General features: G+C 31.3%; 36 protein-coding genes and 3 non-coding genes across 68 annotated transcripts; 27 read left to right on the top strand and 12 right to left on the bottom strand.

Annotated features, from left to right (window-relative positions):
- The first annotated feature begins 2,663 nt into the window (after positions 1-2,663).
- On the top strand, positions 2,664-5,782 carry LOC113852795 (probable flavin-containing monooxygenase 1). Its single transcript, XM_027483166.1, has 5 exons — positions 2,664-3,138; positions 3,410-3,647; positions 4,089-4,264; positions 4,928-5,283; positions 5,377-5,782. The coding sequence occupies exons 1-5, from the start codon at positions 2,686-2,688 to the stop codon at positions 5,744-5,746; spliced, it is 1,593 nt and encodes a 530-aa protein (XP_027338967.1). The 5' UTR covers positions 2,664-2,685; the 3' UTR covers positions 5,747-5,782.
- Positions 5,783-14,397: 8,615 nt separating this feature from the next.
- LOC113852364 (probable flavin-containing monooxygenase 1) lies at positions 14,398-16,695 on the top strand. The gene is made up of 5 exons (XM_027482591.1): positions 14,398-14,835; positions 15,009-15,246; positions 15,344-15,519; positions 15,773-16,131; positions 16,413-16,695. Exons 1-5 carry the CDS (start codon positions 14,398-14,400, stop codon positions 16,693-16,695), a joined length of 1,494 nt encoding a protein of 497 aa, XP_027338392.1.
- A 1,471-nt stretch (positions 16,696-18,166) lies between these two features.
- LOC113847482 (uncharacterized methyltransferase At2g41040, chloroplastic) lies at positions 18,167-22,103 on the top strand. 3 transcript variants are annotated; one of them, XM_027476627.1, is made up of 8 exons: positions 18,167-18,404; positions 18,878-18,978; positions 19,078-19,218; positions 19,552-19,633; positions 19,768-19,961; positions 20,090-20,201; positions 21,328-21,432; positions 21,647-22,103. In XM_027476627.1, the coding sequence occupies exons 1-8, from the start codon at positions 18,252-18,254 to the stop codon at positions 21,773-21,775; spliced, it is 1,017 nt and encodes a 338-aa protein (XP_027332428.1). In that variant the 5' UTR covers positions 18,167-18,251; the 3' UTR covers positions 21,776-22,103. The 3 variants fall into 3 exon arrangements, with proteins under 3 accessions (XP_027332428.1, XP_027332436.1, XP_027332445.1); XM_027476635.1 differs by having other exon boundaries at positions 18,183-18,404; positions 18,893-18,978; positions 21,647-22,001; XM_027476644.1 differs by having other exon boundaries at positions 18,183-18,404; positions 21,631-22,001.
- A 4,455-nt stretch (positions 22,104-26,558) lies between these two features.
- Positions 26,559-28,548, top strand: LOC113852363. Its single transcript, XM_027482590.1, has 4 exons — positions 26,559-26,624; positions 27,001-27,246; positions 27,928-28,068; positions 28,225-28,548. Exons 1-4 carry the CDS (start codon positions 26,559-26,561, stop codon positions 28,546-28,548), a joined length of 777 nt encoding a protein of 258 aa, XP_027338391.1.
- Positions 28,549-39,913: 11,365 nt separating this feature from the next.
- LOC113870805 lies at positions 39,914-44,396 on the top strand. Its single transcript, XM_027507282.1, has 9 exons — positions 39,914-40,230; positions 40,341-40,534; positions 40,751-40,932; positions 41,029-41,313; positions 41,395-41,453; positions 41,575-41,611; positions 41,730-41,801; positions 42,808-43,132; positions 43,835-44,396. The coding sequence occupies exons 1-9, from the start codon at positions 40,113-40,115 to the stop codon at positions 44,177-44,179; spliced, it is 1,617 nt and encodes a 538-aa protein (XP_027363083.1). The 5' UTR covers positions 39,914-40,112; the 3' UTR covers positions 44,180-44,396.
- Positions 44,397-50,581: 6,185 nt separating this feature from the next.
- Positions 50,582-52,933, top strand: LOC113852803. The gene has a single exon (XM_027483174.1). It carries the CDS (start codon positions 50,664-50,666, stop codon positions 51,249-51,251), a length of 588 nt encoding a protein of 195 aa, XP_027338975.1. The 5' UTR covers positions 50,582-50,663; the 3' UTR covers positions 51,252-52,933.
- Positions 52,934-55,841: 2,908 nt separating this feature from the next.
- LOC113847924 (protein NUCLEAR FUSION DEFECTIVE 4-like) lies at positions 55,842-58,612 on the top strand. The gene is made up of 3 exons (XM_027477260.1): positions 55,842-56,409; positions 56,489-57,393; positions 57,779-58,612. The coding sequence occupies exons 1-3, from the start codon at positions 56,086-56,088 to the stop codon at positions 58,248-58,250; spliced, it is 1,701 nt and encodes a 566-aa protein (XP_027333061.1). The 5' UTR covers positions 55,842-56,085; the 3' UTR covers positions 58,251-58,612.
- A 650-nt stretch (positions 58,613-59,262) lies between these two features.
- Positions 59,263-60,066, bottom strand: LOC113853165. The gene has a single exon (XM_027483652.1). The coding sequence runs from the start codon at positions 60,064-60,066 to the stop codon at positions 59,263-59,265; it is 804 nt and encodes a 267-aa protein (XP_027339453.1).
- A 4,922-nt stretch (positions 60,067-64,988) lies between these two features.
- Positions 64,989-70,336, top strand: LOC113864035 (NEDD8 ultimate buster 1-like). Its single transcript, XM_027497801.1, has 11 exons — positions 64,989-65,429; positions 65,503-65,625; positions 65,695-65,791; positions 66,218-66,253; positions 66,943-67,130; positions 67,269-67,371; positions 67,793-67,974; positions 68,050-68,127; positions 68,387-68,489; positions 68,560-68,653; positions 68,772-70,336. Exons 1-11 carry the CDS (start codon positions 65,128-65,130, stop codon positions 69,161-69,163), a joined length of 1,698 nt encoding a protein of 565 aa, XP_027353602.1. The 5' UTR covers positions 64,989-65,127; the 3' UTR covers positions 69,164-70,336.
- On the bottom strand, positions 68,024-73,386 carry LOC113864051 (protein OS-9 homolog). Its single transcript, XM_027497802.1, has 8 exons — positions 73,147-73,386; positions 72,962-73,053; positions 72,035-72,238; positions 71,847-71,918; positions 71,137-71,252; positions 70,955-71,021; positions 70,777-70,883; positions 68,024-70,690 (listed from the first exon to the last, which is right to left on the bottom strand). The coding sequence occupies exons 1-8, from the start codon at positions 73,223-73,225 to the stop codon at positions 70,537-70,539; spliced, it is 891 nt and encodes a 296-aa protein (XP_027353603.1). The 5' UTR covers positions 73,226-73,386; the 3' UTR covers positions 68,024-70,536.
- Positions 73,387-75,607: 2,221 nt separating this feature from the next.
- Positions 75,608-80,939, top strand: LOC113869596 (protein PHOX1-like). 2 transcript variants are annotated; one of them, XM_027506016.1, is made up of 4 exons: positions 75,650-77,242; positions 77,348-78,608; positions 78,686-78,924; positions 80,543-80,859. In XM_027506016.1, exons 1-3 carry the CDS (start codon positions 76,553-76,555, stop codon positions 78,832-78,834), a joined length of 2,100 nt encoding a protein of 699 aa, XP_027361817.1. In that variant the 5' UTR covers positions 75,650-76,552; the 3' UTR covers positions 78,835-78,924; positions 80,543-80,859. The 2 variants fall into 2 exon arrangements, with proteins under 2 accessions (XP_027361808.1, XP_027361817.1); XM_027506007.1 differs by having other exon boundaries at positions 75,608-78,608; positions 80,543-80,939.
- Positions 80,940-86,030: 5,091 nt separating this feature from the next.
- On the top strand, positions 86,031-87,098 carry LOC113852362 (agamous-like MADS-box protein AGL80). The gene has a single exon (XM_027482589.1). The coding sequence runs from the start codon at positions 86,031-86,033 to the stop codon at positions 87,096-87,098; it is 1,068 nt and encodes a 355-aa protein (XP_027338390.1).
- Positions 87,099-90,507: 3,409 nt separating this feature from the next.
- On the top strand, positions 90,508-94,363 carry LOC113874397 (heparanase-like protein 3). The gene is made up of 9 exons (XM_027512621.1): positions 90,508-90,988; positions 91,580-91,616; positions 91,763-91,946; positions 92,070-92,215; positions 92,594-92,824; positions 92,917-93,106; positions 93,189-93,314; positions 93,618-93,717; positions 93,798-94,363. The coding sequence occupies exons 1-9, from the start codon at positions 90,743-90,745 to the stop codon at positions 94,155-94,157; spliced, it is 1,620 nt and encodes a 539-aa protein (XP_027368422.1). The 5' UTR covers positions 90,508-90,742; the 3' UTR covers positions 94,158-94,363.
- Positions 94,364-96,211: 1,848 nt separating this feature from the next.
- LOC113870407 (putative ALA-interacting subunit 2) lies at positions 96,212-105,327 on the top strand. 5 transcript variants are annotated; one of them, XM_027507001.1, is made up of 9 exons: positions 96,212-96,580; positions 97,547-97,705; positions 98,619-98,680; positions 98,764-98,838; positions 98,945-99,061; positions 101,229-101,299; positions 102,306-102,603; positions 104,284-104,573; positions 105,206-105,327. In XM_027507001.1, exons 2-9 carry the CDS (start codon positions 97,627-97,629, stop codon positions 105,258-105,260), a joined length of 1,047 nt encoding a protein of 348 aa, XP_027362802.1. In that variant the 5' UTR covers positions 96,212-96,580; positions 97,547-97,626; the 3' UTR covers positions 105,261-105,327. The 5 variants fall into 5 exon arrangements, with proteins under 5 accessions (XP_027362802.1, XP_027362807.1, XP_027362822.1 ...); XM_027507006.1 differs by having other exon boundaries at positions 96,299-96,576; positions 97,544-97,705; XM_027507021.1 differs by lacking the exon at positions 96,212-96,580 and adding an exon at positions 96,835-96,874.
- Positions 105,328-116,895: 11,568 nt separating this feature from the next.
- LOC113853128 (CBL-interacting serine/threonine-protein kinase 23-like) lies at positions 116,896-128,265 on the top strand. Of its 5 annotated transcripts, XM_027483592.1 has the most exons (16): positions 117,046-117,646; positions 120,545-120,607; positions 120,750-120,821; positions 120,938-121,045; positions 121,263-121,343; positions 121,421-121,474; positions 121,561-121,686; positions 122,245-122,334; positions 122,478-122,597; positions 122,695-122,820; positions 123,280-123,396; positions 123,550-123,606; positions 123,724-123,798; positions 124,031-124,103; positions 125,019-125,067; positions 125,145-125,991. In XM_027483592.1, exons 1-15 carry the CDS (start codon positions 117,449-117,451, stop codon positions 125,051-125,053), a joined length of 1,395 nt encoding a protein of 464 aa, XP_027339393.1. In that variant the 5' UTR covers positions 117,046-117,448; the 3' UTR covers positions 125,054-125,067; positions 125,145-125,991. The 5 variants fall into 5 exon arrangements, with proteins under 5 accessions (XP_027339394.1, XP_027339397.1, XP_027339395.1 ...); XM_027483593.1 differs by lacking the exons at positions 125,019-125,067; positions 125,145-125,991 and adding an exon at positions 127,851-128,265 and having other exon boundaries at positions 116,896-117,646; XM_027483596.1 differs by having other exon boundaries at positions 116,976-117,646; positions 120,545-120,596; positions 124,905-126,220.
- Positions 128,266-129,198: 933 nt separating this feature from the next.
- LOC113852448 (transcription termination factor MTEF1, chloroplastic) lies at positions 129,199-130,336 on the top strand. The gene has a single exon (XM_027482724.1). It carries the CDS (start codon positions 129,229-129,231, stop codon positions 130,132-130,134), a length of 906 nt encoding a protein of 301 aa, XP_027338525.1. The 5' UTR covers positions 129,199-129,228; the 3' UTR covers positions 130,135-130,336.
- Positions 130,337-130,891: 555 nt separating this feature from the next.
- LOC113852626 lies at positions 130,892-134,336 on the bottom strand. Its single transcript, XM_027482943.1, has 6 exons — positions 133,801-134,336; positions 132,460-132,989; positions 132,241-132,299; positions 131,647-131,745; positions 131,344-131,520; positions 130,892-131,237 (listed from the first exon to the last, which is right to left on the bottom strand). Exons 1-6 carry the CDS (start codon positions 134,283-134,285, stop codon positions 131,196-131,198), a joined length of 1,392 nt encoding a protein of 463 aa, XP_027338744.1. The 5' UTR covers positions 134,286-134,336; the 3' UTR covers positions 130,892-131,195.
- Positions 134,337-142,002: 7,666 nt separating this feature from the next.
- LOC113852361 (putative pentatricopeptide repeat-containing protein At1g19290) lies at positions 142,003-144,756 on the bottom strand. Its single transcript, XM_027482588.1, has 2 exons — positions 144,715-144,756; positions 142,003-144,621 (listed from the first exon to the last, which is right to left on the bottom strand). Exons 1-2 carry the CDS (start codon positions 144,754-144,756, stop codon positions 142,003-142,005), a joined length of 2,661 nt encoding a protein of 886 aa, XP_027338389.1.
- A 3,570-nt stretch (positions 144,757-148,326) lies between these two features.
- On the top strand, positions 148,327-150,810 carry LOC113852360. The gene is made up of 6 exons (XM_027482587.1): positions 148,327-148,396; positions 148,480-148,638; positions 149,221-149,574; positions 149,743-149,895; positions 149,996-150,528; positions 150,604-150,810. The coding sequence occupies exons 1-6, from the start codon at positions 148,327-148,329 to the stop codon at positions 150,808-150,810; spliced, it is 1,476 nt and encodes a 491-aa protein (XP_027338388.1).
- Positions 150,811-152,289: 1,479 nt separating this feature from the next.
- Positions 152,290-154,914, top strand: LOC113852942 (PLASMODESMATA CALLOSE-BINDING PROTEIN 3-like). Its single transcript, XM_027483344.1, has 4 exons — positions 152,290-152,518; positions 152,974-153,540; positions 154,283-154,322; positions 154,424-154,914. Exons 1-4 carry the CDS (start codon positions 152,461-152,463, stop codon positions 154,713-154,715), a joined length of 957 nt encoding a protein of 318 aa, XP_027339145.1. The 5' UTR covers positions 152,290-152,460; the 3' UTR covers positions 154,716-154,914.
- Positions 154,915-163,606: 8,692 nt separating this feature from the next.
- Positions 163,607-170,728, top strand: LOC113864457 (protein MEI2-like 3). Of its 4 annotated transcripts, none has more exons than XM_027498202.1 (13): positions 163,607-163,961; positions 165,707-165,749; positions 165,843-165,986; positions 166,074-166,543; positions 166,758-166,916; positions 167,016-167,132; positions 167,231-167,382; positions 167,818-167,909; positions 168,041-168,992; positions 169,078-169,162; positions 169,271-169,339; positions 169,567-169,746; positions 170,120-170,728. In XM_027498202.1, the coding sequence occupies exons 2-13, from the start codon at positions 165,719-165,721 to the stop codon at positions 170,252-170,254; spliced, it is 2,586 nt and encodes an 861-aa protein (XP_027354003.1). In that variant the 5' UTR covers positions 163,607-163,961; positions 165,707-165,718; the 3' UTR covers positions 170,255-170,728. The 4 variants fall into 4 exon arrangements, with proteins under 4 accessions (XP_027354003.1, XP_027353996.1, XP_027354011.1 ...); XM_027498195.1 differs by having other exon boundaries at positions 163,624-164,266; XM_027498210.1 differs by lacking the exon at positions 163,607-163,961 and adding an exon at positions 164,699-165,208.
- Positions 170,729-174,685: 3,957 nt separating this feature from the next.
- Positions 174,686-181,631, bottom strand: LOC113869203 (phytochrome E). 6 transcript variants are annotated; one of them, XM_027505436.1, is made up of 5 exons: positions 181,495-181,600; positions 178,913-180,952; positions 177,449-178,256; positions 176,982-177,275; positions 174,717-175,305 (listed from the first exon to the last, which is right to left on the bottom strand). In XM_027505436.1, exons 2-5 carry the CDS (start codon positions 180,942-180,944, stop codon positions 175,062-175,064), a joined length of 3,378 nt encoding a protein of 1,125 aa, XP_027361237.1. In that variant the 5' UTR covers positions 180,945-180,952; positions 181,495-181,600; the 3' UTR covers positions 174,717-175,061. The 6 variants fall into 6 exon arrangements, with proteins under 6 accessions (XP_027361230.1, XP_027361237.1, XP_027361221.1 ...); XM_027505459.1 differs by lacking the exon at positions 174,717-175,305 and adding an exon at positions 175,703-176,610 and having other exon boundaries at positions 181,495-181,631; XM_027505429.1 differs by lacking the exon at positions 181,495-181,600 and having other exon boundaries at positions 174,686-175,305; positions 178,913-181,265.
- Positions 181,632-190,723: 9,092 nt separating this feature from the next.
- On the top strand, positions 190,724-199,412 carry LOC113874670 (CTD small phosphatase-like protein 2). 3 transcript variants are annotated; one of them, XM_027512892.1, is made up of 7 exons: positions 190,724-190,798; positions 192,064-192,322; positions 193,710-193,810; positions 194,682-194,781; positions 195,675-196,196; positions 197,709-198,046; positions 198,789-199,412. In XM_027512892.1, the coding sequence occupies exons 2-7, from the start codon at positions 192,154-192,156 to the stop codon at positions 198,945-198,947; spliced, it is 1,389 nt and encodes a 462-aa protein (XP_027368693.1). In that variant the 5' UTR covers positions 190,724-190,798; positions 192,064-192,153; the 3' UTR covers positions 198,948-199,412. The 3 variants fall into 3 exon arrangements, with proteins under 3 accessions (XP_027368693.1, XP_027368701.1, XP_027368687.1); XM_027512900.1 differs by having other exon boundaries at positions 192,064-192,180; positions 193,710-193,837; positions 198,789-199,411; XM_027512886.1 differs by having other exon boundaries at positions 193,710-193,837; positions 198,789-199,410.
- Positions 199,413-204,994: 5,582 nt separating this feature from the next.
- Positions 204,995-206,161, bottom strand: LOC113852359 (agamous-like MADS-box protein AGL75). Its single transcript, XM_027482586.1, has one exon. It carries the CDS (start codon positions 206,159-206,161, stop codon positions 204,995-204,997), a length of 1,167 nt encoding a protein of 388 aa, XP_027338387.1.
- Positions 206,162-208,926: 2,765 nt separating this feature from the next.
- On the bottom strand, positions 208,927-212,043 carry LOC113853173 (polygalacturonase-like). Its single transcript, XM_027483671.1, has 4 exons — positions 211,600-212,043; positions 209,964-210,253; positions 209,481-209,706; positions 208,927-209,145 (listed from the first exon to the last, which is right to left on the bottom strand). Exons 1-4 carry the CDS (start codon positions 212,041-212,043, stop codon positions 208,927-208,929), a joined length of 1,179 nt encoding a protein of 392 aa, XP_027339472.1.
- A 3,239-nt stretch (positions 212,044-215,282) lies between these two features.
- LOC113849569 (60S ribosomal protein L32-1-like) lies at positions 215,283-216,981 on the top strand. The gene is made up of 3 exons (XM_027479571.1): positions 215,283-215,401; positions 216,409-216,590; positions 216,709-216,981. Exons 1-3 carry the CDS (start codon positions 215,312-215,314, stop codon positions 216,836-216,838), a joined length of 402 nt encoding a protein of 133 aa, XP_027335372.1. The 5' UTR covers positions 215,283-215,311; the 3' UTR covers positions 216,839-216,981.
- Positions 215,494-215,575, top strand: LOC113853407. The gene has a single exon (XR_003502579.1). It is a non-coding gene; the product is annotated as a small nucleolar RNA U31b (small nucleolar RNA).
- On the top strand, positions 215,742-215,820 carry LOC113853395. Its single transcript, XR_003502567.1, has one exon. It is a non-coding gene; the product is annotated as a small nucleolar RNA Z195/SNORD33/SNORD32 family (small nucleolar RNA).
- On the top strand, positions 215,955-216,038 carry LOC113853396. The gene has a single exon (XR_003502568.1). It is a non-coding gene; the product is annotated as a small nucleolar RNA Z196/R39/R59 family (small nucleolar RNA).
- A 1,483-nt stretch (positions 216,982-218,464) lies between the features above and the next one.
- Positions 218,465-222,244, top strand: LOC113852358 (putative disease resistance RPP13-like protein 1). The gene is made up of 3 exons (XM_027482585.1): positions 218,465-219,712; positions 220,072-220,080; positions 221,720-222,244. The coding sequence occupies exons 1-3, from the start codon at positions 218,465-218,467 to the stop codon at positions 222,242-222,244; spliced, it is 1,782 nt and encodes a 593-aa protein (XP_027338386.1).
- Positions 222,245-225,849: 3,605 nt separating this feature from the next.
- LOC113852859 (membrane protein PM19L-like) lies at positions 225,850-227,413 on the top strand. The gene is made up of 4 exons (XM_027483246.1): positions 225,850-226,110; positions 226,358-226,577; positions 227,071-227,116; positions 227,236-227,413. Exons 1-4 carry the CDS (start codon positions 225,984-225,986, stop codon positions 227,323-227,325), a joined length of 483 nt encoding a protein of 160 aa, XP_027339047.1. The 5' UTR covers positions 225,850-225,983; the 3' UTR covers positions 227,326-227,413.
- A 1,490-nt stretch (positions 227,414-228,903) lies between these two features.
- Positions 228,904-241,204, bottom strand: LOC113846565. 5 transcript variants are annotated; one of them, XR_003501700.1, is made up of 6 exons: positions 241,178-241,204; positions 232,746-232,904; positions 231,668-232,467; positions 231,432-231,527; positions 230,506-230,632; positions 228,904-229,187 (listed from the first exon to the last, which is right to left on the bottom strand). XR_003501700.1 is itself a non-coding variant. In XM_027475001.1 (5 exons), the coding sequence occupies exons 2-4, from the start codon at positions 232,837-232,839 to the stop codon at positions 231,438-231,440; spliced, it is 984 nt and encodes a 327-aa protein (XP_027330802.1). In that variant the 5' UTR covers positions 232,840-232,904; positions 241,178-241,204; the 3' UTR covers positions 228,905-229,187; positions 231,432-231,437. The 5 variants fall into 5 exon arrangements, 4 of the variants coding, with proteins under 4 accessions (XP_027330802.1, XP_027330793.1, XP_027330823.1 ...); XM_027475001.1 differs by lacking the exon at positions 230,506-230,632 and having other exon boundaries at positions 228,905-229,187; XM_027475022.1 differs by lacking the exons at positions 228,904-229,187; positions 230,506-230,632 and adding an exon at positions 229,751-230,059.
- Positions 234,605-237,005, top strand: LOC113846552 (pentatricopeptide repeat-containing protein At1g11290, chloroplastic-like). The gene has a single exon (XM_027474966.1). It carries the CDS (start codon positions 234,657-234,659, stop codon positions 236,856-236,858), a length of 2,202 nt encoding a protein of 733 aa, XP_027330767.1. The 5' UTR covers positions 234,605-234,656; the 3' UTR covers positions 236,859-237,005.
- Positions 238,488-241,237, bottom strand: LOC113846558 (p21-activated protein kinase-interacting protein 1-like). The gene is made up of 3 exons (XM_027474979.1): positions 240,539-241,237; positions 239,725-240,022; positions 238,488-238,965 (listed from the first exon to the last, which is right to left on the bottom strand). Exons 1-3 carry the CDS (start codon positions 241,172-241,174, stop codon positions 238,901-238,903), a joined length of 999 nt encoding a protein of 332 aa, XP_027330780.1. The 5' UTR covers positions 241,175-241,237; the 3' UTR covers positions 238,488-238,900.
- Positions 241,238-241,711: 474 nt separating this feature from the next.
- Positions 241,712-244,372, top strand: LOC113852729. Of its 2 annotated transcripts, none has more exons than XM_027483083.1 (4): positions 241,712-241,861; positions 241,945-242,044; positions 242,921-243,310; positions 243,578-244,372. In XM_027483083.1, exons 1-4 carry the CDS (start codon positions 241,755-241,757, stop codon positions 243,704-243,706), a joined length of 726 nt encoding a protein of 241 aa, XP_027338884.1. In that variant the 5' UTR covers positions 241,712-241,754; the 3' UTR covers positions 243,707-244,372. The 2 variants fall into 2 exon arrangements, with proteins under 2 accessions (XP_027338884.1, XP_027338885.1); XM_027483084.1 differs by having other exon boundaries at positions 241,720-241,861; positions 242,921-243,232; positions 243,578-243,813.
- A 1,213-nt stretch (positions 244,373-245,585) lies between these two features.
- On the bottom strand, positions 245,586-247,481 carry LOC113852357 (pentatricopeptide repeat-containing protein At1g03540). The gene has a single exon (XM_027482584.1). It carries the CDS (start codon positions 247,446-247,448, stop codon positions 245,586-245,588), a length of 1,863 nt encoding a protein of 620 aa, XP_027338385.1. The 5' UTR covers positions 247,449-247,481.
- Positions 247,482-248,551: 1,070 nt separating this feature from the next.
- LOC113849866 (endoplasmic reticulum oxidoreductin-1-like) lies at positions 248,552-254,078 on the bottom strand. 3 transcript variants are annotated; one of them, XM_027480084.1, is made up of 10 exons: positions 253,543-254,049; positions 253,084-253,215; positions 252,110-252,362; positions 251,518-251,628; positions 251,065-251,183; positions 250,614-250,718; positions 250,282-250,484; positions 249,637-249,760; positions 248,942-249,124; positions 248,552-248,851 (listed from the first exon to the last, which is right to left on the bottom strand). In XM_027480084.1, exons 1-9 carry the CDS (start codon positions 253,699-253,701, stop codon positions 248,942-248,944), a joined length of 1,389 nt encoding a protein of 462 aa, XP_027335885.1. In that variant the 5' UTR covers positions 253,702-254,049; the 3' UTR covers positions 248,552-248,851. The 3 variants fall into 3 exon arrangements, with proteins under 3 accessions (XP_027335885.1, XP_027335893.1, XP_027335902.1); XM_027480092.1 differs by having other exon boundaries at positions 248,603-248,851; positions 248,942-249,118; positions 253,543-254,078; XM_027480101.1 differs by lacking the exons at positions 248,552-248,851; positions 248,942-249,124 and adding an exon at positions 249,452-249,549 and having other exon boundaries at positions 253,543-254,026.
- Positions 254,079-259,028: 4,950 nt separating this feature from the next.
- LOC113852356 (glutaredoxin-C9-like) lies at positions 259,029-259,421 on the bottom strand. Its single transcript, XM_027482583.1, has one exon. It carries the CDS (start codon positions 259,419-259,421, stop codon positions 259,029-259,031), a length of 393 nt encoding a protein of 130 aa, XP_027338384.1.
- Positions 259,422-274,074: 14,653 nt separating this feature from the next.
- LOC113847845 (probable inositol transporter 2) lies at positions 274,075-279,370 on the top strand. 2 transcript variants are annotated; one of them, XM_027477144.1, is made up of 6 exons: positions 274,075-274,524; positions 274,839-274,909; positions 276,635-276,970; positions 277,429-277,536; positions 277,644-278,240; positions 278,615-279,370. In XM_027477144.1, exons 1-6 carry the CDS (start codon positions 274,392-274,394, stop codon positions 279,107-279,109), a joined length of 1,740 nt encoding a protein of 579 aa, XP_027332945.1. In that variant the 5' UTR covers positions 274,075-274,391; the 3' UTR covers positions 279,110-279,370. The 2 variants fall into 2 exon arrangements, with proteins under 2 accessions (XP_027332945.1, XP_027332953.1); XM_027477152.1 differs by having other exon boundaries at positions 274,168-274,524; positions 277,644-278,099; positions 278,690-279,328.
- The last annotated feature ends 3,980 nt before the right edge of the window (positions 279,371-283,350 follow it).

Genomic DNA, 283,350 nt, shown 5'->3' with positions numbered 1-283,350 from the left:
TAATTTTAACATGACTCGCTAAATTTGTGATGAGTTCTGTTGTAAGTATCAACTTGTAAATTAATTTTTTAAATTTTGTAGTTTTTAAAATTGTTTAGTGATCATAATATTTTTTATGATATAGTTTTAAAAATATTTTTTGAATATTTTTATTTTTTTAATATTTCTGTAGACTTTTATAAAATACATTTTTATTTTGTAGAATATTATGGAATAGAGGAAAATTAGAGATATTTGTAAAATCATGCAGAGGCTAGCAAATTAGAGTTATATATCAAATAACTATTATATTTTTTACATTCACTTTTTTAAAATATGTTTAAAATTTTGATTAAGCAGTTCAGAAATAATGTTGATTATTCCATCACAAATATTTTTGACTGTTAATTCACGATATTCCAATGCATTGCTAGATTTGACAATTGGAGAAAAGAGTTACTCTCAAATGTAATGTGCCAAAATTAACAGTGACCTATGATTTTGTGTGCCCCAAATAGTGACAAATATTATAAGTGTATTAATATCTTTTAAATTTCTAAGAGTTAAGGTTAATAAAATTTATATTTTTTCAATTTTAAAAATTTACCGGAAGCTTTATTTGGTGACAAATATTTCTAATAGTTTTCATTTTACAATTTATAAAATACTTATATCATTATTTTACCATTTTATGTTTAAAAATTAATTTATATTTATAGTTTTAAAAATCCCCTTGCATCTCACGGGTTTGATAAACAAACTATAAATCGGATCTGAGAAGAGCTTTACGACTGAATGGCACGTATCTCCATGGATATATCATTTCTAAGTTAGAAAAACGAAAACAAATCGGATTCTGAATTCTCTGATAAATTATTTATTTATTTATTTAGAATAATTTATGTAAACTTAAACAATAATAATAATAATTTAATAAAAAAATGTAATGTGTTGTCAATTTAAAAATTTCTATGTTATCAACCAATTAAAATTAACAACTTTTCTATGTACTCTACGAGTATTAATAAAATAAAAAACAATTAACTAATTAAAAATATTGTATGATTATTATAAAATTAAATAAATTCTAAATTTTTTTAAAAGATTGAATCTTGTAATTTTTAAAAATAAATATTTTATTTTATAAATAAATTTAAATAAAGAGAAATATTTTAAATTAAAAAATTCAAAATTTAAATAAACTTTAATGTAAATATATTGCTTTTTTATGATGAGAAAGAGAACTAACTCTTAACAATATTATGTAACTTTTAAATTAATTATTATAAATTCAATATATTATTTTTATATATAAATTCATAATTAAATAATAATGTACAACATATTTAAATTATTATTATGTTTTAATTGAATTCTATCTACTCAACAATATTATAGAGATCATAAAATTAATTTAATTCATAATGACCAAACTTAAATAATATACTTCAGTCACGTTTAACAAAAAGTAAACATGATTCAGGATACTTCAAGTTTAATTTAAAATAATTCGAAGGCAAACTATTATAAAAAGTAATTATAAAATAAATGTGCAGTTTGGTTTAGATTGGTTTTAAAATACAATAAAAATTGAATCAATCGAGGTTGATATTTTATGGTTAAATTGAATTAGTTATTTTAATTTTTATCATACAGGATCATATTTTAATTAATTGTTAGTAAATAATAAAATTTTACTAACTAGAGTATACGTAGAGGTTTAAATTAATAAATAAATTTTTAGTGACTAATTTTTTATTTAAAAGATAATATTTATTTGATAAAATTTAAATATTAAAAGTAGTAAATTTCATTATAAATAACAACTTAATCTAAATTACCAAATACAAGTTAAAATAGTTCCATATTTTGATATAAAAAAAATACGGATATATTAAAAACAGCGCATTTACCTCTTTTTATTTACGTAAAAAATTAATTATCATTTATCTGTTTAAAAAATTTAAAATAATATTAATTGACATTTTTGTTTATTAAAAATGTTAACTTTAGTTTTTAAGTTTAAATTTAAGTACTTAAGAATATTACGTGTTATTAATAAAAGAGATGCTTGTTATATTTTATTACTTTAACGTGATAAATGATTTCTTTTAAATATATTTTTTAATTATTTAAATACAACTTTAAGAGTTAAAATCAATCAAATTCAACATTTATATTCAATTTGAGTAATTTTAAGTTGAAAGAACTCATTAACAAATTATAAATTAATAAATTTCACAATTAATTCTTACAAAAGAATATATTTTTTTTATATCTCTTCTCTTCAAACAGATAAATAAAGATAACAATAGTCTATTATATTTGCAATTCGATTTTGAAAATATTGAAACCAAATGGAAGCAGACAACATAAGAAATTATATATTTTTCATTAAATGATTAATTCAATTTTTGCTTCTTTATTTTTAATCAATGAAGCTGTTTAGAATTGTCCGTATATATTAAACTATCACTATTTTATATATTCATTATTCATTATTCCTTATCTCTTTCTTTTATTTATTTTTCTATGACATCATTTATTATATTTTTTATTTTCTTTCTCTTCTTTTCTCTCTCTCTTTCTCCTCCTCCACCGATTTAACACCCAACCTTTGAACGTTAAGTGCGAACCAATCATTTTTCTTAAACTATTACTCAGTATATTATTTGACAATCTGAGCTAAGAGTACTGCAACTTTTCATGTCCATAGCTGAAATGGAAAGAAGGGTTGCAATTGTTGGAGCAGGAATCAGTGGCCTTCTGGCCTGCAGATACGTTCTAGAAATGGGTTTTAATCCAATTGTCTTTGACATTGAGGATGGCATAGGAGGACTATGGCGACACACTACAAAATCTACCAAACTCCAAAACCACAAACTAGCCTTCCAGTTTTCAGATTTTCCATGGCCTTCCTCAGTGAAAGAAGACATCCCAAATAGCCAGCAAGTGCTAGATTATCTTAACTCCTATGCTCAACATTTTTCTCTCACACATTACATCAGATTCAACTCCAAAGTCACTGATATAGATTATGTGGGTGAATCTAACGAAGAAATTAACTCATGGGAATTATGGGGTGGTAATGGCAGACCCTTTGGCTCTAAGGGAACTTGGCATGTTACTGTGCAAGACACCAAGACTTTCTCCACAGGGGTACGTACATATATTGTTTCTTAAAAAATGATAAGCTAATTAAACACCCAATTTTACGGTGCGGAATGGGTAGAATAAGAGAGAGATAAAAAAAACTTTAAAAAGTTTAATAAATGATGTGTTTAAAAAAATGAACCTAGAAATATAAGTCTTGCAGTTTCTTTAATTACCTTCAATTTGGCCAGATTTTACTTCATAATATGAGCAAGTTTACCTTTTGTTTATGCTCTAAAGTAGTACATACTGTATAGTGACAAATTTATATGAGCAGGTGCACAAGGTTGAGTTTGTTGTTCTTTGCATTGGGAAATATAGTGGCTTTCCAAACATTCCTGAGTTTCCAGCCGGACAAGGCCCAGAAGCTTTTAAAGGGAAGGTTATGCACTCCATGGATTACTCTATGTTGGACAACGAAAGTGCAGCTGAATTGATCAAAGGAAAGAGAGTTACTGTAGTGGGATCACAGAAATCTGGTCTTGACATAGCGGCCGAGTGTGCAGATGTAAATGGTGAGAACTCTCACAGTTAAAGTGGATGCTTAATTTCAGAAATATACTTTTTGTTTTTAATCATAAACTTGTTATCTTATTTTATTTTAATCTTTAATATTCACATGAAAAATAGTGAAAGTAGAAATAATAATAATTTTATTATTTCTTGTATAGATATTTTAAAATAGAAAATGAATAACAGATTAATACTAAAGATATACAATAAAAACTGATAATATTTTGTGAACTTCTAATTTATTCAAATTTTTTTATCACAGTATCATTTAGAAGAGTTTATGAAATTTATTTTTATTAATTCTTTTAAACATATTTCAAAAAATTTACAGTTAAATATTTGATATAAACTCTCGTATAATATAAATGATTAATTAAACTGTATTTTTGAAAGTATTATAAATTTGAAGCCTTTCCCTTTCAAATCATCAAACACTTTTGCAGGAATGACACATCCCTGCACTATCCTCCAAAGGACTGCGCACTGGTATTTTCCAGATTTGAACAAATGGGGCATTTTTGTTGGATTCTTCTACCTTAATCGTTTCTCGGAGCTTCTGGTTCACAAGCCAGGAGAATCCCTCCTCCTTAGCCTTGTGGCCACTTTCCTTTCACCCATGGTAACATCATTCAAATTTTGTAGTGTCCACCTGTTTTTTTTTGTTTTTTTTTTGTCTCGTTTTCTTTCTTCACTAAAGTAACGGTATCTGGTAAAATTATTAATTATATTAATATTATTATCATGAAAAAATAAATTTTACTGACAAAAGCATCTTTGTGAAAAGAATTTTATAATATTTTAAATGAAAATTATTTAAAAGTTTAGATAATATATCAGTAAATGAGGGTATATTGGATAACATAAATTGAAAGGGATTTAGCATATATTTTCTGTTCATTTAAAAGCGAAGAAAAGTATAAACTATATTGCATGAATACTGTGGATACCGTTAGTATGGAGACGATATGATGATACATAGACACGAGTATGCAAATTTATATTAAGTAAAATATATTTTTAATTCTATGAATCACTTATAATTTATTAACTTATTAATTTATTTTCTAATATTTTAACATAGTTACATTTATATTGATTAATCGTCTTTTATTATATTATCACTGTTCTCTAACCTCTTAAAAGTTTATTAATTAAAAAGGAATAATTACAGTCAATTTATTTTTATCATCCAAATATACATATTAAATTTTTAAAAGAGAAATGCAATCAAACTTTCACATAAGTCATTTATATATAGTATGCCTTAATTTTGAACTATCAGAGATGGGGAATATCTAAACTTGCTGAAACCGCCCTAAAATGGACGCTGCCATTGAAGAAGTATGGATTGGTACCCAAACAGAGCTTTCTTCAAGACGTCTCCTCATGTCAGATTGGGGTGTTTCCTGATGACTTTTTTGATAAGCTGAAAGAAGGATCCATCCTTATAAAGAAATCACAAAGCTTTAGCTTCTGCAAAAAAGGTGTAATCATTGATGAAGCAGCTAAGCGCCTTGAAACAGATGTTGTAATCCTTGCCACAGGATACAAAGGTGACCAAAAGCTCAAAACCATATTCAAATCCCCAATTTTCCAAAATCACATCCTTGGGTTAAGGTCAACAGTTCCCCTCTATAGGTCAGTCTAGCGTTTTGGTCCATATTTTAAATTTCTTGCATAGCATGCTATTTATTATCATAACAATAACTAGAATGTGTTGCATCACTTCAGACAGATCATTCCCCCTCGGATCCCGCAACTAGCAATCATAGGATACGACGAGGGCCTATCAAATATTTTTAGCTCGGAAATGAAATGCCAATGGCTGGCAGTGTTTTTGGATGGGAACATTGAGCTGCCAAGTATAAGAGAGATGGAAAAGGATGTGAAATTGTGGGAAGACAGTATGAAACAATATGCTGGAAGATATTATTTCAAATCGTGCATTGCTAATTGTAGCATCTGGTATCACGATCACTTGTGCAAAGACATGAAACGTAACCCTAGAAGGAAAAAAGCCCTTTTCGCGGAGCTTTTTGAACCATATGGGCCAACTGATTACGCGGGTCTTACACGTAAACGAGTATTTGAAGGGATATAATTCATTAAAATCTATGATTTGATGTTGATTCTTTGTTTCATTGGGCTCGGGTAAATTGGAGGCCCCTGAGGTTATGTGTTTTTTAAAATTGCAAATTACATAAATTCTTGTTGCTGGGTATATAGGTGTCCATGGGCCGGTTTATTTTGGGTTTGGAAGAAAAAAATCACCCAAACCAATCAAAAGAATTTGTGAAAAAAATTTAAAAATCCAAACTAATCCAAATCAGATATCAACGAATTGGCTCTATCCAATTAAATAACTTAAAATAAAAAAAATTTAAAAAATAATTTTTTTTTCATTCGAATAATTCTTAATAAATAATTTTAACATAATTACACAACATTCCAATACAAATTCAAAATAAGTCTCAATTTAAAACAAAAAAATTAAGTTCAAAATAAGTGTAAGAAACCTCTAAAATTAAAATAATTCAAACACTATAATAATATAAATATTTATTCTTTATTTTTTTATCTTCATTTCTTTATCTACTCTTGACTCTTCACCACTCTACAATAATATAAACACTTAGTTAGCATATAGTAACTAATTAAAGAAATATTAGAATTCATCAAGTAATTATATATCTAAATATAACTTTGAACTTGAACGTTTGTAGATGCTTCAGGCTTAAGTATTTTTAAAGCCAAAATAATTTAAACACAAACATAAAAAGAGAAAAAAATTAGTTCAAAATGAAATAAATATAGAACGTTGAAGATATAGATTAAAAAATTAACAAGTTTAGTACTTTCTCCAAGCATCAAAAGTTGATCCATTTCAATCCGTAAATCAACTTTCTTGCTAGCTTTTATCCAATTTTGGGTACAAATCAAAGCTTCAACAATTGTGAGATTTAAATAACTATGAAATAGGTTAAGAGTTTGACCTCCTGTGTTAAATGTTGACTCAGAGGATACAATAGACACTGGAATAGCCAATATATCTCTAGCCATATGAGAAAGAACATAATATTTTATTGAGGACTTCGATTTCCACCATTGCAAAATATCAAATCTGGGAGCATTGTTTTCAACATCATCCTCCAAGTACCTCTCTATCTCATTCATTTTCACTTGACCTTGCTTCTTTTTTTTGTTTCACATTCATTCTAAATTCATCCTCCCATGCATCATCATCATCATTATCATCATTGCCAATATTAAGATTAAACTGAGAGGCAACACTACTAGATTCATCAATAGGATACTACGCCATATAAAGTTCAACCAATTTATTGATGAGGTCCGTCAAGTTTTTTTTATCAATTCATTACATTTTGCACAATACATCCGCTTAAAACAAAACTTAAGGTACTCAAGCTTATAGCGAAGAACAAGAAAAACAACCACAAATAAGAGATAATTTATAATGTCACTCTCCCAATATTTGCTAAACTTGACTTGTACATTTTGTCATCCTTTGTAATACAATATCATTACTTTGCCTTCACTTATTCAATGTTTTTTGAATATCTTTCAACTTATGGAAGAAAGCATTAGATGTAACATGCAATAATCCAGAAAAGGAAAGAATTACATCAAAGAAAATTTTTAGAAACTTCACAAACATGCATGCACGAGTCCAATCATCACTATTAGGACACCTCCCTTCACTCTCAATATTTATTAAATAGGCAGGATCATCATACTCTAGTTGACTAAATGCTTTCTCATATTTTTCAGCAACTTCTAAGCGAAATAGCCAACCAACAATTAATAATGCTTGACTAGGTATATTTGCCTCTTGAGCACACCTTTTAAAGTAGCCAATCTAAGCGAAGATCCCTTAATAAACTTACATGCAACTCTAATTCTAGCAATTGAAATATCAATTTCTTTCAAACCATTACCAATAATTAAGTTCAAAATATGGGCACTACATCTCATATGCATGTACTCTCCATTTAATAAAGTTCTATCATTCTAATCACTCATGCCCCTATATAAATATGAAATAGCCAAGTTGGTAGCACTTGTATTATCAACAGTTACACAACAAATCTTTGAAATCCTCCAATCTTTCAAGTATTTCTCTAGGTGTTTACCTATGGTGTCACCTTTATGGTCAGTAATCAACCCAAAGCTCAATATCTTTTTGTTCAATTCCCATCCAGTATCAATATAATGAGCAGTCATACAAATATAATTCATGTTTTGAATTGAAGTCCAACAACCAGTCATAAGTGAAACCATTTGGTCATTCTTAGCCAATAAAGCTTTCAACTTCTTCTTTTCTGATTCAAACATTAGCATGCAATCTCTAGCAATAGTTTGACAAGAAGGAATTTTGAATCCCGATTGAGCCTCAAGCATAAATTCTCTAAATCCGTGACTCTTAACAAACTTACAAGGTTGCTCATCCATAATTATCATCCTAGCAAGTGCTACCCAAGTTCGATCTTTATTAAAATCAACAAGTTTAAAAGTAATAGTAGAGGCATCTTCACTCTCCTTTTCAAGTGCAAGTATTTTTTGTCTCTTATCAACTATCCTATTTGGATTTTTCGGACAAAACAAAACATGCTTATTCAAGTTCCATGGGTAGAACTAGTAGATGCATATAACTTTTGGCAATAATTACAAATGGCCTTATCATTTTGTCTAGTGAAATGTGCCCAAGCATTGGATGGCGGTCTACTAGGTTTTCTTTTCAATACCTCAGGTCCTTGTGTTTGCATGGAAGCCTCATGTTGTGTAGGAGTCCCTTGTCCTTGTGATGAAGCTTCTTGCAACAATGGAGTCTTTAGACCACCTTGCTGTAGTTCCATGCCACTAGAATTAGTTGGGGCACTCTTAACAACTTCATTGTTATTTGCCATTTGTGGGCTGCAAAACCATAAGCATAAACAGAGAAAAATTGAAAATAAAAAAAGCAGAGAAAAAATTGCACATACACTTACCTCGATTTAGATATAAGATGCAGAAGTGAGAGAAATGCAAGTTGAATTGTAAAGGAACAACACAACTAATTAACGGCCGGTCGTCCTCCAGGGTTAGTTTTGATCAATGATGGTGGCAGTCTAAAAGCCATGATGTGGATCTGGTGGAGAAAGAAGGGATAAACCACATTATTGCAGAGTAGCAAATGTCGTGTAGGTTAGTAAGATACAAAGAGAATACGAAATTTAGAGATTTTATGAATTGGAAAGGGAAAAAGGGATGAATGAGTTTGTGAGAGAACTGAAAAAATGGTTTAATGGAGGAATCAATGGTAGAGATTGGAGAAGCCCAAGTTGTCTACAGGTTTGGAAGGGACAATGGAGGATTACCGTAACATGTACTTAATATTATATTAATTTTACTGTGGCATAATCCATGGATCCAATGTTTGCAAGTTTTTCCAAAAGAAAACAAACAAATATAATGTAAAAATATAGGAGTAGGACACAGATGAAGGGGCAAAGATATTTTGAGAGATTTGAATTTGATAATGAGTAAAAAGATGATGGGTGCTTGTTTCATTGCCTCACACTTCACTGCTTCAAACTAGACCTGCGTGTCTTGTCAAGTATCGGCCTCAAGCATCGACTATGTGGGTCACGTGATTTACTACTAAGTAGTATTCATCAGTTAATTGAGTATATGTTTGAATGATCAAGTTGACACAGTGTCACCCGTTATCCGAATCAAACCACTTTGAGTTTGATCAGTTTGAATCGAATCAGACCCGTTAAATATTGGTTTGGATCGTTCTTCGATTTGTATTATCAGGTTCGTTGGTTTACCCGATTCGATGGACACCTCTAGCTGGGAGTAATCTCGTCATTTTCAATAAATAGAACATATGTATGTTTGATGAAATTGAACCAAAATTAGAAAGCCTATTATTTGTATTAGATTAAAGTGTTAATATAGCAACTATTAATTCTTCAAATATGGAATGGACTTGACAAGAAATTCTATTGTTTTAGACTTTAAGGCTTAAAGTTTAGAAGAAGAAGAAAAGAGGTTTGAAAGGTAAAAAAAGAAGGTTAATCTAAAATTTGTAAATTATAAAAAACTTAAAAACATGTTATTAGAAGGATTTTTAGGATCTCAACATAGTTAAATATAAACAAAACTTTTCTCCTTTCCTTCTCCCACATAAGCCATGTATAAAGAGTATTTTTTTTCACACAAAAATTAGAGCCAAAAGGACCACCTTAAGTAAAAAGAAATGAATATGTGACAAAAATGAAAAGTGATAATAACATGAATTGTTGGGTAATTCTAATATCCTCTCTTTTTTTGTAAAAAGGATATATATCTTTTTAAAAAGCGTTAAAACATTGTGAATCATTGATAAAAATTCAATGGTCCAAAATGGAAGAGAGGTAACCAATCATATAAGTTACATTATAAAAGGAGAAATTGGTAATTTAATGTAAACATTCGTATTTGTGCTATGTTGAATTCTAACTTTTGTTATTTTGTACCCATTTGTTCAGTGTGTATTGTAGACTCCACCGGCCACTACGCAATTAAGCACCATAAAGCATTTAAAATGTGCAAAATTGTTGTCTTTAAAAATATTACAATAAGTTATAATTTTGGTATACAATTTTTTATGAATGGGTGTGGAGAGTTTATGGGTTGCATTATCTGAAATTAAAAAGGTCCTTTATGCAAGTCTATTTCATATTAGGGATGAATAAAATAAAGTTAAAGAGAAAAATAACATGGAGTTCTGAAGATTCAATGTAGAATGTAGGGATATTTTTATGGGTCGTATACTATGTACATCGGTTAGATTAAACATTTGATGTAGATTGTAATATTTTGAAAGAAATAATTTTGAACATCAATTAAGCAAAAATGCAGTACAAATAGTGGCGAAGTATTTAGGAAAGCCTTTATAGGTCATATACTATGTATATCAGTTAGAATAAAAATTTGATGTAGACTGTAATGTTTTGGAAGAAATAAGTTGCAATATCGGTCCTGTAGAAAGTCAATGAGTATAGTGGCAAAGTATTTTAAAAATAGTCAATTGTATATTGTACATCTGGTGGAGGTGAAGACTGATGTGAAAAAAAAGTAATGTTTCAACTGCAACAATCAAGGCAGATGTCCATCAAACCGATTTTGATAATGAAGGACATCAATGTAATTTCATACAAAGTTGCTATAGTGGATTTAGATTTATTTGTTTTATGTTTAATATGAGCATGATGTTTCAGCTAACAGACAGTTCAAAGAAATTGCCCACAATCGTCCACCTTCCTTGACAGTTATTGCACGTTGTGTAGAAAAAGCACAAGGAAGAATATTGAATGTGGTTATTTGCAGTTGAAGAATAACAATATAATATTTTGTGTTGTTTATTAGATTGTCGTAAATTAGGATGTAGTTCGAAGGACATTACTGAAAAATGCATGTGTGAGAATATTTCAAAGACATTGGCATTTACATAGGAATTTGTACTCTTCATCGTTCAAGTACAATATTCATTTTGTGTATGCATTAGTTTTAATATGCATGGATTGATTATTATCGATGGTAGAGACACGTATAGTTATATTGTTAATATCAACATTTGTAAATTGAATGAACAACTCAAATTATTGAATGTTGGGTTGTAGTTAACAAACCTAATAAAACAAAACAATAAAATGTAAATCCTTATGGAAGTTAAAATCTTGTGAACTCGAATGAAAGGTTATGGTCATATATAATATAAAAAATTTTCATTCCACGTGCCATGTAGTGTATATTAAAAATATATATTTGGATAGCATATGTAAAATGGTTGTATACTGTGCAATAGTACAAAATGTAATGAGTTGTGTTTTTAGTCTCCATCAATAACGGGGTGGTTGTATGACTACAATGAAATTAGTTGTGTAGGTCACAAACGTGAAAATAATAAAAATTGGATAGTTTTTATAACGATTCGATAGTTAAAAGATGTTAAATCGTGGACAGAGTATAACAAATGTGTTACAGACATTTACATCAGTTTTTTGCTCAACTGAGACCAACAATCAGGGACCTTTAATAATTAAGTCATAAGCATATTTGCATTGGTTGTTTGGTGAATTAATAATTAAGTTATAAGCATATTTGCATTGGTTGTGTGATGAAATGATGTCATAAGATGCACACCCTTTACAATTTACTGTTGCATTAGATTTGTATCGGTTGTGTGCTGAACTGATATCATAAAACAACAACTTTTTACATATTGAGCATACAGTGTATTTGCATTAGTTGTGTGCTAAAGTGATGTTATAAAATGGTCACCTTTTATAATTAGCTCATAAACATATCTATATCAAATATTAATGCCCTTTCAGAATAAAATTTTAGTTTTACGTTATTATCTCCTTTCATCTGCCTCACTCATAATTTCTCTCTGTATTTGTTAACCTTTTTAAACTTTAATCTTAACTATCTATTTTTCAACTACTATGATCAACTGCTCAGTTTCAATTTTAAATTGTTTATGTAAAAATAATGCTTTCAAACTAACACATTTTTTATAAAAGAAGGAAAGATATTAGAATTACCTTAAATTGTTAACGATTTTATTCATAACCATAAAAAGAGGGATTCAAAAAATGAATATAAAGAGAAATGTAGAAAGAAGACAAACATTTTTTGCAGTTTTAACAATGAACTGCTGAGAGTAGTAAGGGAAGCTTTTTCTTTACAGTTCAAAAGTATACACAACGACAAACAAAAGCCTAACTCTTTCTCTGGTTTCTTCTCACCACTGACGATTGTCCCAGCTCACTTTTCTTTGTGGTTCCTCTAATCAACAGCAAAATTTTTGTTGCTTTCCTTTACTTACAGCCTTGTGGCATGTCACTCTCACTCTCAATTTTCAGTAGCCTCGCTGCATGCACATGTACATATGCAGTACCACTGTCACTATACCACACCACGCTTGGTTTGACACTCATTCTCGTTACCCTCTCAAGGATTTGGGTCTCCATATCTCTTGTTCTCTCGTTCCTTACTCCAACGTAAGTGCTTCATATTTTGGGTGTTCTTCGTCTTCCTCATTCACGTTGCTTACTCTAGTTAGGTAAGATGGAATACGGTTTCTCACTTTTTAGTTTTGCAATTTGGTTCTTCGTCTCTCAAATGCATTTTGGTTTTGTGATTGTCTGGGTCCAGCAGTTGTATGTCTACAAACGCAAATGTCCAGCAGTTGTATTTTTTGTCTGTATCACAATTGTTTGTGGTTTAAACTAGGAAAAAGTATTGTGTGGAACCTCAAAGAAAGATAACTTTTGGTGTAGTCAACCAACCAAGAAAATCATGGATCAAGAAACAAACAAGTAGCATATAGTAAAAGAGATTATTTAAGACTTAAGACTTTAACTATTAAAACTAACAAAGAGTTCATGAGATTATAAATTATAATAAAAAAATATAAAATAAGACGAAAGAGAAGTAAAAGATCAATGAAACAAACAAACACACAAAAAAATAAATTATGAATGGGCTAGTGGCTTTAGTGTCACTTATGAACTTTTTATATTTTTCTCGTTTATCTTTTCATGAATTAATTTTTACTTATATGACTAATCACTCGTTCAAATTATACTATTATTCCATAATTATGTAACAATAGTATATATATTTTTCATTTAATAATATTTCTTACGATCATGCAAAATAATTAATAAAAAAAACGTGAAAATATCACAAGTTGTTTTTCACTTAATAACAAATTAAAAATATAAAATTTTGATTGATCTTCTAAATTTTGAAATTTTATTTATTTCATAGATATGTTAACTAAATAATGATGATAAAATCGTCTTTTATCTAATTAACTATATTGAAGAATGAAAAATAATCCTTACAAACACTCAACCTAAATTTTTTACTAGCATAGTTATAAGTTAACCCAATTAAGGATAGATTTCTTGAAATCTAATTTTCACCGTACGTTACTCTTCTCGCTACTCTCAAAGTGTGCGAGGATAGAAGAATAACTTGCTTGTGCTTCTTTAAAGAATGTGTAATATCATTATATATCTTGATAATACCCAATTAAGATCTTGTTTTCTTAATATTGAACAGGTTAAATAGAATATAAGTCTTTTACCTTGATCTTTTCAACGATAAAAGTATAGGAAACTTTAGTCACCATTGGAGGTATTAGGCTAATATCATGAGCCGTGGAAAAGCAGTATATCAACACTTGATGAAGAACAAGACTTTTGGATTCTGTTTATTTATATTTTGACCAGAGAACAGCCGCAAAACAGGCTTGTAATATTACTATTTAAATCTTAGAATGAAAAACATATTTTTATATTTAAAACGTAACTTCTAAATTGTTCCGTTCATTGAACGACTTGAATAAACTGATCAAAACTATGTAAAAAACTAATAATGATATTTGTACATTTCAAATTATCTTTGCCTTTCTGTACTTGTGTATCTCTTACTGTCACGCCACTTCTTACCTTTTTCACTTTTCCTTTTTCAATTAAGTGGTATAATCGTCGTTGTCCATAACAAAATGACACACGTCTCTGCAGAGAACATATCTAAAATTTTGAATTTTCAGAAACGATATCAGTCTACAAGACAAATCTTATTTTATTATTAATTTGGTTCTAATGCATTTGTTTGAAAATACAACGGCCCTCAATCTTTCACCATTGGATCAAAGAATTGCTAGCAATTGTTGTCTCCAAAGCTGAAATGGAAAGAAGGGTTGCAATTATCGGGGCAGGAACCAGTGGCCTAATTGCCTGCAAATACGTTCTAGAGATGGGTTTCAATCCAATTGTTTTTGAAGTTGAGGAAGGAGTAGGAGGACAATGGAGACATACTATGGAGTCCACCAAGCTCCAAAACAACAAACAAACGTACCACTTTTCAGATTTTCCATGGCCTTCTTCAGTAAAAGAAGACAATCCAAGTAGCAAGCAAGTGCTAGAATATCTCAACTCTTATGCTGAACATTTTTCCATCATTCCATACATTAGATTCAACTCCAAAGTCATTGATATAGACTATGTTGGTGAGTCTAACGAAGAAATGAAGTCATGGGAATTATGGGGTGGTACAGGTAGGCCATTTTGCTCTAAGGGAACTTGGCATATTGCTGTGCAAGATACCAAGAATTTCTCCATGCAAGTATGTATTTATAGTTTCTTTTTTTACTTTGGTCAGCTTTCATTTAATAATACCAAGAACTTGGCATGTATTTATGTGTGTGTGAGTGCACGGACCAATGTTTGCATAAATTTTAAACTTTATAGTGGCAATATGTATACTATATACACCAAATTGAACATTTATATGAGCAGGTGCACAAGGCTGAGTTTGTTATTCTTTGCATTGGGAAATATAGTGGCTTTCCTAACATTCCTGAGTTCCCACCGGGACAAGGCCCAGCAGTTTTCAAAGGGAAAGTAATGCATTCCATGGACTACTCTGCTTTGGAGAATGAGGCTGCTGCTGAATTGATCAAAAGAAAGAGAGTTACAATCATAGGCTCACAGAAATCTGCTCTTGATGTAGCAGCTGAATGTGCAAATGCAAACGGTGAGAATTTTTTCGTTCAAAGTTTCCTTCACAAAATTATGAGTTTCCTTCCCTTGTGCCATTCCTTTATTTTTCAACTCATTGATAACTCTTGTAGGAGTCAAATATCCTTGCACAATCATCCAAAGGACCGCGCATTGGTTTCTTCCAGATATGAACTTTTGGGGTGTTATTGTTGGATTCTTATACCTTAATCGTTTTGCGGAGCTTTTGATTCACAAGCCTGGAGAACCCTTCTTACTTGGCCTTGTGGCAACTTTGCTTTCCCCATTGGTAACAAACACTAACAAATTGTCTCACATATATCTACAATATTGATACTGATAATAATAGTAAGTGTGAAGAAAACACCCTCACCAATATTATCAACTATTTGTCAAAATTTATTATAGTTCAATTAATAATAAGACTAGGATTTTTTTTTTTTATTAAATTTTATTAAATAATAAAGAATGTGTTGCAAATATTTTTTTATTTAAAAGTAAGGAAAATATTGTTCATATTTACTTTCACTCTAAACTTACAGAGATGGGGAATTTCTAAACTTGTTGAAACTGCTCTAAAATGGAAGCTACCACTGAAAAAGTATGGATTGGTACCTAATCACAGTTTTCTTCAAGATGTTTCGTCATGTCTGATTGCCGTGCTTCCTGATAATTTTTTTGACAAACTCGAAGAAGGATCCATTGTTATAAAGAAATCACAAAGCTTTAGCTTCTGCAGAGAAGGTGTAATGATTGATGGAGAAGCTAAACCCGTGGAAACAGATGTTGTGATTCTTGCCACAGGATACAAAGGTGATCAAAAACTCAAAAGCATATTCAAATCTCCAATCTTTCAAAATCACATCATTGGGTCAGCAAGCTCAACAGTTCCTCTCTACAGGTCAGTCATGGTTTGGTTTTGTCTATTTTACTTTCATAACATGTAATTTATCATCTGAAAAACTTAGTATATTGTTTTTCAATTAAAATTAAAGTTAATAACTATGATTTTATTAAGAGTGAAAATAATTTTGTGAAATAGAAAACAAACTCGATTACAGGATATAATCAAGTCAAGGACAAAAAAATACTGTCTCTTGCAGCACCGTGATTCAAGTTTTTATTAAACATATGATTTGATTATATGAAGATTCTAAAGTTATCTATGTTTTGCCAATTCAGACAAATAATTCACCCTCGGATCCCACAGTTGGCAATGATAGGATATGCTGAGAGCCTATCAAATATTTGTGGGTCGGAAATGAAATGCCAGTGGTTAGTGCATTTCTTGGATGGAAACATTGAGCTGCCAAGTATAAGAGATATGGAAAAGAATGTGAAATTGTGGGAAGACAATATGAAACAATATGGTGGAAGATATTACTGGAAATCATGCATTGCTAGTTGTGGAATTTGGTATCAGGATCAGTTGTGTAAAGACATGAAGCAGAACCCAAGAGTTTGAACCATATGGACCCTTTGATTACGTGGGTCTTAGGTAAATGAGAATTTTAAAGGATAATGCATAGAACTTCTTCAATTATATCTCTGTCTTTTACTCCCCACCATGTAGTGTTACTTGCACAGCTTGTTAATTTCTGTATTAGAGTCTGTTAAATTTATTTTAAAATATAAGTATGCGTTGATCTTACATCTGAATAGTTGTATTTATTCTTTTAATAATATGTTAATTAGTTTTATTAATTAAACATATAATAAATTGTTTTAAGAGAAATAACCTTTTTTTTAATTCTTCATCTAAATCTGCATTTTTTATAAGGAGTTATTCCTATAGTCATTATTGAGCTATGACAAAGCATTTATTAGGGTTCTTGAATGTTCATGGGTCATGGATCAAAATTTGTGGGCTCACCCTAATTCAAGAATTTATTAATTTTTAGTATTTAAAAATATATACCCTAAGGAAAATGTTTAACAGGATCGTTCTAGAATAGGAAACTCTACTTTATTAGAACACTTGCACTATTCCAAATTTTAATAAAAACAAAATCAGTATTTTTCAGAACAAAATCACAAAATAAACCAATTAATAAAGCAGAATAAGCAAAGAAAAGGAACACTAATATTTATACTGGTTAAAGAAAAAGAACGTTATTTTTTAGTATTTTTTCTCTATACAAGTAATAGATACATGCATATTATTTTTGATAATATAAACAATTACGAAAGAATTAAGTGTTTTTCGCGAACATAAGAACAAGACATTTAATATGTTTTTATATGTAAGATTGAATTAAAAAATAATTAAATAGAAGAAGTAAAAGAGTTAGGTTATGAAGGCACATGAAGTTACATTAAAAAAAGGAGTTGCACAGTGTATTAAATTAAAACAAAACATCAAAATATTTTGCAAAAGGTAAATTGTGTAAGTTTAAAGTAAGAAGTTATTAAAGAAAGATCACATTGTATAATAAATTTTGAGAGCTTATCAAATGATAAAAGTACATTAAGATTATTAAAAATTACTTAAAAAATTATGAGCAATAAATGCACTTCGCTATTTCTTTTAAATTATCTAGTAGATATAATCAAACAAATTATTCAAAAAAATTTATTCTAATTCAAATTTTAATCTCAAATTTAAATTCTAATAAATATTTATTTAAAAATTAATTTAATAAAATATGTATATTTATTATATAAATATATTACTTTATGAATATTTCACGACTATTTCTTATCTTTCTTTTTATTATCTCTCTCCATTTTTTTAAGCATTATTTATAATTATTGTTGTATTATTGATTGATTGTTAAGAAATTAATATTTACTTTAAAAAAATTATTTATGAAACAACTGGTATAAACTAATTCAAAAGGTGTGTTAAGAAAAGTAATTTTCCCTCTCCAAAAAAGGAAAAACCACAATCTCACACATTTTTAATTTTGATTTCTCTGATTTACTATTTTATTGTTATTTTTCTGGCTCACAAGTCAACAAGTTTCTGGAGGGAGTAGAAAGGAGAAAGCAGTGCTTGCCCTGTTTCTCTCCTCCATAACAATGGCCATGTCTACCGCTACCTCTCCCTTCCTTCGTCCTCTGCATCAAGTACAATTACTCAAATGCCCTCTCCTTTCTTCTAAATCCCAGTTTCGCCCTCGCTCCCAAACCCAAAGAACCATTCGTGCTAGCTCCGCAGTTGCTTTGGAACCGGTATAGTACACACCCTTTCCCCGTCCCTTCTATTCATTTTCTTTTTTCTTATTTAGCATAACAATGACACTTACCTTTTTAAATTGTCGCTGAGACTCGCAGGATCATTGTATAATAATAATAATAATAATAATTTTCATGCTCGCTTCATGCCATTAAGCTTACGAATATAATTGATTTTTTTTTCTATTATGATTATAATGAATTGTAGGGTTGGATGTTACACAGCCTTAAGACATTGTCACGCTTATAATGGATCATAGTAAAGTTTCTTCTTTTAAAATATATTTTGGCCGAATTTGTATGAACAGTGTGAGGAGCATTTTTTATATGTTGTCTGTTATTTCAATTGTAAAAGCTAAAGTTTGGTAATACCCTAAATTCAGCACAATTATATCTGCTTTTGCTAATATTAATTTGCATTAAGGCTATAGACAAACTTATGGGAGGATTTTTATTAATTTTTCCTTCAGGATTTATGTACACAGCAGGATCAAGCAAGAGAAGTGGATATCTTCGCTTGCCCAGTGTGTTATGAACCATTGATAAGAAAAGGTCCTTCTGGCCTTAACTTGTAAGTCAGCTAGATATGCATTACGGTGGGTTTCTTTAATTTTGTATGCGTCTAAAATAAAGTGTCATAGTAATTAACTAAATGGTTTCCAAACTACAGATCAGCAATCTACAGGTCTGGTTTCAAGTGTCAGAGATGTAAGAAGTCATACACTAGCAAAGACACGTATCTGGATCTGACTGTAACTGCTGGATTGAGAGATTACACTGAAATCCAACCAGCTCGGACTGAGCTTTTCAGGTATAAATAGTTTGGAGATAAAACTCCAATTTCATGGGATTAGATTGTTATGTGTTATAACCCCTTGATACCACATAATATATTCATGTCAGATATATGTACTTGATGAGCAATTGTTATCATATGTAGCACATACCAGTTTATCTACAATATCTTCTTATATATCCATCATTCCATTATTTGTTTATTAGAGAAGACTTTTTTACCTTTTCCACTTTTATATGAGTTATTGTTTCAACATGCGACACGAGTTGTAGTCAAATTCAGTTTTCTGCCTGCCCCATCATTTGGTAAAATTCTGAATGTTTTCCTTTGTGTCTAAACCTTTATTAGGAGTCCTCTTGTTTCATTCTTATATGAAAGAGGTTGGCGTCAGAATTTCAGGCAAAGTGGCTTTCCTGGTCCTGATGAAGAGGTATGCATCCACTGCCTGTACAGAAATTGATATATGAATACTTGAAAAATATTTTTCATGTTTCATGGTACTTGTCCAGAAAGTGGTGGTGGTGCAATGCGTATTAAGATCATTATGTTTTCTTTGTAATGCAGTTCAAAATGGCTCAAGAATTCTTTGAGCCTGCTAAAGGTGGACTTCTTGTTGATGTTAGCTGTGGTAGTGGTTTATTTTCCCGAAAATTCGCCAAATCTGGAGCCTATTCTGGAGTTGTTGCACTAGATTTTTCTGAAAATATGCTTCGCCAGTGTTTTGATTTCATTCAGAAAGATGGCACACTTTCAACCACGTATTCTTTTTCTTGTCCTATACTTGATTCTGAATTTACTGCAGCTATAGAATAAAAGATTCAGTGTTTTTCTGTTTGTACGAGGAGACATGGATGCCCTGAATTCGATTTCATTTCATTGTTTGCAGTAATATTGCTCTTGTAAGGGCAGATGTTTCTAGGCTTCCCTTCTCATCAGGTTCGGTTGATGCTGTTCATGCTGCTGCAGCTTTGCATTGCTGGCCATCTCCCTCTAATGCTGTAAGTGCTGTCTTTGTACTAGGAACAGCAGAATGTTTGGGTTGAGGAAACCGCTTTAAATGACTGGGGGCATTGTGTGTGGCCATGTCTATTAAATGCTTGAACCAGTCTTGGTACAAAACAAGTAGGCTATGTGCCTTCATTAACAATTCATGTCTCTGTAAGCTTAAGTACCATGTATAGTTTAGGTTGGTTATTGTAGCACTTTACTTCCTACATCCTGTTATACTGCATTTCTATTTCTTAATGTGTACAAATTTTTGTACAGTTACCGTGTGAGCTTCGAACTAATATATTTTATTCATATTCTTATGTTACAAATAAGTTTTAGCTTAAATATGCTTTTGATCTGTACAGTTTCATGAAATTTTAATTTTAGTCCCTCTAAATTTATTTGGTTTTAGTCACCAATTTTTCTAAATTTAACACTTTTCTCTAGTGATGATGTGACTAAGTAAGAGGTGGTTGTCACGTTTCAATTTTTTGTACCACTTGTCAATTTTTGTTGGGTCACTTTTGTTTGAGGGACCAAATGTATTGAGTTTAGGGAAATCAGGGACTAAAACTAAAAAAGAATATTTTGGACTAAAATTAAAATCTAGTGAAAATATAAAGATAAAAAACATGTTTAAGCCATAAGTTTTAATTGGTTCGTCTGAAGTAATAAAAAGATGTTTGTATTGATGCAGATGCACTGAAAAAAAAAAAGTTTTATTGGTCAATTAGTGCGTCTATTAGAAAGAATTGTTGTAGTCAAAGAAATCTGTTGTTACTGGTACTATATCTTCTGAATGAGAATTTAATTCTTGTGAGGATATGCAATGTATATTGCTTCATGACAAATAGTTTCTCGGCAATCTAAAGGTGATTGTGCTGAAGTTGTGTCAGTGCCCTACCTCAAATCTCTTATACTGTCCCCATAACCTCATTCTATTTATATTTGCCCTGAAATTATCAAATAATTCTTGGGATGTCATTTCCTTATATTATGGATTTCACATCTTTTATTATCAATGTGGTTGACTTTTACCTAATCCATATAATTTGCATGTTCTTCCACATATCTATCTCACACTATTTGAAATTTGTAATTTTCATAATGACACTCCCACTATAAACACTATAGGTTGCTGAAATCACCCGGATACTAAGAAGTGGTGGAATATTTGTTGGAAGCACTTTTCTGCGTTACAGTTCATTAACTCCCTGGTTTATGCGGCCTTTCAGAGAGGTAAACTCTGATCACAATTATCCTTAATCTTTTGTCGTTCTAATCTGAAGTGTCAACATTTTTCATGCTGAATGTTCATTGAGCATGCTACGACTTATCTATTGGAGTGACTACATGATAATCTCCTGGATTCATAATGTGATACCTGCTCTAAAATTTAATTAGTTTCCATTGAATCCCACCCAAATTGATTTAAAGATCAATTGATTTGTAGAGGACTCCACAAGGCTATGGCTATTTAACAGAGGAAGAGATCAAAGATCTTTGCACGTCATGTGGTCTTACCAATTACTCAAGCAAAATTCAGCAGGCTTTTATTATGATTACAGCTCAGAAGCCATAAAACTAGGTTTGATCCATTTATAGCATTGTTTCTGCTACTGAAATTTTATTAATTTCTTCCATATTTATTGTATTATTTGTTTCATCTGTAAAGAAATGTAAATAAACCAGAAATGAAAAGGTCAAAACCTGAGTTTCTTGTGAAGGTTCACAGGTTGTGAAATGCATCATATATCTCCAAATATATGTTTAGTAACAAGTTAAAAAACATGTAAATGTAGATTCATGGTAGAATTTTCAACTAGTAGCACCAAGATAAACGTGGACCTATGATTATTTAAACATGAGTCCAAACATGCCATAACAATATATACAAATTTTGACAAATTTTATAAGAAACATTATACTGTGTAAGTGCCAAAAGAGAAATTCGGATAGTAAGGGTCATGTTAAGGATGTGGAGGCAGAGTTGAGACAAATATGGCAATTACTTGTGACTTCTAAGCCTTCAGTGCTATCTTGAAATGTGATCATGTAACTCAACCGAACTATTTTTAACTGTTTCTCTTTAGTGGTGTTGTGACACATGATATGCTTTTATCAATTATTCTTGCGTGTTAGGTCTAAGCCCTCTGTTGTTGCGTTGACTCTTTGGTAAGGCAAGGAATATCATCACATCTGCACACATTTGTACTCGTTTATTTCTGACTTCAAGTCCTTCTTCTTAAACTTGGTCTAATTAACTTCAATGAAGCTTTGTTTTATACTTTACCACCGTTTTAATAATATTTAAATAAGTGAGCATACTAGTTCTTAAATATAAATTTAGTTTTGACGCACTATAAATATAAATATAAATAAAATTTTACAATTTCCATTTTATGAAAATCACTTTTCACATAAATATTTCCAATTTTTGTCTATATAAAAAAATTTCAATTCACTTTAAAAGAAGCTCCTAATTTAAAACAATTTTCATGAAAAAGGTCATATTTTTTTAAAAGAATTAAATTAATCCAAAATTAAATTTACTAATCTGGAATGGGTTAAAATGAGTAAATTATATTTATCTTCCTTTTTTCTCATATCTTTCTTTTTCTTTTCTATCACATCATATGTTATATCCTTTACTTCCCCCCACATTTTAGTGGTGTCAACATATAATTATACTTGAAACTTAAGGTTATTGAATATCGGATCCTTTTGCACATAAGGTCCTTAATCAATATAATACCATCCAACTTTTGTAGCAATGACAACAAGCAGAGTTATATAATACAATACATGTTTACATGTATTTTTAAAAAATATATACTCAAACACAAACAAATATATACTCATTCACATGCCTTTATGAATACTTGTACCTGAAAATAAACAGTGTTGTTTAACATTATAATTAATTAAAATATATAACAAATAAATATTTAACAAAATTTAAATATAATATAATAAGGTAATTAACTATAAAATATAACGTACATCCATTAAACTATATTCAAATCCAATACAACAAACTCAAAATAATTAATCTGACTTTCCAAATAAACTCTGTTCTATGCATGGACTAATAACAGGAGTCTTCAACTCGTGTTTTACGCATGCAAGTTTGCTTCTTTGATTTGGTCCTTTTTAACTTCAGATAGGCAAAGCAAAATTTTTACAGTTTCGCAGATTAGTCAAAGAAAAAGGACTTAGAGAACGGGTGGATGATCCTTTGGATGTCTGTTGTATGGTCATCGTGAGAGCATCGGAATGGAATACTATTACTTTTAGACAATAACAACAATATGCTGATTTAATTTGAGTCCATTGCTTATAAAATTTTTAGTAACATTATATTTTATAAATACAAAAGATTGGATCATAAATCAGTTATATCTTAGTATTTTTTTAATCGTTTAATATTACAATTTAAGTCCATTTCTTTTAAAAATTTGAGTAAAATAAAAGTAAAATAGGAGTAAAATATAATCAAAATTTACAAATATGGAATCAAATTAATTGTACATGGTACACTATAAAAATTATTAACTCCTTTAAAAACCAAATGTGAGCTAAGTTGATACATTATAGGAATAAATTATATAAAATAGATTTTTTAAGAATAAAAAATAAACAAAGTATTATTTTAAGACCCAATTTGTATATGGATTCAAACAAAAATCAACAACCCTACTCTTTCAAACCCCAAGAAAAGGTGTTGATTAGAGCCTAAATCAAGGCCATAAAATAATTAATCAGACATTATTTTTCCTGTTAGTGCTAAATGTGTTGTCAGATGTTGGTTACAAATCCACATAATTATAAAAGCACACACCGCTCAGTGATTGGTTTATCAGAGAGTGGGCGATTGGTTGAATGTTGTGTTTGATTCTCCCCAAAACATGGCCATTTCGCGTACTTGTCTTGTTTCAGATTTTTGCTGCGATGTTTAGGTGATGCTGCAATCCCAGTAGTGCCATATGCAAAACACATAGCACTAAGGACAGGTTTTCTCTATTAAGTGGTTAAATAATTTGGTTTTAATCAGCTTGTTCATGTAAGATCATAAAGTTTGGCCAATTATACGCTTCGTTTTGTCTTATTAAACCATAGAAAACTTGTCTTTAATTTGATTTGTCTATCTGTTTCATTTTCCAATGTCACTTTGGGAAGAAGAAATTTCAAATTATATTTTGGTCAATAAAAGGTTTTCCTGTCACATTTCAATTGTTGTTACTGTCCGTAACATTCTAACGTGAGTAACTATTTTCACAAATCATTCCTTCATTAGTTGCAACTATATTGGATCTTCGTCGAAATTATTGTCAAGCTAAACTGCTTAGTTTAAACATCGTTTTCTGCTTCATTTTTTATTTTACCTTTACTTTTAATCACAAAACAAACACTTTATTTTCATTCAGTTTCGTATTTTCATTCAATATTCTACCCTCCAATTCTAACAGAAGCTAATGGCTGTTTATGCGTCTTTGTATTTACGTTAGTGCGTATGAAATTTGAACTAAGATGGATTAAACCACACCCCATTCTTAAATGGGTGCATTCATGCACCTAATTTTTTTCATTTGACCAGCTTACCAATCATAAATGACCTTTCAGATTAATCCATTAATTCATATTTAGTAACTGATTGTTCATGAAGGTAGAATAAGACAAGCCATGAATACAAAATAAAAAAAAGAAAAAGTTGGAAAATTAAGAAAAATATTTTGAATGAAAGTATTTCATTATATAAATTTAAAAACTCTTAGAGTTGATATAAATATTTCATTTAACTTATATCTAATGATAAGTAAATTAATAAATTATAATATGTTAGGTATAAATTAAATGAAAAACTCAAATAAATATAAAAATTTTAAGATTTATATTAGTGTGAGAAGATTTTTTTTCATATATATATATATAAACACTTTAGACTTTAAATTCCAAACAGTAGTGTCTTGGATACATGTTTGAAATATATCACTAATTGTTAGCTATAATATCAACAAATCGTAAAATGTAAACGATAGGTTATGTTTCACACTCTGGTTTGCTATGGTTTAGATCCTTAATCTCATAGTTTAGCTCTTAACTTATATTTGCAACCCAAAAAAAGTTTTAGGTATTTTAACTATGCAAACTGAGACGATTAGCAAGGAAAGAATTTAGGTAACTATTATATCTTCATGTCACTTTAATTTTATTTTTTTTCTTTCCTAACACATTGAATTCTTATATTTTTACACTCATTCAACATTCATTTAAGGAGTGTTAATGAATTATTACTTTTGACTTTGGTATTTTTATAAGAAACAACTACTATAATTTATTTTACCATTATTATAAATAAAAATAAAAATTATTTTAAAATGTATTAATTATTAAATCTTTTTTATAATTTATATTAATGAAACATAACTACTATTCATATAAGTAAATATATTTATTTATTCAATAAATCATTAAATTTATTATTTATTTAAATATTTTTAAATAAAATATAAATTTATAATATATATAATTTTTTATTAATTTTAATAATTTTTATTTACTTATTATATAAATATAAAAAATTATATTAAATAATATTATTTTAATACTCAATTTAGGATTTATACCACATATCCTATACAAAATAAAAATTAGTAAAATTATAGTTATATAGAGCATATATATAGTATAAATATCCAAACTAAGTATTAAAATATCATTTATCTATTAAATTCCTATTAACACTTATTTTTGTCGGTGTGAAATTATCTTTTCCTTGGACATATTGTCTGATGAAAAAGTGGCTCCAAATTCTATTACCCTTTTCAACTAAATCGCCTAACCTTTTTCTCCCCTTTTCAATCGGTTTCGAAATTCTGCCTCTAGGATAACAATAAGAAAAAACATGGCACCATGTTCTCCATTTACATCATTTTATGTCTAAAACTTTACTCTTTCTTTTACTATATGTAACATGAATTTGCACCTTATGTGTTGCAATATAAGGTGCTCTCATATATCTTTTAAAATCATAAAAAGATAACTAAACATTACAATCTCATAAATATTTGATAGTAGCCATTTACATTAAAGCATTTGAAAATCATCAAATATTCACTCAATATGAAAAGTTTACCCGTAGCCGTAATACTGGAATGTGTTTGAAAAAGTACTACAGCTTTCATTACCACAAGAAACAAAATGGAATTTATTGTCCATTTCAAAGTCCTATATATGAACTGGTTCTTACCATACCAAGAAATGAATAATGAAAGGGGTGTTGATTTAACAAGTAAAAAAATAATTGCAATATGCAGCAATTTCAAAGAGTGGTGAGGTTGTTTAGCAAAAGAGCTCTTAAGCCAATGAGATGTGCAGGGAATACTTTAGAGAAGCCAAAGAAAAATGGGAGACACGGAAACAACGCGCACGTTCCTCTCATATCTCACTTGTTTCTTTATGACTTTCGGTTTTCTCTCTCTCTTATAATATGAACTTTCCCTTATGGACAAAATGGTGTCTACCAATTCAAGGAATAATAAATATGTGTCCTTTTTTCTTGTGATTCTCCATAAATACTCTTATTCCCATGCTCTTCTCCCTCTCTCTCTCACCCCTCTCTTGTTGGCCACTGCCTTGTGATCACATCACAGGGACATTAATTATTCAGAGGGGCTTGCTAGTGTTTTCACATATATGATCATGGTTTGGATCAATTCCCCTGTTTTCTCTGTTTAGCAACTTCTTATTGATGACCCTTTTGGTTCAAATGTTTTACTATGTTTCCCTTTGTTGTGTTTCATATAGGGATACCAAAAACCTGCATGGTTGGAAGCTCTTTACACGCAAAAGTTCTTTGTGGGCTGCTCTCACCATGAGAATGCAAAAAAGAATGAAAAGAACATATGTTGCTTAGATTGTTGCACCAGCATTTGTCCCCATTGCTTGCCTTCCCATCGCTTCCATAGGCTTCTTCAGGTTCGCCGTTACGTTTATCATGATGTTGTCAGATTGGAAGATCTTCACAAACTCATTGACTGCTCCAACGTGCAGGTATATATACTGATGTTTAAGCGTGTGTTGAAAATATGTTAAAAGAGTACATTTTCTAACATAAAAATTATAACCAGAAGTTACATTAAAGTAAAGGTAAATCATTAGATATTTTAACACAAATCTTAATAAGCACTGTGGTGCCACTAGTTGAGAGGTTGATTAATTAGTAATTTAGTTCTTCATACAAGTAAAACTTAATTAGTGCATGTTTAGCTTAGTTTATTTTGAAAAATAGTAGTTTATTGTTGATAAATTTGAAATAAAAGTTTGTTTTTGTCAATTTACTTGGAGGTTTTTGGGAATGAAGGTTTTGGAGGGAAGAAGAGGGGAAGGCAAAATTTGTATTTAAAATTAATATTTTTTTAAAATATAAAATATAAAATATAAATTGATATATTTATATAAATTTTATATATTAACCATGTATTTATTATTGTAAATAATATATAATATTTTAATTTAAAATTAAAAAATATGTCATTTCTTTTTTTACTCTCCAAAATCTCTCTCCCAAATAAACAAGAGAACTTTTAAAAAGTAAATAATTATTTCTCAAAATTTAAGTGTTTTTAAACATGTATTCAATTTTATTTAAATTCAATGTTTGTTATCAAACGTGTGACTCTACAATAATATTGTATGTGGTTTGCTAATTTAAAAATGTTTGAATTCCATTAGTCTTATACCATCAATAGTGCCAAGGTGGTGTTCATAAAGAAGAGACCTCAAAATCGGCAATTCAAGGGATCAGGAAACTACTGCACTTCCTGTGACAGAAGTCTCCAAGAACCCTTTATCCATTGTTCTCTAGGATGCAAGGTACACACATACCCCATCTATGCTTAATTCTGTGGACAACAATTGAGTTGTCAATGAGTGATCTTTTCTTTCTCTCCTAAATGTGAGAATTTAGTTATTACAAAAGTAGTGTGATTCTTTATAACTTAGGTGAGTATGTGATATGCATATGTATAGGTGGATTTTGTGCTGAAACACTACAAGAAACTCTCTCCCTATTTGAGAAGATGCAACACCTTGCATCTAAGTCCTGATTTCCTAATCCCACAAGAGATGGGTGATGATGAGATGACTCGTTCAACAATTGTGGACTGTGATGAGCCAATGAGCTCATCCTCAGGATCAGAGAACATGAGCATGGCTTGCACAGAGATTGTTAGGAAGAAGCGTAGTGGGTGGAATGTGTGTGGAAGATCAATGGCCAACAAGGTTTCTAATGAAGACATGGCTACTAGCATGAGTAGAAGGAAAGGCATCCCTCATAGATCTCCTTTGTGTTAGCACTTTGCAATATCAATAGGTGCAACCCTAAACAACAAAAAGATCATTAGTTTACTACAAAACATGTTACATTTTTTTAATTATTAATAATATGATATTTTGACTGAAGTGGAATTATTCAAATCTTCTCTCTCACTCTCGAAATTGAAGTCTTTTAGTTTTAATTAATCACTTTGTCGGAGCTTTTGTTTAGTGGTATCACGTGGTTGCCCATTCCAAGCAATGGTATCTCTATATTGATTCATTTTTAACTCTATATTATTTTAAGTAATTTTCATTCAAAGTTCTGTATAACGACTGAAAAAGTTATTATGTATTTTTAATTAATTTAAAAATAAAAATCAAGTAATAAATATTTGAAACCGTAATTTATCACAAAATGTCAATTAAATTTAAAGTTAGATGCTTAGTTTAGAAGAAATATTATGAGTTTAATTGATGCTTATTTAATTTGAATATAAGGATTGCGATTATAATTATTTTTGGAACTTATGATAGATCTACTTAAGAATTGAACTAGTGAGTTAGTCAAACTTTTATTATTGTTCCTTTTATTATACAATTTTGTTTTGCTATACATTCCAAATTATAATTTTTCTTTCTAATTTTGAATTCAACTAATTTACCAAAGTTTTAAGAGATGATTACTTAGGTTATTTGCCTTGTATTCCATTTATTCATTTTTATTTTGACCCAATTACTACAATGGTTCAATGAGAAGGTGAAATAAGCATCGAATAGTAGAGTTCGGGTGATCAAAAGGCCTCTTTAAAAAATTTGTGTGACAAGCAATTCAAATTCATTCTCTCGTAAGAGGAAAGCTTCACCATAGAGAAGGAATGATGATAATGTTATCAATTATATCAAATTGATACGTGTTAGATACATGTCAATGTATCACTATAAATTAAATAATGTTAAAGATTTAGCTTTAAAATGCAGAGTTAAGTGCATTAAAGATTATCAAATCATATAAAATTTTGCGTCATTATTTAATTAGACATTATTTAACTTTCTATTAAATATCCAAAAACGGCATCAAATTATGGAGCACATCAGACATAAAAAAAAAGTTAGGGGACAATATTAGAAACAAAAAGAACGATAATGCATATGTAAAATTAACGCAGTAATATTGTCAAAAGATTGGCTTTAAAAGTAAAGAATGTTACGTTTTATAAAACATAATAAATTTAGATTGACATTGTGCTGATTTCTAAAAGAAAAGATAGAACTGTAAAATGAAGAAATATAATATTATTATAGTATTAATTTTTATAATAAAAAATGACTGAAATAATAGTGATTATATATTGAAAAAATGATCTTAAAATATTAATATAATTTTTAAAAACAATATAAAATATAAAATAAATTTTGTTAAATAATTCATTTTAATTAGAAAGGAAAATGCTGTAACAAATATGTTCAAGTTAAAATAGGTGAGAGTGCAATAATAAATTTGATAAACTAGGAACACGTGATTCTTTTTCTTCTTCTTTTTTTGGTCCATATATTAATAATAAGAATATAACATAAAGCCCAAAACTAAGGCCCAAATAAATACAACAATGATGCTTCTCGTTTGGACTATTTTTCTTGTGCTTTTTGGTCATTAAGCTGTACTGCTACATGTGACACACAAAAAAAAAAAAAAATTCAAGTGATAAAGCTTATTTTGTTAATAAAAGAACATTTTTTTTATCGACCAAAATAATAAAATAACTTATTTTTTCGTAAGAAAGAAAGATCATCATTCTATCGTGTTTTCAACCCAATACCAAAAATATTGTTATTCTATTTCGATTTTGAGTGCATTTGGATATATTTACAGAGTTTATAAAAATAATTTATGATATCTATTAGTTTTAAAAATGTATTTCAATAAACGTTTTTATACAATATAATAAGAATCAACAAAAATTTAATTTTTTAAAATGCCCTTTAAAAAAAAAATTATATGTTCGTGAATAATTGCTAAAATCAAAGTATTTTTAAAAAAAAAGAGCAAAAAACAAAAGATGCTGGTAGCAGCAACAAACGTTAAAATAAAAAGATATCAAATATTAAACTATTAAATCATTTACAAATTTGGAATCAAAATCACTTTTACCTGTGGGGAAAAAACCCCACAAATTCAGTAAAAACAGGTCACAGATTCAAATATTGTATGTATATATACAAATATTGCAAAAAACGTGCGATTAAATTGACGTTTTGTTACAACCAAAGGCCACCCAACACAAAAGGATCGATGTTGCAAGCAATGACGCATACACATGTTATTGGTAGAAGCATGAATCGTTGTGATTGATAGCCAAATGAAACTTACAAATTTCAAATTTTGCAAACTCATTTTGCCATTGTCATAATCACCCATTTGAAAACACCAATAATGCTCTCTACATTCTTCTCTATTACTATTTATTAAACATGATTTACCGACACGAATTATTTCCCACTATCTCAACTTATGATTATCGTATCAAGAGCTTTACAGTGAACTTGATTCTAAGTGTCTTTTCTTCTTCTTTTGTCCGTTCACATGACTCTCTAATTTTATTTTTGATCCAACTAATTAATAATAACCGTACCGTAAAAGCAATTAAACAAAGCAAAATGATGATTGGACATTACACTGAATTCATTGAGAATTTTCCTTTGATAGTAATGAGTAAGAATATAAAAGGAAAAAGGTTCAGCTTATGGCACTGCATTGAATTAAAGCATTTGTCCATCAAAGCAAATGCAAGGTGGGTATTTGACAAAAACTTAAAAAGCATCGTCACCTTAAAAAAAATGCACCTCTTTAGGTTGTCTCTAACGCCAGATTGTGATGGACGCTTAGTAGAGTCACGTCATCCACATAAAGCTCCAATTTTGATGACCATTTCACCTTTCTTCTCACAAAAAACACTTCACCTTCTGTCTTTCCCGTTGGTTGAGGATAAATTATTATATGCCATGCATGTGACTACCACATGTTTATAATTCTGCTTAATTTTTTATTATATAACATGTGGCTTTGTTTTAAGTTAATTATAGTTGTTGAATCACTTAAACATGCTATGAGAATTTACTTTAATTTTTAACTTTCGATTGAAAAATACCCTTAGCATGCACTAAAAAACTAAATGGAAAAACTTAGCTAACAACATGCCATGTAAAAGTTGATTAGGACTGTATATAAACATGTAGTAGTCCGAAATCATGCAATGATTTCTTGTTGGTTGAGCTTTGATTTGATTTTATACAATTTGTATAATTTATTTATTTTTATTCCTATTGGAGGCATTTTGATGTTCCTCTCTTTTTGATCCACTAATTTCTTATAACCACATTTATTATATACTGGTTTATCCACCCTATAACATAATCTAGTGTGGTATTCCCTAATATGGTATTCTTAAAAGGATACCCACTAATGAACACTTTTTAAGTGCGATGGACAAGTTAAAATATAGTAATTAAGCTAATAAAACAAACAAATTTGTCTTTATTAAGTACCTTTCAGCCGTTGCCCAACACCCAGGAAGTATTTCCATGTCCGGCTATCCTAATGTCCTACTTTGGCAAAGTGATATTTATATATCATTGTAAGTGGAATTGTATATTTAACACATTTAAAACAAAAGATTTTATATTTTTTTTATGTTTTTAATTTTTCAAAATAACATCATACTAAGATATTATTACGAACTAACATTGGAGACATAGCATGATAATTATTTTATTATTTTATAACTTCTTTGAAAAGTATTTATTGATAACGTTAACATGTTTATATTGATAAACTATAATAAAATAATACAAAGTTGCCAACTTTAGTGTAAAAGTTGCTGTTTGATATAAATAGCAACTTCGTGAGACATTTCTCGATTGTTTGTAGCCATATCAGAAAAGTTTCGTGACTCACTAATAAGTATTTTATAGTTCTCAGTGGGATTTACATCCAGGTGCATGCATGAAAATTAAATATTAATGATATCCATTGCCGAAAATAATCAGTGTACTTGGTTTATATGAACAATAATTGAACCGTAATAGATCCCAAAGACCTCTCAAGTTTATAGTTAATGTACATGTCCATTTACTTCATTTGTTATATTGAATGTGTAATCTTATTGGGGTATTCAATGTTACTCCTATAATTGTTTTTAAATTAGCAATTTACTCAATAAATTTCCACAGTGTTTACGTTAGCCCAATATTTAATATTTAAAAATTAAATATTTTTATTATTAATAATAAACATTTCATTTACTAAATATGACTAAATTAGTTGTGTAGAGAGAGAGAATAAAAACAACGGATCTAACAATTTTAAGAGTAAATCGAAACAATAATTCAGATTATTGACAAACTTTATGTTGTTAATAAAATTAATATTTTTAAATCATTTAAAAAATAATTGTTTATATTTAGGCCCACTCTAAAGCAATATATTATGATGTTTTTCAAAACCCAATCTCCATTATGACACACGCGGGGTTGTCTAACTTCTCTAAGTTGGAGGCTTAAAGCAAAGCTACAAATAAGGGATCGAAAACCAAGTTATGAAATTCACCAAATGATCATTCATTCACATTCATCATCCATCATTTCTTAATTAGACACCTTACTCTGTTTATTAGTTGTAGTCAAAAGTTGCTTCATTAATTTTATAGCGTAAAGTCGTTGATAGGTTCTGTATATTAAATACTTGTTGAAATGGATGATTGGGTGGTCCTCCAAAATTGAAAACCATGTAGGCTCCACCTCTGCAGGTTGCCTTATTCTTAGTAGAGCATCATTAATTTTTCATGTGACAATAATGCTATATAATACCGAAAGATTACTAATTTTGAATAAATAAAAATTGATTAACAGGAGTAGCTAGAAGTGGAGCATGACCATTTAAGAGAGAAAGAAAAACAAGAGATAATTGCACATAATATTTGTTTCCTTGCTTTTGTTTTTTTCTTTAAAATGGGAACTAAATTTAACTGTTTGATCCATGTGACACTCGATGATATTGAAACTACTAGCTATTTATCACGCAATGTATATAAGTAATTAATATTTTTAATGTTAATTAATATTAAAGTGAGATTCCAAACTAGCAAAGAGAGACAAAGAAAAAAGAAATTTAATAAAATGTGTTTAAAAAATATAACATTCTCCAAAATTAAATAACATTTACATAATTATGTTTGATTTAAAATATGTAAATAAATTACACATTAAGAAATAATTATATGCCTTCTTCATTGCTAATTCAGCAACTTCATTCACCGCCATGCTTTCTGAAATGGAAAAACAAAGAAACATGTTGGATTTGGGGGAAGAAAACATTAGAAGTAAAAGGATGTTTTAATTCCATGATGTTCAAAATGGTCTTACACTAGATGCACCCCAGCAGTTCATCTAAACAAGAGTAGTGGAAAGAAAGATAAGAGTCCAATTCAAGTGAACCATGTGTCTCGTACATTAGCATGAAATGAGCACATCCAAGCCTCATTTTGAACACACATGCTCATCCAAATTAACATGTATCTCATATATATCTTGCTTTGTATATATCACGTAGCTTTATGACAAGTAGAATGTCGAGTTTATTTCTTATTAATTCATAACATTGGCACTAATTATTTTTTATCAATTGCAACTTTCTCATCCCACCAAAGGAATGGAAATTGTTAATTGTAAGGAAGATAACTATCATGTGAAAAATTAAATAATTTCTACACAAAATCCACTCAATGTCAAAGTCAAAGTATGGTGAACATGGATGAACTCATCAATAAAACAACTATAAGTACCATTTCATTCTTAAAAACAAAGTTGCATGTACCTTATGCTAAAAAAATAGTTTACGTATGAGTTTTGTTCTACAAGGCCATGGACATACCTTCAACTCCCATCGAAACTAAAATTTAGTCAAAATCATGGAAGGTAGTGTAGACAAGATACCTTCTTCTTGTCCAAAGTAACAAAGATGAAAAGTATCACACCATCCTTTATAGGCATGTTATTAGTCCAATGTTTACATTTACAATTAGCATATATACCTTGGAAGAAAAATAAGCACAATCATTGTCTAATTAACCTAATAATTATTAAGTCATAGGCATTTTTTCTACTAAGTAAAGTCACTTGCCAGGTGACCTACGTCAAATTCATAAGTTAACACTTTTGTTACTATCAAAATAAATAGTAAAAGTTATGAGTGGTTAGCTGATATATAAAGAGTGGCCTATTTTAGATATGTCTAGATAATAGGATCCGAAGATTGTCATTTAACATAACAAAAGCTAAATTGAGAGGGAAGTTGTTGATTGCTCTGAAAAGGAAGTGGTTTGGGAAGGAATTAGATAGTTGAGACTGTTCGACGCACTAGTGAAAGAGATTCATGACAAAATTAACCTACTTTTCTCCAACAGATAAGAAGAAAGGGTTAGAAAATTTTGGGACATGAGGCATAAAAAATTGATATCTTAAGGGAAATAAATTACAGTTTGGTTGTCATGGCCATGGAAGATTTGCAAGCGGGTGTGAATGTTAGTGAAATCTTCGTCATAGCTATCTTTAGCATGTTAAGCTAAAAAGATTAGAATGTAATTTAAGCTTGCAAGAATAATGCAAAAAAATAAGATAATTTTTTTTTTATAAACTTAACCTTCATCAAATTTAATTGAATTAGTTTACTCTGATTCTCTTTGTATTATTTTTTTTTTAAGGTCTTCTTCGTTTCCGTTCTTGGAATGAATCAAAAAAGAAAATAAATAAATCAAAGTAAGAAGAATTCTAAAAAATAAATGAGAATATTGATGACAAACTAAAACATTACACAATATTATATTTTGTGAGAGTGTTACATATTTTTTTTCCTAAACTATATATATCTTTCATATATTTATTTAAACTCGAACTTAGTGACAACATACTCTTTAAATTGTAAAGCTTAAAACCTTATATTGAGTTGAAACAGCCTATGATACACATGTTTGGTGATTGAGAATGTTATTTTATGATAAGTAGAGAATTTTAATTTTTTTTATATTATTTTTTGCTGTAATAGAAACAGAGATCATGAAATGAGATACTGTCGATCACCGGAAGAAGACGGTATAAATGTTGAAAATATTTAAAAATGAAAAACATAGCCAAGTTATCTAGAAAATCGAAATAATCAAAGAAAAAAATTATATTTTATTTATCTTTTTTTATCATATTATTATTATTATTTCACACGGCTTCAAAATAAAGCGTAAAAAACAACCATTTTTCCAAAAAAAAAAAAATGCAAAACGGTCCCACCAGAAAATATCATTATTGCGCAATTATCCCCTCTTATATGGCCACGCAATTAATAATCTACTAATTATTGATATTTATAATACAAAATAAAAAATTAGCTTATGTAATTAAGTATAGTGTAGATCAATCAAAATCATAGAGTAATTAAACAATCATAACTCGTTTAATTAATTAATTAACTATCATTTTTAATTTAAAAAATCCTTCAAAATTATCATAACTTTGACATATTCTATTCTAAGTATTAAAAGGCTTATTATACCTCTAATATGATAAATGCATAATACATCTAACATAAATATACATAAAAGGTTTGAGTGTAATGCAATAAACTATAGAAAACTTTCATATTAGAGCCAGGCTAGGTATCAATTAAAAAGTACTCATGCCTTCACGTTCAAGGATCAAGATGAATGCTTACTGTTAAATCTGTGCTAGGCATTAGAAACTCCTACCTTCAAGGATCAAGATGGATGTTAACTATTAAATCTCTGTGCATTTTAAAGTCATTTGATTATAAATTAAAACAAATAAATTCATTTCTATTTAATAAATTTAAATGAGTTTTTGTGTTCATTTTGTGACCTATATCTTTTAAACTTTCATATTAACTTAAATTAATATTTTATAATTTTTAATCAATTATTCAATGAAAGAAAACATTTCTTAATTTCTTCACTTAATCTTCCAATCTCCTATTAATACTAAGAATAAAATGCAATGCCTGCAAATTACCATCAAACTAACTTTACAGTAAATAAAAAAAACTAAAATAGTTAAAATAAAAAAATTAAATTACTTTTATATTCAAATTTATATTTTTATCATTAATGAGGTGTTCTTTTGTTAATTAATTTACTCTTTGTCTCTAAACTCTAACTGTTCACATTTTTCTATATTTTACTTGTATGAAATAGTAGCCAATAGTTAATGTGATATGAAATGATCAAGTCTTTCAATTTATTTTTGTAACAAAACACGTAATTTTTCAAATTTATCATAAATGAATTTTAATTGTCATATAAACAATTAAAACCGTATCATTCATGTAATTAATAAAATTTAATAATCATTTGTGTATTTTGTATAAATTCAAAAGTTATAATTTAAATAATAAAAATAACTTTATAAACTCTATTTATTTTTTATAATTAATTCATAAAAATATTTTCGTATTTTCTTTCATTTATAAATGGTATTTATTTTAAAAGTTTAAAATTATAATTCAAAATAAAAGTGTGAACAGGGAGAAAAATATAAAAAAAAATGAAAAAACATAGTAAATGGTAACGAGGAAAAAAGTTAATGATCAAATGAATTATTGCTAAGATACATAAACGATGAGAATTAGCATTCAAAGATGACATGTGATTTCAAAATTCTAAATGAAAAACACTTAAAATGATAAAATATTATAAATAGATAATAAACAGACAAAAGCCCAAACGATGCATAAAGAAAGAAGTTAGAAAATTGCAACTAACATTGAAAATATTAATTAACTTAAAAAAATGAAGTGAATGAAAGGAATTTGGAACAATCTTAATACTAACAAGAATGTTAATTGGAGTCTTACAAAAAAGAGTTAAGGAACAGCTTAATGCAAGAGCAGAAGGCTAATTATGGATTTGTTTTATCTTTTGACTTTTTGTATCGAATATGGCTAAGGCACATATGATCACAAAACCACGCGGCAAAGAAACATATACGTCACTGTCTCTAACAGGTAACAGCTAGCATAGCATCTAACTATCTTATACAAGTATTCAAAAAGATAATCAATCACAAGCAAAACACCCAAATCACATAATCACAGCTACTACAAATATGTGATTAAGAGGACACCAATAAGCAACAAAGCACCATTATTTTAAGCTTTCTTTCATGACAAAACAAAACCAAGACACTACACGTAGCAGCTTGTAAACTCATTAACCTAGGAAACAAGTTCACAAGTAGGATCTGGGTTGTTGTACCTGCGAATAGTTTAATACTGTGGAACATTTTACATTTTAAATTGAAAATAATGATGTGTTAGGACAGGTAAGGCCACCACGTTTTGCAAATAATTAATTTTTTTATTTGGATTTTCTTGCACTGTGCAAGAATCACATTACGGCAAGTGAGGTTGTTTTTTGGTTTTTCTGCAACTCACGTTCTTTTATCAATATTTTGTGTACGAAATTGCCCTTCTGTTACCTATTTTTTATGATTTGCTAATTTATTTATTTACTGAAATGTATGAAGTTTGCATTTTTTTATCTTTGTCGTAAAGTCTTGAGCGAATTAAATTGGACGAAGATAACAATGACAACGACAATGCTTAAAAGAATTTTGGATTGATAATGGGTAATGTGAATTTCTTGGATCTATTTGTTTCGTGGGTGTAAAAAGTGAATACATTTTTTTTATTTTTTATAAGTTATTTCATTTAATTTTCTCAAATTTAAAAAGATAAATATTAATGTTTCAATTGATTGTCTGTCATAAGTATTTTTGAAGGTATGAACACTTTGTATTTCTAAGCCATAAAATTTATTTAATTCTTAAACTTTACAATGCTACTAAGCATTTTTTAACCGCTTTAGTATGAATTCAATGTCGTGTCACTAGACATTGCGATTATGTTTTTGTTTTTCTCACACCAAATTCTTTGTATGATTTTGAATGAAAAAGAGGAATTATGTATACTTGTTACTTCAATTAAAACCATTTAAAGATGAAAAAACAGGAGAGAGAGAGAGAGAGAGAGAGAGAGAGAGTTTGACAGTTAGTCATTTTAATGTTAAAGTTAATCCAATGTAGTGTAGATTAGACTTGGGTCACTTTCCTTGGTTATCTATATGTTTAGGTGTAAGTACACATGCAACCAAATCGTTGGGAGGAACAGAAAATATTAGGAAAAAAAGAAAAAGGTGATAAAGCAAGTTAAGCAACCGTTAGACATTATATTAATAATATAAAAAAATATCTATTATTTTTTTATATTTTACTTAAATAAATCTAAATTTTTTTATATTACGCCATTCAAATTATACTTAATTTACATGATATCTACATTTAGAACTCATTATCAATATTAGACCTCATTGTCACTATTGTCATATATGCATTTTATGTTTTTATATCAATGTTTGCTTAATGTTTTTTACGTTGTTCTTTATTTGTTTTATTTGTTCTATTTTTTTTTACCATTTAACAAATTTATTCTTTTTATTAGCAAACAATTTAAAAAGTCAACAGATAAAGGTGAACTTATTATTGAATGGTATAAAATAAGAGGAAAAAGTTTTTTTTTTTTTAAAATCAAGCATGTTAATGATTGAAAATAAAATATTTTTCTTTATTAATGAAACTAATAATTTAGAAAGCCATATACAAATAAAAATAAATATATTAATGAGAGTAAACACTCTCCAAACACGAGGGAATAATTCGTATATTTAGAAAGCCAAACGTAAAAACCACTAAAGCATATATACAAATTGTTTTCCTTAAAACGCCTAAATATCGCTCAGCTTTTATTCTATTATAATATTTTTATTATTTTGTATAATTGATTCTAATACTTAAAGGTTAAAAATCGTAATACTTTTACTAAAAAGAGAATTTTTAAATTTCAAAATGTATCTTCATAATTTAAATATAGTTAATTTTTTTTTCAACCATGACTATGTTGTCCACGTAAAATATGTATTTAAAAATAGTTTTTATAAGTCACTCGTAATCACATATATAACTAAATTAAATAAATAAGAATTTAAATAGAAGTATGATGTAAATTTAGTCTTATAAAAAAAAATTAAATGCATTTTTAGAAGTACTTTCGTATTTATAATTACCTTATCATACACAAGAAGTTGGAATATATGTTGACAACATTTGTTCGTTATAAAGCCTTTGATAACACTTTTAGTGAATAAAAATTATATAATAATTTGAAGAGTAATTTTTTCATAAAAATTAACGAGGTAAAAGGAAAGGGCATTTTGGTCATATGCTAAAAATACAGACAAAAGCTATGGGGAAGGGCCTACAAATACAAACATGGAGTGTCTCTTTCGGAACTGTAAAGATGAGAAATGCCGAAGATCTCATCCCAAAATAAGGAACCAAACTTCTCCCCCACACAAACACTCTTTCTCTTTCTCCTTCACCTTCTCCCACCCACTCTCTTCCTCTGCGTTTCTCTGCTCAACCAGAAGCTCTGGGGAAACCGCAGAAAAAAACATAAACCATACACCCTTCGTTCCTAAACCAACATTATGCCATGCTTCACCCCACACCCCTCTCTTTTACTCTCCCTCCTTCTCTTCTCTCTGTCTTTTTTCTCTCTCTCTACACCTGCACAACCCTCTCCTTTCCATTCCTTACGCATTCCAGGTTGCTTTTTTCTCTTGCTTTTGTTTCTTCTTTTCCTTCACCAAAGTTTTGATTTTTCTGAAATGGGTGTGTTCTATTTTTGTTTTTATCTTCTGGGTTTTGTTTTTTAGATGATTTTGAGGTTGTTGGTGAGAGAGGTTATGACAAGGTGCTACCTTGGAAGACGAGGAGATCCATGGCTGAGGATGCCACGCCCAACACGTCTCTGATATTGGCTCAGAAGAGAACCACTAGGAAGGACCCTCTTGACAATTTTAACCGTTACACTGGGGGTTGGAATATCAGCAATCGCCATTACATTGCTGTCAGTTCCCATCTAACTTCTATAAACCCTGATAACTTTTTCTTTTTTCAAAAGTTATGTTTTTAACGTGTAATTAGTCTTTTGGTTGTAAACTTTTTTATTGGGTAGTTCCCTTTTTCTTTAGTTTTCATTTATGTTGTTGATGTTGTGATGCTGTTTGGACTGGTTGGGAATATTAATGTTTGGCTGACTTGGTGGTGTTGTCTTTTGGTGCAGTCGGTTGTTTTTACTGCGGTTCCCTTCTTTGTTGTTGCTGCAGTGTGGTTCGTGCTTTTTGGGCTTAGTTTATCCTTAATCTGCTTGTGTTACTGTTGTTGCCCTAGAGAGCCATATGGTTATTCTCGTTTGGCCTATGCTTTGTCCTTGATCCTCCTCGTTCTCTTCACCCTTGCAGCAATGTATCTCTATCTATCTCTTTCTCTCAGAAACTAATAATCCATTGTGCCATGCTTGTTTCATGAAGTTCTCTAACTATGTGTGCTTGATTGTGCTAGAGTTGGATGTATTCTCCTTTACACTGCTCAGGGGAAGTTTCATGGGAGCACCACAAACACACTGGAATATGTGGTGAGTCAGGCTGACTTCACTGCTGAAAACCTCAGGAACGTGTCAGATTATCTTGATGCAGCTAAGAAGATTGGAGTCGATGCCGTTTTTCTGCCGTCTGATGTTCAGTCGAACATTGACGAGGTTCAGACTAAGATAAATTCTTCTGCTGTGGAACTTTCCAGCAAGACGAAAGATAATTCAGAGAAAATAAAAGAAGGCCTAGATGGAATGTGAGTACAATTTAAAATATTGGTTTGAGTAGAGCTTTTGAATTGTCTTTTTCGCTAACAATTATCTGTTGTGCACTGTAGGAGATTGGCTCTGGTTATTCTTGCTGCTGTTATGCTCTTTCTTGCATTTCTTGGATTCTGTATGTTCGTTTTCTTTTTCTTTTAATAATACCTGTTTTGATTTTCTTGCTCTATGGTAAAGTTGACTGTAATTGTTAATTGTCTGATTTGCCTGTGCTTTGTGGCTAAAACATTCTGCAGTATTTTCGATATTTGGGCTGCAAGGTCTTGTATACTTGTAAGTTAAATTAATTAAGCCATATTTTATATCTTTATTACTTCTGAACTTCTTAACTCTTTAAGATTTGTCCTGGTAAATGTTAATTCATTAAATCATGTGTTTTCAATTGCTGCAGCTTGGTACTCGTTGGGTGGTTTCTTGTTGCTGGCACATTTATACTTTGTGGTGTATTTCTTTTTCTGCACAAGTAAGTACATGTCTTCTCGTAGAATTAATATTAGAATTTTTATTTTTCTCCTTAATGCCATTGTTGTTGCTTTGTTATCTCGTCTATTATGAGTTACTTTGTTTTTCACCTTTTCATAGACAAATCTTAGGCCTCTTGTTTTGATGTTTAGCAGTCTGGGGGTTTGGTTCTGACTGCTGATTGGGAGCCTTGATGGTGCCTTTGTGAAGAATGATTAAACAAAAATGTGCAACTATGAGTTGTAACTTACTTTTAAGCCTTTTGTACTATGAAATCATCACTGGTCTTTCCTCTTTGTTTTGTTTGTTAAGTAGGGAACGCATTCATTGTGAAATATATGGAAATTGAAAAGCTTTGCAATGCTAAGAACCATCAGTGCGCATCCAAAGAAAAGGGAACCATTGATGAACACTATTGTTGTAACACGACCTTTTGGTTTAGATTATTTTGTCTTCTCATCTGATTTATGCTTAACAGAATGCTTAGTTGGATTGCTTTATGTACTTTGAAAAGCAGATTTTATTTTTGAGGAATATAAGAAGTTGAAGCTGTAAGAAAGAATTAATTGAAACTCTAGATCCTGAAGTTAATTATTCATTTCTTTTAAATCAATATAGAAATTAAATAGAATGAAATTAATCGTTTATCATGACTGCATGCTTTGGTTGTGATATCTGGAATTGTATGGTTCTTGTTAAAATTTTCAAAATATCTGAAACAAAAGGTGGGATATTATTGAGTACATTGTCATATATGTTTTTTAATCTGTCTACTGGCCTTGTCATCGTTATATGGGACATGTGGATATTGTTGTGTTTTGGCCCCATTAAAATTACTCTTCGAATGCTTTGCTATTGTTTTGTTTAGTACTCTGAAGATTTTCAATTTGTTAAATACTCGAGTACTCATTTTAATCACCCATCTCAACATCATTTGAAGTCCATTGCTTCTATAATCACTTATGTGCATGTATATATAACAAAAATTTATTGCATATTTGTACCAGCGTTGTTGCAGATACATGTGTTGCCATGGATCAGTGGGTGCAGAACCCTACTGCGCATACTGCCTTGGATGAAATTCTTCCATGTGTGGATAATGCAACTGCTCAGGAAACCTTGTTACGAACCAAGGATGTGACATACCAACTTGTCAATTTGGTTGACAAGATCATTTCCAATGTCACAAATAGAAATTTCCCAGCTGCCGCAGGACCACTGTATTACAATCAATCAGGCCCTTTAATGCCTCTTCTGTGTAATCCATTTCACCCTGGTTTCACAAGTCGGTCTTGTGCTCCTGGGGAAGTTCCATTGGATAATGCTACAGAGGTAAGGAACTATTTAAGATTTTGAAAAGTAAATCTATACCCAGGAAAGAAAAGCCTAGCCTGACATCTTCTTGCCAGGTCCCTCCTTTTCTTTTTCACTTTTTTTTTTCTAGCTAAAATTATACTGTTTCATTTCTATCCAAACCAAGGTTGTGAAAAGTCAAGATTCTATCTTAGGACCTAAAGAGAAAAAAGGGTTGGGGTAGAGAGAGGGAAGGGATTCAGCTCCTTGAGGAGTAACTTCAAAGGGAAAAGTACGGAACTCCTTAATCTTGATGAGAAGGTTAATGGTTGATGTTACATCCATATGCATAACAAATCATGGATTTGTTATAACCTCACTTAGTTTTCTCATTAACAGTTGAGATGTTTCACTTTTCTTGTGTAGGTGAACTACTAGCTTAAGAGCCAAAATGTTACATTTATATATATAGGACGGGAATCAAGTTACTTCAGAAGTAACTCTAATAAGAATTACTTCACTTAATAACTCTGTAGAAACATTCAATATCATCAATCCAAATGTTAAATAAGGTGGTATACTTATGTTGATTATGCATATAAAGTTGTAGATAAATCAGACATTCATAAATATGTAATTTCCAGCATTGAACGATCACTCATCAGGCTCAAAAGCTTTAAAATTTTGAATCGGTTTGCTGTTCCATGTTTTTTGCCCATAATTTGGCATCACATTTGGCAGGTATGGAAGAAGTATACATGTGAAGTTTCTTCATCAGGCATTTGTAAGACGCCGGGTCGAATGACACCAACCATTTATGGCCAAATGGAAGCTGCAGTGAACATAAGTTATGGCTTGTATCATTATGGGCCATTCTTGGTTGATTTACAAGACTGCACTTTTGTGAGGAAAACATTCACAGACATCAGCAACAATTATTGTCCTGGTCTGCAGAGGAATAGTCAGTTGATTTATGTTGGATTAGTTTTGGTATCTGCTGGTGTTATGCTGTCTTTGATCTTTTGGGTCATCTATGCAAGAGAGCGGCGGCACCGTGTTTATACTAAACAGTTCATTGCCGGTTAAGTGTGTTGTTATGACTTAAAACTACATTAGGTACGATATGGTTCTCATGTACATTTGAGTTAGATTTTATTCCATATTGGGTGGGTCTCTTATTCTATGTGATGTAAAGTTATTTATCATATTAATTACCTATACTTGAGGTAGATGTATTAAAGTAATTTGTGTTCGTGGAAGATAGTATTGTTGGTGTGTTTTTATATCATTTTTTATCTGCTCTACGACACTGACATTGTTTGATTCGAGTTCGTTCTGATGAGTTTTGTTGAATGTAGCCAAAACATTATTTATGGAGAATTTGAGTATGAAAATCATCAAAATAAGTTAAAATTTATTAAATAAATATTCATGTCTAAATAAGTTCTATAAAATCCTTCCTTTATCGATCGTCAGATTGATGATTTATCTCTCGCATTGACTTGAAGTTGAAAGTGTGGAAATTCCAATTCTGGTTTTTAAATGCCCATAACTATTTATATCTATTTAACATTTTAATTTATTTATTTATTTATTTTTATCATATCAAATCATATTACATATCGCATTTATTATTTTTTACTTCTATCTTTTTCTCTGTTTAGGTGGGTCTACAAAACATATAGATCTACAATTTTCTTTTATAAAATAAATATAGGAAGAGTACTGATAAGATGAGTAATGAGGGAAAGAGATATTTATTGTTATAAAATTTATTGTGAGAATAGAATTAGAGTTTTGTTAATCAGTCTTTAGAGTTGAGTTTAAGCTTTTATAAATAAATTTTTTTTATGAAAAATATAAAATTATAAAAATCTAATAAATATTTTTTAATAAAATTTTACTATTATTAGTTATTTATCTATAATAAAAATAATGTATCTAAGTGTGAGTTTATCTGTTATTTGATGCGTACCTTTAAACAACAAATCGTATTCTTACTGCGTAGATCTCTTACATTAGACAAAGCCTATTACAATTTGCTTTTTCATACAGTTGGGGAGGTGCACGGCAAAGTTTTCAAAATTAAATGGTTGAAGCTTATGTTTTCCTATAAAGATTATATAATTTATTGTATATATACATATGTTTAATTATAATCTCAATTATGTTATTTTAATTTATCATTATAATTATGCTTTATTCTCTTAAAGAATTATAATATAGAGGAGTCAGATCATAAGTTTTCAATTGATGGACTCAATACAGTAGAAATACTGGTAGCTGGCCAACTCCGTGGACCACTCAGGCTAAGGTTGCTATTTGATTCATTCATCAATTCAAGAACCGTGAATATTTTCTGTTTTGGTGTACGTTTGTGCTTTCATTCTTTGATTCTATGATAGTGAAATATTTTCTTTTTCGTTTTTTTGAGTACATTGGAATTCGGTAAAGCATTCATGCTCTTTATTCTTATCATATTTAAATCTTACAGGTGCTAATGTTCCATTGACTGAAAGGTACCCAACAAGGCAACAATAATAAATATAGAAGGATAAAGATGACCCCATGAAAGCTTAATGTGAATCAATTGGACCCATTCTTCTGGGGAAAAAAAAATCAGAAATCCACTTTTGACCCAAAAGCTTACTTCATTCGACCATGGATGCATACTAGATTAACTTGCTTTATGATTAGACCATCCACCTTCACTTCCACGTCTTAATCTAAAAGACTTGATTATTTATAAGCAAAATAATCACTTGCCCTTCCACAAAGTTGTTCTCCCAAAGGACATATTGGTAAACACACTCAAGGCCAAATAATCTCCTCTAAATTACTTAAGCAACCCACTAGCTTACTAGCAATTCCCACTAAAACACAAGGTCATCTATGTACTTACGACGAAATATAAAAATTTCAAAGGCTTCAACTTTAAGTTCCCATTAGTTAAGCCTAAAAACATTCCAAAGAGAGAATCACACGTTTCAAACACCATTGTCTCTTGGGGCTTGAACTATAGTTCTATGGCCTCAAGAAGTGTTCCTTCAATTTCAAAGTTCAATTCCCACACAAACCCACCATCACCACGTGTATGCTTGTGCTCTCCCACCACACATCCTGGGTCCTTCAGGTGCAGCCTACACAAGAAGCCACACCGAGCTGTGCCTAGGAACCCCTCCAAAAACTACCATCATCTGGAGTCTTCTATGGCTGCCAAAGACAATTCTTTGAAGGCATTTCTCCTACAAGTTATTAAGCCCTCTAGCCATGATCTTCATAGGAGGAATAATTTCCAACCAAAGCCTACTTGATTTTGTTTGATGAATAGTAACAATGATGCAGTTGCAGTCTCTTGATCACAAATAGTTCTTTGGTCTTCTTCTGTTTGCTGTTGTATGTGTAAAAAAGAGAATCTCTTGTTTCTTTTTCTTTTCTTTTGCCGCCCCCTTTCACTGAGGGGTAAGAAAGAGTGTTTGTGAGGATATCTGTACATAAAAGATTTTGAAAATGCAGTGTTATAGTCCAAATCACAGTTTTGATTCTTAGTTTCTAATGGAGGAAAAAGTAGATTTTGTAGAGGATATGTTGTTTCTGGTGACATGTTTATTTGAATTTCACTTGTTTTGCAATGCACAATAGTTCCATGTAATTTCTGAAGCAGGTTCATTATTTGAATTAAAAAATTGAGGTCATATGTAATATTTTGAATACAATTTTCTCATTCTTTCACTTACGTTTCTATATATATATATATATGAATAAATATCTTAAAAATACAAAAATAACTTTTTGTTGTCCAACTTTTGTGAAAAGAAACAATTTTTCTTTCTCAGGAAATGAAAATCTTCTGCTGCTATTATGAGTGTCATTAATTACAATTTGTTTTTGTTAGAAGAGAGATTGAGGAGCAAATTTATGCCTACGATCCTAGTAGCTCACTGAAAATATCTACCATAATTTCAATTGCAAGTATATTACTTGGGATAAAATGGACTGCTGCAAACTTTTTATCTTCATCCATGATCATGACTTATATCTCTCGCAAAAGAAACCATTTAGCGATGATTAATTTAATTAACTACTTCTTATATTATATGATAAGCTTGATACTAAAATTTATTTGAATAAATTTAAAAAATTATTCAATAAAATTTTACATAAATAATAAAATACATTACATAATTTATAAGACGATGATAAATTACTTTCAGAAAGAAAGAAAATATTTGATAGAAAAAATACAATGGGAGAAAGAGAAGAGAAAATAAATTAAGAAAGAAAAAAGGGGTTGGCAATGTGTCATTCATCATAATACTGCTGAGCACGTTGATTAATTCGTCGCTCTGTCTCTTTTTCTTGACACATTACAAAATTATTACAACAACCTAAGAAAGAAATCTCTAACCACCTAAGACCTAGCCATGCCATGTGAGCTTCTTTCATTTTGTCTCTCCGACATAAAAGCCTTCCAGTTCTGTTGGCGAATTGTTTAAATAATTGTCTCTGATGTTTGCTTCAAATGAAATTTTTTACATTAACACGTTACCTACTGAATCAATTAACAAAAGAATGATTCTATCAAGAGAAAAAGAGTAAAAACAAAGCGAAACAAAACGGTGATCGTAACTGGCAGATTTAAGAGATATTTATATAAAAATGGCTCATATTGGTAATGTCGTGCATGGTTGATAAGATCTCAACTATGAATTAGTATTTAAATGGACAAGTCAACTAACAATATTGGTTAAAAATTTATTTGCCTAATTTACTTTCCTTTAGACAAAGTGATTTTCAATTCTAAACAGTGACACATTTCTATTATTTATATGAACGTAGAAGCGCCTTCATGATTATTCTTTTCACGCACAAGAAAATATAAAAAAATGTATAAATATTCACCTAAGATAAAATGAGAACCACATCACTTACAAAATTTAGATGAGATCCAAGATAATGTTATGCTTGTTATGGTTTTCATTTTGGATCCTGATATGCCAACTTGCATTATGAGTATTTTTAAAGAGTGTTTACTCCGAGTTTTAGATTGTATTTGATAATATAATTCCTAGTTTATCAGGAACTTACTTTTTTGGTCAACAAGCTAGGAAAGTTGTTTGATAAAAAAAATTATAATTTTTGAAAGTTAATTTTTAAAAAACCTAATCCAAACGGCTTTTACCTTATTAGAAGTTACTTACTAATATATTTTTATATTTTTTACTCTTAATCTTTAAAACAATTTTTATTCGTAGAAAATAACTCCTACCTCGTTTCTTTGAAACTCATGACATTTGACGGTTCTTCTGGGTCATAGTGGGTATATGGTGCTTTAAAATTATGCTTTTAATTTTATCTACGTGGGAGAGAGATAAATGGTGCTTTTCATTTATAGTCTTGTGGTTTTTCAATTGACATGAAATAATTTGCCAATTTAATTTGTTAATATTTGATAAAGGTGGTCGTGGAAATCTAACAAAATATTTATATTTGATATGTGTCAATATTTAAATTGGGTGGACATTCTGTTACTTTGTATCTAGATAGCTCAACAATTAATAATGAGGCGTGAACTAAAGCTTCGATTATTGATCAACTATATAAACAATCAAAATGATCAATAATGGAGCAGTAGTGCTGCCGAACATTTATTCAGTGTAGAGGGGAATTATATATATATATAAAGGGTGTGTGTCCTTTAGTTTTTTATTATTCCGCGATAATGTAAAATAAATGATCATTCCGCGACAAGATTGGAGCAATTTTCTTTGCAGAAAAGAAGTCATCTGCAGATCATAGCACGCAATATCAGCTCATGGTGTTGAGAATCATGTACATGTGTATGGTATATATGGTCGTGGATTTGGTTTTCATTTGGTTCTAAAGCACAAACAATGATTGGTCATTTTAGTTTGGTATTGAAAGTGGACGACGCATCACTCATGGGGTGTAATACAGAGAACCTAAACACAATAATTGATCAGTCACTACCCAATTACGCAAGCAAACTTGGCTCAACAAGCATCTCCTTTCAATCTGCTTAAATATCTAGACTTCAGTTGAACGATTTTATAGAATGCCATTTTTTTTTTCTTTAATTGTTAGCTTGGTGTGAATGACAGGTTTTAAAATAATTTGGAGGGAACTTTAATTAGTTTTCTTTGATTTTCACTCAATCAAAACTTCTCCATGGAAGCTTATGCAGTTTGTGAAGCGTAGGACTGACTGAAATGCTTGATTTGAAGTCTTACTGTCTCCCAAATCACATTATTTATATATTTTTATAAGAACTTTTCTAAATAGTTAAACTACTGAAGCACTTATTGTTTCTAAATGTATATATATTTTATAGTTTATAATTGAAAAAATTATAATGTTAATCTCTATTTTTTGGATGAGCCATCAAAATAGTCTTTTAAATTAAAAAAAAAAAAAGTTGTATTAATGTGGTATTTTAAGTGTTAATTAAATAGACCTTTTTACATGTCATTATTGATAGATAATTAGTTTAAATTATTTTTCATTTATAATTTCATCATCTTCTTAACTGATCTTTGTTCTGACTAACCTTCTTCTCCCACTTCTACCATTCTCTTCATCACTTGTTTACAATATGAATTACAATGGAAATGAGTAAACCACAACATTAAGTTTGATTCCTCTGTGAATGTGTTCCAATTTAATTTTATCTCAAAACATATTTTCTTAGTTTTGCCGAGTGTTACTGCTACAGTTGTTGTAGTTTATTTATTTATTTAAATAAATTTTAATCGATAATTTAGAATGCGTGAAAAAGAGTATACTCATTATATATGATTTAATTTACAAGATGAAGGTAACGTAGCAAGATTCAACTTGGCAGCCCGGGCAGCAATATTAATAATTTTTTATCGAACAACAGTGGAAGATATCTATCTACGTATATTAATTTCAATAGCTCAAAGATCCATCCATAACACGTTTTTAAGTTAGAAGACTACAATTTCAAAGCAACACAGTCACACTTGCATGGGCACTACGTGTCGTTCTTGTTTTCTAGTTAAGTTTTTCCAATGGAGAATCTTCCAAAGCGAAAGAATGGTATATGACTCGAACGACACTTTAAGTCTCAAAAGCAGATGGCTAACATAGCCTGACATGAGTCTTTTTCTTGTGTGACCCCATCATCATCATCGCACTAATTAATAAGCATTTCAACAATGCTTTTGTTCATCGGTGGGCAAGCCCACAGTTTTGTTATCGTAGAATTGATGCCCCTTGGATCACAGTATTACCCAATGCATATAAATATTTAACACTGCATTTATTAAGACTTAAATTTAAAATAAAATAAATTATAACAATTAATTAACGTGTTAAGTGTAATAATAACCAGAAAGTTGGGTGAGGAGCGAATATTATATACATATATAAAGTTAAACCCAAATCACAAAATGACGAACGAAATTGCTATATATACATTGTTGGAGGGAAGAAAGGTTTGCTAAGCCAAAGGGTCGATCCCTTCGCTTTGGAGAAAATCCAAGACGCAACACTTTCCCTCGTTTTTCACTCTCTCTCTCTCTCTAAAATGGCCGCAGCTTCTAGAAAATCAAGTGGACCTGTTCTCCGGTCACTCTCGCCGGCCGGCAGATTTTACAATTCCCGATCGTATTCTTCCACCGGCTTCGCATCTTCAACTTCAACCTTCACTCACTCAACCACCTTATTCCACCGTTCCACTTCTCCCACACGTGTCAATCTCCGCGGTTCTTCCGGTTCGGTTCCTTCCGTCCGGTGCGGTTCCGTTTCTCCGAACCATTCCATATCCGTCTCCGGCGCCGTCAATAGCCGTGCGATCAAACGGCAGAGCCACCACCAGAAACGGACCTGCATGTGCTCGCCGACGACGCATCCCGGCTCGTTCCGGTGCAGCCTCCACAAAAACTTCGGCTCTCGCACGGCGATGGGGCCGCAGTACTCGCCGAACCGGCTGAACGCACGGCGGTCGGCGATGACGAACTCGCTCGTGAGAATCGGTGGCGTGGAAGGCGACATCGTGAAGAGAGCCTTGGCGACGCTGATCCGGCCTTCGTCGCACCAGCAGCGCCGCCGCAGCGACTTCCGTTCTCGACCGAGCAGACTCTCCATCATGTCCAAAGTTGAAGAAGAACCGTGAATGAGCCGAACAAAAACCACCGTGGACTGTGGCGGATTCGATTCGGAACGGATTAGTTTTTTGGTTACTTCTAGAATTGAAATCCATCGAAGACTGTGGATATGCTTCGTTCTTTGTGTGTGTATATAGTTTAGAATTAATTAGGATATAAAATATAGTACAGAGGAAATATTAGTGGCCGCCATTGATGGCGATGCTTGAAGTTCAGCACATAATTTCATCGAAACAATTTTGTTAAAAATCCGTACATCGTTAGTCCTCACTCCAAAATCAGAGTATAATTTTGACTCCAAATGCCAAAACTTTTCTTCAATTGTTTCTCCTTTTCCTTGCTTCAGAATCTCACTGATTTAATTACCAATATACCCCACTACTAGCTCTTATACCAGTCTCTTATTTATGTTCACCAACAGTTAACATTTTTTATTTTTATTTTTTTGTATTTTACAATTCTTGTACAGATAAATTTTCAATCCTTTTTTTATCAATAAAATTATAAATTATTTCTTAATACACAGTTATTCAACTCTCCAATACACCTAGAGAATAAGATACTGTAATGAAAAAAATTCATATTAAATCTTATAAAAAAAATTCTTCAATAGAAAAATTATGGGGAACTTGTATCAGTAGTCTTCACCATAGCACAGTGTATGGGTTGATGAGTTTGAAAGCTTGATTTACCTTGACAACAAAGTGATCTTAAATGTATGACATAATTTCCATTCAACCAGAAGGACCGAACAACTATTTTTCTTCAATTTTATTTGTCTTTTTTTAAGCACTTGTTTGGATGCTACTAATTTACTAAGCTGCTTTGCTTGACGCAGAACGAGACATGCCCTAAAATTTTTATGTTGTTTTGGTTAAGAGAGGAATCATTAGATTAAAGTAACATAAATGTAGGTAAACTACTACTATTGGAGAAAGGTTTTCTTTCTATTTCCCAAACCGAACATGTAAATTTGAAATTGTTTTGAATCAATATACTGAATCTCAAATCACCATGTACTCGTAACACTGATTCTTTTGGTGCCCAAATGCACTGGCTCGTGTCTCTCACAAGTTACACCAGAAGTTCCAAAATATTTAACTATTAAGGAGATTCACGATGGCAAAAATAATCCCATGACTGTGTGAATTGTTTTGTGTGCGACTCACTCAATTTTAGTGCTACATATAAATAGACTACTGGTAAGAACACTAGGTGCACATAAATTTTCCAAATACTTTTATTCTATTAAAAATTTTATGGGAAAAAAGGATAAACATATTTGAAAAGCTTAATTAATATGTGAAATTTGTGTACAACGGATAATTTACGGAAGTTTAAGAAAACAGTGGTCGTGGAATTCAAGGGTTACGTCTGTGACAAGATCATGTGAATGTCTATGTCTCTATCTTATATATGGAATGCTTATTATTTGAATGACTACGTGGTGGTGCTTTTGGTCTCACGTTCTTCCCTAGTTTGCGCAGAATAGAGAGTACTAAAAGGCAATTATATTAGGAGGCCTAAAGTTGAATTAATTAAAATGCTTAAAATAATTATATCGTTAAAAAATGATATTACATTTTATTTGACGGTAGCTTATTTGAATTTTATGTGATAACTATTAATTTCTCTCTCAGAATAAGAGATAAGGATAAGAAAATTGGACTTTTGCGTCCAAGCAGTTAGTGTTCATAATGTGTATGAGTTGGCAATGACTCTAAAGGAATCCATTGTTTTGTCCCTTAGCTGAGCAACTGGTTTTAGAGACCATGGTTTTGTTGATTCAATGATATGCCTTCTCTGAATAGGGAAGTATACATTATTTGTATATGATTGGATCATCTTTCACATTCACAATATTTGGTGGACTCTGTCTTGGGAGTTTTGTTTTAGTTACTGTATTAGTAGTGTTCTCATCACCAAATTAAAAATTTTGAAATTCAATAGACCTAGCCAAAAATATGAAAGGTGATGATGATTCCATGCCATGAAGAATTGAAAGATTTTTATTGTTATTTTGTCTTGAGATTAAAGATGCTAAATATGAAAAACATCATAACAATGCACAATAAATATACAATAGATTAAGCATCCAAGCTTGAGGTTAAACACAACTTATAATTGCATGAACATGTTTATGTTGGGCTTTCTTAGGGGCAGCCCATGTAGAACTTATATTAAAACATTAGAATTGCAAGAATAAAAGAACCTTAGAAACACTTCTAAGAAAAAAAAACCCAAGATCCCACTTTTTCGGGCCTATATAGATCCAATCTAAAGTTCATCCATTGGATATATAAAACAGGCTTTCATATTGACATGGCCCAAAACCTGAAAAAAAAGGGTCATTAATATTTTCCAACTAAGAAGAATAATTTTCTATTTTATTGTAAAGAGAGACTATTTTAAATTTCATGTTCTTCAATAAAAAAATTCATTATCTCATTTTATATTTTAATTTTTAACATGTTTGCAAATTAAATATGTCATTTCACTTAATCTCTTTCAAAAATAATATTTCTTTTTCTATCAATTTTTTCAAGCTTATAAAATCTGTTCTGGCTTTTTTTTTTTTTTTCTAAGCTATAATTGTACCTTGTCTTCTATGAAGAACAAACACCCAAAATGGGAAATAATACAGAATATAAACAAAATTAACAACTGAGTTGAGCATATAATTATTCTTATAAAATTTTAAATACTGATTAGCTTGCACAAAATAGAGATAAATGATATAGAGTGAACAAAATAGGAAGGATAGAAGTGGAAAGGAAATAAAATACAAATGATATGCGGTTTGGAATGAATAGAACAAACAATGGGATAAAAATATTTTTTTATTTATTTGAATGAGTTAAAAAGAGTATTAAAATATTTATATAAATAATATAATATTTTTATATAATTTTGTATAGGTTAAGCTTTAACAATTAATCTACTTACTTAATGGCAGAAAGTTTACATTAATTAATTAAAAAAATTATTACATGAATATCAAATATTCTTAAATATATTTTACAGCATTATTTAATTGTAGAGGATGACAATAAGATGTAATCATAATGAATTTTATATATGAATTGATATATAAAGTTCATTTATTGAAGCATAACTACATAGTAATTTTTCTTCCTATCTGGCATTTTTCTTTTTTCCTTTTTAAAGAATGATTGCGATGTCACACGTTACTCTGCACAATATTTATTTTGGGTGAAACTTATTTATTATCATAATTTTTCTCAAGTCAAACGAATTAATAAATTTCATACTCAACTAAACGTGCATTTGACAAATATTAATTTTATTAGCTCAATTATTCTTTGGTTTCCAAGTTAATTTTAGTTTTTTTTATTTAAATCTTTTTCAGTGAGTTAATTTATCATTCCAACCCCAATTATGTAGTATAACTATGTTGATAAAATAATCGATAAATATGGTTTTAATTGTCATTTTCAAACAAAGTTTGTTGACTTAAGTAAATTCCTGGAATCGAAATATATTTCCTTTGGAATTCAAAATTCCTTTCAATCAAAATAAACAAAAGAAAAAAAAATATAAATATAGAATCCTCTAGTCTTATTTTACGGTTCTAAAGTTTCATTTTATCATCCAATTGATAAATATAGAAATTAATTGCACAAAATGCTCCTTTTAACTCAAAAATATGTCGAGAGTTAAATTTTTAAAAATTCACAATTATCTTAATATATTTATATAAAAGAATTATTGATAATAATGTTTTCCTAACTTGAATGCTTTGCTTGTCAAAAGTTCAAAATAATTTAAACCAAACAGATAGTTAATAGTAATTAAATAACATGAGATGAAATGAGGAATGATAAAATAAAATAACTAATTATTTTGTCATACCTTCATTAATTTGAAAAAAAAAGTTAAAATAAATAATTATATCATTTTATTTTCTTTCGTTTAACTTATTTTCATGAATTGAAGGATAACAATCATAGCCATACTAAACCAAATCATGTGTGAACTAAATTGGCTTAGTGACATTGCGTGTCGTGTTTTTGTTTACAACCCAAAAACAAAAGGCTCTGATTTTAATATTTTGTGATTGGTGGGACACTTGCAACTAAAATGGTGGAGAGATCTGTTCTTGGGAGATGAACTCGTAGCTTTTGTTCTCTGTCTTTTTCTTCAATTTATTTACTTATAATCTTCAATGAATTTACTTGTCTAACATTGATTTCTCAGTTGAGTTTTTCTTTTTATTTTACATTTTAAAAATATAACTTTTTTATACATAAGATATAAAAATTAAACATTTCTCACCTTTTCATTAAATATAAATATATCTATTAATTTCTTATATCAACGAGTGAAGTTTTCCTATTACATGTAGAATTCCTGCGACATCTTAATATATAAAAAGAATAAGCACATTTTAGACAACAATCTTGCAACAGAGATATTTTGAGAATTAAAATAAAAGAAATGAACATTAATGTAACAAAAGTTTAGAACTTGAATATAATAAAGCGTTGATTTGCAATAAAAGTTTACAATTTTGATAAAGGTAAATCCAATGCAAAAGAACTGAATGTTAAGAAAAGCTAACGAATAAAAAGCTGAGTAATCATTCTGTGTTTGGCTTGAAGCATTGATGATGGGGACGGTAACCGGCGACGTTTAAGCTGAGAAACATCTCGATCCATATGAACTCAAGTACTCGATCCTTTCCCTTTCTCTCTTTCTACCCCAATCACACACACAGACACTTAACTTATCACTTTCTCTATAAAATAATCATTACACACAAACACAACCCAACAAAACCCTCGTTGTGCACACGCCGCACGCACCCTTTCCACATAAACAATGTTGAGGCTGAAAGGAGGTAGCAGGCCACCGTGGGTGGGACTAGGCGCCGCCGTGTGGGTTCAGATTGCATCTGGAAACACTTTCACTTTCCCTCTTTACTCTCACTCTTTGAAATCAGTTTTGGGTTTCAACCAGCGCCAAGTCACTCTCCTCGGTGTCGCCAACGACATCGGCGAAAGCGTTGGCTTGATTCCCGGCATTGCCTGTAACAAGTTCCCTCCTTGGCTCATCCTTCTCGTTGGTTCCATCGCTTCCTTTCTCGGTTACGGTCTTCTCTGGCTCGCTATCAGCGACACCCTTCACTCCCTCCCTTACTTACTGGTTCGTCTTTTGCGACTTCCTTTAAACTACGTCGTTTTCTCAAACTCTTGTTTTATAAATTTTTGTGATTTCCTTGCAGCTATGGTTCGCGCTTGTTATTGCTGCTAACAGTAGCGCGTGGTTAACCACCGCGGTTCTGGTGACCAACATGAGAAACTTCCCTGCTAGTAGAGGCACTGTTGCGGGAATTTTGAAAGGTTATGGTGGGCTTAGTGCTGCGGTTTTTACTGAAATTTATAGTTTGGTGCTTCATAATTCTTCTTCCAACTTTCTCTTGCTTCTTGCAATTGGGATTCCTGTTATTTGCTTCAGCATGATGTTTCTTGTTAGGCCTTGTAACCCTGCAACCGGTGATGACCCTGCAGAGAGTTACCATTTTATGTTTATTCAAGGTTCTAGTGTGGTTTTGGGTGTGTATCTTCTTGCCACTACCATATTTGGTAATTTAATGCCGTTTAGTGGGGCGGTTTCGTATGTTTTGGTGGCTGTGATGATTCTTCTTCTCATGGCTCCACTTGCCGTCCCTGTGAAGATGACACTCTGTCCTAAGAAAGATTCCAAATCAGACTCGTCTGAGCAAAGAGTTGGATCTTCCGACTCGCTCACTCAAGGCAAAGATGAGAATGTGCAACCGCTGCTGGCGTCGTCGTCGGCTGGAACGCTTGGGAGTTTTTATGATCAGGATGAATTGTCTGAGGTGGCTGAGCTTCTTGCTTTGGGTGAGGGAGCAGTTAAGCAGAAGAAGAGAAGGCCTAAACGTGGGGAAGATTTTAAGTTTACTGAGGCTATAGTAAAGGCTGATTTCTGGTTACTGTTTTTTGTTTTCTTTGTTGGTGTTGGCACTGGTGTTACCGTTCTCAATAATCTAGCCCAAATTGGTATTGCACAAGGCGAGGAAGATACCACCACCTTGCTTTCCATTTTCAGTTTTTGCAATTTTGTGGGGAGGCTTGGTGGAGGAGTTGTTTCAGAGCATTTTGTCAGGTGAGTGACATTTATTTATACTGAGTAACACCTAGTAGGATAAGACTTTGGTTGTTGTTGTCCTCTTTTGTTATTATATGATGAAATCAGAGTAACTGGCATACATATATGCTGTTGACAATCATACATCATCTTTTTGTGAACACGGGTTTGGAGCATTAATGAAGTTAATAGAAGAGTAAAGTTTTCATATTTAACTGAATCTTGTTAATAGGGATCCTTCTGAAACTGTAATTCAACTTACGAACCCACATTGAACTGGTTGCAAGTCTGTTTAGCTTGTAGTGGAGTTGAATGTCAGTAATGTACTAGTGTGACAGAGTACCAACTTCTCTGCTTTTGATTGATTCGATGGATTGTAATTCCAGCTCTTGACAATTTACAGGTCAAAAACGATCCCAAGGACAGTCTGGATGACTTGCACACAGATAATTATGCTCGTCGTATACCTTCTGTTTGCCTTTGCTATCAAAGGAACCCTTTATCCTGCAGTTGCGTTTCTTGGTGTCTCCTATGGTGTGCAAGTTTCCGTAATGATCCCCACTGTTTCTGAGCTTTTTGGTTTGAAGCACTTTGGCGTATTGATCAACTTCATGACATTGGGGAATCCAATTGGTGCACTCCTTTTTTCAGCTCTGCTAGCAGGGTATGTATATGATAATGAGGCAGCAAAGCAGCATGGTATAGGCCTTATTGCTTCCTGTGTGGGTGCAAATTGCTTTAAGCTTACCTTTTTTGTTCTTGCTGGGGTGTGTGCTGTGGGCATCATCTTGAGCATTATCCTGACTTTGAGAATTAAGCCCGTTTACCAAATGCTTTATGCCGGAGGTTCTTTCAGGCTGCCTCAAACATCTTAAAGTCATTGAAAGAAGTAGTAAAGCTGAACAATGAATAAAACTGAGGACTTCATAAGTCTATTCTATGCCAGTTGTGCTGGTATTTTCTTCTGGTCTACCGCTACTGCGATGTATATGCAGCTGGACATCAATTATGAAATTCAAAATTTTGTTATCTCACATGGAGAATACCTGCATTTGCTCTCGTGTTAGGCTTAAAGATGATACTGGCTGCTGGGAGTTAGAAGATTAGGTAAGTGATATGTTGTGATCTGCATACCTAAGGATAATGTTGTATTATGTAGTCTAAAGTGAAAATTTGAACTTAATTTAGTGTGTGTTTTGGAATTTTAATTCCAATTATATGGAAATTATAATTAGTTCAGAATTATAACTTTTTATGTTCGATTCTGCAAAGAATTAGATCGTAGAATGATAATCGTAAGTTGAACTTTAATTTCACTTTGACACTTCTAGCTAATAAGGAATAGCCATGATGTTAGGTTTGAATAAAATATTTGGTCCACTGGTGAGGTGATAACAATTAGGGGTGATGGTGGCAACTATGACATAATATTTTTTTAAAATTATTATAAAAAATTTATAAATTTCTATTGTGTTTTTCAACATACAATAAAAAAACGGTATTAAATATATCTCTCATGTTTCATCCACGAATTATAGACAAATCAGTTAAAAATAATAATAACTAGCAGTTGTAATTTTACAAATACTGAGAAATATGTGACTATAATAAGGACTAGTGTAGTGATGATAGTGGGGGTATTCAACACAACTTAACTATGTACTGCCAACCCTTAAATTCGTGTACCACGTCACGTGAAAGGTCGTTGACTCATAATTAACACTCAAGTGGACGGGTAAAGTGGGAGAGAAAATTAAGAAAAACAAAACAAAAAACCGTAGTAAACATCACATTTCATATGCTACTTGTCATTATTATATGGAAAAACCTTTTTTCTCACTCGCCATTAAAATATAATAATCCAAGAGAAAACAAAAGCAAAATAAACTAAGTTGGTTTAAGATCTTCAAACAATGTAGGCCACAAGGCATAATCATCATCGTAATCAGCATCACCTCTGATCTTATTGTAAGGACTATAACCCATTGGGCTTTCAGCCCTTTCATCTAAAGGCCTTGGCATCCTTGGACTTCTGTTATTAACCATTGATCTTGCATCAAGTGGTCCAGAAAGCCTAGGACTCTTTGCTGTGCCCATGAACCTTCCATCAAGAGGCCTATTACTCATTATTGGACTTCTATTTGCATTTGCATACACTACTCTCTCACTGTTATTATTCACCTTTCCATCAAGAGGACCAGATAACTTCATCACCTTGTTGTTATTCACCATCTTCTCATGCATTATTCTTCCATTTCCATCTAAAGGCCCTGAAAGTGCAATTGTCCTATTCCTTTGCATTCCCTTCTCTCCCTTGAGTTCTTCAGCCCCATTATGCTTTGCCCTTTTCCATTTCCCTTGGTACCAGTTTGGCTCTGGTGGCATGTCCTTGATCATCATCATTTCTTGATGATCTTCACGATAAACCAGCTTGCTAAAGCACTTCCTGAGGCACTTTTTGATGACCCCAGAAAGCTTTTTGCTGCTTTTCACTGCCCCATCTTCCTTCTTGGCAAGCTTGAGTATTTCTAGCCTGTGTTTGGCAATGGAAATGCCCATGCTCTGAAGAAATTCGTGGTTGAAGTAGATAGCATCTTCTAACTGAAGCTCGTTGCGTGCAAAGGCTAAACCATACTCGTATATGAGGGAGGGTTCTAGGTTGGTCTTGGATAACCAGGAGAACCAATCCATGGTAGAAGAAGATTAGTGGGTTGTGTCACAATGAGTGTATATATAATAATAGGTTGTAGCTATTTTAGCTAGTTTATGTTGAGGTTTGTGGTGGGTGTCGAGATTTATGTGGGAAAGTTGAGGAGTTGGAAAGTTTAAGGCTTGAGCGTCAGTGCATAAATGTGGCGTGTAAATGGCTATTAACTTTTGGTTTCATAGACCAGTTGCATTACTTTCCAATTTATTGTTTATTTATTGATTTTCTTTTCTTTGAATGGAATTCGGATGGTGGTTGAGTGACAATAGCCAAGAATATGTGGGAATTTTTGACATTTTCGGAAAGACATGTATCATGTCTGTAGCTCACGGGCACGGGCACAGGCACTGCAGGTTATATATGATAACAGGTTCCAATTCTCGAAATTAGAAACCATGATATATTTTGGTGTTTTAAGTTATCCTACAAGGTTAAACAACTCCATCTTAATTGGACTAATAGAATTAAGGTATTATATTAATTTTTTATAGATAAAATTTTATAAGTCTACATAACGTGAAGTTATTTACTACATGAGATAAATTGCATAAACTCTCTCTTATATAATATCTATAGGTCTTTTGTTTAAAACATAAATAAAGCTAGGTGTATATAAAATAAGATGAAGTGAACAGGAGATCAAAATCTGCGGCTGTGTTTATGGAGCTCAACAATGTTAGATTGAGACAGGGGCCGGTTAAAGTGGGAATGAAATGGGTTGGAGGCGCCAGGGTCCCAAGAAAAAAGCAAGTTATAAAGGCATATCAATTTGGTAACCTACTCTCCCCTTATTGCCTTAATTATTCGGAAACTCCAAATGATCCACCTTTGAACGTTCAAACCTTTAATTAGCACTTACCTGCCCTGAGCCCACCTTATGTAAATGGGTTAGTGAATATATATATATATATATATATATGTGTATATTACTAAATCCTTGATTTAGTTATTATATCCCTCAATCATTTTAGTATTTTTAATCATATTATTAACATACATAAGAATATATCATTTTAATCTTTTAAATTATTATTTATTACACAGTTTAATTTATAATTTTAAAAAAATTTCATCTATAGTTTTTGATGCAGATAATATTAAAGAAAATAAAAAAATAGATAGTAAATAAAAAAATTAGAAATTAAAATAAAATAAAAACATATATTATATTGTTTGGATATTCTCTCTAGCAGTATGCGGATCGTGTCTGATATTTATTTAAAAAAATGGTCAATTTAAATAAATATTTCAAAAACAAAGTTGATTCAATGACTAGCTATTAAGTGATATCATAGATACGTTATTTTGGATTGCAATTATACTGTGTAGTTTGAATATTATACGATGCCAGTACATAACATGATAACAATAATAATGACAATAACTCTTTTCAACAGTTTGCCTGTCACAGTTCTTCAACGCCATGGTGGGTCTAAGATTTTGGGTCAAGTTTTATGCCTTGGTTGGAGCTGAGTTCATAGAAATTAGGCATCAGAGTCGCTACATCCAACAGTATGACATGAGATATTAACGGTGAATTCAATGTTTTGGACCAAAATTAGACAAAATAAATAAAGGGAAATGTAAATACACTCTTTTAATTCAATGTGAGTTAAAGACCTGTTGCTCCCATGCTATACCTGTCTTTGTATTCTATAAAAGCAGAGTGGGCTTCAATATGAAATGAAATGAAGCCCACCAACCAACTAGTGGATTGAGTCAAAGGATACTTGCCAACAAAATTACCCGCTCAAATCAGAAGCAGACAAATTACGATGTTCTTTATCCTATATGTTTGACAGTCAGCACTTTATGGTATTGTTACTCTGCAATGTTCATTGTCTGCCACCATGTTTCCTTGTTTTCGAGAGGGATCCAGAGTTTATGTTCTTCATTACTATCCTAGTTAGAAAAAAAAATGGTAAGAAAAAAAAGTGTAATTAAGAACATAACTTGTTACGTATTTGAAAGCATTATTTTTTTATGGGTGAAAAAAAAAAACATTCGACGGGATACACGTTAACTTTTATAACATGAAAGGGTAAGAGTTTGCAATATCACGGGATTTTTCTAATCATGAGGGTTTTGTAGATAGTTCAAGAGATTTATCCATAACACTATTAAACAACAAAGTACTTGAAGTTTTATTACTACCTTCTTGGCATAGAAAATAATGAGAAGGGAGAAAATATACCTTTTTCTTTATGAACATAGCTAATGCATGTTTACAGAGAATACCCAAATATTCAAACATGTGACAATTACAATTTACTTCTTTTGAAATAGCACAAAATTTCACATGGTCCACGAGCTTCTCTTTCCAGATTTCATGAACCTTGTACACGAACACGTCATCAAAAAAATTCAACTTTCTCTATTGTAAAATTTTGATCCAACCTATTTATCTTGAGGTGTTCTAAAATATTTTTTGACATAACTTCTTGAAGCTGCTGCTTCTCTGAGATAGAAAGTTTGCAAAAGTAGTTTTGAACTTATTGTCTTGAAAGTTCTCTCTCTTTCCTTTTTATAACGTGCATCAAGAGCCTTATCATATTGTGTCACAAACTTGTTCAATGGAATATTTTTTAACTGAAAAAATCTCTAAAAAATTAATTCATACTTTCACTCCTTCGTGTGTTGGACATCTCAGCACAAATATAGCGTAAACAGGCAATAATCCATTTTGTTTTCTTGGATAGAGTATATCATTTGTAGCCATTGATTATCTTGCAATCCATACTTACCAATTATTGCTTCTCAATAAAAAAAAATTCAAATTATTTAATACTGAGAGATTAGTGAGTGCATTTATAAAAATGATTCTTAAATTTACTATGCTCATGATAATAATGATGATTAACCACCGAAAACACCCATGCATGCAACAGCTCTAGTGATAGTAGCATCCTGGCGAATGATAATTCTTTTGAAGGAACACCAGACAACCGAACAAAACTTTGTTTTTGTTTCATCCCATAATAAAGTACAACCAAAAAGAATATATTGCTGATGATATATGATTAACTCCAATGAATGGAACAAAGGCATTTTATATCTATTTGTTAAGTATGTTGGATCAAAAGTCACCACATCACCAAGGTGCTTGTAAGCCATTCTAGACTCTTAATCAATCCAAAAGCAATTTGCAAATTACGCTTCTGCAATTGACAATTCTTAAAATATGATAACATCAACCAAGCATCTCCTTTTTCGTTGACTAAATCCAATATTACCATATCCCTACTCTCATTACACAAGAAGGATGCTATTTTGCTAGGACACAAACTAGAGTCATCAAGCACATCATGATTATGGTCTCTTATAAATCTAGAAATAATCAATTTATTTATTTTTTTCCTTTATATATAGCATTGCCTTGCATCTTACCCTTGTCTCATAATGTGGTCCAGGACTTCTATTTTTCATTGTAGCATGCTTTTTTACTCGAAAACCCTCCTTTGAACAAACAATCCCTGGACCAATTATCATACCGTTCGTTCTTAATTTATTGATATGACCCAAACAAAACCTAAAACGTTTATTCTTTGCATACCTTAGATAACGATTCTTTGCATCTTCAAATGATGTGAACTTCATTCCCCCATAAGGGTCCAATGGAGGCTTTAATGGTTGTCCACTATTAAGATGATCCACACTTTTGAGAGCACTTTCAACTCTATTATCCAAGTAAGAATTAATTTTCATGCACTCCATTCCTTCATAAAGCTCTAATGGTAGTCCAATATTGAGATGATCCATTTTAAGATCAGGTTAGCATATTCGATCATCTTAATTCCTAATATAACAAGCATTCAAAATGATAAACAAATTAGGTTATTGTTTCTACTAAACTAAACAAAAGGAACAAATACATAAAATTAGGCAAGACACTAGAAGTAAAAAAAAAAAGTTATTTTCAAAAGTGCAAATTTTATACCCCCAATTAAACTCCGAATAGTAAATTACGCAGTCTATGTATAAAAATTCAAATGCTTAGATGAATAGCCAAAAAATCCAAGAATCAAATAATGAGTAAAGAAAAATAACACATACACCATATATATTACCATTTGATCACTTGACAAAAAAGCACCTCCCTTGAGTGAAAAAAGAAAGTTTACTTAATATTTTACTTTGTGGTTGGACGAAACTTTCATGAAAATTAGAATTTTAAGATTTAATTGAATAATTTAATTTAATTAATAACTGTAATGTGAAAAAAGAAGATGAGGTTGCACGATTTCATTGAATGCCAATGTAAAATAATTTTACACAGCCAGTATATAACAATTAAACTCGTTTTTATAATATTACATGAGAATCACATCTTTTATCAAATTTTAATTGATATTTACAAAAGATTGTTAGATTGAACTAAATTTTTAATTTCTCTAATGATAGGATAAAATATATATGTCTTAAAAGAGTCTTTTGATTAAACCATCACAAACAATCATTCCATTTAAATTACAAACACAACTAATAAAGGACTCTTACCTGAAATCTTGTGTATTTTAGAAAGAAACAACACAAAATTAGATTTAATGTAATCACTTAACTCTTCAATATTGTGTGATATTTTTACTTAAAAATCTAATAATTTATGTTTAATCATAATAATCAGATAGCAATACTAAAAAAAATATTCAAAATATCAATCCTATTTGAATTTCGCTAATTGAAGTTAGTGAACAGCATTCAGACAGACCAAAGCTGAAAAAAACGAACATAAATTTTTTTAATAATTAATTTACTATATATATTAAAAACAAAATAACAATATATAACATAAAATGATTCAAATTATTAGACTCAGAATAGTTTAAAGGACGCTAGTTAAAAAATTAAAATAAATTTTAAAAAAATTGTTAAAATAAATACTCAGTACACATCCTAACCATTGATTGCTTTAATTTTAATTATAACCTAAACGCAGCAAAGTTAAAGGGAGAGTGATATTCCCTTTTGTATTTGTGTTGTTCACTGAACAGGACGACGACGGAGAAGTAGAATTGGAAATCAGAAACCACCGTTGTGAGTGTGAGATGGCGAAATTGAAGGTAGGAGGAACGTGGGGAGGGGTGTTGGAAGACGTGGACCTGCACGCGTGGACCATCGCCACGCTCCGTCAAGAAGTCGCTACCCGATCCAACTCTCCCCCTGACTCCATCAATCTCATATGCGCCGGCAAGATTCTCAAAGACGACGCCGTTTCATCCCCACAATCCTTGGCCCAACACGGCATCAAAAACAACTCCAAAATCCTCGCCACGCGCCTCTCCCCTCAACAAGAAGGAGTCTCCCTCCTCGCCGAAGAACAACGCTCTCAGAGACTCGCACGCATCAGGTACCTTTACCTTCGTTCGTTACTCTTCGTTTCCACCGCACGACGTCGTTTTCATGTGTCTCTGTTTGCACAGGGCAGCTGCCACTGCTATGGCGGAACGCCACGCCGAAGGTTCGTTGCCTTTGGAAGACTTCAATATTGAAGTGGAAGATCAGAGTGGACAGAAAGTGCGTTTAGGGTCTGAGACTGATCAGAGGTATTGATTGGTTTTAGTGTCTCAATTTCTAGTGTTGGAGTGAGGCTTATTTTAGGCGTTGTTTGGCAGGGCAGTGATGATGGGACTTATGCTTCATGCCAAGGGGAAGCGTCTTGTAAGACAAGGGAATTACAAAGATGCACTCGAAGTCCTTAGCATGGGAGAGGTCAGTTTCTTGTAAATCTGCTTATTCCAAGGTCGAAACTTAGGTGTATTATATGTGCTTCTGGTGTTGCTCTTCAATTAAAATTGAAGTTTCATTTCGGTAATCTATATAATAAAAGTTGACATTAAAGGTCGATGTACCATATTGAAGTAAAAGTGAAACTCTAATTGTACTGTACAAGTTTTTCTTTTTTCAAATTGGTGTTGTCCTGAAATGGAATAATGCTATTTGCATTTGGTGTGGCTGATCAATGTTGTGCTCGATGTATTGTAATGAATAGGCACTTGCATTGTCTGATCTAAGTTGAATGGCGTCTTTATTCACTTTCCTTAACCTTGGACATGTTTTTGCTAGCATTTTGGCTCAATTTGTTGGTTCCTTTTTGTGTCAACGATTCAATTATTCAAGACCAAATTTATTTTGCAGGAGGCGTTCTCTCTTTGTGATCCGAAAGTCATTGAGGTGAGTGATCCAAACTTTTTTCACCTTTGGTCACATGACAATTTACTTGCCAATTGTTTATTTAAGCCGAGCCATGGTGAAATTAGGCGCTTAACTGAAACTTTAGCTACCTATTCCTTTTGTGTCTCCCCAAACCTAGTTGACATCAGAAATAGCCATTTTACCTCTGAAGAATGTGGTGCTGGCATGCATTTTGTAATGAAGCTGTTAAATTATGTGGGAAAAGTTGAGTCTTTATTTTGAAGAAAAACAATTGAACTTGTCTAAAGGCCCTGCTCCCTCCCTCCCAAGAAAAAGAAAAAAAATATCTTCCAGAAGGAAAGTTGTGGCAAAACTCTAATGTGTTTGCTTTTCCAAAATTATTTGAGCTACTAACATGATAATTCCAATTGGTTTCTTTTAATATAATTTCCTATTGGGTTTGACCCTTTAAAGTGAGAAGTGCAATCTCGAGAAGAAAGTGTGGAGTTATAAACCTTGGTTGAAAAATCTAGTAGTGGATTTTAACATCATATTTCATGACACACGGGCATGTATTTTATAACAATTTTGACTGTTAATTTTTCAATCAATAGTTATAACTCCATGCTATTTGACCTAAAAGTACATCTCACATTTTAGAGGAGCCAAATTATTGCCTATGTTTGTTCTCATTCTCTGAATTTAATAAAATTTCTCTTTTCATTCAGCTTATTGATAATGTTCCGATACTGCAAATAGACATGGTGTGGTGCTACTTTATGATACGGGACATCAGATGGCTCTCGGATGCAGGGAAGCGTCTTGAAATGGCTAGGGTGGGAATTGAACGTGCCCATGGAAAGGATTCTCTCCGCCTCAGACTCTTACAAGGAGGTCGCTATCCAGAACTTGCACTGTGAGTTGCTTCTGTGTATTGTTTAGCTTCTTTCCTGAGAAATTCTCAAAACATTTGTGGGATGCAATTCAAAGTAGGTTAACTTCCAGTTCTTATTTCAACTTGCAAGTTGATTAACTTTTCGGACCTTGTACATAGGCATTTGAGACTAGAGTTGCTTGAAGGGGTGGTGGCATATCATAGTGGCCAGTTGGAGCGATCAAGAGAAGCATTAGCTTCTGCAAAAGCAAAGTTTGTCCAGGTGTGTTAAACTACTATAGCTAATTGGTCTCCTTGTTTTACACCTATGTTCTATGTTTTGGAATTGAGTGAAAAAAAGGGTTAATATTTTACGCATATGTTATATTTTTTGGTCTCCTTATTTGATCATCATGCTAGTTGGTATCTGTGACATGTATCTTAATCTTACAAGATGTGTGTTAAATTAGATAAAGATCAGCTGAAGATCAATTGTCTACAGCGTAAAAGAATAAACATTACTAACTTTAAAATTTGAAGGTACAAAAATAAATTTTGAACATCAGTCTGGCTTCAGATGTTTTAAAATTGATTCTTCTAGTATCTTTCAAAGAAGTAAAAGAACATATAGTCTAGCTGAGGAGTTTAGCATAGCATACGTTAGTTTTTTATTCTCCTTGTAAGCAATGTCCGCTTTGTTGCAGCTGCAAGTTCCAGATGAAGCCTTATCTCTCGTTATGAGCATGGGCTTCATTGAACGTGATGCAAAGAGAGCATTACGAATGAACAATCAAGATGTTGCAGGTGCCATTGATTTCCTTGTTGAGGAGAGGGCAAAGAAAATGCAAAAACGTGAGGAAGATATTAAGAGAAGAAATGAGATTAGGTATGCGTGCCACTTAATATTTTTTTACTTTCATTTTGTTTGGCATCTCTCTCTTTCTAAATAGCTTCCATCCAGGGAGCAAAAGATGTATGGGATGACACCCTTAAAGAAAGCTGTGGATCTTGAGAGATTGAAGGAATTGGTCTCTATTGGGTGAGTGTTATTTTTTAGTTGTATTGTTGGTTTCGGTATTTGGTAATGTTTGAGAGGCCTCTTCGTGATTTAAACGAACATCCTTGGCTGGTCACTATCTGTAGTTCCATATTGCATTTCCAACATGGATTAATTGTTGTATTTCTTTTTTTTCAGTCTTTGCTTGCTAATCATATTAGATTAGTATTTTATAAATCTGTTTCACAGAACTTGCATACACTGTACTAGTCAGACTTGACACTTGCTACTATTCTGGCAGGTTTGATAAGGAGCTTGCTGCTGAAGCCCTTAGAAAAAATGAAAACGATTCTCAGAAGGCATTGGATGATTTGACAAATCCAGAAACTAATTCTTCTTTACAGGTTACTATATGTCTTCACAAAATCCTATGTAACTTCAAATAATATTCCTACTTACTCTCATCACATGAAGGTTAATATCGAGACAAGGAAAAGGAAGAGAGAGAAACAAGCAAAAGATTCTGCTATTGAAAAAGTTGTGCAAATGGGTTTTGAAAGATCAATAGGTATAGTTGTTGTCTAGATTCAAGGCACAACAATGTGCCTAGGTGATACCTGGTTATATAGACATATAGGGCTGTTCTACTGCGTTCTGATACAGCTGTTTTTTTTTTTTTTTGGCAGTGGTTGCTGCTTTTGAGGCTGGTGGTACCTTAGAACAAGTATTGCAAAGACTGACAGCACAACCTGATACTGATCCCACATCTGCTGATGTAAATACGCAACCTCAAGCAACTGCTGCTCCCCATGGCAGTGCAAGTTCATCTGCTCCTGTATCAGACAATGTTAATTCTGATATGCTAGATATGATGAATGAGGTTGAAGATCCATCTGATTACAGTAAAACAGAAGAACGAGATATAGAGATGGAAGATGAGCTCTCTGCAGATATAGCAAAAGCAGATGCCTTAGCGGATTACGACATTGACATTAATGTAGAAGGGGAAGCCATAACTGAGTACATCGCTTTAGTTGAGTCAGCAGATAGTTGTGGGAAGGCTGTTCCGTCCCAGTAAGAAGAAAATTATTTTAAAGAATAATGGTCAGTTTATGTAAATAGCAGGATGACATAGATAATGAATGTATTTCTGCCCTTAACTTTCAGGGCGCTTGTGTATATAGCGCAATGTGTAAATGTGTACTATGAATATGTGCTCACTCCTTGGAGTTCTAATGATATTAATTCCATTTAGTATTAGATACTTAAATTGCTTTTGAAATTTCCAAAAGTAATTCTCAAAAAGGTATGCCAGGCCAAAGTGCTCAACAGATTTGTCACCTATTGTTTCTAACGTACAACCTAATTAAGTTCAATACTTTATTTCGTGATTATATCGTGCATAAACTAGAGTTGTCCTCAACCATAGGACACTCCAACTAAGATGTCATTGTCTATCTAACAATTCATCCTAAAGGATGCCCTCGAATTTAAAAAAACTTGACCATATGCGCAGCAATTTACACTGTTTTCTCCTATGTAAAAAATAGGTATTCTTGTCTCAATCAACGGTTTAAACAAGTTATTTCGTAAAGTAAGCTTTTATTTTGTCTAAATGTTTGGATATATTCTGATAGGTCATTGCACACATTACGAAGGGAAAAACATGAAAGGAATTTTTTTTTACATAAATTCAAACATTTATTTAGTTCTATTCTAAAGAGAAAACCAAACACACGTTAAGACCTCTAGGAAGTAAGAATTTCTTCTTTCACACGTCCAAACAGGGGGTATTAGCTTCCCATGTAAAACAGCCATGTCAAAAATCACGAGTGACTCATTTATCGTGAAAGGTATACTCAGTGATATGATTCAGAGAAATCCCATTACTTCCTCTTGAATCGTCCATATTTGCATGCCCTACTAAAACGTAGAATGACCTTGTTCTTATTGATTTCGTCTTCCCGATTCATTGCATTTCATTTCCCCCCTAATTAACAACTTCACCTTGATTGTGTCGGATGCATTCAAAGCCGGTTCCCCTAAATAAACGTTATACATTCCTCAATTTCCTCACATAATACGTACTCTTCAAAATTGGATTTTTCAAGAATAATATTTGCATATAAATATGCAACCAAAATGTATGAAGAATATGTTAGCAAAGAATAATAATAATAGAAGTCCTGTTTCCAAATAATAATAACGCGAAGAATAAAACAAAAATCTTGCACAAGCTCCAAGAGCCTCGACAAGATGAACTTTACTTTTACTGGAGATATGATCTTTCGAAAGTTAGAAAGCACTATGTCTATCCACTGTTTGGAAAGCGGACTAGTAGAAAATACGTTTTTTTTTTACCTCTCTTTTGATACTGTAGAAAATACGTGCCAGCAACCTGACCTATTGCCTTTTTTCCCCATTCTCATTAACTCGTTGTGTATATTTACATCATTGTTCCGACTCTGAGTCATTAATTTCGGAATCTGTGATCATAACAATCTCCATATTTGTGTTTTCTTGTCTCACTTTACTATCCTCGTAATTCTTAGGAAGTGCATTACAGTCGATGGTGTGCCATACTGGTCTCTCCTCTTGGAACAATCTGTAGAAAAAAATAAATTGAATAAAACGTAAGTGATGAGACAAAAACTTCCAAGAAAGATGTGGAAAGAGAGATAGTGGACTTACGGGTGTTTGCATAGTGTGGGACAATGAATTGTGAGTGCATACTTGCAAGTGGAAATTTCCGTGATTGAACTAATCATTGCTCTTGGTTCCGAGCATACAAACCTCACCTGTAATAAAAATATGAAATCAGTATGATGAGGGAAGGAAGAAAAAGAGCTAGATTTCCGGGATTTCATACCTCAGTCTCTCTTGGCTTATTTGTGAGATCACATATGGTCCCATTAGTATATTGATGAGCATGATACCTGAATAAACGTAATATATTAAGTAAGTACATTTTTCATCATAGCATTCATGTGAAACCATTTCTCAAAGTGAAACCCATCTTCATAGATATGAAAGAGCCCCTCATAGAGGTACCTTTGAGATGCATCCTTTGAGCGGGGATCCTTCAATGTAGAAATGTCTGAAAGATTTTGGTTAAATGCAGCAGTAGCCTCTGGATCATACTCTCCCAAGACAAACTCCTGGACTACCTATGACAAAGAAAAATGTACACCGATTATTATATATGAATATATGATTTTTACAAGTCTCTAATAATAATAACACAAATCCACAACCATACATAAGAAAAAAAATGGTCTGAAAGTAAGATTTATATCAACAAGTGATTTCTATTATCCATAATCAATACAGGGATGGTAACAAGGAATTTGGATCCTTTCCTTTTACTCAGCAACAAGAGTGTCCCATTAGGAGAAAGAGATTTATGATTTTTCTTGTGGAGGAATCAAACTTGCTTTGAGTTGGGTTGCACCAATTTATACGAATACACTGTTTGTCTCTCTCATAACAGAACCATCTCCTATTAGTAAGTAAAAGGATAATAAGATTGAATCTGTACAGAAAATTTGGCGTCCAAAATTTTTAGAAATATGACGACAATATTGTTGATCAAACTGAACACCAACCCAACCCTCCAAAAAGAAAAGCCATGTTATATGACAGTTCAGTTAATGTAATTAACCTAACAAATCCATCACACTGGGCTATCAACCAGAGGATGGAGCAAAGAGAATTTTATGTAAAAGCAATGAAGAGCCAAAATTAAGCAATCAAGTGGATACCTTATCATCTTCCAAATGCAGTTGCCGCAACTTCTTTTGATAGCAAAATTCATATGACCACCAACCTTCTTGCTGCACAACAACAATAAAGGTAAGAAAATGATTTACAATAGATGCCAAATGTTTAAAAATTGAATAATAATTAACAAATCCACATTGAAAACAAGCGTGGAGTTTGAAATACTAACTCTGATAAAGCATGGACCCTTTAATACTTCTAGCAGTTCATCAGGTGTCTTCTGTTTAATCCTTTTCTCAGTTTCAACAATCATACTGCTAATATTGTGCTGGATAACAGGTTTTCCACTTTTCTCCTTTTCCACTTTAGGCAAGTAACATATAAATTTCTGTCCATTTTTGTCCGGCATGACAACAGATTCCTGATCATCATCCTGTAAATGAAGCACATCGCAAGTGCTCATCAGCAGGTGATAGGATAAAGATATATAAAATTGACTATCACTACATTTAAAGAAAGAAAACAGGATTCAGTTATGTCCAGAGATTTGAAAAAAAAAAAAAAAAAACAAATAAGGTCCAGCATGACCATCAGAAGGTCACTTCCATGAATTGCGAGTTATTGAGCTGTCAGTCTTTGCTATCAGTCAACAGTGGTTGAAAAACTACTTCAAGATTGTTTCTATTAGATTTTGAAAGAATTGGTATTGATATAATCGATGTTAAAAATAATTCGTTTGTATTTTGGAATGACATTTTAAAAGTGATATTAAAATTGATTTTTTTGGATGGTAAGGCAGAATCACCTTTGAACTCTGAATATAGATACATTTTAAACAATCTGTGGGTTCAAAAACCAAAATCAATTCTATTCACCTTGAAAGCTGAAATTATTCATTTCTCTCAAAATCAATTGTGAATATAGATACATATTTAAGACAAACTGTAAAAACCGAAATCAATCTGAATGTTCAAGAGACACAACACAGCACTTATCTTCGCAACATAACTCCAAGAAAATCTCCATAGCATTGTTACAAAACATTCAACTCTCATTTAAAGTGCAATTTAACAAGTGGAAAAGCACCCCGCAAAAGATCACAACCCATAATAACAATAACAATAACAATAATAATAATAATAACTGAAAAGCTTACAGGGTGAAAAGGGGAATCTTGGGGATGGAATTCGATCTTGTATTTAGGTCCGCGAGAGCTGCCACCGCCACCGCCACCGCCAAAAATGCTACCTGTTTACATAATTAAAAAAAAATAATAAAAAAATTTGGAAGAATAAAAAAGAAGAATTGAATTTGGAACCCTAAGAAAGAGAAGGGGATTACCGATATGAGCAGGGAAGATTTGTTTGGAGAAGGAAAGGGTGAAAGAGAAGAATATCAACACCAAAATCAATGCCTTCATCGTCTCCTTAAACCACTTACACAAACCCACCTTCAATGCTCAACTTCAACAAAAATTCACAAACATTGCACGCAAATCTCTCTGCTTCCACGTCTATTCACCAATCCAGCGTTGCCACGTCACACAAACCCCTCCCCTTTTATACATTCCTCTTTCTCTTCATTACAAACCTCCTTTCCACCTGTTCATTTTATAATTATTTTTTAGTTTAATTAGGGTCTATTACTGTTGATCATTGATCAGTTAACATATATTATACATGTGATTATATGATAATTTAAGTTAACTAAATTTTTTAATTATTGTGAAGTAGTTAAAATCATATTATATTTAAGATAATCTACTGTAGCATGTGATATTGTGATTCCTTCAAACCGAACTTAGTATCTTTTGTAATACAGCCTTAAATTTTATTTAGAAATTTGTAGCTTTTGAAATAAATTATAAAAATTATTCAAAATAATATTTAATTTGTTAAAGCTGTCCACTAATATATTTTTATCTTTATTATTAACATTTTAAACAATCCTAATTCACTTTTTTTATCAATTTATTAGATATAAATTATAAATTTTCGATTAACTCATAATTTTATTAACGAGAGTCATGATTTTGTTGTGGTTGAGGGCAGAGCAAGTTTTGGTGGAAACAAACAATGGAGTTTTTGGTTTAACAGTAATAGAAACGAAAGCCCAAAGGCCCAAAGGCCCAAAACAGAAATAACTTGTTTTGTGAAACACGTTCAACAGAAGAGTCCGTACGATGTTAACAAAAAGAGCGAAAGAACGGTGATAATATGATGATAGCTTTGCCTTTCTATGATGAACCTTATCTATAAATTTAAAAAAAAATAATTGTATTTCAATAATTATGACTTTATGAAGTCTTACAAGTTTGAAATGACACACCTTCTCATCTATTTAAATAAAAAATTTGTTGTTTCTATTATATTGTGCTTGAAAATGCTATTTTTTCCAAATATTTTGGTTATTTATACCTTCAATATTATTATGTATTAAGCACATAACATACATAAAAAAAATCCTTAAACTTTTGATTTTGTTAATAAAAATATTTTGCTAAAGGAGTTAAACGTTTATTTTACTGATCTTTATTGTTTAAAAGGAATTAGTTTTGCTTTTGTATTTGATTACAATTTTTTAAAATAAACATAAATTAAATGAAAAGGAAGAATTTTTTTTTAAATTTCTTTTATTAAAAGATAAGAAAGAATGGAGAAAAAGGTAAAGTCATGCGTATATTTCTATTAACCTTGACATTATTAATAAGTATTTTTAATTTTTTTTTATGAAATTGAATGAAAAGAAAACATAATTTTTTTTATTGAATGATACTTAAACAAGTTAAGTTATGTCTTTATGAAAGTGGTAAGAATATTAAAGGATAAGAAAGAATGACAAAAAAATAATAATTAAGAAATCAATTTAACACGTGAATTGTGCTATTCATGTTAGTGCAACTTAAGGTGATAAAAAAAAGCAGCAGCAAAATCTAACGTGACAATAAGTAATTAAAAGTTACCTTTATTAATTGTTTATTTATTTACTGTTTTGACTACTGTTGTTCGTATATTTGTTTTATTTTTTTCATATTCTTTTACCCTAACTTTTACCTTCATTTTTTGTCCCCAAGGATGATGAACTGTTTTTACAACTTTTTTCTTAGGACTGTAGAATCATTTCCTGATCCGTTTAAACATCGCCATTTACCTTTTCAAGTTCATTGAAAGCATACATCTTCATATACTTTACATGATTGCTAATGTCATTTTAATGGAAGATGGATTAAACTCAACCACAATTGTGATTCTGATTACGATGCTATAATAATATTGTGATTACATTTGCCCTTTTTCTTTTCCTTTGTTGACGTTGGATATGTGACAAATGGAGAATGAATGCCACTACATGATGTAATGTCTTTCTTTCTTTTTTTTAAATATTCATAACATGGCATAGACTGAGAATGAAAACATAATAATTAATAAAAAAAATTTGAAGGAAGAAACATACAATGATACACTTTGTGAGACACCAACTACCATGATTGACCCCTCATATATTGCCAAAAAAGAACAACAAAAACTAATTAACTGAAGGATTTGGCATATAGGTCAACGAATGTGTGCCACTTCTCATTAAGATTGTCCAAAATCAAAGATTCAGAATTATATTATTCATAAAATAATTTTTATGATATTATATTTTATTATATTAATCATTTTATCTTATTGTGTGTGTGTATATATATATATATCACTTTGTTTCTCTTTTTATTGTATAAATTTTTATAAAAATTGTACTTCAATGATTAATTGATTGGAGAATTCATATGACAAGACCACTCAATTCTTTAAAATTTGTTTTTGACAAGAATTCATAGAATTAAATAGAGAATGACAGAAAAAGAAGAATACCCCATCGATATTGCATTGGAATTTCTCGATTCAGACAACAAATTCAACATTATCTGATTTTCTCTTTTTCTTTTTTCTCCTTCTCTTTTGTGGCGTTCACGTCAAGGATGTCAAAAATCTAATGCTACTTTTCCAAAGGCATGAAGGAACAACATAAAATGGCTTGGTATTCATCCATTTCTCACATTTCAGACTTTCTTGCTCTGTCTTGGTGTCTGGATTTCCTTGCCAAAGTTTGAAGCTTTTCCCCATAATTTATCACCCAGATAAGTTTTCCTTTGTTTATCAAATTCTGGGTCTCTCTCTCTCTCTCTCTTCAATACCTTTTTGTGATGAAATCAGAGGAAAATTTCCTTCAGCTTCAAATCTGAGTTGGGTAGCCCTTGTCCCCTCTCTGAGTTAGGATTTGTATCACCAGAAACAAATCCTGATTTGGAGAGAAGGGTGTGTTTGTATCAAATGTGTTTAAATTCCTTGAATCCAAGCCATACGATAAGAGGACGAACACAGCTTATTCTTCAGTAATTCAACTATGAGGTTTTGAGCTTGTTTCCTGATAGCTGCTACTGTTCTATATATAAAGTTGGTATCTTGGTTGTGTTGTTCTTGTATCAATCCGACTGTTGTATCTGTTCCATCATTTTCTTCGCTTTTGAATTCTCTGCTATGTTCACAAATATGAATCTCTTTCCTACTGAATGGTCTTTTTGCTGGAGGGTTTCGTGTTTGGCTTTGGATTGTTTATCTTGTGTGTGCAATTGATTGGAAAATATAAAAAGAAAAACAATTTTTTTTCTTATATGGTTGAGTGAATTGAACTGTGAGTGTTGTGGACTTGGAGGAGTGGTATCGTTGATTAGTTTCTGTACTGTTAGATTGGTGGGATCAAAATGGGGAAGAAAAAGAAGCAAGTAGGAGAAACAAGTGAAGATAGAGGAAATCATAGTAAAGTTGAAGATAAAAGCCCCAAAGCATATGACAATGATACTTTGGTGTTTATATCTATGTCTCAAGACTTGAAGGATGAGGGGAACAAACTGTTCCAGAAGCGGGATCTCGAAGGAGCTTTGGTAAAATATGAGAAAGCCCTCAAATTGCTTCCAAGAAATCATATAGATGTGTCCTATTTGCGGAGTAATATGGCTGCTTGCTACATGCAGATGGGACTCAGTGAGTACCCTAGGGCAATCCATGAATGCAATTTGGCTCTTGACGTAACACCAAAATACAGTAAAGCTCTGCTGAAGAGGGCAAGGTGCTATGAGGCTTTAAATAGGCTGGATTTTGCACTGAGAGATGTGAGCACTGTTTTAAAGATGGAGCCAAATAATATCATGGCATTGGAGGTCTCAGATAAGGTAAAATGTGCACTTGAAGATAAAGGATTAAGAGTGAATGACACGGAAATTGAGTTGCCTCCAGATTATGTTGAACCTCCTAATGCTTTGCCTCCGAAAAAAGTAGAGAAAGAAAAGACACGGAAGAAGAAGAGCAACAGAGAGAAGGTGAAGGCTCCTGATAAAATTGAAGAAAAGCGAGCTGAGGAGAAATTGGAAGAGAAGAAAGACCAGGAAAGAATTGTAGAAAAGAAGGCCGAGGACAGTCAGAAAGAGAAGAAGGCTAACAAATCTAAAAAGAAGAAGGTCAAGGAAAAAATTGATGAGAAAAAGGATGATGTTAAGGAGGTCATTGAGGAAAAACCCAATGGTAGAAGTGAAGATATACCTAAGAAAGCAGCAAAACTTATTTTTGGTGAGGATATAAGATGGGCTGAATTGCCAGTTAATTGCACCCTCTTTCAGCTAAGAGAAGTTATTTGTGATCGCTTCCCAAGATTAGGAGCAGTTCTTGTCAAATATAGGGACCAAGAAGGTGATCTGATTACTATCACTTCTGATGAAGAATTAAGGTGGGCTGAAACAGGATCACAGGGTTCTATCCGGCTGTACATTGTAAAAGCTAATCCTGATCTTGATCCATTCTTTGAGAAACTTAATCTGAAGAACAGAGAAAAGGTTGGCATTGATAATGCTCCAGTGAATGGTTCCGTGGTGAAGACAAATGATATTATTAGCTCATCTTGCATAGAGGATTGGATAATTCAGTTTGCACAACTGTTCAAGAACCATGTTGGGTTTGAATCTGACCGGTATTTAGATTTTCATGAACTTGGGATGAAGCTCTATTCAGAGGCTGTGGAGGAGGCAGTTGCAAGTGAAGAAGCACAAGGCTTATTTGACATGGCTGGTGGTAAGTTCCAAGAGATGGCAGCTCTAGCATTGTTCAACTGGGGAAATGTGCATATGTCCAGGGCAAGAAAGAAAGTGTATTTAACTGATGATTCTTCTAAAGAGCATATGTTTGAACAAATAAAAAATTCATATGAATGGGCGCAGAAAGAATATGCAAAAGCTGGAGAAAAATATGAAGCAGCCATTAAAATTAAATCAGACTTTTATGAAGGCTTCCTGGCATTTGGCCAGCAGCAGTTCGAGCAAGCAAAACTTTCTTGGTATTATGCACTCTGTAATAACGTAGATTTAGCCACGTGGCCCTCCACTGAGGTTCTTCAGCTTTACAACAGTGCTGAGGATAATATGGAGAAAGGAATGCTGATATGGGAAGAATCAGGAGAGCAGCAGTTGAGTGAAGCCTCCAATTCCAAGGATATTAGATTTCATTTGCAGAACATGGGGTTGGATGGGCTATTAAAAAATATGTCATCAGATGAAATTGCTGCACAGGTGGCAAATATGAGGTCTCAAATAAATCTTCTGTGGGGTACCATGCTATATGAACGCTCAATAGTGGAGTTCAAATTAGGGCTACCGGTATGGCATGAATCTCTGGAAGTTGCAGCTGAGAAGTTTGAACTTGCTGGAGCTTCTCCAACAGATATAGCTGTAATGTTGAAGAACCACTGTTCAAATAACACTGCTGTAGATGGTACATTTTCTTGCTTAGTTAGAAAATTTGTAGCTGAATAGATATATATTCATATATACTAACACTTTTGCCAACAGGTCTTGGATTCAAAATTGATGAAATAGTACAGGCTTGGAATGAGATGTATGAAGCTAAAAAGTGGCAGAAAGGAGTTCCATCATTTCGTTTGGAGCCCTTGTTTAGAAGAAGAATATCAAAAATTTACCATGCCTTTGAGCTTGTATGAGTTGCATCTTTTTCTGCAAGTCGTTGAGGAATAACAGAGTCAACACACACGTAGGTTGCTTTGTGCCTGAAATGCTGTTGTCATCATAAGGTAGCTGAGAGTCCTAGACCACGCTGCTAACATTTTTGTTATTGCTTTTCTTTACCTAGTATTATTTATATCTATTTATTAATCTTCAAGATTTGTTCTCTTATATACCTTTCTGTAGAATGAGAGTAGAACATCAATTACTGGTGATTAAGCTTAATTGAGCTATTGATTAGTTGCTTGATGGATTGTGCAATTATACTATAAATAAGAAACCAGGTTGCTGCCAAGAAATTCACAATTTCTCTCAGACATCTGTTTTGGCAATTACTGTCTTCCTTTAATTCTAAATGTGCAATATGTAATAAAGGTTTTTTATAAAAGCATTGGGAGAACCACACCACACAAGTTAATTATTGTAGTTAGAGAGCCCAAAACTTTACAAAACATTAGATTCGCATACTTCCAATGTGGGACTCTTTGACCAATTGATAAGAACCCTAGAAAAACCGCACCACATAACCTAACTATTGTAGTTGGAGAGTTCAAAGCTTTACAAACTCATATTAGAATCTCATATTTCCAATATGGGACTCAGTCCCGTACCTTGCAATTGGATCCTAATAGTTTCATTACTCTTTTGCTTAACTACAATAATTTTTTGTGCAAATCCATTTTAAAACAAACAAGCTGCTCTCTCTCTCTCTCTCTCTCTCTCTATATATATATATATATATATATACACACAAGAGTTGTTCAATCATAGCAAGTACTTCAATATAAAATGTAAGTCTTTATGATTATTGGACTAATACGCATCCCATTTTATGTTAATAAATGATTTTAGATTGCTATATCTTACACCTCAGGAGAATTGAATGCTATTTGGCAGAACTACTTTTGCTAGAATAAAGCAGCATATAATATAAACTAACTTCTATTTGATCTAGGTTGTAAATTTATAGCACAGGGTCAATTCTATTATATAGATCTTTGAAAAGAAATCTTTCTAAGAACGGAATATTGAAATGAATCAATTGGACATGTATAACAGGCTGAATTAATGAAAATGGATTTATTTATGGAATGGTATCATGCCTTTGCTTCTTCAGTAGACATTGTCACTTTGAAGACTAGTTACAGAGATGATTGTTTCGAACATATATTGTTTGGTAGCAGCAATATATGTGTGCAATTGGAGGAGAAGGGAAGATGATTGCAACAAAATCCTATATCAGAAAGTTTCACTGTGATGAAGAACATTATTAATTTATGGACCTAATAATATGATATTAACTGCTTAATATTGTGATTTAATATTTAAAATTATACTTTAGAGGATTGATATTATCTTCTTAAATGGTGGTACTTGTACTTATACCATGAATATCTACAGTGGGGTCATGTAGTTCTCATAGTTCATTGCTCTGTTACCATAGAGATCAATCATGCGGGTTGTTTTATTGATATATTCTTAATTTTCTCTATTTTGGAATTGAAATCCCATGAATATTTGTGTACCATCTGCTGAAGTGATGTCAACAATTCTACTGCTAAACTGAATGTTTTGCCATGCAACCTTCACTTACGCCCATGATGGCAATTGGGCATTACAGCTTTGCTCATAAAATATTATAATTTTTTTATCATTTTTAATCATCACTGTTGGCCTATTCTGCAGGTTTCTTTGGCTACTTTCAAGAGTTTGGAGTCAATGTACTTATAGAAGAAACTTTTTCGCATTGCACGTATTCCTTTTAAGTTGGGAAGATGGAGGGTTGCAGGAATTACCTTTTAGTTACTTTCTGCCTTTGCTCAGATTTCCTTCCCCTTATGGTTAGATTTATAGTGGCTGGTAGGATATTAAATTTATACTGAAAGCAGTTTGAGAGATTTGTTGTTTGTTTTCCTGTTTCCCTTGTTCTGTAATTTATCCATTTGTAACTACTTGTTGAATTAGTGTTCTTACATGAGATTTCCTTGTACTAGTTTGTTTTTTTTATGGCTCCTTGTACTAGATTGTTGTGCTTACCGGTTGCTACACATTCTACTTTTTAAAATAAAAAAGAAAAGACATTTTAAAAAATTTTAAAGGATGAGTGGCGGATTTTAGTTGTCACACCTTCATAATTCACACGCATGCACAGGCTGATATAAATAAATGTAGCACGTGTTTAAAGTTTTAGTTTTTCTACAATATGACACAGGATGGATATTACAACTAGTATCTATTGGTATGTGCTCTTTTAATCTCCTAATGATCCTTAATTTTGTTTATTACACATTTCTGTAAAATCGTATGTATGAGAAGAAAATAATGCAGGAAAGTCATGGAGCAATCCAGCCATTATTTTGTTAGTTTGAATAATAATAGCATATAATACTCTCTGAGACAATACTAGGAGTCTTAAGTACTTCTTTTTATTACTTATCTTGCTTGGATGTAAACCATACAACAAAGTAAAAGTCACAAACTAAGTTACCACTAATTGAAATTAAGGGAGAGTTTAGATACAAAAATCTTACATTGATTGATTAACAAGTTAAAAAGTATATAAGTATTTTATTCATGGGTTTAATAGGTTAGTAAAAAGTTAAAAATATATAAACAAGAGACTCGTGGGTTTAAATTGTCAAAGTTTTTCTTCAAAATTTTTAAGACAATCAAATCTTCCACACTCAAATTGATACAACACTTAAATTCTAATAACATTGCCTGTCTTTTTAAATAAAATTTTAAAACATTTTTTTTTTTTTTTGCTTTTACTTACGCATGTTGCACGATTATGAATATCTTGGGTTTAAGAAAAGATTCTATCTTACCCAAAAAGTGAAAAAAAGGGGGAGGGGAGGGGGATTCTATCATATCTTTATAATCAATCTTTCTTCCTTCTTTTTTTTCTCTTTTCTTTTATGTTATTAGTCTTTTCTGGCTTTCATCAATTCTTTGATCTATAACTTCTTTTTATTCTTTTGTTTTCAACTTTTTCTCATTTAGGATTTTATGTATTCCTCTAACTTCAATATTATGTAGTTCTTTTTTTTCACCTTTGTTTGCAACATGAATGCATGTCTCCTAATATTTTTATTTAGAATTTTGTTGACATTGATGTTGTAAAGGATTTTAGCGATAATGTTACTATTATTATATGTTTTTAAAATGCCTCTTGACTCTTGCTTTATGTAATGGGGTCTAATTCATCAGACTTTTAGTAAGACTGATAATTAGTGTTACATTACTACTGCACTGCGAAGTTAGTATTGGTAGTCAATGTCATTAGCAAGTTGTTTAATTTCTATTCTTCTACACTCTTGAATTTTGAATTAGTTCTCTTATGGACACAATTTAGATGTAATATTTGAAGAGTTGATAATTCTTAATTAAAATTTTATTTAAATAATTCATATAATAATGGTTACTATAGAGTACTTTTTTTTTCTTTTTACATATTCTCTTTTATTTTAGGTGTAAGTGAACAATATGTAGTGTTTGAAATCTAAGATTGTTGAAACATAATTTGATGATTTTTCATTATGAATCATTGTGGAACATCCCTTTTTATTTTTTGTTCAGCTGTTGGACACTTGTATAATTAATGGTGCATGACTTGCCAAATTTAAGATGAGTAATGCAACTGTGGGACCAAAGAAGCACAAGAACAATGGTGTCTATCTCAATTAACATTGTCATCACTAAGCAGAAGCCCGGGGACGGCGTCTCCCCTCCAATCCAAGCTATTTTGATTTTGTTTGACCAAATCATGCTGTCAAAATCAACAATATGAGTGTATGATCTCTTTGTTATTTTATAAAATAAGTATTAAATAAAAATATTCATTTATTAGTATATTAAAAATATAAAACATATTAAATACTTTTCTAGAGAATTTGTAAGAATAAAGGTTATGTAAAATTTAGAATTGTTCTTCCTTGATTCCTTTTTTCTTTCCAACAAGTCTCTTTTTGTCTTATCCATTGGTTTTAAGCCAATGATATAGACTTTTTCCTGTGTCTGTCCCTTTAACTTGTTCATTCTGGAATGTGTGAGTAAAGACTCAGCTTGCCGTTACCTTCAAACTCAAACTATTGTTAAATAAATCGTCCTTTAACCGAGAAAATCAAGAAAATGTGGCCATGGGTCACACGACACTTGGAGTGTTGACTATACCATATTCAATCAACCTCCTGAATTCAATGAATTGAATTGATTCGAATTTTTTATTTTACACAAAATCGGCTCCAATTTATACCAGATTCATGAAATCTGAGGATGATACTGATTCACAAGCACACCAATAATGATTTATGCAAATTACTGTTGTTACAATTGTGGTGCAAACTACCTTTCAAATTATCAACAAATCAAATTTAGACATCACATCAAGAGCATGTTGTAGCATCTCTCTTACGTTGCATAAATGTAATATGTTGTTAATGGAGGATTGATGCAACCATCCATGAATTTGTGCCTGTTCTTTGATATTAAGGCCAATTTCATTGCTCAGATCCAAAAATGATAATCATGTCATTAAGGGAAGGAGACAGATGGATTTTCATAAGTATAAAGATAAAGTAGATTTAAGAGATTGGTGAGAATATTACAATAAGAATTATAGTTTTTCATTGCTCATATATATATATATATATATATATAAAACTAATGAACAAGAAAGAAAGATTTAAAAGAGAAGTTGTAAATTTTTTAAGGATCAAGAAGGTATTTCTAGTTTAGTAACCACAAAACTGTTTCACCAAAGCTTATAATTCTCAAGTGGAAAAAAAATGTAAAAATATTTACTATATATAAAAATACAAAGCACAAATGAAAGTTAAAAAAAAAACACTTAACTTTAAAAAAATGTTAAAAGAAGATATAGTAAACTGATCACCTACATGTCAATTAACTAATTTAAGTTAAGTGGTGAGATAAGCTATGTATGGTAAGATATTACAAGATAATAAGTAAAAGAAGTTTCTACTAATATAAAATGTCACATGGTAATACTATAATTATTTTATATTTTAATTAAAAAATATATTTTTATTTATTTGTCATCAACCATAATTCTAACATTTTACTATTTTTTTAATGCCGGTTACCTTTATTAAATATTTGAACCGAAATGTATTTTTCAATTAGTCAATAGTTTAATCAGTGAAGGATGCTAATTATATTTATTATTTATTGAATCAATCATGAAAAAAAGGGAGTAAATAATTTAATATATGACTTCTTGAATTATAATTAAATCAATTATAATTAAGTAAATGATTTAATAAATTTTGCATAATTAGTTAAACATTTGAAAAAAAAAATAATCCACCAATATAATGTATTACATAAAACAAGATCCTGTCTACTTTATAAAAAAATCAATTATATTATATTCATTAGAATTGTAATTTATATAATTAAAGCAATTAAGAGAATCGAGTAATTAATATAAATTTTTAGGTTTTGACAATCATAAATGTCTTATAAGAGGCAATTTTATTAAGTAATGAACATTCACAATTTCGTAAAATTATCTCTTCTAATTTTTTTTTGGAAAAGTTTAAATTTTTAAAGCTTTGTTTAAGCAAAACCAAACATATATTTTTTAAATCAATTACATACCTAGACATTGCCTAATAAAGTTATAATATATCACAAAATCAAGGGAATCAATGACATTAGTAAACTATGGGCAATTAAAGATGAAAACAATCTAATATTTGCTAATGTAAAGCATTTAATGCAACTAAGGTAATTAATACGGAGTGAAATCTAATATAATCTTTTAATCTGATTATTTAGAAAAGGTTTCAACGCATTAAGTGTCCATACTACGCGTTGTTTTCCTAATCATTTTTTTTTTTCAGAAGTTAAGTTAAAATATATTTTGAATTTTGAATGTCTATACTTAAAGCAATCAAGTAACTAATACGTCTAGACCAAAAACATCAAGTAATTAAGGGTGTGTTGAAAATAGTTTATGGAGAGTATGATTTCTATGTAAACCTTTTTTACCTTGTGTGAATAAATTTTTTTATTATAATTTATTAAAAAATTTTAATTTATTCTAATGATTTTATGATTACATTTGTATAATAAATTCTCATAAAAAAGATTAAATAAAAGTTTAATTATACTACTTATTCAACGCCGTATGTGCTAATTAATGAGCCTTTTATAAAAAATCTAAATAACAAAAAATATATTGATTCTACGGTAAATATTAATTTAAGGACATTATTTTCTCAATATAAATCTTTTGAAAACAAATAACACAGATTGAATTTACTAAAATATTAATTATGAGATATATTAGTCAATCAAAGATATCACATTATAAAAACTGAAAAATTTCGATTCCAACTTACTAGAAACATGGATAAATATTTAATATATATAGATTATATATCCTGCATTCTAAAATCTAACTATTTCATAGTATACTACTGCAGGGGTTGCCCAATTCTTATAAATTCAATTCCTATTAAACTTCAATATTGTTTCTTCATTGAATCAACCATTGTTGAAGGTAAGACACCTTGAAAAATTAGCTCTCAATTTAATTTTAATATTCTTACATTTAAGTTGCTGTTTATTCCTCTTCGTTTTTATATGTTGTTTCTTCATATTTTTGTCATCTAAATTAGCTTGTTTGAAATTTTTGCTTCCTTTATTTGAAAGATGAATTCTTCAAAACATCTTTTTTGTTGCATATCCCTTGGGCATGGCCATGTCCGACTCCCTTTCTTTCTCCCTTCACGTCAAGTATAATTCTTTGTACGTCTTTGTGCTTCATTCAAAGATCATATATATACAATTATTTATAATACAATAGTGACATATTGGTGTTTCCCATATTCTTTGAATATATTAGGCCTCATAAATCATGATCTCTTTAGTTTTCATTGGTTCTTTATGCTATACTCTCATGGGCCAAAAAAATTCCAATTTTTTAATTGATTAATTTCAATATAAGAGTTGAGTAATTAAGGACATAGATTGATGTGAAAAGAAAAGATAGAATGAGATAATTAAGGAGTTAAGATGGATTTTTTTTAGATACAAGAGTCATTTATATTTATATTAGTTATTATTATTGAATTTTTGTGTTGTATATTTAATTATATATTAAGGGACTAAGTTTCATTCTATATATTGTCAAATATTGTAGAAAATGGGTCGTGCAAGAATAACCTTGAAACGGATCCCAAAGGAGAGAACTCGCAAGCTAACTTTCAAGCAGAGAAGCAAAGGACTAATGAAGAAAATCGCTGAATTTTCAACCATGTGTGGAGCTGAAGCTTGCTTCATTGTGTATGATGGTAATGGTAATGTTGAACCAATGACTTGGCCTGAAGACTCCAGAGTAGTACATTCCATCATTGAAAAGTATGAGAATCAAAAGAATGAGAGACCTCCTAAGACCTTCAATATTGAAGACTTTTTTGAGAATAGAAAGAACATGGTTGAAGCTGAAATTTCTAGGGTGCAAAAAGAGATCTCTAAGATCAAGTATCCAACTTGGGATAAAAGTTATAGTAAGCTGGGTGAGGAGCAATTAAAGGCCTTCATTGCTATGTTGGATGCTAAGATTGGAGCATGTGATCATAGAATTAACATGTTCAAAAATATGCATCAAAGTGAAGCCAACTTCAATTTCATTCAAAATATGGTTCATGAGGGTGCTACCTCCTCCCATGCAAGCCAACTCAATTTCATGCAAAATGTCTCTCAAAGCCAACGCATCCCTATTCCTTTGAGTCAAATCAATGATAATAATGGGATGGCAAATTTTACTAATTCAACAAATCAGGTTGATGAGGCTTACTTTCATAGAACTAACATGTTGGCAAACTTGCAACAGGGTGACGCTTATTTTAATTTCATGCCAAACATGGCTCAAGTAAGTGGTGCCCCCTCACATGGAAGCCAGCTCAATTTCATGCAGAACATCTCTGAGACCCAACACAACTTTGAAAGTTTGAGGCCACAAGATGATAATAATGGGATGGTAAATTTTACCAATCCAGTTGACATGCCTCAAGATTCAACTAATCAACTCGGTGAGTCTAATACAAACTTTGCTAATCATTTGGGAGAATTTGAGCGTTGGGTTGATGAACCTACTGAGATTGAGGAGTGGATTAATCAACTAGGTGGTGATCTTGTGGACACAGTGAGTCAACTTGATGAATCTGTTTTGCAGAATACTCGTGTTCAATCACAAAATGACCGTAATTGAGTAGCTTTGTATGCCTTCCCATTTTTTCTTGTGTTATTATTAGTAGCTTTATAGAATACATGATTTTATTAATTTAATTATTAAGTTACAATTGTACATTACCTTAATTATTTATTTTAATTTTTGTCAAAATTAAATGGTTACAACAAGTTTTTTTTTTTTAAATTTAAATAACATGTATCCCATACAATAGCTAATCCTATTTTAGCTAAACATGATAAAGAACTATTTGATTATATTCTTATTATAAAATTATAATCATATAGTTGTTATTTTTATATATTTTAAAAGTATATATAATTAAAAATAATTGATGTCAATAAAGTATTAAATAATGTCAAATTAATAAAATTTTTAAAAAAATAATAAGTAAAAAATTAATATAATGTTAGGTTTTGTGATATAATTATTCGGTATAAAAAGTAATAATGTTAAGACATATGTGTAACTATGCAACAATACATGATAAAAATACTTGTGCAAAGAGAAAGATTAATTAAGGTAGTACTTGTTCAGGAGAAAATGATAAAAAATTAATTAAGATGATTTAAATGTGTAAGAAAACTTTTAGAAGTAATTGTGAAACCTGAAGAGAGTTGAAAAATAGTAAAACATAACAAAAAGTAACTATGAAAGAAATTATTAAAAGAAATCTTACAATAAATAATTTTTTAAAAAAATAATTCAAAATTCAAATTAATACCAAATTGAAAAAAAAAATATAAATGCTTAATGCAGAAGAAGTCACATGACATCGTAAGGGAGAAAATAATTATTTTTTTAAAATACTCTCATCAAAACAACTCCTCAAAATATTTTAGTTTTAAGAATGATGAGTCATTTATAATCTATAATATATACATTATACTACATGGATATTATTAATTTATAATAATTTTTTTATTTAAAAATAATACATATTTTATCGTATTAAATAAAACTAATTAAAAACTAATAGAATATCAAATGCTAAATATGTTTGTATATTTTCACTTTGAAGAGTTAATGTAAGTGAAACAAAAAATTGAGTTCACTAAAAAATAATAATCTGTTCTTACATAAAATAGTAAATTTATATATTATTTTTAAGAGTTAATATAGACAAATATATAACAGAGGTTGATTCAATGTTAATTTTAATTTTTGAATTTTAAATTTAGTAACTTCTTCTTAATTTTAAAAAATGTATCTTCTTAATTTAATACTATTTAAGTAATAATTATTTATTAGTAGTAGTAAAAATATTTACTATTTTCTAAATTTATTAAATTTTATAAATTCATATAATAAATTTGATTTAATAATATTTATGTAGTACATAAAAACCTCACTGATACAAAATTCTATGTGTGTATATTATAAATATATATAAATTATTAATTATTAAAAAGTTCAATTAAAGTAATAGTCACGGTAAAATGTATATTTTTTTATTAAAAAGTAATTCAACAATTATATATGATAAATTTAAAAATTGTAAAATAAAATACTTATATATCATGAAGTTTTGTTTGATAAGAAAAAACAGTACTATGGGATAAAAAAAAGTATTATGATTCTACAATATACGATAATATGTTTTTAATATAAAATAAAAAAGTTCAATAATTAATAATTTAAGATTTTTATAGTTATGTATGACAATCTACTGCTAGTATTTGAATCAAAAGTAAAATAAAAAAAGTAAAATATTTTAAAATTTAAATTAATATTAAAATAAAAAATAAACATACAATACAGTAAAAATCACTTGAAATGGGAAAAAATAATTTTTAAAAACGTTTTCATTTGATAATATTTTCATAGATAATCTTATATATATTTTTAAATCATTAAATTAAAATTATACAAAGAAAACAAATCTTAAACTAATCTTTAATTAGAAGAATAAAATTGCTGAAACTTGTATTTGAAGAATACTCGAAGCAGAGAAAATGTTATCCATTAAAACAAATCCAAGACAACAGAGCTTCGTGGCTGGGAAACAGCCAACGATGCTTCCACTGTCAATAATATCCCCTCCCACCCATCTCTGTTTCCAATCATCATCACCCAGCAACCCTCCATCATCCCTTAAGCCAAATCTCTTATATATACTACTATCTCACAATTAAAAATTATCGTTTAATTATTAAAAAAACAACATGATAGTGTATAATAATATCTCAAAATACTCACAAGTATTGATATCAAACTATTTTATTTATGTTAATAATGCATACCCTTTTTTCATAATATAATGCATACCCTTTAAATTCATTATTAAATATACTTCAATATATGTAAGTGGAGTGGCAACTACTGCAAAGAAATTGGAATAATTAGAGTTACTATGACTAAGATTGCATCTAATTAGGAGTCAATTTCATCTTTAACCCCTTTCTATTCCCAAATTGATTGCAAGTTTAGCTTAGGCAACACTCAGAGAGAGCAAATGGGTGTGTATATTTTTCATCAAACAAGTAGTGAATACGTTGTTTTCGCTTGGGCCTTAAAAGCTAAAATGGCAGTGCCTTACCTTGTCCACAAACCAACCATATCTATCCGTTCCTTCAGGAAAGCATACTCTTACCCTACCACCAACCAACATCACGTTATTCTAAAGCTTCATTGATTCTTCACATGCCCCAAAAAAGTGCTCTTTGATTCTTATTGAATTTCAAAACTTTATTTATAGGGAAAAAAATTATTAAAGTTGTTAAGTAGGACTTTTGAGGCATTAGTAAAGGAACTCTAAATAAACTTTACTGAGCAAATTTTATCTTGGTCTCTTGCATAACTTATTATATTATCAGAAAAAGATATTAAAATTTTCCATAACATCACAATAATATATTACAATTAATGATAATGAAACTCATTTATGAAAATTATGAGTAATTAATGTAACAACAAAGGCTTTTCATAAGTAGGTGAGATATATTAGATAGATCAAAGCATATGTCCTATCTAAATCATATTTATTTATGGCAAATCATTTAAACTTAAAAATAACTTTAATTGCTTGAGTTTTGACTTTTTTTTCCCCTTACCTTTAATTATTAGAACTGATCTTATTAAAATTATTACCAATCTTCTCCATACATATCTAAATCATTTAAGACAATTTTTACCCTTTTCCCTAATAAGTGTTACTTTTCCTTTCTTCTTAATGTATTTATCTGTAATCGTGCATTTCTTGCGAATTCACTCTTCTGTTATACCATTTATATGTGCAACATTAAGCTATTAATAGAAATGAATAGCGCCAAATTTTGGAAGTCACTTAATTATATAGTCACATAATGACTATATATATATATATATATATATATATATATATATATATATATATATATATATATACATACATGTCTTTTTAAACTGATTTACTTTGTGGAGAGCCACGATATATATATGTGCCAAATCTTTGGGCATGCCATATACACATATATCAACTGTCTTTGCAGAAAACAATTGTAAAGACAAACCTTAGCAGCAAAGAAAAATTGGTGTTATTAAATTACCATTCTTCATTACACTTCACTGTCACTGCAGCACGTGACTCTGCAGTTAAAGCCTTCTTAACTCTCCACTTCCATGGTTTCATCAACTCCCCTTGATGCATGAACACTTAAAGATCTTGAATTTGGCTGATTCTGGAAATGGGTTCTCGGATTCAGCTTCTGGGCATGTGTCTATGCTTGCACTTGGCAAGCTTTAGCTCCTCCTATGTGAACTCACTGAATGAAAGTGGAGATGAAGCTGTAAAAGGGAGTGTCATCATTGATGGCAAATCTGTGATTGGAAATATTGATGATGATTTTGTGTGTGCAACTTTGGATTGGTGGCCTCCAGAGAAATGTGACTATGGGAGATGCAGTTGGGGTCATGCTTCTCTTCTCAATCTGGTATTGTTGTTTTCTTTTTGCTTTTTATTTTCTCAAATGGCTTTTTTGGAATCTGGAAGGTAGGTTTCAGAATGTCCTACTCATGCTTTTTATTCTAACACAACAATAAATAAAGTTTTTTTCTTTGCTGCTTTCTTTTTGTAGTCTATTATCATTCTCTGTTTAAATGTTTAATGATTTTTTTTTTCGTTTTGCCGTTTTGGGAATGATGTTTTGAATCTAGAATGTATGTTCGGGATCTCTTTGATTTGGTGCAAAATAATTCCTAAAAAGTATAATTATTTTATTTTATTTTTTAAAATGATGTATGTGCTTATCTACTCATTGTTTGTGGAGCACAAGGTGATAATATTCTCACCTCATTACGATGAGATAATATCATATACTTTTTTTCTTTTATTTAATAATCCTTGGTCATTATCTTCTTCACATTCATTCTGTTTTCCGTAAGGTTTATTGAAATTCACTTCGGAGTTGAGGTTTTAGTCTTCAATCCTTATTTTCACAAGCGTCCGTTTAACCACCTTCAAAATCTTACATAGTTTGTTCACATATAGTTTTGTTACATCTTTCATCATTCATCTCTTGCAGGACCTCAACAACAAGATTTTGTTAAATGCAGTTAAGGGTAAGAGATAATTAAATTTACATCTATATCAATATTGTCATCAAAATGGCAGGGATTAAATCGTTTCATAACATTTTAATTTATTAGACGATTGCTTTGATCTTTGGAAGCTTATAAAGGTATTGTTGGTTCTGAATGTTTTGCAGGCTTTTCACCTTTGAAACTTAGATTAGGTGGCAGTTTGCAAGATAAGCTAATATATGGCACTGAAGATAACCACCAACCATGCACTCCTTTTGTTAAGAACCCTTCTGAAATGTTTGATTTCACGCAAGGGTGCCTCCCAATGAATAGATGGGATGAACTCAACTACTTTTTCCAAAAAGCTGGGTAAGATTCAGTTCTTCCTGTAGTGTTTTGTGTGTGTGTGTATGTGGAGTCTAAACAGATTCACCTTGTTGACTTGAAAACTATGCATTTCATGTGTTAACGTTATTAAATGGTTTATTTCAGGGCTAAGATTATCTTTGGATTAAATGCTCTTAATGGAAAATCAATTCACTCTGGTTCTGCAAAAGGACCTTGGAACTACACCAATGCTGAATCCTTTATTCGATACACGGTTGGAAAGAAATTCACCATTCATGGATGGGAACTTGGTATGCATATGCTGCTCTTATTACCCAAAGTATTAAGTGCATGCTTGGTTCAGCTTATTTTGAAAAAATAATCACTTATTTTCGCTAACTTCTTGAGACTGCTTTAAAAAAAATAAGCGATAATTTCTTCAAAATAATCATTTCCAAACACACTATTTTCTACCACACAATTGAGACTAAAATAGAAAATATTGATCTTTGTAAAAAAGCTCACAAATATTGTCATTGATGTCAATAGATTCGTTTATCCAATATCGTATTTTTAAGGAAGAAAAATGCGCAATTTCCCTCTAGAATAACTATTCTGTTCTACATCACAGGTCTTAACATAGTTTTGAATTTATGTGGCTAACTACCGTGAACTCTTTTCACTGGTAGGCAACGAATTAAGTGGGAATGGAGTTGGAACAAGTGTTGCTGCAGACCAATATGCTTCTGATCTTGCTGCTTTACGAGACATAGTTTACAACGCATATACAGAGATTGACCCTAAGCCACTAGTCATTGCACCTGGAGGTTTCTTTGATGCAACTTGGTTCAAGGAATTTATAAGCAAAACTGGAAAATCTTTGGATGTGGTCTCCCACCACATTTATAACCTTGGACCAGGTAACTTTCTCTTAACAAGCTAATATACATTATGTTTTCCCAATTTCCATGAACATGATTATATTTGAAGGCTAAATTATCTTAATATACAGGAGTTGATGAGCACCTTGTGGAAAAAATTCTCAATCCTTCGTATCTTGATAAAGAGGCAAGCACATTCAAAGGCCTCAAAAATATACTTGAAAGTACAGGAACCTCAGCAACAGCATGGGTTGGTGAGTCAGGAGGGGCTTACAATAGTGGACGTCATCTTGTGTCTGATGCATTTGTGTACAGTTTCTGGTTAGTGGTGACTCCCCTTGATTTAGATACCATTAGGGGTTCCTTAGAATTGTTTTGGCATATGTTATCATTTCTCGAACAGGTACTTGGATCAGCTTGGCATGTCAGCTGCTTACGACACAAAAACATACTGCAGACAGAGTTTTATAGGAGGAAACTATGGTTTACTTAACACTACCAATTTCCTGCCAAATCCGGACTACTATAGGTAATAACTACTGAATTTCATAGTCATATTTTCTTTGGTCAAGTCATGAGATGGAAAAAAAAAATATCATAAAAACTCCATGTTGAGGAATGAGAAGCAAAATTAGACCCACATGTGCATATTTTATTTCATTAATGTCTCATTCTTTAGCTGATATGAATACGCATGTGCCATTGCTTCATTAATTGCTTGACCAACAATTTTGGCTAATTGGGAAAGGAACCCTTTTCCAATAATACAATTAGGAGACCCCATTTCAGGTAGATCCACAGTATTTGTGGTAATTTTCTGTTTTCTTTGTAGTGCTCTCCTTTGGCACCGACTCATGGGAAGACACGTACTATCAACTACCTTCTCTGGGACAAACAAGATAAGAGCTTATGCACACTGTGCAAAACAATCTGTGAGTGCAACTTTTATCATTAACTAGTGCACACACAGACACACTATCCGTGGATTCTGATTTAATATTCTATCTTACAGAAAGGAATCACTGTATTATTGATCAACCTGGACAACAACACAACTGTTGAAGCTGAAGTGACCTTCAGCAACAATAAGAGTTTGAGGCACAGAAAGATGTCTGATAATTTAAAAACGATGGAAGTATCTCTCTATAGTGGGAGTGAAACAGCAAGAGAAGAGTACCATCTAACACCACAGGATGGGAATATACATAGCCAAGTCATGGTACTAAATGGAAACGCTCTGAGTGTAAACTCAGATGGTGAAATTCCTTCTTTGGAGCCTCTACAAGTCAACTCATCAGAGCCAATAAGGGTTGCTTCTTTCTCTATTGTATTTGCCCATTTACCAGATGCTGCTGTTGCAGCTTGCAGCTAGCTAGGTGGCTCCAAGGGAAACCAAAAATTGGTTTCACTTGCTGATTGAGCAAATTACACGAAAAATAAGCTAGTTTTAATTTATTGTGAAAGAACAGAATACCAATTTTTATTGTTCCCAATGTATACCATTAAGTTCGTTGTGATGACAATTTGAAAGTGACATATTCAATTTCTCACCATCATTTGAGTCAACCCCTCTTGTATATCATGATTGATTGCTTTTATATCTGTGAATCAAAAATAAAAAACTTGAAATTACCCAATATTTAGGCCAACGCAGGTTGGCATAAAATAGTCAAGGACTGTGCGAAACACGTTGTGTTGTCTTTCTCATAGCATCATAGGTTCAAACCCTCCAACCCCTTTAAAGTCATCCAAAATCTCATTTGGTAGACATGAGATTCACTATGTTGCATGAATACGGTACCATACCTAAAGCTAGTATAGATACTAGGTACAAGCACCATTGATTAAATAAATGCTTTAAAAATATAAATTTTGTTAATTTCAACCTTAGGCTAATAATATTTTTTTTTGTATTTTTGTAACTTTAATACAATAAATATCTATTTTTTTCATTAAAAAAATTATATTTATAGATGTTTAATTTTAGCTTTAAGGGGTAAGATTAACAAAATTTAATTTATGGGACAATTTTGTATTCAACTTATATCGCAGACAGAGCTAGTTTTGTATACTGGGATGAAAAAAAATAATTGCTTTTATTGAGATTGATGCAGTAGATGTAGATGTAACAAAATGCATAGGATGATGAGTATTATTGGCACTCTATTGTATTGGTTTTTCTCACTCGTTAGACAACACTAATTCTAGATGTGCCACATGGCATTTTCTATTTGCTTGTTTTTTATTTTTTGGAGCATGTTTAACCCATTAAAGAGAGAAAATGGTGTCATTTGTAAATATAAAAAATTTTCATTCATTCTAATTACAAACTGTTTTTTTAATTTTTTTTTAAAAAATTGTATCTTTTTGCCCCTAACATGTGTAAAATGTACTGCACACATGTCCCAAACCACCCCAAATCAGTAAATTATTTTTTGTTTTTTTAATAAATAGTTTTTTTTAAAAAATGTTTGTCAAAAAACCTAAGAACTAGCATAGTTAGTTAGTGGACCTATGTGAGTGAAAAGAAAGAGGTACAAAGTACAAAATCTTCTTTAGCCATGACTTTTTTCCAACCCATTTCAATAAATTTTAAACATTATCACTTACTATCTTTTAGGTGTTGTTACCATTTCTCTTTTAAGTAACGTTTGTTGCTGTTTATTACTCAAACTTATGTTGGTTAAGTTGATTCAAGAAGCTTAACTAGTTTTTGTGGTCGTTTAAGAGGAAGGGGGTAACCGTTGACATGATTCACTACTTGGTTATGGTGAGTTGAGAATAACTGAGGTGGAAGCAAGTAGTAGTTTGCTTTATTCTTTGGGTAGTTCTTTTGTTTTCTAGATTAAACGTGAGTTCTAAATTGTTTAGGGGTTAATACTTCATGACATTATAATAAGGAGAAAGAATGTTTATTTGTGGCGATTTCATTTGACTAGGCCTAACATTATGAAAGTTTAATGGCACTGGAGGAGGGGAAGTTATGATTTGGTTTTAAATTGAAGCTAGAAGACGAGTTAAAGAAGAAAACAATATACACAAGGCACAAAAAACATCTATCACACACAATTTTCACTCATGATGAGATATGAAAGGACTAATGTAAATCTCAATTATAATTCATATGTTTAATGGTAAATCAGTATAATATATTGTTAAATAATATAAAGAAAGATGATGCTAATAAGTATTATGACCCATAGTAAATAAATAAATAATTCTTTAATTAAAAATTGAAGTAGATCAAGATTTTTAGGGTAAGAATTTTATATATTTTTTATTTAATATTTTAAAGACAGTTATTGTTATTCTTTATAAAAATATTAAAAATTACTTATTTGACAATTTTTTGTTTGTTTGTCTTAAATAAAAAAAAATAGAAAAAAAAAAACTTATAATTTATAGCTTACAATTTATTGCCATAGAAGGTCACCCATGAAAGATAACTCCCGTGGTAGGGGCTAAGTTAATTTGGGTAAACTAACAGAAACATGAAAAATGAAAAATGAAAAATGAAACATGAAAGATGAAAGAAGAAAGATGAAGTAGGTGGATTTTGACGAGAGAACAAAACGAAACCGAGATAGACGAAGAGATTCCCCAGTGGAATCCAACGCGGTTGCCGGGTTGGGTTTATTTCCTTTCTTCGTTTCTCTGCTCTTGTGCGTGCGCGGGTACATCACTTCCCTCTCTGCAAGCCAAGAATATATACTCATTCCTCTCTTTCTCTCTCCGTTACCTATTTCTTCCTTTGCTTCTCTTTCGCTCCGCTCCAAGATCTACACCATATTCCAGGTAATGCATACTTTCTTCCTTCTTAAGATTTCAATTTTGCCATGAAATTTTCCTTCCTGTTAACACCGTAATTGTAGATATCCTGTGAGGACTTTTCCCTTTTCCTCTTTTTTTTATAATTGTTTTTACTGTGGATCGTGATAATTGTTGTAATTTAGTTCAGTTAGAAATTAGGAAGCTATGGTTTTTGGAATTAATTATCTGTATTATAAGAATACGAGGCTTAGTTTGTTGCATGAATAACAATTAAATGGCGACGTATGATTGAGAGCGGGGATTACTTGGGATTCGTCTGTTAAGTATAGAATCAGCAGTTTGAGTTTCTCTATTTTTTGTTTACTTTGCTATTTCTTACACGAACCTAGTGTTGAACAGTTATGGAAATTCTCTTCGCTTGTTGAGGTTATTGCTCTTGCAAAAGCAATTTTGTTCCCGTTGTTTCGTAATCATTCAGGGTGTGTTTGAAAGTTGGGTTTTGTAGGAGAAGGGAAGGGGGGATTTTTTTTTTTTTAATAAATATTCTCTAATTTCATAATTTTTCTTAATTATCTGTTACCTCTAGCAATAGGGTTGCTCTCTATTTGATCTACCCTACTAACTATGGCTTCTGCGGTTCTTCTCCCACATGTCCAACAACCTAGACTAAGAATCTACCCTTTTTTTCACAGTATAGGTACTACCCTAACTTTCTCTCTAATGCATTCATTCCTAAATAAACCTATCTTATCTGTTATGTCCAATCATCTAACGCATTATTCTCATTTTTGCTACCTTGAGTTTTTTCTCTTGTTGGTTTTTTACTTCCAAACACTTAGTTCCTTACAGCATTGAAAATTGGACCAAAGTTATTATTATAGATTAACTTGTATTGTTTTGCTGTTTTTCAATTACTAAAGTCATGCTATGGTGTAAGCTAACTAAACTGACAATAGGAATTGATGGGTAACTATTTAATCCACAATGCAGTGGTGGGTAAATGCAACTGCTGGTGAAAATTGGTAGTTCATTTGTGGAGTGATACCTCTGGAACTTGGGAAACTGTGGTAATGGATCTCGATGGGGGGAGTTCATCATCAGTTAGCACAGGAGTGCCGGCAATTTCAGGACGCCCAACACGACATGGTGGTGAGTTTTATTTACTTGCTTTCTTGGCAGGTTTTCAACAATTTCTGCTGGCTTAGGTTTCTAGATGTTTGGGTATAGCATTGATGGATTTTCTGATAGATGATTTTATATTCATATGCTGTAATTGTATAATGAATGAATCACTTCTTTCTTCCCTGTATGCCTTGTATTAAACTGGATACTTGACAGGGTTATGTCTTGATAGTTCAGATTACCGGAGGTTCCTTACTTCAATTGGATGCTGTTGAATGATTCTTTTTCATTTTTAATTTTACCTCAACTAGAATCATGATACAAGAATGAAATTGTAAATTATTTCACAACTAGTATAGATTATCAAAATATCGATATTAGTTATCACTGTCAGCTGTTACAAAGGAATGAGGATTTTGTATTTAGTTGTTCTACTTATCAAATGCATACATTTTGACTTTGATGCTGTTCCAAGCTCAGTTGTAGTAGATGTGGCAGAAAAAATGTTTTCATTGATTCACTTTTTAAAAGTAGTTTTATAGTAATTTATTTCTGTACTTCAAAAAATTTCACATTTCTTATTTTTCAAAATATGCTGCAACCTAACTTATTATCTTTTATATTATCACATTGTAGTGACCTAATACATAAGGAACTTGGCAATCGGTTTTTGCAGACATATCTGGTTTCAATGCATTTTATACATTTCTGAATTTTTCTCCTCTGCTTGAAAATTGACTTTGTATTGGAAATAAATAAATTTTTTTATGATGTTTGGCCTTTATTTAGACTATAAAGTAGTCAGAAGTGTGCAATAGAATGAAAATATATTCCATGTTTCTTCTTTAGACAAGTCTCTTCGTATTGAACTTTTATTTCTTTTTCCCTTATACTTTTCTTAATGAATCTTGTACTGAGTACTATTGTGGTGGTTTTGCAGTATGCTATCAGTTTAAACAGCAGAACCTTCCAGCATGTAAACCTGTCCTTACTCCTGCAGTAGTTAGTTCTTTGACAATCTTGAATATTCATGATACCTTATTCTATGAAATGTACATGCTAAATCTCAACAATGTTTTGTGCAGGTCATTGCTACATTTCTATTGATGGGTTTCATTTTCATTCCTGTTGGACTTGTTACACTTAATGCCTCAAATAGTGTATGAACAATTTCTACTTGCTTTATTTTATTCAGTGAATCCTTTTCCTTTCTCCCTTGAAAATATGTATGCTTTCTTCAATATTTGTTGACCCATGGATTTGTAGGTTGTTGAAATTGTGGATAGGTATGACATTGATTGTGTACCTGAAGAATTTAGAAGCAACAAGGTTGCATATATCAAAGATGACTCAATCTCCAAAAACTGTTCGCGATTCTTGAAGGTGATAATTCAATTTTGAATTAATTACATCATTTATTTATTATCACTTCAGGGTTCAGTAATGTATGATAAAATACATCAGTGGCAATTCCTTAATTTTCCTTTTGAATGAGTGGTTGGTTTCCTCTTAACATCTTTGGAAGTTCCCACAGGATTCACTAGTAGCTGTTTCCATGGCAGTGCCTATTATTATTAGTTTTGAATTTGATTGAATATTTATATGTATAACAAATTTCGATGGGATAGATGGTTACCTCATGACTATTATAAAATGCTATTACTTAATTCTATTCTCTGCTCTCTTGACAGCTGTTTCCATGGCAGTGCCTATTATTATTAGTTTTGAATTTGATTGAATATTTATATGTATAACAAATTTCGATGGGATAGATGGTTACCTCATGACTATTATAAAATGCTATTACTTAATTCTATTCTCTGCTCTCTTGACAGAAGAAAATGTAAAATTTTATATTCTTCATCACCTCTTGTTCTTGTCAAAAGTATTTCTCAGGATTTCACAATAGTTTGATTGAAGGAAGAATAGGTGCAAACATTCAGAGTTCATATGCACTTTTTGGTACTCAAAATTTTAAAGTGTCTCTTATTTTTTCTTAATTGTTTAGTTCTTACATAGTACTTTGTAATTGTGACTGATGCCCTTTATTACAATTTGGGAAATGAAGCAAATCAATTTCTCAGCCAGTCAGAAGTATCAAAGTTGTTTATATGCATGCTAGGAGCAACTAACCAATTAACTAACTTTTCCCTCCAAAATTGCGTACCTTTGAAGTTCTATCCCATAGGTGGAGTATGAAGCTTGGAAATGAATAAGATGTATAGTAAAACATAGGTCCAAAAGTATGACCTTTTATAATTTTTTCATTTTGTTTTTCATTCATTGCTTTACAATATAATAAGTCCTACTTTGTATGTTTCTCTCCATGTAGTGTAGATTTTGAAACTTTTATTGGAATCTGCTTATAAACACTATTTAGATTTGAAGACATAATTTGCCTTGGATTTAGTCTGTAAACAAATGCTTGCTCAATAGGAGGCTGAAACTATGTTTGTAAAGTAATATACTGTTTGCAGGTCAATTTTCAAACTTTGGGGGACATAGTTTCATTGGCATCAGGGTTTATGGTACACTGGTGATACCTGAGAGCCTTAGATTTTGGCTCTGGACTCTAGGGTACATCATGCATTGGTATGGGAGGGTTGGTGGTGTATGGCTTGTAAGAAACTAAGAGTCAATTTAGTATAGACAATGAGAAGATTGATTGTCGCATATAGAAAAAAAGGTATATAAGGGAAAAGTAGAGAGAAATGATTTGAATAATGCGTAAATTCTTCTAATAGCACTTTGGACTCTGTATACCTCTGAAATTTTTATATCCAAAATTTTCTTCTGAAGTCTCTGAAATACTATCAGTTGAAATTCTGTTTTGTGGAAATAATATTGCTAGACTTTTCTCAGTTTTCTGTGATAGGAAAAAAATATTTATGATAGGGAAGAGAGACTGAAACAAGTACAATAATTGAAGTCAGCCGATAGATATCTTCCTAAAAGGGAATAGGAAAACCCAATAGCAAAACAATGGATACGAGCTGGTTAAGTAATACTAATTTAATCATAGGCTTCTTGCAACTTCATTACTATGTTATAATAAGCATTTACAAGAAGAAAAATTTAATATTGCCTCGAAATTTATAAGGAAAATAGTCACCCCTTGTCATACTTTCAGAAGTGGCATTTGTGATCTTGTAGAGTGGTGAAAACTTTGTACTGAAAACGGAGCTAGTTTTCTGTTTTCCATATGTATCTTGTTATTACATGTAAAGAATCTTCCACTCTTCAAGAGAAAAGGATACATGTTGATGTTGATATTATGAATCTTGGAAATCTTATCTGCAAATAGATGTCTAGATGATGGTGGTGGCTTTTATCATTAGTCAAAAGGATATTATATCATACGAAATTTGCTTACATGCTTTTCTGTTGTCATTTTTCTTTCATAACATTCTTTGCTTGCTTTTTCCTCCTTCATTTAATCATCATAAAAAATTTTGGGCTGGGTATCGAAGTGCTGATATCTTTGCTGAAGGAATTACTGACAAAGTTGATTTTTTACTATCTCTTGGTTGTGTTAAAATTTTTTTTATAGGTAATCAAGCCCATGAGAGCACCGATTTATATCTATTATCAGCTTGATAACTATTACCAGAACCACCGACGGTAAGGATTCTTTATTTTGCTCTTCATAAATACAACAGTTAAGTCTTTAAAATAAGTATTATTTTGACAAAGTGATTGATTAACTTCGCTTTTATACCTTTTTGTAGTTTCTCTTCCATATTTATATCCTTTTCTATTTGCTTGTGTTTTGGTCAATACACTGGTTATTTATATATCATTTCCCTGTTGTCTTAATGTTGGAAACAATTTATTCCAAGGTATTGCTTCTGTGACCATATTCAATTGAGAAAGCCTGAATGTATGCTCTGCCACGAGGCAAATTGTTTTTCTTGCCTCATCAAATCTTTCTGCTCTACTAGCTTTTTTTTTCTTAGGTTGTATTTGGACTTATTGACGTTTGCATATCAATCGGAAATTTGCATATCTATGCATTCTGTGAATAGGCACCATCAACATCTACTTTGAATGTCATTGAACCTGACCCACTATCAACATTTACCCTTTTTAGTTTTAATTTAGGTTCTCATCAACTCCATTCATTAAGGGAAAATGGAAAAAATATAATAAACATTTCATAGAAACTATAAAGTGTCTTATAAAAAATACCACTAAAAGTTTCTAGAAGGTGTTATAAAAAGAACCCAAGGGATTAATCAGACAAACTGTCATCCCCACCCATCACTAAATTTTAGAATTATTGCTGTGCATGTCATCGATTTGTCTTTGAATTTAATGTAGCGTATTTCTTTGTTCTTGCTTCATTCCTTTCCACCGAAAGTATGAGGGGCCATTTGGTTTGGGAAAATGTTTTCAAATTTATACTTCTAATTACAAAAGTACTACTTTGTTTCCTGTTTTCACTGTTTCCTATACAACTTTTGAATGTAGGAAACAAAGTAAATACTAAAAACAAGACAGCACTTTGTAAGTAAAAGTGAAAACAAAATTCACTTTTTCATGCCAAATGACCCCTAAAGTTATCAGATTTACTTTTAACTATGTGATTCTATTTTTGTACTCATTCAAATATCCAAAATTTGTTCAGATATGTCAAAAGTAGAAGTGACCGTCAGCTCTTACATGGACTTGGATACAACAGTACCAGTTCTTGTAAACCTTTAGAGTCCTCCCATGGTCTTCCAATTGTACCTTGTGGGTTGATAGCTTGGAGTTTGTTCAATGATACATACAAGTTTAGTCGCGGGCCATCTGATTTGAAGGTCAATAGGAAAAACATTGCGTGGAAGAGTGATCGCAATCAGAAATTTGGAAAGCATGTTTACCCATTTAATTTTCAGAATGGTACCTTGATTGGGGGTGGAAAGCTAGATCCAAGTATTCCTGTAAGTTCTAAGCTTTTGAATTGCTAATTCATTTTCCAATTTCCATTCTTCCTGCGATGATATCTCCATAATATCTCGATATTTGGATTTAAAATATCTTTGTTTATTTACCAACTCTGTGACATCTTTGCCTTTTATTCTTCAATTTGACAGAATTCCCCAATTTGCTAGGTTATATTCAACTACCAAATCTTATCTCAAGTGGGGTTAGAAACATGAGTTAGTCAATGCCATTATCGTAGATTGGATTTCAAATTTTCAATTTAAACTGTTCAATAAGCCAATAAGGTCTTTTATTGTTGGTTTTTCTGAATATTTCCTTTAGTCTTTCTTAAGAAACTTGGACATAATTCACTTTCAAAAGCTAATTCATAGGAGAAGGACTACCCTAGCCCTTATAAAGAGTATTATAGCTCTATTCCTAACCAATGTAAGACATCTTAATACACTTCCATTACGCTTAAGACTGGACATTTGGTGCATAAAATTTGCAGGATTGGACATTTGCATGGATAGACCCAACAAGACTGAACATATGTGGGCAGCTCCCAATATTCAAACTAAATAAGCTCTAATATCATGTTAAGATGAGAGAAAACAAGAAGGCATGAGAGAAATTTCGTGTGTCTCAACTGCACCACGAGATGTATATTTATATTGATAACGAGAATCTTAATTATAGCTACAAAATTAAAGACAAATATATGATTATCTAATTACTATAATTATATGGATACTATTTTCTTAAATAATATATTTAATAGAGACTATTTTTCTAAATAATATATTTACATATATTTAACAATCTTCTACCCATTTTGTTGGATTATCTTCCATTTGATCCACTTTTCTTAATGAAACTTTTATGTCTTCTTACATAATATAATCACTCCAGATAATTTTCCATCTTCTTCTTCTTAGTAGGTTCTACTTTAACTTTCTTTTGAATATATTTGTTCCTAATCTTGAGTTTCCTTGTATGTTCATTGTCCAGTCATCTACATCAGCATTCTCCTAATTTGGGCACTTATTGCCTAAAATTTTCTGCCAGAGTATTGCAGCTTATAGAATAATTTTACTTTGGGTTCAGCAGGCACTTTATGATAATTATTGCTGATAAAGCATTTCTCCATTTCATCCTTGTGGTTTGAATCTTATGTTAGACATCACAACCAAATTCTGTGTGATCACACCGTGGTTCAGGGAGGGTTAGATGTAAAGGGAGCCATACCACCATAAATGGAGTAGTTGATTCTGCAATTAGAATCAGTGACCAGAAGGGTAAATGGCAACAACCTTAACCCCAATCCTCACCTTTGGATTATTGGTTGACGTGTGAATAAAAATGAATCATTATTAGTAGCATTTAAGTGGGTCCACATGTGTATTCTCTTTATTTTTTCCTCTTTTCCTTTTGGCTTGAAATCAGTTGCACTAGCAGTGGGTGTACACACAAGCGAAATATTAATCTTCTGTAGCATTTGGTAGGTCAAACTGAAGTTGAAATTATGTTTTTGCATGGGAGCGTGGTGATACACATTCCTTGTTTCTATTCCTTTCCCCATTGAAATTTTCTTTATGAACTGATTTTGTTGATATATTTTCTCTGTCCTGATTCTAATGCTTTCTATTATGGCATTCTGCTTCTCTCTGTTGTCCATTCTTATTCCCATATTTCAGCTAAGTGATCAAGAAGATCTAATAGTTTGGATGCGGACTGCTGCTCTCCCCAGCTTCCGGAAGTTATATGGTAGAATTGAAGAGGATTTGGATGAAGATGATGTTATAGTTGTCCACCTAAAGAATAACTATAACACTTACAGTTTTGGTGGAAAGAAGAAGCTTGTTCTGTCAACATCAAGCTGGTTGGGTGGAAAAAATCACTTCCTTGGAGTTGCCAATTTATTTGTTGGTGCCTTTTGTATATTAATCTCCATCATCTTCTTGTTGCTTCATGTGAAAAATCCTAGGTAATGTGTCATAATTCCCTAATTGCTTTTTGATTATTTTGTGACGTGAGACTACTTTATCAGCAGTTACCTGGAGGATGCTTGACACTGCTAGTTTTAGCTTCTCTAGCACTTCAATTTACTACATAACCTTTCAGCTTATTTTTCATTCCCCCCTTTCCATTTCCGTTTCTGAATTGTTATTAAGAACTTGTACTATGAGTTTAAAGTTATCTACTGTCAAATAAAATCTTCTATACTATCAATTAAGAAGAAATTGTCACATAACAATAGTAATCATAGATTTTGACTTACAGTGGTGTCATGATTTACTGACTTCTATTCAGTGATTGTGAATCAAGATTAAATTTTTTTTCGGGGGGGAAGGGCGAGAGGTATTTTATTATATGAATGAATATATACTATTTATTGTAAAGCCGTGAGATTATATGGAACTGAACATGTGAAAACTCCTTACATAATAAAAAAAGAATGAAAATGAACTGATCATACCCATTAGGAATTTCCAATTATGGTAATTTGCTAAGAAAGCATGTTCTGGTCATTCTCCTATGCTATCTCTTGCATTTGATTCTCCCATATACATTTTGAACTGGTGGTGTTTACACGTTATGCTTATTTTTTTGGAGCAGACCTTACGGAGACATGGCCTACTCATCTTGGAATAGGAAAAACATTGCTAGCTGATAAGAGGGTACGGGTTACACCGGTAATACTTTTTCTTAAAGTGACTCAATACATATTAATGTTATAAGAAGTATTGTATTTAATTGTAAATGATGAAACAGAGTAACATCTCTGGGTTTAACTAATGGAAATGAGCTATTTGGAGTGGCTTTAAAGGAGCTTGAGTTTGCACGAGGTCATAGAAACCAGCCATTGTACACAAAATCTTTATTTTGAAATAGAAACAGGATGTGATCTTGTATTTTGTAGCAAAGTTTTACAGACAGAGTTTGCTAAAACATTTATTGAAGTCCATAGATGCATGGGTCGCTTTCAGATACAAATTTACATGTACTGTAGTCTGGTAAGTTCTCTGCTGCAGCTGCAGCATAAACTGGATAGGATCTGAAAATACATTTAGTTGAATGAACCTTTTGTTCAATAATTTTATTTTATTTTTGTGACATATTTTTTTTCAAAGAAGAATAAAAGATAATAATACAAGAAATGAAATAATTGTATAAATAAAAATTAGAATACTTTAAAGATATATTTATAATATAAATAGATCATACTAAAAAAAAAACTTTTTATATTCCTAACATCATGTTTTTAACACAAACAACAAAAATAATTTTGAATTTAAATACAGTGAAGGGTAATTTATTCTACAATAGATCAACTGTATATATACTCATATCTAAATAATAAATATATTATTTTTTAGTAATATCTAATTAATAAAAAATTTAAATTAAGATATAATAATATTATGATAATAAAATATAATTTAGAAATTAAATTAATAAAGTAATTTTCAAATTTTTATTTATATAAATATATGTTGTATGATGATTTATAAACAAAGAACTATAATTATATATTTTTAATTATAATATTATTATATTTGAGAATTATATATTTAATTTTATTAATTTGATATTATTAAAATTAGCGTATTTATCATTTAGATTTGGGTATGGATACGTTATTGATTTTTTTGTAATGTGACATTTTCTCGTTGATTATTATTCTATTATAGAATAGATTGACGTTTCACTGTATTTAAACTCAATGTTTTTTATGTACATAAAAAGATTTAGAACATTATAAGAAAAATAGCTGGACAAAATTGATTTTATAGACAAATTGAATACTTTATCCCCAAATAACATTCTAAGATGCAAACGATTTTTAAAATTAAAAGTAGGAAACAGAGAACAATAAATTATAAAGAAAAATAAGAGACAGTAAAATAGAGAAAAAATAGGAAAAAATATAAAAAGAAAATTGGTAACCTTTTTTTTTTTTTTTTTGTAGCAAACCATAATTCTCTACAATCCTACGGTACAAGAAATCAGAACATGAAAAATAGAGATAAGTTTACTAATGGATCTATGAAAATTGAAAAAATAAATAAAAATTCACACAAACCATTAACAACGAAAGAAAAATATCTAACAAAGCAATAGTTATTTTTCCAAATTCCCATTCTTAAAAAGGAGAAAGATAATTATCAAAAAGAAAGAATGAATGAACCAGTTAAATTAGAAATGTAAAACATTAAAAAGACAAAAATATAAGGTAAATTGGTCGCCTTTAATGTTGCAAATCACCTTTTTTCTATACAAATCATATATAAGCCACGTTGTTAAATTATAAAATTGTAGAAAATTCTGGCAATTTTAGCAAGTTGAGACATCTAAGAATAATAATCATTGTCCATATTAATTCGTGAACAAATGAAAGGTAATCATGATTGTAGATTGATTGTGATCGACACGACAACCTTAATGTTTATCTGAGAAAATACCAGAGATGGAGCACCAATGGTCAACAGTGATATAGCTGAGTAGATGGCGTGAAGGGCATCCCATATGATTGAGAAACTTGGAGATTGACACTCCTGTCATTCTTCTTTGTAGTTGATTGTGAAGACTATGCTGCTAAAACTTTTACCCGACCATAGTTGCAAGGCTTGGTAAACAGATATTTTCTATTCATGTTATGTTTTTTGTTGATGCTTCTAGTCAAATGAATCAACAGACTATAAACATAGCTATTCTCCCTTGAATAAGTGATTTCACTAATGAAGGTGTTTATTCCTCTACATCTTAGGTTCCTAAGACTTAATGGTATAATTCACTTGAGCATAGTAAAAGCATAAAATTATTAAGAAAAAGTTGTAAATGAGAATCTAGAAATGAAAGCAGTAAAGACATTTAAATGGTGAAAAATACAGAGAATCTACCATGTCAAGGTTGAAAAAAGAAAAAGGAAGTGGAAACTAGGCTTGTGTATTTGATTTATGTGTGAGAGACATATTTTACTGGTTACAGTTAACTGAATATTTATAAGCCTATAATACAAGTTATTAATCCCACTAAACTAGTCCGGCACATCCTAAAACCCTTATACTCATATTAATTATAAGTGTAGAATCATATTCAATATTAATGTGAATAATTGCTCGTCAGATGAGTTATGATTAAAATCACAATAGACAATTAATTAAGTTGCTACTTGAATTTCAGCTATATTTTTATATGAAAATTATTTATTTTGACAAATTATATGAAAAATTATAAGTTATAAAAGAGTCATTAATTATTTATAAGATCTTTTAAACAAACTCTAATTAAATGTTTATTTAATAAAATATTCTTTTGAATAAGGGCTTATGACATTATTTCAATAAGATAAAAAGAACTTAAGGGAGTCAAGTTATTTTCATAAGTTCTCCAAAATGCTTAATTTAAATAAATTTTTAATAAATATTTATAGAAGTTAAAAAAATAGGTAATTTTTTCATAAGTTAAAATTAACTTATTTATATATTTATATTATTTTATTTAACTTTTTTAGATCTTGATAATTTATTTTAATTGAAAGGAGAAAATTTATTTATTATTTATATTGAAAAAATTATCTTATAAATACTTATCTAAAAACTTATCAAACACTATCAAATACAACATAAAATAAGTGAAAAAATATTTAATCAATAAGATTCAAAATACTTTAGGAATGTCAAGATTACTTCCTAAAATTAGTAAGAAATTAAGCCATGTGTAAAAGAGTAGTAATTATTGATAGATAAATTCTAAGGTGCCATTACTATTTGACGTAAGGATGAAATAATAGAACTAATTGGTCATTAGTCATCTTCTCCCAACATCTAAGTGCATGAAATGAAAAAGATAATCCTTTGGTTGATATATCAATTTATGCAAAGAAAAAGAAAATGCTGATCATGAGCTTCAACCACATGCACAAACGCATCTGCATTAAGTTCACAATTTGATCATATACCAAATTTATTGGATTGAAAACTTTTTTATTCCTTTCCAATCGTAAAGACCATATAATAACAAATACTAAGGAAACCAAACAAACTGCAAGAAATGTTGTCCAGTAATATTTGTTATAATAGAATTGTAACCAAACCATTTTAAAATGTTATTCCAAACCATATCAACTCTTGGACATTAAAAAGGAAATTGTCGTGCATAATCTCCCTTGATTTTGTAATAAATCGATGTCACAAAAATTGTCCATTTATCTCTCTACAGTCAAAACTCAAGTATATTTTACATGTTTGAGCAAGTTCACATCATGTCTTCTTCTCCTCCCTGAAATATATTTAATGCCAGAACCACACACCATCTTTGCATCTCTCCACCTCCTAAAACAACATCTTTAAAAGTTGCTATATTATTATAATATATCAAGATAACTTATTTGTTCATTTTATCATTTTAAAAAATATTTATGATTTCAGTAATAAGAAAATATTTCTCTCTTCATCTTTTATGACAACAATAATATTTACATTTATTTATTCTTCAAAAAGTTTCTTTTTTACATCTAATTTTATTAATATCACTTGATTTTTATTTAATACCATTAAAATATTTTTTATTTCTTAATTTTTTAACATAAATTTATTATGATTTATTAATTTTATAATCTTATTTTTCTTTGATTTTAATTTGTTTTTATCATAGTATCACGTTATTATTATTTTATAACCTTTCAGTTTATTTCATAGTGATATGATATTGATTTACTATTATTATAATTTTATAATACAACAATATTATTTTATATCTATTTTTTGTTCTTATATATTAATATAAAATATAATATGTTGATTTAGATAGTATAATATTATTTTGAACAGGAAAATAATTTTTTATCACAATTTTTAATGTTATTGATTTTCTATTATTTGAAAATAAAATAATTTTTTAATAAAAATATTATTCATAAAAAATTTAAATTATATGGAAATAATCCAAGAGTTAATTTTATGTAATTGACTAACTAATCTTGATGATTTTTTATTAATATTAAAAAAATAAAAATAAAATAAAACTCTAGATCGTAAGTGTGGAAAGATATTTTATGTGTTTGTTTTTTATTCATTCAAACATTCAAACCTCATAAAATAAAATAAAAAACGTAGTGATCACCATATTTACTTGCATTTTGTCAAAAAAGAAGAAGAAAAAGCAACCATCTAGAATGTTACAACCAAAACTGAATATTCGTGGAAGACATATTCAAATAGTTGTTTTTTAAGGATTAATAATATATGCCATTGAAAATTTAGTGCACCCACCCTATAATGTTGGATCTCCCTTTGTTAAGTCCTCTTTTTCAGGGTTCAAACCAAATTTAGATTCTTTGCAACCCTATAAAACTCGTGTTTCGTGTTCTATTCTTCAATCAACCTTCAATATCATTTATCATTCTTCATTGATCTTCCAACATCCACTACAACCCTTCTTTAACATAGCCTTATATTTTGTTAAGTTTCAATCATAAATGGTGAGTACAGTGAAATCCATTCACAAGTGGGGTGAGGTCGCACCAACTCTCCTAACATCACAGTATAAGAGATCATCACGTTTTTCCAAGTTAGAACCCATCATTGAAGAGGAACCACAAGAGTCTCAAATATTGCATAAGGGTGTATTTGTTTCTATGCCTCTTTTACTTTCTGGCTTTCTATACATTTTCTTGTATAGAGGATTATTAATATGAAAATGTTTTGCTTTCCCAATGTTATATAGGAATTACAATTTAAACGAAAAAATGAAATTGTGCTTGCTCTTCTTTTGTTTAATGGTTTATTCATAGTTTTCTTTGTTATTTTCATTAGGTGTTATGCATATTACAATCTCAGACCTTCAACTAATATACAATGAAGTGAACCTTAGTCAGTGTCTTAAAATCGGATCAGTCTATTAGTTTAGGGTTCGTTAGTTCGATAATAACTTAACAATTGATGATTAAATACATTTTTAATATTGCAATATATTAACTAATAAATGTATACAAAATTGTAAAAGTTAAGTTAAACAAAATTTTAAATTAAAATAATCATACTATATAACTCAAGAGACGCAAAATCGACAATAAAATGTTAAATAATAATAATATTAACGACGAAGATGATATTTTCTCAAGTTCCTTCTACGAATTATTTTTTAAGAGTTTTAGTAATTATTTTTACAAGACATTTTATAGTTTCTGTGGAGTATTTATTAAGTTGTTCTCGTTGCCCTTAACAAATAAGTTAGTAAAAATTAAAATTAACAAGAATAAATATTGATAATGAAGTTAAGTTCAATGAGGGTAAAAATAACATATTATAATTTTTTTAAAAATTAAAAAAAAATTAACTACTTTCATTGATCTGTATAATTTAGTTGAATGTGTTTCATAAAATAAGACTAAATAAAGTAATTGAACTTTTATAACTTATAATTAAATTTTAAAAGTAATTTATAAATAATGTGTAAAATATATTAAATATATTTTTTAAAAATTAAAAATCACAATAAAATAAGAGATATCGGATCCTTTGCTTACCGGATTAGCCCATTGACAATGCCCAACACAGTACGCCAGAAGAAATTTTTGTACTGTGTATGACTTTTCCTCAAAGATTATCCATAAATCTATGGTTAGTTGTCATTTTCTTTCGCAACCACTGGCCCCGATTGAATTTATAGTGTGACTTTCATTAAAAAATGAAAGCCTTCTTATACTTCTACGCCTAACAAGTGTGAAGTAGGTGAAAGGAAGAAAAAAATTTGATAAATGATATGATAAAAAATGTAAAAAAAATTGTGAGAGTAAAAATATAATTATTAAAAATGAAAACATATTGACATATATATATATATATATATATATATGACACTTTTCTTCAGAGACCCATAAATCCCTTCACCATAAGCATAACTAAAATATAAGCTTTAACATAAATGTTAAAGATGATATAGATCCCTTCCGAGTGTTGGAACAAACCAAAGTTAACATACAAGAGAAGAATAGTTACATAGGTAATTGATTGACTACCTTTCTTCTAGTCACCATTAATTGAAGTTAAATGATGAAACTTGCAAAAGATTAGAGTGCAATAGTTGGCTTGATGGATGCATGATAAGAATCTATTTCACAGTGGAAGTTTTGACCAAATGAAACAAGAGGCTTCCCTACTTGTATTGGGAACATTGGTGGGTGAAGAGGATGCAAATATCTCTGATTCTTCTTCTTCTTCATAGATTGTTTCCAAGGTTATTTGGATATGTATCTTAGTATTAGCAGTGACCAAATAATGAGGGGCAATTGCACAGAATGGAGTTAACATTGATGAGTATATGGTTATGTTGGGGAAGAGCCTTGAGTTTGTTGAAGGTATAACAATGGTATTCGCCATTCTTATTGCCTTTTCCTTTTTCTCAGAGAAGATATCATATTCTCCAATTTGGCCACCCCTTTTATACTATCAGATTATGGTGTCAGTCACTACCAAAAAGAAAAAATCTATCAACTTACAACATTGTGTTATGGTTTCCTTTAATTATCATCATTTTTTTTCTAATATAAGAAATTGTTAGTAAAGATTTTGTAAATCTATCTATTAACTAAGACATATGATAGAAGTCTTAAGCATTACTTTTATGTGACATTTAATAAAGCTTAAAAATACTATTTATTTTCCTATGCTGTTAAATAGGGCTCTAAATATAATATTTTAAAGGCCTATCATAGAATTACCTAAGAGAATGTTTCTTCTAGGAAGTATTGTTTAGGTTGTACAAAAGACAGCCCTTCTTCAAAGAAGTGCTAACTGCTATTCGGTGCTTCTTTGAAGTTTAAAATGTTAATCATACTTTTTTTTAAAAAGGTATTAATTTTTATACAATAATAATTTTTGAAAAAAATATATTATTTTAGGTATCTCCATAATAATGTTTTTTAAAACACATTTTTTTCTTTTAAAAAATATATTAGAATTAGGTTTTGTTCTTTAATATTCATATTTATTTATAATTTACCATTTCATTAGAAACTAAATTATAATTGACATTAAATAATTATGTTAATGACAAGTTGCATACTGTGTGCTAATTTTGGCCACCAAATTAAGATAACATTTATGATTTAATTTTTTTTAAAAATATATTAGCGGTACATTAGCATATTCCATACCAAAATAGCATCTCATATTCACGCATAAAATAAAATAAAAAAAATAAAAACAACACATTTTTTAATAATTTTTTAAAACTTTTAATTATTGATTGAAATTTGTTAAAAATCACAATGATTTAAATTTAATTTTTAATAAGATTCACTTATAATTATATATTTTTAATAAATTTTAATTAAAATTAAGAATGTGTTAAATAATATATTGCTAGCACTGCTCTAAAATAAATATTTAGCAAAATTGGAGAAGACCCCAAAAGTTTGGTCCATGTCTTTGCATATGTGAGGGAAGGTACCTTAAAGAGAGAAATTGGCTCTATTACTGAATTTTATGTATGAAATAAATGCAAAGTATAGCATTATTCTTCTGATTCATTTTCAGCTTAGCATCACTGTCAAGCATCATTGTCAACAAGCTGCTCCATATATCCACTTGCAATTGATTGCAATGGTAAGGTAATTGCTTTTCCATGGCCTTGTACATGTTAATTATAATATGAATTTTTTCTTCAAAATTAGTACTTGTATTCAACCTTGTATATATGTGTGTACCCTCCCTAGCAAGGCACACATGTGATGGCTTTCTGGTGCAATTATGCAGCATTGTGTTTGTTCAATTAATGTCTTGATGCTGGTTGGAGTCTATCTTATATGCTGCATGTGGCTATGTACGTTAATTGGTGATTGTGATGCCACACTAAAAGATGCATATGCACTTTTGGCTTTGTCGAGACGGCGGACATAACGATATTCCTTGCTATAAAAAAGATTCTACTCATCCCACTTGAAGAATGTTAAATCATTAACTCATGATATCTATAATCTTAAGAAGATGTAAACCACGGATATTATAAACGAAAATTAATCATTGTAATTTTTTTAATATTTTAAAATTTTAAAAATATTTATATATACTTTAATGAAATTATTAACTTCATTTACTATTAATATAAAATTAACGGTGATTGTTTTATGTATAATACTCTCTTGATCTTTACTTAATTATAAATATAAATCTAAAAGAAAAAAGTTATAGTTAATAATGATAAAATGAATTGTAAATTTATAATAATTCAAATATATGTTAAGCTATACTTTTTTTTTATGCATTTTCAACATCATCTTAGCTATGAAACATCAAGATTTGGATTCACTCCAACTGTAGCAGATACTGAATATACAGTTTCATTTTCGTTTAAACAAAGATTGACTTGTTTAAGCAAAAATGCTAACATATTTTTTTAATGCAAAATTAGTTTAAACAAATTTTGCGTCTTCTTTTTCAATTTTCTCTTCTTTTTTTCTTCATACCTAAAACTCTTTCTTCAATTTTCATATTCAACTCTCTTTAACCTCTATATTCAACCTTCTTTATTTTCTCATACCCAACTCTTCTCTTCTTTTCCCAACTCCTTCTTTCTTCCACCGCATGTCCAACTTCTCTCTTTCTCTTCCCACTCTCACCCCACCCATGCCTATTTCTCTCTTTTTCCTCTATACCTAATTCTATATCCTCCTCTCCCTTCACTACCATCTCTATACTATTTGCTCTTCTTATCTCTATCCATCTTCAGTTCTTTCTTCTCTTCACACCTAGTCTTTATTTTCTCAAATACATAAAATTCATTTAAGCCAAATTAATTCGTTTAAGTTAAAAAAAATTACTTAAATTAAATTTGTATAAAAAAATTTGTCATTTTCTGTATTTAAATTTAAACGAATTCATTTTTACTTAAGTGAAAATAAAATTAGATGTACAATTTCTGCCACAACTAGAGTGAATCCGAATTCAAAACACTGAAAAATAGCATTGAAAACAAGTTTATGAATGTAGAGACATCACCAAAATTAGGGATTGACTTATTTGACTTTTTGCTATTATCATAAATTTAATGTTAAGTGGTTAACATTTCCTTTTTGTTGGCTTCTGCCCAATTGAAGTTGTCGATTTTGACAGTTAAGAAGCTCATCGTGCCCTTGTCACTTAGTTTATTTTATATTTTATATTTCACTTAATTTTTCTTTTTTATTAATTGGTAAAGATCAAGCAAAGTTTTAAAATATGGACGACTAAGAGTATGTTTGGGAGAGAGTTTTTGGAGAGGAGGGAGGAGAAAACTTATTTTATATTTTAAATAAATATATTTAAAATTAATAATTTTTAAAAATAAAAGATATAAATTAATATAATAATAAAAACTTAATATATTAATAATATATTTGTCATCTTAAATAATATATAATTTTTTAATATAAAATTAAAAAATAAATCCTCTCCTCCCTTTTCCTCCCAAAATTCTCTCCCAAACATACCTTAAAGACAACTTTTAATCAATTAGTTGGTTATCCAGAGGAAGCCATTATATATGGGAATATTGATATAGACAACCAAGAAAATAGAATATCAATTTTATTAGGAAAATCAAAGGATGGCATTTGGAGTCATTAAAATATGCATCCTATCTCATCACATACACATAAATATATAATTTAATGTTTTAACTATTTTATACATTATAGATAAATGTATTCAAAATTACCAGATAAAGTTACTTACAGATTAATTAACATGATAATATAAACATTATAAACTCTAACGAGATTGTCATTATTCTTTTAACTAAGATCCTTCGTGTTGCGTGCTAGATTTTGGAATGCATAACGCAGGAAAAAGAAAAAACAACACACACACATTGGTCAACATTTATATATAGATGACATAAGAGTTATAGGTTGAGTAACAAGGCTTTTAATGAAGCCCTACTACATTAACTAACCCAAGTGACAAGTAGCCCCAAATATGAGTTGGCCCATTTGATCTTGCTAAATGTCTTATATTATTTGACCCTTATATTAATCTAAAAAGAAAAAGAACATTATAAGTTTAATTATAATCAACTCATGACATTGGTGTCTAAGAATATTTGTTTTTGTATGTGACTTCATAAATTCTTCTCATATCACCAATAATATTGAGTGAGTTTAATAACTCACTACTACTGATCAAATGATCTAACATAAAACTCGTTCATATCAATTTTATTATGCAGGTTAGGCTAGGAACATAGGTAATAAACAACCCATTAAAATAAAAACTCTGATTTCATTTCTTCTTCCCCTCCCTCACGCTTCTACTATCATGCTTTACATTTTCTTTTAACTTTATTCTGTTTGTAAAATTTTTTGTTAATTTTCTAAATGATCTGATGGGTCAGCCCACAAGCTACCACTTAATAAGATGGACTACAATTCTCTGTTCACTTTTCAAAATACATCATTCTCTTTGTGTAAACTATTTATAACACTCATATAATGTTTTTATTATAAGCTAATGTGATTGACTTACTATTTTATTTCCATAACAAGGAAGATGTAATAATTAATCCATTCAAATCCTCATCCCAACCCATCCTTACTATCCTTATAAACAACAATAATAATTCTTATCCATTTAAAATATTTTAAAATAAACAATTAAAATTATATTACATGATTATTTTAAAATTTAGTAAATTTCATAAATATAAAAATAAATATTTTACTTATTAAAAAAATCAATATTAAATTTAAAATAAATATATAATAAAAAGTTAACATAATAAAAATAAATCAATCTTTAAAATATTTTCATTGAAAAATAATTTAGTAAAATTAGTCGTCTTAATTTTAATTTGAGTTACTGTTTTAAAGATATAACAACTCCCAATTTTGGCAAATTTATTACGCCCATGGCTTAATAGCTCTATCATACCTATCATAGCTTCCGCCATATTTTAATTACAATTATAGTGGGCGGTTATTAAGAGAAATATTTAATTTCACGCGCTTTTTAAAAAAAGACAAAATAAAAGAATTTTATATTTTTAAAATCTTCTTAATAATATTCCTACTACTCTATAAAATAAGTATTAAATAAAATTATTCATGTTAAAAGTATAAAATATATTGAAATACTTTCTTTATTTAATAATTAAGAAAATTTGTAAGAATAAAAGATAAATATTTATTATTCTTTTATAATTTAATATGATAAATATATTTTTTATTTATAAATACTTAAATTCTATTATATCCCAAAGTCAAAATATATAATTTTTCTTTGTGTGACGGTTCTGATGACTTGTGGTTGTGCCAGATGTGCCTTCCCCATGTAAACACAAATTTTGCAATGATCATATCATAATTTTTTTCATTCATAAATCAAAATCATTCATTCACCTCTCTTTCGCTCTTTCGCTCTTTCGCTCTTCTAAAATATTCGATCCCTTCTCAGAGATTCAAACGCACCCATCCACAACTTCAATTCGTTGCCTTATTTTCCCTCTTCACGTGAGAGAACAATAGGAAGCTATCTCGAAGCTTCATTTCTCTCTCTCTCTTCCAGAATTTCTCCTTCTGCTGATCCACCAGAATTCATGGGTTCCCCCTTCAATCCAACGGTTCAAAACTCAACTACCTTTTACCTCTTCGATCACCGAAATTGAATCGCCGAGATCCAACGGTTCACGCTCTCTCTGGAAACGTTTATTCGTTTGATTCCAGTAAGAGAAAGAGGAAAATGAGGGTGGCCAAGTCTCAGGTGTGGCAGCCTTGCAAGAAGAAGAGGATTTGATAATCAATATAGAGAGAGAAAGTTAACGACTCTAGAGAGAGAAAGCGAAGGACTCTGAGAAGAGAGAGAAAAAAGGAGAGAGAAAATTATGACGTCACGTTCGGCGCACGGTGGCAGTAGCAGCAGCAGTAGCAGGACCCGTGTGGGGAAGTACGAACTGGGTCGGACCCTGGGCGAGGGTAATTTCGCCAAAGTTAAGTTTGCGAGACACGTTGAAACTGGAGAGAACGTCGCTATCAAGATTCTCGACAAGGAAAAAGTTTTCAGGCACAAAATAATTGGCCAGGTAATTTTTTATTTTTTTTTATGATTTCACCAAAATTAAACTGTCACAAATTCATAAATATTGAAAATTATAATATTTAATAAAAGTTCATTGTATATAAATTTTTATAACGTGTTTTTGGATACATATTAGTAAAATCTCGTTTTATATTTATTTACTATTTTCCCTTTCTTTTTTATTTAGTTTAGTTTTTGTTTGTTTGTTTGTTTGTGGGATTGTGTTAAATGCTTAAATGTTAGTAATCAAAATTATAATATGCTTTAGTATGTGGCTTTGTGTAAGCCGATATGGATTGTCTTCTTCTGGGGGTTAATGGGTTTCTGGGAAGTGGAGAAAGGGTTCAGGCGTTGAGTTAGATCGTGAAAGACAAAATGGTCAAACACAAATGATGTTTTCATAGTTCAAAGCTGTATATTTGTTTCTTTGTTTTAAATTTTATTGAATTGATTTTTGTAAAATAATTTTAAATTATTGAATATGATAAAACGTGTGCTTAATTAAATCAGTTTAAAGTGTTATGTTGAAAAATACTGTAATTATTAATTAAAATTTATTAAAAATATAATATTTGAGTTACATAATTTTTATAAATTTTAAAATATGTAATTAAGAGCATGTTTGATTTTTATTTTTAAAAATAAAATATAATTCAAATTTTGATCGGTTATCAATTGTATACCGAATAAAAGAGGAAGAGATAAGTAAAAGATGAGACACAGTCAGTGTAAGAAACAAAGTTGCGAGGAAAGACAGACTTGATGAGAAAAAGACAAATTTGCAACAGTTTGTGCTCTGTGTAAAGTGAAGTTTGTCGTGTTCTGAGCCCGCTAGTATTTCTATGTTTTGTTTGTTGGAATAGTGTTTTGTCTTTGAAATTATGGAGATTTTCATTTTTTTAAAACAAATTATGAGAAAAGAAAAAGAGAAAGGAAAAGAGATGCGCGAGATAAGAAATGTTATAGGATGAAGAAAAACAAAAGAATTGTAAAAAAAATATTGTAGAAAATTATTCAAGAGTAATATTACTATTTAGAAAAAAAAATTTAATAAAAAAAGGGGAAAAGAAGAGAATAGTTTGACATTTGTTTGAGTGAAGACTGCAGCAGAGCTGCCCAATCACTCTATACATATTGAAATAAGTTAACGACACCCTATTTTTGAACAGTTTAGTACAGAGAAGTCATAAGCATAACCCTATCCTTAATAGTGTAACTCGGTGCAGGAGATCCTTTGAAGTTACAGTTTGGCTGCACAACATCTTAACTAAAGAAAAAGAGATATTACTATAATATAAAATTTTACTAAATAATATATTTTAATTTATTTCAACGGTGAGATCAAACATTGCACTTCTCTAAAGTGAATTTTACACTTGAGAAGATCCTGACCCCTAAATCGTGCATTGTGTGTTCCAACCACCCACAGGCACCAAAGCATTGCCTAAACGGCACATAGCCACCAAATTTAGTGTTCTCATTTATTATAAGACATTTACAAAACCATAAAATTAAAAGAAGGTTCTTCCATACTAGCCATTATGATGCTGAAAAAAACTTTACTGTTTCTGAGCTGATTCTGCTCAGAGTACATATGTCACATCTCGGGAATGATTGGTGTAAAGCACAGAAATATGCTTTCTGCAACAAATCATTTGTGTGAATCCTTGTCAGCACAATTACCATACAGTTGGACTTAGTGCATGTTTAGAAGCTCATTAGAAAGCCTATAACTGAGGATCCAATGCAGAAGTTTAATCAGTTGCGTTGAAGTAAATTTAGATTCACTTGCATCTTATCTTAACATGTGTAAGGATTCTAATTGCAAAGTATGAAACTTGAGTCTCACATTGGAAGTGCGAGATTCTAGTGTGGAGTTTATAAGAGCTTGAACTCTTCAACTACAATGATTAGTTTTTGTGTTATGGTTTTTCTAAGGTTCTTATCAATTGATATCCAAGCCTTCCAACATCTCTCTTAGCTGCAATCGAACCACATGAGTGGTGATGCCGATATTGCAGTTTTGGCCTGGGACTAGTGAAGGGCCTAGTTCACAGCCAGCCCACATGAGTGCCAAGGTTGTGGAGAGTGATGAGATGTTAGAATTCTAATTGCAATGTGTGGGATTTGAGTTCCACATTAGAAGTATGAGATTCTAGTGTGGGGTTTATAAGGTCTTGAGCTCTCCAACTACAATGGCTAACTTTTGTGGTGTTTTTCTCCCAAAGTTCTTATCAACATGAAACCAAATATGCTATTAGATGGAGCTTTGAAATTTTGACGTGTTTGTAAATAAGTAACATTTGTCGGTTTAGCAAAGCGAGAAACTGGGAGGACTTTCCAAATCCAAACTCTCTTGTCTATATTGGCTAAAAGAGTAAATTAGAATTGGGGTAAAGAGGAAAGACACACTAACTCGCTAATGTCTCCATCACTCAAACTTTAGGAAAGTGAATTTACCAAGTCCAAATATAGATATGAGTAATACAAGAATTGATGAGCCAGGTAAAGGGGTTACATAGTTCAGGAAAAACCTGATTAATTGTATAAAATATTTATTTATTGATGATATGATCTCTCTCACATTATTATTAATAAGAAAATTATCAAGAGTAGTACTTGCGTTAGTATTGTTTTTAAGTGTTGTGGCAACAATTAAACAGGTCAATGATTTAAGTTTCTTGCAGCATGTTTTGTGTGATATTGCTGTCAAAAGTTTTGGAGTTAAATTTTAATTAAAAAATTTTCGCTGAATGATGAATCTCTCCACACATAGGCATGGGTAGCATGATCATGACAGATCCTGGTGTGAACAACCGATCTTCTGTAATTTTTAGTGTTTTCTTTGAAGCGTGAGTATTTTAGCCTTACCTAATATTTTCTGTTGTTCACTGATATGCAGATAAAACGAGAGATATCAACAATGAAACTGATTAGACACCCAAATGTGATACGTATGTTTGAGGTTAGAAGGCAGTAAATGATTGCTTCCAAGTATTTTACATTTTGGACAATTTATTTTCTGTTTTCATATTTTCCTGAGTTTAAAAGTCTTTCAGTTTTTCCTAACTGCCTTCCAAATTATAAATGGATAATTCCTGGTGTAGGTAATGGCTAGCAAGACAAAGATATACATTGTATTAGAATTTGTAACTGGAGGGGAGCTATTTGATAAAATTGTAAGGCATTTTTATATCTTTTCCATTTGCTTCTGCAGGCTAGATTCCTGTATATTAGCATTGTCTTTTTATAATCCTTCTATTTTGGTTCTTTTATTACCATTATCTTGAACCAGGCACGCAGCGCGAGGTTGAAAGAAGATGAAGCAAGAAAATATTTTCAACAGCTTATATGTGCTGTGGATTACTGTCATAGTAGAGGTGTTTTTCATAGAGACCTAAAGGTAAACATCCGCTTGTGTCATTAACATTTTTCCTTTGTTTCCCTTTCAAAGAGGGAGTGCTAGTGTGGGGTTCAAATTATATGTTTCTGAATATTTAGTAATCCATTCTGAGTGAAAGAATTTGTTTTTCTTAAGAGATAATAATGTACTTACTCAACAAGGGGTGTGTATTTGTAAGGAAAAGAGAATAATGCGTTCTTTGTTTTATCTACTAAAGCCTGAAAATTTGTTGCTGGATGCTAATGGAGTGCTTAAAGTATCAGATTTTGGATTGAGTGCTTTGCCTCAACAAGTTCGGGTGAGTATGCTGACTAATTTTTTAAAAAAGAAAATATATTTATGTCCAATTGGTAACTGATTATCAAACGTTAACAGGAAGATGGGCTGCTTCACACAACATGTGGTACGCCAAATTATGTTGCTCCAGAGGTATATTAGCTTTTGCTGCTAGTTACTATGACATTTATCTCATGAACTTTTTATTTTTTTTTTATCATTGCTTCTTTATCATCTAGGTGATTCACAACAAAGGCTATGATGGTGCAAAAGCAGATCTCTGGTCATGTGGTGTTATTCTTTTCGTTTTAATGGCTGGCTATTTACCCTTCGAAGAAAACAATCTTATGGCTTTATATAAAAAGGTGATTTTCACTCAATGTCAATTTCTTTCTGTGCTCCTGACTGAGCTCAGTTCACATTCTGATGTTGCTGATGGAGAGGATAACAAAATCTTGAACATTTAGCATTTTATAAACTTTATGGATTGGAATGAAAGAAGAAAATCAGCATTGAAACAGTGTATTATTATTAAAGAAATTCCAGGAATGCATGTGTGCTTATAATTCTATTTGTTTTCTTTGTTAGATTAAGTGCCTCTTAAGAATTAGATAATAAGCATAAATTATTTAATGTCATCAAGTTGTCTAGAAAAACCGCTTTATTTGGTTTGTGAATGAAAATGACCATTGATTCATTTTTGGCTTCTAGCAATACACTGTCTTTTGTTAACACCACCTACTTGTGCCACTATGATTTCTATTACCCAACTACCTGTGGAGAGGAGTTACCTATTGCTGAGTTGAAACCTGATCTGATATATTACCTATTGTTGCACTTTTCCTTTAATGATGCATATTTTCTGTTTAATGATAGTGCTGTCTCTTGTGTTTTTGTTTTTTTTTTTCCATTTTGAATGACAGATTTTCAAGGCTGAGTTCACGTGTCCTCCATGGTTCTCTTCAAGTGCAAAGAAACTAATCAATAAGATCCTTGATCCAAATCCTGCCACTGTATGTCCTTGTGTTATTTTTGTTTAATCCCATTCTTGTCTTCTACTAATCTAGCTTTTAACAAATACTCTTTATTTTTCTTCCTTCTTGCCAAATATGTGAAACCAACCTGTATCTCTTTTTCTTTTAATGATATGAAACAGAGGATTACAATTGCTGAGGTCATTCAGAATGACTGGTTCAAGAAAGGATATAAGCCTCCTGTATTTGAACAGGCTAATGTCAGTCTTGATGATATAAATTCTGTTTTCGGTGAATCTTTGGTAAGTCTTTTGGTTTTTCCATTACTCCTGATTAAATTTTGATCATCAAGGCTTTGGATTCTAACCTCTATCTCAATGTTGACTGTGGTGTACACAGGATTCACAAAATCTTGTTGTTGAGAGACGTGAAGAGGGGCCTGTGGCACCAGTGACCTTGAATGCATTTGAACTAATCGCTAAATCTCAGGGTCTCAATCTTGGTAGTCTTTTTGAGAAACAAATGGTATGTGTCTTTTTAAGAAAAATGAATTGTAGACATATTAATATGGCTTGATAGTCTAGAAACTAGACATAGAGCAAGTTAAGAAAATGAAAAAAAAAAAATTGTCTTTTGAGGACTATCATATTAAATTGCAATCAGATTCACAAATACTAAGAGTATCTTTATTTTCTGTTTTTAAAAACAAATTTTTCTTTTTAAAAGTAAAAAATAAATAAAATCTGTTTGTTAACATAAGTTTTATTTTCATTTTCTTTTTAAAAAGTTTTCAAAAATTATATTTAAATATAGTTTTTAAAAATTAAAAAGCAAAACAGAAAAAACCAAGGCCTAAGTTTCTTTTTTCGTTTTCCCTTTTCACATTATTATGTTATGCTGTGTGTTGATAGCAAGTTGTATGAATCAAGAATGCATAAGTTATTCAGTATAATGGTTAAGGTTACTTTTACTTTTGGCAACTAGGGACTTGTTAAAAGGGAAACAAGATTCACATCCAAATGTTCAGCAAATGAAATAATTTCAAAAATCGAGCAAGCTGCAGGACCCCTTGGTTTTGATGTTAAGAAGAACAACTGTAAGGTAAAAAAAAAGTCTATACTATTTACACATGCATTCAGAAAAAACACTACAGTAGTGATCTATTTAGTCAATGATAGACTTACCAGAGCCAATTTCTAACAAAAACTTCTTCCGAAGTTTCTAGTTCTGATAATATCTTACTATGCTTTTCAGTTAAAGATTCAAGGGGAAAAGAGTGGACGGAAAGGTCATCTATCTGTAGCCACTGAGGTATATATTTCAAAGTTTGCTTTCAATTCATGATCTGGGGTGTCCTTCATGTTAAATTTATTTTTGAATTCAGGACTCAGGACTGTTTCTAATGCTTGCTTAAGTGTTGCTTTGCAGATCTTAGAGGTGGCCCCTTCATTATACATGGTTGAGTTGCGTAAGTCTGAAGGAGATACTCTGGAATTTCACAAGGTAAGTTTAATGCACAAATTAATATACATGCATTGGTATATGGAAGTGAAATTAATTCCTCTGCGTCATTACCACTTGTGTTGTCTTCACCCAGTAAAGCATTATTTTTCTACACCTCCTGTTTTGTGGTCTCAAGAGTAACCAGCCATGGCTATCCTAGTTTCCCACTTTATGTCTTGCTAAATAATTTCTTTCTTATTTGCTCACGGGGACTAGCTGTCTTGCTTTGCAGTTCTACAAAAATCTTTCTACTGGGCTGAAGGATATTGTTTGGAAAGCTGACCCTATAGATGAAGATAAAGATGGTTAGTTTTCTAGCAATCCTGATACTTTAATTGGAAAATTAAGGGGTTTAGCACTTTTAACCAATTATTCTTTGTGGTGGTATATTGATTTGAACGTTTTGGCACTTTGTTCTATGGTTTTAAACATTCTTGGTAATATTTCACTAATTTTGGTCTCATGATCGGAGGAGTTTTAATATTGCTGACATCAGTACAAGTATAAGCTGGATTGTACGATAGTGTTTATTTGTGTCTGCTATAATGTGGTACTTGTTAAAGCTGCCAAAAGGGTAGTATGAAGTTTCTTTGGTTTTAGTTTCGAAAATGTTTAATTTGATATTAATTACTAAACATTAGCAAGAATAGTTCAGAGGATAAGTAAATAATGCATAGTGGCTACCTTAAAACCATTTTTAAATTCTCAGCAATGCTCTAGCCCCCTTCCCACCCCCCATTTTCATCCTTCTAGCATGCTAAGGGCTCATAAAAACATCATCAAGTGATTGGGACATTGCTTGGAACCCCGTCCTCCCAAAACATCTTATTATTTGCATCCAAGCCTATAGACAGTAGAGTATAACTGATAAAAACCCTAAAGAAGCTTTCCATTGAGCTAGGAAAAAGGTTAAACGTTGAAACCCTAAGGACCTGCTTGATTTGAGAAAATGCTTTTTGTTTTCATTATTTTTCACCAGTAGTTACAAAAATGCTTCTTTGTTTTCACTAATTTTGTTTCTAATGTTTTCTGGGGAAGCTAGACTAAGGTGAAATGCTGTTTGATGAAGAGGTGGTTAAGAAGCTTTCAAAATTTCTTGTTGGCAGGTTGTCTATGACAATGGACTCTGGTACCCCAAATTGAGTAAAGATGCCCCATAAGTGACCTTTTTAGATGTGTTATAAGAAATGGTGTCTAAAGGCTTTGCTTCAATCTATTAGGTGAATTAATCAACTGCCATGACCAAGAACTTTAGCTGACCTAGAGCCATGGGGAAGGATCCCAAAATGTTCATTTCCTAACTATAATCAAATGCCATGAACAAAAACTTTATCTGACCTAGATCCATGGGGAAGGATCCCAAAATGTCCATCACCTGACTAAAGAATGTCCTGGGAATAAAGATGGTGGATGGCTTCTTTTGGGGTGCCACATAGGTGTCACCAACACATCACATTTCTGGATGTGTTGTATATTGGGTCTTTTCCAACTAGTAATAGCCAACATGTAATGCCTTCTTTGCTAGAGCTTTTCTGCCTTCGTGTTGTCTGCAACTCTTGTAGTGGATTTTAGCCAACCTGTAAAGATCGTCGCCCGCACTACTCCACTCGAGGAAGGGGCATGAGAATCTTCATCGGTAAAGTCGACGTTGGACACTATTCCATACCTCATTCCAAGTTATCTTACTTCCTTTCAATCTTCGGGAAGAACTCTTTCCTTAAGGAAACCAAGGAAAGTTGTAAATCACGTGTTCTTGTTTGAGATGGTGAGCATGGGAGTGTCTTTATATACTTGGTGTAGTGATGATGTCTTGAATGTGAAACAACTGTTTCCTTGCCGCATAGTACCCACTAGTTTGGAAAGTATGTCTACATGGGCATTGTGTTCTCTAGGTACATGCTGAACCCATGAAGAAGTGTTTTGACAATTGCTTAACCTTGGCCCAGTACTTCTGAAGGAGTTCTCTGGCCTAATAATGTTCTCACACCTAGGAGATCATCAACCAAGAGGCAGTGCAGAGCATGATGAAAGTAGTCCTTAGATCCCTGGCCACTGTTAGCCTAACTAAGCATACTTTGTACTCAGCCTGCTTGTTTGAGGTAGGGAGCCTGAATTTCTACAAATGCTTGATGGCTGGCACATCCTTATTTTAAAATATGACTTCAACTAGGGATGGATGCAAGGAAGGGCGTGAGTGGGTCCCATCCCCTTTTTTCCTCATTTTTTTTTAAAAGTAAAGTTTTTAAAAAGATTATAGTCTTGTATCTATTAATATATCTATGTAAAAGTGAAATAAAGGACATTCTATGTTTTAGAATATCGGTGAAAAAATTATATTGTAATTATTTATACTATTATATATGTAAAGGTAAATAAAGTAAGGACATTTATAAATAATAATCGTCCTGTGTGGTACTTGTGTTAGACATGGATGCTTTTGAATATTTCAAACTACATTTTGTAATAATTGCCTCGTATTATGCTGTCTAATGGAAGTCTCTCCCATTCTTGAGGAATTTATATATATGGGAAGGGATCTATGGCTCTCCTTGGTAATAAAACCACTCAGCCAATTAGCTGTTAATTGACTGTAGGCTTTCATTTTGAGGATTGTCTTGTACTTGTCTGGCCATTATACTTGTAGCTTCTATCTCACTGTGGTTTTTAAGACCTTATCCATTATTATTCTTTGATAGGTTACCCTTGAATTCCTTAGCTAACAAGCATGACCTCGTAAAAATAAATATCCTTGCCTGCTATGAAGGCTAATTGTAGTTTGATCTAATAAAAAACATTCATTGTTCGAAAGGTGTTCAGGGATGGCTAACCCAATTAGGCGCTGTAAGGCAAAGGGCAATCAACTTAGGAACTTAACCTTACCTATATGCCAAGAAATCAATACAAAATTATTTATTATGAAAATCATACGCAAGCCTTCTTAAAATGAAAACATTTTATTTATGATCAATAAAATGAAAAACAATGGTAAAGATGATGGATCTTTTTGACATGTAGTAATCCATGCATATTTGAATTATCTGACATTTTCTAGTACATAAACCTTCAAAACGATAATCACTATTCAGTTTCTATTAGATACGTACGTGAAAGTTTTTGTATCAATAATCAATAATTACTATAATTATGGATCATATTTATCCCCGACGAGCGAAACAAGTCATGATATTTAGATTCTTGTTAGAGTTTTGAATCTAGTGACTTTATATAATATTCAATTTCATTTGACGAAAACGTTCATGCATAAGATCTCTCAAGATTTGGCTAAAGGCTCGGTTCCCATTGTTAGCCATGTTTTGATGTAACCCTTTGCTAACATTTATGAGAACCACTGAATTTGGAGCCGCTGGGAGGTGGTTTTGTTTTTTACCACCCCTTTTTTGTTAACTGCATCGCCATTTTCTGTCACTTTCAGAATTCAATTTCTAGAAGTATATTTAATAAATTTTAAAAATTAAGTTTTAAAAGTTATTTATACATTATTTTTGGAATTTAAATACAAAAAGTGTGTTTAGTATATTTTAAAGATTAAATCTAAAAGTGACAAAAAAAAGTTGTGAAATTAACAAAAAGAAAAAGATGGTGTAAAAAAAAACATTTTATCAGCTGGGATGAGATTGGCTTGGACCTATGCTTGTTTTCAAAGGAAGGTTCTGAGTTTGTTTTGGAACGTTGGGAAACCAATATAAAATGTTCACCAGAAAGAAAAAAAGAGGAAACCACTATATAATTTGCTTTGGTTGATTAATATAGATAAAAGGTTTAAAATATTCTTTTAATTTTCTTTTCTTATTTGTTTGGGTTTTCTGGTTCAACCACTTGACCTACTGTGGAATCATTTACTCTGAGAATCGGCCTTTTGATGAGGTCGATTCCTGATTCGAGTTATACGATTATGCATTATAATGCTAGTAATGTACTATCTCTTTATAGTAATGCATTATAGTATTGTAAAATCATTGTTTTCAGCATTGGTTTTCTTTTCCCATAATTTGGACTTGTAATGTAATATCTCTTTCAATTTCTCTGTCCAGGTGCTAGTCCATCAAATTAAGTTTGATATGCAAATTTTCATCTCTGTACAAAGTGCAATCACCAGTGTTATTTGCTAAGAGTGGGCAGATGCTTGAAGGATTTCGTCATGAATCTTTTTTCTTCGTATATGAAAATTTGCCTTTATTTGAACTATACATCAAATAACTTTTCTCTGTTTGTGCTCTGAAATTTTACAAATGCAAAAAGGAAAAGTGGGTCAACTGAAGATTTCTAACATTTGTTTATATGACCAACTGCTTGTGTAATCGACTTGGGTAGCTTTTATCGAACTTTTTTCTTTTTGGGCTGTGAGAAACAATTTGCCACATGATCCTTTTTCTTTGTATGAGATAGAACTAAGATCAAGGTTTCTTTTTGACCAAAAATATAAAAATCAATGTTTCTCATATTCTTATCATTAAGTTCTCAAATCACGTGATGATAAGTAGACATCTTTGATCATTAACTAGCCTCCGTTACATATATATTGTAATTAAAAAAAAAAGTACTAGCGTCATCAACCATTAATTTAGATTGTGTGTGTACGCATACAATTGTAATATACCCTTGGATAGGAACGTATCCATAAAATATGTAAAGATGAGAGAAGTTACTATTGATCACAAAATCACACCCATAGGAGCCAAATTAGTTTCTTTCTTGAGAACATGTTATTGATATATTCAACTTAACTTATCTCATTTTAATTAATTATATATTTTAATAAATACACGTTAGCTTATACATATACAAATCAATTAGTAATTCAAAGTGCGTTAATTCTTGATAAATCATTAAAATAAATTTTTAAAATTATTGATTATAAATAAAAATATATACTAAAACAAATAGTAATTACTATTTTAAAATTGGTAATGTATGAATTTTTACATACAATACCGAGGGAAGAAAAAAAAAAAGGAAAAGGTGAGACAGCAAGTGAACAGAAGAACTGCATATGGGCGGCATCACCTTTATTATTCTACCTTTAAATTTTACATTTAAATAATATTAAATTTTATTTATTTATTTATTGTAATATATCATTTATCATATTTATTATTTTTATAAAATTAAAGAAATAATTTATTAAAATCATAACAAAATTATTTATATATGCTAAATTTAATTTGTATTTTAAAAATATTTATGATATTAAATAATTAAAATAGTGAATTAAATAAATTTTTTAATTCCGAGACACCCCAGACCAAATATTTCCATTCTGATTCGATCACATAACAATCTCTGAAATCCATTTACAACCAATCAAATTTCAAACATATCCCCACGTGTCATACCACAATGCCATGACATCTCCACAATAGGACGTGCCCTTTGGTTGAAGTCTCTCTCTCTCTCTCTCTAATCTCAACCATGCCCCCAACTGCAGGAACCGTAGCTTTACACTCTTCCCTTTGCTCCATCCCTTCAGAGAAACCATCTTCTTCTTTAAGATCAACACTTCAAGTGGCTCCCAAACCCAAAAGCGTCCTCCAGAACCACCCACTTTACACCCCAACCAATGCAAAACTCTCCCTTGAATTCAAAGAGAAAATCCTCTGCCTTGAGGTAATGGGTGTTGATGCTGGTAAAGCACTATCCCAAAACCCTGACCTCCGCACAGCTACCATGGAATCCATTCACTCCATTATCTCCTTCCTTCTGTCTAAAGGCCTCCATGAGAAGGACTTGCCCAGGATCTTTGGCATGTGCCCCAAGATTCTCACCTCTGACATCAAAACTGATCTTAGCCCAGTTTTTGATTTCATCTTGCGTGAACTCAAAGTCCCAGAACACAGCTTTAGGAGGGTTGTCAATAAGTGCCCAAGATTGCTTACATCTAGTGTGAAAGACCAGCTTAAGCCAGCTTTGTTTTACTTGAAAAGACTTGGATTTAAGGATATGGGGGCCTTGGCTCATCAAGATTCTGTTCTGCTGGTGTCTAGTATAGAAAGGACCCTCATCCCTAAGCTCAAATTTTTGGAGGATTTGGGGTTTTCCAAGGAACAAGTTAGAAGTATGGTGTTGAGATGTCCAGCATTACTCACTTTCAGCATAGAAAATAATTTTCAGCCAAAGTACGAGTATTTTGCTTCTGAAATGGGGAGAAAACTGGAGGAGCTGAAAGAGTTTCCTCAGTACTTCGCTTTTAGTTTGGAGAACAGGATAAAGCCTAGACATATGGAGGTTGTGCAAAGTGGGGTCCACTTACCTTTGTCAGTGATGCTTAAAAGCACTGATGAGGAATTTAGGGAACTGATAAAGCTGGGGGGTGGATGACTATAATAGGAGCATTCTGTATGTGTATTTATTAATGTGAATGCATAGTTTCCCAATGAAGTTAGAATATTTGATACATTGTTTATATGCTTCGTATTTTCGACTTCCTTAGTAAAGACTCCATAAGCGACATACTTGATATTGTTGGCAAGTTGTTTTGTTAAATCTTTGGCAGCCCTTTTATGCAATGGACTATGTTGATTCTGGGAAGCAACGAAAGGTGAAATGAAACATGGAAATTTTATATTACCAGTAATAAGTTTTAGGTATTTTTATATTTATCAATGGAACTTGGAAATTTTATCAAATAAGTTAGCTGTTATAAAAGAAATTTCGTCAAGAATGGACTTCTAATAAACTGTCAGGGGTAAGAGATCAACGACAGAGAAAATATTACATGATGTAGGTGTAGGAAGTTTTGTAAATTAAGGGACTTTTTGGTTTAAAAAAATGTTTCAGCTCTTTGAAAAGACGCAATAAAATAAAAATAGTACATAAGTTTTGTAATTAAAAGTAAAAATAAAAATATCTACTTCTAAAAACAAACTGCCCCCTAAGTGTATGTTGCAATTGGACCAAGGCCTTGTTCACGGGGGAACTTATACCAGATACCTGAAACATTTCAGCTTTACAAATTGAAAATATAGACACAATAAGAAATCTCTGCCTTAGGAGAAAAAGCAAAAGGAATCTGCGAGTACGTAAGTATAAGCTTATCTAGCAGAAAGGGCTCAAAATGTAAATGGCTGCAGTTGATGAGACTGGAATGAAATGGGGTTCCTTTAGAGTATCAAAAACTAATTTCTTGGTTCCATGTCATCATATACAAATAAAATACTGAAACCAACCAAATAACTTACAGTTACCTACAAAAACATCAAACAACTTATGATACAAACACAAATATAACAGTAGACCCATCCGTCAACTATTTCTACAAATTTCATGTACATAATGTGTATTTGCTGCGTGGAAATGAACACTTCCATCATTCTAAATGTCTAGCTTGATGTTTGTCCACGAGCTTTAAACCAAAACTGAGTTATGGGGTCACCTGCTGTTTAGAACGAAACGTCTTCAGAAATGAATGCAGTCCATGCATCCTGTTCAAAAATAGATGTGAACTTAATTTCTTCGTTGATCCTAGGCCCATAATATATCATCTCTGAAAAATGTAATGGCAGAATATATGACATTTATTTCACATACCTGTAGAATGGAGAAGGCCTTCTCTGCTATATACTTCTGCAGGAATGTTGCTCCTCTTTGCTGCAGTTTGTCAGGATGGAGGGATAATCTTGCTTTCTGATAGGCCTTCTTCACTTGTGAACTTTCTATTAGGTTCATAAGAGGAACAGCATACCAGCCACTTTCAGGCCATAAAATCTGATAATGAAAACATTCAATTATGTCAATTCTCCTGTTATCTGCATGCTTTCGAAGGCGTTATAAAACTTCGGAAGATTCAATAAATTGTCAATGATAAGAGATCAACAACAAATAAAACATTACATGATGTAGTGTCGAAAGTAGTAGCCGGATGTCAGTTTCCTTGCCAGATGACCACAATCTTATATCTCTGTCCAACTTCTCTGTTTCTGTCTGTACTTTCTACCGACACAAGAAAACAATCAATATAAATCTTTATTCTCTGATAAAAGGAATGAAGACCGAAGGAAAAATCTAGTATGAACCATGTAATTTACAAAATTTAAGTTCCGCGTTATTTTTTACTGGAGTAGATCACACCCCATCAAACTTTTACTCTTTTTCTAATCACACAGCTTTTTGTTCTTTTTATTATAGTTAATTAGGACTATTTTAATCACATCCTTTCCATACATCATACAACTTGAACTACATTTTTTTCATTTCTTTTCTTGAGCAAGGGCTTTTATAAACTAGAGAAATGATCTTGTCTGAATGAAAAGTGGGGTCATTGAACATTTCATGTGTTTTTCTGGCTTCTTCTAACTGATATTTACTATTTAAAACAGCTTATAAAGGCCTTACAGACAAATCCAAAAATTGAGGCAGTGTTTTATTAGAATCAGCACGTGTATTTAGTTACGAATACTGTAATGCTTACCCAATACAATTCATTACCTTAGAAGATTTAACTTTTCCCATTCCTTCGTTGTCATATTCGCCTGCATCAGACCTTCCTGCATTATATTGTGCGTGTATGGATTAGTTTATATTGGAGATATGACGATGATGATGATGATTTATTATTTTCCGAGAGTGTTTTTATAAGAAAAGGCCTTTATTATGTATAAAATAAGAAGAAACATGCACAAAACTTTATCTGGTTAAAACAATCACCTTCGATCCCTGTAGTGTGCTCATTGCCATCATTTCTCAAGCTTGGTTCTTCATCAGAATTTCGTGACTGAAACTTTTCTTTGGCCCATGCAATTGCTTCATCAATGTCTGCTGCGCCACAATTTTCCTCTCTGTGGTTGGAGTTGACTTCTATGACATAGGAGCTCATAACTTCATCATCATCCTGTTCTATTACTAGCTCAGGAAGAATATAATCATGAACTGAAGATTTGACCTCAGGTTCTTGACAGAGTCCAGAGACAGCAGAAAATGGGGAACTGAGTTCCCAATCATCATTGGATACCTTCATGCTTTGATATGAGTTTGATTCAAGGCTAATTGTTTCAGGAGACGAGACTCTTCTTGAGAATCCTAAATGAGGACTTTTGAAGTTCTCCTTGTACTCATTATCCTCACTATGAATTTCAAATGGCTGACCATTGCATGGAAAAAGCGGCCTCCCTTGTTTAATTGGGTGTTCCTCAGACATCATAGTAGATGAGTTCCATCTGCATGGGACATTGATTGGCCTGTAACCATCACTAAGAGGCCTCAGAATTCCCTTAACCAGATTACATAGTTTCAGAAGGCTAGAGTTAAATCTTCAATACAATCAAGCAAAAACACCCTGCATATTGTGGAAAAACTATCTAGCTGGAGAAGTAAACCAAAAATCAACGTGAGACCACAAAGGATAAACATGCATTTATGATGAAATGTTTGCCATGACCACGAATGAGTTTGCTAATTGCTACTTCCTACTTCCTTGGCAAAAAGGGAAAGGTGAAAACTACAAGAAGTAAGCTACTTCAGGGTCATAGATCAATTAAATAAGCTTTTCAGACAAATATTTTCACTATTTTCTATACAATTAAGAAACAGAATAAAAATAAGGTAATATTTTTTTTAATTAAGAATAAAAATAGAAACAAAACATTTTCTGAAATCAAACAATCCTTTTGTCTACTAATACATTCAACATTATAAAGTTTAGCTCCCAAATTTACTTATTTTTCCAAATGGCTGCGTCAACAACCACATAAGACCGTCATTACCTACAATTGGTGGCATCAATATGTAAATACAATCGCAGCCTCAATTTCAATTTAAAACCATATAATATCCAACTTTTACAACATAGAAATTCAGTCTCAAGATAACTAATATGTTGAAACATTTCTTCACTTCCTAACCACCTGTTCTCACTACAATTCCATGACCACAACCATAGAAAGAGTACAACTGCAAATATAACTAATCACAGAGGACATAAATGTCAATTCATCACATAACAAACTAAAGCACAAAACAGTTAGTTCGTTGGGATTTCATTTTCAGTACCTGAGCTTCGAAACAAAGGCAGACAATGCCACGTCATCACCGATCGCCGGCCGGAGAGGGCTCAACTCCTCGGAACTAAGCACCGACGATGAATTGGACTTTGATTTTGCTTTCGATTGCGGCCCCGACCGCTCTCTTGACTTCCGGTCATCGTCAGACCCGAATATGTCGCTGTAAAACGCCTCGTTCTTCGCCGGAATCCGGAACACCGGCAAGCTCCGGCCTTTCGCCAGTGCCGGAGATGTGAACTCAGGCGGCCGGAAAATTTCCTCGTAGAAGGAACTGGACCTGGAGAACTTGTGCACGAGGAGGCTTCTGGGAGGGCCACCAAAGACGTCGGCGAAGTCGTCGGGGTCCATCGATTCCGGCTTGGAGGCTCCGGCGAAGATGGACCGCCGTGTCCGGGAAGATGAGCGATCCTCCATGGATCGCCGGCGTGGGAGGGCCGGCGTCAATCCCATTCGCATTCTCCACGACTCGTCCATTTTCCGGCGATGTTTTCCTGTGAGGTTCTTCTTTCCACTGACCGGAATATTTAGTGGAAGAAATAATGTGTTGCTTGTGCTTATATATAGAGTTTAAGAACATAAAACAAAAGATAATTAAAAAAAAATGAAAAAGAAAAGCAGTTTTGTGAAAAAAGCCAGTGATTGACTTTTACTCTTTTCTTTCAGCTTTAGTTATTTTCTAATAATCAACAAAGTAAAGTTCTGTAGATCAATTATCATAAGTTTGATTTAACTTAATAATATAATTAAAACATAAAGAGGAGAATTTTGTTGCTATAATAGTTTTATTAGCTTGAGTCAAATTAGTCGAATATTTAAATATTGAGGTCTTAGACAAAAAATAACCACTCCAGTTAATAGATAATTATATTCTTTTTAACATGTTAGTTAAGGTTTAATTTCTGAATATGTAAATAAAAATTATTTTACCGAGAGGGACCATAACCACTTTCATAATCCTTTTCAATGGAAAAATAGGCTTAGCATATACTAAATATATTGTGAATAGTTCAGTATCCATAAATCTTAGTTGTTAGTCATGTCACATCATAATTATATACAAATAATTTTTGGCCTAATTAGATACTTTGGGATTAAACTTATATGAAAACATTAGGAAAGCATGGTTGCTTAATGTTTGCATCTTGCCATTATTGTAGTTTGTTTGTTGAATGATCAATTTATGCTTTATATGAATGATTAGTGATAGGTGATGGGAAATGCATAGTGGAATAATGTGTAATAGGTAGACTTACTTTGATTATCTGGAAAGATGCATAGGCTGGAATTGAAGTCCCCACAGACATCATAATGCTGGCAATGTTTGATTTCCCTTCCTTACATTATGCTTTTCATTTTCTTTATGGGTGGGGGCAAGTGGTTTTGTTCTGTGCTAGTGCTCACCCTTTTTGGTTGTCCTCATGCTCTGAGTTTATAGAAGCCATGATACTGAGTGTATATTGATTTTAAATTTTAAGCTTGAGTGAAAAAATAAGAGGATAAAATTCATTTATGGAATGTACTGTGTGTATGTATGTATCTTGAGATGCAAATAGTTGCTTTGAATTGAGGGAATTAGATGAAAATGTAGAACCATGGATTTATGTGTATGGCTGGAGATAAAGTTGCCAACGGGGCAGGTGAGGGAAAGGATGATTGATACCTCACAAGGGGACAATGCATGCCTTAAATTGATTTGTGATCAGAGGCTTTATGCCTTACTCTTACTTTAATTTCCATTTAGAGATCATAATCAATGCATATCAGGTGAGACTATCATAAACCAACAGAGAGGCCTAATGATTCTTGGGTTAATTTCCTTTTTATTTTAGCTCTATAAATTAAATTTTAAAACTTTGTCTGTGCATAGAAATGAGCAGAAGAGAAACATAAGCTTGTGGTGCTAGGAACAAGAAAGCAGGGATATTATTAATGTGTACTTGTATAGAACAATTTTTTTATATGAAAAGAATTTACCAATTTATTGGACAATGGTTTGCCTCCTACATATTTCAGACTCCAACTCTTGAGCATGAATATACATTTATTTTAATGCTTTTAATTATAATTTTTTAATTGAATTCACTTTTATAATTTCTTTTTTACGTATCTCTGAATGTATAGTAACTCTCCTGCTTGGTAAGGTAGGTAAAGGGGTTATGTGGAATTAAAAACTGATGATTTAAGATAATCATAGATGCATACAATGAGAGTGGCCCATTAGACATTGGTGTTCACTGAAAGAGTGCTCTTGTCAATCTGTGCTGAAGTGCATGCCATTCATAAGAAGCTATCAAGTGATGTTTTCCAGCCTATACATTCTAATGTTAATAATATGTGGGCATTTTGCAAGTCAATTTCTAAGATCACTTTACACCACTTTTCAATACTTACATAAGATTGAATACAAATTAAGGTGACCCCCGTGCAAGTATAATAATGTTAAAGGTGATATAACACAAAGTAAGTAAGCATGTGTCAAACTGTCAATTCCAGCAACACTAATTCCTCCCTAAAGGGTGATTGTTCCCTTCTTTATGGTTTTCAGACTTATAAGTTATTTTTAATTTATAAGAAAAAAATTATTTATTTTTATATTAATTTGTTTGTAAGCGATTTTAAATTTTCAAATTATAAATACAATTATTAGTTAATATAGATCAACAAGCGTCTTGTAGTTCACATGAATGTATGGATATCTGTTTATTTATCAGAAGTTAAATTTCGTTTTGAAAACGCTAGCAAATGAGGTTTAAATTATAATAAATTATACCCTTTTTTGTGTATTGTATTCTTACTCATAGTACATATTCTTTCATTGTAGTTGTGGCATTACTTATCTTTAGCTTAGTCTAGACACAATCAGATCATGAGGTATATATTTACAGAATGCCAATGTCAGTCCTAAGACAAGAAAGAAATGCCAGTCCTTTGGATAGACAAGAAAGAAATGCCACAGGGAATAAAATGTATGTTATGTCCAAAATAGGACATTTTTTTAGTAGATTGATCATATATAAGTGAATGGAATAGAGCCTTTTATTACTGTGTCAACTTTTTAAATTATATGAATTAATTTATATCTTTAACTATTTTTTATTAAATAATTTTATTTTAAAATTTCTAGTTACATAAAAAAATTTATATATAAATTATATTTATAAATTCTTATATTAATTTAATATTTAATATTATACCAATAATTCATTGGCATACATCAAATTGATACAATATAAAATTTTTAAAATATAAAAATAAAGATCATTTGATCATGTTTTATAATTTTTAATTTTTAATAAAATTTGATATAAATAATAAAGATAATATATAATTATTAATTTAACAAGTTACATCAAGAAAAATACACTTTATATAATTTATTCATAATATAATTAAGAATTAGTGTGCCGAAACTAATGTATACTCACTTAAATTTTGAGAATATTTTGACAAGTTAGATATTTGATTCTATTATATGAAAATTAAAATTACAACTTTTTAACATATCTTTTTAAAAAGTAAGATCAACACACGTTCTCAAAAGCAAATATTTTTTAAGTTATCTTTTTAATGAAACAAGATGAACACATCTCTACTTACCTTTTAAAAGAAATAATTTAGCAAGCTATACATATGGGGGTGAATTGTGAAAAATTAAAGTTAAAGATTGCTAATATACTTCTTTTAAAAAGTAAGTAGGTATAGATTAACAACTAGTAGTGATAATATATGTTAAGAGACAAGATCCACATAGTCGTCAGAGCATAAACAAATTTATTTATATGCACTTAATCACATATATACTGACTACACATATTTATACAGAGCAGGAAATTTCACATCAATTAACATAACTATTCAATTCCAACAACTAATAACTATCACCTTAAATTACCCCCGCAACACATTTCTTTTTATTTGAAATTTTTACAATTTCAGCATCCTTCTCAACCCTTTTAATCTCTCAATCTTCAATGACTTAATCATAATATCCAAGTATCTGAAACTATTGATATTGAAAAGCATAATTTAAACATAGCCTTGCAATTCTTCTTCCTTTTTCATTCTTTTGAGCATCTATTGTACCCTCACTTGGGCCTAGAAAGCCATTTTTTAAAACATGTAACACATCTCAAAAGCCAAACAACATTTTCATTTCAACACACCACATATACTAATTACCATCAAGGAATGACATTTGTGTAGAAAAGTTTTCTTTGAACTAGTCATCAGATTTTTAAGAAAATCAAGATATGAATACTCACACACTCAAAGTCAAATCTAGGATCACAAAAAGCTTTAATACTAGTTTGTTGATAAAGATCGACATACTCACGAAAGAAGAAGAGAATAAGAGCAAAAATTTAATTTTGAAGTATTTATGCACTAAATCACATATACTCTGAATATACTTTTCTATACTAAACAAAAAGTCCCACATTTATTGTTCCTCAATAAAGAAGATAAAGAAGAAATTAATAAAAAATAAGAGAAACAAAAATAACAAAAATAGTTCAAATAATTTATCACCCAACCCAAGTCTATGTCTGTCATGTGTGATGGTTGGATCTTATCTTAGTCCATAGAGGTTGCCGTCTTCATTTTGACACGTTTTTCCTTTACTCACTATGTCGTACCAATTTTTTTGTACGAATTTTGTCCAAACTAATGTGGTCCTTTCTCATGATTGACCTATTATTAATTTTAAAATAATAATAAATTATAATAATTTGATGAAAATCAATATAGATTTTGGTTGTACAGTTTTCGTGTATCTTCCTTCGTTTCCTACCATTTATTACTTTGATGTTATTTTTATTTTCATAATAATTTTACTTTATCTTACGATTTTGCCCTTCTCTCACAATTCTATACTAAATTGATATTTATTTTTATGTTTCTATCATATCCTTTTTCTATACTTCATCACGCACACAATTTGAAATCAACAATAAAATACTCTTCTTTAAATTTTAAGTTATCTTTCTGAGTATGAAATTATATCTTATCACTATTTCCCTTTATTTTTTAAAATAAAAATTTTATTGAATATTTAATTAATAAATAAAATTTATTAAAAATTAAATTTATAAAATAAATTATACATAAATTAATAAACCAAGTCCAAACTTTAGAATTTTAATCAAATCAAACTTAAATTTTAAATTAAATTTGCATAAACTAATAAACAAGTTAGATTTAGAATTCAGCTATTCAATTTATGTTAACTCATTCATTTCATTAAAAAAATCATTTATGGTAGTACCTTAATTTAAAACAATATATTAATCTTGATTCTTGACGAGGACTGCTCAACAATATTACCATGGCTAGTTTGATGTAGTGCCACATAAGAAAAAAGTAACAATAATTATGAGAGTAGTAGTGCAAGACATAAGCATCAAGGAAAGGAAAAGAAATTTATGTCGGTAACATATGAGTGAAAGCTATTATACAATGATTGTACTTGCTTGATCGAATGTCTTAACATTTCTCATTTTAAGTATGTTGATTCAGTTGTTTTTGCTAGGAGAATTGAAGTCAATCTAATTTATACAAGTCATATTTCAGTATCGTATGAATTAATTTTATATAAGTTTAAATATATTTTAAATTTGTATAAGTTTTCTTTAATTTTGATTTTAATCTAATTACATTTTAAATGTTTACTACTACTTTTTTAAAATCAGTATTTTTCTAGATTATACGAATATTATTGGATTAATTTATTTTAAGTAATTAATTCTTAAAAATACTTCTATTTAGGAATATTTATAAAAATATTTTCATTATATATATTACTCGTTAGTGTATAAAATAGAAACTAATTTAGAGCATGGTATGCTACTGTAGGTAATTGAAGCAACAGGACACACGAGTGATGAAAGGTTAAATCATAGGCAGTAATGAAACTGAGACAAACACGGAAGACAATTCTTGTGGCCTTTTGCACGTAAAAGATGAAAACCCTTTATCTTGTGTCCTAAAGAAAATGGTCAAAGTTGCTTTCACCTGCACCACCATAACTTTCTTACATATTTATTTCCATTTTATTTTCAGTTATAATTATTGTGACTCCGAAAAATCAAAAAAATAGAGAGCAATGTTGGGAACATATTAGGAATTAATAGGATATATGTACCACATTGTGTTGTTACAATCAGCCCCCAACAACACAAACGGTCCACTGATAGAAGCAGAAAGAAAATCAATTAACTAACATAACTATTGAAGTTGAAATATACTGTGGATGTATAGTAATGATATTTTAACATTGAAGGAACAAAGTTGCTGCTGAGTCACAGATAACAGACCAAGATTTTGGGGTAGGAGGCACAATTGTGATCTTTTTACATTTTTAACGTAATTCTCGTGCCATTCTGTTCCCAGAATAGCTTCTGGTCCCAGTTTGATCTCCCTATGGTCAGGATCCTCATGATTGTCCATTTGTGATTTCATGCTCATATCAACAATGCTTCCAACCTCCATTAGAATAATGTTGTTCATTGGTTAAATCAACGATCCTGCAAATATAATCAACTATTCCTCTCTCACACTCCTTTGTTTTAAATATGATTATTAGGAGAGTGATTGTTATCGATTTTGAGATAAAATAGTAATTTAATTTAAATATAAATGAAATATATGATTCAGCTTAGATCAATTTAAAAATAATATTAAAATTGAACTAATTTTAACTATTTTTTTAAAATTTGGATTGAATCATTTTTTTATTATTAGTTTTATTTTTTTAAATGGGACACAACTTAATTTTAGTTAATAAACAAATAAAGTTTCATTAGTAAAAGCATGAATAGTATTTAAAATTAATATATAATTTTATGACCTTTTTTTATTTAAAAGACTACACTTTTTAAATAAAAAAAGTCAAATATATAAAAAATATGAAAAAAAAACTTGTTAAAAATATATTTAATCTTATTATAAATTATAATTTAACACTACTATGGTCGAAAACAACCATGGTCAAACATCACTGTTGTCGAAAACCATTCTGACCCGCTCCACTTATCCTAAATAAAGGAGAAAAGATAACTTCATTGGGAAAGCTGTTTCTAAGCAGTTTAGCCGCATTCTAATAATTGCAGCCAAAACTATGGTACAAGAAAAAATTTGGGGTATCATATCAGAACAAGCCCCACCAGCCTCAATGAGTATTTACAATTGGATTACAGATTACCTACTAATGGGATTCCTGGATTCAGTGTCATGATCAGAAGGTCAACCTAGAGAATCCACCCCATAAGTTTCTACACAATGAGTTCACATGCCTATCGACTCTGATGAATGAGTTGTCCTTATCATTTTATCTTATCCAACAAAGCCACCGATAAATTTAGCTGAAGTCTCTGGAAGTTATAGCGTTTGTTTTTCTGAATATGTAGTGCTACTCTACGAAGTAATTCAAGTTAGAATCTTCAATGCAAAAAGCTTTCTGTGACCCAGATATTATGAAGACCACACTTGGACTGGTCATTGACCTAACCATTTTATTTCCCAACATGGCGAGAAATGTCTAAACCAATACAGCGCTTTCTCTATAAGTGAGGTCTTTTACCCTTTCAAATTGATGAGATGCAGATGCAGAGTTAATACTCAGTCTCCAACCACATTATAAGCCTCAGCTTGACAGATGCCATCCAACTTCTTCTAGATGTTCCCAGAGTTGCATGACATAGATTGATAACATCACCCTTGCAGTTATGGAAGGCAACTCATTCACCTGTATTATGAGCAAGAAAGTTAGGGTACATTCTAACTTGTTTTGCTTCCCAGTGCTAAAACTTCCAAGGTTTTAAGTGACATCAAACAAAAGCCTTAGTGAACATACAAACATCCCAAGTCATTCAAATCAGTCATAACCACTTCAAACTCCTCCTCCCCCTTGGCCCTAACAATCCTCTTGATAGCTGTGGCATTTCGTCATTACATCAAGAAAAACACCTTTCACTTTCCCCAATCACTTGAAACAAAACTTAATTTTTAAGCACATCAAACTTCCTTAACAAAGAGAGTGAAACTCCAGAATTTCAAATATGATGTTTACAGGTGAATAGGCAGGAGTATATGGTCATTGCATTTGGCAAATTTTATGAGTATCAGGCAAGAATTTAAAGTCTGCCAGAATAATTTGATCCAAAAACTTTAAAGAGTCTTCCCAAAAGACCACCGATCAAGGCAAAGTGTGGGTTGAAGAAATCCCTTCTTCTATCATCTTCTCTCTCAATTTAGAGGCTTCATTAAGATCACCAATTCTACAGTAACCACTGATTATTATATTATAGGTAACAGCATTAGGAACTAAACCCTTTTGGTGAAGTTTATGGAAAAGTCTCTTTGCTCGATCCATATTTCCTAATTTGCATAAGCCATTTATTAATGCATTATATATAGTAATATTTGGGACAAGACCTCTCTCCAGCATCTCATTCCTTAAGTTGAAAGCACCATCCACGTCACCCGCAGCTGAACAGCCATGAATTAAGGCACCATACGTGAAATTATCTGGGAGAAAACCTCTAGACAACAAAATTGACGGAACACTCCTTGCTTCATCAATCTTCCCAGACTTGCAAAGACCATAGATAGCTATGTTGTAGACAATATTGTTAGGACGAGAATTACATAAAGCACTATTATCAAGAGAATCGGCAATTCTCTGAGCTTCTAGGCTTATGACATCATTTTTCACATACGTATCAGAACATTTATGAACTGTAAAAAGATCAAAATCCACCATCTTGTCTAGGATCCCAGTTGCTTCATTGATTCTATCATCCTTATAAAGACTGCTGGCTATTTTGCTACAGATTACTGAATTAGGAGTAAACCCTTTTTGAATCATTTCAAAATATAAGGTAAATGCCTTGTCCAGCTTCTCTTCATTGCACCAACCAGAAATAAGTGTCCCATAGGAAACAGAATTCAGTGATAATCCTCTTGTTTGCATCTCAGCAAGAAGATCAACGACATCAGATGACTTCCTAGATTTAAAAAGTCCATTAATTAGGGAATTGTACATTTCAATGGAAGGAGAAATTGCTTGTCTTTCCATCACATCTTTAATTCTAAAAGCTTCAAGAACACTGCCATTTTTACAATATCCGTCACACAAAGTCCTATATGTTATTTCATCTGGCGGGCATCCAAGTTCCTTCATCCTATCAAAAACAGCCTCCGCTTCCACCATTTTCCCCATCTTACACAACCCACTGATCATTGTATTGAATGTAACGGCACTCTTAGTAAAACCACGGCCTAAAATTTCCTTCCAAAGCATCATAACCCTATCATAATCTCCCATTTTATAAAAGCAATCAAGCAGAGTACAATAGCTGACCTCATTAGGAGCCACACCTCGCTCCACCATCAAATGCCAAAGACACAAAGCATCAGCATAGGAACCCACGTCAACTAATCCCTTGAGAACAGTATTATACGTCACAACTGACGGATCAATACCTTCCCTTAACATTTCCTCACAAAGCATAAAAGCTTTGTTCATCTGCCCTTCTCTGCAGTACCCATCCAACAGCGTATTATAGCTATAACAATCCGGCCTCACATCCCAAGCCACCATCTCCCTAAACACCTGCTCAGCCTCATAAACCCAACCATGCTTACAATACCCATTAACCAATGAATTACAAAGAAACACATTCATCTTCAACCCCACCCTCACCATCTCATCCCGAATCCTAACAGCATCACCCATCTTCCCCACCTGACAATATCCATCAACCAGCACGCCATACACACGTTCATCCACAACCATCTCCGTATCATTCTCCACTCGAAGAAGCAACCTCTCGGCCTCATCCACCCTTCCCTGCCTGCAGTACCCTTTCATCAACAAAGTCCAAGTAACAACATTCATCGAGACCCCTTTGCGCAACATCAAATCCAACACCCTCTCAGCCGCTTCCACATCACCCTTAGAAACAAACCCATTAATCAAAGCATTGTAAGTCACAACATTAATCTCAAACCCCATTCTATCCATCTTTTCCACAAACCCTACAGCACCATCTACACTCCCCTCCCGGCAATGCGCATTCACGACAATGCTACCCATATACACATCAGGCACAATCCCAACCTTCACAATTTGCTCAAAAACCATCAATGCAGTACTTCCTTCGCCAACACTAACCAACTTCGCTAACAAGCAATTGCAAGACCTCAAACTCGGGCTCCTACCAAGCCTTCGCATTTCATCGAACACGTGAAGCGCGTGCCGCGTCATGCCTTTCTCCGCGAAAGCCTTAAGGACCATGTCGAAGACAGTTGGAGAGAACCCAAACTCGTTGTAAACGCTAACGACATCGTTCCAAACGGCGAATGCGCGGTAGTTGTTGGTGCAGTGGAGGGAAACGAGTTGGCGCAGAAACGACCGCGTTTCGGGAAACATTTTGGCACGTGCGAGAATGTGGACGAGGAGGCAGTAGGAGGTGGGGTGGGGGCGGTAGTGAGGGTGTTGGGAGGCGATATTGAAGAAGGCGAGGGAAGCGGCGGGGTGGAGGCGGAGGCGGCGGAGGAGGGCATCGGTGAGGTGATCGGAGAATTTAAAAGAGAGGCGGTGGAGGGCGTGGGGGCGGCGGAGGAGGAGGAGGCGCGTGATTTGGTGGAGTAGTTGCGGTTGGGGTAGTTTGGATTGTTGTGGAAGGTTGGAGAAGAGTGGAGTCGTGAGGTGAATGGATTTGGTGAAGGGAAGTTGAAGATGGAGAATGGGTTTGTTGCTGATGAAATGGAACATTAGGGTGCCAACGTCGACAGCATCAGTTGGTAACTGCTGTTGGAGGCGATTCAGAATATCTTCAAAACTCAAATGATGAGGTCAATGGTGCTTTGCTTCTCAGTGGAAGATGCTATTCCATTGCCATACCAATGAAGGAAGAAGAAGAAGAAGAAGAAGGTCCACAACCATTGTCGTTTTGTTATGCAGTGCGCAGGGTAATGATGATCGCGCACTGCACTTTCCTTGTTTGAAAGGAGAGAATGTGAGGGAAGGAGTTTTAACAATGAGTGGGAAAGATGAGAACTTGGAATATAGTCTTTCAAAAATTAGTTTCATTAGGTCTTTTAAATCTTTGGCCCTTCAAATTATTATCATGTTAATTTAAAAATATATATATATCATCGAATAAATTTTTTATATGTTCAAAATATCATCATATTAATCTCTTTAAAAGAAATACTTAGCTTGTCAAAAATTAAACCTTTTAAAAAAATTTAAAATTTTATCAAATTTGGAAGACTTAACTAATGTAATAATAATATTAGTGACACTTTCATTTTTAGAGGATTAAATTAAATAATTTTTTATATAAAAATATGACATGCTTGTGTTTTGAGTCTATAGTCATACCATTTAAGATTTAGTCAAATATAACATCACTGGTAAATTGAAGTTTTTTAAGATCACTGCCTCCAACAGCTTCAGCAAAATGGAAGTTTGAATCAGAAATTACAATATATATTCATAAATTGCTATAAATGTTCCTAAGAATTTTTACTATATGTCCGATTATTGGTATAAATTGTTGTGAAGTTGGAATATATACTATACTGTTATATAAAAGAAAAGAATGATGAGGATAAACAAATAATCAAATAAGTAAACTCTTAGATGTAAAGTGGAATATATACTAGATTCATTCCTTGCTTATATATATATATAATTAAGATGAGCTTTGATTGATTCCTGTTAACAAAGGTAAGAATACAGGTGTAACCATACTCTCTTATTCTTAGCTTTATTAACAGGAATATCCATTTAATGTAAAATTTTATAAATTTTTAGATTAATTTCCAGTTGAGTCTTACTAGGGAATGTATATGATCATGATATATGATGTATCTCTTTGCAGTATTACTTGTAATCTTGATTGCAATAATATTTAATCATACTCTTGAATGGAGTGTTACCACTCACTAGTTTAAATAAATATTTGTTATTTGATCAAATTAGGTTATTTTTTAATAGTTTAAAAATAAATGTTATATTATTTGATAAAATATATTAAAAAATAAGAATACTATATCGAAAAACTCACTTTCAATAATATAATTGCTTATGTCAACTAAACAAGAGAAGAATTAAGTTTTTTCTTTCTTGACTTCCCTTCATATTTGTTTTATATTAAGTATATTAACATTGATCAAGAGTAACTAAAAGTCTCCCTTAAGTAACTCAATCTTAAATTCTAGCAATATTTTTATCCAATGATTTGTTTATTTTTTATTTTGTCTATTTCTTGTGACTTTTTTTTTATATTCTCTCTCTATTTTAGATGTGAAAATATCAATTTTCAATGACATAAGTTATCAACTACTTTAAATGTATAAATTAATTAAAATCATTTATCAAACATTAATCAAATTTTAATTTATCATTATATTTTTTATCATTATCCAATTTATTATTTAGTACATCTTCAGAAATTTCTAGATTATTTTGATAAATATTAATCATTTAGATGTGATAATTAATACTTTAGATTGATTGTTCTTATCGTTGTGGTGTAATTTAATATTAATTACGTGTTTTGAAAAAATTATATAAATTAAATCATTTTTATACATAAAAATTCAATTTAATATAACATAATACTTTATTCAATCTAAACCAAATCATAATGTGTTTTTATAATTACATTAAACGGCATTTTACCCAAAAGCCAATTTAAATCATATTATAAACCAAATCATAATGTGTTTTATGCACTGTAACTTTTATATGGACCAAATATTTAACAATTTATAAAATATCTACATTCAATTGTCATGTTTTATAATGCACTCAATATAATATTCTTATCCTCCATATCTTATTTATTTATTTTATTTTATATATTAAATTCATGTTTTTATTATCAAAAGAAAAATATTTATAAAAATTATCTTAACGAGAGAGCATTGAAATGTTTTAACTTTATGATAAATTTATCATTACTAATTATAGTTTTATGATTAAATTATTTTATAATATTTTTAAAAATTTATTTTATAAGTCATAGTATGCATCAAATATTATAAACACGTATAAATTGTGTTTAGAAATAGTAATTACAAATTATTAAATTATATGTATTTAAATCAACTTTTTTTATAAAATACTATAAAATTTTAATGAGATAATTTTAATATCAAATAAAAAATTCCAAATCACGTGTCTTTAAAAAGAAAGAATTTTTTTAATATTTTACTCTGTTTTAAAAAGGAAGATTTTCAAATCGTGCATATTGATGTAATGAGTAAGTCTAAAATTAGATTTTTTTTTTTTATACATAAAAACTTAAACTCAAGACTTTAGTTAAATAATATCAAGACTCAGATTAATCTCTATCAATAAAAGAACATGTTTTTGATTAACATTAAAGACATAACATTTATTGACTATAAGTAATTGTATGAAAATAAGTAATACTAAAAAAATAACGTTAACAATAGGTGAAACAAAATACATAGTAAACAAAAGGGCTTTTTTATTTAAATATTCCAAAATAAAAAACAATTTATTAAAATAGTGTATTTTTCAAACAATTTTCCTGTTTGGGGTGGGGCCGTACACGTATCGCCAAAACAGCTGGCGAAACTTATTATTTTAATATTATAAAACAAGTTTTGCTAAACGAAGGACGAAAGTTGAAGGTAATTTCGCCATTCACCTAGCGAAACATGAAAAAGTAGACACATTAGAGAGCGGTTCAGTTTGAACCGCTCTCAGAAATCCCATCTAAGAGAGCGGTTCATTAGTAACCGCTCTCTAATGTCCCTCTAAGAGAGCGGTTCAAACTGAACCGCTCTCAGAAGTCAATCTTGGAGAGCGGTTCAAAAAGAACCGCTCTCAGAAGCTCTCATAAGAGAGCGGTTCAAGAATAACCGCTCTCAGAAGTGGTAATTAAGTCCTCTTTCGCCATTTTTCCTGCGAAAACATTTTTAACACAGATCTTTTGGTGAAACCTGGTATTATTTATTCCCATCCCTGCCCCCTCTCATCAGAGGCTCATTTTGCAATCGAAAAACAGGAACGAGGAAGGAGAAAGGAAAAAGCTTAGTTTTATTTATTCAATTTTGGTATTATTTATATTTTTATATTATTTAAAATTAAATATTAAATAAAGTTTATTTGTAAAAATGTAGGATGAGTAGAATTGTTATTATTATATATTGGAATGGTAGAATATATGAAGGAAATGAAGGAGTGAGCTTTGATGGAAGTAAGAGAGTGATTCAGATACAGCGATGAATAAGTTTTGAAGCCTTGAAAAGAAAAATTCATTTGAAACTTAATCTTAATAATAATCAAGTAATTTGTAGATTAATTTCTCGTTTTTTGATTGATGAAAATAGTAGACAATATACAGCTTTAGATATATGTGATGATGAAGATATTGATTGCATGATAAGTGCATTTGAACAGTAATCTAGTAGAAATGTTATTGAGTTATATGTAGACATTGCTGTTGGTGGAAGTTCATCAGTGCCATTGCAGATGATCAATTTAAATTTATCAATTTCACAACAAAATGATAATACTGTTGTGAGTTGTGATCGTGTCGAAGGTAAAATTATAAATTATGTAAATGTTTTTATTAATATATGTCATATTTTGTATTGAAAGTGTAAAAATTTTTCCATTAAGGAGTTAGAAATGATGTTGATGAAGATAATGAAGATTCAGATTATGAGAGTGACACTGATGGAGATGATGAAGTAGATATTTCATTAGACAGTTCTTCCTCTACTGATGCTAAATGCGAGTTTCATTCAAACTTAAATACACAAGTAAACGAAAGTACAAGAGGTAATGTGCAATATTGTAAAAAATTATTTGTTTTTAGTTTAATATGTAAATATTAATGGTAAATAATTTTGCAAAATATAATGCAGGAGATACTGTGATTCCTTTTTGGAATGTTACTCCACAGTATAAGTATATTAATTGGGAATATCCTGATCAAGAAATGAATGAAGAACATTGTGAAGATGTCAATTCATGGGTTGAAGGAGATTCTTTATTCGTTGGGTTGTTATTTGACAGTAAAGAAGATGTGAAAAATGCATTAAAACATTACGCAATGAAGATTTATCAAAGTTATTTTGTGGCTGAGTCAAAACTAACATGTTTGTATGTTAAATGCTTAAACCATACTTCTGGTTGTCCATGGAGAGTGAGAGCTTCATTGTTGAAAAATTCAAACAAGTGGAAAATAACGAGGTGGGGTGGTTCACATACATGTGTTAATGTTAGAATTTCTCAAGATCATCAAAAGTTAGATTCCGATTTAATTTCTTCATGCATTCTCAGTAAGACATATTTTATATATGTTATTTAATTTTTTTACAATTACATTGTTATTAATTAGACCAATTGATTCTTATGTAGGAATGGTGAATGAAGAGCCGTCAATACATATTTCATTGATACAAGAGAGAATCTGCACTCAGTTTGGATACAAAATTTCATATAAAAAAGCTTGGATGGCGAAGCAAAAAGCTATTGTCAAAGTATTTGGTGACTGGGATGAATCATACGCTACCTTGCCACATTGGTTAGAATACATGCAATTACATACTCCTGGATCTGTTTATAAAGTTGAAACGAAGGAGTATGTGGCTTCTCATCAAGTGGATAACAGGTATAGAGTATTTGAACGAGTGTTCTGGTCATTTAAACAATGTCATGAAGCTTTTAAATTATGCAAACCTTTATTGCAAGTGGATGGGACGTTCTTATATGGTAAGTATCATCATACGTTGCTTATTGCAACAACTCAAGATGGAAACAATTGTGTCCTTCCAATAGCTTTTGCAATTGTTGAAGGAGAAACCTTGTCAGCATGGGAATAGTTCTTGGCATTGATTCGTTTGCATGTTACTGATAAGTTTGGAATTTGTTTGATATCAGATAGGCATCAAAGTATCAAAGGAGCTGTCTCAAATCCACACATTGGGTGGCAACCTCCAAATGCATATCATGTATACTGCATTCGTCATATTGCCAGCAACTTTAATCACCGATTTAAAAATATCGCCTTGAAGAAAGACCTCATAAAATTAGGTATGTGATTATAATTTATTTAATTTAGATATATGTTAGAGTTAATTAAATGTTTAGCCAAATTTAATCCACTGGTTTAAAAATAATGTTTTATGTGTAGGTTATACACCATCCAAGGTAATATTTGAGCAAAAGTTAAGTAGATTTCGTAATGAATCTGAAGATATACAAAGGTGGATTGATTGCATATCAAAAGAGAAATGGGCATTATGTTATGATGACGATGGGCGACGTTATGGTCACATGACCACAAATCTTTCAGAAGCTGTGAATAAGGTGTTTAAAGGTGCTAGAAATATACCCATAACTGCACTGGTTAAAGTCACATACGGATGTTTAGTTGAATATTTTGTAAAGCGTGGAGAAGAAGCCATATTTGACCTTCACAATGGAAACATGTTTTGTCGTACAGTAATGTTGCAAATACAAAAAAATCAACAAGAGGCTTCATCACACCAGGTTCGTAGGTATGATGTACACAGGAAAACTTTTGAGGTTGAAGAAGCATTTAATCCAATCACGCAAAGCAGTGGACACAAATGGACAGTTATATTAGATAGAAGATATTGCGAATGTGGAAGATTTCAGTCCTATCGATATCCTTGTTCGCATGTCATAGCAGCCTGTATAGCTGTAAGTCTTAATTTTTGGCAATATGTTGACCCAGTTTATTTAATAGAATATGTTGTCAATGCATACTCTCCATAGTGGCGCCCCCTTGGTAATGAATGCAACATCCATACAAACAGTGAATGGAAGTTGGTGCCTGACATTGAAAGAGCTAGAGCTAAGGGACGACGTAAGTCAACTCGTATTAGGAATGAAATGGACTGGGTTGAATCACAAACTAGACAAAGGTGTTCACGTTGTAACGAAGTTGGTCATAATCGACGTCATTGTCGTCAACAAAACTGAGTGTAATATGTAAAGCAAAAAGAACAAACTCTATACGAGGGCCAGTGACGGAAAGGGAAGCAGAAAAATCAAATGTGGAAATGGAGGAGAAGGGGGAAGAAAAGAAGACGGGGCTGGGCGAAATAACTTTCGCCACAGCAGTTGCGAAATTTCCATGACCGTTGATTGTAACTTTTTACAAGTTTCGCTCTGTATTTGGCGTAACAAGGTCAGCTTTGCGTCGATTTTGGCGAAACTGTCGCGAGATTAGAGAGCGGTTCAAAATAAACCGCTCTCTAAGAGGACTTCTGAGAGCGGTTCTTGTGCAACGGCTCTCTTAAAAGCACTTCTGAGAGCGGTTCTTGTGAAACCGCTATCTTAGTAGAACTTCTGAGAGCGGTTCATTTTGGAACCGCTTTCTTTCATCGACTTCTGAGAGCGGTTCTTAATGAACCGCTCTCTAATGCTCCTACGTTGTTCTACTTTCGTCCTTCGTTTGGCGAAACTTGTTTTATAATATTAAAATAATAAGTTTCGCCAGCCGTTTTGGCGATACGTGTGCGGCCCGACCCTAGACAGGGAAATTGTTTGAAAAATACACTATTTTAATAAATTATTTTTTATTTTGCAATATTTAAATAAAAAAGCCAAACAAAAGAGATAAAGATAATCAAGAAAATTTATTCCAAAATAATTAATAATTATAATTTTTTATTAATTATGTATAATTAATTAAACTTATATTTTATTTATTACAAATATATTTTTATCTTGTCTTTTTATTAAATTATAATAATAATATATATTATTAATATAATCTTAGTTTATAACGCATAAAAGATAAAGTAGTATAAGATAAAATTAAAGGACCAATTTGCGATAAATTAAATGTGTATTTAAATTTATATCTAAATTATTATAAAACTACGTCTTGATTAAGTGATTGATTATAATTTTTAAAATAAGTATATATTAATTTACATACTTTTTTATCAAGAATCGAAATATAGACTTGGCTTATGAATGACATATTCAAGTCAAATTCTTGACAGAGAAGAACAAACAGAGAATTCTGAGAAAAGAAACCTTGATTCCTAAGTTTTCAAACATAAAGAAAACGGTTTTGTGCTGAGTCGTGTACGGTTAGAAGAATACGAGGGAGACAACATTCCTCATTACTACCCTAAAAGGCACTTAGTACAAGACCATAGTGTGTCAGCTTTACCTTTTTGTTCAGTCCCATGAAACAGTTTCAGAAAAGCACAAAAGAAAAGAGCAATCACAGAGATCACCATCCAATTAAATTATGTTTATTTTGGCTCCCAAGTGTCAGATTAATACTAGATCATCCTTTTGCCTTTTACCATCAAGCACCTTTTTTTTTTTCTCTTTTTGAACTTCTCTTGCTTGCAAATTTCAAATTCAAATATCCAATGCCTCCTTTCTCAAGTTTTCTTATATTCTTCCTTCACTCTTTGATTCAAGAAAGCTATGATTCTCAAGTTTTTATTATATATATATAAAAGATGGGGTTGAGTTAAAAAGAAAAATTCTCCTTCACACGATCATCCTAGGGGCTTCTCTTGTTTAAAAAAAAATCTTTGCTTCTCAAACATTTCATATAACCTTCAAAGGAAAATCAGATCCAGGCATAGAAGCCAACCTGCAGATATGGGTGTCAGAAGTTGGCGCCTTGTGTTATTCTCCTTGTGTCTTTTCTTCAGTTCAGGTAACTTATTTTTTGTTAGAACTTTGGTCCTTAGCAATGTTTAATTAGGAAGATACCATATTGAAGCCATGAAGAGCTTAGCATTGGAAACATAATTAATCAATAGCCATAATAATAGAAGTTCATGTTAAGGCATGAAATCAAGATGTTTTTTCCATTGAAAGATCATAGCCACATAAACTTTTTTTTTAAAGTTTCAATTGCAATGATTCTCCTGATAAGGTTGAATTTGCATGAATTTTATGGTAACTGTAGGTAGGCATACATAGGCACATAGCTAATAAAACATGCATAAAAAAAGTATTCATTGAATGATTGGGTCAGATGTTCTGCCACCTTGGAAACAACCACAGAAACACTTGAGGTTAATTTATTCGGGTTTACTACTTAAATTTCATCAATTTCTATTAATTTTCCCTGATAAAGGGTTGAAAATCCTGCGTGTTCTTTTACAGGTCTAGTAGGTACAGCCAAAACATTAAGAGAAGAAAACCAAGAAATCTCATCCTATGAATTTAGTACTGAATTAGATGCAGTTCCTGTAGTGAACCCTACAACTCCAGGCACAGCAAATCCATATCCTACATTAAACCCAACAACTCCTCAAGCACCTTTCACAACAGGACAGACACCACCAACCTCCACAACCCCAAAAACAAGCCCTACAACCCCATACATGACCCCCATAAATCCATACACAAATCCAACAACTCCAACTTCAACCCCCCCAAGCCCAATTACAACTACTCCCACAACCCCAACCACTCCTACTACTGGATCAAGTGGTGGTCAATGGTGTGTTGCGAGCTCATCAGCTGCTGAGAACACTCTTAAGGTGGCTCTTGACTATGCTTGTGGGTATGGTGCAGACTGTTCAGCAATTCAACCAGGAGCAAGTTGTTATAACCCAAATACTCTGAAAGACCATGCTTCTTATGCATTCAATGATTACTACCAGAAGAATCCAGCTCCTACTAGCTGTGCATTTGGAGGATCAGCTACACTTATAAACAAAGATCCAAGTAAGACTTCTCATCAAACATAAAAGCTTTAGTGCCTCCTCTTGAATCATGATCATGATCATTGAGCACAAAGAATAAAAGAAACTTAACTTTTTCGTGTCTTAAAAATGGACACGTGAAAATTTGCAATTCTCGTGTTTCCATCTTAAATATACCTTTTCCATGTAGCAATCTCTCATAAATTTCTATTGCAGTACAACTTGTATGATGCTTCTTCTAATTGAACCTTTTTATTTACATACGGAACTACTATTTCAAATCATTTGTACCGTATATATTGCCTTGCCAATATCTTAAAGACTTTTCAAATTTCCGTATCCTGCATAGTCAGGAACATACTTGCATGAGTGCAACATAGCTTCAAGGCATAGTGTCCTATCATGTAATTTGACCTGATTCCAATGTGCTTCCTTGTGGTTCAACACTCGTTACGTTGCCCTTTGAAGTTTGTTCTATCAAACCCCAAGATGACACATCGAAATCCGGGTCAAATTAAATGGTGGGACACTAATTTTACAGTAACAAAAACAAATCCTTTTGGTTGCCACTTGCTATTCAGTAACCGATGAATATTCAAAAAAATTCTGCTCTTGATTTAGCATACTAGCTTTCTCACCAATGGCATAATTTGCAACTCCAAACATAGACTTCATTTACTAATCTCAGTTTTTAATTGGTATTATGCTGTCAACAAAATGCTACTATGTTATGCCTATTAACATGCTTCTCTAAATCATTTCAGGCAATGGGAACTGCCGCTATACATCATCCAAAACACCAAGGTGAGAATATGTGGCACCTATATCATATTCACCCAACTAAGAAAAAAACATGATATCTAAACTTATACTTTCTAAATTTCTAATATATATTGTTCATGCAGCGTTAGTTCACCAACTTTTGTAAGCCCCCCAAATCCACCAAGTCAACCAAGTACCATGACTCCAAGTACACCAACTAGTATGACCCCAACAACACCAAGTATCATGACCCCAACTACACCAAGTATCATGACCCCAACTGCACCAGGTATGACAATTCCTGGAGGAGCATCAGTGTATGGTTCAGGACCAACAGGAAGCCCCAATGTAGCAACATCTGCTTCTCATTCTGTGCTGCTACTATTTACCTTATGTGCCATCTGGGCTTCACTTCATGCAGAAAATTACATCTAGTGATAAACAAGGTCCAATCATTCTTTATGCTATCTGCTAGAATTCCCTCAGTCTTCCAGCAGCTTTTGCAAGACTACAAGGAGGCAGAGTCAAAATGACATATTTGTCATGTGAATTCTCGCATTAAAATTAGTACTACTGTATCTTATTCTTACATCAATGTATCCCTTTAGTAGATCATAAAGCCAGAGAAAATGATAGAGCCAAAAGAATTTATAGATTCTTGTAGCAGGTTTTTTACAGTATTAGCAGAGGTCAATAAATTATTAGATTATCTACTTCCATTTAAAATGTCTCTTGCCAGATAATACCTTAAACTAATATCAGCTGTACTTCAGAATAATCTATCATATCTCCAACAGTATGCTAATTTTTTAATAACTTTTCGTAGAATATAAAATTATAAGTAATTTATCACATTTTTTTTATTTTAACGAATAATATATTTTTGAAATATAAGTATATATCAAATTTTAAATAACATGCTTATAATTTATTAAAAGTATATGAAATTTAAATATATAATTACAAAAATAATATAAAATTATTCTATTAATTAGAATTTTTTTTTAAGAATTCACGTGTGCGGTGTGACTAATTGTTAAGTGCTGTCAACTTACATATTTTTTATGTTTTAGATAGGTATTTTTTATAAAAAAAATAATATTTTTAAATACAATGAGATACTAAATATGTCTATCTTTTCAAATAAAAGTTTAATTATAATTTTTTATTTAATAAGAGACGAAACCCTTTTGTTAAATTCAATTCTCATTAGTGGTAGTACATTTTCTTTAATAAAAAAAAAAATCGACACAGTGATATGTTAGGAATGAAGTCCCACATTGGTGGGAACTTCAAGTGGGGGCCCCTCCTTTGCTTATATAAAGGGTAAGGGTCCATCAAATTAAAATCATCCCAAAATTTCTTCTTTCCCTCTCTCGTATCACACTAATCATATATATTTAATAGTGGTGGTTCTTTATTTTGAGGGATAAATTTTAATAGAGAAGAATAGTATAATTTTTATTCTGTGATAATTTTCTGTTGCTTTTATTATCTCTCTTTTAGCTCTTATTTTTTTCTCATTTCTTATTTTATTTGTGTGTTATTATACCGTTACTCTGGTCCCAACAGTGGTATCAGAGTTTTTGGTTTAATTTATTCTGCTGCTATTGTCATTAGAGTAGTGTTGGTAAAATTCTGAGTATGCTCTGTGATTGCGGTTTAATCCGATCTTTCACATCAAAAAAGAGTTGTTACTGGAAAAGTTTGGTAGTGTGAAACTGCTATCTGAGAAAGTTCTGGCTAGGAAAGATTTGGTATTTAAGAGTGTCTATAGTGACCCACCTCTCTTTCCTGGGAATTTTTTGGTGTGTTAGTTCATGGTCTACCTGTGTTATTCCAGTAGACAATACTATTCATAGTGAGAAGTGCATAAGTCGGTATAATAAAGAGAGAAAATATGGCAGCAAAATATGAGATAGAAAAATTTAATGGGAGTAATTTCTCCCTGTGGAAATTGAAGATAAGAGCAATTTTGAGAAAAGACAATTGTCTTGATGCAATTAAAGGCAGACCTGCAGATATTTCAGAAGAAAAATGGAGAGAAATGGATAACAATGCTGTTGCCAATTTGCACTTGGCATTGGCAGATTCAGTGTTATCTAGTGTTGCAGAGAAGAAGACTGCAAAGGAGATTTGGGACACACTGATCAAATTGTACGAGATCAAGTCACTTCACACCAAAATATTGTTAAAAAGGAAACTCTACACTCTTCGAATGAGTGAGTCCACACCTGTGACGGACCACATCAACAATCTGAATACGCTGTTTGCTCAACTTACAGCTTCAGATTTCAACATTGTAGAAAATGAACGTGCAGAACTTCTACTCCAGAGCTTGCCAGATTCATATGATCAACTCATCATCAATATTACAAACAACAACATCATTGGTCATCTATCCTTTGATGATGTTGCCGGAGCAGTTCTTGAAGAAGAATCCAGGCGAAAGAATAAGGAAGACAGACTGAAAAGTTGTAAACAAGCAGAAGCTTTGACGATGATGAGAGGGAGATCAATGGAGCGTGGTTCCAGTGGGAGCCAAAATCATGGTAGATCAAAATCTCAGAGAAGGAAGAACCTCAAATTCTACAACTGTGGCAAGAGAGGGCACGTAAAGAAAGATTGTTGGAGCAGGAAGAGTGAAGGAAGGAAGAATATGGAAGCATCAACCTCACAAGATTGTGTTGCTAGTACCTCAGATGATGGTGAAATTCTATACAGTGAAGTAGTAAATTCTAGAGGCGGAAGACAACTTCATGAATGTTGGATATTGGATTCAGGTGCAACTTGGCACATGACTCCATGCTGAGATTGGTTTTCTACTTATGAACCTATCTCAGGAGGATCTGTATTCATGGGAAATGATCATGCCCTAGAAATTGCTGGAATTGGTACTGTCAAATTGAAAATGTATGATGGTACCATTCGAACAATTCAAGGGGTACGACATGTGAAGGGTTTGAAAAAGAATCTATTGTCCATTGGGCAATTGGATGACCTCAAGTGCAAGATCCACATTGAAGGTGGGATCATGAAGGTAGTTAAAGGCAATTTGGTAGTGATGAAAGCAGAAAAGATCACAACCAATTTATACATGCTTTTGGGAGATACGTTGCAAGAAGTAGATGCATCAGTTGCAACAAGTCAAGAAGATGAAACACTGATGTGGCATCGTAGACTCGGTCATATGTCAGAACGAGGTCTGAAAATCCTTGCGGAACGTAATCTCTTACCAAGGCTCAAAACGGTAACCTTACCATTTTGTGAACACTGTGTGACAAGTAAGCAGCATAGATTGAAGTTTGCCAAAGTGACTACAAGAAGCAAACACATACTGGACTTGATTCATTCTGATGTATGGGAATCACCGGAAGTATCCATTGGAGGAGCAAAATATTTTGTATCATTTATTGATGATTACTCCAGGAGATTGTGGGTGTACCCAATCAAGAAGAAGTCAGATGTGTTTCCAGTATTCAAGGAGTTCAAAGCAAAAGTAGAACTTGAAACTGGAAAAAGAATTAAGTGCTTAAGGACAGACAATGGAGGAGAATATGTAGATGGTGATTTTCTAGCATTCTGTAAGCAAAAGGGTATTTCAAGGCAATTCACAGTACCTTATACACCTCAGCAGAATGGTGTAGCAGAGCGGATGAACAGAACTCTCATAGATAGAACAACGGCTATGCTGAGAACATCAGGAGTGGCCAAATCTTTCTAGGCCGAAGCAGTTAAAACTGCCTGTTACGTGATAAATCGATCACCATCAACAACAATTGGTTTGAAAACACCAATGGAGATATGGAATGGAAAGTCATCTAATTATTCTTCATTACATGTGTTTGGATGTCCTGTGTACGTAATGTACAATTCCCAAGAAAGAACAAAACTGGATCCAAAATCCAGGAAATGTATATTCTTGGGTTATGCTGACAATGTTAAGGGGTATCACTTGTGGGATCCCACTGCCTGCAAAGTAGTTGTTAGCAGAGATGTAGTATTTGCAGAAAATGAGCTGCAAAAGGAGGAAAAAAATGACAGTACTGTTAAAGACACTACTTCAGTAGTGATAGAAAGGAAATATAATGATAATGACACCTCTGAAGCAGAACAAGAACGAAATGATGCCAATAATGGAGAATCTCAACAAATAAGACGTGAAATAAGAAGACCATCTTGGCACTCAGACTATGTTATGGCAAGTCATGATGCATATTGCCTTCTAACAGAAGAAGGAGAACCATCAACCTTTCATGAGGCTTTGAAGAGTTCAGATGCTTCTTTATGGATGACAGCAATGCAGGAAGAAATTGAGGCCTTACATAGAAACAATACATGGAAACTTGTTGAGCTTCCAAAAGGTCGAAAAGCTATTGGTTGTAAATGGGTTTACAAAATCAAACGAGATGGCAATGATCAAGTGGAGCGGTATCGTGCCAGATTGGTGGTTAAAGGATATGCTCAGAAAGAAGGCATTGATTTCAATGAGATATTCTCGCCAGTTGTCCGATTAACCACAATCAGAATTGTTCTGGCAATGTGTGCTGCACATGATTTACATCTTGAGCAACTTGATGTAAAAACTGCTTTTCTCCATGGAGAACTTGAAGAAGAAATTTATATGCTCCAACCAGAAGGCTTTAAAGAACAAGATAAAGAAAACTTGGTTTGCAGATTAACCAAATCTCTGTACGGTTTAAAACAGGCGCCGAGATGTTGGTACAAGAGATTTGATTCCTTCATTATTAGCCTTGGTTACAACAGACTAAAGTCAGACCGTTGTACGTACTACAATAAGTTTGATGAAAATGATTTTATCATTTTGTTGTTGTATGTGGATGACATGTTGGTGGTAGGTCCTAACAAAGATCGGATCCAAGAATTAAAGGCACAATTGGCTAGGGAGTTTGATATGAAGGATTTGGGATCAGTAAACAAGATTTTAGGGATGCAAATTCACCGAGATAGAAAAGACAGGAAGATTTGGCTTTCTCAGAAGAATTATTTACTGAAAGTCTTGCGACGCTTCAACATGCAAGATTGTAAGCCAATTTCTACCCCACTTCCTGTAAATTGTAAATTATCCTCAAGTATGAGTCCCAGCGATGAAGCAGAGAGGAAGGAAATGTCGCGAGTGCCGTATGCATCAGCGGTGGGAAGCCTTATGTATGCTATGATTTGTACTAGACCAGACATTGCACAAGCAGTGGGAGCAGTCAGTAGGTTTATGGCAGATCCTGGTAGAGAGCATTGGAATGTTGTAAAGAGGATCCTTAGATACATTAAAGGAACCTCTGATGTTGCATTATGTTTTGAAGGATCAGAATTTATTGTCAAAGGCTATGTTGATTCAGATTTTGCAAGAGATCTAGATAAAAGGAAATCTACTACTGGCTATGTGTTTACACTTGCTAGCGGAGCAGTAAGCTGGTTGTCTAAATTACAGACTGTTGTGGCTCTGTCTACTACAGAAGCTGAATACATGGCAGCTACCGAGGCATGTAAGGAAGCAATCTGGATTCAAAGGCTATTGGAGGAACTTGGACACAAGCAGCAGAATACTACTGTGTATTGTGACAGTCAGAGTGCTTTGCATATTGCAAAGAATCCAACTTTTCATTCTAGAACAAAGCACATATGTATAGAATACCACTTTGTCCGTGAAGTAGTAGAAGAAGGAAGAGTGGATATGCAGAAGATCCATACTAAAGAAAACATAGCAGATATAATGACAAAGCCAGTCAATAGTGACAAGTTTACATGGTGTCGGTCCTTGTATGGCCTATTAGAAATATAAGCAACATGTAATGTATTAGGAATGTGTGTGAAGATATGATTAACTTAATCATAATCATCAAGTGGGAGAATTGTAAGGAATGAAGTCCCACATCGGTGGGAACTTCAAGTGGGGCCCCTCCTTTGCTTATATAAAGGGTAAGGGTCCATCAAATTAAAATCATCCCAAAATTTCTTCTCTCCCTCTATCGTATCATACTAATCATATATATTTAGTAGTGGTGGTTCTTTATTTTGAGGGATAAATTTTAATAGAGAAGAATAGTATAATTTTTATTCTGTGATAATTTTCTGTTGCTTTTATTATCTCTCTTTTAGCTCTTATTTTTTTCTCATCTCTTATTTTAGTTGTGTGTTATTATACCGTTACTCTGGTCCCAACATGATATATACGTTTGAGTATTTTCATTAATTATCATACCTTCCTCCTCCTTTGTTTTTAGGGAAGAGTTTTCTTTTTTCCTTTTTAATTTGACGAGTAACGGGGACTGAAGATTTTGATGTCGAATCAAATAACATAAAACCATATTTATATAGAATTGATTTAGGTGCAAATCAATGATTTGGATTGAATTTACACGTACGCAAGAGTACCGAGTTGAAACGTAACTTAACTTACACCTCACAGCACAATATCAAACTGCATGTTCATATTTATGCACATGTTCATATCTATAACTTCCTTATAGATTTTATACATTATCCATAGTCACCACGACACTGTAATCTACGAACCCATTTTCAGAGTTTCACGTAATCTCGTGGTAGTGGTGGATGCCGACTGGAATATTCCTCCCTTACTTTAAAATCTTCCATACCCCACCACATTTACTACTTTTTCAATACTACTATTCACTTCTACACAATTGACTCTCTATTCATCTTAATGCAAAGTTAAGGTGAGGAGACATGAGTAAGATTCGATTTATTGATTAAGTAGCATTTAAAATTGTTTAATGTCGCTTTGGAATTGGAAGATCCCTGAGTTTCAGTCTTTCAGAGAAATATGATTTGCTATTTATAATGTATCATGGAAATTAATCAACAATGCTACTCTTTTTTATTATTATTAAGACATGATTATTAATGAGTAAGGAATTTATTTTAAGGAAAAAGCCTCTACTTGTCTTGTGCTAGACATATATACATGATTACTTTAATGTCTTTCCATTCATAACTGAATGCAGAAGAATACTAAGAAACAAGGTTTCTATGACAATGCATTGCATCATAAGTTGAAATTCTTAATCATATTCAATCACATTGAGAAGTTTCTACACACAAAAAATTCTTCACTGTTTCCACACTTTGATATGTTTTGTCCCACATACAGAAGTTATTTTTATTCTTTACTATGAACTCTTTTTGTTTTTTTAATTTATTTGTGGAAGTTAACCCACTTGGATTATTTTATGGTATGATGTGAATCCATATTTCCACGCCTTGTCCTGCTTGTGTTCAGCCATAAACCATTTCAAACAAGCTATGATGACTTAAGATACAATTGTGTGTCCTATGTGGTCTGTCTTTTTGTCACTTTCTCACCTCTTAATTACTATGATTTTGTAATATTTAGAATTATTTAAAGAAAAAAAAAAGCAAAAGTAATGAATAATATGTTGATTTCGTTTTATTTTTCATTTATTTTTTGAAAGACATTTCTCTAAAGAAATAAGAGTTCAATGCATAGAAGACAAAAACATCCTTGATTTAAATTAGAAATTCTTTACTTAGTAAAAAGAAAAGTAGTTTAAGACTCAGTTAAAAAATGGATATAGTGTAAAGTACGCGTAAAAACAATTTAAAATCTAGAACTTTACAAACAGGTTTAAACAAAACTAAATCAAAACAACAATGACTAATTACAATTTACCATAATTATGATATTATGATTGTTGTATATATGTTATAAACGCACACATCGACTAAGAAATTTTTAAAGATGAGAGGTAAGATAGGTAAATCATATGTAGCTAGTCAAGATTAACATTTCTCAATGGTCACATTTTAAAACGTGACACGATCATTATTTATTAGATAAATTCAATTTATTTGATAAAAATTAAATTTTATGTTATATAGTCATTCTTAAGAATGACATGTTTCATTTTCTTAGTAGAATAAATATGTATTATTCTGAATTTTTATTTTTTAAATTTCAATTACAGATTTTCATCTTATTTATTTCTTTATATCACTCTCTCTTTTACGCTTTTAAAATTGTAATTGAATCTTTTTGGTAAAAAAATTTGTTCAATTGAAAAATGTGTGTGCATTTTAGTATGGTATACATTAAAATAAGGATTATTTTATATTTTTCAATATTTTAAAAAGAATTAATGTTAATATTTTTATATGGTCTCACAAAAAAAGGGAGAGGGGACAACTAAGTTTATCTATTTATTATAATTTTTAATTAAAAATATTGATATAGTATAAAAATGTTTTATTAAAAATATTATAAAAATTAATTTGTAATTATTTTTAATATAATTTAATTACTTTATTATTCTATCAAATAAGTTAAGGATGCTTTTGTCATTTCGTTCTCTTTTTTAAAAAAAAATTTATCCAAACATCGATTAATAAAATTTAATACTTAACTCTGTATTTGAATTAATATTTTATGAAATTAGGATATTAACGGTACTTTAATTAATTATTAATTTTAAACGAGGATTTAGAGTAAGCAAAACGATAATCAGCTAAAGGACAAATAAAACAACTTGAGGATTCAATCATGTGATCATGCAATTTTTTATACATTGAATATGCGCAAACACCTCTATATTGAAGAGAATAAAATATATAATAACATACAAACCCACAATACAATGCTCACACACACACAAAAAATTATATTATCAATTAATAAAAATATTATATATAATTTTTAAAATAATGATTTAAAATTTAATATTTTTTAATAATGTATGATTAGATAATAATATAAAAAATTATAATATAATGTATTTTAATTAAAATTTTAATTATTATAAAAATATTTTGTACAAATTCCTGTGATAGAGATGCTTTCATAAAATGTTATTTAGTTTTTTTAATAGACAATTATAGAATTTAATATAAAAATCATTTAAAATCAGACATCACAAAAAATTCATTAAATTCAAAGAATCGGGGGCTAATTTTTACTTGCCATTCATTATTATCACACATAATAAGATTTAATACATGATGTTTTACTATTTTAGTTAATTACACATATCAATACATGGCCTTACATTAATGCCAATACAATTTAAAAAATATTAAAATAAAGATGCACGTAACATAAACTGGTTCTTATCCTTTGGGTAAGTGAAACCAGTTCTGACTGAAGCGCAGGGTTCATTTGCATCATTAATACGTTTCTTATTCTAAAAAATATTAAACAATTGTTTTAGGTGAGTTTTATTAGTTTTCCTTTTTTTTAATCTTTGGTAAGTTTTATAGTTTAATGTGCAAAGAAAACTTTGTGTTATGGACATCAAATGACCTTTAAATACAGTTGAATCCTCCACCTTCTGATCAAAGTCCCAAACCATTGTAGCCAAATTTCTCCCTCTCTCTCTCTCTCTCTCTCTCTCTCAATCATTCTCTGCTCCTTTTCACTCCTCTGGGGTCAGGGCCAATCATCGCCACGCTCTTGCTATGCTCCCTTCTCTCCCTCTAACAAAAGATTCCTCATTCCCAAACACTGCATCAACACACACACTCTCTCCCTTATTTTCTTCACTCCCTTGATTGCAACACGTTTCTCCTTAATTTGTTGCACACCCATTTCTTTTTAGGTGCCGAAGGACCAAGTTGTCGTGTCCCAGAAGCCCCTTTCTCTCTTCTCCTTCATCTCTAGGGTTTCTGACCCTATAACCCCCTATTCAGGTATTTCGTGGGTTTTCTTTGATCCACTGTTTCTGGATTTTTCAATGCCAAAATCTTAGTCTTTTTAACATTTTTTCTTTTTGGGGTTGATCGAATTGATCACGCGAGTTTTCGACTTGATTTTTGCTTTGAGTGTTGCGGTTTCGGTGATTGAGGTGTTTCAGTTATGGTTGCTCTGTAGTGTAATAATATTGCTGGAAGTGCTTTAATTTACGGTTTTGGGGTGAAGGGTGGTTATGCCAATTGGTCATGAGAAATGGGGTGGTTGGTTTTGAAGTTACGATGATAACTTGCTTTGGTCAATGGTAACTGTTTTATGTATGTTTCGTTTGGCCATGGGTTAAAAGATGTCTTTTAATTTGATATCTTCCCCCAAAGTCACTATCATTGCTTCTTCGTTGAATGGATTAAATTGAAGTTGTTGCATGTTTGGATGATGTGAAATTCTGGGAAAGGTAGTAACTTTTTTTTTCCCCTTTCTGATTTTGGAGTATCTATCTGTGACTCCTAATCTTTATCATGATGTCTTGGATGGTTGGAAATTATGAAGTCCCAGAGCATTTTGTTTTTTCTGGGCATGGTGGAAGTGGATGGTCACTAACTCTTTTGTCACTGAATTGAATCTGTTGAAGGGGAAGAGTAACCCGGGTAAAGAACTGGCTTTTGCACGTGGGGTTTACTCTATAGTCCATTTATTTAATTGGGTTTGATATTCACTTCTTTTTTCTTCACTCCTGCATCTTTGAATAACTTTTGTCCCTTTTTCAAAGTTTTGTCTTGGGTTTCAAGTTCAACCAAAACTTTGCATTTTCTTGCAGCTAAACCTAGTTGAATTGGTTGGTTTAGGACATCCAGATTGATGGGATTGGAATATTGTTGATTAGAAAAAACAAAAACATAATTATTAAGGGTTCTACCTGGAGATTGAGGGACTAAAATTAATGAAAAGGATCCCATTCACTTTCTCAAGAACATCAATAATGATTTCTCTGTGTATATATCGCTTATTCCTTTAGGGTTAGACTGTTTTCTGCCATGTTGACTAGGTGCAAACCGAAGTCAGTGATAATATTGAACCTGCATATTTGAAGTTGGGTTAATGTTAATGTCCATCTAACTTTTCATTGTAAAAGCTCAGCTGCAAACACTTTAATTCTTGCTGAATGAGCCAGGAATCAGGAATGTTGAGCCGCTGGATATAAGTTAGTTTGTAATCATATTAGTTAGTTTGTACTCTCTGATTACAGGTGGGACATTATGATTGTATTTCGTCATTTTGTTCTCATGGTATCAGTTCCTGTTTTCTGGAGTTGAAAGTCAATCCTTTTAAATTCCTAACGTGTCAAATGCTTCATTGATTGTTTTTTGCATTTTGATTTCTAAACTAGTGCCTTGGCACCCTTGTCAGGATCCTCATGGTATTTGGGGAACCTTTGGGGTCAGGGGAGGAAGTGGGGTTGTCAGGTTTAAAGCCTTACTTATATCTGCAATGGTTCTCCTTCTTTGTTCAGAGGGAAAAAATGAAAAGCAGATGAAATTATACTCCAACCTGTCTAATTGGTTATTGCATATTTAACCAAAAGCTCACTGTTCTTGTAGATGTATATATTTCATAATTATTCTTAATTCCTGTGTAAGCATTTTTCTAAGTTTTATGATGGCTGATAGCTTTTGAATGTTCTAAAATTTATGTGCCTATAGCAAAATCAAAATAACAATATCTTACTGTTTTGTGAATGAGGCAGAAGGGTGATGCAATGAAGCAGTCTTTTGATCCTTCGGCTTGGGGTAATTCTCTGAATTTTTTATTTATTTATCTGTTATTAACTTGTATAATGTGTTAGTATGTTGAATCAATTATAACCCTGTTATTACTTATAGGTCCTTCCAAGATTCCATCTATAAATATACCTGGGAAATTGGGTCATGGGGCATGGGAGGCTTTGTCTGGATCTGATTCCTACCATGCTTCATCTGATGCTAGCCTCTTTTCTAGCTCATTACCTGTTCTTCCACATGAAAAATGTATGTGCTGGTTATTTCCTAACAGCTCTGTCATTTGTGTACTCCGTTATTTATAAAATCTTTTTATCTGGTTTTGCTGACCGGCAGTGAACTTAAATGAAACTGCAAATGGCTATCAATCTGTTGATGACATCTCATCTAGCTTTAAAAAGCTCCATCAAGGTGCAGAGGGAAATGGTTCCCTTGAAGATGGTGATACTCGTGCAGTTGGACCCATGCTTCCTGATGATGAGGAGGAGCTTTTAGCTGGCATAATGGATGATTTTGACCTAAGTGGTTTGCCTGGTTCTCTTGAGGACTTGGAAGAGTATGATCTTTTTGGTAGTGGTGGAGGTATGGAACTAGAAACTGATCCACAAGAAAGTCTCACTGTGGGTATGTCTAAGTTAAGCTTCTCTGATAGTACTGTTGGAAATGGTTTGCCCCATTATACTTTTCCTAATGGTGTTGGAACTGTTGCTGGAGAACATCCATATGGAGAGCATCCTTCTCGAACATTATTCGTTCGAAATATTAACAGTAACGTGGAGGATTCAGAGCTGAGAGCTCTTTTTGAGGTAAGTTGAAGTTAGGGCGAGGCGGCGAGCTCAATCTAGAAGCTAATGCAAACTTTTGCTTTGATATTTTAGTATTCTATGTATGCTCCATGATACAATTACAACTAATGGTGCTCATAATTCTTGATTGCCTCTAGTGGATTATCTGCATATCTTTGTTTTAAATTCATTTGAAACAAGATAAATTATTGTGTTTCATATTTTTTGTTTTCAGCAATATGGTGATATTAGAACCCTATATACTGCCTGCAAGCATCGTGGATTTGTAATGATATCCTATTATGACATTCGTGCTGCTCGAACAGCCATGCGTGCATTACAAAACAAACCTCTGCGGCGCAGGAAACTAGACATTCATTTCTCAATACCAAAGGTTTTTTTCCCTACTTAAAAGTTCTTGTGATTTATTCATTCATTAATTGAATGCCCTGACATTCTTGTTCTCTTGGCTTTCCTTACTTCCACATCTTAGGATAATCCATCAGACAAGGATATCAACCAAGGAACATTGGTCGTCTTCAATTTGGATCCATCTGTTTCAAATGAGGACCTCCGTCAAATATTTGGGGCTTATGGAGAGGTCAAAGAGGTGATTATTTTATCCTTATTTACTGCTTGGTATCCCTGTTATATGTGTGTACACGTGTTCTATTTTTTAAACTTCAAATTAATTATCAAAATCTGCAGATAAGGGAAACTCCTCACAAGAGGCATCACAAGTTTATTGAGTTTTATGATGTCAGAGCTGCAGAAGCAGCGCTTAAATCATTAAATAGGAGTGACATAGCTGGTAAACGCATAAAGCTTGAACCTAGTCGGCCTGGAGGAGCTCGTCGAAAGTGCGTCCACTAATAACTTTACTGTTGCTTTTGTTTTGTTTTTCCCTCCATCTTTATAACAATCATTTGTTCTTTGGGCTGAATTTTGTGCTTTATGTTAATATAAGACAAAACTGATGAGCCATCTTTGACCTTTGAACTGTTGAACGGAGTAGCACAAATGATGTGGTTGGGCTTATCTGTCTGGTACCTCATGAGAGCTTAAACACTGTTGGAACTTTTTGAAATTTATTATTATTGGTAGGCATTCCTGTAAAATGAGTTTTACAAAATGGGCCGCCAAATTATCCACTATATATAAGAGTAGAGAAATTCATTGTTGAGAGCAGGATAATTATCATTGATAGCTGTTGCATGTATAACTTGCATATATTTGTTGCCGTTATCACAGATTGAAGCATAAACATGTAACTGACAATTCCTTGCTTTGTTTAGTTTGATGCTCCAGTTAAATCAAGAACTTGACCAAGATGAACCACGGAGTTTCCGATATCCAGGGGGTTCTCCTGTAGCCAACTCTCCTCCAGGTTGGTTCTTTGAGATGCTGCATATTCCTTGTGCCATCATCTTCAAGCTTACAACTTTTATTTACTGACTTCCATCACCTTGCATTTGTTTTCTCTCTAATGGAGTTGAGTTAATTAAATCTTCATAACAGGTAACTGGTTACAGTTCAACAGCCCTGTTGAGCAGAATTCAATGCAAACTATCAATCACTCTCCTGGTTCTAGGATCATGAGCCCAACAACCGGCAATCAGTTACCTGGATTAGCTTCAATTTTGCAACCACAAGTATCCAACAGTGTGAAGACTGCTGCTATTGGCAATGACATAGGAAGGAGCAGTCATGGAGAGCACTTATTTACCAGTATGAATTCATCCCATGGAGCTACATTTCAGTCGCATTCACTTCCAGAGCCAAAATTCAGCCAATATCGTGGAGCATTGCCCTCATTTGGTCCATCAACATCAAATGGGTCCTCAGTGGAAACCTTGTCTGGGCCACAGTTTCTATGGGGAAGTCCAACCCTATACTCAGAGCAATCCAAACCGTCAGCTTGGCCAAGATCATCTGTGGGGCATCCATTTACGTCTAATGGAAAGAGCCATGCATTCCCATACTCAAGTCAGAATAGTTCCTTTGTCGGTTCATCCCAGCACCATCACAATCAACATGTTGGTTCTGCCCCATCAGGTTTGCCTTTTGAGAGACACTTTGGCTTTCATCCCGAGTCACCTGAAACTTCATTCATGAATAATGTTGGATATGGAGGCATGAGTCTGGGGCACAATGATGGAAATTACATGGTTAATGTGGGTGGAGCTGTCAATACTAGCATCAATATCCCAAGAAATATGCCTGATAACGGTTCGTCAAACTTCAGAATGAGATCTTCTCCTAGGCTTAGCCCTGTCTTCTTGGGCAATGGTCCTTATCCAGGACTGCTACCTACCACCATGGAGGGTTTGACTGATCGCTCTCGGAATAGATGGATAGAGAACAATGGAAGCCAAGTTGATAGCAAGAAGCAATTTCAGCTTGACTTGGATAAGATTAAAAGTGGTGAAGATACAAGGACTACATTAATGATCAAGAATATCCCAAACAAGTATGATTCACTCTTCGAATTTTATTAACCTTTTTTTTTTTTTTGGATGCTAAAGATGATAATAGTTTACATTTATAACCTGCAGATACACCTCAAAAATGTTATTAGCTGCTATTGATGAAAATCACAGGGGTACTTATGATTTTCTCTATTTGCCAATTGACTTTAAGGTAAATGTTTTGTCCTTTTAGAGTTGTTTTTTCCCCCATTTGCTGTTTGGACCTTGACTTTTTATCAAAATTATTGAGCTGATTAATGTTTTCTTTTTCTAATTGCAGAATAAATGCAATGTGGGTTATGCATTTATCAACATGCTGTCACCCTCACTTATTATTCCATTCTACGAGGTTTTTACGGGAATATTTTGGGCTTTCACGTTTTTTTCCCACATTTTTATTATTTTGCTGACTTAATATTGTCTTTTTTTTTGCTTGAACCTTTTCTTTATCTTACTAAAATTAATTTAACAGTTATGAATATATTGGTATTTATTTAATAAAGTGTAATTAGAAAAGCTTAATGATATTTCCCCCTTAATTCAATGGCATATATAGTAATGTGTCTGATTTTGCAGACATTCAATGGGAAAAAGTGGGAGAAATTTAATAGTGAAAAAGTTGCCTCATTGGCATATGCTCGAATCCAAGGAAAATCTGCCCTTGTGAGTCACTTCCAAAATTCAAGTTTGATGAATGAGGATAAGCGATGCCGCCCTATTCTCTTCCACTCAGAGGGTTCAGAAGCTGGTGATCAGGTAATTGGTAAACTTTGACTGGTGCACTTGTCATGTTTTTTTCATGGAAAATGGTATTTGGAACGAGCAGCTTTTTACGTTGTCCATTTCTTTTTACCTATCACTTTTGAAAAATATTTTATTTCTATTTATCTACATTCTAAATTCCAAGATAAAATTAGCTACTATTTTCTCAATTATATCCTTATCAGAAAAGAGAGAAACGAGTGTGTATGAAACTGAGTAAGTGTTATTGTCTTTCTTTTATCTTTTGGATTTGTTGTCTCCTTCAGTGTATGATCACTGAGATTATTATTAATAAATCTTTTCATTCTTTCTTTTCAACTAAGAAAAATAGCCTAACTGATGCACGTTTGTTCATACTTTCTTGTAGATCATTCAAGAGCATCTTCCTTCCAACTCCAACAACCTAAACATTCAGGGACTTAGGCCAAGTGAATTACATTCAAGTGATTTCCCTGGTAGTCCTCCAAAGGAAGGCCCTTCTACGAGCTTGGATGCAAAATAGCAGTTATATGAGAATAGCCCAAATTGGTTGCTGTTAATGTTAGCTTTTGCATGTACATGTCTCTTTGGTGCTGCATATATTTATTAGGAAGGATGTAGATTTTGTACCATAGTTACTTTCCCAAGTATTTTGCCAGAAAGCTTCAGAAGGTTGGAGCATTTTGATTGTTTTGCTGCACAGGTAGCTTATCTGTGATAATGTACACAAGGTGGGAGCAAAGGCTGAAGAGTTGAGTGATTAGTTTCCAGGACTAAGATGTTTCTCTCCAGTTTTGCGTTTTGGTGTTTTGGCATTGAGCATTTTTTCTTTCTGAAAAATGTTAATATCGTTAGAGTTCTGTTAGGTTGGAGATTGGAAGTTGGTAAGTTTATGTGGGGGTACAAAATTGTATAGAGAGAAATAAACACTTCTTTCTATATTTTCGCTAATGTATTAGTACTCATGAAAATGAAGTGGAAAACACTTGTTTAAGTATGACGGCGTACAAGTTGTTCTCTATCTATATTCCCTGGAGACATTATTGTTTTGGTGCCTTGAAAGTGCTTCTTTGACACGCCCTAGTGGAGAAATCTACCTCATTAAAATTTATATGTATGCTTTTTTCAGATGTAAAAAGAAGTCTAGCAAAGAATTGGGATAAAAGGGGGTTTGGATAAGCAGTATTTAATATATTTTTTTTCTTAATGTAAAGACTTGTGATTTAATTTTGTTCATACAAGTTTTTGAAATAAGTTAAAATAAATTTATTTTGATAAGTTATATTAAAAATTTATTGAATAAGTTAAAAATAGTTAATAGAGTTATAAGTTTTACTGAACTTATAACTAGATTTCAGGTTCGGATTAGAAAAAAAAGAGAGTCAAGTTTGTTTGTTTTTTTTTTGGTTTATTAGTTGAGCATAAAAGAAAAAAAAATGATTTGATATAAAGGTGCTTTTGTGTCTATCTCATCTTTTCAAAATCTTTTCTCACATGGAGGATTGTTTTTTAGATGATCTGAGCATTTGCTTTCTCTCTTCTCTTCTCATATACATGGTGGTAGTCTTCCATTTTCTTCCCACTTTTTCCCTTTTACTTCTTTGTCATTTAAACGAAGAAAGGAGTAGAGCCATTTTTATTGACAATCATAAATTAAGAGCCCACTTAGGTTTTTGTACTTAACAAAATAACATTTTATTAAAATAATTACCTCGAAGTTGTTGTATGATGTTTGGTTATGCTTCTTTTCTTTTAAAAAAAATCAGATTCTTAATATAATAACTTTTCTTTTTTTTATTTTATTTTATTTCAAATAACTTTTTTCAAGAATCTATATCAAGGGACTATTTCCAGTGACTATTTCAAATAAAAATTAGTTTTTATGATTGTAACTAAACAAAAATCAATTTTTACTCAAACAAAAATCTTGAAAAATTAAATCGTTTTTTTATATAATCTTAAACTCACTTTTTTTAAAAAAAAAACTTAAGCCCTTCGTAATTTTTATCATCCTCTAAAATTTTAAAAGGGAATAATTTCATCATTATTTTATGGTAACACAATATGGACATATCATTTTGTTAATGATCAGCCCAAGGTGTTCAACTTAGCAATTTGTCCTCTTTGCCTGAACAGCATCCGTAATCAATACATATGCCATGGGTGCTTATATTTTTCTTCAACAATGATTAGATATAAAGGAGAAGGAAACAAAATAAGATTTCAGGTTAAAATCCAACTCATTAGTGATGTTTTCACAAACTTTCCCACTCATACTCGATTATAGTTAGCCAATCATTTGATTTTTACATTCTCATTGGTGAAATGACAGTCATAGCCTAGAAAAGCACGAAATATTTGTATGCCCATAGTCTTATAAAATATACACCACAAACATTCATTCCCGAAATGTTAGACTCATAAGCACCTCAAAATTAAATTTTAGTATATGTTGGCAAGGAAATTAATAAAGAACAAATGCTTTCTTCAACGAAAGGCAGGGTCGCCTGTATCTTATTATTGGATACAATATGTAATTGTGTTGGGTTTACTAGCTGAGTAGCTATTGCAAAGAAGGCCAGAAATAGGTAGAAACAAATTTCATGAATTGCATATTTCAAAAATAAAAGTGAAGGCACCAATCGCTATTGATTGATTTTTTGCGTATATGGGTAGTTAACTGTATGTATGTCTGAACAAGCATTTGTATATAAAGGTGGAAATGAAGAGCTTAGCGAATAGAGTTTCCTTTAGAGGCATTTCTCTCGAATTTTGCTCATTTTCGCATTTTGGTATTTTGACATTGAGCATTTTTTCTTTCTTTCTAAACTTGGTAATATGGTTAGAGTTCAGTTAATAGTAGGAAAAAAAATATTGAATTTAGAAAAATTAGAGACTAAAAATAAAAAAAATAAAAATTTGTAAAGATATATGGACTAAAATTATATTTCTCTTTTATTATCTAAAATTTGTAATGTTCAATAGTCGCTTTCTCTTTAATGGAACAATGACTTCTCTGAAATATCTTGTATTGAATGTCCATTATCTTTGACCATGTCTAATTCCAATCCCTTTCACCCTGTGCATCAAGTGGAATTGCCCTTTCATCTAAAAATCCTTTTATTAATAACTGTTGATAATGCAACATTGTCACACACTAAAGTTTGAGTGATTAATTATATTTTATGACCAAAGTGGTTTAAAGTTTGTATTTCTCATAATTAACTTTCTTTGCATTTTTTTCTCATATATAATATAATGAGACCAAGTTCTATTTTATTGGCAATTTTTGCATATTTGTTGTGTCATAGAAAATGGGTTGTACTAGAATAAGCTTGAAACACATCCTATATCTCGCTCGTACACTATCTTTCTTGTAGAGAAGGAAAGGAGCAGTGAAGAAATCTTTGAATATCATGTGTGCACCTTAACCTTGCTTGATTGCGTAAGATGACGGCAATGGTGGTTATGGACCAGTGACTTGACCTCAATACCCCATAGTGGTACACTCCATCATTGGAAAGTATGAGCGTTACAGGACTAAGAAACCACCTAAGACCATAGGAAGAACATGGTTGATGCTGAGATTGCAAAAGTACAGTGAGAGATTATCTATGTTGGAGGCTAAGATTGAATCTTGAATTCCGGCTTAATTTTCTTACAAATCATGGCTCAAGAGAGTACTACCTCTTTCCATCCAAGCAGACTCAATTTCATATAAAATATCTCTTAAAGACAACTCATCCTTACTCCTATGAAGCCATTAAATGATAATAATGAGATGAAGGTTGTACAAAATCAGTAAATCAAGTTGATGGAGCTTTTAATCATAGAACTGACATGTTGAAAACATCCATCAAAGTCAAGCTAGTTTCAGTTTCATGCCAAACAAGGCTAAGGAAAGTGTTGCTTCCCCACATCCAAGCTAACTCAATTTGATGCAAAACATCTCTCAAAGCCAATTTATTTTTGTAAATTTGAAGCCACTCAATGTTGATAATTGGATGATGGATTTTAATAATTCAACAAATCAAGTTGATGGAGCTAGTGATAAAAAAACTGTCAAGTTGAAAAACCGGCAACAAAGTGAAACTAGCTCGAGTTTTATTGCAAACATGGCTCAGGAGAATACTGCTTCCACACATCCAAGCCATTTCACTTTGATGCAGAAATAATGGGATGATGGGTTATACTAATTCAATCAATCAAGTTGGTGAAGCTTATGAAGAACATATCTTAAAGTAAAAAATAACTTATTCCTTCCCCTATAAAGCCACTTAATGACAAAATAAGATGGTGAATTTACTAATCAAGTAGCCTCTAGTCTAGATTCAACTAATCAACTTGGTGAGTTTGTGGACTGGGCTAATCGACTAGGTGAACTTTGAGGACTAGGTTAATGAACCTGTTAAGACTGAGAATTGGTCTAATCAACTAGGTGGTAATCTCGTGGGTTAGGCTAATCAACCTGAATAATCTCTCATGCAGAATGTTCGTTTCTAGTTTAAGAATGAGCAACAAGGAGAATCCCCGCCAGATTCCTATAATACGCTTTATTAAATAGGCAGTCTTGAGTGGACCTGAGTTTTAAAGCTATTTTTATTTAGTTTAATGAGTGGAGTTTTTTCAATTGTAAGTAAATTTTAGCCATTTTCAAGATGGGTTTACATTTATAAGATCATTAAAATTTTGATAAAAGCAACAAAAGGTGAACTTTTTAGTTCTATGCAACTTCTATTTAGAAGTTACACGGGCAAATTTATATCACAGCTCCGAAGGACTGCAAAGATCTTTGTGGCAACAACAATTACTATGTTAGGAAGAAGTATATTTTTTTTCTTTTTGTCAAGCCTAGTTTTCTTGTGCTGAGATGCTTGTTTCTTTTATCAAATTAATGTATTGACGTTTGCTTATTCAATGAAATTTTAAGCTTCAAAAATAAATAAATAAATAGAAAAAAGATGCACCGCACAAACCAGTTGTTGAGCAAATTTTACATGATCGCATCTTATTTATATATGAATTAATAATAATACAAATAATCAATGTCATGCTGGTCTTTGGAAGAAGGGGCATACAATATTCAAAACCCCTTTTAGTATTCTACTGTACTTGTTACTGTAATATATTTAAGCTGTAGTATAAAGGCATATATATTGGCTAAAATTTTGCCTACACAAGTATAAACTTCCTTTAGCCTATTATAAGATCGATCCTAGGATCAAAATGAGCATTTACTGTATCTGCCAAGCTATAAAGATAGACTACAAACTTCGCTGCTAATGACCCTCCTTACCCCTTCCGCTTATAGAAGCATTTAGAGAAGAAAGCTAATTTAACATGCTTGCCTCTGCTTGCAAATTTCTTTGCCTTTCTTTTCTTGTTCTAATTTCAAGATCAATGAGGAAATAACACTTATTTTGTTCTCTTACATAGTGGACATGACCATTCATCCTACTGAGGATTTTCCGGGACATGTATAGTCCTAGACCTTCTTGCGTAGTCCATTGATTCCCTCCTTCAAACATATCATGAAGAACATTGGAAGGGAGACCTTGACCAGAATGGGTCATTCTGCATGAAGAATACTGTAAAATAAGCCTCTAGTCCACATAATAATTTAATTGAGATGTCGTCTTCAAAGTAACCATCACAACACTTGGAAGAAAAATCTCACTATTTCTAGAATGATTATTCCATGAAATGGTTATATAATCACGAGTATAGACATACTTGCATTTGTAAAGGTAGGTGATATTAGGAATGTTGTATTTAAGGCGTTAACTTTCCAGATTAGGACTAGGCCTGAGTAATGTTTAGCATCTAAAGTGAGAGAAAGCAATGTTCATCTACCAATGATTACTATCAACTATTCAAATAGTAGAAGAAAAACATCTTCATAGGACTAGAAGCAATAGAGTAAGAATCAGTTTTGATAAACTGAAAAGAAAATAAAATCAATGCAATTGGTAAAATTAATCAAACTCTTGTATAAATTAATATTAACTTTTATACCTCAAATCTTTGAAAACCTTTCTCAAGTAACTTCTCCATAAGTACCTATGAACTCTACATAGGTCAGCAATCAGCATTCTTGCCTTAGAAAGTCTTGACAATAAGGTTTTACAATAAAAAAAGCTCCCGTAAGCTATCAAGAAATGGGCCTACGTTAGCACGCTAGTCATGACAGCCAATGGGTCTAAAAGTGAAGCATTATGATAAGAACCTTAAAAGAATCAATCACAAAAGTTATCCAGTGTAGTGGATTCCTTAAACCCCACATTGGAATCTCATACTTCTAACATGGGACTCTAGTTGAAATTGGATCCTAACATTTCACCATGCTCTGTTAACTATGCACTAGCCACTTTTGATTAGTCTGGACTGAACATTGAAATTGAAAAGTCCAAGGCCTTATAAACCTCACATTAAAATCTCATACTTCCAATGTATGATTCAAGTCACATACCTTGCAATTGGATCCTAACACATTAAAAAAAATCCCAACCACAAAAAGGAGAAAAAGGCTTAATATATTAAAGGGAAACATCTAGGTGACATTACGTAACAAGGAAGCACAGGCTTAACATAACTACAAGTGTCTGGAAACTGTCAGTACAAAGATCACCTAAAATGTGTGATAGCACATTTTACTTGGCACTCAATGGTGGGCTTCCTTTGTTGTTGAATGTGTCCTGCCTTCATTTCATGAAAAGATGGAATATACTTTTGGCTGGCAAAAATGCTTTCTTGTCTTCTATTATCTAGTGGAGTAATAGAGTAGGTTTAAATATGCCTCAATAGGTCACTTTTGTGACCCTAGATTTGCATATGGAGTTCCACAAAAGATGCTCTTCAGAACATATTATGGTGTTCTACCTACACATATGTAATCAACGTAAATTTCCATAGTCGATAAGTGCAGCCAATATAAGCAATAAGAGAGAAAAGGTGCACATGATTCTAAAATATGTGATAACTGGAAAACAAAGCAATGCAACAGGTGATGCATTTAAGTTAGACGAAGTTTGATCACCACTTGTCCCAAAGGTCTAAATGATATATAAAAATAGATTTAGACATTAATCAAACATAAATTTCAAGAGAAACAGAAATGGGAGAAATCAACTACCATTAAGTCTGAAAGTATAATATATGGTAAACACATCACGAGAAGGGAAAAGTATTAGCAACCAAAGTAATTAGCAGTGAATGATTTATGGGAAAAAATAAATTCTTGGTTTGAGTACCTGAATTTCAGATGGATAAACTCATTGCCGTCCTGTATTATCTTTAAACCAGGTGAAATCTTGATTTCTACCCAGCCCTTTGGAGATGGTGTGTGGCTGACTACATTAAGCAAAAAATCAGACAAAACCACCTGAAGCCTAATTTGGTCACCATATAGAGCAAGAGTTTTGATTTCATCAGGAATTTCATGAAACAACTGCAAATTTTTTCCTCTTATCAACATCATGACTTGACTGACAATGGCATCTAAAATATTTCCCAGAACAAATTCTTCCATGTTTAGCTGCAAAGTGCTGCTAGTAGTAGCATAAAATGTGAAAAACAAAGTCAGTATTATCATATGTTTATCTCTGTAATTTGAAGGCGTGATTTTATGTATGCATATGTATGTGTGGAATATAAATAAAAGAGCTATTTTAAATGTCAGACAAAAAAGGAAAGTACAACTCATAGAAAGAAAACTTACCCTTCATTTATACTTCCTAAATCTGTATCCTCAATAATTGCCATGATTTGCCTTTCACATGCATCACTAGTGTCAAGAAATTGTTTCTGGCTCTCTGAGATAGTTGTATTTTCCAGAAGTTTGTGTGTGAATCGTATACCATTTAGAGGATTCTTCATTTCTTGTAGTATATAAGCCAACTCCTTTGATTCGGAAATGTTTTCCCTGCCTTTAGGCCTGTGTCCTTCAGAGGGTGGCTTCAAATCTGATGATACAATCTGCAAGAAGCAGAAACAGCCAATCATATTCCCACTTGCATCGGTCCTCTTGTTTGCTGTTATATAAGCCTCTATAAATTTTCCATTTCTATCAAAAAATCCAAATGGTAACTTCTCAGAATCTTGACCGCTTATTCCTCGATAGAGTAAAATCATAAAATTAGTCAGTGTATCTTGACCTTTCAATCGACAAAAACTTCCAAAGATTTCACTGGGAAGCAATTTTCCTATGACTTCATCTCTATTCCAACCAGTTAACCTTTCCATGGCTGCATTCCACTCAGAGCAGCAAGCATTCTCATCAGAAGCAAATATGGGTGGTATCAATGGATTGAGACTTTGTATAATAGCTTTGTAATCACCTTCCAACTTAATGAATTTATCTAGAACCACTTTCTCATAAGTGATGTCTTGACCTACAAAACATACCCCAACAATAGCATTTGTGTAGTCCCTACTAGTGCAGGCATTAACCATGAGATATACAACTTCTTTTTGTTGATGAAGCCCAAAGTTTTTCAGTTTCAGCTCAACATTTTTGTCCTCCTGACCTGATAAAACAACAACAATCAATGCATATTCTATGATTACTTAACTTTTCTTCAACAATGATAAAAATATAAAAGCAAAGGATTTTGTGGGAGAAGGAAACAAAATAAGATTTCAAGACAAAATCCAACTCATCAGTGATATTTCCACAAACTTCCCCATGCATATTCATAACACAAATTTAGTTTTTTGTCCCTATTGATGAAAATAATAGCATAACCTACAGAAAATGAGATATTTTTCAGTCCAAAGCCTGATACAACTTATATTATAAAAATTCATTCTTGCGATGTTCAGAGACTCAACCACCATAAAATTAAATTTTAATATAAGAAGCTTAGGGAAGTAAAGGATAAGCAAATGTAGAATAAATGATGAAGCTTTCTTCAAAGACAGGTTCACCAATATGTTAGTATAGGCTTGGACATGAAACTAAGTAGGGCTCGGTAGTCGAACCTTTACTAGGATAAGTATGAGTTTCATGAATTAAATATTTCAGGCGGTCATGGTGGAATCAAATTCTAAAATATGCCTCATGAGCCATGACTGCTAGCAAACTATAGAACAATTTTTCAAACAATGGATCATGAATAACATTTGAGTTCATAAAGTAAACACACTGAATTTACAGTCATCTTTTGTACCAGAATCAATTTACCTTGCATGGCTCTGGTTAGAATATTTTTAAGCGCTTCACACGAGTCGGCATGTACAACTTCATTTACTAGGGATTTTCCCATAGCTTCACTGGCCTGCAGACCTGTCAATTCACCAATTTTTTCATTCCATCCATTGATTATGCCACCTGAATCAACCCCGAAAATTGGAACTGTTGCTGTCTCAATTAATCTCACCATTTCAAGTGTTACTGAACTGAGTTCATCCATCCCTCCTATTGCAGTGTCATTTTTCTGTATATAATTTAAAGTCTTTGGACCAGTGTTCTGTGTGTCTTGGAATGAATCTCTTATTATTAGCTGTAATGAGTGAATAGCATTGATTTCTGACACTTCCCAAGGCAAACTTTTGCTTTTGACTACTTCAAGAAAAGCTTTAAATGATGACCTTGGGTTCATTTTCCCGCCATCATCCTTATCCTCTGGATGGTGCTTGGCCCCTCCCCATTTCACTTCTTTAGCAGTGTGAGACCTGAACCAGAACAGGAAATGTCTTGAATTGATTCTTGCCGTGGCCATGCCACAAACCGCATCCCCAAGTGAAGCAGCACCAGGATAACCAGCATCAGCCAAACTATCTGTAGTCAAACCTGTTGAATCCCCATGATTACTAAGAAGCCATTCTGCAATGTCTTTCACCTGTGATTCTGTTGGAGTTGTGCCTAACAACCAAGAGTTTCCATCATAATACAAAGCAGCCCCGTCACACTTCACAATATCCATGATACTTGGGGATTGAGTCACAATACCAAATGGCGCATCACGCAGGAGCATGTCACACAGCAAGGTTTGTGTTTTAAGAATTCTTTTCTCTGCCATCTGTGATGCTAACTGAATCTCCATGTAAAGCTGCAATCCAAAAGCCTGCATTAGGAACTCACAAGCGTAGCGGACCGGGAAAGGCACATAGCGTGGCGAAGTGTGATGGCAAACTAGCAAACCCCAAAGCCTTGTTGTATCATTTCCATTGACTATAATTGCCATCACCAGAGAGGCAATTGAGCCCATGTTAGCCATGTACTGTGTGTGACAAACATGCGGTGACCTAAGGGTTGAGTTCACCAAGCAAAGAGGTTGCCGTAATTCTTCACTCTGAATGACTTTAACAGGCTTTGCATGGCAATCACAGATCATCCTGACCCGGTTTTGTTTGAACAAGAAGCGAGAAGCTTGAGGGACATCTGTAGCAGGATAATGCAAACCCAAGTAAGGCTCCAAATCTGACCTCCTAATCTCAGATACAACCTCACCATGATCATCCTCATGAAACTTATAAACCATAACCCTGTCATATCCTGTAAGCTTCTGCACTTCTTCAACGACCGTGTCACACAACAGACCGATATCTTCCCCAGGAAGAGATTGCAGCCTTGAAATTGCTCTAACAGCCAGCTTCTGTGACTGAACTGCCCCAGCAAGTGACAATGCAGGATCACTTGACCGTGCCGGCTCCAAATCAATCACAACTCCAACATCAATCCTATGAAGTATGGCATAAAATGGCTTCTGAGTGGTCCTTGCATATACCCAAATGGGGTTCAAAAGCGAAATTTCTCTGGAAGCCACAGCTTTTGCAAGGGAAGCCCCAGAAGGGGGAGTGAAAAGGGTTGTTGCATCAACTCCAATCAAACTCATGAACTGCTTAGAATCAAGTTGCCTCTCCAAACCCAACAATGAAGAGCAATTCTCACTATACCCAATAATTCTAAAAGTGGGTTCTTCAATTGCAAGCATACAACCAAAGGGTTGGACCAAGCCCCCCCTTTGAATTTTTGACAAATATGCAATCATTTTGTCCTCAGAAACTAACCTGGGAGGATCAAGAACCATCTTTGAGTAGTCAAATGATTTGCCAGACATACCAGATTGCTCAAACTCTGCAAGAATCTCAGCATCTGCACTGTACCGAGCAAGTATCTTGTCTCTCTTGATGACAGTGTTTGTGTTCATGTTGCTTTCAGCTGAGGTGCTGAAACTCGTGTCTTTCAGCTTCCCTCTACTTCCAAGGCTCATTTTCAAAGCTGCAAAAACACAAATATGTTATATTTGCTTACCTTAACCTTGCCCTTTGTATGAAGTTAGCTTGATTGTAAGCTTTTTTCTCTTGTGGCTGTGAACCTTGTTGTTTGCTAATGTGATATATACACACAGGTATATCAGATACCCTCTGCACGAAATTTTGAGATGAGAGATTTTATTCGAAGTGCATTGTTCTGACAAACCGACAATGAATTGCCATATGCACTTCTCTCTCCTACGTTGTATTCAATCAAATTCATGCAAATTTCCACCTTTTCTTATTACTTTTACTGCCCAAGACATAGGCATGGAAACAAATTCCTCAGTCAACCAGCTTTGTCAGTAAATCTATGAAAACGAAAGGAAGACAAATTGTAATTAATTAACTTAGTAACATCCATTTATTTTCATTTTTCAAAAAAGACACGACCCTTTGGTTTCTTTTTACATCTTTCATCTAAAAGTCTTAATTCAAACTTCACTTTTTTCTCCTCTTCCAAGAATTCAGTAAAACTACCTAGGACGTGTAGTGGCAAAATCATACCTTACTTTTCATATATTTGGAACCTAAGATCAATAGAATTGGACCCAGTAGAATTGGACCCAGGAGTTTTAGATTAGCTTCCATGGAACTTTCTGTCTAACACAACAATATGCTCTGTAAAGTTTACTTATGTTTATAGAAGTTTGAAAAGTTTAAGTTAAGATATATATGATAATTAAATTTTAATATATGCAAATAACTTCAATTGAGTCATAGTTTTTCCTTTTCTTTGAAAATCTATCTAAACTAATTTTTACTGTGTATTCTTTAATCGCAATTCATTCTTTTATAGTAGACATTGAAGCTACTTTTTAATTCGAAGATTATGAGAGTTCAAATTCTGAAAATAACTTTTTAAGTTAATTACCTCACTCATTTGACCGACATTTTCTAGTTCATGTTCTTTTTATCAATTATCACTTACTAATTGATTGGATGTGATTAGAGTTATTGACACGAGTTTGATGGGATGTAAAGTATGAAGTTCTATTTCTTTAAAGCTATTTTATAATAAGGAGTTCTTCATGCATGAATAATTTATTAAAATCATGCTCTTACATTAATCTTCTATAAATGCAACATAAATAATATTACATAGTTTATAACATGAACTATAACATTATTAACTTTGCATAAAGTATTGTACTTAATTTTAATAAAAATTGTTAATAGTGCACTTCTTTAAACAGAGATAAAAAAAAAATATTAATCACTTCACCTTATCCTTGAACAAGTTATGTAAAAATTGGTCTGTCCTTTGAAGGACAATATAATTTTGAAGTGAAAGAGTAATTGGGCATAACACGAATTGTGAACCACATAACTGAGATAAGAAATGCCAGTGCTGTCCTTGTGTTGTGTCGTGTGGCGTGGCTCACAGAATACGACGCATCGTTTTATTCTCTTCCTATTCGATGCCCAACCACCGTGAAACAACGTATATATTATTTATGGTCTCTTTTTTCCAACTGAATATTTTATTATTATTATTATTTTATTAAAAAATAATTTTTTTGTATTTTCATATAATAGATATTTTTATTAAATACTTTTAAAATTTTTTGAACTAATCACTTAAAATATTGATAATTACATTTCATTGTATAGTATTAATGGATATTGTAATTATCTTTTTACATTATTAATAGTTTTTTTTTTCATTACATGAGTATTAATAAAATTTTAAACATAATAATAATAATAATAATAATAATAATAATATATTATATAAATGTTTTATTATATCAATTTAAATCATAAAGATAATTGTTTAAAATAAAAAAATTTATAACAGATCTAAATTTTAAATTAAGATTGAATTTTTTTAAAAAATGAATGCTCAGTGTAGGAAAAGTCACATGACTAATAAGAAAAAAATAACTGAAAAAATTTTCATTTAAAATAATTTTGTTTAATAATTTATCAGTGAATTGTTTATTATTTGAAAAATATATATTAATTACTTAAGACTGTTCGCATTGATAATAAAAAATGGAATGGAAAGAAATAAAATAGAATGAATTTAAAGTTTATCATCTAGATTACAAAATAAATAACAGAGCACAAATCTGCACAATGAAAACTCATGAAATTTTCACCATTTTATTTTCCTTCAATGATGTTATTTTGTTAACAAATTACCAAAGTCAAACCAAAAGTGACACACATGCCACCTCCATGTATAGACTCTAGGATTTCCACATTTATAAAAATCAGCTCCAATATTAACTTGGTCAAATTATGAGTTGAGTCACTATTAAATAAGTGATATTAACTTGGTCAAAACATTTTCCAGCTACCCAATGAATATTTATACAATAATATACATATTGATATGAAATCCACTATTAATCACTTGATTCACTTAATTATATGAATTTTCAAGGAAATACCAAGTTATTTATTAAACTTAATTTTTATAAAATCAAATTTATCAATCAATAAATAATTCAAACAAAATATTTTAACTAGCACAAATAACACAACAAATGTACACACTAATTAGTTGTTTTAAAAAATATTAAAAATAGAATCACTGCCAATTCTGTTTAAAGTAATAAAAATGAAAAATATTTTTATTTTTAAGAAATATGTTTGTAAAAATTAGGATAAATTTGTGAGTCTAGAAAAAAGTAAAAAATAAATTTAATTGTAGAAAATATAATAACTCAAAGTATTTATTTTATCTATTTTTATTGAAAATATTTTTTTTTAATTTTAAGAAAGAAAATCAAACTTAATTCAATAAGAAAAATAATATTACAAAATTTTAATGGAAAATTTGTTGTTTTATATATATAAAAAAAAATAAACTCACATCAAGCACGGCTTAAAATATTGTAATTATAGACACTTGAAAATGAGAATTTCATACATTCAATAACAATATATTAATTTAATTTTTTGTTAATTAAATAAAATCTTGAAAAATAAGAATAATTAATTGAAGATTTCTTTTAATCAATTCATATGCACATGACTTAAGATGGTTTTCACAATAGGAATGACAAAATGGGTCTAACCTAATGAGCTAGCCCGCCTAACTCACCAAAATTGGTGGGCTGAGTTGAATGTTGTGAATCTATCAGCTCACCTATCTTAGCGAGTTAATCACAGGTTAGGGTAAGTTAACTTGTTAGGTCTAAAATTTTATTTTAAAAAAATAAAAAATAATTAAATATTAATTTTTATTAATATAAATTTTTTTATTTTTTATTATAAATTTTTTAAATTTTTATGGGTTAACCCATTAATTTAATCTTTTAGCGGGTTGACTCATTAGCCCACTATCCTATTCTTAAATGAGTCAAACTAGAAAATTTAACTCATTTTCAAAATGGGAAGAATTTGAGCTAATTTATTTTTGGCCAGGCTTTTAGTGGAGTTCGATGATCAGGACAAGCTTGCCTATTTTGACATTTCTATTTGAGGATGTAAATGGTGTATTTGGCCAAGCTACTACATAAGCTAGTGAAAAACTTAAAATATAGATAAAAGTCAATGAACAAACTATTAAATTAAAATATTTGATAAAATTAGCTATTGAACTAACAATTAATATAGAATGACAAATAAGAAAATAATTAATTTCTAACCAAAACTTAAAATTTAATAATTATATTATTTTAGATAATTATAAACTATTAAATTTAAATTGATTTAAAATCATTTTTCTTCTTATAAATTAGTATAATAAACTTTTTAATTTATTCTTATTCATAAAAAATTTTACTAAATAAAATGAGATAATATAAATAAATTTATATTTTTATGATTTTATTTTATAAAGATAAGGGATTTGCTTATTTTGTTAAAACTATCTATTAAAAAAAGTATATTTTTAATTTTTTTTATAAATAACTATGCTTTGAGCATTAAACTGTAATATAGAAAGAGATATTAGATTTCTAAAATTGAATGAGTAAAAGAGAAATTTAAAAAATAAATTGTACTTGTTACAACTTATTTTTAATTAATAGTTGTAATTTTTTTATTATCTTAAAAATTAAAAAATATTTTTTTAACTAAATAATTCACTTATTATCTATTAATATAAAATTAATGGTAATAATTATTTTATGTGTAAGAAAATGTACTAAATTTTATCAATTAGATAAAATACAATAGATTTTATCAAAATAAATTATTAGAAAATTAAAAAAAATGGTATTTTCAGTTAGTAACTGAATTCTATAAATACTAGTTGAAATAACATTTTAAAAAAGTAGTAAGCATGGCTAAACTTTTTGACTAATAAAATAAATTTTCAACAATTAAATAACATTTCAGCAATTATTTACAAACTAATTAAATGAAAATAAAGGAATAAATCAAAATTTGCACAAAATTATCATAGTCTTGTTACTTTTTTTTTTTTAAAGAGATTCAATACTTAATTTCTATATATAAAAAAAATAAAGTGTAAAGGCTTACGGCCTATTTGAAAGAGAGTCTAATTTGGAGTTAGAAGAGAGCAAAATGGTCAATTACATATATTTAGAGAACTTGTACTTTAATGTGCTCCATTAAGATTTAGCTACTATGTTTAATTTATTTATTTTAATATTAGTCATTACTTATTTTAAATTTTTATTTAGAATAAAATCTTGTTATTTTATTTAGTTTATTTTGATTTGGGCTTGTTACCACAAGAAGTCTACTACGGTTGTGTTTGTGTTGGTTTATGAGCATTAGACATATATAAGCTCTTGTAAACACACTTTTAATTAGTTTTGAATACAATTTGAGATTGAACACTCTTGTAAAAGCGTATGACTCTAAGTTCTTGAGTGGGCCAATTTTTCTTTTATCTTATCAAGAGGCCAAGACTCATGTGACAATCTTTTCTTGACTTATTAATCTTGTGATTGTGGCGCTATTTTTCATCTTCATTTTATTTTAATTTTTTTATTAATTACTCTTTGTTCCTATTTGTGCCCTAATATTTTGTTTTTGTCGTGTGCAATCCAATTCAAGATCGTTTAATTTGACAACATGGATTGTGATAGTCATCAATTGGTATCAAGAGCTTTGATTAGAATTAGATTAAAAAGTATTATTAATTGTACACTGTTCATGTAGTGCTTATTGACAAAAAAAAAAACACTACAAAAAAAAAAGAAAAAATTTGTCACATACAAAAGTGAGTTTTTGATATATTTCTTCAAATCTTTAATTTGTTTTTGCCTGGTTCCATACCCAAAAAAAATGGTTATTATTTGACATTATATAATCTTCTTTAAACTCTCCATTTTTATCTTATTTGCATTCTATTTTTTAGTGTGCTTATTTCTTGTTTAGTTCTTTTTTTTATTGTCTTATTGGCTTCCTTAATTTTATCTTAAAGTTTTCTTTTATTGACTTTACTTGTTTCTTGTTGATTGATTGTCTCTAGGTTTTGGTTAATTGTGTGGATTGGAAGTTGACTTTCTTAAAAACTTGTGACATCACTTTAGGGGAAAAAAAGTAAGAGAGAAATCCTTACACAAGAGTCAATTTAAACCGAAACACGAGCGAACATTTACAGAGTAAAAACACTTAGCGAGTAGAGAGAATCTTTTTTTTTTTTTTTTGGCATTAACTTATATTATTTTGTAGAATGTCTCAAGAAGGAAGATCAAGTAAGGAGAGCAAAAATTGAAAGACTTGCACAAAGATCTGAAAGAATGTTTGAGAGACAAAATAAAACAATAAGGAATATTCAAGAAGTGTTGGCAAATAATGCAAGAAGACGGTAATGTGATCGTTTTTCATATGCTCATAAAGATTCTAGTAATTTTTCACGAGAAAGAAGAAGAAATATAAGAGATAATGAAGAGAAAATGTATGATAAAAGGAGAGATAATAGAGAGAGGAGGAATAAAAGGAGGAGAAAAGAAGAAGATGGAAGAGTAAGAGAAAATGAAAGAATTTGTAGAGTTAAAATAATGATTCCTAATTTTCATGGGAGGAATGATGTTGAAGCATATTTAGAATATGAATTGAATATAGAGTAAGAATTCTCATGCTATGATTATAGTTAAGAAAAGAAAGTAAATGTGACTTCCCTAGAATTTCATGACTACGCCTTGGTGTGGTAGGATCAAATTCAAAGGGAGTGAAGAAGATATAATGAGAAGCCTATAGATACATGGATTGAAATGAAGAATCTCTTATGTGCAGGAGATTTGTTCCTACATACTATAATAGAGAGTTTCATACAAAACTTCAAGATTTAAAACAAGGTGAAAAAAATGTCAATGATTATTACAAAAAAATGAAAGTGGCCATAATAAGAGCTAATGTAGTCGAAAAAAGAAAAGCAACAATGGCTCGTTTCTTGAATGGGTTGAATCATGATATCCGTGATATAGTGAAACTTTATCCTTAAGTAGAACTTGAAAATTTGGTTCACCAAGCTATTAAAGTAAAAGTACAACTGAAGAAAAAAAGGACTTTGAGGAAGAGTGTTTTTTCCTATAACTCAAAAAGATGGAAGGAAGAAGTAAACAAGGAGTAAAAATCAATTAAAGACACCATTGTCCAAAGTGGTAAACATTAATTTTGAAGGAAAATAGTGAAATCTCAAGTGCAAGTTCATCTCAGTCAAAATATGCGTTAAGTGAAGAAGATAATGAGTTTGAAGCTTTATGCCACAAAGAATATTCTTATAGTAAAACATTTCTTAGGTAGTATAGCTAAAAAGGATAACACTACGTAAAGAGAAAATATTTTCTATTCAAGATATTTCGTACGTGGAAAGATTTGTTTTTTTATTGTTGATGGTGGTAGTTGTACCAATGTGACTAATGTGAGACTTGTTAAAAAATTGAATCTTATTACTACTCCTCACCCTAAGCCCTATAAGCTACAGTGGTTGAGTGATGAAAGAGAGCTGGTTGTTCATAGACAGGTTTTGATTATTTTTTCTATTGACAAGTATGAGAATAAAGTCTTATGTGATGTAGTGCCTATGGAAGCAAGTAATATCCTCTTAGAAAGACCCTGACAATCTGACAAGAAAGCTATTCATAATGGTCATTCCAACAAATTTACATTTGTACATAAAGGATGCATAATTACTTTAGTATCCATAACTCATAGTCAAGTACATGAAGATCAAATAGTCATTAAATTAAGAAGAGAGCAAAAAAAAAAAGATGAGAGAAGAAAAGAAAAGAAAAAGAGTGAGTTTGAGAGCAAACTTAAAAAGAGAGGAAAAAAAGTGAAGAGAAAAATCAATGTGAAATGAGAGAAAATTTGTTTGTGAGAGAAAAAAAAATGAGAAATGTTTTGTTGGCCACTCAGCCTATGTAACTACTATTGTGTAAAGAAAGTTCTCATAATGAATTTAGTGATTCCTTTGCTAATAATATTTTTGCCTATATGTGTTTCCTCTCTTTTACAAGATTTTGAAGATGTCTTCCTAAAGAAGTGTCTCATGGTCTACCTCTAATTAAAAGGATAAAACACCAAATTGAAAAGAAAGTGGAGCAACAAGCAAAGTATGTCAATAAGAGAAGGAAGAAAGTAATATTTGAACCTAGAGATTGGGTTTTGATACATATATGTAAAAAAAAGGTTTTTTGTGCAAAGGAAGTTAAAGCTTCAAACAAGAGGGAATGAATTATTCTAAGTCTTAGAGAGAATTGGAAATAATGCATACAAAGTGGACTTACTAAATGAGTATGATGTTAATGTTACTTTTAATGTATTTGATTTTTCTCTCTTTGATGTAGGTAATAAAGAGTCAAATTTGAAAACAAATTCTCTTGAAGAATGAGAGATTAAAAAGAATCAAAGAAGACTCATTGAAGATAAAAGTTTAAAGGTGTTGGAAGGGTTTTAAGAACCAATGACAAGGATAAAGACAAAAAGGATAAAGAGAGACTTAGAGAAAATACTTGTTGTCCTATTTGAAAGAGAGCCCAATTTGAAATTAGAAGAGCTCAAAATGGTCAATTACATATGTTTAGAGAACTTGTATTCTAATGTGCTTTATTAAAATTTAGTTTATTTATTTTAATATTAGTCATTATTTATTTTATTTTATTTAGGATAAAAGCTTGCTATTTTATTTAGTTTATTTCGATTTGGGCAAGAAGCCCGTTAGGGTTGTGTTTGTATTAGTTTTTAAGCGTTAGACATATATAAGTTCTTGTAAACACACTTTTAATTAATTTTGAATACAATTTGAGATTTAATACTCTTGTGAGAGTGTGTGACTTTATATTTTTGAGTGAGCCAATTTTCTTTGATCTTATAAAGAGGTCAAGACTCTTGTAACGATATTTTCTTGACTTATTAATCTTGCAATTGTGACGTTATTTTTCATTTTTATTCTATTTCTATGTTTTATTAATTTTCTCCTTGTTCTTATTTGTGCCCTAATCATTTTATTTTTGTAATGTGCAATTTAATTCAATATCATTTAATTCGGCTACATGGATTATGATTGTCATCAAGTTAGTAGCTAAATTAATTAATTAAGTATGTTAATGATAGTCATCTTTTTAGTTGCATCTTGTAGAGTTCATTGCAACCATGAGGATAATTTAAAATGCTTGTAAGGTAAATATTGACATTTATTCAGTAATGCATACAACACTTTAGAAGTGTAATTTATTGATTAAGATTAAAGTTTTTTTAAATTTATTTATAAGGTAAATAATTAGATTAATATAATTTTATTTATAGTAAATTAACACATTTCTTAATGTAATATCTTAATTTATCATTTTACTTCAAATTTAGTTATTTAGCGTAAGAAGGAACTTAAAAAAAATCTTAAAATTAGCCTAAAATATAGTTTTATAAAATCTACCTAGAGTTAAATTCTAAATGCATCACACATGTCTAAAATTATAATTATCATAAATCTCATAACGTTTAACTTAGACACTTAAAGAGTATTAAAGAAAGAAAAATTTTGTATTTTAGATAAATGTATATAAAAAATTATAAATTGATATATTAACTTAATATATTAATCATATAAAAAAAATTTAATTAAAAATTAAAAAATGTCTTTCTTTTTTTTTTTCAAAAATAAATTTAAAATATAAATAAAGCCTCTAATAAAATATTGTTTTTGCAAAGCTACAGTGTGCCTTTAGAGTAAATGAAGTCATTGAGATTTCCTCCAATGTTATGTTAGCTGTTTTAATTGCCTCTAGCAATACTTTTTGTAAGTGATTGTTTGATCTTAGAATTTTACATCTTTTATAAAAAAATAAATTAAACTCAACTACATCAAACTTTTTCTTACCATTTTTATAATTTACAATAAAAGATAATTTTCTTTACAATTAAAATAAAATAAAATAATTTAAAATATTTAATATATCTAAATAAATTTTATTTTATATGCTTAATAATAAAAAAATCAAGTATTTAAATAATTTATTTTTGACAACTAATAAATAAAAAATATTTTTTTTTTCCTACATGCAAAGTCCACTTGGATGAAGTTGACCACAAACTTCAATAACGTCCACAAGCAGCGAAAAAATAAGCGTTGGACTTGTAATGGAGAGTGTGAGGGACACGCACATGATAAGGCGCGTGGGGAAGCACCGGCCTTCCAAAAGGCCCTCTCTTTCCGCGAAACAGCACGTGTCAACGCGTCACGCTGAGCTGGTTCCACGCGCCACGTGGCACTCTCCTAACGGTCGAAGGCACAGATCCCATCCCAGCCGTCAGAAGCGTCACCCAACAACACATATACTACTCACAGGTTCCCACTCACCATTCTCTCTCTCTCTCTCTGTCCGAAATGGAACTCTAGAGAGAGAAACCAAGGGTTGGTTCAGTTGCTACCACACAGGTAATCAAATATGCCCTTTCCAATTTTACTCTCAATTACGCTCTCATCACTCTGTAACACTTTTTCAGCTAAATTACTGTTTTTTTAATATATATATATATATATATATATTTATTTATTTATAATTTTCGGGAACTGTTTGTTAGTTATGCTGGTGCGTAACTAAAACTTGCACTTCTTATTTATTTATTTTAATTTGTGATTTTGAGAACATTTTGTGGTTCGTTTTTTCATTTTTATTTTTATTTTTTGTTTTCGTGTTTGCCAATTGCGATTTGCTTAATTTTTGTTGGGATGGTTTTTGGGGTTGACTTCCGATTTGGCTATTCAATTCATGAATGGTGTGTGTGTGTGTGTGTATGTTGGAACTGGGGTTTTGGGTTTTGACTTTTCAGTGTTTTTGCGTGTTTGAGGACATGGATTGTGTTGAACGTCTAATTCTGGCTCTGTTGTGACTTGTGTTTGTTGATGATTATTATACTTGGAAATTCATTAGAAATGTCGAATATTCGAAAATGGTAAAAAATGTTTTGTTTTTAGTATGTAAATGTGATTTTCAATCTGGTTTCGGAAAACAGCGAGGGATTTTTTTAATTTGGTGTTTGTGGTTTGAGTAATTTTGTTAGGACCTAGAAAGATGATGGGAGAAAAATTTGGACTTGGTCTAGATGACCGACTCAAGGTGCAGACTTGGAAATTCTGTATATAGATGAGAGACCAATCAATTCTAATTTGAATGTAATTTGCCAAAGAAGTACTTTTGTTGTTGCTTAGTTAATAATGTTACGGTTCTGAGTTCTGACTGGGCATCCTTTTAACCAAATTGTGTTTGAAGAGGGATTTTACTTTTATAGGCGCTCTTTGATTTAGAAGTCTTAAAGTGTTCGAGTAATTTGATGTAATTATTGGGCACGGAATGCTAATAGTTTTTTAAATTTTCAGTTTTCTTGCTTTGGTTTTATGATAGTATCTTCTAAGCGTCATTGTTCAACTTGTAATTTTACAAAGCTGTTATAATAATTATCTATTACTTTTTAATTGCTCTTTTTTCATGATATCTTCTTTTACAGTTACAAAAAATGAAGACTTGGACTTTTTTTAATTTCCAATTCTCAAATGCACATTTCTTAATACTGATTTTAAAATATTGCTTGGTACTTGTGTAATAGTTTTTTTTTTCATTTATTGAAAAAATGCCTAGCGTATATTTTACCCGTGTACTATATAATTGATAATTTGGTATTTCTGTGCTCTTTGTCCAACAGCCTCTGCTGCTTTGACTGTCTAGAGGGACCTTGGTTCCCCACAGATGTGCCCAGAGCAAGATTGTTATATCTATTGTAAGCACAAATCAAATGCCATCCTTAAAAATGAAGAGCAAAGTAAGCGTGAGCTGTTTAACAGAAAGAAAGGATCTTCATGTGTGTCCGAAATCAAAAATAATTTCTAAAAACCTATGTTCTAAAATCATGATTTCTACTCAAAAGGCTGAAATAGACACTACTATTCAAAACTGTCTAGATGGTAAGTAGCATTTTTCAATCTTTCTCTCAGATTTCTGTCTAAGTATCCATGTAAAATCTTTTTTATTTTTCTAAACAGTGTTTTTATCAATGATTTGTGCTTTTGCTTCTCTTCATGCCTTTTTTCAGTTTACTTTTGCTATTCTTTTACATTTTGTATAACATGCTACTGATTTTAACGTTTCATGTGTGTACAACATGCAAAATCACATCAGCTTATGACATTGAGATTTTCATTATTATGGACAATTCCTGACTATGTGTTCATAATTTATGAAAGTCCTATAATGAACTCCAACTGTTAGCTAGTTATAGAACTATTATTGCCAATATACCTGGCTAATAGTTATCTTAATTTGTTTCTTAATTAAGAAAAGCAGTTATCTGTGATATATGTGACTTTTGGCATTCTACTAGGAAAGATAAATTTAAGAGCATCTCAGCATGTGTTTCATAGGATGTGAATCCTCCCATGTTAGTTTTTCAAATGACTATGTCCTGTGAAAAATATGAAAGACATAAAGGCCCTCCTCCACTGGGTGCCACACCCCTATGGAGGGTCTCAGAAATTGTGCTAGGGAAGGTCTTTATGTCATTCTCTCACCACATGTCAGGGTAACATGGAAAAATCACGTGAGAATATTTAAGTCCTTTCTGTAAATGACAGAGATAAAAGACAAGGAAAACATGCTATTATCAAACAGGCCAAAAAATGTAGTTAGTTTATTACCATAAGGGTCGTCCTTTCTTAGACAAATTGGCTGACCAGTCTTTGCCTTGGTCATGTGATTTGAGGCTTCTGTGCCACATAGACGAGGAGGGAAGGAAAATCTGTTCTATTTGATATGGCTATGGATTTATGAAGTGAGATGAAAACTTTAAAATTGGTTTCTGATAAGCACTTTAAGTAGTTCTGAGCATGTAGTCTTTAGGTTTCGTTGTGATCATAATTTTGTTTTTTGTCACAACCAAAAGTACGGGAGAATAGGCTAGCTGTAAGGAATTGGAAATCTTTGGGTCAGAGTTATCCAAAGCTGCAGTTCTGCTGGCATCATTAATATTACTGCTATTAAATCATTATCAGAGGTTCGTCTGAAAGATTTTTTAATGTTGGATTATGGAATGGAGAAAATTGTTTTAATGAATTTCATTTGGTATAAAAGACTAATTTTCAATCTTTTGACTGAGTAGAGTTGGTCAGCTATAGAATTGGGAATCTATTTCTGGCAGTTTATTTCCTTTCTTGACATAATTTATTTCTGTGCTATAATAGTAGGTATTACTTTCTGTATAATTACAAACTCCCTTATTTTGTGGGGTTATGTTAAAGTTGATGCTGAAATTATTTTAATTCCTCGCATTTGATAGTTCTTACAATTTCTCTATAGTTTCCTCAAGGACGATGCCCAAAGATGTAGCATGCGATCAATCTATTGACAACAAAGAATTTCTGGATAAAGAAAACTCTGAATCAGAGCACCAATTTTCTGTGTGTTCCTCTGTCCTGGATAAAATGGTAGAGTTTGATTGTATTGGCTTTAGACAATCTTTATTTATTGGAAATTTACTTTGTTTGATTTACTAATAACATGGCGTTAGTCACTGGGCAGGGTGGGGGGGATTTTTGTTAGATATAACCCTTCACAGATATTGCCCTAAAATTAATGTGTCCACACTTTGCTAGGCCATGTCCTTCTAAAAGTGTCACAGGACTTTCTCTTGCTAAATTATCAGTTATGTATTTTTTTGTCATTAAGGAAATTGTTTATGAACACATTGTCTTTTAAAATTTACAAATTTGAATTGAGAAATCAACAATTGAAACTGAACATTTTTATTAGCCCTATGAGTTTTCTGGGATAATTTAAAACTCCCAAGTTTCCCAATATCAATTCTGGATACCCCTCAGCCCCTATCATCCTCTATTTATTTTACTAACTGACTGCTGCAGGGATTACCTACCAGGGCATGTACTGAACTACTGATAACTATACTCATACATCTGCTCTATGTATTATTCTCTCCTAGATAAAAGAAAACTTGCCATTTCTAGGAGCTTTGTTTTTTTGTTGTAGTGACAGCATGGAGAATTTGCTTCAAGAAGCTTTGAGTGTAACTTTAGCTTTGTGGTTGAAAAGTCGTAACATATTAGAACACATTTAGTGGAGAATAAAGGGTCACTGGTAGGGGATTTTTTGCTTCGATTCAATTTATGGAAGCTAACTATTTTCCTGAGCATTTTAAAAATAACTATAAAATTTTATGCTAACATCGATGACTTATCAACCATTACTCTTCATGTATCCATGGATTTTAAACTTTTCTATAATGCACAACTGACAGTTCTTTTCTTTTTCTAGGAACTAACCAACCCCTTTACAGCAAACTTAGAGACAATTTTTTCGCCTGCTTTTGAGCCCATTGAAGTCCATTCACAACATTATACTGAAAAAGATTCAGGTATGACTATTCTGTTCTGTGAATATATGTAGATATTTTTTTTCCCTTTATGTATTTATAGGGAGCATATCTAGTGGGAATTATTGTGAGAATGAGATGAACAAATTATGACTGTTGGATCATGCATGTGTGACCAAGATTAAAATTTTAAAAAGTCTAGTTGTTTTTGTAGGTCTTGGGCATTCCATGGAAATAGTTTGCTTCAAAAAATTTGGTAAAAGTACATGATTGTTGCTGGGAGAAGTTTAAACAAAGAGGCTAAAAATTTTGTGATTTCACTCACACCCATACATATTTATATACACACATATATGCATGTATGTATGTATTTTTTAATGTATGTGTTTTTGTGTGTGTACGAAAGTGTGTATATATATATATATATTTGCAAGCCATTTCCCCCCACATCCCTTCTTCTTATTTATAGGTAGCATACCTAATTGACTAATTTAGGCTATAAGATATTGTAAGCGCTAATGGTTGACTAACTATTAATTACCTAACAGTACTCCCCCTCTAAACATTCATCTTGTCCTCAAGGTGAATAGCTATGACAGTTGGAAAACAAAGTTCTATCAGGGTTCCATTTGTTTGAAGCCTTTTATGATTAAGCCAACCCAACTAATGCAGCTACGAAATAACCTCAAACCCTCTTAGGTTAAACACAAACAAGTGATTGCAATCAATCTCTTCCAAAGCTTTTCTATACTGTAAATTAATGAGATTTACAGTCCAGCTCAATTTCCCAGGTGGACCAAATGAATGAAATGTTTGGTTCTTAAGCTTATGTCTTCTAGATTGGACTGCCTAAATCACAATATTTGGCTACTTACTTCATGAATAGTTGATTGTTATTACTTATATATGCCAACTACTCTGTGATTCTTTTGTAGGGAGCATTAGTGATACAGACATGGCAGGAGTGGGAGCTGATGAGGGAAGAACCATATGTGGTTATGAAACATGTGACGTATCGGACTTCTACATTTCTGACATGATCATCACGAGCTTACCTTTTGGTGGAAATTCCTTTGATGATGATATCAGTGAATCCAACTGCCTACCTGATTATGGATCTGCCGAGCCATCCATCTTTACTGCATCTGAACAGTACATGATCCTGCCTGCCCTTGAGGATGATGTTAAAGTTGGAAATACTTCTGATATCATATCTTATGAAGAAGCTGTGATGGTTCGAGAAAGTGCTAGCTTGTATTCAGCAATGGGTCAGATAAGGTCCTGCAACCAGGAGTCTGATGTTAAAAGTGACTCAGATAAGTCAGAGTGCTTTGATCCACAGTCATTCATCAAGAATTTACCAGAACTATCAGAAGTTGAAGTAAATGGCCAGCCAGCTCTAATTCCTAATCAATCTCCAAGAAGAAAGTCGATAACACTAGTGCTTGATTTAGATGGTAAGAAACTACGTTAGTATGTTTTCCAATAAATATTAATAGTCAATACTTATTTAATATAGCATTGTATGATGGACACCATTAACTTGAGTGCTGTTTAGGTCAAACTCACCATTTCTTATTATGTTATGAATTATAAATTGCTTTAGATTCATAATACCCATTTTATATATATTTTTAATTATTACTTCTTCTTATTGAGAGATTAGCCTTCATCATGAAAATTTGTCACACTTTACATTTGATTTAAGAATAAATTTTGGATGATTTGTCTGTGTTTTTAATACTTTGTCTATAAAAAGGATATCTATATTACTTTTTTCTATTTATGGCAGTGTAAAGCTAAATTTATTGCCACTTAAATTTTGTCGATAATAAAGTTAAGAGCCCATTTGTAGACAAGATATGATAGGGAATGATAGGATATGAGAGTTAGATAAGGACAATAGATGATAAAAATATGATAATCTCTTATCCTATGATACCTTAAGATGTGCACTAGAATAGCAATTAGATAGCATTATGTCATGCTATCTTGTCTATTTCTAATCCTAACCTTCCTATATGATAAAATTTATGCTAGAGTGATAGATAAGATAAATTTATACGATAAACTTATTGTTGAGAATCTTTTTATTTTCATTATTATTGTAGTTACCATTCTTTCCTTGTATATATAAATCTGTTTGATTTGATATGTAATTAAGTTAATTAGGAACGATTGTAATTACTCATTCAATTCCTATATTAGGGGGGTTCAATTTTTAGAGCATTATATTATAAATACTATGGCTACTGAATGTAATTAATCATTCAGTTTTTATCCTAATCAATTCGTGTTTTTGTCTCGAGTCTTATCATATCTCATTGATTCAACAAATACAAAAAATATTATCCTATCCAGTAAATGAGTGCTAATAAGAATTGTGCCTAGTAAAAAAATTCGTAAGTCTCAAACGTCTACATGTTATTCTTATTAGCACCCATTTAAAAAAATAATAACTCATAATCACATTTACTTACAAAAAAATAATAAAACAATGCAGACTGTGAGCAGTCCTCGGACTAGCCCTTCCTGAGCTTGCATGGGTTTAGGCCTAAATGAGGAGCAGGTTAAAAAGGCCTATATTTATTTAGGCTTCAATTTTATTGCCCAAGCCTTCATTTTTTTGGGTATTTTTGGACTAGCCCATTGGATAGACCAGTTTTGTCAACTCTAACTAAAAGAGACAAAATACTTAGTAATACTAGATTACTTGTGACAATATGATACAAAACATAAATGCTCTAATTGTTATTTATAGTAATACTAGATTAAAGTCCTAACTAAATTAGGAAACAACTACAAGTCAAGAGATAATTGGGAATTGTGAAAATTAATCCTAATAAATTTTTCTAAGATATAATTGAGATACTATTGGATATCTTTCAATAATTCTAAATATTTTCTAAAATATTATGAAATCAAAGATACACTAACTTTAGCCATCTATCATGTTTTCTTATATGCAGAGACACTTGTTCATTCTACTTTGGAGCATTGTGATGATGCGGATTTCACTTTTACTGTTTTCTTCAATATGAAAGAGTACACAGTATATGTAAAACAGAGGCCTTATCTCCACACATTCTTGGAGCGAGTATCAGAGATGTTCGAAGTAGTTATTTTTACAGCCAGCCAAAGCATATATGCAAAGCAACTACTTGATATATTGGATCCTGATGGAAGATTTATTTCTCGCCGTATGTACCGAGAATCATGCCTTTTTTCAGATGGAAATTACACAAAAGATCTTACTATATTAGGTGTTGATCTTGCAAAAGTTGCCATAATTGATAATTCACCTCAGGTATAGAATATATCCCTCTCTGTTGTTGGTTCCAACTCAATGTCTTTCTTTTAGTTCCCTGTGTTGAAGTGCTTTTCAATTTCTGTTAAGTATTGAATTCTCACCACAATGTTATTATGAATCTTTGGGTAATTAGAAGTATTGTGCTTCCCCAATTGCTTTATATGAGGAGATTATCCAAAAGGCATGTATACAACTAGGTATATTAAAAGTTTAATAGCAGTTATCTTATGGAATCCTATAGCAAGCAATAGCTGAGCACTAGGCATTAACTTACCACGACGTGAAATGGAATAAACTTGCGATTCCTGACATTAAATCAATGATAGCCTTGTGTGTTTGGATCACAGGTAAAGAGAGGGAAAGGAAGGGAAATCAACTCAGACCTTGTTTAGAAGCTTTTAAAAGTTAGGGGAAGGGAGGGGGGAAGTGTTCCCTTTCTTTCCCCCTCAAAGCTTCAAAATTCTTCCCCTTCAAAATTGGGCTCCCTTCAAAATTGTGCTGGGGTTAAGGCTTTATTTTAAAGAGGAAAATAGCCCTCATTCTCTCCTTCACTTGCTTAAACATCCAAACAAGAGGAAATCACTCTCTTCAGTTCCCTTCCCTCTTCTTTCCATCTCTTTTCCTAGTTAAAAACATCCAAAAGCAACTGTCTGGCTTTGGATGGGGGAGGGAGATAAATTATTTTCTTCATTGAATATTTTTTGATGTTTAATCCTTTCACTTTTATAATACATTTCAGGTTTTCCGGTTGCAAGTGAATAATGGTATTCCTATAAAGAGTTGGTTTGATGATCCATTAGATTGTGCACTGATGTCATTACTTCCCTTTCTAGAGACCTTGGCTGATGCTGATGATGTCCGTCCTATCATTGCAAAGAGATATGGTAACAAAGAATAAGGTTTCTCATTAGACCAAATTTAGCAGATCTCCTTTCTTCTAGGTTTAAGAAAAATTTGCCCTCTAATTAGATGCTAAAGTCCCTTTTCTATTTGAGTTTGAGTTGAATTAACCTATACAATAAACTATTGGTTATCTTATTGTTGAGTCCAGAATTGGTTCCCTTTTCTTCTCTCAGTTGACAAATGTGGAGTTCTCTGTTTCTCTTGAAAGGTAGCTGTAGCAACCATCTCTTTTTCTTCTCTTCATCCTGTTAGTCCTTGTACAGTTGAAGTTCGAATATTCTGTGGGGGTGTACATGAAATTTATCATATTAAGGAATATAGTTCTGAAAGTTACATATTTCATGGCCGATCAATTGTTGTGTGCTTCTAGAAATGGAACCTGTTATCTAGTTAAGTTTTAGTTGGTCTTTGCTATTATTTATTAATTGTTTTCTTGTCATTTACTCCTCTAAGATTATGATTCAAGTATTAATTATTTTATGGAGCATCAATGCAATGTGTTGTCAAATGAGACAAAAAATAGTTTGATATCCTAAGAAATACTGAACAAATTATTCAAAGATAATAAATATGCTAGGAAAAAATTTAATAGGGATTGAGAAGTTTTAAATTATAACAATCAAGCTAACAATTATATGGATAAGATTGAATAGTATTTGTATATTAGTCTTTCAAGCGATAAATTATCACCTGGAGCCAACTAATTGAAACATATACCTAAACAATGCAACGAAATATATGATCATAGATATGAAACATCAACAAGTTTATGAGAATAATTGAATAATATAGTATTGAGGATAATCATAATCAGTAATTAAAATTTTATTTCATTTATTGTTTCTGTTGCATTTTAATTAAATGAAGATGAATGTCAATTAGTCACATTGATTATCTAAACATATCAACCAAAATATATCCTGATAAATAAGTGTTTTAGTTCATTGTCCTACTGTTTATGGTTCAACGAAATATTATTACCTTAATTTACACATCTATTCCAATTTTTCTTTATGAATGCCTTTTAGGTTGTCAGAACATTCATATGATCCTAGTTACTGTACAGAATGTATTCATACCAGGGCCTGTGTCTTTGGATTTTTTTAAGTCCTGTCCTGTATTATCTTTGTTTCCTTTATTTTGATATGCATAGACATGCATTTGATAAATGTTGTGGGCCTATTCTACAGACATGTCTTTCTTCAAATTTATTATGCCACCTGGCAGGGATGTGAAAATAATCAAAAGATAGATACAATAAGGATGAGAAATTAGGAAAACGAGCATCTGGGCTTTCGCATGTGGGGAAAAGTTAGAATAATAAAATATGTTCTTTAAACTATTAGATTTGACAAAAGCCAGGGCTCAACACCCAATTCATTCTAAATAAATAATTTAACTGTAAAACAAAATGTTAAATATACTTTCTTTAGGAGGTTTTATGCTTAAAACATTTTGGTAATCATATGGAAGAAAGCTGGAGACTATGCTCTCATAACCTGATAATCTTCTTGCTCAAATCAAAATTTATTCATATGGTTTCTGAAAGTTGTGGAAAAAATAATTGTGAAGAATGATTTATTAATATTTTGAAGGAGGGACTGTTATAGTCTGTTATCAGTTTATGCAGATATCTAATTGAGTATTTGACCGATGGTGTTGAATTACCAGAAAGCATCTCTACATGAAGATTCTAATGAACTTCTTACATGACTTTTTTTTCCATAATTTGAGTTTATGTGAATGGCAGTTATTAAAGATTTAAAAGGGTATCCCTGTTGGAAAGCCCTGAGCTAGATTAAGATCTGATTGACTAATTTTATATTATTGTATTTGGTTGGATTTGTGTTATACGAGAAATTAAATAAATTGTTGATGTTTTCAAGGCCTAAGTCTTTATCATAATTCAAAACTGTCACATAATTAAGAGAAAACAAGTATCCAATTACACACAGATACCCAAGGATCCTAAGCAGACTTTCATAAGGAACTAATGGTCATTTTATCATACGTGTACATTTTGTCTTACACTTCATCGCCATACATTTCGCAATGACATTTTTTGGACAAAATGGATGACTTGTGCTCTGTTTATATATTTGGACAACAAAAGTTAAACTTGACACTGCATTAACATGAAAGCCATGCTGTAATTGAAAAAATATAGATGTTTGAACCTATGTACATTTAATTTACGTTAATAGAGATTTAGGGTTTAGGGTTTAGGGCATAGATCCATAGACGTGTTAATCACCTTTATAATCATAAAGTATTTTGGCCATCTATCGGGTCTGAGTTGGAAGTCTTTCATCCTTTATTGTTTCAATTGAGTTGTCAAGATCTAAGGTAATAAACTAGCTTCCTCTTCTTTTTCTTCTTTTCCTTCTTTTCCTCTCTTTTTTAAATTTTGAACTAACTAACTAACTTATTGTTAAATTTCCTATTCAAGATTATCCTGTACTGAGCTCTGGTTCAAGCAATCATTTTATACATTACCTAAATAATCTTCTAAGCTTCCAATTGGCCTGTTGCAATGTTTACCTTTCACACTGTTTGCTCTTTGTAGATCTCAATACCTAGACCATTACCACCTAAGGTTCATATGTAGAAAGACTTATTGTGAGTAAACAGTTCAGAGTTCACACTGGTGGAAAGAGAATATTATAATTATATAAACATCCTTGAGTATCATACATAATCTTTTCTGCTATATATACGTTACTAGCAATAAATTTACTTTTATCTTCCTTTATGATGGTACCTGGGTGACACAACAAGCATCATTGATTGGGACTGCCGTATGTTGGTGTTTATTAGAAAAGAAACATAAGTTAAGATTGAATTACCTATATGACAGTGCGCTTGTTTTAATGGGTTATAAATGAATAGAATATCCCTAATGCTTTGGATGGCAGCTAGAAGATGTGGAAAACACAAGTTATCGAAAGTTCTGAATCTTCAAATATTTTATTAAGCTTAGATGTCTTATGCAGTCATTCTGATGTACACCTCTTCAGAATATCCACATATAAGTTAACCTTAGTGCAGTGGACTTGTTTGAGATAATATATTTTAGAAGGATTAAAATTATTATTATCATTATGGTATCAGTCTGCCACAGTGGATATGAAACTGAAATTAATGCCACTTATGTGAGCAAATGGAAATATTGGAGGCTAAAAATTTGTGCGTATGACATGACATTTATGCCTATGGATAATGTGCTGATTATGTGGTGTGTTGCTGGACAGAAAAGTGGTTTTGTGAAATTTTTTAATCTGCCCAACATTTCTTTAGATTTAAATTTTAAGTTGATGGACTTGCCCTGGACTTGCCCTGGACTTGCCCTGTGTAAATAGCTGACTATCACTGCTTTGATGATTGTCTGCTATTTCTTGCTATCTTCATTTGCTTTCATGATTTTGCATCCATTGTCTGCAGGTCTGTGAAGAAAATTTTATTAGATTATCCCTCTAATGGCTGTTTGATAGGTATGTAAATTTTGATTACATAGTCTAGGAGTTTTGTAGATATATGTTAATCATCTTGTCATGATATTTACCCATGTTTCACTCTTTACCTGAAGCAAGATGGTGTAGAAGTTGTAAAATCTCTTGAAATTGGATATCATTGTTAGTTTCTTTTTTCTTCCCTGTTCTTCATTCCTTGGCCATTGGTTATTGTCTTTACAATTGGCCATGTAAGCGTTGAGAAAATGCAAGTGATTCTCTGTTTCCTTTTGTGCTTTTGTATAAAATTTGGTTGAGGTAAATACTGAACATCTTCGGCAGAATCGTTGGATTGACTGTATACAAACAAACACATTAGTACCATGCAGCTAAGCTTGGGTCATTGTTTTGGTGCCTTTATTTATACCAAACTGCAGCTTGCGATGATTCTGTTTGGGATGTACTGAGTTATTATGTAACATTGTTTTACAGTCTGCAAAGATTTCTGTCTAGATCTTTTTCCCTTTTTAGAGTGATTTGATTTTTTTTAAAATGCAAATTAAGTTAATTTTGATATTAACAAATTATTAAGGCATGTTTTGCTATATCATAAATTCAATCATCGACTTTTTTTACGACCTCATTATCATTTGAAGGAAAAAGTTTATTTTCATTTTCTAATGCAATTTAAGAAGCTTCAGTTTGGTTATCTTTTAACAACTTTTGTATTAAAAAATTAATACCCACAAGAAAAAAAATTCAACAACTTAAAGGGATGTTGCTCAGATATAGAGACAGTTTTAGTGGTAATGAAATATTTTACAATTTGAATATGCGAGCGAGTAATTTGAATTTCACTGAAGAATACTCTCTCGGAAGTTTGGTTTTCCAATGATTAAATATCATATGGAGGATATCTTAACATTTACATATATGTGTAGTTGGGAGATTTGTTTGAACTAAAGAATTGGTGATGAGTATGTTAATTTCTGTACAGTACATGTTGGGTGCTACGAGCTGTATGCATGTCATAGTTGATTGCTACAATTATGAAATTGAAACAATTGTTATTTAATAAATATCAAGACTTATTATTTAATGTTATCGGATAGTAACTTGTAACATCAATCTATCTATAATATAATGTAAAAGCTGTATAACTCTCAAAATGATGAAATTAAACTCCAAACTTTAGTTTTAACGTTAAGAAACATATGTTCTTATATAAAAATATAACAAAATATTCACTTTTGAAAGTGAAATTATTGAAAATAAAATTAAAGTGAAAATTTGTAATGTAATTTTTTCAATTAAATGTGATTTATTTTGTTGAAAATTGTCTATTTTTCAATTTTGATTAATTTATTACATTTTACACTCTTAGTTTCCATCCTTAACAATTAAAAATTAAAATGTACTTGTTTCTTATATGGTATAAAAATTAAATATTGCTTAATATGCTAAAATTATTATTTTTATACATCATTTATAATTGTTTTAAAATTATATATTTACATGATACCTAAATTTAAACAAAACATAATTTATATCAATTAATAAGGAAAAACTCTAACTAATATAAACATAAATTTAAAAGAGACATATTAGTTTTATACAATATGAATTTTATAACTCACAACTTAAAATTGATTATATATAATTTATTTATAAAAAGTAAAGGGAGTTCAAAACTTCTTTTTTTTCTTAATAATTAAGTTTAATCTAAAAATAAATAAAATGGTTCCATTTTAACAACTATATCATATATATATATATATATATAGTTGAATTTATGTTTCACTAAATATTTATTTAATATTTAAATGTGTGTGCATGCTTTAATATTTTAAATAATACAAATATTATTATTATTAATTATATGTGTGCACGTGCATGTATGTGCAAATATGTGTGTAGTATAATATTTTAAATAACATAAATATTATTATTAATAATTAATTTAAACTTTTGATTTTTTATATTTTTTTAAATATACATTATTAATTTTTAATTCATAATTTTTTTTTTATCAAAAACACTATTTTATTATATATAAAAACGATTTGATAATGGAAATCATATCATCGGATTCTTTCCTATTAATTGGTTAAATTGATTTTATGTTATATAGTATATCAACAAATAGTTTATGCAATCAAATAATATCCTGTGCAAATAATTTAAATCAACCAATTAATATTTGCTAAACATTAGTATTAGGCTGAGCTTTTGTGTAGGAAAAAAAAACACAATCAATCAATTTCAGCATTATTGTAAATCAGTTAGAATACAAATATCAATTAGTATTTGCTTCAAATAATTTAAATAAGTCAAATATTATAAAAATTCTCTAAATTTAGAGTCCAGAATATATATAATTTTAATACATCAATATATATATATATATATATATATATATATATATAATAAATGTTATAGTCATCTATACAAAAAATTTCTCCTGGTTGAAGTGGGCTAGGCCAAGGCTCCTTGTTGCACATTCTGATTGCATTGCTGTGCCACTTCTCCTAATCACAAACACATCAAATTTATTGTCTCATCAGGTTAACTACTCTAATGATCCATTACCCCTTTAAGTTGACTTACCAAATCCACTAAATTGAGTAAAGCAATCCATAGACCCACCAAGTTGACTCATCAAATCTACTGGCACATTAGGTTGATTTGTAGAATTTTCTAAACCACAATTTCCACAGTAATTGCAAAGTGAAGACTCTAGGTTATCTTCATGGCCTTCATTTTCTAACTCATGAATAGTTGTACCAAAATTAGAAGCATCATTCATATATGAAGTGCTCCCAATCATAGACACACAGTGCTGATTAGTCCAATTTATAGTCTCACCAAATTGAGTAGGCCAATCAAAAACCTTACCGTAGTTATTAGTCCAATCTTCAATTTCACCAAGCTGATTGGAGCAATCTAAAGGATCACCAAGATGACTTGTACTCAAATCCACAACCACATTTGATTGATTTGTAAAATTTTCCAAAGCACCAATCTGGTTAGCACAATTATCATCCACCACCCCATTATTCTTTGCCATCAACTGCATAAAACTAGGATCAAAATTAAGCATTTGGGATTGAGAACTAGAACCCCTGTCGAGATTAAGTTGGTAAGATGCTAGCAGGTTGATGTCATTAAGTGGATTCATAGGAGCAAAGATATGTTGGTTCAGAGAGATGGTTTGCATGCAATTGAGTTGGCTTGAGCTTGTGGCAGCACTTGTAAATTGAACCATATTCTGCAAGAAATTGAAGTTGGCTTCAATTTGATGGTTGTGCCTCAACATGATAATTCTTTGATTACAGGCTTCTAGTTTGTCGTCCAAAAGAGCAATGAAATTCCACAGCTTCTCTTCATCAAGGCCATCGAAACTTGCATGCCAAGTTGGATATTTGATGTTGAAAATCTCTTTCTGAACTTTGGAAATCTCAATTTTAATTGTATTCTTCCTATTCTTGAAGAAGTCTTTGAGATCAAAATTCTTAGGAAACTTCTCATTCTTTGTACGCTCATACTTTTCAATGATGGAATGCACCGCAATAGGGTCTTCAGGCCAAGTCACTGGTTGAGCATCACCATCGCCACCATAGATAATCAAGCAACCATTGACACCACATTTGGTACAAAATTCAGACATGTTGTTCAATAGTCTCTTCTTTCGGTTCATGAATCTTACTTCACGCTCTCTCCCATTTGAGATGAATTTTAAGGTTAATTTTGGACGACCCATATTCTAAAACATGCACAAATTGATCAACAAAACAAAACGCGAGTCATACGTTAGAGATACAAATCGAAATAAAAAAGACAACTAGTACACGAATTATATGTTTTGAACACGATATTGTGCTCCAAATTCAAAAGAAAAAAAAATCAAATATAAGTTGTTAAACAAATAGATAATTATCATGGACAATAAAACATATAAAGTGGAAGTTATTCTACAAATTTAAAGCAAGGAAAGGATGGAAGAATTTTAAAGAAGAAAAAGCAAGCAGTTTTCGGATTAACAGAGAAAAGGAAACAATTGAGTTTACATTCAAAGATAATAGTTTTCCAAATAACTGAAGAAAGTTCCTTACTTTCAGTGGCTGGTATTGGAACCTTCACTGCTTGATTTCAGAACTATCCATGAATAAATAAGTATTAGATTTTATATCAGGCAGTGATCTGTGATTGTACTATTAGATAAATATTGGGTCTAACTATTTAACACACTATCAATTTTTCTTCTTTTTTTCCCATATTTTTATTTTGGGAAACTTAAAATGTGGGAATGGAAAAGATCCATTATAATCAATTACTACAAAAGATCTTTGACCAACGAAATTAATAATCTAATTTGGTGTGGCTTGTTATTAACACTGTAATACTAATATGTCTATTTTCTAGAGTTGTTTGTAGTTAGATTTGTTTGTTTTTTCCTACGGTTTATATATTAATTCTTATATATTAGAATTAGTTTTTAAGTTATTGTAAATACATTTAAATTTACTCTTAGTCTTTCAAAATATTTTGATAGTTTTAAATATAAAATTTAAATTTTTACAAATAGTTCATGTTATTACTTTTTGATAACGTGATATGTATTTAAATACTTCATGTCACTTGTCACTTAGAATGGTTGTTAACGTACCATAGTTACACGCATATCAAGTCATAAAAGGATAGTAAAAAAAAATCTATTTCAAAATTTATGAAAATAAAATTATTAAAAATATTTTTAGATGACTAAAATAAAACTTAACTATATTTATAAAAATTAAAAATATATTTAAGTAAGTTTTATATTATAATTTTGAATCTTAATTTTTATTGGCAGTGTCTTTTAGAGCTATTTTTATTTTTTTAAGCCATGGATCTCCTCCTATATTGAAATTTTGATTTTATTTTTGAAATTTTCAAATATTATTTTTTTAATTTTAATTTATATTTAATTTTTCTAAAATTAAATCTTCATACGTTAATATTAAATTAGTGATATTTATTTTCTTTTCTATTCTTTTTTTAGATAAACCCGATTTTATGATTATTACAATCTTGATTAGCTTTACTTTTAAATGTTGAATTCTGACCAACCATATCTATAAAATTATGTGTCTAGATTTTACTAATTTATTTCTAAAATTATCATAAAATATTTTTAAAAAATTTAGTCCATAAATTTAGTATTATTTAATTAATTAATGGATTTTTTTGCATTATGCTTGTATTATTAAATTAAAATAATTAATAAAAAAATTAATATATTACATGGATATTTTTTAATTTAATATATTTTTTAATTTAAAAATAAATATTCTAATTATTGATAGTTAATAATTTATTATATTAAATAGGACAAAATTAAAGAAATAAAAAATAAAAATTAAAGATAAGTTAGATTAAAAAATACTTTTATTATCTTTATGAATATGGTGTGCCAAAATTCAAAATTTAAAATCAAATAAAAATTAGGACTGGTTAAGATTTCAATAATCTTAAAATTCTCTCATTTGATACAATACATTAGAATTTAAAATTAAAATAAAATTAAATTTGAAGAATAAAAGTTATAAATAAAAAGTAAATTATCTACGTAGAAGAAGTCATATAGTGTAATAAATAAGAGAATAACTTCTTAAAACTATTCTGGTTTAAGATAATTCTTAAAAATATTTTCATTTAATACATGAAGACAGATAAAATATTCATTAATAATAATAAAATATCTACTATTTTATTTTATTTTATTTATAACTAATTTATTTAAAAAAAATATTTATTACCTTTTAACCTGATTTATATGCATGTAATATCATAGCTAACCAGCACAGCAGTGGTAACCAGCACACTATCTATGTTAAGTACATAATTACATTTTTCAACTCTTGAATTGCTTGATTCATAAATCGCCTTGATGAGAATGGTGTTCATGTATTCAATTTTGGTCAATGTTTGTATAAGTAGAACAAGTATATGCTTATAAAGGTTCAATCTGCTGCTAAAAAATATTAAAATATCTTTTATAACATTAAAATATAAAAAGAATTCAAATATTATATATGAAAACATAAAAGATAATAAGATTTAAAAATAAGTGAAAATAATTTATAATTATAAATATTATGAATACATATGTGTTTGTTTCTCTTATAATAGTTTATGTATATATAATAAAATAAAATATTCAAATTTACAATAATTTATTTACATTAACAAAACTTTGAGACGTTATAATGATCATAACTTATGACTTCAGCCTTTTTTTAATAATAAATTATACTTATTTTATCTTGATTATGTATGCTACATTCCACTATAGCAGCCAACTTTTTGTTGCAAATTACGACAATTTATTTTCGTATTGAGCAATGTAAATTTAATTAAAAAGAACATTAATATATGGGAAACATTCAATATTAATGAATTATGAAAGTTCACCAAGAAAACACAAGTCATATTGTTGAAAAACAATGAAAAGCAATATTGAGGAATGAAAAGGTTTTTATGTATTCAAAGGCAACCCCTTGGGATGACTACTCCATTGTTAGTTCCACCAGCATTTACACAAGATGATGTTGCAGATCCTTTATAATAAGTTAGCTTTATGTCTTGCAGTTTGATATCCCAACATGGGTTGCTTTCGCTGCAATCAAAATTGATTGCTACTGGGCTTGCTGAAGTTCCCCTTATGTGTTCATATGATACACTGCTTATCTTCACGCCAGAACTCTGCTTTTTTAATATAAAAATAATAAATCACCCATGAAATCAAAGTGATGTTTTATAAGTAGCTTAGTGTTATCTTTTACTTTCTATCACCATTTGAACAAATGTTTGTTTTGAAAAACTATTCCTTATGACACTGATTGTAATAGAGGAGACAGGAAGAACAGAGATTTTTAATGAAAAAAACTTAGATATATTGTTGGCTTAAATTTAATATATATAAAGATGAGTAAGTGACAGAAATGAGGTTGGATTCATGATTTACAGTTTTTGTAGAATTTGGTTTGGTAGCATTGAGTATTTTCCTATTAAAATCGTAATAGATGTAGAAAAGTGACCTGGTTAGGACATTCCTTTGCGGGGCAATATCTTTGATCAACAATGATGGGATGATAAGCATTTTGCATGATGAGGTTTCTGAACACAACGTCTCTTGCATACCCATTACTTGGTTGTGCCCAAGATTTTATCCTAACCCCATTTTCTGTTCTGCTCAACACTGAATTTGTCACTGTCACATTCTGAACTCCAGCCTCCTCCTCGAAGGTGCCCAAGCTCCCAATGCTGTCAAAGTAAGACCAACCAAAACATAAACATATATCTAAGGAAAGGACTTCACTTCACTTGGGTCCAATGTATGAGTAACATTAATATAAATACTGCTTGAAAATTAAGGTGTTAGGATTCACTCACATTAGACTATAAATCAAAATCCATTTACTATAATATTATGTTGTATTATTAGAAGAGTTTCTCACAAATTAGTCCATGATGGTATCAGACCCATCATCAAGTTAGAGAAAAAGAAATGAGAAAGTTACCTAATGCCATGTCCAGGGCCACAAGCAACACGTTCAATCCACATGTTAGAGGTACCTTGGCTTATGGATATGCAATCATCACCAGTCATTATGGTGGCATGGCTTACAGTAACACCAGTTGAAAACTGCACGTTGATTCCATCAGTATTGGGACTTGTACTTGGAGCTCTGATTTTCACATTTTCGATCACAACGTTTTTGCAATGGTCCACAGCAATGTGCATTGCCTTGCTATTTAACGATGTTAATCCACTAACCACTACATTGTTTGACCAACTCAATGATATTGACTGCACTTAATCACAAAATCAATTACTATGCTACTCATCACAAGAAGAATTTTTTTCTATTGGACTATCTTAAAAAATTTTCCATCACGAGAAATATTATCATAACATATTCTATCAAAATTAACTCAATATATGGCTCACTAATTGGCCAAAGAAAACGAAATTAATTTATTTTTTGGCTAAATATAATAATTTAATTTAATTATACAGACCAATAAAAATAGTTGTTTTTTTATGAATACTTTTATTTAATATTATTAAAGTTAATCTCACTATTGATATTTTAACTTAAAAAATTATTATGATTACTACTAATTTATGTATTTTATTAACTCTGTTTATTAAACATAAAAAAATTATTAAATTATTAAATGCAATGTCTTGGTAGATTACACTTTAATTTGTTTAGAAAAATGTGGACTTGAATTTGCAAATTCTTCTAGTCAGCGTGTTTCCTTCTATTTTGAAGAGTAAGCAACATAAAATATATTAAGAAAACAACGTTCTTAAACCGTACAATTCTCATGCAAGGCGTCAAGTACCTTCTTACCCATCATGTTCTTGCCCCTTTTCTACTTTTAATTTAATGTTAAATAAATACACACTCTCCAAAATGCATGTGATTCAAATTAATAAAGTTTAACTCTACTTTTATTTTATGAATTTCATTTATATATGCCGACAATTTAAATATTTTTTATACTGTTTCTCAATCGTGAATTATCATGCAATCATAAATCTTTGTTATATGATGATTTACTATTGTTTTATTTACATTAACAAAGATAATTCCATCGTTTAATATTTTTTATGAATAAATCACATTTTTTTAAATGAATGATATTATTTTTCGCTTTAATAAACTGATTCAATGCAGGTTCTAACAAATTAATCACATCAAATTACAAAAACACAGGTGAAGAAAATCTAAGTATAAGCCTTTAATAAGCTTGTGCAAGAATTTTGAGAAGACTTTACATTTTATTTGTAAATAAAAATATAATTTATTAATTTTTCTATGCAATCTAGTTAGAGTTTTTGATAAATTTGTATTTGGGAATCTAAATATAGGACTTGTTTCAAAATTTGTTCAAATATAATTAGAAATTATTATTTCTCAATTTAATTAGAATTTGATTTAAATTTAATTTATATTAAATGATATGTTTAATATTAGTTTTAGGATTTTATTCGTATTTTATTATTAGTTAGATTGTATTAGGATTTTATCAGAATTATAATAAGATTTTGTTATAGTTTCTAAGATTAATAATTGTGAGGATAAACAGATCATTAAAACAAACATAAAATAATAAAGAGGTATCCATGTTTATATATGCACATACCCTTGCTCCAGCAGGACAATTGTTTGCACCTTTTCTACAGCGCCAATAGTTAGCACCTCTTCCATCAACAGTTCCACCATGTATTGAAAGCCAATTAACCTTCATGAACAATATCCAATATCCTGAATTACCAAGTGACCAATAATCTGAAGGGGCAACAATAGTGCCATCAATTCTAAATTCGATCTTGTTCATGCAAGGACCCCAAAATGTCACTTGTTTTAGCAAGAAACTTCCTTTGGGTACGTAAATTGTGGCTGCTCCTTTTGATTTGCATGCCCAAGACCATGCCCTTAGAAAGGCCATGGTAGAGTCCAACTTGCCATCAGGTTTAGCCCCAAAGCTAACCACATTCACTAAGGAATTAGCATTAGAAGTAACCAAAAAGAAGCTCAAATTGCCCAGAAAGAATAGTATGAAAAAATGATTTGTGTGATGAGCCATGACAATGATGATGCAAATTAGAGTTTTGCTGAGATATATGGTAACAATCCATTAATATTTATACTTGCAAGAGGTTTGGGGACAAACCCTTAAAGGTGATATTTATTATCACATGGTTTCAAGTATAAACCAAGTTAATTGTAAATTAAGTCACTTAATATTCTCATATTGTCGGGTCTTAATTCCCAAAACTAAAACATGTGCGTGCAAGTTATCACCGCCCTTCCTCGTTGCCACTATTTGCTGCTATTTTATGTATAATTTTCAGGTTAAGAAATTTGTAAATATCATATTCTTATAGAGATTATATTGAGGTGCATTAAAAACTGTGAGAAAAATATAGTATTATACTTTCAATTATTTATTTCATTCCTCAATGGATATTTTAAAAATATTAATTAATGTTATCTTTTCTTTTATAATTTATGATCTCCAGATATTCTAACTTAATTATAATAACACCTAGTATCTATTAATTTTACATGAAATTTTATATAAAAAAACTTTAATCCACAATTATATAGTAAATCTTATATTCTATATTAAGTTATATAAGTTTATGTGAATCTTGATTTATTTTAAGAATATAAAATTTATAAAGCTGATGAAGTGTGTAATTATATATGAGTGGTGAGATTAAAAGTCTGTGAACAATTATATAATTACTGAGAAATGTCTATTTTTTAAATCTTATTAAGACAAGAATTGTGGAGTGTGAGTAAAAGTTGATATTAGATGTATCACACACTTCATGGGAAGAACTGATGTTTTAACTCTGTATTAGGTTAAAGGATCAAAAGACGAACAAATCAAAACATAAGGTAGTAGTTTAAGGCTTTTTTGTTTTGAGGTTGAAAGAACAATTCCCACATTATATAATATATATTGTAAACATATGGTTTATATTAATTAAAATAAAAATTTATTTATGTTTAATAATTTAAAACTAATTTTATTCAACTTTAACATAAATGAATTTTAAATCAATTTCGCACCATGGCTTCAGTTAAAGGCTCGTTATTTTGTATTACAAAGATTTTCTGGATTGGACAACTTGTTATCTCGTTTCAATCTATTTCAAAATTTTAGAAACTTGGATGAATTAAAAGTTATAATTTAATTCAAATACAGTGATAGTGTAAAAACAAATTATATTGTTACTTAATTATTAATATAAATAATATATTAAACTCTAAAAAGTTAAAGATATTTAATTGAAAAAGTTTATAAAATCTATAATTTTTTAAAAATCCTAAATGATTAATTAAGTGAAACAAAAATCTCGCATGTCACGGTTATTGATTAAAGTATTCATTCATCTTATAAAATGAGTTAAATGTAATTTTTCAAAAAATAATTTTAAAACTTATTTTACCTTAAATTAGTTAGCTAGACTATCATTTATTTTATCCTGAATTTTTTATTATAAAAATAAGTTTTTTCTTTTCATTATCGTGGTCTTTGGCAATAATTGGGTGAATATTATTGAATACGTGATGTGAAAGACTACATGTGGATGTGGAATATTGCACAGCTCAAGTTTGAGCTCATTGCCAGCAAAATGTCTGAACACACAAAATTTATAAATACGAATTCAATTAAAAATGCTTTTTTTTTTATAATTTGATTTATCTAAAATGAAAAGTTGCAATTATTAAATAAAAAATTAACAGTTAAAATTATAACTAAACAGGGTAATGAACTACGTAATTATATGTATTTTTTAACCGATAATTTTTTAATTCATTGAACTATAATTTTAGACTTTATGTCTTAAAATGATACTTTGGAGAATATATGATTTCTAGTACTGTCAACTTAAAAAAATGAAAATAAAAAGTTAAAAGAATTTGTTTTCATTATATAAGGTTACAATAAAAAGCTATTAAATTAGAATCATTATATTTTGCACGTGTAACATTTCTAATTTTGTTATTTTTAATTTATCCTTTATGAATTTTTTTCTTACATGTATATGATATGTGAAGGTTTATGTTTAACTTTTTAAAATTTTTAAAATAAATTTAGAAGAAATTGGGACAGAGTCAACTCTAAAACAAACACTTAGTCATCTAACTAAGGTAAATTAAAATTAAAGTCTTACTTTAATTTTCTAAACCTTGATTTAGGTTTATAAACCTCTAATTAGATTAAACAATGCTGCATGCTTGGCAAAAATATTATAAGTTATAAAATTCTAAAAATAAAATTTAAACTTAAAATAAGACTAATTTAACCTATTTGACTTCATAATTTTTTTTTATTAGCTTAGAGACTTATATGACCAAATTTTATAGGCTAAAGTGTAGATGTTAGACTAAATTACTATTAGTTGTTCAATTTCAACTAAATTTAAGGACTTAATTCAATTTTTGAAACAATATAATAAAAAAAAAAACTTGATCAAATCTCATTGGCTTGTCAAATTTTTAAACATGAGATATAGAGATTATTGAATAAAAATTTATGATTCATAAAACATACATTTTTATATGCAAGGTGTTGAAAATTGTGTGCTAATGGCAATGAAACACAATAATGTCTAAATATTCATATTTTAAAGTATACATATATGTACAATATATTGGTTTTAACTTTACCTTGTTGGAAAATATTGCAGTCACAAATACTCTCTAAGTATCTATTAAAATAATTTACTATAAGTCATTTATTGTTATTGTGTAAATAATCAACAGTTACCCATTTAATACCATTTTATAAAACAAATACTAATGAGTTTTATTTAATTTTTAGGTTCATTCAAGATTATTTTTATCCAACCAGGTATTAACATTAGTTTAACTAAAATCTAACTTTCTACATTAAAATTAAATTTTTTAAAATTTTCAGAAATTTACAATTTTAAGTTTGAGAACTTATTTTTGGAAGTATATAATTTTAATTTTAATTTTTTTAAATTTTTAAGAAATATAAAAATATAATTTAATAAACTTATTTTATCTCATGTTTTTATTATTATAAACTATAATTTGGAGAAAAAATTATAATTTTTTAATAGAGATGTAAAAAAAAATTGCAAAAATAAACCTACAGCAAACAAAATGATAAAAGGTCGAAGACGAAGAGGAGTTTTTAGATGGGCTAACCCACTTAGCAGAATGACGGCCCAAAGCGAAAAAATGGAAACGAAGTGGGGTTTTACAAAAACCCTAACCCTAGGCCCATCTTTAATCTTACGGTTGTTATATATAAAGGTATAAGAGTAACATTACCAACTTGGGAAACCCTAATTGCGCACTGAGTGAAAATGGCGGTACCGTTGCTTTCCAAGAGGATCGTGAAGAAGCGCGTGAAAAAGTTCAAGCGCCCCCAAAGCGATCGCAAGATCTCCGTCAAGGTTAGTCGCTCTACCATTTAACGCTCGCCATTACCAACTGCTTAAATGATTTTCATTTTTAGTTTGTTTGTTTTTTCTGCGTTAGCTTTAATTGAAATGATGATAGTTAATGTCGCCCCAGTCTTAATTTGCACCAAAAGGTGTAAGATGGTGCTGGACATTCTTATCTGATTATCCTCGTATCTTTGATTTGTTTTTACGGACATAAATTTTATGTTTATGCTTTTAAGTTCTTTTTTTTTTTTCGCTCCAATTTTTTTTTATAATGTGTTCTTTTTCTAATGATGGGGATTTGTGGATCTTTTGCAAAACTCAATTTCAATTTGTGTCTTTATATGCAATGAGATATGATGATTTTTATCCATCAATTCTGCATAGAATGATGATGATTATCAACATGCACTACCATCTGATCTCTTGCTCATTATCTTAAGTAGTGTTTTTGTGAACTATCCTGTGTAAATTATATTAGTTTTGGTCATGTTTATGTAATGTTTATTGCTTTATTTTCCCCCGTTTACGATTGTTGTTATTATGTTAGCTAATACTATTTTGCAATCTTTAATGATTTTTCTTTAGTATTTTGATTAACATGTAATTATTTTACTAAAATCACCATCTTTCGGCTGAGATTGCATATCGGTATTATACTTTGAGTTTATGTAGTCTTCGTGTTTGTTTATTTTCGTTCCCCTCGTTTATGCAGGGTTTTGTCTACTTTTGAAGCTGGGCATTTCGTGTAATATGCTTGTGTTTTTTGTCAGTTTTTAAACTATGCTTATTAGGTTAGATGAAAAATTTCCTTTGAAAAATAATTTCCCATACGATAGTGTCTTTTGTTTTTGCCACTTTAGTTATTTATGCGTGCTTGCGTAGTTGCATCCAATTCATCTGATTGGTTGTTTATGATTGCTTAATATTGTCTAAAACAATTGTTAAATTTTGAATGGTTTGAAATTGATAACTTTTGTTCTAAATTAAGTATGTGTCTTGATTTTTTGTTGCAGACAAACTGGCGCAGACCCAAGGGTATTGACTCTCGTGTTAGGAGAAAGTTCAAAGGATGCACTTTGATGCCAAACATTGGTTATGGTTCCGACAAGAAAACTCGCCATTATTTGCCAAATGGTTTCAAGAAATTTGTCGTGCACAATGTGAAAGACCTGGAACTTCTCATGATGCACAACAGGTAAAGATCTGAAATGATTCAAACCAACTTTTAGGGGATTGTAATTTACTGCTATGCATCAGCTATGCATCATAGCATATGCAGAATTTAAATGACTTCTGTTTTTATGTTAATCCAGGACTTACTGTGCTGAGATTGCTCATAATGTATCCACAAGGAAGAGGAAGGAGATAGTTGAGAGAGCTGCTCAGCTTGATGTTGTTGTGACAAACAAAACAGCCAGACTACGCAGCCAGGAAGATGAATAGGTCCCATTGTCTGTTGATTTTGATCATCCTTGTTATTTTTGTAGGGAGCTTCAGTTGAAACCCTTGATGCTAGATTTTGATCATCTTTGTTATCTTTGTTTTGGCCTAAACCTGTTTCATGTCATACATTTTTATATTGCTTATTGTCTTCTATTTAACAAAATTTTCAACTTCATTCTTGATTATATGTTGGGCTCTAGTTTAAAGTACATGCGCGGGTACAGGTGAAGAAGAGCTTTAACCATGTTTAAACATTCAGTTTGGAATATTCGTCACCGAGATGGAATAAACTGAAAAAAAAGTAATTGTTATTCCGAGGATTTGTGGTTGTAGCTTACGACGGCTAAGTTAACCGTTTGTGGTTTTCTTTAAGTTCTAATAAGGTTGGTTTTTGAATGCATTTAAATGAATGACGGGATTTGTATTCTCCTAGGTTCCCCAATATTAGGGTTATGGATAAAGTTGTGTTGGAACTCATTCAATGAAAATGAAAATACGAGAATCGAACTACGTCCATTTAATATTTACTATTTGCAAGTTTTGTTGTTAAAGGATCAACTTGAGTGTAAATTTTAATGTGATTATTTGTTCATTGACTTTAGAGGGCGGGTATAATAAACAGAACATCACGTTTACAAACAATACTAGCAAAATCAACGAGATGCTTCTAGTTAGGGGTTGCAAGAAAAGAAGAGAGGAGAGTAAGTAAGCGATATGATTGATGGTATAATGGAAAAAAAGATGAGTGTAAAATGAACGAAAGAAAGTATTGGAATTGTTAATCACACTACAGCATAATCAATAGACCAGACCAACATCGATGAAATCAGGATTTCAGAATTAATATGCGAGCTGAGTGAGAGGACTACGTCCTACATCAATGAGAGCAGTAACTTTAATACAAAAATACTATAATAGTAACAATCATCATACAATGAACCCTATAAATTTTTTTGTTTTAAAACTTGTCTACTGAAAATGTATAGTAAAAATTAATATAATTTTTTCAACTCAATACAAAAGTTACAATTTATTATATATATTAATTTTAAACATGAATTTTAAGACAATTAATTTTGATTCTGAACATCTAAATATAATTTTTATTATAAAATCATATTACAATGAAATGAAGTAAACGTGATTCTCCGCTCATTTAATTTAGATGCACTAATCATTTGGCAGCATCTACGAATGGAGAATTTGAAAAAGCAGCGTTAGTGGTAAGCTAGCTACCAGTCCCACTAATATTCTTTTAATGGGCGTTCCTAACAAGTGATTTTGGTATTTATTAAATAATTAATAAATAATAAAATTTTTATTAAAATATATTTTAAATTGTGCTAATGTGTATTTTTTATATTTTAATATTTTTTCATTTTATATTTTAATATAAAATAAAATTTAAATACAAATTTTAAATATTATTAATATTATTTATTAATTAAAATTTTATCTCAGTAAGAAATCTATCAGAAATTAAAAAAAAAAAAAGTAAGTTTTTCCTTTAATATAATTGGTTCGCATTTTTCTTTCATATTTATTCTGCTATATTTATACTTTCGGAAAGAAGTGTGTTGAGTAGAAAGTTTGAAGCATTTTGTGTGTCCTCTAATCTGATTCATTATGGCAGGAGCACTTGTGGGTGGAGCTTTTCTCTCTGGTTTTGTTAATGTTGTTTTTGATCGGCTTTTTTCACCTGAAGTTGCAAGCTTGATCCGAGGCAAGAAGCTTGACCATAAGTTAGTTGAAAGATTGAAAACTACCCTTTATGCTATTGAGGCTGTGCTTAATGATGCTGAAGACAAACAAATCAATGATCATGCTGTGAAGAAGTGGCTTCATGATCTCAGAGATGCTGTTTATGTGGCTGATGACTTGTTGGATGGTCTCTCTACTGAAGCTGCCACTCACGAGGAGGCAAGTAACTTTTTCTCTCGCGTTCTCAATTTGCGAGATAGAAAGGTGGTGAGTGAAATAGAAGACATCACTAGCAGGTTAGAGTATCTTGTTAACTTCAAAGATACTCTTGGTTTGAAAGAGATTCCAAGTGAGAACTTCTCATGGAGAACTGTATCAACATCTTTGCTTGAAGGATCTGGATCTGATATTTATGGAAGGGATCGAGATAAGGAGGGAATGAAAAAACTGTTGTTAGACGAGAGTAGTGAAGAAAATGTTTGTGTGATTCCTATTGTGGGCATGGGTGGTGTTGGAAAAACCACTTTAGTCCAGTGGTTGTACAATGATGAGAATTTGATGGGAAAGTTTGATTTGAAAGCATGGGTTTGTGTTTCTGAAGAATCTAATGTTGTTAACATTACAAAGGCTGTCATAGCGGCGGTTACTCGTGCTGCTTGTGATGCAAAGGATTTAAATTTACTTCAACTTGATTTGAAGGAAAAGTTGTCAGGGAAGAGGTTTTTGGTTGTTTTGGATGATGTTTGGAACATTGATCAACACGGTTGGAATAGTTTTAAAAAGCCTTTTCAATACGGGACTAAAGGAAGTAAAATTCTTGTGACAACTCGACTTGAAAAGGTTGCTTCAATACTCCAAACTGCTCCGCCGTACCGTCTACATGAGTTGTCGGATGAATATTGTTGGACAGTGTTTGCAAAGCATGCCCGTTTCCCAGAATCTGGTGGTGATTCAAATCTGGAAAGAATTGGTAAGGACATTGTAAAGAGGTGTCGAGGATTACCTTTGGCTGCAGAAACCCTTGGTTGTCTATTGCAAACAAAACATGATGTAGCGGATTGGAATACTATATTGACGAGTGAACTTTGGGAAATTCCAGTGGAAGATAGTAAAATAATACCAGCTCTGAAAATAAGTTATTACCATCTCCCTCCACATCTAAAACGTTGTTTTGCTTATTTCTCGTTGTTTCCCAAGGATTATAGATTTTATAAATATGAACTAATCTCCCGGTGGATGGCAGAAGATCTTCTGCGATCACCAAAGAAAGGAGAGACGTTGGAAAAAGTTGGTTCTGAGTGTTTTGATGATTTGACTTCTTGATCTTTTCTTAAAAAGCTCGGAAGGTATTTTGTAATGCATGACCTGATGCATGACTTGGCCAAATTTGTTGCTGGGGACTTCTATTTTTGGTCAGAAGAACTTGGGATGTTTGACAAGAGTAAGACTCTTACTCGTCATTTATCGTATGGAAGGTTGAGTCATCCAATCTCAAAAAATTTCGATGCTATTGATGAATTAAAATCTTTGAGAACATTTTTGCAAGTCCATTTCTCACGTCCTTCCTTCGGCTTTGGAAGTGTCATTTTGATCATATTATCAAAGTTTAAATACCTAAGAGTTTTGTCATTCAAGGATTGTAAAGAACTTAAGATGTTGCCTGATCCAATAGGTGAATCGATCCATCTTCGTTACTTGGATCTCTCTCGAACAGGTATCGAAACATTACCAGAATCATTGAGCAAATTGTACAATTTACAAACACTGAAGCTGTCTTATTGTCGTAGTCTAACAACGTTGCCAAGTGGCATGCAAAATCTTGTGAATTTGCGACATCTTAATGTTAGGGGTACAGGAGTAAAAGAGATGCCTCGGGGAATGAGCAAACTAAAACATCTGCAGTTTTTAAGTGACTTCGTTGTGGGCAAGCATGAAGAGAATGGGATCAAGGAATTAGGAGAACTCTCTGATCTCCATGAATTCCTACGACTCATGAAATTGGAGAATGTTACTAATAGTAGCGAAGCAGAGGAGGCAAGGATAAAGGATAAGACACACATAAAACATTTGTCCTTATGCTGGTCTGGGTATGGTGATATGAATACATCCTCCCACATTGAAGGAGAAATATTTGACAAGTTACAACCTCACAAAGGCCTAGAAGCACTTCAAATCGCTGGGTATAGGGGTACAAGATTTTCAGATTGGGTAGGGCATTCTTCTTACCACAAGATGACTCGTGTAGTTTTAAAATTTTGTTTGAATTGTTATTTCCTTCCTTCTCTTGGACAACTACCACATCTCAAGTCCTTGGAGATTTCATTTTTTGATATGTTGGAGAATATTGGTGATGAGTTTTACAAGAACGGTAATGATGTTTCTTCTCTAGAAACACCGTTTCCGTCGTTAGTGGAACTAGAATTCCATAGAATGTCTTGTTGGGAGGTGTGGCATTCATCTGAATCCTATGCTTTTCCTCAACTTGAGGCCTTAAAAATAATTGATTGTCCTGGCTTAAGGGGAGATCTGCCTCATCAACTTCCTGTCTTGAAAAGACTTGAGATACAACGTTGTCCCAAATTAACAAATCTGCCCAATCAATTTCTTGCTTTGGAAGTTCTTCGAATTGAAAAGTATGAGCTGCTTGTTTCTTCTCTTCAGCAGACTCCTTCATTACAGGAGTTGAGCATATCTGGTAGCAATGGAGTAAGATTGCAAGAGTTTCCTATTTTATTACGGTATTTATTCGTTGAAGGACTGGAGCTGGTGGAGTCCGTGATTGGGGTCATCACCAGCGCCCAACCAACTTGTTTACAATCTTTAAGCATCTCAAATTGTTCGTGTGCCTTGGCAATTTCAAGTGATTGTTTACCAAAATGTTTGAAGAACCTCACAATCCAAAAATGTAGAAATGTACATGTCCCAAATCAACATAGCTTGTTAGAGTCGTTAACAATAATTGACAGCTGCGATTCACTCTCATCTTTCTCATTGGAGGCCTTTCCCAATCTCATGCGTCTGGAAATTAGAAGGTGTTTAACTTTGCAATCTTTTTCAATGCCACCATTACAGTCAAAGGCTTCTATTCTACAGATTCTCCACATTTCTCGCTGCCCTAAGTTTGTGGGGTTCCCAACAGAAGGATTGGTTGCACCCAAAATGACTTCGTTTTATCTCGAGAACTGCCCTATGTTGAAGTCATTACCTTCTCACATGAATACTCTGCTCCCTCGGTTAAATTCTCTTTCAATAAGAGATTGCCCTAACATTGATTCGTTTCCTGAAGGGGGTCTTCCGGCCGACTTGGCAACACTTCAGATTGTGAATTGCGAGAATCTATTGATGTGCCTATCATTAATAGGTGTGCACCGGGGTCTCACTGATTTAACCATTGGTGGTGCCAATTCATCCTTAAGGGAGGATTTGTTGCCTCAGCTTCCCTCTCTTGCCACTCTAATACTACACAAGTTTGAAACTATGGAGAAGATGGATTGCAACAGCCTTCTCCATCTCACCTCCCTTCAAGTTTTACGTATTGGCTACTGCCCCAAATTGAACAACATGGTGGGGGAAAGATTGCCTCTCTCTCTCATAAAACTCGAAATCGATCGGTCTCCTTTGTTGGCAGAACTGTGTGAGAAGAAGCATCCTCAAATTTGGGACAGAATTTCCCACATTTCTGGCATTCATGTTAACGGGAGATAGGTTTCGTGACCTAGGATTGTCAACAGGTAATTCTGATGCACACGTCTTGATGGTACTTTATTGTCATTTGGAAAAGTGATTTACTTGCATATTGATTCTCTGGAAATGTCAAGCTGGTTAATACTCCTTCAGGAAGAGGATCATGCTTTCACTAAATCTATTGTTTTCATTTTATATTTTGTTGTCATATCTTTTCTTGTGGTGTTGAAAGACTCCCGCAAAGGAATCAGCATACTATATTTGATATAGTGCTAATATTTTGTGGACATTATATTCAATTAGAGATTTTCTTTTGACGAGTGTTAGATAATTTTAACTATTTTCTTGTTTCTTGCCATCTTTTGCAGGCAGTTCGAATGAAAGGAGAAGTGTATTGATGGTTGAAAATTCCATAAACATATGGAGATGAGATATTCTTTTTGTTGGTGACCATATTTACACTGATGTACGTCAATCCAAAACACATTTGCTATGATGAACAGTGATGTGTTTGGAACAGAAATAGAAGGTGATATATGGGCAAGTCACTCATATCATGTCTTTATTACATGTTGTGGTCATTTATTAAGTTCGTCAAAATGACATACCAATTCCTAGTGGTGAGAATTTAAGTAGGTCACTCGTATCATGATGAGATTCCATCAGACAAAAGTCTTCTACATCAACTTTTCTCTATAGTGAGCATATATTTTTTTTTTAACTAAGTGGACTTACTATTATTATAATTAATGGTCTTTATCCTTTTGTATGCAATTTAATGCTTTGCAAAACATTGAACTCCACGGTTAGAGCAAACATTTTATTTAGCATCTAGCAATACAGATTATCCATGAAGAGATACAGTCTTCAAACATAACAAGCAAGATGAGGTTGTTGTCTTGTAATCTCAGTTTTTACTGATTTGAAAAGTCCATATTGGAAATTGTTTTGCATTTATCTTGGAATATTTGCTTTCAAAATTCTCTTTTGTCAGAAGTCTCTGTTCCAAGTTTTTTGTTCCAAATAGAGTCAGTCTTCTTTTTTTTTTCATTTAATTTAGTTGAGTTAATGTGTGACTAAGATCTGTTATCTATTGATAATTGATTGAAAGTGTAAGTAACAACAATTCAATCTGTTTAACTTTTTCTTTACAGTGAATGTCATTGCGTTATTTAAGAAAAATTGACTTTGGCAAAGTGGTCTTTATCCTATATGGTTTTCCCTTTTCTACTTACATGAAAAGCAGTAGCACGTCAATGAAGTTGACAGTCAGCAAAGATTGCTTAGTATTTTGAGATGGAGATTCCCCAAGAAGAGATTTTATTATAGAATTTTAATCATTTGGGGAACAAAAAGGATGCTTATAAGTAGGATGAAGTGGTCTCAGGAAATCAATGTTTTCTGTTCTGATAGGTCTACAAGTAAAATTTTGCCTTCTAATTTTGAATACTTTTGGGTTCAGGGGATACTGTCCAATGCAGAAGACCGATATGGTTTGCAATTATTTGGTGAAAATGGAAGAATCATAAAAACCAATGTGTTTTACTCTTGATTATGCTGTGGAAACGTTAAAATTAAGATCATGGTAGATGCTTAGAGTCAGATTGAAAGGATTTTTCTATTTTTATACTTCTATTTAGAGTGGTTCAATGAATTTCTTTGGTTCATTAAGGCACCCCATAATGCATTCTTTTGTTTGAAAAAACAACTTTGAATACTTTGATAACAAAATGTATTCCTTTTACCTTTTCTCCATGATTTTTTAACATGACGTGTTTCTCCATGGGTCCGTATGAGCTGTTGGTCAAGGAGATTAGGCAATTAGCTTATATATATAATTTGTTAATGATAAAAATAACATTATATTTGAAACCTTTAAATTTATCATGTGGGCATTGACAAATTTATTGAAAATGAAGCTCAAATAATATTATGTAGATATTAATGATAAAAATTTATGAATACAAAATCAAATAATGTAGAAAGATGTATCTTATATAAAATTGATTCATATATACAAAATCAAAATTATATATTATGAATGCCAAAATTATTTTCACTCACATATATATTTGCCGTTGCCGTAGTTCTCCAGTGAGCTAGCCCCATCTCCACTAGCATTATTTTTAAAATTATAATTATTTTAAACTATAGGAAGCATTAAAATAATTATAATTATACGTTCTACACAAGCATTAGTTTGTGACTTGATATATATGCGAGTCATCAAAATTAAAAAGTTAACTGGAATTGCATAATTATTTTTTTTCTCACTGACATAAATTTCCTTATTAATTACGTCATATGTATTACACAATGATATGGTTTACCAATCAGATAATCACTCCCATCCATTGATTCAAGTGGTTAAGCATCTAGTTTTCCCCAAGTCTCATGGTTGAGTATTGTGAATGATTTTTTGAATAAATTAATATGAATTTTATTTCATGAGATTTTTAGGAACGAATCTAATAATAATAATAATAATAAAGAGTGTGTTAGTATTTCTTATAAATTAACATTCTAAAATCTTCGAAGAGTTTAGAATTATAAAATCTTCTAACAGTTCATTTTTATTAAAAGGAATGTTTAAGATGTTTTAAAAATAACTAAAATTTTTGAAAGACTGATAAAATGTTTTAAATTTTCATAAAAGATATAACATTTTTTAAAAATATTTTATCCAAACACAATATCAAGTACTTGCGAAAAATATACTTCCTAATAAGTATTTTTCACTTCAGTGAATTGCCTATTAAAACCCTTTGTGACTGTTAAAACCTCACGTGTCAAAGACGCCACAAGGGCAAAGAACTCGAAATCTTTCAACAACTTTTGGTCTAATTTTAAGGGAATGCTCAAAAATCCTATAATCAATATATTCCGACAAAAAAGTTGGTGCACGATGCCCGTAGCCTTTCAAACGTAGTATAGTTTTGATTGTAAATTGCAATAAACTCAAGATTTGAAACACTCATCAATTTCATCGACAGAAATAGAGTTGTTAATTGTTGATCATATGTTTAATGCATATCTTGTTACTAATGTATTTAGATATTTTATATGTATTACACATAAAATAAAATGATATTATGTATATATAAACATTAGCCTGTAAACTTGATGTTCTGTTATATTACCCTCACATGTTAAGCTATGTTTAGGTTGAAAATATCATTAGAATCATGATATTACTTTTAAGAAGAGATATATCAAATATAATTCCGTTTTAAAAGCTAATTTTTTTGGTGGATCCAAGAGTAAAAGGAACCATTTGAAAAAAGGAAAATCAAACTAATAAAAATAGCTAAATAATAAAAACATTAATTAGTGTGACAGGGACCATTGCAAGTGAGAAGAGTCCTCAAAAGGCAAAGAATATCACTTGCCTGAGATAACAAACAACTATGCAATTCAATAAGGTACTAATACTATACTTAAATAAACAAAGTAACAAACCTAAAAAATGTGAGACAAGTAAGAATCAGGATCAGGCATATATTTTTCCCTTGCCTTGAATTTGAAGCATCACTTATCACCTTTACAACCCTGCAACAGCAGCCTTAGCAAGTAAAGAACCAAACCTTTCATCCACTTTTCATATATAAGAGCTCTCACTTGCACCAAACACATGCATCCACCTATGTTCAGCATTTGAGGCCTTGCTTCTCAACTTTTTAGGCCTCTAAAATTCCCTTAGCTCTTTCTGTTTGTTCCAATCAGCTTTTTCCTTTGTCTGAAATCCACACATAATAAAGAGATGGCAAACGAGCAAATGAAGCCTGTTGCAACGCTTCTTTTGGGGCTCAATTTTTGCATGTATGTCATAGTTTTGGGCATTGGTGGATGGGCCATGAACAAAGCTATAGATCATGGTTTTGAAATAGGTAAAGTATCTAATTTTATTAACATCTTTGTAATAAAATTACAAAGTATTTGTCTTTTCATTTTTTTTAAACATCTACATAGAAAAGGATAAAATATAAAACATTTTTGCTCTTTATTATATAAATATTTTTAAAAATAAGAAACAACCAAAATTAAAGTTTGTAACTATATGCAAATATAATAATATTTTCTGAAACAAGACAAAAACTTCTTCAGTGTGCTTATATTGTGTGATTACTATGGCAGGTCCCGGACTGCAACTTCCTGCTCATTTTTCACCCATACAATTTCCAATGGGAAATGCTGCCACTGGATTCTTTGTGACATTTGCTTTGCTTGCTGGAGTTGTTGGTGTTGGATCAATCATTTCAGGAGTCAATCATATCCGTTCATGGACTTCAGAGAGCTTGCCATCTGCAGCTTCAGTTGCTGCCATTGCGTGGGCTCTTACCCTTCTTGCCATGGGGTATTCTCTTCCTCCTTCATACAAGCAAATAAATAAATATTCCTAAGAAATAAAAAAAAATATATATTAGTTGTTGAACTTATCTCTATTAATATATCTTTTGTCAAATGAAAATTCATATTTAGTACAAATATTGTGAATATATACTAAGGGTAAATTAATATTGATATATATCATGGTGCATTGCACTATTAATGCAGATACATAATGTCTGGAATTTAATTTTAATATATGTTAGTATAAAACATTTTAGATTATCAATTAGTTGAAAATGATATTAATTATACGATCATATAAAAAAAATATTCTAACAAATAAATATTTCATAAACAAAATTTATATTGACAGAGATAAGCTTAAGGACTAATTTTTTGTCTAGAGATATGACCCTTTTTTTAGTGATAGAAACCATCACAAAAAATTGCTTTGCATTGAAAAATCAAAATTTTGTTATATAATAGTTATTGACATAACTAAAATATAATTTGTGCAGCTTTGCCTGCAAAGAGATTGAGCTTAACGTGAGAAATGCCCGCCTGGTAAGATATGAAAGTTTCATTTGCTGTCATTTTCTTATAATTGAGGTAGTTTATAGATTTTCATCTGCCAGAGAAATTCCCTTAATTTACAAGAGCTTTGAAATGTCCAATTTTTGCAGAAAACAATGGAGGCTTTTCTGATTATCCTCTCAGCTACACAACTTTTCTACATAGCTGCAATCCATGGTGCTGCTGCATACAGGAGATAAACTTGATAGTTGAGTGATGTGATGTTGTGATTATCTATTTTTTCTTCCCCTCTTATCTCTGTGATTTTATTTTTTTTCTTTTTGTCCAAAAGTCTTCCCATTTACAAACTTCAATGAAGATATGGTGTGATTTATTTCATGATTGGATTTGTATTGATTGGAAATAACCTGTGTACAAAAATAATAACAGAATATCTTTTGTACCATTTTTTTTTTCTTTCCATTTTTCTTTAATGTGCCACCTCCACTGTAGCCATTAAAGAGGTATATTGTAAAACTTCAATCGTGACAAACATCATAAGTTAGGATAGCAAGCTGCATCACATTGATAGACATGTCTTTAACAAACATTAAAAAAATAAAATTATGAATATTATTAATCAATAATTTCAATTTAAAATCAAACAAAAATTATAAACACTTGGAGCTTAAAACTTCAAAGAGATTCGTGTTTAGATATCCACGCAAAAATAAATTAAGAATAAAAGATCAAATTTTACTATCTTTTATATAATATCAAGAAAAAAACATAAAAAAGGTATAAAAGAATAAAATATGAATATTGAAGAGGAAAACGGAGGGGGGAAAAAAACCCTATAAACATATTCTCATGCACATAGAAAGGGAAGAAGAAACACTAAATGTTTAAATTTTTCAAAGAGGTTATAAAAGAAAAGGCATAGAATATGGTTGGGACTTAAAGTTAACGTAGAGATAATGTTGTAAGAAAAGAAAAAAAAAGATGATAGGGTGCCATTGCAAAACAAAAGGTACACAATTAAAAACATGATAATATTGTATTTATAGTTTAAGGTGAAATATATATAAAAAAACACAATAAATAAAACTTATTTAAATACAATATCTAATTAATTATTTTCCTAATAAAGTTATAATTATGCTTGTTACAATAACAATTCTAATTATGATAACATTATTTTATTAACAAACAAATTAAAATTACAAAACTAACCCTAAATGCTTAATTATCATATTATATAAATGGGTCTTAAATTATCATATTATATATTTTTAAGAATTTGAGAAAATCAACTAACTCTAATTAATTTATTAGTTTGTGTGATTTAATTAAATACTTTGTATTATTTTTAGTCCATTTAATTTGGTACGTGTGCAAATTTAATCTCTTTAATTTTTGTTTGAAGTTAATTAAGTGGTTTGACTTTTATATTTGTGAAAAATTGGTTCCTTCATTAATTTTGTCGTACTTAAAATTCTCAAATTTTTTATTTTTATATTTCAAAGATTTATAATAAATTTATTAATAAAATAATTCTAAATATTTAAAATTAACAAGGTTTTAAAAAAAATAAAGATAAAAATTAAGGTGTCAAAAAGAAAAAATATATTTTTTACTGAAATTTGATATTTGGATTGATGTATTTTAAAAATAAGAAAAATTTTAACAATTTTACTAATGCAGTAGAACCTTAATTGAAGATAAATGAGGGGTATTACTTTGTCCCATGTTGATTCCATGCTTAAAATAACTGGTTACACATGTACATAAGGTGATAAACATTAAATCTTCATTGTTACATTGTAAATTTGTGGGGTGGTTGGGACAAAACTAAAGGAGAATAATAAATGCAGACTAATAAAGATGTAGTTTGATAAGTTTTAAAGACTCAGATATATTGAGCTGAAACTGTTGCTAACACAATTAATACAACAAACCTTTAATAAACCTCATATGGATTAATTAGGTGGGTCTCTTGCCCATTATTTTTTGGAAAATCTTAAAGAAGGCATCTAAATTAAAATATCACAAAATTTTCTGAACGGAAGTCCCAAGTCTTCACAAGTTTGGTCCATTAGATGAGATCCTCGTGCTTGTATTTCTGCAAGAGAAGCATATGGCCAACGTTGTCAACAAAAACTATATATAATTCTAAACTATAATAATCTTCAAGATCAGAACTATACAAACAATATAAGACAATTCATAAATTGATGGATAAAGTTGTAAATAATATGCATGCAAAGAAAGCAATACACTACAGACATACTATTCTTTTATGTCAAGAAGCTGTCTTAATCCTGGTAAAATTTTAAATATAAGAGAAACCACTTGCAAGTCAAGAACGATAAAACTAATGAGAAAGTTAAATAATTTTGCAGGAATCTTAAGTATTATGCTGCATGAAACCAACAAGATAATAGGGAAAATGGAATATTAAAAATACATTGATGCCAGAAAGAGGTCGTGAAGTTGCATAAACAGGATACTATCTACTTCTTTACCTACTCATATTACGCTGGCAATCAAAATGCTAAGGTATAGCAAACCAGCGAGCTATTTAATTTTATGAACACCAAAGCAAAGACTGATAACTTATTTCTCATTTAAAAGTGCGTGTAGTAGAGAGTGTGAGAGAGAGAGAGAGACAGAGAGCATCCGAGAAATACATTCACTTATTAGTTTAAGGACAGTACGGTTCAATATATAAACTAATTTTAGGGTCAAGTCTTGTGCACTAGGACTATAGGCACTAATAGCAATAAGTTAAAAAGATCAACAAATGACTTTTGTGACTGCTGAAAGTAAAAACAGTGCCAATCCTGGACTGTTGGTAGTATAAAAAATATATAATATCACTCGGATGTCTTCCCCTAATAGCTTAAGCTTTTGGGATAGTTGGGTCATAACAAGTAGCATGGAGAGAGAAGAAAATCTCTATAATTGGCTTTCCATTTCTTTTCTTAAGTTTATCTGCAGCAGGAATTAGAGAACAATTTGGAAAACAAAAATTGTCAAAATCATCATATTTCAAGAATGGAAAAGCTTGAAGGGAAAAAGGATGAGGAAAAGCTGCAATGGTGTGAACAAGTGTTTGTGTGGCTGTGTGTACTCTCATCAACAAAAGATAGAGTTATTAAGGTTATGCTGATGTTTACAGCTCACACCCCAAACCTAAGGTTTAAAGCATGAGCACAAGTCAAGACAGTAATAGACAAACAAGGGAACAACTATCGATATTTCTGTATTCAGCAATGAAGAGCAATCATAAAGATTTCTTAACTCCAAGCATCGCTTTCATTTCACCAAGCACAATTTAACAAAGTGATAGGTTTCCATTAAATCATGATGTCTATATTCTAGTTAATTGAATTTGACGACCAGCACTTAATGTCTTCCAATAGCATAAATAATGCCACTAGAGATGGGTTAAGTGCAAAAAGTCACTCTTGGTCCATATTAGACTCTATGGTCAAGCAGTTCTTGAACTATGTCAAAATATCATTGACCAAGTGCTTCAAAATTCAATCTTCACCAACCCCAAACCTGAAATTAAATTTTAATACAAAACCATGTTAAGTCTCAGGCTCATAGCTAGAGCTTTTAGGTATCTTTAATTTTAGCCTATAGAGTTGTCAATACTTCAAGCACAATCAGCTTTTACGTGAGAGCAAATTGCAAAAATTCTAGAGCTTATACATGACAGCTTAAAATTTCCGGTCAAGCAAATATTCAAACAGCCATTTCCTATTGTTTGGCCTCAAAACATCAAATATTACCAACAATTTTATGACTGAGTGTACATACTTGTGGATTTCAAAATGTACCTTCCTTTTCCAAACCAACATCCACAAATTACATAAAATTCTAAATCCTCCATCCTGTATCCTGAAGACTTTATGATTCACTAATATTTTCTAATATTGATTTTCAGCAGCCACAAGCATGTTATCTCCTAATTTTGTCATTGCATATCCCATTAATGGTTAAATAGATGACCATAAAAAACCAGATTACACATCATACATAAAAACAAAAAAAGAAAAACAGATGCCAAGAAAGAGGACCATAACCAACTGGGCAGTAATTAGTGAATACAATTAAACCAATAAACTACTGTTTGAAAACCTAAATATCATAAATGGAAGAAAATCCCACCCGTTAGCATCAATGTAACAGGGTAAGCAACTAAAACAATTGCAAACAGGTAAGAGGAAGCAGGCACACATACACATAAGGCAAGTAAAACTTTTGAAGTTGACAGAGAGTTCAAACTTCAAAAAAAAAAATATATATATATATATATATATATATATAAAATTTTTCGATATAAACTAATTCCGACCTGAACTCATCTGTTGCCTGGTAGCACTTCAAACAGTCCACAGCAACTCAACCAGGAAGTCTTTTGCACCACCCGTGGAGCTGATGCTACCAAAGGCTGCATATCAGTTTAGCAAAGAAAAACATTAAAAATAATTGTCAACAAAAAAAATCACAACTAAAAGCGTCCAATATCAAAACTTCTATATATATGTATGATAAAAAAGAAGAAAAAGAGGAAGAAGAAGAAGAAAAAACCTGGTTTTCAGATAATTCTGGAGTATCAGAATCTTTAACATGTTCAGCACCAATAGCAGATTCAGGGGTAGGGCTATCAGACACTGATGCTGATGATACTTTACTGTCAGATTCCCCCGGTCTTGGTTCCTCCAAAATTGATGTTGTAACATTCTGATCAGAGAAGGGATATACTTTATCCTCACTTTTCTTTGCAGTAAGATCAGTTCCCCCAACTTGAGAGCCCATCGATTTCTCTACTAAAACATTTTCAGTGTCACTGTTTTTTACCTCGGATATAGAGGCCGCTGCTTTAACTGAATCAACAGAAGATTCTGCAACCAAATTACCAGCCTCCTCAACCGGTGCATTTTCAGCAATTAATGTCATTTTGGCATGCGAAGAATCTATGGACTTATCCAACTCATCAAATGCAACTGTCTCCTTTGTTGAATTATGGGACTCTTCCATTGTGCTCTTCACATTTACAATTTCATCAATTGAACTACCGAAGTTTCCATTCCCATGATCAGATTCCTTGGCAACATCTTTGCCCTCACAACTCTCCTCAGATTTCACATCCCACTCTATCACAACAACACCTTCCTTTCCTCCTTCAGTTTCATCGATCTTAGCAGCATCAATAGGGACTTCATCCAAGTCCTTGGAAGCAGCAGCAGATGATTGAGCAACTGAAGGCTCTCTCTCCTCCACCTCTTCATTCCCCTCATCAAATGGATGATCATGGTCACCATGTGCAGGTGAACCACCCTCACCAACGTCACTTCCTTTCTCATCTTGGGACTTCAACTCATCATTCCCTAACATTTGCAATTGAATCAATCAGTTTCACTACCATTATCAATCAACCACCAAATCAACACAAAGAATCATTAAATTATTCACAAAGTTACAGAGTATGTTCTGATCTCTTATGAATGACAAAGACTCGGAAGCTAACAGTACCCCGAAATCCCAACCAAACTAAATGCTACAAACGAGAAGAATAACAGATACCCATATCCCCAAAATGACCAAAAAAGTAATAGAAAATAAAAAGTATAAATCTTTGCATGGAAAAAGTAGAGTGGGACAGTACCTAGAGGTAGGTTGGTTGAAGGGTTGGTGTTGGTTTCAGTTTCCTTTTCCTTCTTTTTCTTGGCTGCTTTCCTCTTCTTAGCACCTGATGGCATGATTGAGTGAGGGACTAACCACAAATGGTGGGATGTTCCCCTTTTGTCCCCTGATTCTCTCTCTCACTTTATTGTTGTGGACAACACAACACAAAGCAAAGATATATCATAGAGTCGAATTGAAAAGGAGGGAGAAGGATGAGGAAGATTAGGATGGAGATAGATCTTTGGATTTGAAAAATTGAAATTGTTAATTGGCAAATGAAATGATGGTTCAGTGAGAATGCATGTCCTTCACTCCCTCTTGACACTTGGATTCTGTGACGTACAACCAAATGAAGTCTATTAGTCTAGTGTTTTTCTGCGATCAAGGGAAAGTGTTCTGTCATCTCGTTATTAATTATGATTATTATTATTAGAATCTGGGAAACAATTTTATTGTTTAAATATTCACAAATTAATTAATTAATTATATGTAATTTATTTTATTTTAATCTTATATAATTATACTCACATTTTAAAAATATATTTTAAAATAAAAAAGCAACTTTTTTTTCTTCACAAAACATTTTCCGTTTAGTAAGGCAGTACCTGGTGAAAGGTGGAGGATGAGAAGGTGAGGTTGGGTTTCATGATTCAATATTTGGAATCTACTGGGGAATGAATGGGCATTGGGATCTCAAAAATGGACCAGGCTTTCTTCCTCTTTTTTTTCATTTTCTTTTTCAAAAGATAAATGCTAAATATTAATAAGGGATATTTTTAGGAATTTTTATATTTAAAATCTATTTTTAGGATATGTGTATATAAAAATAATAACTATTCTAATATTATAGTAAGGTGTCGATTTTTAGTCATTTAAATAATGAAATTATTTTTTAATATTTTATAGTTGTGGGCATTTTTTTCTTTTTCTTTTTGGCAAATTCAATTGTGTGAATGAGAGATTTAAGGAAATTGAGAGGTCTACATTTTGCCAACTCAGTTGATGCATGATTTATGAGATATTGACTTCTGGTGCATTGTTTGATCTCTTCAATAGTAGACAGGTATTTTTTTTGTTATTTTCTTATAATTAATTTATTATTTTTATCAAATTTACATTTGTCATATTTCTAAAGGGTTTCTCTATAAACGTAAATAAATTAATGGTTTTTATTAGAATACAATGAATTTAGAAATGTGTTTAGAATTATTAGAAACAAAATTAATTTTGATTTGAATTATTTTGAGTTGATTTTGACATAAAAGTTTATAATTAAAGCTCATTAAGAAAAGTTACTACATAGTATTAAGTTTAGCTGATTTTAAAGAATATATATATTTTTATCAACTTTTAAAAAAGTAATAAAAAAAAGGATTCTTTCTCCATGAAAAACCTAAACGAAACATGGGCTCAGCGCCGTGAAGTCACCCAAACAAAATTTTCTTGGAAATAAAAAATTTACCTTAGAAAAAAGTGACCTGTGTTCCTGCATTAAAAACTTTGTAAACGTTATTCTGTGAGTAAAACAAACAGACATTGATATGAAAGTTTAAAAAATATTTTAAAATGAGAGAAAAATGTCACTGTATAAGAATAGTATGTATACCTGTTATAAGAACGGGGATTCAATTTTATTATGTGAAGGTAAATAATAGAAATTGATGAAATAATAATATAATAATAGTTTTTAAATCATGTATTACTTGAATTAATTATTAATTGATAAAATTTGTTGATATAATCTGTTACAAATTATTTGCATATAAATAAATAAATAATGAAACTGGGTATGAATGCATTTGACATAGAAATAGTCGTTTTAGTTAGCTTCATCTATGATTCTGTAGCTCCATAAGTAAACAACGTAGGATGTTGTCAGGTTCACGCAGACATGCTCCACACTCACCATTTGTTTCAGCTCTCTAACATTCCCAAAATCCCCAACATTCTACTTTTCCAAACGAGGTTTTTCAACACTTCCTCTTCTATATTAGATTTTTGCACCAAACCACAACACCTTCAACAAGTCCATGCCAGGTTCTTCCTCTATGGCCTCCACCAAAACTCATCACTTTCCTCCAAACTCGTGGATTCCTATGCCAAGTTTGGACTCATGGATTTATCCCAGAAACTCTTCTACTTCACTGAAAACCCAGATTCAGCTCTTTATAATGCAATCTTAAGAAACTTGTCTCAGTTTGGTGCATATGAAAAGACCCTCTTTTTGTACAAAGTGATGGTTGAGAAATCCATGTGCCCAGATGAAGAAAGTTGCTCTTTTGTTTTGAGATCATGTTTTTCTGTGTCTCATGAACAAGGGAAGATAGTTCATGGGCAGGTAGTGAAATTGGGTATGGATGCATTTAACATGGTGAGGAACGCTTTGATGGAGTTGTATGACAAAAATGGGTTTTTTAATGGGCATGAAACAGGAGGAGGAGGTTCTGTTATGGAATTGAATTATTGGAATAACTTGATTTCTCAGGCATCTGAAAGTGGGAAAATGGAGGGAAGTTTTCAACTCTTTTGTAGGATGAGAAAAGAGAATATCCAACCCAATTCAGTTACTGTGATTAACTTGTTAAGATCAGCAGTTAACTTGAACTTATTGAAGATAGGACAAGTCCTCCACTCTTTGATTGTTGTGAGCAACTTGTGTGAAGAACTAACTGTGAATACTGCACTGTTGTCAATGTATGCAAAGTTGGGTAGTCTAAAAGATGCAAGAATGCTATTTGAGAAAATGCCTGAGAAGGACCTTGTAGTTTGGAACATAATGATTTCAGCATATGCTGGGAACGGGTGCCCTAAGGAATCCTTAGAACTTGTATATTGCATGTTTAGATCAGGTTTTAGACCTGACTTGTTCACAGCAATCCCCGCAATTTCATCGATTGCACAGTTAAAATATACGGAATGGGGAAAGCAAATGCATGCCCATGTGATAAGAAATGGTTCAGATTATCAGGTATCCATTCACAATTCTCTTATTGACATGTATTCTGCGTGCAGCAACTTAGATTCGGCACATAAGATTTTTGGATTGATAGGGGACAAGACTGTGGTTACATGGAGTGCAATGATCAAAGGATATGCAATGCATGACCAATCTCTTGAGGCTCTGTCTCTATTCTTAAACATGAAGTTGAGTGGTACTAGAGTTGACTTCATTATAGTCATTAACATCTTGCCAGCGTTTGCAAAGATAGGGGCATTGCATTATGTAAGATACTTACACGGGTACTCATTGAAAACCAGCCTTGATTCACTCAAATCCCTTAAGACATCATTTCTCAGTAGCTATGCAAAGTGTGGTTGCATAGAAATGGCCAGAAAACTTTTTGATGAAGAGAAAAGTAGCCATAGAGATATAATTGCTTGGAACTCTATGATCAGTGCATATTCTAAACATGGAGAGTGGTTTAGATGTTTTGATTTGTACAACCAAATGAAACTATCAAACATTATGCCAGACCAAGTAACATTTCTGGGGCTGCTCACAGCTTGTGTTAACTCAGGCCTTGTTAATGAAGGCAAGGAGATTTTCAAGGAGATGGTGGGAATATATGGTTACCAACCTAGTCAAGAACACCATGCCTGTATGGTTGATCTACTAGGACGCGCTGGACAAATCGATGAAGCCAGTGAAATAATAGAAACTATTCCGTTCGAGTCAGATGCCAGAGTTTATGGCCCCTTGTTGAGTGCCTGTAAAATGCACTCTGAGACACGTTTGGCAGAACTTGCTGCTCAGAAACTTATAAATATGGAACCTAAAAATGCTGGAAACTATGTATTGCTCTCTAATATATATGCTGCTGCTGGAAAGTGGGACAAAGTTGCTAAAATGAGGAGTTTTCTCAGAGAGAGAGGACTGAAGAAAACACCAGGTTGCAGCTGGCTTGAATTAAATGGAAAAGTACATGAGTTTCGTGTTGCGGATCAATCTCATCCAAGATGGGAAGATATATATTCAATATTAAAAGTTCTTGAGTTGGAAGCAGGGGATATGAAAGATGATGATCTTGAACTCTTTGACACTCCTATCATTAAGGGATGTGAACTGTACATGAATCAACTCAAGCACCTATAACACCTTACACCTAATAAGCTAAATTCAGTGGACATTGTAATTGTCCTGTGACCTCCATTTTTACCTTGGAGTTGAAATTACAAATTACAAATTGCAATTTCCAAACTTTTATTCATCATAATCCTTTATTACTATTACCAACAAAAGGGTCATAATCATAATTGCGTCTTGGTTATTCTTTTTAAGTTGTTATTATTTTTATTTATTTTGGTGATATTTATGGTATCATGAATGGCGAGAGAAGATCATTCTGTGCTCATTTTTCCTTTTGCTGAAACCATTAACATGTCTGTTTAATTCCTTTTTATCTTTGAAATTCTAAAACCGATGTAATTAACTTTTTAATGGTATTGGCGTGTTTGGTTTAGAAGTAAGACCTCTAAAGGCCTCCAATAATTTGAAATATGTTTGGCATTGCTTCAAACCGTGAGGTTGGCTTTCGTTTCTTGGTTCATCTCCGTTCACGTTGTGGTACTCTGCTGTTCTATGATTTGATTTGGGCATTATGTCCTATGTAACAAAATAAAAAAAGTAAATTTGTAAGTTTGTTCTTGAAACTAACTCTTTATTTACTTTTATTCTTTAGAAGTTCTATTTGATGCAGTTTAGTCTTCAAATCTGTTAACTTGTTCACATTTTAATCCTTAATGGAACTAATTGGTTCCAAAAATGTTGTTTTGCATAATATAGTCTTTGGATATGTTAATTTTGTTTACATAATATAGTCTTTGAATGTGAGTTAGTTAACACATTTGGATACGACATTATACAAAACCAAACATTCAAGGACCAGAGATAAATAAAATATCATTTTGACACTACTTGGATAAAAAGGAGTGAAATAATGAAGGAAAAAGATAGAAGGAAATAGGAATGACAGAAATGGAAAAGAAAAGAATAGAAATGGTACGTATTTGGATGAATAAAAAAAAGAAGAAAAATAATTTTTTATTTTAATTTATTTGAATGAGTGAAAGAGTGTATAAATAATATGAAAGACTTTTTATATTAAATTTAAAATTAAATTATCTTATTAATAAAAAAACTGAATTTTTATGACATCATTTTTCTTAACATAAAATTACTTTTGTTTAATATTTTATATAATATAAGAATGATTATATCTTTTAAAATCTTAAAACTTAAAATATGAAAATCAGTCGAGCATCCCCTTGGTAAAATGTGCATTCAGGATTCCACCCAGTAGCTCAAGAAAATCTACAACTGCGAAACCCACCGAAATTCTCAGATTTAACTCATTCATTACAATTTACTCGAACTGTAGTAGAAGTGAACAAAAATGAACACATTTTAATCCATCCTATTTCAACCCCTCTCATTGCATTGGATACAAACATACGGTTAAGAATCAAATCGTATATTTACTCAGAAAATAGTTACTCGTTGGTAAAATTCCATTCCTGCGTGTTGAGGAAAATAGTATTTTTCTTTTTCTCTTTATTTAAGATCATAAACATTGTCCATTTGCAACAAACTTATTCGAACCAAAAATATTTACAATATTACGAGACCAACTCCTAACAAGAGATTTCTTTTTCTACATACCTTATTCAACCACAAGACCTTAATATATCATTTAAATCATGAATGACAACATAAAACTTTTATAATATAAGTGCTCTTCGATTAAACTTCAAAAAAATATTTTAATAATTCTTACCAGAAAACATATTGAATAAAAGTAAAAAGAACTTTTAAGAAACACAAGTTATCTACATAAGATTAAATAAACAGTAAACTTACTAGCGATGAAAAATTAAACATGTAAGAATCCTTTTCTGTTATCAGAATCCTTTTACAAAAATAGGCCATAAGCTAGCCTGTAAGTACCTATGTATGAGGCTAACAGTAACAGCAGTGGTGTGTTTGACAGAGGGGGTGCAGAACGGGGAGGGTATTCTGCAACCCACAGATAGAATAAACTGGGCCCAAGCAGCAATAGATTTCTCATCGCAATGGGATGTTAGTGCCACTTTTGTCAATAAGCAAAATGATTTTCTCTAGTATGCCATCTAGAAAGCTTATTCATCTTCCATTGTTTGATCCTCTACTTCTGATTTACTCTCTCCAGCTTGGGGTCGTTTCACTGTAGAAAGAAATTTTAACATCAAGGTAGAGAACCAAGTGTATATAAAGTTGGGATACAACGAAATGAACAGGCAGAAAGAAAAGTCCTTAAACTCCTAGTCAAATGAAAGATCCATTTTCATAAAACTTAACACATCAGCCAGTTTGGCAGGTTATATCTATGAAGTATTTTAACTATTAAGTTCCTCAAAGATTTCAAAGGTTCAAATCCCTCGTGAGTGCTCGTGAGTGAGTTCCCCTCCTGTTTTCATTTATTCCTATAATTCATGTAAGACTGGAGACTCAGAAAACACCATCCTTTACCTACCCTCTAGTACCGAGTTATTAAAACTGTCACTCTCCCAAAACCACCAAATCGCCCTGCCCTTTGAGTAAAGACATTCATAGGCAATTAAGGTTAAAAATTACAACAGCAAGTTCAGAGCTAAGGCTCAGGAAACCTCATAGATGAGACATATGTCTAGACTTCATATTCATCATAGACATCAGCCAATGATTTTAATTTCTTGCAACACAGTAATAAACAATGTCATTGAATGACAAATAAAACAAACCTTTTCCAATTGGGTATAGACAGCACAAAATTATAGGCTGCTTATAAATAATGACAGATAAATGTTGATAAAAGCGTAACTCATCAACAGCAACAGCTCATGATGGTTCTTAAGGAAACAAATCATGCAGCCAAAACATGCAGTACAGTGCACTACAATGGGAAATTGTAAATAAAGAAGAATAATTAGTATTTACAACTTACCTTTCAAACATGATCCAGCAAGGCATGTCAGTCTTGACTGTGTCTTACATTCAGCTAGTGGATTTGGCTTCTCTGTGACAGCCATTCGAACATCCCAGACACGTATAATCCCATCAGATGATGCAGATGCCACTAGGTATGGTTCATCATCCCCTGCACCACCATCACTATCTGTGAGTGTAACAATACCTTTCACACGGGCAGTATGTGCTTCTTCCAAGCAATATGCAACTTTTCCACTCTTTATGTCCCATGCTGTGATGTTTCGGTCTTCACCACCAGTATAGAGAAGTCCATTCTGCAACATAGAATATATTATAGGTGTAAAGAACAAATTATAGATACAGTGTTCATTGATTGATATCAACCCGCAGATTACACTCGCCTACTAAGGGGTCGAATCAAAATGTTCCCGCCCTCACTACCAACCTCCTTAAAATAAATAAATTCCAGGAAACATAGTAATTATGCAGTGTTGCACGTAAAGATCATCTATGCCAGAGATAGTCCACTTGACTGAAACTGGCTATCTAAGAAAACTTCACTCTAAATCCTTTCCTTCCTCCTCTTATATTTCATTCAAATCAACTGTTAACAAATCCTTATCCAAGATCACATGAACATTAACAATAAAGAAACTAGCTCTTTTCTTCTTACAAAATATACCTAATATGCCATTAACTGCTAAGATAACTCAGAAACAAAGAAAACCAATTGCCAATCAAAGAGACCAGATGCTCTACAACTCCATAACCTTAATCAATAACATATTGTGAAAAAAAAAAAAGGAGATAGAACTCGATGAAGCACAAACCTTAGCGGGTGCGGCGCAGAGAACACGCTTGGAGCATTCCAACTCGAACAACAATCGCGCATCCTCGGCCTCGTGGACGGAGACCTTCTCTTCCGTTGCCATGAAGAACTTCTCGCCGGCAGCATCGAACTTCACCAAACTAGCTTCCTTTCCGAGCCGGCAGCAGAAGCTCCGGCGGCCCCTAACGAGGTTAACCATGGCGAGGCACTCGTCGCGGCCAACCGTAAGAGCGAGCTTACCGGAAGGGTGAAGAGCGAGGTCGTTAACGGCGTTGCGGTGGACGGAGAGGGACTTGAGGTGGACGAAGGCATCGGCGTCGAAGATGGAGAGGGAGCCAGAGGCGTCGGCGGAGATGAGGTTGCGGGGAAAGGGGAGGTGGGGAGGGGCGTAGAAGGAGAGGGCGGTGACGGTGGCGGAGTGGTGGTGGAGGGAGCCGATGGAGGAGGCGGCGGAGAGGTCGTAGAGGTGGATGGTATCGTCGGAGCCGCCGGAGGCAACGACGGAGCCGGAGACGGCGAGGGTTTTAATGAGGGAGAGGTGTGAAGGGTATGAGAAAAGGGGGGTTAGGGTTAGGGATTGAGGGTTTAAGGTGAAACCCCATATGAATCTTTCGTATGAACCTGCTACCAAACTCATTCTTCTCTCTTCTCTGTCTCTCTCACACCCCTTAAACCCTACCTCAATTGTTATTGTGAGTGTGTCTCTGCCTTTTCAATATTAAAGTTTTTTATTTTTAATTATTTGAAGAATTATATTAGATTTTTAATATTGTAAATAAATTTTACTTTTAATTATTAATAGAAAAATAATTGTTGTATTATTTTAAATAATTTTAAAATTAAAAATTAAAATATAAAAATTAAATACTCAATATAAAAAGTAACTCTTAAAAATATTTTAATTTAAGATATTTTTTAAAAAATAATAACTTGCATTTTATATATAGAATTGTTTATTTTAAGCTTTATTATTGATTTTAGAAACCAAAATAATAGCCATTTAGTAACATAAATAATTAAATGAAAATTTTTATCAATAAAAAAAGTTATCATTGCTTAATATTTTAAAAATCTAGAAAGATATTTTAGCAATTAAAAAAAGTTAATTGATTTCGTAGTTTGATTTAGTAATTTATATTTATAAATTATAAGAAGGGTGACGGTAGTTGGAGTTGAAGCAACTGAGGTCTGAGGTAAGAGAAGAGAAGAGAAGAGAAATGAAGGTAGCTCCCATGGTAGTGTTGATGTTCAGAGACACAGAGGGCTTCGCCTCCGCTATCTCTGAAGCTCTCCACCCTGACCCTTCTTCCTCCTTTACCCGCCTGTATGTAACCTTTTTCTTCTTCAATTTTTATATTCACTGAGTGAAGGATCTTCAACATTGTTTGATGCCTTTTCATGTTGCAGAGAAGACTCCTTTGATCTTTCCTTGGAGGGTTATGGAATCAAGCACATCAAAGCATCTGCCACCGTTTCTCACTTCGTCGATAATCAGGGCACTTATAAGGTTAAGTTCCTCTTTTTTCGCAACCACCCTTTCACTCTTTCTCTCTCATCTTCACACATATTGTTATTAATTCAAGAACTGGACTTACTGTCAGCAGAAAATTAAGATGCCCATTTGCCTCAAATAGCCAAATTGTCATAATTGAGGGCAAATGTTTAGATTAGATTAGGGAATCACTTCGAATGTTTAAGATGTTTTGTTTCCTTCCCTTTACTTGTATATTTTGCTACACTAAAGATCACACCTACGATTTTTTGTTAATAAACACTGCATATGCTATGAAATATGAATTTATGAGTAATTTTTTAGCTTTATCTATGTAAATTATGTGCACTTGTACAGATTATATATTTATATTAGAAAATTTTAAATAGCAGTCATCAAATCCACTATAGCATTTTGGGAGTCGGATGCTACTTATTGCTATCCGAGATTAATAACTATGCCTTCCACATTAAGATTGAAGATAATTTCTTATCCTTACACAATAGTCTTCCTTACAGACACACGATTCTCTTAAACTCTGATTCTATGTTGAACTAGTATTGCATTTCATTTCATTTCAAAATTAAGAGGGTAATGCCTAGAGTGATGAATTATTCTTTCAGAGACTTGGAACTATTTGCTATTACTTATTATCATGTATACTTATTCATTTATTAATTATCAATCAATATTGGTTCCAGTGATTTACAGCTTGCAGTACCGCTGTTCTAATAATTTGTTCCTTGGAGATCCTGCTCCAAACAATCAGATTTAAGTCATATTAATGGTTAAACTTCAACTATACAAATTATCTTCCAAGATAATTTGTTATCCTTGTTCTTTAATCTTCCTTCTAGAAATACATCCGATTCTGTTATACTCTGTATCCAGGTGTCAATTGTGGTTATGCAACATTATGAGCCACCAGTACTAGCTTGTGCTCTTAATGAGGTCCTTAATAATATTGCTGGAGATAAATCATCCTTGATGCCAACTCTTTTGGTACCATTTTTGGTGGAATCATCCAAGGTTAAAGGGCAGAGTAAATCCCTAAGATCAGATGAAAGCAAACCTTTAATTTTTGGCATTCGGATCGGTGAAAATACAGACATAATGCAGGCCTTACTCAACAAAACCCACGAGCCACCGCCTTCGTTGCAGATTCAGCTTGAAACTTTTGCATGTTTTCTTCACTTTGTTCGAGTAATGAAGTTACCAACCTTTTTTCTAATTGGACAAACTAGTCAATATATGGAAAACAACTCCACTAAACCGCATGAGGTATTTATTTTCCTTATCACTTTTAAAGCACATGACCTTCATTGATTTCTATAAAAAAAAAATTCTATTGTTCGGAGAATGGTTGGGCTCTATGGATAGTGTAGCATCTGGCAACCTTCCTGTAAAGTAAACATGGGAACTGTTTACTTAATTCCACTATTTTCACTGTGCAGCAGCAAAACATTATTTTAAAGAACTGTGGCACTCTTTTTTTTCTACAATAAATGGGTGCACATTCAACAGCTAATTTATTATGGTTTGTGCTAGGTAATTCATGTAATAGGTGAGATTTTGGCTAGCACTACAGGTCTGCAGTTTTCAAAAGAAAGGGTGGTGTGGAATCCCAAAAAGACCTCAGGGGAAAGCAAGGAGCCGTGGCGCGCATTATATGGTTGAATCACGAGTTATTTACATGCTAACATGGAACCGGTATTTTCATGGATCTGATTCTCAGAACCATTGGTGTTTGTGCATGAATTGTTTCCTTAAACATTATTATAACCCCCACCTATTTTCTCTATACTTCCTTGAAGTATCTATTGAGATATCAAGTCCCATGGTGGGTCAATAACAAATTAAAGGCTATATAAACAAGAAAGTTTCAATTTAAAATTGCCTAAAACGTTTTGTACAAAGGAGACCACTCAAACTTTTGCTCAAGTTCTCTCCATCAATATTGGATCTGGCTCATATTTTAATATCCCAGTAGTATCTTAGTATCTTGCAATTTGTGTGTTAGTGGGATGAATGCTGCCATAGCATGTAACTGCATGTCCTTTGTATACTTGTGGGTTTTATTTGCATTTACCTGTCCAAAGGCTTAGCTTCGTAGGTTTAACCAAGTCATCCACCACATTGTATACTACTCACCAGTGTCTTGACTCCTCTACAACTGTTGATGGTATATAAAGATGAGGATAGCGAGTTTTTGAATTGTGCTTCTGCAATTGAAACACTTCAACGATGAAACTAGTTTATAATGTCTATGTTTTAGTAATGCGAGGTCCTCCAAAAAAATATTCTATTGTAATTATGAGTGCTTAGTATTATTTGGAGTGTCTTGTTATTCCCAAGTGTCTATTGTTAATCTTATTTAAATAATTTATAACTATAATATTTTTTTCTCTCTTGTAATCATATTAACAATATGGGTATTTTACAGAAAAAAAATAAATTAAATAGGAGTGACAATAGAAGTGATAATAGATGGGAGATGATTTGGTTATACCCTATTTTTGTGTCAGTCTGACCATGTGTTGACTTATGGCCTCCGATCCAAAGGACTGCCCAATGTGGCGGGATAAGAAACAATTAGATATTTTTAAGTTAAGACAACAAATCATTTAAATTGAACAGTACCAATGTGTGTTAGTCTAAGTAAATGAGTGGAAAGTCCTTGGGGTCCTTTTAAGTATGTGATCTTGAAAAAAAAATTGAAAAAAATTAGAAAACTTAATTTGGAATTTTAAAAAAAATTGAATTAGAAGACTAATTATGCATATAAAAGGTAAAAATTTAGAACTACAATACCTTTGATAAATATCATAGAATGGTTATCCTAAGTTAGTTATGTTAATTATTTATAACCTCAAATACATTTATTCTACCCGTTTAAAATGACAACAAATTTAATTAAGATTCCGATTTCTGTCTAGGATTAGGTGTATTTTTGTGAAATAGGGAATGATGGAAGAAACATTTACCGCTAACCGATAATGATACAAGATAGGTCCCCGCAAGTCAAAGCTTGAATTGTAAACAATTTGCACCTAAATAATCTATCATGTAATGTGCTTATGCTAGCAAGGGAATTATTAACATCAATAGCCCTGCGATAACAAGGTGATACGTCCAAGTCATGAGACGATGCAGTGCAGCTCCACCAATAAGGTAACACGCAAAAGGTGTAATTCTTTTTTCATTCGACTACCGGATTGAATGAAGTCTGCACCCTTATCACGATGATCCCTCCATAAATACAAGAAAATTTATTCGACCCTGTATTCTCAGGCTCCTAATCCAGTCAGTTCCAGAGTGAAAGTATGGTTCGTTAAATATGACAGAAGTCAGATGAGAAAAATTTCTGTGTACAACACCATGCCACCGGCATCTAATCTTTTGGATTAACTTTTGGATAATCCACGGGAAGCTTATGCTGCTTAACATGCTAGCTCTGCCAGAAGGGAAACATTAACTCATATCCTTCCATGACACCAGAGATCAACCAGTAGTTTATCAGATGTAGTTAATGAGCGCAACACGGCAATTTCTATCATCACACCGCCTTCCCCACGCTCAAAACACCTCTCATCCCAAAATTACTCATATGGGCCAAATCAAAATGAGAACCCTTTTGCGTCTCACTTTCATTCCAGCTCTTTCCAGGCATCTTCTTAACCCCTCTATCTTCCATCAACTTCCTGATCTCCAGCGCATCATTCCATCGGCCAGCAGCTCTGTAAATGTTACCAAGCAGAACATAACTCAAATGGAAATCTGGTTCTAGCTCAATCATCTTTTTTGCAACACGCTCTGCGGTGACATAGTCAGAACAGTTGGTGCATGCTCCAAGAAGAACCGCCCAAATTGAATGATCATATCTGCAATCCGCACTCTCCAACAAACTTTCAGCCTCCTCAATTAGCTCAGCACGGCCTAGAAGATCAATCATGCAAGTGTAATGCACCACCCCAGGCTTAATCCCATACTCCTCCATCATCAAAGCAAAATACTTCCTCCCTTGATCAACCAACCCCGTGTGACTACAAGCAAAAAGAACAGTGACAAAAGTGATATGGTCTGGCCTCATCCCCTCCTTAACCATATCCTCAAACAATTCCAACGCCTCTCTCCCTCTCCCATTCTGTGCAAACCCTCCAATCATCGCATTCCAAGTGATCAAATTCCTAACCTCCATACTGAAAAACACCCTGTGAGCGAAACCAACACACCCACATTTCGCATACAGATCAACCAATGCTGACTCCACTATAACATCCCTCCAACCACCCTTCCTCACATACTGACAATGCACTTCCTTCCCTTGCCTCACCGCGGCCAGCCCTGAACACGCACGAATAATAGTTCCAAAACTATAAATCTCAGCAACCCCCCTCTCCCTAACAAGCTCAAGCACATTCTCACACTTCCCATTCTGACAATAAGCACCAAGCATAGCACTCCAAGACACCGAATTCTTCTCCCTTAACCCATCAAACACAACCCTCGAACACCGAATGGCGCCACATTTCCCATACATATCCAACAAACTACTCTCAACAACCACATTCCCACACATCCCCAACGTAACAACCTTCCCATGCACCTCTTTTCCCAGCCTCAACCACCCCAAGTTACCACAAGCAGCCAACAACGTCCCAAACGTGAACCCATCGGGCACCAATCCAAAACCTCCGCTATGCATAGAATAAAACAACCCCACAGCTTCCTTAAACCTATCGTTCCTCGTTAACGTGGAAATAACCGTAGTCCAACACACCGCGTCCAGTTCGGGCAATTCATCGAACACCTTCTTGGCGTCGTCCACCACGCGATTTCTCCCATACATGTCAATCAACGCGCTGGAGATGACATTGTTGGAGTGGAAGCCGCGGGTCAATACGACGCCGTGGAGGCATTTCCCGAGTTTGGAGTTGCCAAGGTCGGAGCAGGCTTTGACGAGGGAAGAGAGGGTGAAGGCGTTGGGCTGGATGCCGAGACCCAGCATTTGGGAGAAGAGTTGGAGGGCGTCGTTGGGCTGGCCCACTTGGACATAGCCAGAGATGATAGAAGTCCAAGCGATAACGTCTTTAACAGAAAGCCCATCGAAGAGGGAACGGGCCTGGGGGAAATGGGGGCCCAGTTTGAAGTAGAGGGAGAGTAAACTATTGCCGACGAAGCGGTCGGCGAGGAGACCGGATTTGATGACGTGGGAGTGGAGTTGGGTGCCGTGGGAGAAGGAAGAGGTTTTGGTGCAGGTTTGGAGGAGGGAGGCGTAGAACACGGGCTTGAGAGAGGGGTTGAGGGCTTGGGCTTGGGCTTGGGCTTGGAAGAGGGTTAGGGCTTGGGGAAGATAGCCGTTTTTGCAGTGTTGGAGGATCTGAGACTCGGTTAAGGAAGGGGTGATGGTGGTGAGCATGCTGCAGTGGCGCCTCCATTGGAAGCGGATCTTCTTCTTCTTTGTGAACTGTCTCGTTCGCTGCATTGCAATTTTGATTTTTCATGTTCGTTCGTTGTGGTGTTGGGAATTTCATCGATACTCTCAGGTCACTTTTCCTTCCATGGCGAGGTAGTGCCATATAAGACCATCAAATTAGGATGTTATGGTACTCATTTTCATATTTATATTTCAAAATATTGTATAATATGAACTTTTAATATTGACGTGTTAAAGTTAAATATTATAAATTATAATACTGTTGATTTAGAGTTAAAAAAATATAGGTTTCGGGTAAAAAAATTAATAATATTAGGTAAAAGATTATTATAAAACGATATTAGGTAAAAAAGAAAATAATGATAAATATAGTTATTAAAAATAAATATAAATAAAAAGTTAATAATAAATTTTAAATTTAATATTACATTTATTTATTATGCGGTGCAGTTTTTTTACGTACCTATAAAATATATACCCATTTTCATTCGTAATTAGAGCATGCAAAATAGGTTTGGTAGAAATCCACTTAATTATATGATTAGGTTTTAAAAAAGTTATATATATATATATATATATATATATATATATATATATATATATATGAAGAAAACAAATGGGCTCTTAGACCGAGTAGTAGTTGATAATTCCGGTGATAGTTATGATGAAAAAGAAGAATAATATCTCAATATTTTGATAAATAAAAATTTTGCAATTCTTCTGAAATTTGAGTCAGATCGATTTTTTTTTTCAACAAATAAACACGTTACTTTTAGGAATAACTACTTTTGCACATTTATAATGGTTACGTTTAATTTATTTTTCTTACTAGAAGTAACCTCCCTAGTTTTAATTATTAGATTTAATTAAAATAATAAATTCTCATTCGGAGAAAGTGTGAAAATGTTTATTTCAGTTCACAAACAAAGAACTATTTCATTAAAAAAAAAAACATTTTATATTTTCACTTTTAATTACAAAATCATCACCTTAATGTATTTTATTTTTTGTTTTAAAAAATCTGCAAAAAAAAATTCTGATAACATCTTTTTATTTTTACTAATTGAAACAAGAAAACAGAATTAAAAACAACATAATTTTGTAATTAAAAATAAAAACAAGGGGATAGCTAATTGAATTACAACAAAATATTGTACCAAAAAGTTCAACAAAATTAGTGGGGATTCTGGGATTACATCCCATTCCCATAACATATCTTCTATTACTTTCAAATATTATAAAATTTATTTTCAATTTAGAGTCATTTTACATACATTACTTTCACATCTCTCGGAAAATTTTCAAACCATGGCAATGGTTTCCTAAGTCTAATAATCTCTTCAGTAGTTGGAATCATAAAAATCATTACTGTCACCAATTGCAGCCTGCAGATGCAACATGCAATGCTCAGTTAGGTACACCAAACCAATAAAAGTAGAGGCACAACACCATAAACTTAGACGAGAGCATGTTACCTATGTCCTAAGTACATAGGACCAAATTTTTTTCCATGACTTAATCAGAGTTGTATGAGCAGAAAAATGTCCTTCCATGATTCTTTCAGCTGTTGGTCCCATTTCATGCACGAATTTGACAGATTCCGAAAGTCGATTGAGAAGATTCATCAATGCAATTACTTCATTCCTTTGCAGCTGCAGCTAAAAGACCATCAAGTGCAACACAAAGGGCATTGGTGAGTCGGCCGTATTTTACTCTCACCAGCCATGTATTTTATTCTATTTTGATAAGTTCATCCTCATTTGATTTTCATTTTTATTTTCTTTAATGTTTTCACAAAGTTCCATTGTTGAGGGACTTCTACATGCATGGATGACTCTGTCAAGATTACAATATTCCTGTATATATATATATATATATATATATTATTGATAACAATAAAATTTGACATTATGTGATGCAAACAATAGCCATCATCTGTCTGGAAAAACTAGAAAATTTTCAAATACAAGAGAAAAAACTCAGTAGATTACAATTTCTTAACTATGAAATTATGTCCAAAGGCAAGTCAGGTGGAATTTGGAAGAAAGACATGTACATGGCAGCAGAATGTATTTAAAGATCACTGCAGAAGTGATTAGATTTAAGGTACATGCAAAAAGGGTAGCAGCCAAGAGAGGAGCACAAAAAAATCTAAAGCAAATGTACTTACTGTTTGACCCGAGTTTTCTTGACCATCAACAGAGAAAAGAATCTTCAATGCAGTTCCAAGACCAAGAACCTGAAGCTTTCCCCATAATCGACACTTCTCACATCCTACACAATCCATTAATGCACTGCATTCCCCAAAAAATTATTCCATAGCCAATGAGATCATTAATGAAGCAGCATATAAACTGAATCGGTATTCGAATAATAAATGGAGAACAAATAAAAGGAATGTTCATTTAGTTGTTTTCCTACGGTGAAAAGATGTTCAGACTTCATATCAGCACTTGAAAAGTCCAGATAAACCTACTTAACATCCATCAGTATGTGGAAACTCAAATAGCGACTTTCAAGAAAAATGGGAGAATAAAATTCCAAAACACAGATGAAAAGCAGAACCATACTGCAGGACTAAAAACGTCAATGGCAGTATTTGTGTCAAAATCCAACCAATATATCATAATTCTTTCCACCAAAATGGTTTTGTAAACATTTACTATGAACCATTAGTAACTAAATGTCTTTCCTACATATTTGTTAGCAACACAAAGCATGCTTACAAGAGACTAAGCCATGACAAAGCCCATCAAGTTATCAATGGATAATATTTAGCTAGGCCGGAACTAATTCCACTATTTTATAGTAATACCTGATGTTTCTGAATTGTTGCTGAATTTTCAGTTTTAGCTCAGGTCCACTTTGGCCTTTCCACAACTTAGCTTCATCAAATGGAATTGGACACGCAGCTTGAAGCTTGGGGTTGTAAAGGAGCTGTTTTATCAAGGATTGTGTTGTAAGGTCCTCGTTGGGATTACTTGTATCATACTCTGCCTGTTCCAGATAATCTGAAGCCTAAAGAGGTATGTAGATTGCATCAAGAATACAGTTAACTAATATTTCCAAAAGAAGAAGAAAATATCAAGATTGATATATATATAGATGTACTGTTTGTGATTTTAGACTGACGCAATTTATACTCACCTTGGTTACTGCTCGCAGGACAAAGAGAAAAGTGAAATACAAATTTCTGACACGATCAGGGTATTTTAGGACTCTATCATACATCAAAGTGATATTTTGGCCCCACTGGAATAATAAAAAAAAAAAGAAAGAAGTTAGATACTGAAATATATTTTTCTTAAGTTACAATGTATTATATTATAGTAAATGTGTATGCCTCGAAAAAATGCAGGTTGTTTCAAGATGAGTTCCATCCAAATTATTTTAGTGCATAAAAAGATCAGTACAAGGTCCATTATACCAAAAGAAAAATAAGTAGAAAACTTTTAGGCAGTGAAACAAAAACCAAACAGTTGTCTGCCTACATGATCAAACATGCAATGTACTCCATTAATTCATCAAAAGCAATAATATAGGCATTTCTTTCAAACAGAAAATTAGCTACTTCGGGAAAGAGGAATGTAACATTTACCAAATTTGTAGCTTCATCAAGTAGATAATCAGCAGCTATATGTATTGAAATGGAGGAGTGAAGACCTGATATCAATTTATACAAAATCTTTTCCTCATCGCATAACTCTTGAGATGGATCTACAGAAGACAAATTTTTTCTAATTATAAAGGATGCACAGCATGATAGCTTAAGGGCTTCATATACTGCTCATCATCATCAATGAACCATAAGGCACCAAAGAAAACAACAACTCTTTTATGAACAGTTTAAAGATATCTTTCAATAAAAGAAATAAATGATAAGAACACGACTAATATCCACTCTGGGTGAAAAACAAGAGAAAAATAATGAATAAGAGAGAAAGAGAGAGGGTAATAATTTGCATTGAAAGTTATTGGTTTGTCAATGTTTGATAACAAGAAAGGCATCATAAATGATCAAACTACCAAAAATTATACAGAGAAAGCTTACATTTGGGGCAGTTTTCAGTGTAGACAGCATCCCATATCCTTCTTGCAGATGGACCAGTGTAACCAGTATATCTTTCAGGATTCAGTTGAAGATTCACATATGTCATCTCATCTACAAATGCAAACATGATTTAAATTGACATGCTATTTTCTTAGAAAGATGTTCAATATATTATAAAATGATTTTAACTACGACACACTGAAAATGTAAAGAAGTATAAATACTACTAGTGAATCCTATTTTACCACCTATTATAAAATAGTTAAAAGCTTTTAATAGAAGTAAATGCTAACTAATACACTGTTGTGTCACCTTGCTTTCAGATAGTGAAAAAATGTTGCACCAAGGGTGGATCAAGTTGAAATTTAATCATAAAACTATCTTAGTGGATTAAAAATCAAAGAAAACTATTCAGCACGACAAACTGATTTGAACAACATAAGTAAATCTGATGTCACCCAAAATAAAATGTATGGATCCTAAATCATAATTTCTATACTTCACTATTAACATCTAATATTTCACACAATTAATCAGATAAACTATAACAATGACCAAAAATAATTTAAATATTAGTATACAGATAGCACACCATTATCAGTCTCATCGTCATTTGTCCATGGATTGTCTATTTCTGTCCACCCTCTGAAAGCTTTACTGTCTAAAGTACGGTCAACAGCTGCCTGAGGTTTTCCCTCTTGACAAACAAGATCATTCATTGAAAGGCGATGGGGCTTCTTAAATGATTCGGGGAACTCATTTTCTGGGCATTCACACACACTACAGTCCCGCAACCGGCACATACCATCATCAGGCCAAAATGGGCAGTCACACCATAACTTAACCTGTAGATTTCATCCACTAGTCTTTAGCACAAAAGGAACAGGTGAGGCTCACCAAAAGTTAAAAAAGAAAAGCAATTCCGTAATTGGTATGCCTACATATAATTTATCATCACAGGCACAGTTTAAGTAAGCTAGTCATGGTTTTAAAAACCAGACTGGATGAGACAGTTCAATCAGCATTACTCACTCTTAAGTCAAAATTTGTAATTCAATATAAGCAATGTTTATCCTAAACGCCACACAGCATCACACATTAGTTTGCCAACTTGACAGGGGTTGAAAGTTCAACATTTTAAAATCCATAATTCAAGAGAGAATAGCTGGAGATGAAGGCCACTATGTTGTTCAGTTATTCAAATAGTCATGCATGGACTCAATTCTAACACTTTAATGCGTTTCTACAACACGTGATTCTCTCTAATTTCTTAAAGCGTTGGTCATATCAAAATTCAAATATTCCAATGATCAAGAAAACCTTTAGAAATGATTAATCAAAATCAAGCTGAGAACCATCAAAAATTGTTGTGCTGCTCACATGAATTGGATGCTAACTATCTTTACAGGTAATATAAGGGATATGTTAGGAACCAATACAAGTCAATTGGAACAGAAAAAGCATAAAAACATTAGAACGGCCTATTCAAAACATAACGGTTTATCCAACTCATCAAACTCGAGACAATCGTAAGCATCAACAGCATAGAAGAGGCAACAAACAAACCTTAAAATATCGAAAGAAAGGCGTTTTCACAAGCTCTTGGAGGGACGGGTACAACACATCCTCATTAAGACGGTCCACAGTTTCATAATCACAACAACAATCCTCCACCATACCACTGTACTTTGGTGTACACTGCAACAAATAAAAAGAATAATTAAGCTTAGAACAATTCACAAAACAAACGTATCTCCACATTTCCACTGTTAGGGATACCAATCACCACAAAATGCATTCTTTTCCTATGTTCCATGCTGAAGTCAACGCAAGAGATTTTCACCACAATTATCAATACAAGCCACACTCACCTTAGAAGAGAAATAAATTACAACAATCCGAGATTAAAATAAATAAACAGAACACCCAAAAATCATATACACTCTTTGTGAAGTGCACAATAGATTGAGATTCACGATTTCACAATTCAAGACAAAAAAAAAATAGAAAAAGAAAAGAAATTACCCGTGCACATTGACACGCTCTGTCAATGGCTCCAAAGAGAGCTATTCTGGGAGAAGTTTTGGAAGACATAGCCATTGCAACAAAAATTGCGACGAGAGCAAGCACCACCCAAAGCCATGGCGTTCTACGACCCTTCTTCTCAGTCTCTGCTTTCACCATCACTCTCTTCTTCTCAGTGTCGGTGCTTCCCAAACAAAGCACCGAGCTTTTCCCACACCCAGAAGAAGATCGATGCTGAGTCGCCGAAGAAGACGAAAACCCACCAATGGAAACGCAAAAAGACAATGTTTTTGCGCGTTGATGGATCCCAGTGGCGTGAGTTTCGAGGAAGGAACACTGGACGCGTTTTCAAGGAGTTTTTGGTAAGGTTTTTGCTTTGTGTGTTTTTCTTCTTCTTCCTATGGAGCGGTCAAAGGTCGTAGGAAATGAAACTGAGGGAAATTAATGAGGGAAAATTATGGGCTGCTGATGGTTTTGTTTTTCCTTTGTGCCAAACACTGTTTTGTTAGAAAATTCCAGAAACTGTGCCAAACTGTATTGATGGCTGTTGAGAAGTTGGGCCTAACTAGATCCACTGTATTATTATTATTATTATTATTATTATTATTATTATTATTATATGGGAAGGTTACAAATAATCTATGGTGTGTCCAAATTTATAAAAAAAATGGTTTTAGTGTTTGTAAATGTAATTTGTTTTATCAACGAGTACTTTAACTAACTGATATAAACCGATTCAGTTTAATCATTAATTTTTAGTTTGAGTAGAATTATGTTAAATACTAAAAAGAAGTTTAGATTAACAAGTAGAGTAATTATAATATTTATTTTTAATTTATTTATTTATTGACCATTTGTTTATTTTATATTTCTTAAAAGAATAACCCAATTAACTTGTGATATAGTAGTATTTATAAGCATTTAATGTTATTTAACAATTTAAATGTAATTCAATTGGCTTCAACTTTTCCATTCTCATTAACTATGCATGTTGAATTCAAATTCAAGTTTTTTTTTTACCTAAAACTAAAGACGATATTCATTTACTTTCGCAGTATTTTTCATAACAAGTGTTATATATTATTGCTCTTTCTTTAAAAATTTATAAATTTTTCATGTTTTGCATTATATTTAGAAGGCAAGGTTCTTTAAATGTCAAAACGAATTTTTTAATATAACAGTAAATGTATATTTGTATTTCCTTTTTTACATTAAAACTGTTTGTTGGTCAAAATAAAAAAATAATAGAAGATAATTTATTTTATTCAACAGACATTGAAAAAAATCATAAGATAAAAGTAAGTTTGTTTTCAATGCTTGTTAAATAATAAAATATAATGAGAGTGATAATAATTTATTTTTATCATGATATATTATATTTTTATTCGACTTTTATAACTTATCACTTTTATTTTATTAAATTCACCAAGTAAGTCCTCCTAAAAAGGTTATATCAAAGAAAGAACGTATAAGCACTTGTATTGACGTATGAAATTAACTGATTAATGTAAGATATATCATTGTGTTTTTTTTTATAACTAACGCAAGCATAAATTTTATGCATAATTATTATAATTTAATTTTATAATAAATATTTATTTTGATGTTTGAATTACAGCTAGGCTTATAAAAAATTGGTTTGAGCCTTCAAATATATTCCTAGAAAACAAGAAAAGTCCAAAATATCTTATTAAGCACAGATAGAAATTTTGAAAGAAAACATAATTTTTTTATAAGAAAATTAGTTATTATGCCTAAACCTATTTAGAAAATTTTTCAAAATTATTTCTAGGTATGAAATACCTTGAAATTGTATTTATAATAATTTATTAGACTAAAAAATTAAACAAGAAAATAAATTTATGTAAGCATTCCTTGAGTCACAATTTGTTTTCTTTAGGTGTTGGGTGTACACGGGACTTGTATATAGAAGCATTCCTTGAGCTTAGAAAAGGCTCACACTTTAAGAAAGCTCACATCAAAGTTTAAAGAGGAAGGGGACACAACAATTGTCAAATAAGTATGATTTATTTGTTTTTTGTTTTGTTATAACTTTCAAGTACTTATTTCTAGAATTTATTATATTTTTTTTCTGAAAATTTATTTCTCAAGAACAAAGCACTTCCCAAAACTTATTTCAGAATTTACTACTATATACTTCTAGAAGCTATTGGAATAGAATTTTGCACTTCAATTTTTGAAACTTGAGTTAGAATATTGAAATATAATACAATTGAATTATTTGATTTGTTTTTAGGTTTTCTCACCAATAGAAGTTAGTATGGAAGAATTGCGAGCTATCCGATGAAGATGTCAACTAATCAGCCAATTAATGGGGAAGTAAGAAATATTTTATAACCATTTTATTGCACCAAACCTAAAGTGTTATGCTATTATTAGATGAACTGATTGGTTTTTAAATGTCTTTTAGAAAGAAATGTGTATAGAGATGTTGGATGTTTCACCTTTAAGATTATGAATTATATATAGTGATGCATTTATGGCTGAAGAGGTAGTTGGTTGAAATATTGTTATTAATTATGAGTGTACAAAATTGTAGACCTAACATATCTTTAATTGCAGATTTTTTCAACTTGGGATAATCCATTGAATTGGACTAGATCTAACATATCTTTATTTCTCTCTTCATTTCAACCATTTTATCGATCACATTTATTATTTTTTCTTCACTTTCTTTTCCTTCTTATTATTTCACTCATTTTATACGAGACTGTGAGAAAAAAAAAAATACCCTTTAAACGTTTTACAAACTGCTGCAAAGCCGATTCATGCGTAATGATTTGAGGAACAACATAGGGGGAAAAAATGGATTAACACTGGCAGTCAAAGAGTGTGGAAAACGGTCAAATGCAAAGAAAATAGAAGCATAGAGAGATTGGGATTCTTGTTCTTTAAAAGGTCACATTCACATCACTTGTGTCATTCGGTTGTTTTTCCATTTCTATGAATGGAAAGAAGAACCACCGGTCAAATTTCATATCCTTTGTTCATGATTTCATTATTGGGTATTTCCCAAAATAAAGAAACATGGAAAACGAAATGCCTCCTCCTCCATAATCAATGACGATTTTGAAGCAGCTAAAGAAAAGGGCACAAGAAATGAAATCTGAGTTTCACCAGTGATCACAACAATAATTTTCTGTGCAGAGCTTGTCTCACTTTTTATCTGCATGGCATGCCTTGTCTTTTCTCTTTCTAAATTTCTCCCAATACATGCATGCCTTTATGTGACATAATTAACCATATATTAAATTAATAATTGCTATATATATATGGACAACTGCAGCTCTTTTATGATAAATATATTGTAATCATCAATCCCACCACTATCTGCACCTGAGAATCAGGGAGATTAATTTTGGGTTTTTTTCACTCAAGCAATATGTAAAAAGTTAAGGATTTTGGTTTGAATAATACTTCCACAGAATGATGATTAATTGTAATGATGATGATTTCATATAATTAGTAGTAGTCAATGATGATTATGTTTTTTTCCAATGCGCAAGGTTATTCAATCATGTTACTATTTTATCTCTCGATATATTTAGCTCATCCGAAGAATGCTGATCATGCAAGCTTATTTGAGATGTTTACAGACATTCATTTCGTTTTTTAACTTATCTGCATATAATAAAAATTAATAAATAATATATTTTTATTAAAAATCATATTATTTAATACTATTAATGTATTAAATTTATTATGTTTTTTAATTTTAACAAAATCTTACTGTACACATATTCTTATTTTGTGTCTTTAGACACATGAAAAAAATGGTAGAAGTTATAGATAAAAAGTTAAAATTGATGAAAATTATATTTAAAACTTCATTCTATTTTGTGAAATATTGAAATCAATAATAGAATATTCAAAATTAGTTGCTAGTGATGCTAAAATATCATTGAGAGATACATCTCTAATTATTTACTACTGCTAGGAAATTTGTTAAATTGAAATAGACTAAAGTGTAACTTATATTAATCTTCTCTTAAGCGAAGTGTATATTTTAAAATAAGAGAGATGAGTATAATTGAAGCACTTTCAAAGAATGAAAGTAGAATTGATTTTATTTTTAACCGAGTAAATTTTCTCAGTCTAATTTGATAATAAGCATTGATTGGTTAACTTAGTGCTCGACTCAACAAAAGTCAACCATTTGCCTTTTTTTCTATTTAAACGACAGTCAATCATTCGTGAGGATGCACTGCTTTCTTGTATACAACCTTGATTACTTCAAAAGAAAATGCAAAATTTGCCAAGAGCACATATATATAATCTAGTAATCTACTAGATATTTGGACTGTACTTGTCAACTTGATCAATAAAAATACAGAAGTAGTGTATTAATCTACCTAGCTATCAACATATACTTGCAGGGTTTTGATCCCTTACCCTTTTTAAGGAGCTAGGCTTGCCCGTGTTAGAAGAGCCTCTGTTCTTTTTCAGGATTTCGTCCATGTTTACTTTTTATCATAATGTCAGTGATTAGGTGTAGGATGTAATCCCTTCTATTTATATAAAAAAAGCATATAATAATGAGTGTTCGGATTTAACTACATATATATAAAATATTTCAAGAGAATTTTTACCCCAAAAGATATTTGAATCATAGACACAAATATATACATATATATATATATATATATATATATATGAAAATATTTGAATTTAGGCTATTTAACATGGCATGACGATGAGGTCATTCTGCAGGCTTTCCTCAGCAAAATAACAAACCACAGAAATGTGGACGAATCGAAGATACCCAATTTGGCCAAACGGTTTTCTTGAAAATCCGCATGGCATGCGATGCATTATAAAGAAATACACACACAACACATGTCCTTTATGCTATCATATTCTCCACAAAAGCTCCCATTTTCACCAATTATCTAACTCGTGACGTGTCAGAACAATCTGCATGCATATCGTTACAATCCTACTTTCTGGAATTTTCCGGCATATCTCTGATCTAAAGGCCGGCAATCCCCCAACAAATCTCCGGCCATAGTTTCCTTTTCTTTTATTTTTCTTAATTCAGTTTTCACACCCCTAAACGTGAAGAAACATTTTTTTTCAATATTTAATTATAATCAATCTGGTTAATTAGTTTGATACTTTCTTTTTTCTTAAAAAAAATTATGCTGATGTTTCTCACATAAGAAAAACGCAACTAATAAAGAATGGATTGAATCAATGCTTAGAAATACTCTACCGTGGATTAAATATAACGATATGGTCATTAATTTTACGATCTTTTTCTAACACGTAAAAATTGCTACAAATATTCAGAATGACCCCTCCAAGCAAACATGAACATAACTTGCATGTGTCACTCTTTTGATTAGCACATACTCACCTAGCTATTCATGTTCACATATATATCAATTTCATAACTAGATCCTATATCTAGCATAACCTATTTGTGTCATGTTTGAGAAAATTCCAACGAACAAAGAAGGGTTGCTTCAGAGCCAAAGAGCCCCGGCTTCCTTAAGGAGAGGAACTAGAGTGCCGTTTATATGGCTGGCCATGAGGGTTTGCACCCCACCAAGAAACTTGCCACCAATGAAGACAGCAGGAACAGGCTGATGCGCCCCGGCAAGCTGGTAGAGGACTGACCGGATGCCAGGGCCATCGGCCTGCTCGTCGAGCTCCACCACGGTAGGGCCGACGCCGAGGCTGAAGAGGAGGCGTTTGGCCACCGTGGACATGCAGCAATCGCTCATGCTGAACACCACCACGGCGTTGCACGATGCCAGGTGGTGTACCATCTCATAAGGCCTCATGTCAAGCTCCAACGGTGATGGTGACAGTGGTGGTGGTGCCTCTATTTGAGAGATTGATTTCATCACTTGCATGATGGTATGTCACTAGAAAGAGAGGTTTCAAGAAGTATATAAGAATTATTGGGTAGAAATAGAAGGAGTGGAAACGGCGATGGAGGATACTTTTATATAGAAAGTGAGATATATAGCTGAGGATTAAGGTGTGATATTATGTATGGGAATGTTTTGGAACACATGAAATAATGTTACATGATATTTATTGCATGGAGTTTTGTGCATGTAACGCGGTAGCATGAGTCAAAGTACATATAGGTGAGAGAGTGAGTGAGTCCAAAGGCACAAAATGAGTGAGTTTCATACAAAAGTACGAATATAAAAAAGCTAAGTGAGAAAAAGAAAAGAGGGGTTATTAATTTGTGAATGGGTGATTGGTGTTTCATTCTCCTTTGCCTCGATGAGAGAGAGAAAGTGAGAGATAATGTTATATGGCGTCACTATCTATCTCCATCTAAGAAGAGGTAAAAAAGAATGAGAGAAGAGAGTGAGGTCCATGTTTTGAACATAGAAGATGTTGGGTTAGAATTGAACCGTATAGAAGAGGGTCACGCGTTTGTTGAAGGGGAAAGAGAAAGCGAATCAGAATTCAGAGTAGACTGACACAGTATAGCAGCTGCTGGTGGTGGCTGCTATTGCATGCATGATGAGTAACTCATAAGCAAAGCAAAAGCTGGTACACATGCATACCACATATATGATACTAAAGTTCCAATGCCTCTCTCATGCGATTCCTCTTTCTAGGGTTGTTATGTTATGTTATATGTGTGTGTGTCATATAAGAGGCAACCCAAAGTAATTATTAAGTAGTTTATTAGCTTCAGAAAATTAATTAAACTCAGCATCGTGCCACCATGTTAGGAAAAAAGTTAATAAACTTGTCTTTTTTCATTAGTGATATATTTAAATTGAGATTACATTCACTTAAATAAATTTTACATTATTTTGGAACCATATATTGTCATCATTGTTAGTAAAATGAATTATGAAACTTGTCTTGTTTTTGTATTTTAATATTGTGAAGTTTTCAAACATAGAAAACGTAAATAAAATTTACATTAAATTTACTTAAATTCTCTTAGTAAAATAATTCATCTCATGGAAAAAGTATGTCTTCTATGTTTGAAAACTTGCTAGTATTCGGATACAATTCATGAGGTGTTGACAATTGGAGCTATTTTAGATCCTAGATAATACATGACATATTCTGAATATTATACATTTTCTGAAGATGAAGATGTTAACGATGCGAAAGTAAATAATTTTTTTTAAAAAAAATTTATCTTATTGATACCACAAGTATGCATATTTATTGATTTCATAATTCAATTCCATTACAAATTCTCCAAAAAGTTAGATAAAAACAAAAATATGAGGGACTTTAATTTAAGTAGAAGACAATTAATGGAAACCAAATTTATATAATTTTAAAATAGGACTTAATTAATTAAAAATTTTAAAAATCAAAATCTCATGTAAGTTAAATTAAATTGACTCAAAAGTATAATCAAATCTAACTTTTTGCTTTGTTTTTTAATCAAGCCTATTTTTCTTAGTGCTTTATGTATCCTCCTTTTTTTGGGTCATCTTTGTGTATCCCTTCGTAAGACACATGAAGCAAAGACCAGTGAGACACATTTTAACAGATAAAAACTGGCCCATGTGATAATAGAAGCAACATCAGCTGGTCCATAAAGAAGGAGAATGTAGAATGGGCTAAAGACCAATGGCCCAATTCCAAAATTAAGAGGATGGAATCAATCGACAATTGCAAAATTAGTGTAAATTTGATTCCTTAATCCTCTGATTATTTACCCTAAAAAACCATTTTCTAAATATGACTTTAAGGAGTTAAATCTTAAAATTGTTTGGGTGATATTTTCAAATGAAAAAAAATAATCTGTAGTGATTAGAGTTTATTCTTAAAAGGTCGAACAAATTACAATTTGCAATGAATAAAATTGATTTTAAAAATAAAATTTACTTAATTTTTAAAAAGCAGACATATTTTAATATGTGTCACCAATTAACTGTACCTCCCATTATCAAACATACATAGAGCATTAGATGTTTGAAAGAGTTTCCTTGACTTTCTATCATAATTTATACAGAAGATGAGAAATGTGTAATAAAAAAATATGGTAAACATAGTGTGGACAAGTTACATGTATCATGAAATATTTAAATGATACTTAGGTATGAAAAGAGAGGTGGCTAGAGTATTTATATATATAGATGAAGGTGAAAGTTAAATGACATTTTTTAAATGGGTCTATCATACTCAGGCTCATATATTCAGCTAATATAAGAAAGATCTCGCGTAACGTATTTGTAAAAGACCCTAAGAATGTAATTCTCTCATTTCAATTTTGAATTTCTTTTTAATTGATTTTATAAAAGTGATGCCTTCTTCGAGCAAACATACACTATCTTTTTGAAAATTTATTCGTTTGCTACAATAATAATTAAGTCTCATTCAGTTAAATCATCGTGCTATTTTATGGCTAATCTCATTCTTGAATGTTCAATCTCTGACCCTAAATTCTATTACTTTCTAAATGACAATGATACCACTAAAACATGTATCCAAGTATGAGTTTGAATTTTTTATGAATTCAAATTTGATCCTAAATGTAATTTGATTCAATGTTAAATCAAAATGACTTGCTTAAACTTTGATGGTGCTATACAATTTTAGCAAGAATTAAAGCATGAAACTCTATTCTAATACTTTGAATGATCTTTAAGAATTCAAACATCACCTTATGTGTTTATGATTTACAATATTAAATTAAGATGACTTGGTTGACCCTTAATGACGCTTTATAGTAATTATAACATGAATCTTCATTCCAATATGTTGAATTCAATTTAAATTTGACCCTCACTGTTGTTACAAGTACAAAAAATATGACTTGCTTAACCCTGGACAATGCTATATAGTTATAGTCTCAATTTTTATTTAGATTTATTGGCCTATCTAGCTTATCCCGTTTTGGCTCGCTAAAATGTGAGTTAATAATAAAACTAGCTTATAAGGCCTATTTTTTATTTTTAAAATTTTTTAAATAATTATTTATTAATTAAATATTTTTATTAAGATAAATTTTTTATTATTTATTGTTTTTTTTAATTTTTTTAATTAATTTTTTGTGGATTAACCCATTAATCTAATGATCCATTAATTTTTTTTGTTTTTTTATTTTTGACTAGTTAACTTGTTAGTCCACTTTTAAATGAGTTGAGTTAAAAAATTAGTTTATTTTCATACAGGCTTGAACCAGCTTGTTTTGGGTGGGCATTTAGCAAATTAAGTATTAACTGGCCTGTTTTGTTACTCCTATCTTTATTTCAATTATTTAAATTTTTTATGAATTCAAAATTGACCCAAATTACAATTTTCAATTCACAGTGTTAAACTAACATCGCTTGCTTAGTCTGTGATGATACTATGCAATTGCAATATGAATTGTTGTTTGCAAAAATAATGGAATTTCCTTTAAATGATGATGATATTGGACAAAGTTCTATTATGCTAAATGCTCTTTGGAGAGTCCGTATTTAACGACTAATCTCAATCTTGATTTCTCAAGAACGTTAAATCTTGAAAAACTACAGTGTCCACCCTATAAAACTATAAGATCATTATGTTACAACTTTTTTCATAAAAATTTTGGCACAAAAATGTGCATGAAATAATGTTTTTTCTGCTCTTTTTATCTCCAGGAAACAGTGTAAGAACCTGTAAGGATTGCTGTGAATTTTTCTTCGATTTTTTCTTATGAAAATTTTAGCAAAAAAATTTAGGAAATTATGAGCTTTTCCTACCTTTTTTCATCTTCTAAAATATTTTGTAGAAAACTTTATAAATTACTGCAAATTTTTCTAAGAGTTTTGTCATAGAAAATAATTAATTTTCATTAAATTATTATTTTCATTAATTTGCATAAAAAATTGTAGAAATTTTTAAAAAAAAATTCGTGCAAAAAATTTTCATGTAATAACCATAATTTGTTGGTAGTGTTAATTTTCTTTAGTATGAATTGGTTAAGTCACTACTACAAAACCTGCATATATAAATAGATTTATAGATAAATTTTTAAATAATTACAGACAATTTTTAAATTACATAAGGATTTACATACGGACAACAATCGTCTATAATATTCTTATTGGTAAATAATTACAAATGAATTTTACAATCCATCTTGAATTTACATACAAAAAAAATTATCTATAATTTATAGACCAAAAAATGGTCTGTAATTTACAGACAGAAAAAACTGTCTGTAATGTATAGACATAAATATTTGTCTGTAAGTTATAGACAGATTTTTTCGTCTATAATCTGTCTGTGATATATTTTACTATTTTTGTTACTTTTTGTTTATATACATAGTTATTCATATCTGTTCCTGATTATCACAATTTATAAATATAATAAAAACTATAAAATTAAATCTAAAAATTCAAAAATAATTTATAAAATTTAAAATTTAAATGTTATTACAAATGAAGACATAAACATCCAAATAAATAATATTAAAAATAAAATACAAGTGTCATCATGAATAATCCATATGATCATCATCCGAAGGAACATTGCCATCAGTAGATGAGGAGTCAGAAAAATAATGACGCATGGAGCTGAAAACTGATAGAGCTGAAGTTGATGGAGGAGGAGGAGGAAAAAGTGTGGAGCTGTTTGCTCTTATAAGCTTAAAATATGTATGTATCTGTTGCATCTGCATATGTTGTTGCTTCATTTGCTATCGGACCTCCCTTTGCATCATCGATGCCACCTTCTTCTCCATTTTCCTTGTCCACTTCTTCTTCCATGCACTTTTCTTACTTTTCCACATCTCCTCATTCTGCTTTTAGAGTTCTTAATTGAAGGCATGGACTTGAGTGTGGACCATGTCTTCCACTTCCTCAGGTGCAAGAGAAGAGACATCTCCGGTGATAGTTACAGGAGACATGAAGTCTGCAAAGCGGCTCCCATGCCATAAATGCAACCTTTATAAAGGTTACCCACAGTCTGTAACCACGTAGCATCCTCATCAACTGACTCTGAATCCTAAGAATATGCCTTCTCAAACCTTTGAACATAGTCATCCTATAATTTAATTCAAATAATTAGATATTAGTCTAGAGAACTATTTAATAAATCACTAATAATAACATATAGTATCAATTAAAATGACTTACGTATGTGACCTGAGATCGTGTATCAACCTACAGCTTTTTGTCTCCCCTGCGAGTGTGTGTTTCCTTGAACAACTTTCTATACATAGGTGGCCTTTCTAACGACTTCTCCTACAATTTTAATTAAATCACAATATCAAATATGAAATTATAGATATAATAAAATGAATTTTAAAATCACATATTAAGTTCACTTTAGTGCCAACCAAAGTTATATAGCCACTAGTATGCAATGATCTCCTTATTGGATGCCCTAATCCACCAGTATGTCAGATGAAAAATCGGTCAAAAACAACAATATTTACAGATAGAAAATCTATTTGTAATTCTCACTCCATAATTCCTATCCATAATACTTCGCGTCAAATGGCGGACCAACTACAGACGGATCAAAATCTGTCTGTAATACAGACAAATTTTTTACAAATTTTTTTTAAAAAATTTAATTATTCATCTATAAAGTTGTCTATATTATAGACAAATTTTTATTCGTTTATAATGTTCGTCTGTAAATTACGCTTTTCTAGTAGTGAGTAACACTAGAGTTAAATTTTAATGAATTTGTAACTCAAAAATAAAGTATAACATTAAAAAAATGAGAGATAATTGAATGGGATAAAATAATCCTATCCATTAATGATTCAATGCTAAAATAAAATATATTAATGCATTAAATTCTTATGATATATTTTATAATTAGCCTTTTTTATTTATATATCTCCAAGCATTCAAAAGAAGTTTTTATAATTGTTTAGGGATTAAATTTAATAGAGAGATTTAGAGGATTCACAAATTTAAGAAGATTAGAAAAAGAAAAAAAAGTAGAACGAGCAAGTGATTAGAGAGTATTATTGAATATAAGTGTTTGTAAACTTTTTTGTTACATGACGATCTTAGTTATAATCAATATTGTGAATACAAATAAAACTTATATTTATTGTATAAGTATAAAATAAGAATCCTTTTGTTAGATAGGAGTAATGTTTTCCAAACTTTAACTAAAACATATTATTCTGAAAAAGCAACAAACATTTCTTGAGAATAATAAATATTATTTTTTGAGCAACTAAAACATCTATTTTACTGTATCTAGTTGAAATTAGTGCATTGAATGTTACAAAAAGCTGCACTTCATCAATCTTAGAAGTCTTAGGTTATGCGCCCTTTGAGGAATGGTTGGGATTGCATCAGATATTTTAGGAACACACAATCCACCTCTAGTATTTCAAACCTTTATCATGCCTTGTTGTATGTTTTGTTGAAAAAATTAGTGTAATTTTATCATTTTATAAGTGAATCTATGCATTTGTGTCTTTTTTATGTTAACTTGAGTGTAAATTGTTGATCTGAGTATATGTTCAAATTGCTACATTTTATAGTTGTGATATTTTATTTAATTAAAGATTGACATAAGCGTCCAAAACAATAATTTTGATAAATAGAATGACTATTTTAATTGATGAGTGTAATTTCATAGACAACATTAAGTACACATTTTAATTATGCTTTTATTTAATATTTTTTTAAAAAAGAATGACTTATATCATAAATTTAATTATAAAAATTATTTAAAAAAATTAAAAAAAACTTATAATAATCAGAAGCTATTTCACATGAGTTGTACATGTTTAAAACAAGATATTTAGATAATATGTTGCCTATCATATACCCCAATTGAATTTCTTTATTAAAAAGATGATATCAATTTATTAAATACTTTTATCTTTAAATATTATACAAAAGCCTCTTACCTTAACATGCATGGTTATGTAACAAAGAAATGGATTGATGGGAGTTTAATAAAACTCTCACTATGGACAATAATTTTAAAAAATTGAACGGATAATATTATCCTATTGCCTTTTTTTTTTTTTCCCTACCTTCTCCATTTACATGTTCAAAAGCTTCAAAAAAAGAAGAGATAGGTGAAAACGTAAAGAATCCAAGAAATACAACAACAGAAAAGAAACCACCATATCATATTCTGTCTAGTTAGTGGCCAAATAAACCACCTCACTTGCTTTTCCTTTCTTTCTTTTTTCTTTCCACATTTTTATTGCGTATTTAACTTTTCTTTTGTTCCTCATACATGTGTCCCAATATCAATTGCTGGCCCCTAAAACGTGCATAAACCCTTTTCCACTTTTTCATTTTTATAAGAATCAAATTCAGTAATATGGCGACCACAACCTAAAATAGAGTGTCCACGTTTCATATTGTGAATGTTGGCAAGCTTATAGCAAATATGAGTTGGCTACATGATAGCTGATAACCCTTTGATTTTCCTTCTTTTCTCAAAGAGAATCTTCCTTATCATCAAAAGCAAAAGATCATATGAGAACAAGAGGAATGAGAAAATGAGTATGGAAAGAATGAAAGGAACTAGGAAAGGGGGAAGAAAGTAGGTTGAGATAAAGAAAAGCAAAGCATATATAAAGTAATGCACTTAATGACAGTGACAATTTTGAGACTCACGAATAATCCAGAACCCTCTCCAAAGAAGAAGGTAAGACTTAAGAGAAGAAATAAATTAGGTACTTTGTTGGCACTTTTATTATTTAAATAATTCAAAATTGAAACCGTATGCCATATTATATATACGTTTATCTTTTTGAAATACACATTATAAAATATACTTGAAAAATTAAAAAGGACTAATTTAGTTCTTAAAAGTTGTTCAAGAATATTTTTCACAATGATGGTTACCAAATATAACAAAAAAAAGCAGAAGAAAAATTCCAAACGAAAAGCAGAAAAACTCAATCATTGTATATTGAAACCAACGTTTCAAATATGTGTGTATCTTCATGTATATTGGAACCCAGATTGGGTCGAAAATTCGGCTTTTCTTCAGGATATGGATCATAAAAGGTAAGATTCTCAATGCACTAGCATACGAGTATCTCGTAAATTATAACGATGCAATGATAGATACAAAGTCACACTGCTAAAAACCCAAGTTGAAATTAAATAAACAAATAAAAGTTATTCAAAGCTAAAATACAGCATACTTTCTCCGATCCTTTTTATAAGAAAAATAAATTATTATGACTAAAAAAAGTAATTAAGTCTATTATATTTTTTATAAATATAAATTTTATTTTTAAAATATTTATAATATTAAATGGTGTAGTTAGTAATTTATATATTTAATGATACTAATAAAAAAAAGTATAAAAAAATTTAACAATTAATACATCTTAAATCTATCATTTATTTCTTATAACAAAGATAAAAGAAATACTTCATTTTGTTTTGTTATAAAAAGGATGAAGTATAATTTTAGCTCCAAATTTGCACTTGATGTAAAGCAACACATTCCCATTTGATATGTCAAATATAATGGTTGCTAATCATTGCATAAATTATATATATTCGGGTGCATACCACCATGACTCTAATGTTAGTCTTCTTTTAGTGGGGAGATCATAAATATCTCTTTGAATATTGCACTCATATAAATGATTATTCATCTTACATCATTTATGTTCACTTTTTATAAAATTCAACCTTAAGATAATTGTGTAAGATGAAGGAGGAGCCTGATAGTCTGATAGATATGCTTTTTTTTATTATTATTATTAACATCAGTTTTCATGTTGATTTTAAGTAATTATAAATGAATCATTTTTGTAAAAAGGAAATATTCATTATTTTGAAATATTAATAATGTAAAAACCACTTTTTTAAATTGAGTTTTTAGTTGTTTAAATTAAATTAATATTTTTTTTAAAGTTGAAGAAAACAAAAAAAGAGAAAAAGGAGAGAGTAGTGCTCAGTCCCTAAATGTAACAAAAAGCATTAAACGAGCACATAAATACATTTAAAAAAGAACTTAGGGTTAAATTTAAACATTTAAATTAAAATAATATTTTTATGATTATTTTAAAGTTTTTTATTTTTAAAGTGATGAGTACTTTTTTAATAAAAATTTACTATTTTTCGTTGTTTATCTTTAATTTAAGAACCCGAGATTAATATTTTTATTAAGTAAAAGTCCATTTACATCATGGGCATCCTTTTCAAAACCCGTTAATCGTTTCAATGTTCATGCTATACCATCTAATAGTGGCAAGTAAAAATGATTAGAATAATTTTAAACTTTTCCATTATTTATACTTATTGGAATTATTAAATATTTTTATATTTTTAAAGCAATACATATTGTTCAACGTCCATTTTAGAAATATAAAAAAAAATATTAAAAGATATAACAAACATTCACATTGTGCAATCAATGTCAAAAGCACTTCTTGATCTCTGCCGTTATCAATCGTATCCAAAGACCAAAAGGTTCTTATCAATGCTTAAGTGCGCACTATATACCCCATTCTCCAATTTATGCTCAGAAATCATATAGGCAAGTGGGTTTTCTCTTATTATTATTATTATTATTATTATTATTATTATCAACAGTAACTTAATTCCCTTATCCATTTAAATATCGTAACACATCCCAAATAAATGAACCATGCTGCATGAAACCATATACATATTTGGGACAATGAATCTCTCTATTAACGAAATATTGTGACACATAATATTTAGAAATTGAAAGGACATACATACATGTGAAGCAACCAAATAATCTTTGCAAGTCCCTCAGACATTCATCAACTGCAGAACCCAAAAACAAAAAATAGGCAATAAAATATATGAAGTCATTTGTTTTAAAATTAAATAGCTAGATTAATTTTAAATTATAAAACATAATTAAGATATATGTTTAGATTAGCATCAACCACCAATTATGTTAAAACATGTATATTTATTAAAAATATAAGCATAAATTTTTTAATACGAAAATAAACTCTCGACGTTTTTTCGACTTTAAAAATTGAAAAATATTTTAAGATTTTGTTATAATTTCCAATATATAATTGCAACAATTATTTCCCTTTAAAATATTATACAAAATATGTATTTGGAGACAGATGAGCATACAAAGGTGCACTGCATTTGTTTAGCAATTTATGGCACCAACTTCCTTTTGAAAAAAAGAAAAAACTACTGATCAGTCAAAGAAACTAATTAACGTTCGGTCAAACAATACAACTTGAGTTTATCATATAAAAATCTAATGCTTTTTTATAGGACCCGTTGGCACATGCTTTTGAATTTTATCCGATTAATTATTGAATCGTCAAAGCCTAAGTGGATATATTGCATTCAATCTAGGATTTATTATTAAACAGCACATACAATATGTATGACGTTGTTGATTTGATTTATTACATTGTGATCCCACATTAGACTTTTGTTCTTCCATCTCTCTTCCAAAGTCGGCAATGACTACTTTTCCATTAACTTCATGCTTTCGTCACGTTATATGTTTTGTTTATATAACTTGTCGGGAGCATTATGTAATCCACAAGTATATATATCATTAACTATTATCATTGAATTGAAATATTTTCATGCTTGAATTATAATTATGAATAAATGTTCGTCAAATTATTTTGTGCAAACACCTTTTCCTTTTTTATAGTAATTAAGGTCATTATTCTCATCATTCAAAATTTAAGTTGATGTCTCTTAACTTAAGGACTAATTTAAAGGTAAAATTATAATATTGAAGGATGAATTACTATAAAAGTATATATATAGCTTTTGGAAAATACAATCTCATATTTATAAATAAAAGGAACAACAATTCTGTTGCGTGTAGCTTTGAATTACCAAAATAAATGTTATTCTTCTTTTCAATTATTTTTTTGGTAATATTGGAAGTTTTAGAAAAATGTTGGTAACACAATCCTTGAAAAACACTTATGGTGTCCTAACTGAAGAACTTTAAGTCAATGCTACCCGGTTTTAGGTATTGATTCAACCCTATCAGTACCAGCCATTATTCTAATTGTCATTGAAAGGCTATCATTGTTATGGTATTTCTTATTTTCCATTTTTGACTTAATATGAGTATAATATATGTTGTGACGCAATATTTTAGTACAAATCATATATATGAATGGTAGTTCTATTTCGATTGTCATTCTAGTAAGATAAACATGATGACCGGATGCACCGAACTAGCTGTCTCAATTGGTAAGAAAGAACGATATAGACTAGAAAGGTCTTCACTTAAAAATTTGAATTAATTGCTAATTCTTTGTTAATATGTCATATAATATAATCTTAAATATGTTTTAACCTTAATTAGATGGGACAATCACCTACTTTTTGCGCACAAAAAATTGACCACGCATGTAAATCAAATTTTGTTCAAATTCCTGAAGGAAGTAAGAATCATGTGATTAACTTGTCTTGTCGTAACTTTCAGTGATATGCTAAGTGACTATTGTACTTTATTTTTGCTTCATGGGCAATTTTACTTGCGGGCATATATAAAAGGAAATACGTATAAAGAACATGTATGGTTTGGTCAAAGGGTTTGATGGTGGAGATAAGCTGACATGAACATTGAAATTTCATGCTTTGAATATCACAAAAGTCTGCATATACAACACATGGAAAACATAGGACGCAAAATACTTGGGTTGAGTTTCGGGTAAAACCTTCATGTTTGATTCCTTTGAAGCAAACATTAATTTAGTCGTAGATTCTTAATTAGAACTAACACGTTCAATTGGACTTTTCGAAGAGCTTAAGATCAATGATACACTAGTATAAGTCAACTAGCTACGGTGTCACAAATTTATAAGGGCCTGTTTATATTAGTAATGTAAGAGCTTCAATAGAATTAAAAAACAAAATCACTAAAAGAAGCTTTGGGATTCTAAAGAATACAGATTCTAAAGCCTCACACTTTAATTGTTTTTATAAAATTAAATTCTAAAATTTAGAACACGTACAAAAGTAGAAGAAAACTCTTTCGTTTCTTCTCAATTTTCTTTTCAGCATCTAAAGATGATCCAAGGAAAATTTTGAAATAAGGATTTAAGTAGGACCACTATTTTCTTTCCTACTTAAAAGCTAATAAGCGTAATACATCCTTTAGTTTATATTATTTGTTTGGCTGGAATATTTGTTTTGATTAATTATAATAATGTTGAAAAAATAAATTATTTTAGGAGGGAAAAAATGATTATATAATTGTTAAGTAACATTATTTATTTGAATAAAATCATATGCATTTTCCCCCCCATTATTATAGATTATTGTGATCTAAGATAATACATGTAACAATTTCCTATAATGCAAATTCTAACACAATTTTCACCAATTTATATAATATTATATTTTTTTCTGTAATTTTGAGGATTAGACGTTTCGTGTATCATAAAACGTCTTGCAAAGGTCTAGGATGAAAATTAGTGAAAATTTTCTCTATATAGATTCACACTATAGAACGTTATTTCTAGCAAAAGCTAATGGTAGAAGAGTAGAACATATTTGGTATATCGTTTTTTTTTTTTGGGGGGTACTATTTAGTGAACCTATAAATAAATTTATATTGAAAAAATTATAAATTGTTTAAGCGAGCTAATTAATATTCATATACTTTGTAATAATACTTTTAAAAAATAATCATATCACAATAGTATACATATATAGCAGCGGTCCCACTATTTTATGAAAGGTAATTTGGCAGGGACATTGCATGTGATTCACCAGGCAAAACATCAAAAGGATATAGACTCTTAAGCCACTTTTTCCATGCGAAATATCTATTGTCTCTACTTTTGCTTTGTTTTTTTCACCACCAATCGCTGTCTATCTGTAAAGAGATTTAAATCAACATATTATTTTGATATCTGAAATTTAACATTATAAGAAATTATAAATTTAGTCTATTATTTTAGTAAATGTTAATGGTCAATTTAATTAGTCTCTCACATCAGTTTGTGTCAATCAGTTTGGTCTTAAACATTAATACGTGTTAAACATTGAATTGATTAACAATTGTTACAAATTAGATTTTAAGTTTTTGTTTTTATTTTGCAATATTTGAGATCAAATTATGTTAATTTTTGAATTAAAGTAACTCACAAATATCAAAGTCAAAGAGGTATTTATGTTTTTTCTTGTGATAATAAGGGATCGAATTTTCATATTTTCCTCAGTAGATTTTCTTCAACATGCAGACTACAATTTGTACAAAGGTATTTAGGATGACATGCTGTTATTATTGATTATCCATTATTTCTTCAGATAAGATTATGTTTGGTCCATTTCATGTGGTGTCTGAGCATGAAGAAACGTTATTTAATGATACGAAAACACTAGAAATATTTGTGAACAAGACGATTCCTGCAACCTTCTGCTTTTTGAAAATTAGTGTTGATGCTGACAAAATATAATTGAAAGCAAGTTGTGATGGGATATGTAACAATTTTGCTTAATGCATGCGTGAAATTTGTAGGTCGTGATGGTTGCATTTGGCCTAAAATGTTGTCGGATATGCTTATCTTCAACAAGGTACCCTGTCAAAATATTATGGGACATTGGCCTTGTTACATAGTAGCCAAGACACGATCTAGGATATGCTTCCTCAAATTATTGGATTATGAATTTGTCAGAAAGTAACACTGCCTTCAGTTCCATAAAATATGTGTACTTAGTTAAGGAATCAATTTTATTCAATTCCATATCTAGTCCAATGTATAATTTCACACAAGGTAAAGATCAGGAAATAATCTTACAAGCATTGTTGAAACCATTGCCAACATTTGTATATATTAAGACATTGTTAACGTTTGATAGCCTAAATTAGTATATTGAATTTTTTTTAATTTTCAGATTTGTTTCAGTTTTTTTATTCTATTTTATTTTAGTCATTTAATTTTTAGAAACATTTTTATAAATTAAAGAACTGAAATGAGAAAAAAAAAGTTAAAAATCAAGCTGAAACAAAATTAAAAATTGAGGGACCAAGTAGTAATTTAACTTATGAAATAAGAAGTAATATATAAGTCTATAATAAGATAACCAGTAGTTTGTTGCATGAATTATAATTTTATGTAACAACATATATTTAAATTTAAATTTTTTAATTTAAAAATTTAAAATTAATTAATTTTTTTTATAATTTAAACAACATAACTTATTCTTTAGATAATTTTTTATTATATTTGTTAGATATTTAATATTTTTTAACATTTATTATCCTTAGAAAACAAAATAAAAATCAAACAATTAATTTAATTCAAACTGTAGTAAATCAAATAAAATATTATATTTAAATTAATTCAAATCAAACTACAATTTATTTCTATAATTAAATTAAATAAGTTCTTTTTACCTAACAACTAATTTAAACTGAACCGCAAGCTCTATCACTCTACTGTAACCATTGAGAGTGATGTAATTGAAAAAACATATAGGACAAAATGCATAGTAACAAATATTCTATTTATTTATTTTATTTTTTGTATTTTAACGAAGGGAAAATGTGTGGCCTCGAAAACCTACCAAGTTTGGGCCATACACAGTCTCTGTCTCTTACTGTTTCTTGGTGGTCGGTTAGATAAGAAGGTTAAAGACAACTCTAGTATCTGTCCCTCTTAATTCCCACTTAAATTATTTTTCTCATTCAATTTTCATTTTCTCTCTTTCTACTTAGTGTTACGAAAGGATTAGATACTAACTTTTATCATCATAGAAAATTCCAAATTGTCTATGTGATTCCCCCATATGTATCCAAATTCATCATGACATAAATTTTCTCTATAAATATGCTACTTATCTCACCCATCTTATCATAATCATATCCCTTGACTCACACACTCACTTCTCAGCATTTTCTAGGAAACTCTTTGATTGAATGGGCTTGTGTGTTTGGTAACAAAGAAAACAAGCCTCAGCTTAATTGTGTTGTTCAACATGGAAGGAGGAGTACCAGAAGCTGATGTTTCTGCCTTTAGGGAATGCTTATCCCTATCATATAAGAATCCTTATGTTCTTCGCCTTGCTTTCTCTGCTGGAATTGGAGGCTTTCTCTTTGGCTATGACACTGGTAAATTAAGTTCTCATGCACAAAACTTTAGTTCTATTTTCTTAATTAGAATTAGAATTTTATTTTGAAGCTATCGTATAATTTATGACATAAAACTTCTTGTTATTATAAAATTTTATCTATAAAAAATTGTTAATATCAACCTTTGTTATATTTGTTATCAACAGAAAAAGACTTCTTAGAAAATAGTACTGAAAATGCTTTATTATTCATGACTTGTAACACATATTCTCTCAATGTTCACAAATTCTCATATGTATAAGTAAACTAGCAAAGTGGCAGTGATAATGTTGATGAATGATGGGTATGTGCAGGAGTCATATCTGGGGCTCTATTGTATATCAGAGATGATTTCAAAGCTGTGGATAGAAAGACATGGCTGCAGGTAACGTTCATCAAGTGTCAACCAATTTTTTTTTATCAGTTTTTCATTATTTTTTCTTGTTCTTTTCCCAAATTCGTCCTTTCTTAATGGACATTAATGCCCCTTGCTAAATTCATTACGGTTCTTTAGTTTTCTCGATTTTAGTTTCTTTGGAAAACATAACCTGAATTTAATTATAAAATATTGTTATATCGAACTTTCACTTTGTCACACATATAATTATAGTTAAATTAAAATAGGTATTGAAACTATAGATACGTTAACAGTTACTTACCTTTAAAATATGAATGAAAAAAATGAAAGGTGTGAATAATTTTTTTTTTAAAATGTGTAAAGTAACATGATATAATAATGTGTAAGACTGGCATGCAAATGGAATACTTTAAAATCTTTATTTTGTAATTAACTCAAAGGTTTATAAAGGGTGTAGACATTAAAGAAAAAAAGATACATAATCTCAATATTCATAAGGATGTGAAGAAAAAATTTTAAAATTAAGAGTCAAAAAACTAAAATTGAACTTGTAAATACTGGTTATAACCTGGAATTAACAAAATTAAAATATCGGATATAGCATGAAGATTTATATATATTATGAAAAAGATTAATTTTTTTTATTACATAACAAAAAATTAAAGAATTTTTATGTGAGTGCAATAGTATAAGGAAAAACGATTTATCATCGTCCTTTTTACCACTGGTATGAGTTGGGAAAACTTTGGATTCTGACTCTATCAAAGAAGGGTGTGGTCTCGAACTATTTACAACTTTGAACTCTGGCCACAAGTGTGGGGTCACGATAGTTCTAAATTTAGAAGACCACGAAAGATGACTATGCATATCTTTTTAAGTCCTATTTCTAAATCTGCATCATTCTGTATAAGGAAAATATTTATGCAAGAAACCTAAATATGCTGCTAGCCAAATATGTGGGGTATAATTCAACCATTTGACATAATTTAGGTTAGCCTTCAATATTTTTTCCCTTAAATCATATTATCAATTTTTGCTAAAGTTGTGACATTTCTAGGCTTAAATTGTATTATTTAAATAATCCAATGATCTCTTTCTCTCTCTCATATTAGATTTTTCTTGTCCAATAATCCAAAAATAATCTCTTTCTCTCTCTCATATATATTATTTAAATAATCTCATGTTATTAGATAACACAGTATAGTCATCTTAGAGATTAAAAAAACACTTTTTATTAAATAAGGACCCACTATTATTGATTGTAAGAATCATTAATTAAATTTGATAAAAATATTGTCTCTTTCTAATACGTTCATATCATATTACGTAATAAAATGAGAGTATTTAAATTCATTTTTTTCTTGTGTTATGAAAATTTGGTAAGTAAAATAATGTTATAGAAGCTGTGTCAATTTTTTTTTAAGTCATGTTCTGAAAGCTGTTAATGAAAGATCATGATTTTTGGGCTTGTTTAGAAAAGTTTATGGAAAACTTGTGAAAACGACTTATAATTCTCATAAATTTCTTCAGATTATTTCAAACTTCTTGTTTTAACTTATTAAAATAAAGTTTTATGACATAAGTAATCATTAAAAAAATTATTGAATGATCATTTATATATCCATTTTTTATTTTCAAGGACACACTATCAGTTGAAACTATTAAGTGATAGATGCATAGTCGAATATGAATTAGTTATGTTATTGCACCATTGTCCATAACAATCATTAAAACTTGATGTTCATATAACAGGAAGCCATAGTGAGTATGGCACTTGCTGGAGCAATAATAGGAGCTTCAGTTGGTGGATGGATCAATGATCGATTTGGAAGGAAAAAAGCAATCATTCTTGCAGACACCCTCTTTTTTATTGGGTCTGTTGTGATGGCTGCTGCACTCAGCCCAGCTATTCTAATTGTTGGTCGAGTTTTTGTTGGACTTGGTGTTGGAATGGCTTCGATGGCATCTCCTTTATACATCTCCGAAGCATCTCCAACCAGAGTTCGAGGGGCTCTTGTTAGTCTCAATGGATTTCTTATCACTGGAGGACAATTCCTCTCCTATGTTATCAACTTGGCCTTCACTAGTGTAAGTAAAATATGCTTCATTTGTTCAACTTAATGACATGAAAAAATGTTAACAATACACTTTACTAGTATATTATTTTAAGTGCCCTCTTTATTATTAGTTAAGATTTATTGTCACTTACGAAATGATGTGGAATTTGGCTCCAATGTAGCAAAATTATGCTGCATTTAGTATGATAAATTATCTTTTGGTTCATATGAGTAAATAATCATGCATCTTATAAAAATTCAACTGTGTGCGTTATATTTAGTGTGGTATAATAAATTTCAAAGAAATGTTGAATTTGGTGCGATATGGTGCATGCTGGTTCACATATTATTATTTAATTAAAGAACTTGATTGTAGAGATATAAAAAGCTTGATATAAGTTTTATCCTTAAAATATCCATGTATAAAAATAGTTTGATTAAGCTTCTTACAACTTTTAATTACATTTATTGTTTTTATAATTTGTTTAGGCACCAGGAACATGGAGGTGGATGTTAGGAGTAGCAGCAGTACCAGCTTTAACACAAATCATACTAATGCTCTTGCTCCCAGAATCACCTCGCTGGTTGTTCCGAAAGGTTAATTCATCATCTCTTTTTTTTTTTTTTTTGAGACAATGCAAGTAATCTAATTTTTCTTGTCAAAATTTGTCTCTTGACCTGTCTTTATTTTTGGCTTTTAACAGGGCAGACAAGATGAAGCTAAAGAAATCTTAAGGAAGATTTACCCTCCCCAGGTTGTTGAAGATGAAATTAATGCACTAAAGGAATCAGTTGAAATGGAAGTAAAGGAAGCTTCAGCTTCAGATAAAGTTAGCATAGTTAAGTTGTTAAAAACTAAAACAGTGAGAAGAGGTTTATATGCAGGAATGGGCCTTCAAATCTTCCAACAATTTGTGGGTATCAATACAGTCATGTACTACAGCCCCACCATTGTTCAATTAGCTGGATTTGCATCCAATAGGGTAGCACTCCTTCTGTCACTAGTCACAGCAGGGCTAAATGCAATTGGCTCTATTTTGAGTATATATTTCATTGACAAGACTGGGAGGAAGAAGCTTTTGTTGTTTAGTTTGTCTGGTGTTGTAGTTTCTCTTGTTGTTTTAACTGTTGTGTTTCATGAGACTACAACTCACTCACCAATGATTAGCACAATTGAAACCTCTCACTTCAATAACACTTGCCCTGATTACAGCACAGCTTTGAACCCTGGTGAATGGGATTGCATGAAATGCCTCAAGGCTTCTCCAGAGTGTGGCTTTTGTGCTTCTAGAGCTAATAAGGTAAATTTGTCCTCACCTCCTCCTAAAAAAAAGTGCATCAAATGGTTTTCGTATTCATGGATCCTCTTTTGTATGGAGATGGTCCTATTGAAGTAAGAAAAACACATAATTTATACAACTTTCAAACTATAGTAGTGTCCTTGTTTGATAAAACTTGTGTTTTCTTTCTTCGATAGCACCATATTGTGTTACTTGACAACTGGAGAGCATCATATCCTATTGATTCCTATATCTTATATACCTTAGTACTAGTTCTATTTAGCATTATGTTAGTAAAATATTAATCATTATTGCATCAATTAAGGGAGATGATTTTAATCTTTTATTTTTCATTTGAGTTCTAAATCCTAACTCCAGTACTAATTATTTTGCAGCTCTTACCTGGGGCATGCTTGATCTCCAATGATACAACAGAAGATCAGTGCCATCAAGAGCATAGGCTATGGTACACTAGGGGCTGTCCAAGCAAATATGGATGGCTTGCACTAATTGGCCTGGCTCTCTATATCATATTCTTCTCACCAGGGATGGGAACAGTTCCATGGGTTGTCAACTCTGAGATATATCCTCTAAGGTATAGAGGAATTTGTGGAGGAATGGCATCTACCTCAAATTGGGTTTCAAATCTCATTGTGGCACAATCCTTTTTATCCTTGACACAAGCTATCGGAACCTCATCCACATTCATGATATTCATATTCATCACTGTTGCAGCCATTATCTTTGTCATTATTTTTGTACCAGAAACCAAAGGACTTCCAATTGAGGAAGTAGAGAACATGCTGCAAAGAAGATCTTTGAACTTCAAGTTTTGGCAAACTAGTTCTGACTCTGATGAAGTACCCAAACATAAAACTCAGTCAGTTTAAGTGAATGAGTATTATTGTACCATTAATTAATGTAGTACAAGTAGTGAACTAAGGGATTGAACAATAATATTGAGAGATTAAGATGTAGCATGTTAGATTTGCATTATAGATTTATTGCTTTACCTTCTGTAAAAATTTAAGAAATTTGGGTCTTTGTGTATACTTTTAATTTGGTGCAATAAGTTAGTATTTGAATACCACAATATTGCAGGCCTTAGGGGCCTCAGATGTCAAGAAATGAAAGGATTTTACATTTGTCCTGCATTTTTTTTTTCCTAATCACACTTTTTTCATATAATCTGGAAATTAGATTCCAAAATGTATAAATTATTTTCAGAAATTAAATTTTTGGAAGCAAAAAGAAACAAATTTTGGGAATAAATAATTGCAACCCAACATGTCATTTAGATAATATTGGGCCACAAATTTATGGATCATCATATGTAACTGTTAAATGCCCTCTGGGAGGCCTAGGGCCCAACACCTTTTTTCTGATGTGGATTTGATAGTTTTGTTAGGTTTCAAAATTATATAATGATAAAAAAAAATGGTTTCAAAATTATAGAGCAATGCTAAGCTAGGTTTTATTCTTAAACCTCTATTTAAATTCTGTTCACCCCAATCAAATAAAGCAGAAGTATATTGAACCATTCTAATCAATCAATATTCCATATTCCAAGAGAAAAAAAACACTATAAAATACGAATAAGCGTGCAAATCAAATGCAACACTAATTAATTTACAGTGATTCTACCTGTTCCTATATAGTGCTACATTTCATGCTTTTTCAATAAGAAATTCTAAAATGTAGATTTAGATCCTAATATTACTTTGTAGCATAAAAAGGAGAAAGATTCAAATCTTACTATAAGATATAGAACGGGTTTAGCAAAGAGAGAATAATCATCAAATTAGATAATGCAAAAAATAATAAATAATATGAACTTAAAATGAAACGGTACATGCATCTATTTCATATCCAATGGTACTGTAATAATCATTTAAATCAATTAAATTTGTTAAAGTGTGGAGTTAAGTATAAATCAAGAATGTTTGGCATTATTTGTGAAACAATATTTTTGTGATAAAAATATTAACAACTTTTGCAGCTGTGGATTCTATAAAGCCATAATACGAATTTCTTTCTTACTTTTCTAAACTCTTGGCATAATGCATCATACACCACGAATTCTTGCTTACTTTGCTAACAAAAGTCGAACTTTATGGCTCAAATTTTGCCAACTAATTAATTCAGCTAAGTTTGATCTTTCAATTATTCGATGATTCAAGTATACACTATTATTTGTTTTGTTACATTTAGCTAAAATCCTCTTATTTAGAGTTGAAGGAGAGTTGAGATTGAGAAATATTTAATTAATAACTTAACACGAAATAAAAACATACATAGAGGTTTTTCTAAGAATCAAAACAAACCAACTTAGTCAAATATACAAGAACAAATGAGAAATAATAGTGTCGATAATGAAATATTCTTTTAGAATATTGAAGTTGGTATATTCATGAAAACTTTTTTTTTTGTTTCCTTGAGTGATTTGATTTTATGAGTGAATAAGATAAACAATAAAATCAATCAACAAATACGTGTCCCAAATCTTCAATAAAAGGTGTAAAAGAAAGAAGAAAAAAGAAATAAAAAAAATGCAATGAATGAACATAAAGAGGGAAGAATATAATTAATGTATTTTATTTGGGTTAGATGCGAATTCCTCTCCCAATAAGGAGAGTAATAATAAATATTAAACAGATGATTAATGATAATTGAATTAATTAATAAGTGAGTGAATTTGGTGAAATTGTTGTAAATGTTACTTAATGGAAACGAAAGGTAATTGGAAAGTGGAATAGATGATGAATAAGGGACATGCGTGTGTGCTTCTCATCATATTTAGAGCAAAATCAACCGCACAAGTGCCCACGGCGCACGGTATCTCTTTCCAATTTTCTTGAAAGCCACATAATATTTTCATTGAATTAAACAATTTCACTTGCTTTTCATTCTTACTAACCAACAATATACCTTTTCTCACCCTCAATCATTACTTTTAGGATTATTAATCAGTGTCACACTAGTTTAAAATATTAATAATTAATAATTTTTATAAAAATATATTAAATATTATAAGAATAAATGTTTTTTCATTTTTTAAATAAAACAAATTGATTTTCATTTGTTAACTCATATTTTTAAGAAATTAATTACTACTGTGTTCTTTACTCTTTTTAGGTTTTGCCTTAAATCACTTTTGTACAGGGAAGTAATTTAAACTGGGCAATTTTTTTCCTTTTTCTATTTTTGTTCTCTGTGCATCTTTAAATTACTATAATACTTAGGTAAATATGTGCAACGGTGTCATTAAATACTATTTTTATGATATGTAGGAATAAAAAATTTATTCTAAATATTAGTGTTAAAAATGTTAAACTTGTTTTACAGTGATTTGATTTTCAAAATGGATTAATATTTTTTAATTACGTATATCTATTTTTAATTTAGAAATTTTAATCAGGACGAGTTTTCTTTTCTATATGTTTAATTCAAACAGAAAAAGAAATAATTATTTTAGTTATTTCTTTCAAATGTGTCTTGATCTGTTTATTTACTTTCTTTTAAAAAAAATAGTGCATGTCATACTTATTATTTTTTGTTAGATTGTTTTTTTAAAGTTTATGTTTTAATAGATTTCTCTGAAATTAATTAAGTATATCTCATTTATATTTTTAAATATTTTATTTTTTAAAAATGTTTACTTAAATCGGAAAGAACTCATGCAATACGCATCATTCTTATCTTATATAAAAACCAATTAATGAATTTTGTATATCAACCTAAAATCACTTTAACAAAAATTCTATACCCATGAGAATTCGTCCCTTTAAAATTTGATTCTGAAAGAAAAACTTCGATTTGACTTGCTGCGAAATCGTGGTTGGATTTTTCTGAATTGCAATTGGTAGGATAAGGGTGGGTTTAGAGATATGAATATGGCTCTTATCTTAAACTTAATCCCACCCGAATACTAATTATATCATTATAGTAGTTAAATCCGAAAATTAATTGTTACATGCTTAATATTAAAAAAAATGTTTCATGCTAGTTTCACTCATTTTTATCTATTATTTATACAAAACAAATGTGAGAAACAAGGGACTAGGGGCGAATTGTATTAATCTTATGATATAATCTTAAAGTAACAAATGCTCTGAAAGATATCTACACCCATTTGGAGGGTCAAGGTAATTATTAAGTTCGTACGTTACCAGCATTAGTATATTAAACTGTTTCTTATATTGTTGTTTAAGTGATTACATTTGAATTTATATATTATAACCTTTCTATCACATCCTAATAGATGGCCAAAATGATGACCAAAATTTACTAAAATTATCATTTGCAAGAGATAATGCAATACTTGAACAAGATAACTAAGCAAATAAAATGTGGTAGTAAAGATAAGATAGGAGATTTAGCTATTTAATTGGGCCATGTAACCTTAGCTGAGGGATTTAGTGGGCTCATTTCTTGAAATATGTTTTTTTTAAATTAATTACTAAAGGTTATTTTAAAATATTTTATCAAAATGGGTAATTTTAATAATTTTTGGCGGTTTAAGTTCACTATGAATTAAGTGGGATATTTTTTCAGAAAATTTGTGGGGTCAGTGAAAAAAGAAAAAAAAAATTTGATGTCTAAATTTTACATCAATAATATTTGGGTATGTTTTTCCTGGCAGTTTAAAGGTGCTACAAATTAAATGAAAATAATAGTTTTACACATAAAATGAAATATCATATAATTATTTTGAAATATGATAAATTTTAAAAATAGTAAATATTGTATTATGTTAAATAAAATTAAATAAAGAGATCATTTACAATTTAAAATTATGAAAAATTCAAATTTTAAATAAATATTAAATTAAAAACAAACGTCATACAACTCCAAGTAATATTTTTTTACATTATACGTTTATTTTTAATATATTACATTTTTTTGAGTTTTATATTATTTTTAATTTAAAATCATCTCTTTATTTAATATAATACAACATTTATTATCAATAAACATAATAATTACTCTTTTTGAAATTTAAAAAATTTATTAAATTTTAAAAGAATCATATAATATATACTTTCAATTATGTATATAAAATGTATTTTAGTTTAATAATGTGTATAACACATAAAATTTGGCTGTATTACTGTTGAATAAAATTGTGGCA

This window comes from Abrus precatorius, unplaced genomic scaffold (assembly GCF_003935025.1).
Source record: "Abrus precatorius isolate BTA unplaced genomic scaffold, Abrus_2018 Scaffold10, whole genome shotgun sequence".
Classification (NCBI taxonomy): domain Eukaryota; kingdom Viridiplantae; phylum Streptophyta; class Magnoliopsida; order Fabales; family Fabaceae; genus Abrus; species Abrus precatorius.
Note: the sequence above shows the minus strand (reverse complement) of the source record. Positions and strands in the feature narration are given on the sequence as shown.

Bases quoted from the DNA above. Each gene is read 5' to 3' on its own strand.
- LOC113852795 (XM_027483166.1), top strand. From the start codon at position 2,686: ATGTCCATAGCTGAAATGGAAAGAAGGGTTGCAATTGTTGGAGCAGGA. The intron at 3,648-4,088 runs GTGAGAACTCTC...ACACTTTTGCAG, and splicing joins CGAGTGTGCAGATGTAAATG to GAATGACACATCCCTGCACT. The intron at 4,265-4,927 runs GTAACATCATTC...TTGAACTATCAG, and splicing joins CCACTTTCCTTTCACCCATG to AGATGGGGAATATCTAAACT.
- LOC113852364 (XM_027482591.1), top strand. From the start codon at position 14,398: ATGGAAAGAAGGGTTGCAATTATCGGGGCAGGAACCAGTGGCCTAATT. The intron at 15,247-15,343 runs GTGAGAATTTTT...TAACTCTTGTAG, and splicing joins TGAATGTGCAAATGCAAACG to GAGTCAAATATCCTTGCACA. The intron at 16,132-16,412 runs GTCAGTCATGGT...TTGCCAATTCAG, and splicing joins TCAACAGTTCCTCTCTACAG to ACAAATAATTCACCCTCGGA.
- LOC113847482 (XM_027476627.1), top strand. From the start codon at position 18,252: ATGGCCATGTCTACCGCTACCTCTCCCTTCCTTCGTCCTCTGCATCAA. The intron at 18,405-18,877 runs GTATAGTACACA...TTTTTCCTTCAG, and splicing joins CCGCAGTTGCTTTGGAACCG to GATTTATGTACACAGCAGGA. The intron at 18,979-19,077 runs GTAAGTCAGCTA...TCCAAACTACAG, and splicing joins GGTCCTTCTGGCCTTAACTT to ATCAGCAATCTACAGGTCTG.
- LOC113852363 (XM_027482590.1), top strand. From the start codon at position 26,559: ATGAGATGTGCAGGGAATACTTTAGAGAAGCCAAAGAAAAATGGGAGA. The intron at 27,247-27,927 runs GTATATATACTG...GAATTCCATTAG, and splicing joins TTGACTGCTCCAACGTGCAG to TCTTATACCATCAATAGTGC. The intron at 28,069-28,224 runs GTACACACATAC...GCATATGTATAG, and splicing joins ATTGTTCTCTAGGATGCAAG to GTGGATTTTGTGCTGAAACA.
- LOC113870805 (XM_027507282.1), top strand. From the start codon at position 40,113: ATGCCATGCTTCACCCCACACCCCTCTCTTTTACTCTCCCTCCTTCTC. The intron at 40,933-41,028 runs GTATCTCTATCT...TGATTGTGCTAG, and splicing joins CTCTTCACCCTTGCAGCAAT to AGTTGGATGTATTCTCCTTT. The intron at 41,314-41,394 runs GTGAGTACAATT...TGTGCACTGTAG, and splicing joins AAAGAAGGCCTAGATGGAAT to GAGATTGGCTCTGGTTATTC.
- LOC113852803 (XM_027483174.1), top strand. From the start codon at position 50,664: ATGGCCGCAGCTTCTAGAAAATCAAGTGGACCTGTTCTCCGGTCACTC.
- LOC113847924 (XM_027477260.1), top strand. From the start codon at position 56,086: ATGTTGAGGCTGAAAGGAGGTAGCAGGCCACCGTGGGTGGGACTAGGC. The intron at 56,410-56,488 runs GTTCGTCTTTTG...ATTTCCTTGCAG, and splicing joins ACTCCCTCCCTTACTTACTG to CTATGGTTCGCGCTTGTTAT. The intron at 57,394-57,778 runs GTGAGTGACATT...GACAATTTACAG, and splicing joins GTTTCAGAGCATTTTGTCAG to GTCAAAAACGATCCCAAGGA.
- LOC113853165 (XM_027483652.1), bottom strand. From the start codon at position 60,066: ATGGATTGGTTCTCCTGGTTATCCAAGACCAACCTAGAACCCTCCCTC.
- LOC113864035 (XM_027497801.1), top strand. From the start codon at position 65,128: ATGGCGAAATTGAAGGTAGGAGGAACGTGGGGAGGGGTGTTGGAAGAC. The intron at 68,128-68,386 runs GTGAGTGTTATT...CTATTCTGGCAG, and splicing joins AAGGAATTGGTCTCTATTGG to GTTTGATAAGGAGCTTGCTG. The intron at 68,490-68,559 runs GTTACTATATGT...CATCACATGAAG, and splicing joins AAACTAATTCTTCTTTACAG to GTTAATATCGAGACAAGGAA.
- LOC113864051 (XM_027497802.1), bottom strand. From the start codon at position 73,225: ATGAAGGCATTGATTTTGGTGTTGATATTCTTCTCTTTCACCCTTTCC. The intron at 71,022-71,136 runs GTACCTCTATGA...ACGTTTATTCAG, and splicing joins TCAAAGGATGCATCTCAAAG to GTATCATGCTCATCAATATA. The intron at 70,884-70,954 runs GTATGAAATCCC...TTTTTATTACAG, and splicing joins ATAAGCCAAGAGAGACTGAG to GTGAGGTTTGTATGCTCGGA.
- LOC113869596 (XM_027506007.1), top strand. From the start codon at position 76,553: ATGGGGAAGAAAAAGAAGCAAGTAGGAGAAACAAGTGAAGATAGAGGA. The intron at 78,609-78,685 runs GTACATTTTCTT...TTTTGCCAACAG, and splicing joins AAATAACACTGCTGTAGATG to GTCTTGGATTCAAAATTGAT.
- LOC113852362 (XM_027482589.1), top strand. From the start codon at position 86,031: ATGGGTCGTGCAAGAATAACCTTGAAACGGATCCCAAAGGAGAGAACT.
- LOC113874397 (XM_027512621.1), top strand. From the start codon at position 90,743: ATGGGTTCTCGGATTCAGCTTCTGGGCATGTGTCTATGCTTGCACTTG. The intron at 92,825-92,916 runs GTAACTTTCTCT...CTTAATATACAG, and splicing joins CATTTATAACCTTGGACCAG to GAGTTGATGAGCACCTTGTG. The intron at 93,107-93,188 runs GTTAGTGGTGAC...TTTCTCGAACAG, and splicing joins GCATTTGTGTACAGTTTCTG to GTACTTGGATCAGCTTGGCA.
- LOC113870407 (XM_027507001.1), top strand. From the start codon at position 97,627: ATGGATCTCGATGGGGGGAGTTCATCATCAGTTAGCACAGGAGTGCCG. The intron at 98,839-98,944 runs GTATGAACAATT...ATGGATTTGTAG, and splicing joins CACTTAATGCCTCAAATAGT to GTTGTTGAAATTGTGGATAG. The intron at 99,062-101,228 runs GTGATAATTCAA...TTTTTTTTATAG, and splicing joins ACTGTTCGCGATTCTTGAAG to GTAATCAAGCCCATGAGAGC.
- LOC113853128 (XM_027483592.1), top strand. From the start codon at position 117,449: ATGACGTCACGTTCGGCGCACGGTGGCAGTAGCAGCAGCAGTAGCAGG. The intron at 121,475-121,560 runs GTATATTAGCTT...TTTATCATCTAG, and splicing joins CAAATTATGTTGCTCCAGAG to GTGATTCACAACAAAGGCTA. The intron at 121,687-122,244 runs GTGATTTTCACT...TTTGAATGACAG, and splicing joins TTATGGCTTTATATAAAAAG to ATTTTCAAGGCTGAGTTCAC.
- LOC113852448 (XM_027482724.1), top strand. From the start codon at position 129,229: ATGCCCCCAACTGCAGGAACCGTAGCTTTACACTCTTCCCTTTGCTCC.
- LOC113852626 (XM_027482943.1), bottom strand. From the start codon at position 134,285: ATGGACGAGTCGTGGAGAATGCGAATGGGATTGACGCCGGCCCTCCCA. The intron at 132,990-133,800 runs GTACTGAAAATG...TGATGGTTACAG, and splicing joins GCCTTTGTTTCGAAGCTCAG to GCCAATCAATGTCCCATGCA. The intron at 132,300-132,459 runs GTGATTGTTTTA...AATATAATGCAG, and splicing joins GCACACTACAGGGATCGAAG to GAAGGTCTGATGCAGGCGAA.
- LOC113852361 (XM_027482588.1), bottom strand. From the start codon at position 144,756: ATGGTTGTGGACCTTCTTCTTCTTCTTCTTCTTCCTTCATTG. The intron at 144,622-144,714 runs GTATGGCAATGG...CGCCTCCAACAG, and splicing joins TTCTTCTTCTTCCTTCATTG to CAGTTACCAACTGATGCTGT.
- LOC113852360 (XM_027482587.1), top strand. From the start codon at position 148,327: ATGATCAATTTAAATTTATCAATTTCACAACAAAATGATAATACTGTT. The intron at 148,397-148,479 runs GTAAAATTATAA...TCCATTAAGGAG, and splicing joins GAGTTGTGATCGTGTCGAAG to TTAGAAATGATGTTGATGAA. The intron at 148,639-149,220 runs GTAATGTGCAAT...ATTCTTATGTAG, and splicing joins AGTAAACGAAAGTACAAGAG to GAATGGTGAATGAAGAGCCG.
- LOC113852942 (XM_027483344.1), top strand. From the start codon at position 152,461: ATGGGTGTCAGAAGTTGGCGCCTTGTGTTATTCTCCTTGTGTCTTTTC. The intron at 152,519-152,973 runs GTAACTTATTTT...GTTCTTTTACAG, and splicing joins GTGTCTTTTCTTCAGTTCAG to GTCTAGTAGGTACAGCCAAA. The intron at 154,323-154,423 runs GTGAGAATATGT...TTGTTCATGCAG, and splicing joins ACATCATCCAAAACACCAAG to CGTTAGTTCACCAACTTTTG.
- LOC113864457 (XM_027498186.1), top strand. From the start codon at position 165,698: ATGAGGCAGAAGGGTGATGCAATGAAGCAGTCTTTTGATCCTTCGGCT. The intron at 168,993-169,077 runs GTATGATTCACT...TATAACCTGCAG, and splicing joins ATCAAGAATATCCCAAACAA to ATACACCTCAAAAATGTTAT. The intron at 169,747-170,119 runs GTAATTGGTAAA...ACTTTCTTGTAG, and splicing joins GTTCAGAAGCTGGTGATCAG to ATCATTCAAGAGCATCTTCC.
- LOC113869203 (XM_027505420.1), bottom strand. From the start codon at position 180,944: ATGAGCCTTGGAAGTAGAGGGAAGCTGAAAGACACGAGTTTCAGCACC. The intron at 177,279-177,448 runs GTAAGTTTTCTT...TGCTACTACTAG, and splicing joins TTAGGAAGTATAAATGAAGG to CAGCACTTTGCAGCTAAACA. The intron at 175,306-176,981 runs GTACTCAAACCA...TTCTTCATGCAG, and splicing joins TTTATCCATCTGAAATTCAG to AATGACCCATTCTGGTCAAG.
- LOC113874670 (XM_027512886.1), top strand. From the start codon at position 192,154: ATGCCATCCTTAAAAATGAAGAGCAAAGTAAGCGTGAGCTGTTTAACA. The intron at 194,782-195,674 runs GTATGACTATTC...ATTCTTTTGTAG, and splicing joins TTATACTGAAAAAGATTCAG to GGAGCATTAGTGATACAGAC. The intron at 198,047-198,788 runs GTATAGAATATA...AATACATTTCAG, and splicing joins TAATTGATAATTCACCTCAG to GTTTTCCGGTTGCAAGTGAA.
- LOC113852359 (XM_027482586.1), bottom strand. From the start codon at position 206,161: ATGGGTCGTCCAAAATTAACCTTAAAATTCATCTCAAATGGGAGAGAG.
- LOC113853173 (XM_027483671.1), bottom strand. From the start codon at position 212,043: ATGGCTCATCACACAAATCATTTTTTCATACTATTCTTTCTGGGCAAT. The intron at 210,254-211,599 runs GTATGTGCATAT...GATTAAGTGCAG, and splicing joins ATTGTCCTGCTGGAGCAAGG to TCAATATCATTGAGTTGGTC. The intron at 209,146-209,480 runs GTCACTTTTCTA...TTAAAAAAGCAG, and splicing joins CAAAGGAATGTCCTAACCAG to AGTTCTGGCGTGAAGATAAG.
- LOC113849569 (XM_027479571.1), top strand. From the start codon at position 215,312: ATGGCGGTACCGTTGCTTTCCAAGAGGATCGTGAAGAAGCGCGTGAAA. The intron at 215,402-216,408 runs GTTAGTCGCTCT...TTTTTGTTGCAG, and splicing joins ATCGCAAGATCTCCGTCAAG to ACAAACTGGCGCAGACCCAA. The intron at 216,591-216,708 runs GTAAAGATCTGA...ATGTTAATCCAG, and splicing joins CTTCTCATGATGCACAACAG to GACTTACTGTGCTGAGATTG.
- LOC113852358 (XM_027482585.1), top strand. From the start codon at position 218,465: ATGGCAGGAGCACTTGTGGGTGGAGCTTTTCTCTCTGGTTTTGTTAAT.
- LOC113852859 (XM_027483246.1), top strand. From the start codon at position 225,984: ATGGCAAACGAGCAAATGAAGCCTGTTGCAACGCTTCTTTTGGGGCTC. The intron at 226,111-226,357 runs GTAAAGTATCTA...TTACTATGGCAG, and splicing joins AGATCATGGTTTTGAAATAG to GTCCCGGACTGCAACTTCCT. The intron at 226,578-227,070 runs GTATTCTCTTCC...TAATTTGTGCAG, and splicing joins CTTACCCTTCTTGCCATGGG to CTTTGCCTGCAAAGAGATTG.
- LOC113846565 (XM_027475001.1), bottom strand. From the start codon at position 232,839: ATGCCATCAGGTGCTAAGAAGAGGAAAGCAGCCAAGAAAAAGAAGGAA. The intron at 232,468-232,745 runs GTACTGTCCCAC...TGCAAATGTTAG, and splicing joins TTCAACCAACCTACCTCTAG to GGAATGATGAGTTGAAGTCC. The intron at 231,528-231,667 runs GTTTTTTCTTCT...ACTGATATGCAG, and splicing joins CAGAATTATCTGAAAACCAG to CCTTTGGTAGCATCAGCTCC.
- LOC113846552 (XM_027474966.1), top strand. From the start codon at position 234,657: ATGCTCCACACTCACCATTTGTTTCAGCTCTCTAACATTCCCAAAATC.
- LOC113846558 (XM_027474979.1), bottom strand. From the start codon at position 241,174: ATGAGTTTGGTAGCAGGTTCATACGAAAGATTCATATGGGGTTTCACC. The intron at 240,023-240,538 runs GTTTGTGCTTCA...TCTATGTTGCAG, and splicing joins TCTGCGCCGCACCCGCTAAG to AATGGACTTCTCTATACTGG. The intron at 238,966-239,724 runs GTAAGTTGTAAA...TTCTTTCTACAG, and splicing joins TGCTGGATCATGTTTGAAAG to TGAAACGACCCCAAGCTGGA.
- LOC113852729 (XM_027483083.1), top strand. From the start codon at position 241,755: ATGAAGGTAGCTCCCATGGTAGTGTTGATGTTCAGAGACACAGAGGGC. The intron at 241,862-241,944 runs GTATGTAACCTT...TTCATGTTGCAG, and splicing joins TCTTCCTCCTTTACCCGCCT to AGAAGACTCCTTTGATCTTT. The intron at 242,045-242,920 runs GTTAAGTTCCTC...CTCTGTATCCAG, and splicing joins ATAATCAGGGCACTTATAAG to GTGTCAATTGTGGTTATGCA.
- LOC113852357 (XM_027482584.1), bottom strand. From the start codon at position 247,448: ATGCTCACCACCATCACCCCTTCCTTAACCGAGTCTCAGATCCTCCAA.
- LOC113849866 (XM_027480084.1), bottom strand. From the start codon at position 253,701: ATGGTGAAAGCAGAGACTGAGAAGAAGGGTCGTAGAACGCCATGGCTT. The intron at 251,629-252,109 runs GTGTGCTATCTG...TTGCATTTGTAG, and splicing joins TGACGATGAGACTGATAATG to ATGAGATGACATATGTGAAT. The intron at 249,125-249,636 runs GTAAGTACATTT...ATGGTCTTTTAG, and splicing joins AAGAAAACTCGGGTCAAACA to CTGCAGCTGCAAAGGAATGA.
- LOC113852356 (XM_027482583.1), bottom strand. From the start codon at position 259,421: ATGCAAGTGATGAAATCAATCTCTCAAATAGAGGCACCACCACCACTG.
- LOC113847845 (XM_027477144.1), top strand. From the start codon at position 274,392: ATGGAAGGAGGAGTACCAGAAGCTGATGTTTCTGCCTTTAGGGAATGC. The intron at 274,525-274,838 runs GTAAATTAAGTT...GGGTATGTGCAG, and splicing joins TCTCTTTGGCTATGACACTG to GAGTCATATCTGGGGCTCTA. The intron at 278,241-278,614 runs GTAAATTTGTCC...ATTATTTTGCAG, and splicing joins GTGCTTCTAGAGCTAATAAG to CTCTTACCTGGGGCATGCTT.